This window comes from Rhipicephalus microplus, chromosome 5, assembly GCF_043290135.1.
Source record: "Rhipicephalus microplus isolate Deutch F79 chromosome 5, USDA_Rmic, whole genome shotgun sequence".
Lineage (NCBI taxonomy): Eukaryota > Metazoa > Arthropoda > Arachnida > Ixodida > Ixodidae > Rhipicephalus > Rhipicephalus microplus.
Genome location: NC_134704.1, coordinates 162,508,958 through 162,735,310, shown reverse-complemented (window position 1 = coordinate 162,735,310; position 226,353 = coordinate 162,508,958). Strand labels below are relative to the sequence as shown.

The 226,353-nt window shown below is 46.0% G+C and overlaps 1 protein-coding gene and 93 non-coding genes across 94 annotated transcripts; all 94 read left to right on the top strand.

Annotated features, from left to right (window-relative positions):
* The first annotated feature begins 4,257 nt into the window (after positions 1-4,257).
* Positions 4,258-4,329, top strand: TRNAW-CCA (transfer RNA tryptophan (anticodon CCA)). The gene has a single exon. It is a non-coding gene; the product is annotated as a tRNA-Trp (tRNA).
* Positions 4,330-20,374: 16,045 nt separating this feature from the next.
* TRNAW-CCA (transfer RNA tryptophan (anticodon CCA)) lies at positions 20,375-20,446 on the top strand. The gene has a single exon. It is a non-coding gene; the product is annotated as a tRNA-Trp (tRNA).
* Positions 20,447-35,484: 15,038 nt separating this feature from the next.
* On the top strand, positions 35,485-35,556 carry TRNAW-CCA (transfer RNA tryptophan (anticodon CCA)). Its single transcript has one exon. It is a non-coding gene; the product is annotated as a tRNA-Trp (tRNA).
* Positions 35,557-38,460: 2,904 nt separating this feature from the next.
* Positions 38,461-38,532, top strand: TRNAW-CCA (transfer RNA tryptophan (anticodon CCA)). The gene has a single exon. It is a non-coding gene; the product is annotated as a tRNA-Trp (tRNA).
* A 1,843-nt stretch (positions 38,533-40,375) lies between these two features.
* TRNAW-CCA (transfer RNA tryptophan (anticodon CCA)) lies at positions 40,376-40,447 on the top strand. Its single transcript has one exon. It is a non-coding gene; the product is annotated as a tRNA-Trp (tRNA).
* A 4,610-nt stretch (positions 40,448-45,057) lies between these two features.
* On the top strand, positions 45,058-45,129 carry TRNAW-CCA (transfer RNA tryptophan (anticodon CCA)). The gene has a single exon. It is a non-coding gene; the product is annotated as a tRNA-Trp (tRNA).
* Positions 45,130-46,548: 1,419 nt separating this feature from the next.
* TRNAW-CCA (transfer RNA tryptophan (anticodon CCA)) lies at positions 46,549-46,620 on the top strand. Its single transcript has one exon. It is a non-coding gene; the product is annotated as a tRNA-Trp (tRNA).
* Positions 46,621-48,667: 2,047 nt separating this feature from the next.
* On the top strand, positions 48,668-48,739 carry TRNAW-CCA (transfer RNA tryptophan (anticodon CCA)). The gene has a single exon. It is a non-coding gene; the product is annotated as a tRNA-Trp (tRNA).
* A 3,544-nt stretch (positions 48,740-52,283) lies between these two features.
* TRNAW-CCA (transfer RNA tryptophan (anticodon CCA)) lies at positions 52,284-52,355 on the top strand. Its single transcript has one exon. It is a non-coding gene; the product is annotated as a tRNA-Trp (tRNA).
* A 2,695-nt stretch (positions 52,356-55,050) lies between these two features.
* Positions 55,051-55,122, top strand: TRNAW-CCA (transfer RNA tryptophan (anticodon CCA)). Its single transcript has one exon. It is a non-coding gene; the product is annotated as a tRNA-Trp (tRNA).
* Positions 55,123-59,522: 4,400 nt separating this feature from the next.
* On the top strand, positions 59,523-59,594 carry TRNAW-CCA (transfer RNA tryptophan (anticodon CCA)). The gene has a single exon. It is a non-coding gene; the product is annotated as a tRNA-Trp (tRNA).
* Positions 59,595-59,950: 356 nt separating this feature from the next.
* Positions 59,951-60,022, top strand: TRNAL-CAA (transfer RNA leucine (anticodon CAA)). The gene has a single exon. It is a non-coding gene; the product is annotated as a tRNA-Leu (tRNA).
* Positions 60,023-61,856: 1,834 nt separating this feature from the next.
* TRNAW-CCA (transfer RNA tryptophan (anticodon CCA)) lies at positions 61,857-61,928 on the top strand. The gene has a single exon. It is a non-coding gene; the product is annotated as a tRNA-Trp (tRNA).
* A 5,006-nt stretch (positions 61,929-66,934) lies between these two features.
* TRNAW-CCA (transfer RNA tryptophan (anticodon CCA)) lies at positions 66,935-67,006 on the top strand. Its single transcript has one exon. It is a non-coding gene; the product is annotated as a tRNA-Trp (tRNA).
* Positions 67,007-72,012: 5,006 nt separating this feature from the next.
* TRNAW-CCA (transfer RNA tryptophan (anticodon CCA)) lies at positions 72,013-72,084 on the top strand. Its single transcript has one exon. It is a non-coding gene; the product is annotated as a tRNA-Trp (tRNA).
* Positions 72,085-73,289: 1,205 nt separating this feature from the next.
* On the top strand, positions 73,290-73,361 carry TRNAW-CCA (transfer RNA tryptophan (anticodon CCA)). The gene has a single exon. It is a non-coding gene; the product is annotated as a tRNA-Trp (tRNA).
* A 5,007-nt stretch (positions 73,362-78,368) lies between these two features.
* On the top strand, positions 78,369-78,440 carry TRNAW-CCA (transfer RNA tryptophan (anticodon CCA)). Its single transcript has one exon. It is a non-coding gene; the product is annotated as a tRNA-Trp (tRNA).
* A 778-nt stretch (positions 78,441-79,218) lies between these two features.
* TRNAL-CAA (transfer RNA leucine (anticodon CAA)) lies at positions 79,219-79,290 on the top strand. The gene has a single exon. It is a non-coding gene; the product is annotated as a tRNA-Leu (tRNA).
* A 2,059-nt stretch (positions 79,291-81,349) lies between these two features.
* On the top strand, positions 81,350-81,421 carry TRNAW-CCA (transfer RNA tryptophan (anticodon CCA)). Its single transcript has one exon. It is a non-coding gene; the product is annotated as a tRNA-Trp (tRNA).
* Positions 81,422-83,895: 2,474 nt separating this feature from the next.
* Positions 83,896-83,968, top strand: TRNAW-CCA (transfer RNA tryptophan (anticodon CCA)). The gene has a single exon. It is a non-coding gene; the product is annotated as a tRNA-Trp (tRNA).
* Positions 83,969-85,584: 1,616 nt separating this feature from the next.
* Positions 85,585-85,656, top strand: TRNAW-CCA (transfer RNA tryptophan (anticodon CCA)). Its single transcript has one exon. It is a non-coding gene; the product is annotated as a tRNA-Trp (tRNA).
* Positions 85,657-87,923: 2,267 nt separating this feature from the next.
* On the top strand, positions 87,924-87,995 carry TRNAW-CCA (transfer RNA tryptophan (anticodon CCA)). Its single transcript has one exon. It is a non-coding gene; the product is annotated as a tRNA-Trp (tRNA).
* A 562-nt stretch (positions 87,996-88,557) lies between these two features.
* On the top strand, positions 88,558-88,630 carry TRNAW-CCA (transfer RNA tryptophan (anticodon CCA)). Its single transcript has one exon. It is a non-coding gene; the product is annotated as a tRNA-Trp (tRNA).
* A 1,616-nt stretch (positions 88,631-90,246) lies between these two features.
* On the top strand, positions 90,247-90,318 carry TRNAW-CCA (transfer RNA tryptophan (anticodon CCA)). Its single transcript has one exon. It is a non-coding gene; the product is annotated as a tRNA-Trp (tRNA).
* Positions 90,319-91,954: 1,636 nt separating this feature from the next.
* Positions 91,955-92,026, top strand: TRNAW-CCA (transfer RNA tryptophan (anticodon CCA)). Its single transcript has one exon. It is a non-coding gene; the product is annotated as a tRNA-Trp (tRNA).
* A 354-nt stretch (positions 92,027-92,380) lies between these two features.
* On the top strand, positions 92,381-92,452 carry TRNAW-CCA (transfer RNA tryptophan (anticodon CCA)). The gene has a single exon. It is a non-coding gene; the product is annotated as a tRNA-Trp (tRNA).
* Positions 92,453-93,865: 1,413 nt separating this feature from the next.
* TRNAW-CCA (transfer RNA tryptophan (anticodon CCA)) lies at positions 93,866-93,937 on the top strand. Its single transcript has one exon. It is a non-coding gene; the product is annotated as a tRNA-Trp (tRNA).
* Positions 93,938-99,784: 5,847 nt separating this feature from the next.
* Positions 99,785-99,856, top strand: TRNAW-CCA (transfer RNA tryptophan (anticodon CCA)). The gene has a single exon. It is a non-coding gene; the product is annotated as a tRNA-Trp (tRNA).
* A 142-nt stretch (positions 99,857-99,998) lies between these two features.
* On the top strand, positions 99,999-100,070 carry TRNAW-CCA (transfer RNA tryptophan (anticodon CCA)). Its single transcript has one exon. It is a non-coding gene; the product is annotated as a tRNA-Trp (tRNA).
* A 5,623-nt stretch (positions 100,071-105,693) lies between these two features.
* TRNAW-CCA (transfer RNA tryptophan (anticodon CCA)) lies at positions 105,694-105,765 on the top strand. Its single transcript has one exon. It is a non-coding gene; the product is annotated as a tRNA-Trp (tRNA).
* A 142-nt stretch (positions 105,766-105,907) lies between these two features.
* TRNAW-CCA (transfer RNA tryptophan (anticodon CCA)) lies at positions 105,908-105,979 on the top strand. Its single transcript has one exon. It is a non-coding gene; the product is annotated as a tRNA-Trp (tRNA).
* A 773-nt stretch (positions 105,980-106,752) lies between these two features.
* TRNAW-CCA (transfer RNA tryptophan (anticodon CCA)) lies at positions 106,753-106,824 on the top strand. The gene has a single exon. It is a non-coding gene; the product is annotated as a tRNA-Trp (tRNA).
* Positions 106,825-107,809: 985 nt separating this feature from the next.
* Positions 107,810-107,881, top strand: TRNAW-CCA (transfer RNA tryptophan (anticodon CCA)). Its single transcript has one exon. It is a non-coding gene; the product is annotated as a tRNA-Trp (tRNA).
* Positions 107,882-109,084: 1,203 nt separating this feature from the next.
* TRNAL-CAA (transfer RNA leucine (anticodon CAA)) lies at positions 109,085-109,156 on the top strand. Its single transcript has one exon. It is a non-coding gene; the product is annotated as a tRNA-Leu (tRNA).
* A 774-nt stretch (positions 109,157-109,930) lies between these two features.
* On the top strand, positions 109,931-110,002 carry TRNAW-CCA (transfer RNA tryptophan (anticodon CCA)). Its single transcript has one exon. It is a non-coding gene; the product is annotated as a tRNA-Trp (tRNA).
* Positions 110,003-111,399: 1,397 nt separating this feature from the next.
* TRNAW-CCA (transfer RNA tryptophan (anticodon CCA)) lies at positions 111,400-111,471 on the top strand. The gene has a single exon. It is a non-coding gene; the product is annotated as a tRNA-Trp (tRNA).
* Positions 111,472-111,613: 142 nt separating this feature from the next.
* Positions 111,614-111,685, top strand: TRNAS-UGA (transfer RNA serine (anticodon UGA)). The gene has a single exon. It is a non-coding gene; the product is annotated as a tRNA-Ser (tRNA).
* A 142-nt stretch (positions 111,686-111,827) lies between these two features.
* Positions 111,828-111,899, top strand: TRNAL-CAA (transfer RNA leucine (anticodon CAA)). The gene has a single exon. It is a non-coding gene; the product is annotated as a tRNA-Leu (tRNA).
* Positions 111,900-112,683: 784 nt separating this feature from the next.
* Positions 112,684-112,755, top strand: TRNAW-CCA (transfer RNA tryptophan (anticodon CCA)). The gene has a single exon. It is a non-coding gene; the product is annotated as a tRNA-Trp (tRNA).
* A 772-nt stretch (positions 112,756-113,527) lies between these two features.
* TRNAW-CCA (transfer RNA tryptophan (anticodon CCA)) lies at positions 113,528-113,599 on the top strand. The gene has a single exon. It is a non-coding gene; the product is annotated as a tRNA-Trp (tRNA).
* Positions 113,600-114,802: 1,203 nt separating this feature from the next.
* Positions 114,803-114,874, top strand: TRNAL-CAA (transfer RNA leucine (anticodon CAA)). Its single transcript has one exon. It is a non-coding gene; the product is annotated as a tRNA-Leu (tRNA).
* A 775-nt stretch (positions 114,875-115,649) lies between these two features.
* Positions 115,650-115,721, top strand: TRNAW-CCA (transfer RNA tryptophan (anticodon CCA)). The gene has a single exon. It is a non-coding gene; the product is annotated as a tRNA-Trp (tRNA).
* A 1,618-nt stretch (positions 115,722-117,339) lies between these two features.
* On the top strand, positions 117,340-117,411 carry TRNAS-AGA (transfer RNA serine (anticodon AGA)). Its single transcript has one exon. It is a non-coding gene; the product is annotated as a tRNA-Ser (tRNA).
* A 142-nt stretch (positions 117,412-117,553) lies between these two features.
* Positions 117,554-117,625, top strand: TRNAL-CAA (transfer RNA leucine (anticodon CAA)). Its single transcript has one exon. It is a non-coding gene; the product is annotated as a tRNA-Leu (tRNA).
* A 785-nt stretch (positions 117,626-118,410) lies between these two features.
* Positions 118,411-118,482, top strand: TRNAW-CCA (transfer RNA tryptophan (anticodon CCA)). Its single transcript has one exon. It is a non-coding gene; the product is annotated as a tRNA-Trp (tRNA).
* A 187-nt stretch (positions 118,483-118,669) lies between these two features.
* Positions 118,670-119,797, top strand: LOC142817594 (uncharacterized). Its single transcript, XM_075894649.1, has one exon. The coding sequence runs from the start codon at positions 118,670-118,672 to the stop codon at positions 119,795-119,797; it is 1,128 nt and encodes a 375-aa protein (XP_075750764.1).
* A 4,713-nt stretch (positions 119,798-124,510) lies between these two features.
* TRNAW-CCA (transfer RNA tryptophan (anticodon CCA)) lies at positions 124,511-124,582 on the top strand. The gene has a single exon. It is a non-coding gene; the product is annotated as a tRNA-Trp (tRNA).
* Positions 124,583-125,787: 1,205 nt separating this feature from the next.
* On the top strand, positions 125,788-125,859 carry TRNAW-CCA (transfer RNA tryptophan (anticodon CCA)). The gene has a single exon. It is a non-coding gene; the product is annotated as a tRNA-Trp (tRNA).
* Positions 125,860-126,000: 141 nt separating this feature from the next.
* On the top strand, positions 126,001-126,072 carry TRNAL-CAA (transfer RNA leucine (anticodon CAA)). The gene has a single exon. It is a non-coding gene; the product is annotated as a tRNA-Leu (tRNA).
* A 982-nt stretch (positions 126,073-127,054) lies between these two features.
* Positions 127,055-127,126, top strand: TRNAW-CCA (transfer RNA tryptophan (anticodon CCA)). The gene has a single exon. It is a non-coding gene; the product is annotated as a tRNA-Trp (tRNA).
* Positions 127,127-127,268: 142 nt separating this feature from the next.
* On the top strand, positions 127,269-127,340 carry TRNAW-CCA (transfer RNA tryptophan (anticodon CCA)). Its single transcript has one exon. It is a non-coding gene; the product is annotated as a tRNA-Trp (tRNA).
* Positions 127,341-130,014: 2,674 nt separating this feature from the next.
* Positions 130,015-130,086, top strand: TRNAW-CCA (transfer RNA tryptophan (anticodon CCA)). The gene has a single exon. It is a non-coding gene; the product is annotated as a tRNA-Trp (tRNA).
* A 565-nt stretch (positions 130,087-130,651) lies between these two features.
* TRNAW-CCA (transfer RNA tryptophan (anticodon CCA)) lies at positions 130,652-130,723 on the top strand. The gene has a single exon. It is a non-coding gene; the product is annotated as a tRNA-Trp (tRNA).
* Positions 130,724-135,304: 4,581 nt separating this feature from the next.
* Positions 135,305-135,376, top strand: TRNAW-CCA (transfer RNA tryptophan (anticodon CCA)). The gene has a single exon. It is a non-coding gene; the product is annotated as a tRNA-Trp (tRNA).
* Positions 135,377-135,942: 566 nt separating this feature from the next.
* Positions 135,943-136,014, top strand: TRNAW-CCA (transfer RNA tryptophan (anticodon CCA)). The gene has a single exon. It is a non-coding gene; the product is annotated as a tRNA-Trp (tRNA).
* Positions 136,015-141,450: 5,436 nt separating this feature from the next.
* TRNAW-CCA (transfer RNA tryptophan (anticodon CCA)) lies at positions 141,451-141,522 on the top strand. The gene has a single exon. It is a non-coding gene; the product is annotated as a tRNA-Trp (tRNA).
* A 988-nt stretch (positions 141,523-142,510) lies between these two features.
* Positions 142,511-142,582, top strand: TRNAW-CCA (transfer RNA tryptophan (anticodon CCA)). The gene has a single exon. It is a non-coding gene; the product is annotated as a tRNA-Trp (tRNA).
* Positions 142,583-143,148: 566 nt separating this feature from the next.
* TRNAW-CCA (transfer RNA tryptophan (anticodon CCA)) lies at positions 143,149-143,220 on the top strand. Its single transcript has one exon. It is a non-coding gene; the product is annotated as a tRNA-Trp (tRNA).
* A 4,580-nt stretch (positions 143,221-147,800) lies between these two features.
* Positions 147,801-147,872, top strand: TRNAW-CCA (transfer RNA tryptophan (anticodon CCA)). Its single transcript has one exon. It is a non-coding gene; the product is annotated as a tRNA-Trp (tRNA).
* Positions 147,873-148,437: 565 nt separating this feature from the next.
* Positions 148,438-148,509, top strand: TRNAW-CCA (transfer RNA tryptophan (anticodon CCA)). Its single transcript has one exon. It is a non-coding gene; the product is annotated as a tRNA-Trp (tRNA).
* Positions 148,510-151,826: 3,317 nt separating this feature from the next.
* Positions 151,827-151,898, top strand: TRNAW-CCA (transfer RNA tryptophan (anticodon CCA)). The gene has a single exon. It is a non-coding gene; the product is annotated as a tRNA-Trp (tRNA).
* Positions 151,899-154,362: 2,464 nt separating this feature from the next.
* Positions 154,363-154,434, top strand: TRNAW-CCA (transfer RNA tryptophan (anticodon CCA)). The gene has a single exon. It is a non-coding gene; the product is annotated as a tRNA-Trp (tRNA).
* A 564-nt stretch (positions 154,435-154,998) lies between these two features.
* TRNAL-CAA (transfer RNA leucine (anticodon CAA)) lies at positions 154,999-155,070 on the top strand. The gene has a single exon. It is a non-coding gene; the product is annotated as a tRNA-Leu (tRNA).
* Positions 155,071-155,842: 772 nt separating this feature from the next.
* On the top strand, positions 155,843-155,914 carry TRNAW-CCA (transfer RNA tryptophan (anticodon CCA)). Its single transcript has one exon. It is a non-coding gene; the product is annotated as a tRNA-Trp (tRNA).
* Positions 155,915-158,595: 2,681 nt separating this feature from the next.
* On the top strand, positions 158,596-158,667 carry TRNAW-CCA (transfer RNA tryptophan (anticodon CCA)). Its single transcript has one exon. It is a non-coding gene; the product is annotated as a tRNA-Trp (tRNA).
* A 2,057-nt stretch (positions 158,668-160,724) lies between these two features.
* On the top strand, positions 160,725-160,796 carry TRNAW-CCA (transfer RNA tryptophan (anticodon CCA)). Its single transcript has one exon. It is a non-coding gene; the product is annotated as a tRNA-Trp (tRNA).
* A 2,047-nt stretch (positions 160,797-162,843) lies between these two features.
* TRNAW-CCA (transfer RNA tryptophan (anticodon CCA)) lies at positions 162,844-162,915 on the top strand. The gene has a single exon. It is a non-coding gene; the product is annotated as a tRNA-Trp (tRNA).
* A 141-nt stretch (positions 162,916-163,056) lies between these two features.
* Positions 163,057-163,128, top strand: TRNAW-CCA (transfer RNA tryptophan (anticodon CCA)). Its single transcript has one exon. It is a non-coding gene; the product is annotated as a tRNA-Trp (tRNA).
* Positions 163,129-165,605: 2,477 nt separating this feature from the next.
* TRNAW-CCA (transfer RNA tryptophan (anticodon CCA)) lies at positions 165,606-165,677 on the top strand. Its single transcript has one exon. It is a non-coding gene; the product is annotated as a tRNA-Trp (tRNA).
* A 963-nt stretch (positions 165,678-166,640) lies between these two features.
* TRNAW-CCA (transfer RNA tryptophan (anticodon CCA)) lies at positions 166,641-166,712 on the top strand. Its single transcript has one exon. It is a non-coding gene; the product is annotated as a tRNA-Trp (tRNA).
* Positions 166,713-173,823: 7,111 nt separating this feature from the next.
* TRNAW-CCA (transfer RNA tryptophan (anticodon CCA)) lies at positions 173,824-173,895 on the top strand. The gene has a single exon. It is a non-coding gene; the product is annotated as a tRNA-Trp (tRNA).
* Positions 173,896-175,101: 1,206 nt separating this feature from the next.
* Positions 175,102-175,173, top strand: TRNAW-CCA (transfer RNA tryptophan (anticodon CCA)). Its single transcript has one exon. It is a non-coding gene; the product is annotated as a tRNA-Trp (tRNA).
* Positions 175,174-182,136: 6,963 nt separating this feature from the next.
* On the top strand, positions 182,137-182,208 carry TRNAW-CCA (transfer RNA tryptophan (anticodon CCA)). The gene has a single exon. It is a non-coding gene; the product is annotated as a tRNA-Trp (tRNA).
* A 2,055-nt stretch (positions 182,209-184,263) lies between these two features.
* Positions 184,264-184,335, top strand: TRNAW-CCA (transfer RNA tryptophan (anticodon CCA)). Its single transcript has one exon. It is a non-coding gene; the product is annotated as a tRNA-Trp (tRNA).
* A 2,919-nt stretch (positions 184,336-187,254) lies between these two features.
* Positions 187,255-187,326, top strand: TRNAW-CCA (transfer RNA tryptophan (anticodon CCA)). Its single transcript has one exon. It is a non-coding gene; the product is annotated as a tRNA-Trp (tRNA).
* Positions 187,327-189,805: 2,479 nt separating this feature from the next.
* Positions 189,806-189,877, top strand: TRNAW-CCA (transfer RNA tryptophan (anticodon CCA)). Its single transcript has one exon. It is a non-coding gene; the product is annotated as a tRNA-Trp (tRNA).
* Positions 189,878-191,299: 1,422 nt separating this feature from the next.
* On the top strand, positions 191,300-191,371 carry TRNAW-CCA (transfer RNA tryptophan (anticodon CCA)). The gene has a single exon. It is a non-coding gene; the product is annotated as a tRNA-Trp (tRNA).
* Positions 191,372-192,150: 779 nt separating this feature from the next.
* On the top strand, positions 192,151-192,222 carry TRNAW-CCA (transfer RNA tryptophan (anticodon CCA)). The gene has a single exon. It is a non-coding gene; the product is annotated as a tRNA-Trp (tRNA).
* Positions 192,223-194,483: 2,261 nt separating this feature from the next.
* Positions 194,484-194,555, top strand: TRNAW-CCA (transfer RNA tryptophan (anticodon CCA)). The gene has a single exon. It is a non-coding gene; the product is annotated as a tRNA-Trp (tRNA).
* Positions 194,556-195,336: 781 nt separating this feature from the next.
* On the top strand, positions 195,337-195,408 carry TRNAW-CCA (transfer RNA tryptophan (anticodon CCA)). The gene has a single exon. It is a non-coding gene; the product is annotated as a tRNA-Trp (tRNA).
* Positions 195,409-196,187: 779 nt separating this feature from the next.
* Positions 196,188-196,259, top strand: TRNAW-CCA (transfer RNA tryptophan (anticodon CCA)). The gene has a single exon. It is a non-coding gene; the product is annotated as a tRNA-Trp (tRNA).
* Positions 196,260-199,160: 2,901 nt separating this feature from the next.
* TRNAW-CCA (transfer RNA tryptophan (anticodon CCA)) lies at positions 199,161-199,232 on the top strand. Its single transcript has one exon. It is a non-coding gene; the product is annotated as a tRNA-Trp (tRNA).
* A 1,414-nt stretch (positions 199,233-200,646) lies between these two features.
* TRNAW-CCA (transfer RNA tryptophan (anticodon CCA)) lies at positions 200,647-200,718 on the top strand. The gene has a single exon. It is a non-coding gene; the product is annotated as a tRNA-Trp (tRNA).
* Positions 200,719-203,844: 3,126 nt separating this feature from the next.
* On the top strand, positions 203,845-203,916 carry TRNAW-CCA (transfer RNA tryptophan (anticodon CCA)). Its single transcript has one exon. It is a non-coding gene; the product is annotated as a tRNA-Trp (tRNA).
* A 779-nt stretch (positions 203,917-204,695) lies between these two features.
* Positions 204,696-204,767, top strand: TRNAW-CCA (transfer RNA tryptophan (anticodon CCA)). The gene has a single exon. It is a non-coding gene; the product is annotated as a tRNA-Trp (tRNA).
* A 2,902-nt stretch (positions 204,768-207,669) lies between these two features.
* Positions 207,670-207,741, top strand: TRNAW-CCA (transfer RNA tryptophan (anticodon CCA)). The gene has a single exon. It is a non-coding gene; the product is annotated as a tRNA-Trp (tRNA).
* A 2,902-nt stretch (positions 207,742-210,643) lies between these two features.
* TRNAW-CCA (transfer RNA tryptophan (anticodon CCA)) lies at positions 210,644-210,715 on the top strand. The gene has a single exon. It is a non-coding gene; the product is annotated as a tRNA-Trp (tRNA).
* Positions 210,716-212,129: 1,414 nt separating this feature from the next.
* TRNAW-CCA (transfer RNA tryptophan (anticodon CCA)) lies at positions 212,130-212,201 on the top strand. Its single transcript has one exon. It is a non-coding gene; the product is annotated as a tRNA-Trp (tRNA).
* Positions 212,202-214,474: 2,273 nt separating this feature from the next.
* Positions 214,475-214,546, top strand: TRNAW-CCA (transfer RNA tryptophan (anticodon CCA)). Its single transcript has one exon. It is a non-coding gene; the product is annotated as a tRNA-Trp (tRNA).
* Positions 214,547-215,325: 779 nt separating this feature from the next.
* TRNAW-CCA (transfer RNA tryptophan (anticodon CCA)) lies at positions 215,326-215,397 on the top strand. Its single transcript has one exon. It is a non-coding gene; the product is annotated as a tRNA-Trp (tRNA).
* A 4,605-nt stretch (positions 215,398-220,002) lies between these two features.
* On the top strand, positions 220,003-220,074 carry TRNAW-CCA (transfer RNA tryptophan (anticodon CCA)). The gene has a single exon. It is a non-coding gene; the product is annotated as a tRNA-Trp (tRNA).
* Positions 220,075-221,273: 1,199 nt separating this feature from the next.
* On the top strand, positions 221,274-221,345 carry TRNAW-CCA (transfer RNA tryptophan (anticodon CCA)). Its single transcript has one exon. It is a non-coding gene; the product is annotated as a tRNA-Trp (tRNA).
* Positions 221,346-222,124: 779 nt separating this feature from the next.
* TRNAW-CCA (transfer RNA tryptophan (anticodon CCA)) lies at positions 222,125-222,196 on the top strand. Its single transcript has one exon. It is a non-coding gene; the product is annotated as a tRNA-Trp (tRNA).
* Positions 222,197-225,735: 3,539 nt separating this feature from the next.
* TRNAW-CCA (transfer RNA tryptophan (anticodon CCA)) lies at positions 225,736-225,807 on the top strand. The gene has a single exon. It is a non-coding gene; the product is annotated as a tRNA-Trp (tRNA).
* The last annotated feature ends 546 nt before the right edge of the window (positions 225,808-226,353 follow it).

Here is a 226,353-nt window from a genome sequence, read left to right as displayed (position 1 = left end):
GGACTCGGTGGCGAACTGGTAGCGCGTGCAACTCCAGATCAAAAGGTTGCGTGTTGGAACCGCGTGCGGGCCAAATTCTCTTTTTTCTTATTTTCATCTGTCTACCTATTTCTTTGTCTGTCAACAATGACTTGTCTCTTTACCTGTGCTTGTTCGATAGAAGACCGAGCAAAACATGCTACCACGTGTGTGCGAACGGCTTCCCTAAGCGGACTCGGTGGTGTACTGGTAGCGCGTCCGACTCCAGATCAGAAGGTTGCGTGTTCTAATCACGTCTGGATCAAATTCTCTTTTTAATATTTTCATCTATCTGTCTGTCTACTTATTTGTCTGTCTACAATGACTTGTCTCTTTACCTGTGCTTCATCGACATAAGGCCGTGCAAAACATGCTACCGCGTATGTGCGAATGGCTACCCTAAGCGGACTCGGTGGCGCAACTTTAGCACGTCTGACTCCATAACAGAAGGTTGCGTGTTTTAATCACGTCCGTGTCAAATTCTCTTTTTTAATATTTTTATCTATCTGTTTATCTACCTATTTGTCTGTCTACAATGACTTGTCTCTTTACCTGTGCTTCGTCGATAGAAGGCCGAGCAAAACATGCTACCACGTGTGGGCGAACGGCTACACTAAGCGGACTCGTTGGCGAACCGGTAGCGCGTCTGACACCAGATCAGAAGGTTGCGTGTTCGAATCACGTCCGCGTCAAATTCTCTTTTTTATCATTTTCATCTGTTAATCTACTTATTTGTCTGTCTACAATGACTTGTCTCTTTACCTGTGCTGCATCGACAGAAGGACGAACAAAACATGCTACCGCGTGAGTGCGAACAGCAACCCTAAGTGGACTTGGTGGCGACACGGTAGCACGTCTGACTCCAGTTCAGAAGGTTACGGGTTCGAGTCACGTGCGGGTCAAGTTCTCTTTTTTACTATTTTCATCTATTTGTCTATCTACTTATTTGTCTGCCTACAATGACTCTTCCCTTTAGCTGTGCTTCATCGACAATGGCCGAGCAAATCACGGTACCACGTGTGTGCGAACGGCTACCCTAAACGGACGCGTTGGCGACACGCTAGCACGTCTGACGCCAGATCAGAAGGTGGCGGGTTTGAATCACGTCCGGGTTAAGTTCTCTTTTTTTACTATTTTTATTATCTGTCTATTTACTTCTTTGTCTGTCTACAATGACTCTTCTCTTTAGCTGTGCTTCATCGACAGAAGGCCGAGCAAAACATGCTACCACGTGTGTGCGAACGTCTACCCTAAACGCACGTGGTGGCGACACGGTAGCACGTCTGACTCCAGATAAGAAGGTTGCGAGTTCGAATCACGTTCGGGGCAAATTCTCTTTTTTATTATTTTCATCTATCTGTTTATCTACCTATTTGTTCGTCTACTTTGACTTGTCTCTTTACCTGTACTTCATCGGCTCAAGGCTGAGCAAAAAAATGATACCACGTGTGTGCGAACGGCTAGACTAAGTGGACTCGGTTGCGACACGGTAGCATGTCTGACTCCAGATCAGAAGGTTGCGTGTTCGAATCACGTCCGGGTCAGTTTTTCTTTTTTTATTTTTTCATCTATCTGTCTATCTACTCTTTTTTCTGTCTACAATGACTTGTCTCTTTACCTGGGATTCATCGACAGAAGGCCGAGAAAAACATGCTACCACGTGTGTACGAGCGGCTACACTTAGCGCACTCGGTGGCGAAACGGTAGCGCGTCTGACTCCAGATCAGAAGGTTAAGTGTTCGAATCACGTCCAAGTCAAATTCTCTTTTTTATTATTTTCATCTATCTGTCTATCTACTCTTTTGTCTGTCTACAATGACTTGTCTCTTTAGCTGTGCATCATCGTCCGAAGGCCAAGCAAAACATGCTACCACGTGTGTGCGAACGGCTACCCTAAGCGGACTCTGAGGCGCAACGATAGCGCGTCAGACTCCAGACCAGAAGGTTGCGTGTTCGAATCACATCTGGGTGAAATTCTTTCTTTTAATATTTTCAACTATCTGTCTATCTACCCATTTGTCATTCTACAATGACTGGTCTCTTTACCTGTGCTTCATCGACAGAAGGCCGAGAAAAACATGCTACCACGTGTGTGCGAACGGCTGTGCTCAGTGGACTCGGTGGCGACACAGTAGCACGTCTGACTCCAGATCATATGGTTGCGTGTTCGAATCACGTCCGGGTCAAATTCTCTTTTTATATTATTTTCATCTATCTGTGTACCTACTTATTTGTCTTTCTACAAGGACTTGTCTCTTCACCTGTGCTTCATCGATAGAAGGCCGAGGAAAACATGCTACCATGTGTGTGCGAACGGCCACCCTAAGCAGACTCGGTGGCGAACTGGTAGCGCGTCCGACTCCAGATCAGAAGGTTGCGTGTTCGAGTCACGTCCGGGTCAAATTCTCTTTTTTAATATTTTCATCTGTCTGTCTACCTATTTGTCTGTCTATAATGACTTGCCTCTTTATCTGTGCTGCATCGACAGAAGGCCGAGCAAAACATGCTACCACGTGTGTGTGAACGGCTACACTAAGTGGACTCGGTGGCGACAAGGTAGCACGTCTGACTCCAGATCAGAAGGTCTCGTGTTCGAATCACGTCCGGGTCAAGTTCTCTTTCTTACTATTTTCATCTATCTGTCTATCTACTTATTTGTCTGTCTACAGTGACTCTTCTCTTTAGCTGTGCTTCATCGACAGAAGGCCAGGCAAAACATGGTACCACGTGTGTGCAACAGCTACCCTAAGACTCGGTGGCGAACTGGTAGCGCGTCCGACTCCAGATCAGAAGGTTGCGTGTTGGAACCGCGTGCGAGTCAAATTCTCTTTTTTCTTATTTTCATCTGTCTATCTATTTCTTTGTCTGTCAACAATGACTTGTCTCTTTACCTGTGCTTCTTCGATAGAAGACCGAGCAAAACATGCTACCACGTGTGTGCGAACGGCTACCCTAAGCGGACTCGGTGGTGAACTGGTAGCGCGTCCGACTCCAGATCAGAAGGTTGCGTGTTCTAATCACGTCTGGGTCAAATTCTCTTTTTATTATTTTCATCTATCTGTCTGTCTACTTATTTGTCTGTCTACAATGACTTGTCTCTTTACCTGTGCTTCATCGACATAAGGCCGTGCAAAACATGCTACCGCGTGTGTGCGAACGGCTACCCTAAGCGGACTCGGTGGCGCAACTTTAGCACGTCTGACTCCATAACAGAAGGTTGCGTGTTTTAATCACGTCCGTGTCAAATTTTCTTTTTGTTATTTTCATCTATCTGTCTATCTACTTATTTGTCCTTCTACAATGACTTGTTCTTTACCTGTGCTTCGTCGACAGAAGGCCGTGCAAAACCTGCTACAGCATGTGTGCGAACGGCCACCCTAAATGGACTCGGTGGCGCAATGGTAGCCTGTCTGACTCCAGATAAGAAGGTTGCGAGTTCGAATCACGTTCGGGGCAAATTCTCTTTTTATTATTTTCATCTATCTGTTTATGTACCTATTTGTCTGTCTACTTTGACTTGTCTCTTTACCTGTACTTCATCGGCTCAAGGCTGAGCAAAACATGCTACCGCGGGTGTGCGAACGGCTAGACTAAGTGGACTCGGTTGCGACACGGTAGCATGTCTGACTCCAGATCAGAAGGTTACGTGTTCGAATCACGTCCGAGTCAAGTTTTCTTTTTTATTTTTTCATCTATCTGTCTATCTACTCTTTTGTCTGTCTACAATGACTTGTCTCTTTACCTGGGGTTCATCGACAGAAGGCCGAGAAAAACATGCTACCACATGTGTGCGAACGGCTACCCTAAGCGGACTCTGAGGCGCAACGATAGCGCGTCAGACTCCAGGCCAGAAGGTAGCGTGTTCGAATCACATCTGGATGAAATTCTTTCTTTTATTATTTTCAACTATCTGTCTATCTACCCATTTGTCATTCTACATTGACTGGTCTCTTTACCTGTGCTTCATCGACAGAAGGCCGAGAAAAACATGCTACCACGTGTGTGCGAACGGCTGTGCTCAGTGGACTCGGTGGCGACACAGTAGCACGTCTGACTCCAGATCAGAAGTTTGCGTGTTCGAATCACGTCCGTGTTAAGTTCTTTTTTTATTATTTTCATCTATCTGTCTATCTGCTTATTTGTCTGTCTACAATGACTTGTCTCTTTACCTGTGCTTCATCGACAGAAGGCCGAGCAAAACATGCTACCGCGTGTGTGCGAAGTGCTACCCTATAGGCGGACTCGGTTGCGCAACGGTACCGCGTCTGACTCCAGATCAGAAGGTTGCGTGTTCGAATCACGTCTGGGTCAAATTCTCTTTTTTGTTATTTTTATCTGTCTATCTACTTATTTGTCATTCTACAATGACTTATCTCTTTACCTGCGCTTCATCGACAGAAGGCCGAGCAAAACATGCTACCGCGTGTGTGCGAACGGCTACCCTAAGTGGACTTGATGGCGACACGGTAGCACGTCTGACTCCAGATCATAAGGTTGCGTGTTCGAATCACGTCCGGATCAAATTCTCTTTTTATATTATTTTCATCTATCTGTCTATCTACTTATTTGACTGTCTACAAGGACTTGTCTCTTCACCTGTGCTTCATCGATAGAAGGCCGAGGAAAACATGCTACCACGTGTGTGCGAACGGCCACCCTAAGCGGACTCGGTGGCGAACTGGTAGCGCGTCCGACTCCAGATCAGAAGGTTGCGTGTTCGAGTCACGTCCGGGTCAAATTCTCTTTTTTAATATTTTCATCTGTCTGTCTACTTATTTGTCTGTCTATAATGACTTGCCTCTTTATCTGTGCTGCATCGACAGAAGGCCGAGCAAAACATGCTACCACGTGTGTGTGAACGGCTACTCTAAGTGGACTTGATGGCGACAAGGTAGCACGTCTGACTCCAGATCAGAAGGTCTCGTGTTCGAATCACGTCCGGGTCAAGTTCTCTTTCTTACTATTTTCATCTATCTGTCTATCTACTTATTTGTCTGTCTACAGTGACTTTTCTCTTTAGCTGTGCTACATCGATAGAAGGCCAGGCAAAACATGGTACCACGTGTGTGCAACAGCTACCGTAAGCGGACTCGGTGGCGAACTGGTAGCGCGTCCAACTCCAGATCAGAAGGTTGCGTGTTGGAACCGCGTGCGGGCCAAATTCTCTTTTTTCTTATTTTCATCTGTCTATCTATTTCTTTGTCTGTCAACAATGACTTGTCTCTTTACCTGTGCTTGTTCGATAGAAGACTGAGCAAAACATGCTACCACGTGTGTGCGAACGGCTTCCCTAAGCGGACTCGGTGGTGAACTGGTAGCGCGTCCGACTCCAGATCAGAAGTTTGCGTGTTCTAATCACGTCTGGGTCAAATTCTCTTTTTATTATTTTCATCTATCTGTCTGTCTACTTATTTGTCTGTCTACAATGACTTGTCTCTGTACCTGTGCTTCATCGACATAAGGCCGTGCAAAACATGCTACCACGTGTGTGCGAACGGCTGTGCTCAGTGGACTCGGTGGCGACACAGTAGCACGTCTGACTCCAGATCAGAAGTTTGCGTGTTCGAATCACGTCCGTGTTAAGTTCTTTTTTTATTATTTTCATCTATCTGTCTATCTGCTTATTTGTCTGTCTACAATGACTTGTCTCTTTACCAGTGCTTCATCGACAGAAGGTCGAGCTAAACATGCTACCGCGTGTGTGCGAAGTGCTACCCTATAGGCGGACTCGGTGGCGCAACGGTACCACGTCTGACTCCAGATCAGAAGGTTGCGTGTTCGAATCACGTCCGGCTCAAATTCTCTTTTTTATCATTTTCATCTGTTAATCTACTTATTTGTCTGCCTACAATGACTCTTCCCTTTAGCTGTGCTTCATCGACAGAAGGCCGAGCAAATCACGGTACCACGTGTGTGCGAACGGCTACCCTAAACGGACGCGTTGGCGACACGCTAGCACGTCTGACGCCAGATCAGAAGGTTGCGGGTTTGAATCACGTCCGGGTTAAGTTCTCTTTTTTACTATTTTTATTATCTGTCTATCTACTTCTTTGTCTGTCTACAATGACTCTTCTCTTTAGCTGTGCTTCATCGACAGAAGGCCGAGCAAAACATGCTACCACGTGTGTGCGAACGTCTACCCTAAACGCACGTGGTGGCGACACGGTAGCACGTCTGACTCCAGATAAGAAGGTTGCGAGTTCGAATCACGTTGGGGGCAAATTCTCTTTTTTATTATTTTCATCTATCTGTTTATCTACCTATTTGTTCGTCTATTTTGACTTGTCTCTTTACCTGTACTTCATCGGCTCAAGGCTGAGCAAAACATGCTACCACGTGTGTGCGAACGGCTAGACTAAATGGACTCGGTTGCGACACGGTAGCATGTCTGACTCCAGATCAGAAGGTTGCGTGTTCGAATCACGTCCGGGTCAATTTTTCTTTTGTATTTTTTCATCTATCTGTCTATCTACTCTTTTTTCTGTCTACAATGACTTGTCTCTTTACCTGGGATTCATCGACAGAAGGCCGAGAAAAACACGCTACCACGTGTGTACGAACGGCTGCACTTAGCGCACTCGGTGGCGAAACGGTAGCGCGTCTGACTCCAGATCAGAAGGTTAAGTGTTCGAATCACGTCCAAGTCAAATTCTCTTTTTTATTATTTTCATCTATCTGTCTATCTACTCTTTTGTCTGTCTACAATGACTTGTCTCTTTAGCTGTGCATCATCCTCAGAAGGTCAAGCAAAACATGCTACCACGTGTGTGCGAACGGCTACCCTAAGCGGACTCTGAGGCGCAACGATAGCGCGTCAGACTCCAGACCAGAAGGTTGCGTGTTCGAATCACATCTGGGTGAAATTCTTTCTTATATTATTTTCAACTATCTGTCTATCTACCCATATGTCATTCTACATTGACTGGTCTCTTTACCTGTGCTTCATCGACAGAAGGCCGAGAAAAACATGCTACCACGTGTGTGCGAACGGCTGTGCTCAGTGGACTCGGTGGCGACACAGTAGCACGTCTGACTCCAGATCAGAAGTTTGCGTGTTCGAATCACGTCCGTGTTAAGTTCTTTTTTTATTATTTTCATCTATCTGTCTATCTGCTTATTTGTCTGTCTACAATGACTTGTCTCTTTACCAGTGCTTCATCGACAGAAGGTCGAGCTAAACATGCTACCGCGTGTGTGCGAAGTGCTACCCTATAGGCGGACTCGGTTGCGCAACGGTACCACGTCTGACTCCAGATCAGAAGGTTGCGTGCTCGAATCACGTCTGGGTCAAATTCTCTTTTTTGTTATTTTTATCTGTCTATCTACTTATTTGTCATTCTACAATGATTTATCTCTTTACCTGTGCTTCATCGACAGAAGGCCGAGCAAAACATGCTACCGCGTGTGTGCGAACGGCTACCCTAAGTGGACTTGATGGCGACACGGTAGCACGTCTTACTCCAGATCATAAGGTTGCGTGTTCGAATCACGTCCGGGTCAAATTCTCTTTTTATATTATTTTCATCTATCTGTCTGTCTACTTATTTGTCTTTCTACAAGGACTTGTCTCTTCACCTGTGCTTCATCGATAGAAGGCCGAGGAAAACATGCTACCATGTGTGTGCGAACGGCCACCCTAAGCGGACTCGGTGGCGAACTGGTAGCGCGTCCGACTCCAGATCAGAAGGTTGCGTGTTCGAGTCACGTCCGGGTCAAATTCTCTTTTTTAATATTTTCATCTGTCTGTCTACCTATTTGTCTGTCTATAATGACTTGCCTCTTTATCTGTGCTGCATCGACAGAAGGCCGAGCAAAACATGCTACCACGTGTGTGTGAACGGCTACGCTAAGTGGACTCGGTGGCGACAAGGTAGCACGTCTGACTCCAGATCAGAAGGTCTCGTGTTCGAATCACGTCCGGGTCAAGTTCTCTTTCTTACTATTTTCATCTATCTGTCTATCTACTTATTTGTCTGTCTACAGTGACTCTTCTCTTTAGCTGTGCTTCATCGACAGAAGGCCAGGCAAAACATGGTACCACGTGTGTGCAACATCTACCCTAAGCAGACCCGGTGGCGAACTGGTACCGCGTCCGACTCCAGATCAGAAGGTTGCGTGTTGGAACCGCGTGAGGGTCAAATTCTCTTTTTTCTTATTTTCATCTGTCTATCTATTTCTTTGTCTGTCAACAATGACTTGTCTCTTTACCTGTGCTTCTTCGATAGAAGACCGAGCAAAACATGCTACCACGTGTGTGCGAACGGCTACCCTAAGCGGACTCGGTGGTGAACTGGTAGCGCGTCCGACTCCAGATCAGAAGGTTGCGTGTTCTAATCACGTCTGGGTCAAATTCTCTTTTTATTATTTTCATCTATCTGTCTGTCTACTTATTTGTCTGTCTACAATGACTTGTCTCTTTACCTGTGCTTCATCGACATAAGGCCGTGCAAAACATGCTACCGCGTGTGTGCGAACGGCTACCCTAAGCGGACTCGGTGGCGCAACTTTAGCACGTCTGACTCCATAACAGAAGGTTGCGTGTTTTAATCACGTCCGTGTCAAATTTTCTTTTTGTTATTTTCATCTATCTGTCTATCTACTTATTTGTCCTTCTACAATGACTTGTTCTTTACCTGTGCTTCGTCGACAGAAGGCCGTGCAAAACCTGCTACCGCATGTGTGCGAACGGCCACCCTAAATGGACTCGGTGGCGCAATGGTAGCCTGTCTCACTCCAGATCAGAAGGTTGCGTGTGCGAATCACGTTCGTGTCAAATTCTCTTTTTTATTATTTTTATCTATCTGTTTATCTACCTATTTGTCTGTCTACAATGACTTGTCTCTTTACCTGTGCTTCATCGATAGAAGGCCGAGCAAAACATGCTACCACGTGTGGGCGAACGGCTACACTAAGCGGACTCGGTGGCGAACCGGTAGCGCGTCTGACACCAGATCAGAAGGTTGCGTGTTCGAATCGCGTCCGGGTCAAATTCTCTTTTTATATTATTTTCATCTATGTGTCCATCTACTTATTTGTCTGTCTACAATGACTTGTCTCTTTACCTGTGCTTCATCGATAGAAGGCCGAGCAAAACATGCTACCACGTGTGTGCGAACGGCTACCTTAAGCGGACTCGGTGGCGAACTGGTAGCGCGTCCGACTCCAGATCAGAAGCTTGCGTGTTCGAGTCACGTCCGGGTCAAATTCTCTTTTTTGTTATTTTCATCTGTCTATCTATTTCTTTGTCTGTCAACAACGACTTGTCTCTTTACCTGTGCTTCTTCGATAGAAGACCGAGCAAAACATGCTACCACGTGTGTGCGAACGGCTACCCTAAGCGGACTCGGTGGTGAACTGGTAGCGCGTCCGACTCCAGATCAGAAGGTTGCGTGTTCTAATCACGTCTGGGTCAAATTCTCTTTTTATTATTTTCATCATCTGTCTGTCTACTTATTTGTCTGTCTACAATGATTTGTCTCTTTACCTGTGCTTCATCGACATAAGGCCGTGCCAAACATGTTACCGCGTTTGTGCGAACGGTTACCCTAAGCGGACTCGGTGGCGAACCGGTAGCGCGTCTGACGCCAGATCAGAAGGTTGCGTGTTCGAATCACGTCCGGGTCAAATTCTCTTTTTTTATCATTTTCATCTGTCAATCTACTTATTTGTCTGTCTACAATGACTCTTCTCTTTAGCTGTGCTTCGTCGACAGAAGGCCGAGCAAAACATGCTACCGCGTGAGTGCGAACGGCAACACTAAACGCACGTGGTGGCGACACGGTAGCACGTCTGACTCCACATAAGAAGGTTGCGAGTTCGAATCACGTTCGGGGCAAATTCTCTTTTTTATTATTTTTTACTATCTGTTTATCTACCTATTTGTCTGTCTACTTTGACTTGTCTCTTTACCTGTACTTCATCGGCTCAAGGCTGAGCAAAACATGCTACCGCGTGTGTGCGAACGGCTAGACTAAGTGGACTCGGTTGCGACACGGTAGCATGTCTGACTCCAGATCAGAAGGTTGCGTGTTCGAATCACGTCCGATCAAGTTTTCTTTTTTTATTTTTTCATCTATCTGTCTATCTACTCTTTTGTCTGTCTACAATGACTTGTCTCTTTACCTGGGATTCATCGACAGAAGGCCGAGAAAAACATGCTACCACGTGTGTACGAACGGCTACACTAAGCGGACTCGGTGGCGAAACGGTAGCGCGTCTGACTCCAGATCAGAAGGATAAGTGTTCGAATCACGTCCAAGTCAAATTCTCTTTTTTATTATTTTCATCTATCTGTCTATCTACTTATTTGTTTGCCTACAATGACTTCTCTCTTTACCTGTGCTGCATCGACAGAAGGCCGAGCAATACATGCTACCGCGTGTGTGCGAACGGCGACCCTAAACGGACTCGGTGGCACAATGGTTGCACGTCTGACTTCATATCAGAAGAATGCGTGTTCGAATCACGTTCGGGTCAAGTTCTCTTTTTTATTATTTTCATCTATCTGTCTTTCTACTTATTTGTCTGTCTACAATGACTTGTCTCTTTACCTGTGTTTTATCGACAGAAGGCCGAGCAAAACATGCTACCACGTGTGTGCGAACGGCTACCTTAAGCGGACTTGGTGGTGCAACTTTAGCACGTCTCACTCCAGATCAGAAGGTTGCGTGTTCGAATCACGTTTGGGTCAAATTTTCTTTTTATTATTTTCATCTATCTGTCTATCTACTTATTTGTCATTCTACAATGACTTATCTCTTTACCTGTGCTTCATCGACAGAAGGCCGAGCAAAACTTGCTACCACGTGTGTGCGAACGGCTACCCTAAGTGGACATGATGGTGACACGGTAGCACGTCTGACTCCAGATCATAAGGTTGCGTGTTCGAATCACGTCCGGGTCAAATTCTCTTTTTCTATTATTTCATCTATCTGTCTATGTACTTATTTGTCTGTCTACAATGACTTGTCTCTTCACCTGTGCTTCATCGATAGAAGGCCGAGCAAAACATGCTACCACGTGCGTGCGAACGGCCACCCTAAGCGGACTCGGTGGCGAACTGTTAGCGCGTCCGACTCCAGATCAGAAGGTTGCGTGTTCGAGTCACGTCCGGGTCAAATTCTCTTTTTTAATATTTTCATCTGTCTGTCTACTTATTTGTCTGTCTACAGTGACCCTTCTCTTTAGCTGTGCTTCATCGACAGAAGGCCAGGCAAAACATGGTACCACGTGTGTGCAACATCTACCCTAAGCAGACCCGGTGGCGAACTGGTACCGCGTCCGACTCCAGATCAGAAGGTTGCGTGTTGGAACCGCGTGAGGGTCAAATTCTCTTTTTTCTTATTTTCATCTGTCTATCTATTTCTTTGTCTGTCAACAATGACTTGTCTCTTTACCTGTGCTTCTTCGATAGAAGACCGAGCAAAACATGCTACCACGTGTGTGCGAACGGCTACCCTAAGCGGACTCGGTGGTGAACTGGTAGCGCGTCCGACTCCAGATCAGAAGGTTGCGTGTTCTAATCACGTCTGGGTCAAATTCTCTTTTTATTATTTTCATCTATCTGTCTGTCTACTTATTTGTCTGTCTACAATGACTTGTCTCTTTACCTGTGCTTCATCGACATAAGGCCGTGCAAAACATGCTACCGCGTGTGTGCGAACGGCTACCCTAAGCGGACTCGGTGGCGCAACTTTAGCACGTCTGACTCCATAACAGAAGGTTGCGTGTTTTAATCACGTCCGTGTCAAATTTTCTTTTTGTTATTTTCATCTATCTGTCTATCTACTTATTTGTCCTTCTACAATGACTTGTTCTTTACCTGTGCTTCGTCGACAGAAGGCCGTGCAAAACCTGCTACCGCATGTGTGCGAACGGCCACCCTAAATGGACTCGGTGGCGCAATGGTAGCCTGTCTCACTCCAGATCAGAAGGTTGCGTGTGCGAATCACGTTCGTGTCAAATTCTCTTTTTTATTATTTTTATCTATCTGTTTATCTACCTATTTGTCTGTCTACAATGACTTGTCTCTTTACCTGTGCTTCATCGATAGAAGGCCGAGCAAAACATGCTACCACGTGTGGGCGAACGGCTACACTAAGCGGACTCGGTGGCGAACCGGTAGCGCGTCTGACACCAGATCAGAAGGTTGCGTGTTCGAATCGCGTCCGGGTCAAATTCTCTTTTTATATTATTTTCATCTATGTGTCCATCTACTTATTTGTCTGTCTACAATGACTTGTCTCTTTACCTGTGCTTCATCGATAGAAGGCCGAGCAAAACATGCTACCACGTGTGTGCGAACGGCTACCTTAAGCGGACTCGGTGGCGAACTGGTAGCGCGTCCGACTCCAGATCAGAAGCTTGCGTGTTCGAGTCACGTCCGGGTCAAATTCTCTTTTTTGTTATTTTCATCTGTCTATCTATTTCTTTGTCTGTCAACAACGACTTGTCTCTTTACCTGTGCTTCTTCGATAGAAGACCGAGCAAAACATGCTACCACGTGTGTGCGAACGGCTACCCTAAGCGGACTCGGTGGTGAACTGGTAGCGCGTCCGACTCCAGATCAGAAGGTTGCGTGTTCTAATCACGTCTGGGTCAAATTCTCTTTTTATTATTTTCATCATCTGTCTGTCTACTTATTTGTCTGTCTACAATGATTTGTCTCTTTACCTGTGCTTCATCGACATAAGGCCGTGCCAAACATGTTACCGCGTTTGTGCGAACGGTTACCCTAAGCGGACTCGGTGGCGAACCGGTAGCGCGTCTGACGCCAGATCAGAAGGTTGCGTGTTCGAATCACGTCCGGGTCAAATTCTCTTTTTTTATCATTTTCATCTGTCAATCTACTTATTTGTCTGTCTACAATGACTCTTCTCTTTAGCTGTGCTTCGTCGACAGAAGGCCGAGCAAAACATGCTACCGCGTGAGTGCGAACGGCAACACTAAACGCACGTGGTGGCGATTCCACTTCCGGCCACGACAGTGAACGGACGTGTTTATCATGTGCTCCCGCGTAGGGGCGGTTTCAGCGGCCCGTGTGGGCCGCGGTATCAGGTGTACCGAAAAGCCAGGCGAAGATTTCCAGGTTGTTCTGCCTCAGCTGCCTTCAGGTGATTCCGTTTTGCACACGGTTTTTTTGCACGGAAACTTGAAAGCCAGGCCATATCGAGTGGAGCATGTCCGAGACAGCCTTGCTCGTCTTTCGCTGCTGCCGGAAGTGGTTGCCCTAGGGGCATACCAAATGAATCATGTATGGGCAGTGACGTTCAAGGATGATGAGGGTAAAAAGAAGATGCTGGCGGCGGAGTCTTTTGATCTAAAGGACCATCGCTGTATGGTGGTTGACCCCCGTGATCGAGGTGTGCGGCTGAAGTTGTACTGGCTTCTTCATGGCGTGCCGGACGAGGCTGTGCGAGTCGCCTTAACGCCCTACGGAAAAGTGACCGAGACAAGCAGAGATAAATGGAAGGTGCAGGGTTGCAATGATAAAGGTTCAACCACGCGGTCGGTCACGCTGAGGCTACACGCGGGCGTGTCCGTGGACGACCTGCCACACCAACTGCGAGTTGCGGAGGATATGGCGCTCGTCGTAATTCCTGGCAGAGCACCGCTATGCCTCCGATGCCGGGCTATCGGACACATTCGACGGGATTGCCGCGTGCCGCGCTGTGGGGTCTGTCGTCGCTATGGCCACGATGACGCCCACTGTGTGAGGTCGTACGCCAGCATTGCGGGCCCAGGCCAAACAGACGAAGTGTCTGAACACCTGATGGATGCCGTGGATGCCGAAGAAGCGAGCAGGGAAGACGGTTATACGGAAGGCCCTGCCACGCCCCCTGAACAGTCTTCTGGGGCCGCACTGGAACCTACCAATAAAGGCGACAAGCACTCTGGTGCGCCAGGAACGAATTTAGACACGGCAGCAGTAGAGAACGACGCTACAGCAGCGAGCAAGTCATCTTCAGCTGCGCGAGAGGGCGGCCCGGAAGCAACGGACGCCGAGATGACCAAGGCCGGTGCTATCGCTTTTAAGCGAGCTCGTGAAACACCTGACCGTACCGGAAATGTTGACACGTCGGCCATCACTGAACCTCCAACAAAGACGGCGACTGGTCGTCGGCCTACCTTTAAACCACGACCAAACCTGTCTCCTGACCGTAGGGGCACTCAAACGTCGGCCCCGCCGTAGCGGAGGAGACGTTCCGAGGCTTTCTACGCTGAGCACACGCAACCACTGTTGCGACGTGAGTATGACACCTGACGAAACAACCTTCAAGAAATGGCGACTAACTTTAAAACTGGTATTTGCATCGCGACGTTGAACTCAAGAGGCCTGTGTTCGCGCAGGAGACAATGCCAGATTAGTCGCATTTTGTTAGAAAACGACATAGACCTCCTGGCTGTACAAGAAACTAAAATGGAAAGTGAAGAACAAACGGAGCAAATGGTTCAAGTTTTTCGCTCTAGGTACAATGTCTGCGTTTGTCATGCTGTTGGGCGGTCAGGAGGCTGTGTCGTTTTCATACGTAGTAGTATCGCGGTTGTTGAAAATGTGTCTACCTGCGATAGCGGTAGGCTGGTTGTGTGCGACTTCAGTGTTTCTGGAATGCCTTGGCGCGTTGTGTGTGTTTATGCACCGAATAGATCGCACGAACGGGAATTTTTTTTCAGAGCGATTGAAGGATTCTTGAAAACGGAAAGAAATGTTGTGGTTCTAGGGGACTTCAATTGTGTCTGTAGAGCTGAGGATAAGACAACGAGCTTCAATGTGCGCGATAGAAGCGCTGAGCTGTTGAATAAAATAGTGAACGAGACAGGGCTGGAAGATGTCGGTTATGTAATGACGCGAGAGGGTGAAGTAGGATATACGCACTTTCAAGGTCATTCGCACGCGAGGTTAGACAGAATATATTTGTCGGCAAAGTTGGTGCCACTATGCTCATCTTATCAAATTCAACATCTTAGTTTTAGTGATCATTGTCTGGTCAAGGTCAACATTGGCGAAAAACGTAAGGCTGCGAAGTTTAATTGGTTTCTATGGAAATTTAATGAAAAGCTGCTGCAAGATGAAATATTTGTCACAAAAACCAAAGAATGTCTTTCAAATGCTCTTCGTTTGGAGACCAATAACTTCATAGCTGTGTGGGAGCAAATGAAGTGTGATATAAAGATGATAGCGATTGAAAGAGCCTGTGTATTACGTAATCGGGAAAGGCAACAAGAGAGGCAGTTACAAAGCGAACTAGACTACATGTTAAGCGTAGAAAATGAAGTGCCGGGAAAATTTAAGAAAGAAATAAAGGAGGCGAAAGCAAAGCTCGAATTCATCGACGACGAAAAGTACCGCGGAGCAATGATAAGGGCTCGCACTGAACGGCTGTGGATGGGTGAAACGCCCACTAAGCGGGTGCTCAGTGAAGAAAAGAAACATGCAGCAAACAAAGAGATAAATGAAATTCGATACCGCAATTACATTACCCGGGACCGCGAACAGATAAAGCACGCCTTTGTCGAGTTTTATACGCAACTCCTTAGCCATACAATCAATGACCCCGAACGATTCAAAGAGGACTTTCTGACCCTTATGCCGAGATTGGAAGACTCTGAGCGGGAGCTACTGGAAGTAGAAATCACTGTGGCAGAAATTGAATCAGCTATAGATAACCTGGGTAACGGCAAGTCACCAGGGCCGGATGGGCTTGGTGCTGCCATATACAAATTTTTTAAGACAGAAATGGCACTGGCATTACACCGAGTGATCAGAGAATGCTACGACAAGCAGCAAACACCTCATTCATTTAGGACAGCACACGTAGTATTAATCCCCAAAACTGATGACCCCGCAAAGCTACTTTCAGTGGAATCCTACCGACCTATCAGTTTGAGCAACACTGACTATAAAATATACACGAAGGTCCTAGCAAGACGGCTCCAAAGTGTTGTCACATCCCTTGTCGGCCCGCATCAGACATGTGGGATTAAGGGCAGAACCATATTCACAAATATACACGTAACCAGAAGTATTCTAGAATGCTGTGATGCAAATAATGACCGCGTGGCCATGATTCAGCTAGACCTGCACAAAGCGTTCGATAAAGTCGTACATGAAATTTTGTTTTTATTGCTGGAACATGTGAATGTAGGAACTGTCATTACAGAAGGCGTTAGAATGGTGTATCATGACTGCAGGGCTAATTTAGTAATCAACAAAGAAGTAAGTGCTTCAATTCCTGTGCGCTCGAGCGTGAAGCAAGGTTGTGCCTTGTCGCCACTCCTTTTCGCGCTTTACTTAGAGCCCTTCTGTTTACGAATACTTGCATCACCAAGTATAAGAGGGTATACGTTTCTGACCAGTGGAATTAGAATGTTAGCCTATGCTGATGACGTCGCAGTGTTTTGCAGTGACAAAGAAAGTGTGCAAGAAGTTGTACGAATAGCTAGGGAATTCTGTGCAGCAACGGGCAGCGCAATTAGTTGGCCAAAATGTCTAGGCGTTTGGCATGGCCAGTGGCAAAGCACACCCGAAGTTTACTGTAACATGAATTGGAAAATCATGCCCGGAAAGTACCTCGGTGTGCCTTTGGATCACTACCGCAATGCTACGGAGTATTGGTCTGAGGAACGTCAACGCATTAAAAATTGTACTGATAAGTGGGGAGGTCGCAATTTATCAATGTTTGCAAAAGCGTCCGTGTGCAATGTATTTCTGATTGCAAAAGTGTTTTATGTATTACAAGTGTTAACCATGACCCGCACTTCGGTCCAGAAAATGCACCGAGTATTCGCGACCTTTATATGGGGGTCGCAGTGGGAGCGCACGAGCCGGTGCAATTCATTTCATAGGGTAAAATATGGTGGTCTGGGGCTTTTGCATTTGTTTTTTAAGCAGTTGGTGAGCAGATTCATGTTCGCTCGAGATCAAACTGATAATTTCTTGAGAACTGTGATCCAAGCAAGACTGCAGACCCCCTTATCTGATTTCGTCGTGTCATCTTTTTCCTTCGAAGCTGGACCACTCAGTCCTTATTTGCGAGAAGTAGTTACAGCTACACGCCTGCTCAAGGAAAGATTTTCGTACGAATACTTGTCCGACGTGACTAAAAAGAAACTGTATCGTGACCTTCTTGATGTCTTCCTGCCAGTGCCCGTCTACCGAGCTTCGTGCAGGCTAGGTTCTGAGCGTGACGTGTTTAAACGTGTTAAGAGAATGCCGGTCAGACCCTCTGTCAAAACATTCTTCTTTCAAGTGCATACCGGCACTCTCCCTGTACTGCCATGGCTAAAAAGTAAAGGGCTTTTTGTACCGTGGTCCGTCAACTGTCTAATCTGCGGCAAACCAGAAACGATAAATCATATCTTTCTCGACTGCCATGATGCTGTGTTCTTGTGGGACGTACTACAACGGACTATAAAAAAAGAACTACCTATCAACGCTTTTGGAATCCGTTTTCTTCCGTGTGCAGCTGCAGGGGAAGTGCCGAGTGACATGTTAATGTTGCTTTGCATGCATAGTGTGTGGAGGACAAGAATGGATGTTCGACATATGCGTGTAGACGCACGTTCAGCGAGAGACTATTTTGTTGAGAGTATGCTGTATACACGAGACGTGTTTAAAGCGCTGCCTGAACCCCCCGAGTGGTTACCTGTGCTCGACCAATTGGCTTCTGTGAAGCCTTTTTAAACCAAGTGCACTGGCCAAGTTGAAGCTGGTGTTTTAGTAAGTGTACATATTTTGTATGTATTTCCTTTGCTTGTGGTTATTAAAAGGCAATAAAGAAAAAAAAAAAAAAAAGCACGTGGTGGCGACACGGTAGCACGTCTGACTCCAGATAAGAAGGTTGCGAGTTCGAATCACGTTCGGGGCAAATTCTCTTTTTTATTATTTTTTACTATCTGTTTATCTACCTATTTGTCTGTCTACTTTGACTTGTCTCTTTACCTGTACTTCATCGGCTCAAGGCTGAGCAAAACATGCTACCGCGTGTGTGCGAACGGCTAGACTAAGTGGACTCGGTTGCGACACGGTAGCATGTCTGACTCCAGATCAGAAGGTTGCGTGTTCGAATCACGTCCGATCAAGTTTTCTTTTTTTATTTTTTCATCTATCTGTCTATCTACTCTTTTGTCTGTCTACAATGACTTGTCTCTTTACCTGGGATTCATCGACAGAAGGCCGAGAAAAACATGCTACCACGTGTGTACGAACGGCTACACTAAGCGGACTCGGTGGCGAAACGGTAGCGCGTCTGACTCCAGATCAGAAGGATAAGTGTTCGAATCACGTCCAAGTCAAATTCTCTTTTTTATTATTTTCATCTATCTGTCTATCTACTTATTTGTTTGCCTACAATGACTTCTCTCTTTACCTGTGCTGCATCGACAGAAGGCCGAGCAATACATGCTACCGCGTGTGTGCGAACGGCGACCCTAAACGGACTCGGTGGCACAATGGTTGCACGTCTGACTTCATATCAGAAGAATGCGTGTTCGAATCACGTTCGGGTCAAGTTCTCTTTTTTATTATTTTCATCTATCTGTCTTTCTACTTATTTGTCTGTCTACAATGACTTGTCTCTTTACCTGTGTTTTATCGACAGAAGGCCGAGCAAAACATGCTACCACGTGTGTGCGAACGGCTACCTTAAGCGGACTTGGTGGTGCAACTTTAGCACGTCTCACTCCAGATCAGAAGGTTGCGTGTTCGAATCACGTTTGGGTCAAATTTTCTTTTTATTATTTTCATCTATCTGTCTATCTACTTATTTGTCATTCTACAATGACTTATCTCTTTACCTGTGCTTCATCGACAGAAGGCCGAGCAAAACTTGCTACCACGTGTGTGCGAACGGCTACCCTAAGTGGACATGATGGTGACACGGTAGCACGTCTGACTCCAGATCATAAGGTTGCGTGTTCGAATCACGTCCGGGTCAAATTCTCTTTTTCTATTATTTCATCTATCTGTCTATGTACTTATTTGTCTGTCTACAATGACTTGTCTCTTCACCTGTGCTTCATCGATAGAAGGCCGAGCAAAACATGCTACCACGTGCGTGCGAACGGCCACCCTAAGCGGACTCGGTGGCGAACTGTTAGCGCGTCCGACTCCAGATCAGAAGGTTGCGTGTTCGAGTCACGTCCGGGTCAAATTCTCTTTTTTAATATTTTCATCTGTCTGTCTACTTATTTGTCTGTCTCTATTGACTTGCCTCTTTATCTGTGCTGCATCAACAGAAGGCCGAGCAAAACATGCTACCACGTGTGTGTGAACGGCTACACAAAGTGGACCCGGTGGCGACACGGTAGCACGTCTGACTCCAGATCAGAAGGTCTCGTGTTCGAATCACGTCCGGGTCAAGTTCTCTTTTTTACTATTTTCATCTATCTGTCTATCTACTTATTTGTCTGTCTACAGTGACTCTTCTCTTTAGCTGTGCTTCATCGACAGAAGGCCAGGCAAAACATGCTACCACGTGTGTGCGAACGGCTACCCTAAGCGGACTCGGTGGTGAACTGGTAGCGCGTCCGACTCCATAACAGAAGGTTGCGTGTTCTAATCACGTCTGGGTCAAATTCTCTTTTTATTATTTTCATCATTCTGTCTGTCTACTTATTTATCTGTCTACAATGACTTGTCTCTTTACCTGTGCTTCATCGACATAAGGCCGTGAAACACATGCTACCGCGTGTGTGCGAACGGCTACCCTAAGCGGACTCGGTGGCGCAACTTTAGCACGTCTGACTCCATAACAGAAGGTTGCGTGTTCTAATCACGTCCGTGTCAAATTCTCTTTTTATTATTTTCATCTATCTGTCAATCTACTTATTTGTCCTTCTACAATGACTTGTCTCTTTACCTGGGATTTCTCGACAGAACGCCGAGAAAAACATGCTACCACGTGTGCACGAACGGCTACACTAACCGGACTCGGTGGCGGAACGGTAGCGCGTCTGACTGCAGATCAGAAGGTTAAGTGTTCGAATCACGTCCAAGTCAAATTCTCTTTTTTATTATTTTCATCTATCTGTCAATCTACTTATTTGTCATTCTACAATGACTTGTCCCTTTACCTGTGCTTCATCGACACAAGGCCGAGCAAAACATGCTACCGCGTGTCTGCAAACGGCTACACTACGTGGACTCGGTGGCGACACGGTAGCACGTCTGACTCCAGATCAGAAGTTTGCGTGTTCGAATCACGTCCGTGTTAAGTTCTTTTTTTATTATTTTCATCTATCTGTCTATCTGCTTATTTGTCTGTCTACAATGACTTGTCTCTTTACCTGTGCTTCATCGACAGAAGGCCGAGCAAAACATGCTACCGCGTGTGTGCGAAGTGCTACCCTATAGGCGGACTCGGTTGCGCAACGGTACCGCGTCTGACTCCAGATCAGAAGGTTGCGTGTTCGAATCACGTCTGGGTCAAATTCTCTTTTTTGTTATTTTTATCTGTCTATCTACTTATTTGTCATTCTACAATGACTTATCTCTTTACCTGCGCTTCATCGACAGAAGGCCGAGCAAAACATGCTACCGCGTGTGTGCGAACGGCTACCCTAAGTGGACTTGATGGCGACACGGTAGCACGTCTGACTCCAGATCATAAGGTTGCGTGTTCGAATCACGTCCGGATCAAATTCTCTTTTTATATTATTTTCATCTATCTGTCTATCTACTTATTTGACTGTCTACAAGGACTTGTCTCTTCACCTGTGCTTCATCGATAGAAGGCCGAGGAAAACATGCTACCACGTGTGTGCGAACGGCCACCCTAAGCGGACTCGGTGGCGAACTGGTAGCGCGTCCGACTCCAGATCAGAAGGTTGCGTGTTCGAGTCACGTCCGGGTCAAATTCTCTTTTTTTTAATATTTTCATCTGTCTGTCTACTTATTTGTCTGTCTATAATGACTTGCCTCTTTTTCTGTGCTGCATCGACAGAAGGCCGAGCAAAACATGCTACCACGTGTGTGTGAACGGCTACTCTAAGTGGACTTGGTGGCGACAAGGTAGCACGTCTGACTCCAGATCAGAAGGTCTCGTGTTCGAATCACGTCCGGGTCAAGTTCTCTTTCTTACTATTTTCATCTATCTGTCTATCTACTTATTTGTCTGTCTACAGTGACTTTTCTCTTTAGCTGTGCTTCATCGATAGAAGGCCAGGCAAAACATGGTACCACGTGTGTGCAACAGCTACCGTAAGCGGACTCGGTGGCGAACTGGTAGCGCGTCCAACTCCAGATCAGAAGGTTGCGTGTTGGAACCGCGTGCGGGCCAAATTCTCTTTTTTCTTATTTTCATCTGTCTATCTATTTCTTTGTCTGTCAACAATGACTTGTCTCTTTACCTGTGCTTGTTCGATAGAAGACCGAGCAAAACATGCTACCACGTGTGTGCGAACGGCTTCCCTAAGCGGACTCGGTGGTGAACTGGTAGCGCGTCCGACTCCAGATCAGAAGGTTGCGTGTTCTAATCACGTCTGGGTCAAATTCTCTTTTTATTATTTTCATCTATCTGTCTGTCTACTTATTTGTCTGTCTACAATGACTTGTCTCTTTACCTGTGCTTCATCGACATAAGGCCGTGCAAAACATGCTACCGCGTATGTGCGAATGGCTACCCTAAGCGGACTCGTGGCGCAACTTTAGCACGTCTGACTCCATAACAGAAGGTTGCGTGTTCTAATCACGTCCGTGTCAAATTCTCTTTTTTAATATTTTTATCTATCTGTTTATCTACCTATTTGTCTGTCTACAATGACTTGTCTCTTTACCTGTGCTTCGTCGATAGAAGGCCGAGCAAAACATGCTACCACGTGTGGGCGAACGGCTACACTAAGCGGACTCGGTGGCGAACCGGTAGCGCGTCTGACACCAGATCAGAAGGTTGCGTGTTCGAATCACGTCCGGCTCAAATTCTCTTTTTTATCATTTTCATCTATTAATCTACTTATTTGTCTGCCTACAATGACTCTTCCCTTTAGCTGTGCTTCATCGACAGAAGGCCGAGCAAATCACGGTACCACGTGTGTGCGAACGGCTACCCTAAACGGACGCGTTGGCGACACGCTAGCACGTCTGACGCCAGATCAGAAGGTTGCGGGTTTGAATCACGTCCGGGTTAAGTTCTCTTTTTTACTATTTTTATTATCTGTCTATCTACTTCTTTGTCTGTCTACAATGACTCTTCTCTTTAGCTGTGCTTCATCGACAGAAGGCCGAGCAAAACATGCTACCACGTGTGTGCGAACGTCTACCCTAAACGCACGTGGTGGCGACACGGTAGCACGTCTGACTCCAGATAAGAAGGTTGCGAGTTCGAATCACGTTCGGGGCAAATTCTCTTTTTTATTATTTTCATCTATCTGTTTATCTACCTATTTGTTCGTCTATTTTGACTTGTCTCTTTACCTGTACTTCATCGGCTCAAGGCTGAGCAAAACATGCTACCACGTGTGTGCGAACGGCTAGACTAAATGGACTCGGTTGCGACACGGTAGCATGTCTGACTCCAGATCAGAAGGTTGCGTGTTCGAATCACGTCCGGGTCAATTTTTCTTTTGTATTTTTTCATCTATCTGTCTATCTACTCTTTTTTCTGTCTACAATGACTTGTCTCTTTACCTGGGATTCATCGACAGAAGGCCGAGAAAAACACGCTACCACGTGTGTACGAACGGCTGCACTTAGCGCACTCGGTGGCGAAACGGTAGCGCGTCTGACTCCAGATCAGAAGGTTAAGTGTTCGAATCACGTCCAAGTCAAATTCTCTTTTTTATTATTTTCATCTATCTGTCTATCTACTCTTTTGTCTGTCTACAATGACTTGTCTCTTTAGCTGTGCATCATCCTCAGAAGGTCAAGCAAAACATGCTACCACGTGTGTGCGAACGGCTACCCTAAGCGGACTCTGAGGCGCAACGATAGCGCGTCAGACTCCAGACCAGAAGGTTGCGTGTTCGAATCACATCTGGGTGAAATTCTTTCTTATATTATTTTCAACTATCTGTCTATCTACCCATATGTCATTCTACATTGACTGGTCTCTTTACCTGTGCTTCATCGACAGAAGGCCGAGAAAAACATGCTACCACGTGTGTGCGAACGGCTGTGCTCAGTGGACTCGGTGGCGACACAGTAGCACGTCTGACTCCACATCAGAAGTTTGCGTGTTCGAATCACGTCCGTGTTAAGTTCTTTTTTTATTATTTTCATCTATCTGTCTATCTGCTTATTTGTCTGTCTACAATGACTTGTCTCTTTACCAGTGCTTCATCGACAGAAGGTCGTGCTAAACATGCTACCGCGTGTGTGCGAAGTGCTACCCTATAGGCGGACTCGGTTGCGCAACGGTACCACGTCTGACTCCAGATCAGAAGGTTGCGTGCTCGAATCACGTCTGGGTCAAATTCTCTTTTTTGTTATTTTTATCTGTCTATCTACTTATTTGTCATTCTACAATGATTTATCTCTTTACCTGTGCTTCATCGACAGAAGGCCGAGCAAAACATGCTACCGCGTGTGTGCGAACGGCTACCCTAAGTGGACTTGATGGCGACACGGTAGCACGTCTTACTCCAGATCATAAGGTTGCGTGTTCGAATCACGTCCGGGTCAAATTCTCTTTTTATATTATTTTCATCTATCTGTCTGTCTACTTATTTGTCTTTCTACAAGGACTTGTCTCTTCACCTGTGCTTCATCGATAGAAGGCCGAGGAAAACATGCTACCATGTGTGTGCGAACGGCCACCCTAAGCGGACTCGGTGGCGAACTGGTAGCGCGTCCGACTCCAGATCAGAAGGTTGCGTGTTCGAGTCACGTCCGGGTCAAATTCTCTTTTTTAATATTTTCATCTGTCTGTCTACCTATTTGTCTGTCTATAATGACTTGCCTCTTTATCTGTGCTGCATCGACAGAAGGCCGAGCAAAACATGCTACCACGTGTGTGTGAACGGCTACGCTAAGTGGACTCGGTGGCGACAAGGTAGCACGTCTGACTCCAGATCAGAAGGTCTCGTGTTCGAATCACGTCCGGGTCAAGTTCTCTTTCTTACTATTTTCATCTATCTGTCTATCTACTTATTTGTCTGTCTACAGTGACTCTTCTCTTTAGCTTTGCTTCATCGACAGAAGGCCAGGCAAAACATGGTACCACGTGTGTGCAACAGCTACCCTAAGCGGACCCGGTGGCGAACTGGTACCGCGTCCGACTCCAGATCAGAAGGTTGCGTGTTGGAACCGCGTGAGGGTCAAATTCTCTTTTTTCTTATTTTCATCTGTCTATCTATTTCTTTGTCTGTCAACAATGACTTGTCTCTTTACCTGTGCTTCTTCAATAGAAGACCGAGCAAAACATGCTACCACGTGTGTGCGAACGGCTACCCTAAGCGGACTCGGTGGTGAACTGGTAGCGCGTCCGACTCCAGATCAGAAGGTTGCGTGTTCTAATCACGTCTGGGTCAAATTCTCTTTTTATTATTTTCATCTATCTGTCTGTCTACTTATTTGTCTGTCTACAATGACTTGTCTCTTTACCTGTGCTTCATCGACATAAGGCCGTGCAAAACATGCTACCGCGTGTGTGCGAACGGCTACCCTAAGCGGACTCGGTGGCGCAACTTTAGCACGTCTGACTCCATAACAGAAGGTTGCGTGTTTTAATCACGTCCGTGTCAAATTTTCTTTTTGTTATTTTCATCTATCTGTCTATCTACTTATTTGTCCTTCTACAATGACTTGTTCTTTACCTGTGCTTCGTCGACAGAAGGCCGTGCAAAACCTGCTACCGCATGTGTGCGAACGGCCACCCTAAATGGACTCGGTGGCGCAATGGTAGCCTGTCTCACTCCAGATCAGAAGGTTGCGTGTGCGAATCACGTTCGTGTCAAATTCTCTTTTTTATTATTTTTATCTATCTGTTTATCTACCTATTTGTCTGTCTACAATGACTTGTCTCTTTACCTGTGCTTCATCGATAGAAGGCCGAGCAAAACATGCTACCACGTGTGGTCGAACGGCTACACTAAGCGGACTCGGTGGCGAACCGGTAGCGCGTCTGACACCAGATCAGAAGGTTGCGTGTTCGAATCACGTCCGGGTCAAATTCTCTTTTTTATCATTTACATCTGTTAATCTACTTATTTGTCTGTCTACAATGACTTGTATCTTTACTTGTGCTGCATCGACAGAAGGCCGTGCAAAACATGCTACCGCGTGTGTGCGAACGGCGACCGTAAACAGACTCGGTGGCGCAACGGTTGCACGTCTGACTCCATATCAGAAGAATGGGTGTTCGAATCACGTCCGGGTCAAGCTCTCTTTTTTATTATTTTCATCTATCTGTCTATCTACTTATTTGTCATTCTACAATGACTTATCTCTTTACCTGTGCATCATCGACAGAAGGCTGAGCAAAACTTGCTACCGCGTGTGTGCGAACGGCTACCCTAAGTGGACTTGACTTGATGGCGACACGGTAGCACGTCTGACTCCATATCATAAGGTTGCGTGTTCGAATCGCGTCCGGGTCAAATTCTCTTTTTATATTATTTTCATCTATGTGTCCATCTACTTATTTGTCTGTCTACAATGACTTGTCTCTTTACCTGTGCTTCATCGATAGAAGGCCGAGCAAAACATGCTACCACGTGTGTGCGAACGGCTACCTTAAGCGGACTCGGTGGCGAACTGGTAGCGCGTCCGACTCCAGATCAGAAGCTTGCGTGTTCGAGTCACGTCCGGGTCAAATTCTCTTTTTTGTTATTTTCATCTGTCTATCTATTTCTTTGTCTGTCAACAACGACTTGTCTCTTTACCTGTGCTTCTTCGATAGAAGACCGAGCAAAACATGCTACCACGTGTGTGCGAACGGCTACCCTAAGCGGACTCGGTGGTGAACTGGTAGCGCGTCCGACTCCAGATCAGAAGGTTGCGTGTTCTAATCACGTCTGGGTCAAATTCTCTTTTTATTATTTTCATCATCTGTCTGTCTACTTATTTGTCTGTCTACAATGATTTGTCTCTTTACCTGTGCTTCATCGACATAAGGCCGTGCCAAACATGTTACCGCGTTTGTGCGAACGGTTACCCTAAGCGGACTCGGTGGCGAACCGGTAGCGCGTCTGACGCCAGATCAGAAGGTTGCGTGTTCGAATCACGTCCGGGTCAAATTCTCTTTTTTTATCATTTTCATCTGTCAATCTACTTATTTGTCTGTCTACAATGACTCTTCTCTTTAGCTGTGCTTCGTCGACAGAAGGCCGAGCAAAACATGCTACCGCGTGAGTGCGAACGGCAACACTAAACGCGCGTGGTGGCGACACGGTAGCACGTCTGACTCCAGATAAGAAGGTTGCGAGTTCGAATCACGTTCGGGGCAAATTCTCTTTTTTATTATTTTTATCTATCTGTTTATCTACCTATTTGTCTGTCTACTTTGACTTGTCTCTTTACCTGTACTTCATCGGCTCAAGGCTGAGCAAAACATGCTACCGCGTGTGTGCGAACGGCTAGACTAAGTGGACTCGGTTGCGACACGGTAGCATGTCTGACTCCAGATCAGAAGGTTGCGTGTTCGAATCACGTCCGATCAAGTTTTCTTTTTTTATTTTTTCATCTATCTGTCTATCTACTCTTTTGTCTGTCTACAATGACTTGTCTCTTTACCTGGGATTCATCGACAGAAGGCCGAGAAAAACACGCTACCACGTGTGTACGAACGGCTGCACTTAGCGCACTCGGTGGCGAAACGGTAGCGCGTCTGACTCCAGATCAGAAGGTTAAGTGTTCGAATCACGTCCAAGTCAAATTCTCTTTTTTATTATTTTCATCTATCTGTCTATCTACTCTTTTGTCTGTCTACAATGACTTGTCTCTTTAGCTGTGCATCATCCTCAGAAGGTCAAGCAAAACATGCTACCACGTGTGTGCGAACGGCTACCCTAAGCGGACTCTGAGGCGCAACGATAGCGCGTCAGACTCCAGACCAGAAGGTTGCGTGTTCGAATCACATCTGGGTGAAATTCTTTCTTATATTATTTTCAACTATCTGTCTATCTACCCATATGTCATTCTACATTGACTGGTCTCTTTACCTGTGCTTCATCGACAGAAGGCCGAGAAAAACATGCTACCACGTGTGTGCGAACGGCTGTGCTCAGTGGACTCGGTGGCGACACAGTAGCACGTCTGACTCCAGATCAGAAGTTTGCGTGTTCGAATCACGTCCGTGTTAAGTTCTTTTTTTATTATTTTCATCTATCTGTCTATCTGCTTATTTGTCTGTCTACAATGACTTGTCTCTTTACCAGTGCTTCATCGACAGAAGGTCGAGCTAAACATGCTACCGCGTGTGTGCGAAGTGCTACCCTATAGGCGGACTCGGTTGCGCAACGGTACCACGTCTGACTCCAGATCAGAAGGTTGCGTGCTCGAATCACGTCTGGGTCAAATTCTCTCTTCTGTTATTTTTATCTGTCTATCTACTTATTTGTCATTCTACAATGATTTATCTCTTTACCTGTGCTTCATCGACAGAAGGCCGAGCAAAACATGCTACCGCGTGTGTGCGAACGGCTACCCTAAGTGGACTTGATGGCGACACGGTAGCACGTCTTACTCCAGATCATAAGGTTGCGTGTTCGAATCACGTCCGGGTCAAATTCTCTTTTTATATTATTTTCATCTATCTGTCTGTCTACTTATTTGTCTTTCTACAAGGACTTGTCTCTTCACCTGTGCTTCATCGATAGAAGGCCGAGGAAAACATGCTACCATGTGTGTGCGAACGGCCACCCTAAGCGGACTCGGTGGCGAACTGGTAGCGCGTCCGACTCCAGATCAGAAGGTTGCGTGTTCGAGTCACGTCCGGGTCAAATTCTCTTTTTTAATATTTTCATCTGTCTGTCTACCTATTTGTCTGTCTATAATGACTTGCCTCTTTATCTGTGCTGCATCGACAGAAGGCCGAGCAAAACATGCTACCACGTGTGTGTGAACGGCTACGCTAAGTGGACTCGGTGGCGACAAGGTAGCACGTCTGACTCCAGATCAGAAGGTCTCGTGTTCGAATCACGTCCGGGTCAAGTTCTCTTTCTTACTATTTTCATCTATCTGTCTATCTACTTATTTGTCTGTCTACAGTGACTCTTCTCTTTAGCTTTGCTTCATCGACAGAAGGCCAGGCAAAACATGGTACCACGTGTGTGCAACAGCTACCCTAAGCGGACCCGGTGGCGAACTGGTACCGCGTCCGACTCCAGATCAGAAGGTTGCGTGTTGGAACCGCGTGAGGGTCAAATTCTCTTTTTTACTATTTTTATTATCTGTCTATCTACTTCTTTGTCTGTCTACAATGACTCTTCTCTTTAGCTGTGCTTCATCGACAGAAGGCCGAGCAAAACATGCTACCACGTGTGTGCGAACGTCTACCCTAAACGCACGTGGTGGCGACACGGTAGCACGTCTGACTCCAGATAAGAAGGTTGCGAGTTCGAATCACGTTCGGGGCAAATTCTCTTTTTTATTATTTTCATCTATCTGTTTATCTACCTATTTGTTCGTCTATTTTGACTTGTCTCTTTACCTGTACTTCATCGGCTCAAGGCTGAGCAAAACATGCTACCACGTGTGTGCGAACGGCTAGACTAAATGGACTCGGTTGCGACACGGTAGCATGTCTGACTCCAGATCAGAAGGTTGCGTGTTCGAATCACGTCCGGGTCAATTTTTCTTTTGTATTTTTTCATCTATCTGTCTATCTACTCTTTTTTCTGTCTACAATGACTTGTCTCTTTACCTGGGATTCATCGACAGAAGGCCGAGAAAAACACGCTACCACGTGTGTACGAACGGCTGCACTTAGCGCACTCGGTGGCGAAACGGTAGCGCGTCTGACTCCAGATCAGAAGGTTAAGTGTTCGAATCACGTCCAAGTCAAATTCTCTTTTTTATTATTTTCATCTATCTGTCTATCTACTCTTTTGTCTGTCTACAATGACTTGTCTCTTTAGCTGTGCATCATCCTCAGAAGGTCAAGCAAAACATGCTACCACGTGTGTGCGAACGGCTACCCTAAGCGGACTCTGAGGCGCAACGATAGCGCGTCAGACTCCAGACCAGAAGGTTGCGTGTTCGAATCACATCTGGGTGAAATTCTTTCTTATATTATTTTCAACTATCTGTCTATCTACCCATATGTCATTCTACATTGACTGGTCTCTTTACCTGTGCTTCATCGACAGAAGGCCGAGAAAAACATGCTACCACGTGTGTGCGAACGGCTGTGCTCAGTGGACTCGGTGGCGACACAGTAGCACGTCTGACTCCAGATCAGAAGTTTGCGTGTTCGAATCACGTCCGTGTTAAGTTCTTTTTTTATTATTTTCATCTATCTGTCTATCTGCTTATTTGTCTGTCTACAATGACTTGTCTCTTTACCAGTGCTTCATCGACAGAAGGTCGAGCTAAACATGCTACCGCGTGTGTGCGAAGTGCTACCCTATAGGCGGACTCGGTTGCGCAACGGTACCACGTCTGACTCCAGATCAGAAGGTTGCGTGCTCGAATCACGTCTGGGTCAAATTCTCTTTTTTGTTATTTTTATCTGTCTATCTACTTATTTGTCATTCTACAATGATTTATCTCTTTACCTGTGCTTCATCGACAGAAGGCCGAGCAAAACATGCTACCGCGTCTGTGCGAACGGCTAGCCTAAGTGGACTTGATGGCGACACGGTAGCACGTCTTACTCCAGATCATAAGGTTGCGTGTTCGAATCACGTCCGGGTCAAATTCTCTTTTTATATTATTTTCATCTATCTGTCTGTCTACTTATTTGTCTTTCTACAAGGACTTGTCTCTTCACCTGTGCTTCATCGATAGAAGGCCGAGGAAAACATGCTACCATGTGTGTGCGAACGGCCACCCTAAGCGGACTCGGTGGCGAACTGGTAGCGCGTCCGACTCCAGATCAGAAGGTTGCGTGTTCGAGTCACGTCCGGGTCAAATTCTCTTTTTTAATATTTTCATCTGTCTGTCTACCTATTTGTCTGTCTATAATGACTTGCCTCTTTATCTGTGCTGCATTGACAGAAGGCCGAGCAAAACATGCTACCACGTGTGTGTGAACGGCTACGCTAAGTGGACTCGGTGGCGACAAGGTAGCACGTCTAACTCCAGATCAGAAGGTCTCGTGTTCGAATCACGTCCGGGTCAAGTTCTCTTTCTTACTATTTTCATCTATCTGTCTATCTACTTATTTGTCTGTCTACAGTGACTCTTCTCTTTAGCTGTGCTTCATCGACAGAAGGCCAGGCAAAACATGGTACCACGTGTGTGCAACAGCTACCCTAAGCGGACCCGGTGGCGAACTGGTACCGCGTCCGACTCCAGATCAGAAGGTTGCGTGTTGGAACCGCGTGAGGGTCAAATTCTCTTTTTTCTTATTTTCATCTGTCTATCTATTTCTTTGTCTGTCAACAATGACTTGTCTCTTTACCTGTGCTTCTTCGATAGAAGACCGAGCAAAACATGCTACCACGTGTGTGCGAACGGCTACCCTAAGCGGACTCGGTGGTGAACTGGTAGCGCGTCCGACTCCAGATCAGAAGGTTGCGTGTTCTAATCACGTCTGGGTCAAATTCTCTTTTTATTATTTTCATCTATCTGTCTGTCTACTTATTTGTCTGTCTACAATGACTTGTCTCTTTACCTGTGCTTCATCGACATAAGGCCGTGCAAAACATGCTACCGCGTGTGTGCGAACGGCTACCCTAAGCGGACTCGGTGGCGCAACTTTAGCACGTCTGACTCCATAACAGAAGGTTGCGTGTTTTAATCACGTCCGTGTCAAATTTTCTTTTTGTTATTTTCATCTATCTGTCTATCTACTTATTTGTCCTTCTACAATGACTTGTTCTTTACCTGTGCTTCGTCGACAGAAGGCCGTGCAAAACCTGCTACCGCATGTGTGCGAACGGCCACCCTAAATGGACTCGGTGGCGCAATGGTAGCCTGTCTCACTCCAGATCAGAAGGTTGCGTGTGCGAATCACGTTCGTGTCAAATTCTCTTTTTTATTATTTTTATCTATCTGTTTATCTACCTATTTGTCTGTCTACAATGACTTGTCTCTTTACCTGTGCTTCATCGATAGAAGGCCGAGCAAAACATGCTACCGCGTGTGGGCGAACGGCTACACTAAGCGGACTCGGTGGCGAACCGGTAGCGCGTCTGACACCAGATCAGAAGGTTGCGTGTTCGAATCACGTCCGGGTCAAATTCTCTTTTTTATCATTTTCATCTGTTAATCTACTTATTTGTCTGTCTACAATGACTTGTCTCTTTACTTGTGCTGCATCGACAGAAGGCCGTGCAAAACATGCTACCGCGTGTGTGCGAACGGCGACCGTAAACAGACTCGGTGGCGCAACGGTTGCACGTCTGACTCCATATCAGAAGAATGGGTGTTCGAATCACGTCCGGGTCAAGCTCTCTTTTTTATTATTTTCATCTATCTGTCTATCTACTTATTTGTCATTCTACAATGACTTATCTCTTTACCTGTGCATCATCGACAGAAGGCTGAGCAAAACTTGCTACCGCGTGTGTGCGAACGGCTACCCTAAGTGGACTTGACTTGATGGCGACACGGTAGCACGTCTGACTCCATATCATAAGGTTGCGTGTTCGAATCGCGTCCGGGTCAAATTCTCTTTTTATATTATTTTCATCTATGTGTCCATCTACTTATTTGTCTGTCTACAATGACTTGTCTCTTTACCTGTGCTTCATCGATAGAAGGCCGAGCAAAACATGCTACCACGTGTGTGCGAACGGCTACCTTAAGCGGACTCGGTGGCGAACTGGTAGCGCGTCCGACTCCAGATCAGAAGCTTGCGTGTTCGAGTCACGTCCGGGTCGAATTCTCTTTTTTGTTATTTTCATCTGTCTATCTATTTCTTTGTCTGTCAACAACGACTTGTCTCTTTACCTGTGCTTCTTCGATAGAAGACCGAGCAAAACATGCTACCACGTGTGTGCGAACGGCTACCCTAAGCGGACTCGGTGGTGAACTGGTAGCGCGTCCGACTCCAGATCAGAAGGTTGCGTGTTCTAATCACGTCTGGGTCAAATTCTCTTTTTATTATTTTCATCATCTGTCTGTCTACTTATTTGTCTGTCTACAATGATTTGTCTCTTTACCTGTGCTTCATCGACATAAGGCCGTGCCAAACATGTTACCGCGTTTGTGCGAACGGTTACCCTAAGCGGACTCGGTGGCGAACCGGTAGCGCGTCTGACGCCAGATCAGAAGGTTGCGTGTTCGAATCACGTCCGGGTCAAATTCTCTTTTTTTATCATTTTCATCTGTCAATCTACTTATTTGTCTGTCTACAATGACTCTTCTCTTTAGCTGTGCTTCGTCGACAGAAGGCCGAGCAAAACATGCTACCGCGTGAGTGCGAACGGCAACACTAAACGCACGTGGTGGCGACACGGTAGCACGTCTGACTCCAGATAAGAAGGTTGCGAGTTCGAATCACGTTCGGGGCAAATTCTCTTTTTTATTATTTTTATCTATCTGTTTATCTACCTATTTGTCTGTCTACTTTGACTTGTCTCTTTACCTGTACTTCATCGGCTCAAGGCTGAGCAAAACATGCTACCGCGTGTGTGCGAACGGCTAGACTAAGTGGACTCGGTTGCGACACGGTAGCATGTCTGACTCCAGATCAGAAGGTTGCGTGTTCGAATCACGTCCGATCAAGTTTTCTTTTTTTATTTTTTCATCTATCTGTCTATCTACTCTTTTGTCTGTCTACAATGACTTGTCTCTTTACCTGGGATTCATCGACAGAAGGCCGAGAAAAACATGCTACCACGTGTGTACGAACGGCTACACTAAGCGGACTCGGTGGCGAAACGGTAGCGCGTCTGACTCCAGATCAGAAGGATAAGTGTTCGAATCACGTCCAAGTCAAATTCTCTTTTTTATTATTTTCATCTATCTGTCTATCTACTTATTTGTTTGCCTACAATGACTTCTCTCTTTACCTGTGCTGCATCGACAGAAGGCCGAGCAATACATGCTACCGCGTGTGTGCGAACGGCGACCCTAAACGGACTCGGTGGCACAATGGTTGCACGTCTGACTTCATATCAGAAGAATGCGTGTTCGAATCACGTTCGGGTCAAGTTCTCTTTTTTATTATTTTCATCTATCTGTCTTTCTACTTATTTGTCTGTCTACAATGACTTGTCTCTTTACCTGTGTTTTATCGACAGAAGGCCGAGCAAAACATGCTACCACGTGTGTGCGAACGGCTACCTTAAGCGGACTTGGTGGTGCAACTTTAGCACGTCTCACTCCAGATCAGAAGGTTGCGTGTTCGAATCACGTTTGGGTCAAATTTTCTTTTTATTATTTTCATCTATCTGTCTATCTACTTATTTGTCATTCTACAATGACTTGTCTCTTCACCTGTGCTTCATCGATAGAAGGCCGAGCAAAACATGCTACCACGTGCGTGCGAACGGCCACCCTAAGCGGACTCGGTGGCGAACTGTTAGCGCGTCCGACTCCAGATCAGAAGGTTGCGTGTTCGAGTCACGTCCGGGTCAAATTCTCTTTTTTAATATTTTCATCTGTCTGTCTACTTATTTGTCTGTCTCTATTGACTTGCCTCTTTATCTGTGCTGCATCAACAGAAGGCCGAGCAAAACATGCTACCACGTGTGTGTGAACAGCTACACTAAGTGGACCCGGTGGCGACACGGTAGCACGTCTGACTCCAGATCAGAAGGTCTCGTGTTCGAATCACGTCCGGGTCAAGTACTCTTTTTTACTATTTTCATCTATCTGTCTATCTACTTATTTGTCTGTCTACAGTGACTCTTCTCTTTAGCTGTGCTTCATCGACAGAAGGCCAGGCAAAACATGCTACCACGTGTGTGCGAACGGCTACCCTAAGCGGACTCGGTGGTGAACTGGTAGCGCGTCCGACTCCATAACAGAAGGTTGCGTGTTCTAATCACGTCTGGGTCAAATTCTCTTTTTATTATTTTCATCATTCTGTCTGTCTACTTATTTATCTGTCTACAATGACTTGTCTCTTTACCTGTGCTTCATCGACATAAGGCCGTGAAACACATGCTACCGCGTGTGTGCGAACGGCTACCCTAAGCGGACTCGGTGGCGCAACTTTAGCACGTCTGACTCCATAACAGAAGGTTGCGTGTTCTAATCACGTCCGTGTCAAATTCTCTTTTTATTATTTTCATCTATCTGTCAATCTACTTATTTGTCCTTCTACAATGACTTGTCTCTTTACCTGGGATTTCTCGACAGAACGCCGAGAAAAACATGCTACCACGTGTGCACGAACGGCTACACTAAGCGGACTCGGTGGCGGAACGGTAGCGCGTCTGACTGCAGATCAGAAGGTTAAGTGTTCGAATCACGTCCAAGTCAAATTCTCTTTTTTATTATTTTCATCTATCTGTCAATCTACTTATTTGTCATTCTACAATGACTTGTCCCTTTACCTGTGCTTCATCGACACAAGGCCGAGCAAAACATGCTACCGCGTGTCTGCAAACGGCTACACTACGTGGACTTGGTGGCGACACGGTAGCACGTCTGACTCCAGATCAGAAGGTTGCGTGTTCGAATCACGTCTGGGTCAATTTTCTTTTTTATCATTTTCATCTGTCTATCTACTTATTTGTCTGCCTACAATGACTTGTCTCTTTACCTGTGCTGCATCGACAGAAGGCCGAGCAAAACATGCTACCACGTTTGTGCGAATGGCTACCCTAAGCGGACTCGGTGGCGCAACGGTAGCGCATCGGACTCCAGATAAGAAAGTTGCGTGTTCGAATCACGTCCGGGTCAAATTCTCTTTTTTAATATTTTCATCTATCTGTCTATCTACCTATTTGTCTGTCTACAATGACTTGTCCCTTTACCTGTGCTTCATCGACACAAAGCCGAGCAAAACATGCTACCGCGTGTGTGCGAAGGGAAACCCTATAAGCGGACTCGGTGGCGAAACTTTAGCACGTCTGACTCTATAACAGAAGGTTGCGTGTTCTAATCACGTCCGTGTCAAATTCTCTTTTTATTATTTTCATCTATCTGTCTATCTACTTATTTGTCCTTCTACAATGACTTGTTTCTTTACCTCTGCTTCTTCGACAGAAGGCCTTGCAAAACATGCTACCGCGTGTGTGCGAACGGCTACCCTAAGCGGACTCGGTGGCGCAACCTTAGCACTTCTGACTCCAGATCAGAAGGTTGTGTGTTCTAATCACGTCTGTGTCAAATTCTCCTTTTGTTATTTTCATCTATCTGTCTATCTACTTATTTGTCCTTCTACAATGACTTGTTCTTTACCTGTGCTTCGTCGACAGAAGGCCGTGCAAAAGCTGCTACCGCATGTGTGCGAACGGCCACCCTAAGTGGACTCGGTGGCGCAATGGTAGCCCGTCTGACTCCAGATCAGAAGGTTGCGTGTTCGAATCACGTTCGGGTGAAATTCCCTTTTCTGTTATTTTTATATTACTATCTACTTATTTGTCATTCTACAATGACTTGTTTCTTTACCTGTGCTTCATCGATAGAAGGCCGAGCAAAACATGCTACCACGTGTGGGCGAACGGCTACACTAAGCGGACTCGGTGGCGAGCCTGTAGCGCGTCTCACTCCAGATCAGAAGGTTGCGTGTTCGAATCACGTCCGGGTCAAATTCTCTTTTCTATCATTTTCATCTGTCTATCTACTTATTTGTCTGCTTACAATGACTTGTCTCTTTACCTGTGCTGCATCGACAGAAGGCCGTGCAAAATATGCTACCGCGTGTGTGCGAACGGCGACCGTAAACAGACTCGGTGGCGCAACGGTTGCACGTCTGACTCCATATCGGAAGAATGGGTGTTCGAATCACGTCCGGGTCAAGCTCTCTTTTTTATTATTTTCATCTATCTGTCTATCTACTTATTTGTCTGTCTACAATGACTCTTCTCTTTAGCTGTGCTTCATCGACAGAAGGCCGAGCAAAACATGCTACCGCGTGAGTGCGAACGGCAACACTAAACGCACGTGGTGGCGACACGGTAGCACGTCTGACTCCAGATAAGAAGGTTGCGAGTTCGAATCACGTTCGGGGCAAATTCTCTTTTTTATTATTTTTATCTATCTGTTTATCTACCTATTTGTCTGTCTACTTTGACTTGTCTCTTTACCTGTACTTCATCGGCTCAAGGCTGAGCAAAACATGCTACCGCGTGTGTGCGAACGGCTAGACTAAGTGGACTCGGTTGCGACACGGTAGCATGTCTGACTCCAGATCAGAAGGTTGCGTGTTCGAATCACGTCCGATCAAGTTTTCTTTTTTATTTTTTCATCTATCTGTCTATCTACTCTTTTGTCTGTCTACAATGACTTGTCTCTTTACCTGGGATTCATCGACAGAAGGCCGAGAAAAACATGCTACCACGTGTGTACGAACGGCTACACTAAGCGGACTCGGTGGCGAAACGGTAGCGCGTCTGACTCCAGATCAGAAGGATAAGTGTTCGAATCACGTCCAAGTCAAATTCTCTTTTTTATTATTTTCATCTATCTGTCTATCTACTTATTTGTTTGCCTACAATGACTTCTCTTTTTACCTGTGCTGCATCGACAGAAGGCCGAGCAATACATGCTACCGCGTGTGTGCGAACGGCGACCCTAAACGGACTCGGTGGCACAATGGTTGCACGTCTGACTTCATATCAGAAGAATGCGTGTTCGAATCACGTTCGGGTCAAGTTCTCTTTTTTATTATTTTCATCTATCTGTCTATCTACTTATTTGTCTGTCTACAATGACTTGTCTCTTTACCTGTGTTTTATCGACAGAAGGCCGAGCAAAACATGCTACCGCGTGTGTGCGAACGGCTACCTTAAGCGGACTTGGTGGTGCAACTTTAGCACGTCTGACTCCAGATCAGAAGGTCTCGTGTTCGAATCACGTCCGGGTCAAGTTATCTTTTTTACTATTTTCATCTATCTGTCTATCTACTTATTTGTCTGTCTACAGTGACTCTTCTCTTTAGCTGTGCTTCATCGACAGAAGGCCAGGCAAAACATGCTACCACGTGTGTGCGAACGGCTACCCTAAGCGGACTCGGTGGTGAACTGGTAGCGCGTCCGACTCCATAACAGAAGGTTGCGTGTTCTAATCACGTCTGGGTCAAATTCTCTTTTTATTATTTTCATCATTCTGTCTGTCTACTTATTTATCTGTCTACAATGACTTGTCTCTTTACCTGTGCTTCATCGACATAAGGCCGTGAAACACATGCTACCGCGTGTGTGCGAACGGCTACCCTAAGCGGACTCGGTGGCGCAACTTTAGCACGTCTGACTCCATAACAGAAGGTTGCGTGTTCTAATCACGTCCGTGTCAAATTCTCTTTTTATTATTTTCATCTATCTGTCAATCTACTTATTTGTCCTTCTACAATGACTTTTCTCTTTACCTGGGATTTCTCGACAGAAGGCCGGGAAAAACATGCTACCACGTGTGCACGAACGGCTACACTAAGCGGACTCGGTGGCGGAACGGTAGCGCGTCTGACTGCAGATCAGAAGGTTAAGTGTTCGAATCACGTCCAAGTCAAATTCTCTTTTTTATTATTTTCATCTATCTGTCAATCTACTTATTTGTCATTCTACAATGACTTGTCTCTTTACCTGTGCTTCATCGATAGAAGGCCGAGCAAAACATGCTACCACGTGTGTGCGAACGGCTACACTAAGCGGACTCGGTGGCGAACCGGTAGCGCGTCGGACTCCAGATCAGAAGGTTGCGTGTTCGAATCACGTCTGGGTCAATTTTCTTTTTTATCATTTTCATCTGTCTATCTACTTAATTGTCTGCCTACAATGACTTGTCTCTTTACCTGTGCTGCATCGACAGAAGGCCGAGCAAAACATGCTACCACGTTTGTGCGACCGGCTACCCTAAGCGGACTCGGTGGCGCAACGGTAGCGCATCGAACTCCAGATAAGAAAGTTGCGTGTTCGAAACAAGTTTGGGTCAAATTTTCTTTTTATATTTCCATCTATCTGAATATCTACTAAATTGTCTGTCTACAATGACTTGTCCTTTTATTTGGAATTCACCGACAGAAGGCCGAGCAAAACATGCTACCACGTTTGTGCGAACGGCTACCCTAAGCGGACTCGGTGGTGCAACTTTAGCACGTCTGACTCCAGATCAGAAGGTTGCATGTTCTAATCACGTCCGGTTTAAATTCTCTTTTTATGATTTTCATCTATCTGTTTATGTACTTATTTGTCCTGCCACAATGTCTCTTCCCTTTACTTGGGATTCATCGACAGAAGGCCGAGCAAAACATGCTACCACGTTTGTGCGAATGGCTACCCTAAGCGGACTCGGTGGCGCAACGGTAGCGCATCTGACTCCAGATCAGAAGGTTGCGTGTTCGAATCACGTCCGGGTCAAATTCTCTTTTTTAATACTTTCATCTTTCTGTCTATCTACCTATTTGTCTGTCTACAATGACTTGTCCCTTTACCTGTGCTTCATCGACACAAAGCCGAGCAAAACATGCTACCGCGTGTGTGCGAAGGGAAACTCTATAAGCGGACTTGGTGGCGCAACGGTACCACGTCTGACTCCAGATCAGAAGGTTGCGTGTTCGAATCACGTTTGGGTCAAATTTTCTTTTTATTATTTTCATCTATCTGTCTATCTACTTATTTGTCATTCTACAGTGACTTATCTCTTTACCTGTGCTTCATCGACAGAAGGCCGAGCAAAATTTGCTACCACGTGTGTGCGAACGGCTACCCTAAGTGGACATGATGGCGACACGGTAGCACGTCTGACTCCATATCATAAGGTTGCGTGTTCGAATCACGTCCGGGTCAAATTCTCTTTTTATATTATTTTTATCTATGTGTCTATCTACTTATTTGTCTGTCTACAATGACTTGTCTCTTCACCTGTGCTTCATCGATAGAAGGCCGAGCAAAACATGCTACCACGTGCGTGCGAACGGCCACCCTAAGCGGACTCGGTGGCGAACTGGTAGCGCGTCCGACTCCATATCAGAAGGTTGCGTGTTCGAGTCACGTCCGGGTCAAATTCTCTTTTTTAATATTTTCATCTGTCTGTCTACTTATTTGTCTGTCTCTAATGACTTGCCTCTTTATCTGTGCTGCATCAACAGGAGGCCGAGCAAAACATGCTACCACGTGTGTGTGAACGGCTACACTAAGTGGACTCGGTGGCGACACGGTAGCACGTCTGACTCTAGATCAGAAGGTCTCGTGTTCGAATCACGTCCGGGTCAAGTTCTCTTTTTTACTATTTTCATCTATCTGTCTATCTACTTATTTGTCTGTCTACAGTGACTCTTCTCTTTAGCTGTGCTTCATCGACAGAAGGCCAGGCAAAACATGGTACCACGTGTGTGCAACAGCTACCCTAAGCGGACTCGGTGGCGAACTGGTAGAGCGTCCAACTCCAGATCAGAAGGTTGCGTATTGGAACCGCGTGCGGGTAAAATTATCTTTTTTGTTATTTTCATCTGTCTATCTACTTCTTTGTCTGTCAACAATGACTTGTCTTTTTACCTGTGCTTCTTCGATAGAAGACCGAGCAAAACATGCTACCACGTGTGTGCGAACGGCTACCCTAAGCCGACTCGGTGGTGAACTGGTAGCGCGTCCGACTCCAGATCAGAAGGTTGCGTGTTCTAATCACGTCTGGGTCAAATTCTCTTTTTATTATTTTCATCATTCTGTCTGTCTACTTATTTGTCTGTCTACAATGACTTGTCTCTTTACCTGTGCTTCATCGACATAAGGCCGTGCAAAACATGCTACCGCGTGTGTGCGAACGGCTACCCTAAGCGGACTCGGTGGCGAAACTTTAGCACGTCTGACTCTATAACAGAAGGTTGCGTGTTCTAATCACGTCCGTGTCAAATTCTCTTTTTATTATTTTCATCTATCTGTCTATCTACTTATTTGTCCTTCTACAATGACTTGTTTCTTTACCTCCGCTTCTTCGATAGAAGGCCTTGCAAAACATGCTACCGCGTGTGTGCGAACGGCTACCCTAAGCGGACTCGGTGGCGCAACCTTAGCACTTCTGACTCCAGATCAGAAGGTTGTGTGTTCTAATCACGTCTGTGTCAAATTCTCTTTTTGTTATTTTCATCTATCTGTCTATCTACTTATTTGTCCTTCTACAATGACTTGTTCTTTACCTGTGCTTCGTCGACAGAAGGCCGTGCAAAAGCTGCTACCGCATGTGTGCGAACGGCCACCCTAAGTGGACTCGGTGGCGCAATGGTAGCCCGTCTGACTCCAGATCAGAAGGTTGCGTGTTCGAATCACGTTCGGGTGAAATTCCCTTTTCTGTTATTTTTATATTACTATCTACTTATTTGTCATTCTACAATGACTTGTTTCTTTACCTGTGCTTCATCGATAGAAGGCCGAGCAAAACATGCTACCACGTGTGGGCGAACGGCTACACTAAGCGGGCTCGGTGGCGAGCCTGTGCGCGTCTCACTCCAGATCAGAAGGTTGCGTGTTCGAATCACGTCCGGGTCAAATTCTCTTTTTTATCATTTTCATCTGTCTATCAACTTATTTGTCTGCTTACAATGACTTGTCTCTTTACCTGTGCTGCATCGACAGAAGGCCGTGCAAAATATGCTACCGCGTGTGTGCGAACGGCGACCGTAAACAGACTCGGTGGCGCAACGGTTGCACGTCTGACTCCATATCAGAAGAATGGGTGTTCGAATCACGTCCGGGTCAAGCTCTCTTTTTTATTATTTTCATCTATATGTCTATCTACTTATTTGTCATTCTAAAATGACTTGTCTCTTTACCTGTGCTTCATCGACAGAAGGCTGAGCAAAACATGCTACCGCGTGTGTGCGAACGGCCACCCTAAGTGGACTTGATGGCGACACGGTAGCACGTCTGACTCCATATCATAAGGTTTCGTGTTCGAATCACGTCCGGGTCAAATTCTCTTTTTATGTTATTTTCATCTATGTGTCTATCTACTTATTTGTCTGTCTACAATGACTTGTCTCTTCACCTGTGCTTCATCGATAGAAGGCCGAGCAAAACATGCTACCACGTGTGTGCGAACGGCCACCTTAAGCGGACTCGGTGGCGAACAGGTAGCGCGTCCGACTCCAGATCAGAAGGTTGCGTGTTCTAATCACGTCCGTGTCAAATTCTCTTTATATTATTTTCATCTATCTGTTTATCTACTTATTTGTCCTTCTACAATGACTTGTTCCTTTACATCTGCTCCTTCGACAGAAGGCCTTGCAATACATGCTACCGCGTGTGTGCGAACGGCTACCCTAAGCGGACTCGGTGGCGCAACCTTAGCACGTCTGACTCCAGATCAGAAGGTTGCGTGTTCTAATCACGTCCGTGTCAAATTCTCTTTTTGTTATTTTCATCTATCTGTCTATCTACTTATTTGTCCTTCTACAATGACTTGTCCTTTTACTTGGGATTCGATGACAGAAGGCCGAGCAAAACATGCTACCACGTTTGTGCGAACGGCTACCCTAAGCGGACTCGGTTGCGAACCGGTAGCGCGTCTGACGCCAGATCAGAAGGTTGCGTGTTCGAATCACGTCCGGGTCAAATTTTCTTTTTTATCATTTTCATCTGTCAATCTACTTATTTGTCTGTCTACAATAACTTGTCTCTTTATCTGTGCTGCATCGACAGAAGGACGAACAAAACATGCTACCGCGTGAGTGCAAACGGCTACCCAAAGCGGACTCGGTGGCGCAACTTTAGCACGTCTGACTCCATAACAGAAGGTTGCGTGTTCTAATCACGTCCGTGTCAAATTCTCTTTATATTATTTTCATCTATCTGTCTATCTACTTATTTGTCCTTCTACAATGACTTATCTCTTTACCTGTGCTTCATCGACAGAAGGCCGAGCAAAACTTGCTACCACGTGTGTGCGAACGGCTACCCTAAGTGGACATGATGGCGACACGGTAGCACGTCTGACTCCAGATCATAAGGTTGCGTGTTCGAATCACGTCCGGGTCATATTCTCTTTTTCAATTATTTTCATCTATCTGTCTATGTACTTATTTGTCTGTCTACAATGACTTGTCTCTTCACCTGTGCTTCATCGATAGAAGGCCGAGCAAAACATGCTACCGCGTGCGTGCGAACGGCCACCCTAAGCGGACTCGGTGGCGAACTGGTAGCGCGTCCGACTCCAGATCAGAAGGTTGCGTGTTCGAGTATCGTCCGGGTGAAATTCTCTTTTTTAATATTTTCATCTGTCTGTCTACTTATTTGTCTGTCTATAATGACTTGCATCTTTATCTGTGCTGCGTCAACAGAAGGCCGAGCAAAACATGCTACCACGTGTGTGTGAACGGCTACACTAAGTGGACTCGGTGGCGACACGGTAGCACGTCTGACTCCAGATCAGAAGGTCTCGTGTTCGAATCACGTCCGGGTCAAGTTCTCTTTTTTACTATTTTCATCTATCTGTCTATTTACTTATTTGTCTGTCTACAGTGACTCTTCTCTTTAGCTGTGCTTCATCGACAGAAGGCCAGGCAAAACATGCTACCACGTGTGTGCGAACGGCTACCCTAAGCGGACACGGTGGCGCAACTTTAGCACGTCTGACTCCATAACAGAAGGTTGCGTGTTCTAATCACGTCCGTGTCAAGTTCTCTTTTTATTATTTTCATCTATCTGTCTATCTACTTATTTGTCCTTCTACAATGACTTGTTCTTTACCTGTGCTTCGTCGACAGAAGGCCGTGCAAAAGCTGCTACCGCATGTGTGCGAACGGCTACACTAAGCGGACTCGGTGGCGAGCCTGTAGCGCGTCTCACTCCAGATCAGAAGGTTGCGTGTTCGAATCACGTCCGGGTCAAATTCTCTTTTTTATCATTTTCATCTGTCTATCTACTTATTTGTCTGCTTACAATGACTTGTCTCTTTACCTGTGCTGCATCGACAGAAGGCCGTGCAAAACATGCTACCCCGTGTGTGCGAACGGCGACCAGAAACAGACTCGGTGGCGCAACGGTTGCACGTCTGACTCCATATCAGAAGAATGGGTGTTCGAATCACGTCCGGGTCAAGCTCTCTTTTTTATTATTTTCATCTATCTGTCTATCTACTTATTTGTCATTCTACAATGACTTATCTCTTTACCTGTGCTTCATCGACAGAAGGCTGAGCAAAACATGCTACCGCGTGTGTGCGAACGGCTACCCTAAGTGGACTTGACTTGATGGCGACACGTTAGCACGTCTGACTCCATATCATAAGGTTGCGTGTTCGAATCGCGTCCGGGTCAAATTCTCTTTTTTATATTATTTTCATCTATGTGTCCATCTACTTATTTGTCTGTCTACAATGACTTGTCTCTTTACCTGTGCTTCATTGATAGAAGGCCGAGCAAAACATGCTACCACGTGTGTGCGAACGGCCACCTTAAGCAGACTCGGTGGCGAACTGGTAGCGCGTCCGACTCCAGATCAGAAGGTTGCGTGTTCGAGTCACGTCCGGGTCAAATTCTCTTTTTTGTTATTTTCATCTGTCTATCTACTTATTTGTCTGCTTACAATGACTTGTCTCTTTATCTGTGCTGCATCGACAGAAGGACGAACAAAACATGCTACCGCGTGAGTGCAAACGGCTACCCAAAGCGGACTCGGTGGCGCAACTTTAGCACGTCTGACTCCATAACAGAAGGTTGCGTGTTCTAATCACGTCCGTGTCAAATTCTCTTTATATTATTTTCATCTATCTGTCTATCTACTTATTTGTCCTTCTACAATGACTTATCTCTTTACCTGTGCTTCATTGACAGAAGGCCGAGCAAAACATGCTACCACGTTTGTGCGAACGGTTACCCTAAGCGGACTCGGTGGCGAACCGGTAGCGCGTCTGACGCCAGATCAGAAGGTTGCGTGTTCGAATCACGTCCGGGTCAAATTCTCTTTTTTTATCATTTTCATCCGTCAATCTACTTATTTGTCTGTCTACAATGACTCTTCTCTTCAGCTGTGCTTCGTCGACAGAAGGCCGAGCAAAACATGCTACCGCGTGAGTGCGAACGGCAACACCAAACGCACGTGGTGGCGACACGGTAGCACGTCTGACTCCAGATAAGAAGGTGGCGAGTTCGAATCACGTTCGGGGCAAATTCTCTTTTTTATTATTTTTATCTATCTGTTTATCTACCTATTTGTCTGTCTACTTTGACTTGTCTCTTTACCTGTACTTCATCGGCTCAAGGCTGAGCAAAACATGCTACCGCGTGTGTGCGAACGGCTAGACTAAGTGGACTCGGTTGCGACACGGTAGCATGTCTGACTCCAGATCAGAAGGTTGCGTGTTCGAATCACGTCCGATCAAGTTTTCTTTTTTTATTTTTTCATCTATCTGTCTATCTACTCTTTTGTCTGTCTACAATGACTTGTCTCTTTACCTGGGATTCATCGACAGAAGGCCGAGAAAAACATGCTACCACGTGTGTACGAACGGCTACACTAAGCGGACTCGGTGGCGAAACGGTAGCGCGTCTGACTCCAGATCAGAAGGATAAGAGTTCGAATCACGTCCAAGTCAAATTCTCTTTTTTATTATTTTCATCTATCTGTCTATCTACTTATTTGTTTGCCTACAATGACTTCTCTCTTTACCTGTGCTGCATCGACAGAAGGCCGAGCAATACATGCTACCGCGTGTGTGCGAACGGCGACCCTAAACGGACTCGGTGGCACAATGGTTGCACGTCTGACTTCATGTCAGAAGAATGCGTGTTCGAATCACGTTCGGGTCAAGTTCTCTTTTTTATTATTTTCATCTATCTGTCTTTCTACTTATTTGTCTGTCTACAATGACTTGTCTCTTTACCTGTGTTTTATCGACAGAAGGCCGAGCAAAACATGCTACCACGTGTGTGCGAACTGCTACCTTAAGCGGACTTGGTGGTGCAACTTTAGCACGTCTGACTCCAGATCAGAAGGTTGCGTGTTCGAATCACGTTTGGGTCAAATTTTCTTTTTATTATTTTCATCTATCTGTCTATCTACTTATTTGTCATTCTACAATGACTTATCTCTTTACCTGTGCTTCATCGACAGAAGGCCGAGCAAAACTTGCTACCACGTGTGTGCGAACGGCTACCCTAAGTGGACATGATGGTGACACGGTAGCACGTCTGACTCCAGATCATAAGGTTGCGTGTTCGAATCACGTCCGGGTCAAATTCTCTTTTTCTATTATTTCATCTATCTGTCTATGTACTTATTTGTCTGTCTACAATGACTTGTCTCTTCACCTGTGCTTCATCGATAGAAGGCCGAGCAAAACATGCTACCACGTGCGTGCGAACGGCCACCCTAAGCGGACTCGGTGGCGAACTGTTAGCGCGTCCGACTCCAGATCAGAAGGTTGCGTGTTCGAGTCACGTCCGGGTCAAATTCTCTTTTTTAATATTTTCATCTGTCTGTCTACTTATTTGTCTGTCTCTATTGACTTGCCTCTTTATCTGTGCTGCATCAACAGAAGGCCGAGCAAAACATGCTACCACGTGTGTGTGAACGGCTACACTAAGTGGACCCGGTGGCGACGCGGTAGCACGTCTGACTCCAGATCAGAAGGTCTCGTGTTCGAATCACGTCCGGGTCAAGTTCTCTTTTTTACTATTTTCATCTATCTGTCTATCTACTTATTTGTCTGTCTACAGTGACTCTTCTCTTTAGCTGTGCTTCATCGACAGAAGGCCAGGCAAAACATGCTACCACGTGTGTGCGAACGGCTACCCTAAGCGGACTCGGTGGTGAACTGGTAGCGCGTCCGACTCCATAACAGAAGGTTGCGTGTTCTAATCACGTCTGGGTCAAATTCTCTTTTTATTATTTTCATCATTCTGTCTGTCTACTTATTTATCTGTCTACAATGACTTGTCTCTTTACCTGTGCTTCATCGACATAAGGCCGTGAAACACATGCTACCGCGTGTGTGCGAACGGCTACCCTAAGCGGACTCGGTGGCGCAACTTTAGCACGTCTGACTCCATAACAGAAGGTTGCGTGTTCTAATCACGTCCGTGTCAAATTCTCTTATTATTATTTTCATCTATCTGTCAATCTACTTATTTGTCCTTCTACAATGACTTGTCTCTTTACCTGGGATTTCTCGACAGAACGCCGAGAAAAACATGCTACCACGTGTGCACGAACGGCTACACTAAGCGGACTCGGTGGCGGAACGGTAGCGCGTCTGACTGCAGATCAGAAGGTTAAGTGTTCGAATCACGTCCAAGTCAAATTCTCTTTTTTATTATTTTCATCTATCTGTCAATCTACTTATTTGTCATTCTACAATGACTTGTCTCTTTACCTGTGCTTCATCGATAGAAGGCCGAGCAAAACATGCTACCACGTGTGTAAGAACGGCTACACTAAGCGGACTCGGTGGCGAACCGGTAGCGCGTCTGACTCCAGATCAGAAGGTTGCGTGTTCGAATCACGTCTGGGTCAATTTTCTTTTTTATCATTTTCATCTGTCTATCTACTTATTTGTCTGCCTACAATGACTTGTCTCTTTACCTGTGCTGCATCGACAGAAGGCCGAGCAAAACATGCTACCACGTTTGTGCGAATGGCTACCCTAAGCGGACTCGGTGGCGCAACGGTAGCGCATCGGACTCCAGATAAGAAAGTTGCGTGTTCGAGTCACGTCCGGGTCAAATTCTCTTTTTTAATATTTTCATCCATCTGTCTATCTACCTATTTGTCTGTCTACAATGACTTGTCCCTTTACCTGTGCTTCATCGAGACAAAGCCGAGCAAAACATGCTACCGCGTGTGTGCGAAGGGAAACCCTATAAGCGGACTTGGTGGCGCAACGGTACCACGTCTGACTCCAGATCAGAAGCTTGCGTGTTCGAAACAAGTTTGGGTCAAATTTTTTTTATATTTCCATCTATCTGAATATCTACTAAATTGTCTGTCTACAATGACTTGTCCTTTTATTTGGAATTCATCGACAGAAGGCCGAGCAAAACATGCTACCACGTTTGTGCGAACGGCTACCCTAAGCGGACTCGGTGGTGCAACTTTAGCACGTCTGACTCCAGATCAGAAGGTTGCATGTTCTAATCACGTCCGGGTTAAATTCTCTTTTTATGATTTTCATCTTTCTGTTTGTGTACTTATTTGTCCTGCTACAATGTCTCTTCCCTTTACTTGGGATTCATCGACAGAAGGCCGAGCAAAACATGCTACCACGTTTGTGCGAATGGCTACCCTAAGCGGACTCGGTTGCGAACTGGTAGCGCGTCCGACTCCATATCAGAAGGTTGCGTGTTCGAGTCACGTCCGGGTCAAATTCTCTTTTTTAATATTTTCATCTGTCTGTCTACTTATTTGTCTGTCTCTAATGACTTGCCTCTTTATCTGTGCTGCATCAACAGGAGGCCGAGCAAATTATGCTACCACGTGTGTGTGAACGTCTACACTAAGTGGACTCGGTGGCGACACGGTAGCACGTCTGACTCTAGATCAGAAGGTCTCGTGTTCGAATCACGTCCGGGTCAAGTTCTCTTTTTTACTATTTTCATCTATCTGTCTATCTACTTATTTGTCTGTCTACAGTGACTCTTCTCTTTAGCTGTGCTTCATCGACAGAAGGCCAGGCAAAACATGGTACCACGTGTGTGCAACAGCTACCCTAAGCGGACTCGGTGGTGAACTGGTAGCGCGTCCAACTCCAGATCAGAAGGTTGCGTATTGGAACCGCGTGCGGGTAAAATTCTCTTTTTTGTTATTTTCATCTGTCTATCTACTTCTTTGTCTGTCAACAATGACTTGTCTTTTTACCTGTGCTTCTTCGATAGAAGACCGAGCAAAACATGCTACCACGTGTGTGCGAACGGCTACCCTAAGCCGACTCGGTGGTGAACTGGTAGCGCGTCCGACTCCAGATCAGAAGGTTGCGTGTTCTAATCACGTCTGGGTCAAATTCTCTTTTTATTATTTTCATCATTCTGTCTGTCTACTTATTTGTCTGTCTACAATGACTTGTCTCTTTACCTGTGCTTCATCGACATAAGGCCGTGAAAAACATGCTACCGCGTGTGTGCGAACGGCTACCCTAAGCGGACTCGGTGGTGAAACTTTAGCACGTCTGACTCTATAACAGAAGGTTGCGTGTTCTAATCACGTCCGTGTCAAATTCTCTTTTTATTATTTTCATCTATCTGTCTATCTACTTATTTGTCCTTCTACAATGACTTGTTTCTTTACCTCTGCTTCTTCGACAGAAGGCCTTGCAAAACATGCTACCGCGTGTGTGCGAACGGCTACCCTAAGCGGACTCGGTGGCGCAACCTTAGCACTTCTGACTCCAGATCAGAAGGTTGTGTGTTCTAATCACGTCTGTGTCAAATTCTCTTTTTGTTATTTTCATCTATCTGTCTATCTACTTATTTGTCCTTCTACAATGACTTGTTCTTTACCTGTGCTTCGTCGACAGAAGGCCGTGCAAAAGCTGCTACCGCATGTGTGCGAACGGCCACCCTAAGTGGACTCGGTGGCGCAATGGTAGCCCGTCTGACTCCAGATCAGAAGGTTGCGTGTTCGAATCACGTTCGGGTGAAATTCCCTTTTCTGTTATTTTTATATTACTATCTACTTATTTGTCATTCTACAATGACTTGTTTCTTTACCTGTGCTTCATCGATAGAAGGCCGAGCAAAACATGCTACCACGTGTGGGCGAACGGCTACACTAAGCGGACTCGGTGGCGAGCCTGTAGCGCGTCTCACTCCAGATCAGAAGATTGCGTGTTCGAATCACGTCCGGGTCAAATTCTCTTTTCTATCATTTTCATCTGTCTATCTACTTATTTGTCTGCTTACAATGACTTGTCTCTTTACCTGTGCTGCATCGACAGAAGGCCGTGCAAAATATGCTACCGCGTGTGTGCGAACGGCGACCGTAAACAGACTCGGTGGCGCAACGGTTGCACGTCTGACTCCATATCAGAAGAATGGGTGTTCGAATCACGTCCGGGTCAAGCTCTCTTTTTTATTATTTTCATCTATCTGTCTATCTACTTATTTGTCTGTCTACAATGACTCTTCTCTTTAGCTGTGCTTCATCGACAGAAGGCCGAGCAAAACATGCTACCGCGTGAGTGCGAACGGCAACACTAAACGCACGTGGTGGCGACACGGTAGCACGTCTGACTCCAGATAAGAAGGTTGTGAGTTCGAATCACGTTCGGGGCACATTCTCTTTTTTATTATTTTTATCTATCTGTTTATCTACCTATTTGTCTGTCTACTTTGACTTGTCTCGTTACCTGTACTTCATCGGCTCAAGGCTGAGCAAAACATGCTACCGTGTGTGTGCGAACGGCTAGACTAAGTGGACTCGGTTGCGACACGGTAGCATGTCTGACTCCAGATCAGAAGGTTGCGTGTTCGAATCACGTCCGAGCAAGTTTTCTTTTTTTATTTTTTCATCTATCTGTCTATCTACTCTTTTGTCTGTCTACAATGACTTGTCTCTTTACCTGGGATTCATCGACAGAAGGCCGAGAAAAACATGCTACCACGTGTGTACGAACGGCTACACTAAGCGGACTCGGTGGCGAAACGGTAGCGCGTCTACTCCAGATCAGAAGGATAAGTGTTCGAATCACGTCCAAGTCAAATTCTCTTTTTTATTATTTTCATCTATCTGTCTATCTACTTATTTGTTTGCCTACAATGACTTCTCTTTTTACCTGTGCTGCATCGACAGAAGGCCGAGCAATACATGCTACCGCGTGTGTGCGAACGGCGACCCTAAACGGACTCGGTGGCACAATGGTTGCACGTCTGACTTCATATCAGAAGAATGCGTGTTCGAATCACGTTCGGGTCAAGTTCTCTTTTTTATTATTTTCATCTATCTTTCTATCTACTTATTTGTCTGTCTACAATGACTTGTCTCTTTACCTGTGTTTTATCGACAGAAGGCCGAGCAAAACATGCTACCGCGTGTGTGCGAACGGCTACCTTAAGCGGACTTGGTGGTGCAACTTTAGCACGTCTGACTCCAGATCAGAAGGTTGCGTGTTCGAATCACGTTGGGGTCAAATTTTCTTTTCATTATTTTCATCTATCTGTCTATCTACTTATTTGTCATTCTACAATGACTTATCTCTTTACCTGTGCTTCTTCGACAGAAGGCCGAGCAAAACTTGCTACCACGTGTGTGCGAACGGCTACCCTAAGTGGACATGATGGTGACACGGTAGCACGTCTGACTCCAGATCATAAGGTTGCGTGTTCGAATCACGTCCGGGTCAAATTCTCTTTTTCTATTATTTCATCTATCTGTCTATGTACTTATTTGTCTGTCTACAATGACTTGTCTCTTCACCTGTGCTTCATCGATAGAAGGCCGAGCAAAACATGCTACCACGTGCGTGCGAACGGCCACCCTAAGCGAACTCGGTGGCGAACTGTTAGCGCGTCCGACTCCAGATCAGAAGGTTGCGTGTTCGAGTCACGTCCGGGTCAAATTCTCTTTTTTAATATTTTCATCTGTCTGTCTACTTATTTGTCTGTCTCTAATGACTTGCCTCTTTATCTGTGCTGCATCAACAGAAGGCCGAGCAAAACATGCTACCACGTGTGTGTGAACGGCTACACTAAGTGGACCCGGTGGCGACACGGTAGCACGTCTGACTCCAGATCAGAAGGTCTCGTGTTCGAATCACGTCCGGGTCAAGTTCTCTTTTTTACTATTTTCATCTATCTGTCTATCTGCTTATTTGTCTGTCTACAGTGACTTGTCTCTTTACCTGTGCTTCATCGACATAAGGCCGTGAAACACATGCTACCGCGTGTGTGCGAACGGCTACCCTAAGCGGACTCGGTGGCGCAACTTTAGCACGTCTGACTTCATAACAGAAGGTTGCGTGATCTAATCACGTCCGTGTCAAATTCTCTGTTTATTATTTTCATCTATCTGTCAATCTACTTATTTGTCCTTCTACAATGACTTTTCTCTTTACCTGGGATTTCTCGACAGAAGGCCGGGAAAAACATGCTACCACGTGTGCACGAACGGCTACACTAAGCGGACTCGGTGGCGGAACGGTAGCGCGTCTGACTGCAGATCAGAAGGTTAAGTGTTCGAATCACGTCCAAGTCAAATTCTCTTTTTTATTATTTTCATCTATCTGTCAATCTACTTATTTGTCATTCTACAATGACTTGTCTCTTTACCTGTGCTTCATCGATAGAAGGCCGAGCAAAACATGCTACCACGTGTGTGCGAACGGCTACACTAAGCGGACTCGGTGGCGAACCGGTAGCGCGTCGGACTCCAGATCAGAAGGTTGCGTGTTCGAATCACGTCTGGGTCAATTTTCTTTTTTATCATTTTCTTCTGTCTATCTACTTATTTGTCTGCCTACAATGACTTGTCTCTTTACCTGTGCTGCATCGACAGAAGGCCGAGCAAAACATGCTACCACGTTTGTGCGAACGGCTACCCTAAGCGGACTCGGTGGCGCAACGGTAGCGCATCGGACTCCAGATAAGAAAGTTGCGTGTTCGAATCACGTCCGGGTCAAATTCTCTTTTTTAATATTTTCATCTATCTGTCTATCTACCTATTTGTCTGTCTACAATGACTTGTCCCTTTACCTGTGCTTCATCGACACAAAGCCGAGCAAAACATGCTACCGCGTGTGTGCGAAGGGAAACCCTATAAGCGGACTTGGTGGCGCAACGGTACCACGTCTGACTCCAGATCAGAAGCTTGCGTGTTCGAAACAAGTTTGGGTCAAATTTTCTTTTTATATTTCCATCTATCTGAATATCTACTAAATTGTCTGTCTACAATGACTTGTCCTTTTATTTGGAATTCACCGACAGAAGGCCGAGCAAAACATGCTACCACGTTTGTGCGAACGGCTACCCTAAGCGGACTCGGTGGTGCAACTTTAGCACGTCTGACTCCAGATCAGAAGGTTGCATGTTCTAATCACGTCCGGTTTAAATTCTCTTTTTATGATTTTCATCTATCTGTTTATGTACTTATTTGTCCTGCTACAATGTCTCTTCCCTTTACTTGGGATTCATCGACAGAAGGCCGAGCAAAACATGCTACCACGTTTGTGCGAATGGCTACCCTAAGCGGACTCGGTGGCGCAACGGTAGCGCATCTGACTCCAGATCAGAAGGTTGCGTGTTCGAATCACGTCCGGGTCAAATTCTCTTTTTTAATACTTTCATCTTTCTGTCTATCTACCTATTTGTCTGTCTACAATGACTTGTCCCGTTACCTGTGCTTCATCGACACAAAGCCGAGCAAAACATGCTACCGCGTGTGTGCGAAGGGAAACTCTATAAGCGGACTTGGTGGCGCAACGGTACCACGTCTGACTCCAGATCAGAAGGTTGCGTGTTCGAATCACGTTTGGGTCAAATTTTCTTTTTATTATTTTCATCTATCTGTCTATCTACTTATTTGTCATTCTACAGTGACTTATCTCTTTACCTGTGCTTCATCGACAGAAGGCCGAGCAAAACTTGCTACCACGTGTGTGCGAACGGCTACCCTAAGTGGACATGATGGCGACACGGTAGCACGTCTGACTCCATATCATAAGGTTGCGTGTTCGAATCACGTCCGGGTCAAATTCTCTTTTTATATTATTTTTATCTATGTGTCTATCTACTTATTTGTCTGTCTACAATGACTTGTCTCTTCACCTGTGCTTCATCGATAGAAGGCCGAGCAAAACATGCTACCACGTGCGTGCGAACGGCCACCCTAAGCGGACTCGGTGGCGAACTGGTAGCGCGTCCGACTCCATATCAGAAGGTTGCGTGTTCGAGTCACGTCCGGGTCAAATTCTCTTTTTTAATATTTTCATCTGTCTGTCTACTTATTTGTCTGTCTCTAATGACTTGCCTCTTTATCTGTGCTGCATCAACAGGAGGCCGAGCAAAACATGCTACCACGTGTGTGTGAACGGCTACACTAAGTGGACTCGGTGGCGACACGGTAGCACGTCTGACTCTAGATCAGAAGGTCTCGTGTTCGAATCACGTCCGGGTCAAGTTCTCTTTTTTACTATTTTCATCTATCTGTCTATCTACTTATTTGTCTGTCTACAGTGACTCTTCTCTTTAGCTGTGCTTCATCGACAGAAGGCCAGGCAAAACATGGTACCACGTGTGTGCAACAGCTACCCTAAGCGGACTCGGTGGCGAACTGGTAGCGCGTCCAACTCCAGATCAGAAGGTTGCGTATTGGAACCGCGTGCGGGTAAAATTCTCTTTTTTGTTATTTTCATCTGTCTATCTACTTCTTTGTCTGTCAACAATGACTTGTCTTTTTACCTGTGCTTCTTCGATAGAAGACCGAGCAAAACATGCTACCACGTGTGTGCGAACGGCTACCCTAAGCGGACTCGGTGGTGAACTGGTAGCGCGTCCGACTCCATAACAGAAGGTTGCGTGTTCTAATCACGTCTGGGTCAAATTCTCTTTTTATTATTTTCATCATTCTGTCTGTCTACTTATTTATCTGTCTACAATGACTTGTCTCTTTACCTGTGCTTCATCGACATAAGGCCGTGAAACACATGCTACCGCGTGTGTGCGAACGGCTACCCTAAGCGGACTCGGTGGCGCAACTTTAGCACGTCTGACTCCATAACAGAAGGTTGCGTGTTCTAATCACGTCCGTGTCAAATTCTCTTTTTATTATTTTCATCTATCTGTCAATCTACTTATTTGTCCTTCTACAATGACTTGTCTCTTTACCTGGGATTTCTCGACAGAACGCCGAGAAAAACATGCTACCACGTGTGCACGAACGGCTACACTAAGCGGACTCGGTGGCGGAACGGTAGCGCGTCTGACTGCAGATCAGAAGGTTAAGTGTTCGAATCACGTCCAAGTCAAATTCTCTTTTTTATTATTTTCATCTATCTGTCAATCTACTTATTTGTCATTCTACAATGACTTGTCTCTTTACCTGTGCTTCATCGATAGAAGGCCGAGCAAAACATGCTACCACGTGTGTGCGAACGGCTACACTAAGCGGACTCGGTGGCGAACCGGTAGCGCGTCGGACTCCAGATCAGAAGGTTGCGTGTTCGAATCACGTCTGGGTCAATTTTCTTTTTTATCATTTTCATCTGTCTATCTACTTATTTGTCTGCCTACAATGACTTGTCTCTTTACCTGTGCTGCATCGACAGAAGGCCGAGCAAAACATGCTACCACGTTTGTGCGAACGGCTACCCTAAGCGGACTCGGTGGCGCAACGGTAGCGCATCGGACTCCAGATAAGAAAGTTGCGTGTTCGAATCACGTCCGGGTCAAATTCTCTTTTTTAATATTTTCATCTATCTGTCTATCTACCTATTTGTCTGTCTACAATGACTTGTCCCTTTACCTGTGCTTCATCGACACAAAGCCGAGCAAAACATGCTACCGCGTGTGTGCGAAGGGAAACCCTATAAGCGGACTTGGTGGCGCAACGGTACCACGTCTGACTCCAGATCAGAAGCTTGCGTGTTCGAAACAAGTTTGGGTCAAATTTTCTTTTTATATTTCCATCTATCTGAATATCTACTAAATTGTCTGTCTACAATGACTTGTCCTTTTATTTGGAATTCACCGACAGAAGGCCGAGCAAAACATGCTACCACGTTTGTGCGAACGGCTACCCTAAGCGGACTCGGTGGTGCAACTTTAGCACGTCTGACTCCAGATCAGAAGGTTGCATGTTCTAATCACGTCCGGTTTAAATTCTCTTTTTATGATTTTCATCTATCTGTTTATGTACTTATTTGTCCTGCTACAATGTCTCTTCCCTTTACTTGGGATTCATCGACAGAAGGCCGAGCAAAACATGCTACCACGTTTGTGCGAATGGCTACCCTAAGCGGACTCGGTGGCGCAACGGTAGCGCATCTGACTCCAGATCAGAAGGTTGCGTGTTCGAATCACGTCCGGGTCAAATTCTCTTTTTTAATACTTTCATCTTTCTGTCTATCTACCTATTTGTCTGTCTACAATGACTTGTCCCGTTACCTGTGCTTCATCGACACAAAGCCGAGCAAAACATGCTACCGCGTGTGTGCGAAGGGAAACTCTATAAGCGGACTTGGTGGCGCAACGGTACCACGTCTGACTCCAGATCAGAAGGTTGCGTGTTCGAATCACGTTTGGGTCAAATTTTCTTTTTATTATTTTCATCTATCTGTCTATCTACTTATTTGTCATTCTACAGTGACTTATCTCTTTACCTGTGCTTCATCGACAGAAGGCCGAGCAAAACTTGCTACCACGTGTGTGCGAACGGCTACCCTAAGTGGACATGATGGCGACACGGTAGCACGTCTGACTCCATATCATAAGGTTGCGTGTTCGAATCACGTCCGGGTCAAATTCTCTTTTTATATTATTTTTATCTATGTGTCTATCTACTTATTTGTCTGTCTACAATGACTTGTCTCTTCACCTGTGCTTCATCGATAGAAGGCCGAGCAAAACATGCTACCACGTGCGTGCGAACGGCCACCCTAAGCGGACTCGGTGGCGAACTGGTAGCGCGTCCGACTCCATATCAGAAGGTTGCGTGTTCGAGTCACGTCCGGGTCAAATTCTCTTTTTTAATATTTTCATCTGTCTGTCTACTTATTTGTCTGTCTCTAATGACTTGCCTCTTTATCTGTGCTGCATCAACAGGAGGCCGAGCAAAACATGCTACCACGTGTGTGTGAACGGCTACACTAAGTGGACTCGGTGGCGACACGGTAGCACGTCTGACTCTAGATCAGAAGGTCTCGTGTTCGAATCACGTCCGGGTCAAGTTCTCTTTTTTACTATTTTCATCTATCTGTCTATCTACTTATTTGTCTGTCTACAGTGACTCTTCTCTTTAGCTGTGCTTCATCGACAGAAGGCCAGGCAAAACATGGTACCACGTGTGTGCAACAGCTACCCTAAGCGGACTCGGTGGCGAACTGGTAGCGCGTCCAACTCCAGATCAGAAGGTTGCGTATTGGAACCGCGTGCGGGTAAAATTCTCTTTTTTGTTATTTTCATCTGTCTATCTACTTCTTTGTCTGTCAACAATGACTTGTCTTTTTACCTGTGCTTCTTCGATAGAAGACCGAGCAAAACATGCTACCACGTGTGTGCGAACGGCTACCCTAAGCCGACTCGGTGGTGAACTGGTAGCGCGTCCGACTCCAGATCAGAAGGTTGCGTGTTCTAATCACGTCTGGGTCAAATTCTCTTTTTATTATTTTCATCATTCTGTCTGTCTACTTATTTTTCTGTCTACAATGACTTGTCTCTTTACCTGTGCTTCATCGACATAAGGCCGTGCAAAACATGCTACCGCGTGTGTGCGAACGGCTACCCTAAGCGGACTCGGTGGCGAAACTTTAGCACGTCTGACTCTATAACAGAAGGTTGCGTGTTCTAATCACGTCCGTGTCAAATTCTCTTTTTATTATTTTCATCTATCTGTCTATCTACTTATTTGTTCTTCTACAATGACTTGTTTCTTTACCTCTGCTTCTTCGACAGAAGGCCTTGCAAAACATGCTACCGCGTGTGTGCGAACGGCTACCCTAAGCGGACTCGGTGGCGCAACCTTAGCACTTCTGACTCCAGATCAGAAGGTTGTGTGTTCTAATCACGTCTGTGTCAAATTCTCTTTTTGTTATTTTCATCTATCTGTCTATCTACTTATTTGTCCTTCTACAATGACTTGTTCTTTACCTGTGCTTCGTCGACAGAAGGCTGAGCAAAACATGCTACCGCGTGTGTGCGAACGGCCACCCTAAGTGGACTTGATGGCGACACGGTAGCACGTCTGACTCCATATCATAAGGTTTCGTGTTCGAATCACGTCCGGGTCAAATTCTCTTTTTATGTTATTTTCATCTATGTGTCTATCTACTTATTTGTCTGTCTACAATGACTTGTCTCTTCACCTGTGCTTCATCGATAGAAGGCCGAGCAAAACATGCTACCACGTGTGTGCGAACGGCCACCTTAAGCGGACTCGGTGGCGAACAGGTAGCGCGTCCGACTCCAGATCAGAAGGTTGCGTGTTCGAGTCACGTCCGGGTCAAATTCTCTTTTTTAATATTTTCATCTGTCTGTCTACTTATTTGTCTGTCTATAATGACTTGCCTCTTTATCTGTGCTGCATCGACAGAAGGCCGAGCAAAACATGCTACCACTTGTGTTGAACGGATACACTAAGTGGACTCGGTGGCGACACCGTAGCACGTCTGACTCCAGATAAGAAGGTCTCGTGTTCGAATGACGTCCGGGTCAAGTTCTCTTTTTTGCTATTTTCATCTATCTGTCTATCTACATATTTGTCTGTCTACAATGACTTCTCTCTTTATCTGTGCTGCATCGACAGAAGGACGAACAAAACATGCTACCGCGTGATTGCGAACTGCTACACTAAGTGGACTCGGTGGCGACACGGTAGCACGTCTGACTCCAGTTCAGAAGGTTACGGGTTCGAGTCACCTGCGGGTCAAGTTCTCTTTTTTACTAGTTTCATCTATTTGTCTATCTACTTATTTGTCTGCCTACAATGACACTTCTCTTTAGCTGTGCTTCATCGACAGAAGGCCGAGCAAATCATGCTACCACGTGTCTGCGAACGTCTACCCTAAACGGACGCGTTGGCGACACGCTAGCTCGTCTGACGCCAGATCAGAAGGTGGCGGGTTTGAATCACGTCCGTATTAAGTTCTCTTTTTTACTATTTTTATTATCTGTCTATCTACCTATTTGTCTGCCTACAATGACTCTTCTCTTTAGCTGCGCTTCATCGACAGAAGGCCGAGCAAAACATGTTACCACGTGTGTGCGAACGTCTACCCTAAACGCACGTGGTGGCGACGCGGTAGCACGTCTGACTCCAGATAAGAAGGTTGCGAGTTCGAATCACGTTCGCGTCAAATTTTCTTTTTTATTATTTTCATCTATCTGTTTATCTACCTGTTTGTTTGTCTACTTTGACTTGTCTCTTTAACTGTACTTCATCGACTGAAGGCCGAGCAAAACATGCTACCGCGTGTGTGCGAACGGCTAGACTAAGTGGACTCGTTGGCGTCACGGTAGCATGTCTGACTCCAGATCAGAAGGTTGCGTGTTCGAATCACGTCCGATCAAGTTCTCTTTTTTTATTTTTTCATCTATCTCTCTATCTACTCTTTCGTCTGTCTACAATAACTTGTCTCTTTACCTGGGATTCCTCGACAGAAGGCCGAGAAAAACATGCTACCACGTGTGCACGAACGCTATACTAAGCGGACTCGATGGCGGAACGGTAGCGCGTCTGACTCCAGATCAGAGGGTTAAGTGTTCGAATCACGTCCAAGTCAAATTCTCTTTTTTAATATTTTCATCTATCTGTCTATCTACTCTTTTGTCTGTCTACAATGACCCTTCTCTTTAGCTGTGCTTCATCGTCAGAAGGCCAAGCAAAACATGCTACCACGTGTGTGCGAACGGCTACCCTAAGCGGACTCTGAGGCGCAACGATAGCGCGTCAGACTCCAGATCAGAAGGTTGCGTGTTCGAATCACGTCTGGGTGAAATTCTTTCTTTTATTATTTTCAACTATCTGTCTATCTACTTATTGGTCTGTCTACAATGACTTGTCTCTTTACCTGTGCTTCATCGACAGAAGGCCGAGCAAAACTTGCTACCGCGTGTGTGCGAAGGGCTACCCTGTAGGCGGACTCGGTTGCGCAACGGTACCACGTCTGACTCCAGATGAGAAGTATGCGTGTTTGAATCACGTCCGGGTCAATTTTCTTTTTTGTTATTTTCATCTGTCTATCTACTTATTTGTCATTCTACAATGACTTGTCTCTTTACCTGTGCTTCATCGATAGAAGGCCGAGCAAAACATGCTACCACGTGTGTGCGAACGGCGACCCTAAACGGACTCGTTGGCACAATGGTTGCACGTCTGACTCCAGATCAGAACAATGCGTGTTCGAATCACGTCCGGGTCAAGTTCTCTTTTTTATTATTTTCATCTATCTGTCTATCTACTTATTTGTCTGTCTACAATGACTTGTCTCTTTACCTGTGTTTCATCGACAGAAGGCCGAGCAAAACATGCTACCACGTGTGTTCGAACGGCTACCTTAAGCGGACTCGGTGGTGCAACTTTAGCACGTCTGACTCCAGATCAGAAGGTTGCATGTTCTAATCACGTCCGGGTCAAATTCTCTTTTTATGATTTTCATCTATCTGTTCATCTACTTATTTCTCCTTCTACAATGACTCTTCCCTTTACTTGGGATTCATCGACAGAAGGCCGAGCAAAACATGCTACCACGTTTGTGCGAACGGCTACCCTAAGCGGACTCGGTGGCGCAACGGTAGCGCATCTGACTCCAGATCAGAAAGTTGCATGTTCGAATCACGTCCGGGTCAAATTCTCTTTTTTAATATTTTCATCTATCTGTCTATCTACCTATTTGTCTGTCTACAATGACTTGTCCCTTTACCTGTGCTTCATCGACACAAAGCCGAGCAAAACTTGCTACCGCGTGTGTGCGAAGGGAAACCCTATAAGCGGACTTGGTGGCGCAACGGTACCCCGTCTGACTCCAGATCAGAAGCTTGCGTGTTCGAATCACGTTTAGGTCAAATTTTCTTTTTTTATTTTCATCTATCTGAATATCTACCTAATTGTCTGTCTACAATGACTTGTCCCTTTAATTGGGATTCATCGACAGAACGCCGAGCAAAACATGCTACCACGTTTGTGCGAACGGCTACCCTAAGCGGACTCTGTGGCGCAACGGTAGCGCGTCTGACTCAAGATCAGAAGGTTGCGTGTTTGAATCACGTCTGGGTCAAATTCTCCTTTTTATTATTTTCAACTATCTGTCTATCTACTTATTTGTCTGTCTACAATGACTTGTCTCTTTACCTGTGCTTCATCGACAGAAGGCCGAGAAAAACATGCTACCGCGTGTGTGCGAACGGCTACGCTAAGCGGACTCGGTGGCGCAACTTTAGCGCGTCATACTCCAGATCAGAAGGTTGCGTGTTTGTACCATGTGCCGGTCAAATTCTCTTTTTTGTTATTTTTTATCTGTCTATCTACTTATTTGTCATTCTACAATGACTTGTTTCTTTACCTGTGCTTCATCGAAACAAGGCCGAGCAAAATATGCAAGGCGAGTGTGCGAACGGCTGCGCTAAGTGGACTCGGTGGCGACACAGTAGCACGCCTGACTCAAGATCAGAAGTTCGCGTGTTCGAATCACGTCCGTGTTAAGTTCTTTTTTTTATTATTTTCATCTATCTGTCTATCTACTTATTTGTCTGTCTACAATGACTTGTCTCTTTACCTGTGCGTCATCGACAGAACGCCGAGCAAAACATGCGACCGCGTGTGTGCGAAGGGCTACCTTTAGGCGGACTCGGTTTCGCAACGGTACCACGTCTGACTCCAGATGAGAAGGATGCGTGTTCGAATCACGTCTGGGTCAAATTCCCTTTTTTGTATTTTTATATTACTATCTACTTATTTGTCATTCTACAATGACTTGTCTCTTTTCCTGTGCTGCATCGACAGAAGGCCGAGCAAAACATGCTACCGCGTGTGTGCAAACGGCTACCCTAAGCGGACTCGGTGGCGCAACTTTAGCGCGTCATGCTCCAGATCAGAAGGTTGCATGTTCGTACCATGTGCGGGGCAAATTCTCTCTTTTGTTATTTTTATCTGTCTATCTACTTATTTGTCATTCTACAATGACTTGTCTCTTTACCTGTGCTTCATCGACACAAGGCCGAGCAAAACAAGCTACGGCGTGTGTGCGAACGGCTGCGATAAGTTGACTCGGTGGCGACACAGTAGCACGTCTGACTCCAGATCAAAAGTTCGCGTGTTCGAATGACGTCCGGGTCAAATTCTCTTTTTTATTATTTTCATCTGTCTATCTACTTATTTGTCTGTCTACAATGACTTGTCTCTTTACCTGTGCTTCATCGACAGAAGGCCGAGCAAAACATGCTACCGCGTGTGTGCAAACGCCTACATTAGGTGGACTCGGTGGCGATACGGTAGCACGTCTGACTCCAGATCACCTGGTTGCGTGTTCGAATCACGTCTGGGTCAAATTCTCTGTTTTATTATTTTTATCTGTGTATCTACTTACTTGCCAATCTACAATGACTTATCTCTTTAACTGTGCTTCATCGACAGAAGGCCGAGCAAAACATGCTACCGCGTGTGTGCGAACGGCTACCTTAAGCGGACTCGGTGGTGCAACTTTAGCACGTCTGACTCCAGATCAGAAGGTTGCGTGTTCTAATCACATGCGGGTCAAATTCTCTTTTTAAGATTTTCATCTATCTGTTTATCTACTTATTTGTCTGTCTACAATGATTTGTCTCTTTACTTGTGCTTCATCGACAGAAGGCCGAGCAAAACATGCTACCGCGTGTGTGCGAAGGGCAACCCTATAAGCGGACTTGGTGGCGCAACGGTACCACTTCTGACTCCAGATCAGAAGGTTGTGTGTTCGAATCACGTTTGGGTCAAATTCTCTTTTTATTATTCTCATCTATCTGAATATCTGCTTATTAGTCTGTCTACAATGACTTGTCCCTTTACTTGGGATTCATCGACGAAACGCCGAGCAAAACATGCTACCACATTTGTGCGAACGGCTACCCTATGCGGATTCGGTGGCGCAGCGGTAGCGCGTCTGACTCCAGCTCAGAAGGTTGCGCGTTCGAATCACGTCTGGGTCAAATTCTCTTTTTTATTACTTTCAACTATCTGTCTATCTACTTATTTGTCTGTCTACAATGACTTGTCTCTTTACCTGTGCTTCATCGAAAGAAGGCCGAGCAAAACATGCTACCGCGTGTGTGCGAACGGATACCCTAAGCGGAGTCGGTGGCGCAACTTTAGCGCGTCATACTCCAGATCAGAAGGTTGTGTGTTCGAGCCATTTGCAGGTCAAGTTCTCTTTTTTGTTATTTTTATCTGTCTATCTACCCATTTGTCATTCTTCACTGACTGGTCTCTTTACCTGTGCTTCATCGACAGAAGGCCTAGAAAAACATGCTACCGCGTGTGTGCGAACAGCTGTGCTCAGTGGACTCGGTGGCGACACAGTAGCACGTCTGACTCCAGATCAGAAGTTTGGGTGTTCGAATCACGTCCGTGTTAAGTTCTTTTTTTATTATTTTCATCTATCTGTCTATCTGCTTATTTGTCTGTCTACAATGACTTGTCTCTTTACCTGTGCTTCATCGACAGAAGGCCGAGCAAAACATGCTACCGCGTGTGTGCGAAGTGCTACCCTATAGGCGGACGCGGTTGCGCAACGGTACCACGTCTGACTCCAGATCAGAAGGTTGCGTGTTCGAATCACGTCTGGGTCGAATTCTCTTTTTTGTTATTTTTATCTGTCTATCTACCTATTTGTCATTCTACAATGACTTATCTCTTTACCTGTGCTTCATCGACAGAAGGCCGAGCAAAACATGCTACCGCGTGTGTGCGAACGGCTACCCTAAGTGGACTTGATGGCGACACGGTAGCACGTCTGACTCCAGATCATAAGGTTGCGTGTTCGAATCACGTCCGGGTCAAATTCTCTTTTATATTATTTTCATCTATCTGTCTATCTACTTATTTGTCTGTCTACAAGGACTTGTCTCTTCACCTGTGCTTCATCGATAGAAGGCCGAGGAAAACATGCTACCACGTGTGTGCGAACTGCCACCCTAAGCGGACTCGGTGGCGAACTGGTAGCGCGTCCGACTCCAGATCAGAAGGTTGCGTATTCGAGTCACGTCCGGGTCAAATTCTCTTTTTTAAGATTTTCATCTGTCTGTCTACTTATTTGTCTGTCTAAAATGACTTGCCTCTTTATCTGTGCTGCATCGACAGAAGGCCGAGCAAAACATGCTACCACGTGTGTGTGAACGGCTACACTAAGTGGACTCGGTGGCGATTAGGTAGCACGTCTGACTCCAGATCAGAAGGTCTCGTGTTCGAAACACGTCCGGGTCAAGTTCTCTTTTTTACTATTTTCATCTATCTGTCTATCTACTTATTTGTCTGTCTACAGTGACTCTTCTCTTTAGCTGTGCTTCATCGACAGAAGGCCAGGCAAAACATAGTACCACGTGTGTGCAACAGCTACCCTAAGCGGGCTCGGTGGCGAACTGGTAGCGCGTCCGACTCCAGATCAGAAGGTTGCGTGTTGGAACCGCGTGCGGGTCAAATTCTCTTTTTTCTTATTTTCATCTGTCTATCTATTTCTTTGTCTGTCAACAATGACTTGTCTCTTTACCTGTGCTTCCTCGATAGAAGACCGAGCAAAACATGCTACCACGTGTGTGTGAAAGGCTACCCTAAGCGGACTCGGTGGCACAACTTTAGCACGTCTGACTCCATAACAGAAGGTTGCGTGTTCTAATCACGTCCGTGTCAAATTCTCTTTTTATTATTTTCATCTATCTGGCTATCTACTTATTTGTCCTTCTACAATGACTTGTTCCTTTACCTCCGCTTCGTCGACAGAAGGCCGTGCAAAACATGCTACCGCGTGTGTGCGAACGGCTACCCTAAGCGGACTCGGTGGCGCAACCTTAGCACGTCTGACTCCAGATCAGAAGGTTGCGTGTTCTAATAACGTCCGTGTCAAATTCTCTTTTGTTATTTTTATCTATCTGTCTATATACTTATTTGTCCTTCTACAATGACTTGTTCTTTACCTGTGCTTCGTCGACAGAAGGCCGTGCAAAACCTGCTACCGCATGTGTGCGAACGGCCACCCTTAATGGACTCGGTGGCGCAATTGTAGCCTGTCTCACTCCAGATCAGAAGGTTGCGGGTTCGAATCACGTTCGTGTCAAATTCTCTTTTTTATTATTTTTATGTATCTGTTTATCTACCCATTCGTCTGTCTACAATGACGTGTCTCTTTACCTGTGCTTCATCGATAGAAGGCCGAGCAAAACATGCTACCACGTGTGGGCGAACGGCTACACTAAGCGGACTCGGCGGCGAACCGGTAGCGCGTCTGACGCCAGATCAGAATGTTGCGTGTTCGAATCACGTCCGGGTCAAATTTTCTTTTTTATCAATTTCATCTGTCAATCTACTTATTTGTCTGTCTACAATGACTTGTCTCTTTACCTGTGCTGCATCGACAGAAGGACGAACAAAACATGCTACTGCGTGCGTGCGAACGCCAACACTAAGTGGACTTGGTGGCGACACGGTAGCACGTCTGACTCCAGTTCAGAAGGTTACGGGTTCGAGTCACGTGCGGGCCAAGTTCTCTTTTTTACTATTTTCATCTATTTGTCTATCTACTTATTTGTCTGCCTACAATGACTCTTCTCTTTAGCTGTGCTTCATCGACAGAAGGCCGAGCAAATCATGCTACCACGTGTGTGCGAACGGCTACCCTAAACGGACGCGTTGGCGACATGCTAGCACGTCTGACGCCAGATCAGAAGGTTGCGGGTTTGAATCACGTCCGGGTTAAGTTCTCTTTTTTACTATTTTCATTGTCTGTCTATTTACTTATTTGTCTGTCTACAATGACGCTTCTCTTTAGCTGTGCTTCATCGACAGAAGGCCGAGCAAAACATGCTACCACGTGTGTGCGAACGTCTACCCTAAACGCACGTGGTGGCGACACGGTAGCACGTCTGACTACAGATAAGAAGGTTGCGAGTTCGAATCACGTTCGGGGCAAATTCTCTTTTTTATTATTTTCATCTATCTGTTTATCTACCTATTTGTCTGTCTACTTTGACTTGTCTCTTTACGTGTACTTCATCGGCTCAAGGCCGTGCAAAACATGCTACCGCGTGTGTGCGAACGGCTACCCTAAACGGACTTGGTGGCGCAACAGTAGCGCGTCTGACTCCAGATCGGAAGGTTTCGTGTTCGAATCACGTTCGGGTCAAATTCTCTTTTTTATTATTTTAATGTATCTATCTATCTACTTATTTGTCTGTCTACAATGACTTGTCTCTTTACCTGTGCTTCATCGACAGAAGGCCGAGCAAAACATGCTACCGCGTGTGTGCGAAGGGCTACCCTATAGGCGGACTTTGTTGCGCAGCGGTACCACGTCTGACTCCAAATGAGAAGGATGCGTGTTCAAATCCCGTCTGCGTCAAATTCTCTTTTTTGTTATTTTTATCTGTCTATCTACTTATTTGTCATTCTACAATGACTTGTCTCTTTACCTGTGCTTCATCGACAGAAGGCCGAGCAAAACATGCTACCGCGTGTGTGCGAACGCCTACGTTAAGTGGACTCGGTGGCGACACGGTAGCACGTCTGACGCCAGATCAGAAGGTTGCGGGTTGGAATCACGTCCGGCTTAAGTTCTCTTTTTTACTATTTTCATTATCTATCTACACTGACTTGTCTCTTTACATGTGCTTCATTGACAGAAGGCCGAGCAAAACATGCTACCACATTTGTGCGAACGGCTACCCTAAGCGGACTCGGTGGCGCAACGGTAGCACGTCTGACTCCAGATCAGAAGGTTGCGTGTTCTAATCACATACGGGTCAAATTCTCTTTTTATGATTTTCATCTATCTGTTTATCTACTTATTTCTCCATCTACAATGACTTGTCCTTTTACCTTTGCTTCATCGACAGAAGGCCGTGCAAAACATTCTACCGCGTATGTCGAACGGCGACCCTAAACGGACTCGGAGGCGCAACGGTACCACGTCTGACTCCAGATCAGAAGGTTGCGTGTTCGAATCACGTTTGGGTCAAACTTTCTATTTATTATTTTCATCTATCTGAATATCTACTTATTTGTCTGTCTACAATGACTTGTCTCTTTACCTGTGCTTCATCGACAGAAGGCCGAGCAAAACATGCTACCGCGTGTGTGCAAACGGCTACCCTAAGCGGACTCGGTGGCGCAACTTTAGCGCGTCATACTCCAGATCAGAAGGTTTGCATGTTCGTACCATGTGCGGGCCAAATTCTCTTTATTGTTATTTTTATCTGTCTATCTACTTATTTGTCATTCTACAATGACTTGTCTCTTTACCTGTGCTTCATCAACACAAGGCCGAGCAAAACATGCTACGGCGTGTGTGCGAACGGCTGCGATAAGTTGACTCGGTGGCGACTCAGTAGCACGTCTGACTCCAGATAAAAAGTTCGCGTGTTCGAATGACGTCCGGGTCAAATTCTCTTTTTTATTATTTTTATCTGTCTATCTACTTACTTGTCATTCTACAATGACTTATCTCTTTACCTGTGCTTCATCGACAGAAGGCCGAGCAAAACATGCTACCGCGTGTGTGCGAACGGCTACCTTAAACGGACTCGGGGGCGCAACGGTAGCACGTCTGGCTCCATATCAGAAGGTTGCGTGTTCGAATCACGTCCGGGTCAATTTATCTTTTTTATTATGTTCTACTATCTGTCTATCTACTTATTTGTCTGTCTACAATGCCTTGTCTCTTTACTTGTGCTTCATCGACAGAAGGCCGAGCAAAACATGCTACCGCGTGTGTGCGAAGGGCAACCCTATAAGCGGACTTGGTGGCGCAACGGTACCACTTCTGACTCCAGATCAGAAGGTTGTGTGTTCGAATTGCGTTTGGGTCAAATTCTCTTTTTATTATTCTCATCTATCTGAATATCTACTTATTAGTCTGTCTACAATGACTTGTCCCTTTACTTGGGATTCATTGACGGAAGGCCGAGCAAAACATGCTACCACATTTGTGCGAACGGCACCCTAAGCGGACTCGTTGGCGCAACGGTAGCGCGTCTGACTCCAGCTCAGAAGTTTGCGTGTTCGAATCACGTCTGGGTCAAATTCTCTTTTTTATTACTTTCAACTATCTGTCTATCTACTTATTTGTCTGTCTACAATGACTTGTCTCTTTACCTGTGCTTCATCGAAAGAAGGCCGAGCAAAACATGCTACCGCGTGTGTGCGAACGGATACCCTAAGCGGAGTCGGTGGCGCAACTTTAGCGCGTCATACTCCAGATCAGAAGGTTGTGTGTTCGAGCCATTTGCAGGTCAAGTTCTCTTTTTTGTTATTTTTATCTGTCTATCTACCCATTTGTCATTCTTCACTGACTGGTCTCTTTACCTGTGCTTCATCGACAGAAGGCCTAGAAAAACATGCTACCGCGTGTGTGCGAACAGCTGTGCTCAGTGGACTCGGTGGCGACACAGTAGCACGTCTGACTCCAGATCAGAAGTTTGGGTGTTCGAATCACGTCCGTGTTAAGTTCTTTTTTTATTATTTTCATCTATCTGTCTATCTGCTTATTTGTCTGTCTACAATGACTTGTCTCTTTACCTGTGCTTCATCGACAGAAGGCCGAGCAAAACATGCTACCGCGTGTGTGCGAAGTGCTACCCTATAGGCGGACGCGGTTGCGCAACGGTACCACGTCTGACTCCAGATCAGAAGGTTGCGTGTTCGAATCACGTCTGGGTCGAATTCTCTTTTTTGTTATTTTTATCTGTCTATCTACCTATTTGTCATTCTACAATGACTTATCTCTTTACCTGTGCTTCATCGACAGAAGGCCGAGCAAAACATGCTACCGCGTGTGTGCGAACGGCTACCCTAAGTGGACTTGATGGCGACACGGTAGCACGTCTGACTCCAGATCATAAGGTTGCGTGTTCGAATCACGTCCGGGTCAAATTCTCTTTTATATTATTTTCATCTATCTGTCTATCTACTTATTTGTCTGTCTACAAGGACTTGTCTCTTCACCTGTGCTTCATCGATAGAAGGCCGAGGAAAACATGCTACCACGTGTGTGCGAACTGCCACCCTAAGCGGACTCGGTGGCGAACTGGTAGCGCGTCCGACTCCAGATCAGAAGGTTGCGTATTCGAGTCACGTCCGGGTCAAATTCTCTTTTTTAAGATTTTCATCTGTCTGTCTACTTATTTGTCTGTCTAAAATGACTTGCCTCTTTATCTGTGCTGCATCGACAGAAGGCCGAGCAAAACATGCTACCACGTGTGTGTGAACGGCTACACTAAGTGGACTCGGTGGCGATTAGGTAGCACGTCTGACTCCAGATCAGAAGGTCTCGTGTTCGAAACACGTCCGGGTCAAGTTCTCTTTTTTACTATTTTCATCTATCTGTCTATCTACTTATTTGTCTGTCTACAGTGACTCTTCTCTTTAGCTGTGCTTCATCGACAGAAGGCCAGGCAAAACATAGTACCACGTGTGTGCAACAGCTACCCTAAGCGGGCTCGGTGGCGAACTGGTAGCGCGTCCGACTCCAGATCAGAAGGTTGCGTGTTGGAACCGCGTGCGGGTCAAATTCTCTTTTTTCTTATTTTCATCTGTCTATCTATTTCTTTGTCTGTCAACAATGACTTGTCTCTTTACCTGTGCTTCCTCGATAGAAGACCGAGCAAAACATGCTACCACGTGTGTGTGAAAGGCTACCCTAAGCGGACTCGGTGGCACAACTTTAGCACGTCTGACTCCATAACAGAAGGTTGCGTGTTCTAATCACGTCCGTGTCAAATTCTCTTTTTATTATTTTCATCTATCTGGCTATCTACTTATTTGTCCTTCTACAATGACTTGTTCCTTTACCTCCGCTTCGTCGACAGAAGGCCGTGCAAAACATGCTACCGCGTGTGTGCGAACGGCTACCCAAAGCGGACTCGGTGGCGCAACCTTAGCACGTCTGACTCCAGATCAGAAGGTTGCGTGTTCTAATAACGTCCGTGTCAAATTCTCTTTTGTTATTTTTATCTATCTGTCTATATACTTATTTGTCCTTCTACAATGACTTGTTCTTTACCTGTGCTTCGTCGACAGAAGGCCGTGCAAAACCTGCTACCGCATGTGTGCGAACGGCCACCCTTAATGGACTCGGTGGCGCAATTGTAGCCTGTCTCACTCCAGATCAGAAGGTTGCGGGTTCGAATCACGTTCGTGTCAAATTCTCTTTTTTATTATTTTTATGTATCTGTTTATCTACCCATTCGTCTGTCTACAATGACGTGTCTCTTTACCTGTGCTTCATCGATAGAAGGCCGAGCAAAACATGCTACCACGTGTGGGCGAACGGCTACACTAAGCGGACTCGGCGGCGAACCGGTAGCGCGTCTGACGCCAGATCAGAATGTTGCGTGTTCGAATCACGTCCGGGTCAAATTTTCTTTTTTATCAATTTCATCTGTCAATCTACTTATTTGTCTGTCTACAATGACTTGTCTCTTTACCTGTGCTGCATCGACAGAAGGACGAACAAAACATGCTACTGCGTGCGTGCGAACGCCAACACTAAGTGGACTTGGTGGCGACACGGTAGCACGTCTGACTCCAGTTCAGAAGGTTACGGGTTCGAGTCACGTGCGGGCCAAGTTCTCTTTTTTACTATTTTCATCTATTTGTCTATCTACTTATTTGTCTGCCTACAATGACTCTTCTCTTTAGCTGTGCTTCATCGACAGAAGGCCGAGCAAATCATGCTACCACGTGTGTGCGAACGGCTACCCTAAACGGACGCGTTGGCGACATGCTAGCACGTCTGACGCCAGATCAGAAGGTTGCGGGTTTGAATCACGTCCGGGTTAAGTTCTCTTTTTTACTATTTTCATTGTCTGTCTATTTACTTATTTGTCTGTCTACAATGACGCTTCTCTTTAGCTGTGCTTCATCGACAAAAGGCCGAGCAAAACATGCTACCACGTGTGTGCGAACGTCTACCCTAAACGCACGTGGTGGCGACACGGTAGCACGTCTGACTACAGATAAGAAGGTTGCGAGTTCGAATCACGTTCGGGGCAAATTCTCTTTTTTATTATTTTCATCTATCTGTTTATCTACCTATTTGTCTGTCTACTTTGACTTGTCTCTTTACGTGTACTTCATCGGCTCAAGGCCGTGCAAAACATGCTACCGCGTGTGTGCGAACGGCTACCCTAAACGGACTTGGTGGCGCAACAGTAGCGCGTCTGACTCCAGATCGGAAGGTTTCGTGTTCGAATCACGTTCGGGTCAAATTCTCTTTTTTATTATTTTAATGTATCTATCTATCTACTTATTTGTCTGTCTACAATGACTTGTCTCTTTACCTGTGCTTCATCGACAGAAGGCCGAGCAAAACATGCTACCGCGTGTGTGCGAAGGGCTACCCTATAGGCGGACTTTGTTGCGCAACGGTACCACGTCTGACTCCAAATGAGAAGGATGCGTGTTCAAATCCCGTCTGCGTCAAATTCTCTTTTTTGTTATTTTTATCTGTCTATCTACTTATTTGTCATTCTACAATGACTTGTCTCTTTACCTGTGCTTCATCGACAGAAGGCCGAGCAAAACATGCTACCGCGTGTGTGCGAACGCCTACGTTAAGTGGACTCGGTGGCGACACGGTAGCACGTCTGACGCCAGATCAGAAGGTTGCGGGTTGGAATCACGTCCGGCTTAAGTTCTCTTTTTTACTATTTTCATTATCTATCTACACTGACTTGTCTCTTTACATGTGCTTCATTGACAGAAGGCCGAGCAAAACATGCTACCACATTTGTGCGAACGGCTACCCTAAGCGGACTCGGTGGCGCAACGGTAGCACGTCTGACTCCAGATCAGAAGGTTGCGTGTTCTAATCACATACGGGTCAAATTCTCTTTTTATGATTTTCATCTATCTGTTTATCTACTTATTTCTCCATCTACAATGACTTGTCCTTTTACCTTTGCTTCATCGACAGAAGGCCGTGCAAAACATTCTACCGCGTATGTCGAACGGCGACCCTAAACGGACTCGGAGGCGCAACGGTACCACGTCTGACTCCAGATCAGAAGGTTGCGTGTTCGAATCACGTTTGGGTCAAACTTTCTATTTATTATTTTCATCTATCTGAATATCTACTTATTTGTCTGTCTACAATGACTTGTCTCTTTACCTGTGCTTCATCGACAGAAGGCCGAGCAAAACATGCTACCGCGTGTGTGCAAACGGCTACCCTAAGCGGACTCGGTGGCGCAACTTTAGCGCGTCATACTCCAGATCAGAAGGTTTGCATGTTCGTACCATGTGCGGGCCAAATTCTCTTTATTGTTATTTTTATCTGTCTATCTACTTATTTGTCATTCTACAATGACTTGTCTCTTTACCTGTGCTTCATCAACACAAGGCCGAGCAAAACATGCTACGGCGTGTGTGCGAACGGCTGCGATAAGTTGACTCGGTGGCGACTCAGTAGCACGTCTGACTCCAGATAAAAAGTTCGCGTGTTCGAATGACGTCCGGGTCAAATTCTCTTTTTTATTATTTTTATCTGTCTATCTACTTACTTGTCATTCTACAATGACTTATCTCTTTACCTGTGCTTCATCGACAGAAGGCCGAGCAAAACATGCTACCGCGTGTGTGCGAACGGCTACCTTAAACGGACTCGGGGGCGCAACGGTAGCACGTCTGGCTCCATATCAGAAGGTTGCGTGTTCGAATCACGTCCGGGTCAATTTATCTTTTTTATTATGTTCTACTATCTGTCTATCTACTTATTTGTCTGTCTACAATGCCTTGTCTCTTTACTTGTGCTTCATCGACAGAAGGCCGAGCAAAACATGCTACCGCGTGTGTGCGAAGGGCAACCCTATAAGCGGACTTGGTGGCGCAACGGTACCACTTCTGACTCCAGATCAGAAGGTTGTGTGTTCGAATTGCGTTTGGGTCAAATTCTCTTTTTATTATTCTCATCTATCTGAATATCTACTTATTAGTCTGTCTACAATGACTTGTCCCTTTACTTGGGATTCATTGACGGAAGGCCGAGCAAAACATGCTACCACATTTGTGCGAACGGCACCCTAAGCGGACTCGTTGGCGCAACGGTAGCGCGTCTGACTCCAGCTCAGAAGTTTGCGTGTTCGAATCACGTCTGGGTCAAATTCTCTTTTTTATTACTTTCAACTATCTGTCTATCTACTTATTTGTCTGTCTACAATGACTTGTCTCTTTACCTGTGCTTCATCGAAAGAAGGCCGAGCAAAACATGCTACCGCGTGTGTGCGAACGGATACCCTAAGCGGAGTCGGTGGCGCAACTTTAGCGCGTCATACTCCAGATCAGAAGGTTGTGTGTTCGAGCCATTTGCAGGTCAAATTCTCTTTTTTGTTATTTTTATCTGTCTATCTACCCATTTGTTATTCTACACTGACTGGTCTCTTTACCTGTGCTTCATCGACAGAAGGCCGAGAAAAACATGCTACCGCGTGTGTGCGAACGGCTGTGCTCAGTGGACTCGGTGGCGACACAGTAGCACGTCTGACTCCAGATCAGAAGTTTGCGTGTTCGAATCACGTCCGTGTTAAGTTCTTTTTTTATTATTTTCATCTATCTGTCTATCTCCTTATTTGTCTGTCTACAATGACTTGTCTCTTTACCTGTGCTTGATCGAAAGAAGGCCGAGCAAAACATGCTACCGCGTGTGTGCGAAGTGCTACCCTATAGGCGGACGCGGTTGCGCAACGGTACCACGTCTGACTCCAGATCACCTGGTTGCGTGTTCGAATCACGTCTGGGTCAAATTCTCTGTTTTATTATTTTTATCTGTGTATCTACTTACTTGCCAATCTACAATGACTTATCTCTTTAACTGTGCTTCATCGACAGAAGGCCGAGCAAAACATGCTACCGCGTGTGTGCGAACGGCTACCTTAAGCGGACTCGGTGGTGCAACTTTAGCACGTCTGACTCCAGATCAGAAGGTTGCGTGTTCTAATCACATGCGGGTCAAATTCTCTTTTTAAGATTTTCATCTATCTGTTTATCTACTTATTTGTCTGTCTACAATGATATGTCTCTTTACTTGTGCTTCATCGACAGAAGGCCGAGCAAAACATGCTACCGCGTGTGTGCGAAGGGCAACCCTATAAGCGGACTTGGTGGCGCAACGGTACCACTTCTGACTCCAGATCAGAAGGTTGTGTGTTCGAATCACGTTTGGGTCAAATTCTCTTTTTATTATTCTCATCTATCTGAATATCTGCTTATTAGTCTGTCTACAATGACTTGTCCCTTTACTTGGGATTCATCGACGAAACGCCGAGCAAAACATGCTACCACATTTGTGCGAACGGCTACCCTAAGCGGATTCGGTGGCGCAGCGGTAGCGCGTCTGACTCCAGCTCAGAAGGTTGCGCGTTCGAATCACGTCTGGGTCAAATTCTCTTTTTTATTACTTTCAACTATCTGTCTATCTACTTATTTGTCTGTCTACAATGACTTGTCTCTTTACCTGTGCTTCATCGAAAGAAGGCCGAGCAAAACATGCTACCGCGTGTGTGCGAACGGATACCCTAAGCGGAGTCGGTGGCGCAACTTTAGCGCGTCATACTCCAGATCAGAAGGTTGTGTGTTCGAGCCATTTGCAGGTCAAGTTCTCTTTTTTGTTATTTTTATCTGTCTATCTACCCATTTGTCATTCTTCACTGACTGGTCTCTTTACCTGTGCTTCATCGACAGAAGGCCTAGAAAAACATGCTACCGCGTGTGTGCGAACAGCTGTGCTCAGTGGACTCGGTGGCGACACAGTAGCACGTCTGACTCCAGATCAGAAGTTTGGGTGTTCGAATCACGTCCGTGTTAAGTTCTTTTTTTATTATTTTCATCTAACTGTCTATCTGCTTATTTGTCTGTCTACAATGACTTGTCTCTTTACCTGTGCTTCATCGACAGAAGGCCGAGCAAAACATGCTACCGCGTGTGTGCGAAGTGCTACCCTATAGGCGGACGCGGTTGCGCAACGGTACCACGTCTGACTCCAGATCAGAAGGTTGCGTGTTCGAATCACGTCTGGGTCGAATTCTCTTTTTTGTTATTTTTATCTGTCTATCTACCTATTTGTCATTCTACAATGACTTATCTCTTTACCTGTGCTTCATCGACAGAAGGCCGAGCAAAACATGCTACCGCGTGTGTGCGAACGGCTACCCTAAGTGGACTTGATGGCGACACGGTAGCACGTCTGACTCCAGATCATAAGGTTGCGTGTTCGAATCACGTCCGGGTCAAATTCTCTTTTATATTATTTTCATCTATCTGTCTATCTACTTATTTGTCTGTCTACAAGGACTTGTCTCTTCACCTGTGCTTCATCGATAGAAGGCCGAGGAAAACATGCTACCACGTGTGTGCGAACTGCCACCCTAAGCGGACTCGGTGGCGAACTGGTAGCGCGTCCGACTCCAGATCAGAAGGTTGCGTATTCGAGTCACGTCCGGGTCAAATTCTCTTTTTTAAGATTTTCATCTGTCTGTCTACTTATTTGTCTGTCTAAAATGACTTGCCTCTTTATCTGTGCTGCATCGACAGAAGGCCGAGCAAAACATGCTACCACGTGTGTGTGAACGGCTACACTAAGTGGACTCGGTGGCGATTAGGTAGCACGTCTGACTCCAGATCAGAAGGTCTCGTGTTCGAAACACGTCCGGGTCAAGTTCTCTTTTTTACTATTTTCATCTATCTGTCTATCTACTTATTTGTCTGTCTACAGTGACTCTTCTCTTTAGCTGTGCTTCATCGACAGAAGGCCAGGCAAAACATAGTACCACGTGTGTGCAACAGCTACCCTAAGCGGGCTCGGTGGCGAACTGGTAGCGCGTCCGACTCCAGATCAGAAGGTTGCGTGTTGGAACCGCGTGCGGGTCAAATTCTCTTTTTTCTTATTTTCATCTGTCTATCTATTTCTTTGTCTGTCAACAATGACTTGTCTCTTTACCTGTGCTTCCTCGATAGAAGACCGAGCAAAACATGCTACCACGTGTGTGTGAAAGGCTACCCTAAGCGGACTCGGTGGCACAACTTTAGCACGTCTGACTCCATAACAGAAGGTTGCGTGTTCTAATCACGTCCGTGTCAAATTCTCTTTTTATTATTTTCATCTATCTGGCTATCTACTTATTTGTCCTTCTACAATGACTTGTTCCTTTACCTCCGCTTCGTCGACAGAAGGCCGTGCAAAACATGCTACCGCGTGTGTGCGAACGGCTACCCTAAGCGGACTCGGTGGCGCAACCTTAGCACGTCTGACTCCAGATCAGAAGGTTGCGTGTTCTAATAACGTCCGTGTCAAATTCTCTTTTGTTATTTTTATCTATCTGTCTATATACTTATTTGTCCTTCTACAATGACTTGTTCTTTACCTGTGCTTCGTCGACAGAAGGCCGTGCAAAACCTGCTACCGCATGTGTGCGAACGGCCACCCTTAATGGACTCGGTGGCGCAATTGTAGCCTGTCTCACTCCAGATCAGAAGGTTGCGGGTTCGAATCACGTTCGTGTCAAATTCTCTTTTTTATTATTTTTATGTATCTGTTTATCTACCCATTCGTCTGTCTACAATGACGTGTCTCTTTACCTGTGCTTCATCGATAGAAGGCCGAGCAAAACATGCTACCACGTGTGGGCGAACGGCTACACTAAGCGGACTCGGCGGCGAACCGGTAGCGCGTCTGACGCCAGATCAGAATGTTGCGTGTTCGAATCACGTCCGGGTCAAATTTTCTTTTTTATCAATTTCATCTGTCAATCTACTTATTTGTCTGTCTACAATGACTTGTCTCTTTACCTGTGCTGCATCGACAGAAGGACGAACAAAACATGCTACTGCGTGCGTGCGAACGCCAACACTAAGTGGACTTGGTGGCGACACGGTAGCACGTCTGACTCCAGTTCAGAAGGATACGGGTTCGAGTCACGTGCGGGCCAAGTTCTCTTTTTTACTATTTTCATCTATTTGTCTATCTACTTATTTGTCTGCCTACAATGACTCTTCTCTTTAGCTGTGCTTCATCGACAGAAGGCCGAGCAAATCATGCTACCACGTGTGTGCGAACGGCTACCCTAAACGGACGCGTTGGCGACATGCTAGCACGTCTGACGCCAGATCAGAAGGTTGCGGGTTTGAATCACGTCCGGGTTAAGTTCTCTTTTTTACTATTTTCATTGTCTGTCTATTTACTTATTTGTCTGTCTACAATGACGCTTCTCTTTAGCTGTGCTTCATCGACAGAAGGCCGAGCAAAACATGCTACCACGTGTGTGCGAACGTCTACCCTAAACGCACGTGGTGGCGACACGGTAGCACGTCTGACTACAGATAAGAAGGTTGCGAGTTCGAATCACGTTCGGGGCAAATTCTCTTTTTTATTATTTTCATCTATCTGTTTATCTACCTATTTGTCTGTCTACTTTGACTTGTCTCTTTACGTGTACTTCATCGGCTCAAGGCCGTGCAAAACATGCTACCGCGTGTGTGCGAACGGCTACCCTAAACGGACTTGGTGGCGCAACAGTAGCGCGTCTGACTCCAGATCGGAAGGTTTCGTGTTCGAATCACGTTCGGGTCAAATTCTCTTTTTTATTATTTTAATGTATCTATCTATCTACTTATTTGTCTGTCTACAATGACTTGTCTCTTTACCTGTGCTTCATCGACAGAAGGCCGAGCAAAACATGCTACCGCGTGTGTGCGAAGGGCTACCCTATAGGCGGACTTTGTTGCGCAACGGTACCACGTCTGACTCCAAATGAGAAGGATGCGTGTTCAAATCCCGTCTGCGTCAAATTCTCTTTTTTGTTATTTTTATCTGTCTATCTACTTATTTGTCATTCTACAATGACTTGTCTCTTTACCTGTGCTTCATCGACAGAAGGCCGAGCAAAACATGCTACCGCGTGTGTGCGAACGCCTACGTTAAGTGGACTCGGTGGCGACACGGTAGCACGTCTGACGCCAGATCAGAAGGTTGCGGGTTGGAATCACGTCCGGCTCAAGTTCTCTTTTTTACTATTTTCATTATCTATCTACACTGACTTGTCTCTTTACATGTGCTTCATTGACAGAAGGCCGAGCAAAACATGCTACCACATTTGTGCGAACGGCTACCCTAAGCGGACTCGGTGGCGCAACGGTAGCACGTCTGACTCCAGATCAGAAGGTTGCGTGTTCTAATCACATACGGGTCAAATTCTCTTTTTATGATTTTCATCTATCTGTTTATCTACTTATTTCTCCATCTACAATGACTTGTCCTTTTACCTTTGCTTCATCGACAGAAGGCCGTGCAAAACATTCTACCGCGTATGTCGAACGGCGACCCTAAACGGACTCGGAGGCGCAACGGTACCACGTCTGACTCCAGATCAGAAGGTTGCGTGTTCGAATCACGTTTGGGTCAAACTTTCTATTTATTATTTTCATCTATCTGAATATCTACTTATTTGTCTGTCTACAATGACTTGTCTCTTTACCTGTGCTTCATCGACAGAAGGCCGAGCAAAACATGCTACCGCGTGCGTGCAAACGGCTACCCTAAGCGGACTCGGTGGCGCAACTTTAGCGCGTCATACTCCAGATCAGAAGGTTTGCATGTTCGTACCATGTGCGGGCCAAATTCTCTTTATTGTTATTTTTATCTGTCTATCTACTTATTTGTCATTCTACAATGACTTGTCTCTTTACCTGTGCTTCATCAACACAAGGCCGAGCAAAACATGCTACGGCGTGTGTGCGAACGGCTGCGATAAGTTGACTCGGTGGCGACTCAGTAGCACGTCTGACTCCAGATAAAAAGTTCGCGTGTTCGAATGACGTCCGGGTCAAATTCTCTTTTTTATTATTTTTATCTGTCTATCTACTTACTTGTCATTCTACAATGACTTATCTCTTTACCTGTGCTTCATCGACAGAAGGCCGAGCAAAACATGCTACCGCGTGTGTGCGAACGGCTACCTTAAACGGACTCGGGGGCGCAACGGTAGCACGTCTGGCTCCATATCAGAAGGTTGCGTGTTCGAATCACGTCCGGGTCAATTTATCTTTTTTATTATGTTCTACTATCTGTCTATCTACTTATTTGTCTGTCTACAATGCCTTGTCTCTTTACTTGTGCTTCATCGACAGAAGGCCGAGCAAAACATGCTACCGCGTGTGTGCGAAGGGCAACCCTATAAGCGGACTTGGTGGCGCAACGGTACCACTTCTGACTCCAGATCAGAAGGTTGTGTGTTCGAATCGCGTTTGGGTCAAATTCTCTTTTTATTATTCTCATCTATCTGAATATCTACTTATTAGTCTGTCTACAATGACTTGTCCCTTTACTTGGGATTCATTGACGGAAGGCCGAGCAAAACATGCTACCACATTTGTGCGAACGGCAACCCTAAGCGGACTCGTTGGCGCAACGGTAGCGCGTCTGACTCCAGCTCAGAAGTTTGCGTGTTCGAATCACGTCTGGGTCAAATTCTCTTTTTTATTACTTTCAACTATCTGTCTATCTACTTATTTGTCTGTCTACAATGACTTGTCTCTTCACCTGTGCTTCATCGATAGAAGGCCGAGCAAAACATGCTACCACTTGTGTGCGAACGGCCACCCTAAGCGGACTCAGTGGCGAACTGGTAGCGCGTCCGACTCCAGATCAGAAGGTTGCGTGTTCGAGTCACGTCCGGGTCAAATTCTCTTTTTCAATAATTTCACCTGTCTGTCTACTTATTTGTCTGTCTATAATGACTTGCCTCTTTATCTGTGCTGCATCGACAGAAGGCCGAGCAAAACATGCTACCACGTGTGTGTGAACGGCTACACTAAGTGGACTCGGTGGCGACAGGGTAGCACGTCTGACTCCAGATCAGAAGGTCTCGTGTTCGAATCACGTCCGGGTCAAGTTCTCTTTTTTACTATATTCATCTATCTGTCTATCTACTTATTTGTCTGTCTACAGTGACTCTTCTCTTTAGCGGTGTTTCATCGACAGAAGGCCAGGCAAGACATGGTACCACGTGTGTGCAAAAGCTACCCTAAGCGGACTCGGTGGCGAACTGGTAGCGCGTCCGAATCCAGACCAGAAGGTTGCGTGTTCGAATCACGTTTGGGTCGAATTTTCTTTTTATTATTTTCATCTATCTGAATATCTACTTAATTGTCTGTCTACAATGACTTATCCCTTTACCTGTGCTTCATCGACAGAAGGCCGAGCAAAACTTGCTACCACGTGTGTGCGAACGGCTACCCTAAGCGGACTCTGTGGCGCAACGGTAGCGCGCCTGACTCAAGATCAGAAGGTTGCGTGTTTGAATCACGTCTGGGTCAAATTCTCTTTTTTATTATTTTCAACTATCTGTTCATCTACTTATTTGTCATTCTACAATGACTTATCTCTTTACCTGTGCTTCTTCCACAGAAGGCCGAGCAAAACTTGCTACCACGTGTGTGTTAACGGCTACCCTAAGTGGACTTGATGGCGACACGATAGCACGTCTGCCTCCAGATCATAAGGTTGCGTGTTCGAATCACGTCCGGGTCAAATTCTCTTTTTATATTATTTTCATCTATCTGTCTATCTACCTATTTGTCTGTCTACAATGACTTGTCTTTTCACCTGTGCTTCATCGATAGAAGGCCGAGCAAAACATGCTACCACGTGTGTGCGAACGGCCACCCTAAGCGGACTCGGTGGCGAACTGGTAGCGCGTACGACTCCAGAGCAGAAGGTTGCGTGTTCGAGTCACGTCCTGGTCAAATTCTCTTTTTTAATATTTTCATCTGTCTGTCTACTTATTTGTCTGTCTACAGGTACTTTTCTGTTTAGCTGTGCTTCATCGACAGAAGGCCAGGCAAAACATGGTACCACGTGTGTGCAACAGCTACCCTAAGCGGACTCGGTGGTGAACTGGTAGCGCGTCCGACTCCAGATCAGAAGGTTGCGTGTTCTAATCACGTCTGGGTCAAATTCTCTTATTATTATTTTCATCATCTGTCTGTCTACTTATTTGTCTGTCTACAATGACTTGTCTCTTTACCTGTGCTTCATCGACATAAGGCCGTGCAAAACATGTTACCGCGTGTGTGCGAACAGCTACCCTAAGCGGACTCGGTGGCGCAACTTTAGCACGTCTGACTCCATAACAGAAGGTTGCGTGTTCTAATCACGTCCGTGTCAAATTCTGTTTTTATTATTTTCATCTATCTGTCTATCTACTTATTTGTCTTTCTACAATGACTTGTTCCTTTACCTCTGCTTCTTCGACAGAAGGCCTTGCAAAACATGCTACCGCGTGTGTGCGAACGGCTACCCTATGCGGACTCAGTGGCGCAACCTTAGCACGTCTGACTCCAGATCAGAAGGTTGCGTGTTCTAATCACGTCCGGGTCAAATTCTCTTTTTTATTATTTTCACCTTTCTGTTTATCAACTCTTTTGTCTGTCTACAATGACTTGTCTTTTTACCTGGGATTTCTCGACAGCAGGCTGAGAAAAACATGCTACCACGTGTGCACGAACGGCTACACTAAGCGGACTCAGTGGCGGAACGGTAGCGCGTCTGACTCCAGATCAGAAAGTGAAGTGATCAAATCACGTCCAAGTCAAATTCTCTTTTTTATTATTTTCATCTATCTGTCTATCTACTCTTTTGTCTGTCTACAATGACTTGTCTCTTTAGCTGTGCTTCATCGTCAGAAGGCCAAGCAAAACATGCTACCACGTTTGTGCGAACGGCTACCCTAAGCGGACTCTGAGGCGCAACAATAGGGCGTCAGACTCCAGATCAAAAGGTTGCGTGTTCGAATCACGTCTGGGTGAAATTCTTTCTTTTATTATTTTCAACTATATGTCTATCTACTTATTTGTCTGTCTACAATGACTTGTCTCTTTACCTGTGCTTCCTCGACAGAAGGCCGTGCAAAACATGCTACCGCGTGTGTGCGAACGGCTACCCTAAGCGGACTCGGTGGCGCAACTTTAGCACGTCTGACTCCATAACAGAAGGTTGCGTGTTCTAATCACGTCCGTGTCAAATTCTCTTTTTAATATTTTCATCTATCTGTCTATCTACTTATTTGTCCTTCTACAATGACTTGTTCCTTTACCTCTGCTTCTTCGACAGAAGGCCTTGCAAAACATGCTACCGCGTGTGTGCGAACGGCTACCCTAAGCGGACTCGGTGGCGCAACGATAGCGATCAGACTCCAGATCAGAAGGTTGCGTGTTCGAATCACGTCTGGGTGAAATTCTTTCTTTTATTATTTTGAACTATCTGTCTATCTACCTATTTGTCTGTCTACAATGACTTGTCTCTTTACCTGTGCTTCCTCGACAGAAGGCCGTGCAAAACATGCTACCGCGTGTGTGCGAACGGCTACCCTAAACGGACTTGGTGGCGCAACAGTAGCGCGTCTGACTCCAGATCGGAAGGTTGCGTGTTCGAATCACGTTCGGGTCAAATTCTCTTTTTTATTATTTTAATGTATCTGTCTGTCTACCTATTTGTCATTCTACAATGGCTTGTCTCTTTACCTGTGCTTCATCGACAGAAGGCCGAGCAAAACATGCTACGGCGTGTGTGCGAACGGCTGCGCTAAGTTGACTCGGTGGCGACACAGTAGCACGTCTGACTCCAGATCAGAAGTTCGCGTGTTTGAATCACGTCCGTGTTAAGTTCTTTTTTTATTATTTTCATCTATCTATCTACTTATTTGTCTGTCTACAATGACTTGTCTCTTTACCAGTGCATCATCGACAGAAGGCCGAGCAAAACTTGCTACCGCGTGTGTGCGAAGGGCTACCCTATAGGCGGACTCGGTTGCGCAACGGTACCACGTCTGACTCCAGATGAGAAGGATGCGTGTTCGAATCACGTCTGGGTCAAGTTCTCTTTTTTATTATTTTCGTCTATCTGTCTATCTACTTATTTGTCATTCTACAATGACTTATCTCTTTACCTGTGCTTTCGACAGAAGGCTGAGGAAAGCATGCTACTGCGTGTGTGCGAACGGCTACCTTAAGTGGACTTGATGGCGACATGGTAGCACGTCTGACTCCAGATCATAAGGTTGCGTGTTCGAATCACGTCCGGGTCAAATTCTATTTTTATATTATTTTCATCAATGTGTCTATCTACTTATTTGTCTGTCAACAACGACTTGTCTCTTTACCTGTGCTTCATCGACAGAAGGCCGAGCAAAACATGCTACGGCATGTGTGCGAACGGCTGCGCTAAGTTGACTCGGTGGCGACACAGTAGCAAGTCTGACTCCAGATCAGAAGTTCGCGTGTTTGAATCACGTCCGTGTTAAGTTCTTTTTTTATTATTTTCATCTGTCTATCTACCTATTTGTCTGTCTACAATAACTTGTCTCTTTACCTGTGCTTCATCGACAGAAGGCCGAGCAAAACTTGCTACCGCGTGTGTGCGAAGGGCTACCCTATAGGCGGACTCGGTTGCGCAATGGTACCACGTCTGACTCCAGATGAGAAGGATGCGTGTTCGGATCCCGTCTGCGTCAAATTCTCTTTTTTCTTATTTTTATCTGTCTATCTACTTATTTGTCATTCTACAATGACTTGTCTCTTTATCTCTGCTGCATCAACAGAAGGCCAGGCAAAACATGGTACCACGTGTGTGCAACAGCTACCCTAAGCGGACTCGGTGGTGAACTGGTAGCGCGTCCGACTCCAGATCAGAAGGTTGCGTGTTCTAATCACGTCTGGGTCAAATTCTCTTATTATTATTTTCATCATCTGTCTGTCTACTTATTTGTCTGTCTACAATGACTTGTCTCTTTACCTGTGCTTCATCGACAGAAGGCCTTGCAAAACATGCTACCGCGTGTGTGCGAACGGCTACCCTATGCGGACTCAGTGGCGCAACCTTAGCACGTCTGACTCCAGATCAGAAGGTTGCGTGTTCTAATCACGTCCGGGTCAAATTCTCTTTTTTATTATTTTCACCTTTCTGTTTATCAACTCTTTTGTCTGTCTACAATGACTTGTCTCTTTACCTGGGATTTCTCGACAGCAGGCTGAGAAAAACATGCTACCACGTGTGCACGAACGGCTACACTAAGCGGACTCAGTGGCGGAACGGTAGCGCGTCTGACTCCAGATCAGAAAGTGAAGTGATCAAATCACGTCCAAGTCAAATTCTCTTTTTTATTATTTTCATCTATCTGTCTATCTACTCTTTTGTCTGTCTACAATGACTTGTCGCTTTAGCTGTGCTTCATCGTCAGAAGGCCAAGCAAAACATGCTACCACGTTTGTGCGAACGGCTACCCTAAGCGGACTCTGAGGCGCAACGATAGCGCGTCACACTCCAGATCAAAAGGTTGCGTGTTCGAATCACGTCTGGGTCAAATTCTCTTTTTTATTATTTTAATGTATCTGTCTGTCTACCTATTTGTCATTCTACAATGGCTTGTCTCTTTACCTGTGCTTCATCGACAGAAGGCCGAGCAAAACATGCTACGGCATGTGTGCGAACGGCTGCGCTAAGTTGACTCGGTGGCGACACAGTAGCACGTCTGACTCCAGATCAGAAGTTCGCGTGTTTGAATCACGTCCGTGTTAAGTTCTTTTTTTATTATTTTCATCTGTCTATGTACCTATTTGTCTGTCTACAATAACTTGTCTCTTTACCTGTGCTTGATCGACAGAAGGCCGAGCAAAACTTGCTACCGCGTGTGTGCGAAGGGCTACCCTATAGGCGGACTCGGTTGCGCAATGGTACCACGTCTGACTCCAGATGAGAAGGATGCGTGTTCGAATCCCGTCTGCGTCAAATTCTCTTTTTTCTTATTTTTATCTGTCTATCTACTTATTTGTCATTCTACAATGACTTGTCTCTTTACCTGTGCTTCATCGATAGAAGGCCGAGCAAAACATGGTACCACGTGTGCACGAACGGCTACACTAAGCGTTCTCGGTGGCGCAACGGTAGCGCATCTGACTCCAGATCAGAAGGGTGCGTGTTCGAATCACGTCCGGGTCATATTCCCTTTTTTGTTATTTTTATATTACTATCTACTTATTTGTCATTCTACAATGACTTGTTTCTTTACCTGTGCTTCATCGATAGAAGGCCGAGCAAAACATGCTACCACGTGTGGGCGAACGGCTACACTAAGCGGACTCGGTGGCGAACCTGTAGCGCGTCTCACTCCAGATCAGAAGGTTGCGTGTTCGAATCACGTCCGGGTCAAATTCTTTTTTTTATCATTTTCATTTGTCTATCTACTTATTTGTATGCTTACAATGACTTGTCTCTTTACCTGTGCTGCATCGACAGAACTCCGTGCAAAACATGCTACCGCGTGTGTGCGAACGGCGACCGTAAACAGACTCGGTGGCGCAACGGTTGCACGTCTGACTCCGTATCAGAAGAATGGGTGTTCGAATCACGTCCGGGTCAAGTTCTTTTTTTTATTATTTTCGACTATCTGTCTATCTACTTATTTGTCATTCTACAATGATTATCTCTTTACCTGTGCTTTCGACAGAAGGCTGAGGAAAACATGCTACCACGTGTGTGCGAACGGCCACTCTAAGCGGACTCGGTGGCGAACTGGTAGCGCGTCCGACTCCAGATCAGAAGGTTGCGTGTTCGAGTCATGTCCGGGTCAAATTCTCTTTTTTACTATTTTCATCTGTCTGTCTACTTATTTGTCTGTCTATAATGACTTGCCTCTTTATCTCTGCTGCATCAACAGAAGGCCAGGCAAAACATGGTACCACGTGTGTGCAACAGCTACCCTAAGCGGACTCGGTGGCGAACTGGTAGCGCGTCTGACTCCAGATCAGAAGGTTGCGTGTTGGAACCGCGTGCGGGTCAAATTCTCTTTTTTGTTATTTTCATTTGTCTATCTATTTCTTTGTCTGTCAACAACGACTTGTCTCTTTACCTGTGCTTCTTCGATAGAAGACCGAGCAAAACATGCTACCACGTGTGTGCGAACGGCCACCCTAAGCGGACTCGGTGGTGAACTGGTAGAGCGTCCGACTCCAGATCAGAAGGTTGCGTGTTCTAATCACGTCTGGGTCAAATTCCCTTATTATTATTTTCATCATCTGTCTGTTTACTTATTTGTCTGTCTACAATGACTTGTCTCTTTACCTGTGCTTCATCGACATAAGGCCGTGCAAAACATGTTACCGCGTGTGTGCGAACGGCTACCCTAAGCGGACTCGGTGGCGCAACTTTAGCACGTCTGACTCCATAACAGAAGGTTGCGTGTTCTAATCACGTCCGTGTCAAATTCTCTTTTTAATATTTTCATCTATCTGTCTATCTACTTATTTGTCCTTCTACAATGACTTGTTCCTTTACCTCTGCTTCTTCGACAGAAGGCCTTGCAAAACATGCTACCGCGTGTGTGCGAACGGCTACCCTAAGCGGACTCGGTGGCGCAACGATAGCGATCAGACTCCAGATCAGAAGGTTGCGTGTTCGAATCACGTCTGGGTGAAATTCTTTCTTTTATTATTTTGAACTATCTGTCTATCTACCTATTTGTCTGTCTACAATGACTTGTCTCTTTACCTGTGCTTCCTCGACAGAAGGCCGTGCAAAACATGCTACCGCGTGTGTGCGAACGGCTACCCTAAACGGACTTGGTGGCGCAACAGTAGCGCGTCTGACTCCAGATCGGAAGGTTGCGTGTTCGAATCACGTTCGGGTCAAATTCTCTTTTTTATTATTTTAATGTATCTGTCTGTCTACCTATTTGTCATTCTACAATGGCTTGTCTCTTTACCTGTGCTTCATCGACAGAAGGCCGAGCAAAACATGCTACGGCGTGTGTGCGAACGGCTGCGCTAAGTTGACTCGGTGGCGACACAGTAGCACGTCTGACTCCAGATCAGAAGTTCGCGTGTTTGAATCACGTCCGTGTTAAGTTCTTTTTTTATTATTTTCATCTATCTATCTACTTATTTGTCTGTCTACAATGACTTGTCTCTTTACCAGTGCATCATCGACAGAAGGCCGAGCAAAACTTGCTACCGCGTGTGTGCGAAGGGCTACCCTATAGGCGGACTCGGTTGCGCAACGGTACCACGTCTGACTCCAGATGAGAAGGATGCGTGTTCGAATCACGTCTGGGTCAAGTTCTCTTTTTTATTATTTTCGTCTATCTGTCTATCTACTTATTTGTCATTCTACAATGACTTATCTCTTTACCTGTGCTTTCGACAGAAGGCTGAGGAAAGCATGCTACTGCGTGTGTGCGAACGGCTACCTTAAGTGGACTTGATGGCGACATGGTAGCACGTCTGACTCCAGATCATAAGGTTGCGTGTTCGAATCACGTCCGGGTCAAATTCTATTTTTATATTATTTTCATCAATGTGTCTATCTACTTATTTGTCTGTCAACAACGACTTGTCTCTTTACCTGTGCTTCATCGACAGAAGGCCGAGCAAAACATGCTACGGCATGTTTGCGAACGGCTGCGCTAAGTTGACTCGGTGGCGACACAGTAGCAAGTCTGACTCCAGATCAGAAGTTCGCGTGTTTGAATCACGTCCGTGTTAAGTTCTTTTTTTATTATTTTCATCTGTCTATCTACCTATTTGTCTGTCTACAATAACTTGTCTCTTTACCTGTGCTTCATCGACAGAAGGCCGAGCAAAACTTGCTACCGCGTGTGTGCGAAGGGCTACCCTATAGGCGGACTCGGTTGCGCAATGGTACCACGTCTGACTCCAGATGAGAAGGATGCGTGTTCGAATCCCGTCTGCGTCAAATTCTCTTTTTTCTTATTTTTATCTGTCTATCTACTTATTTGTCATTCTACAATGACTTGTCTCTTTATCTCTGCTGCATCAACAGAAGGCCAGGCAAAACATGGTACCACGTGTGTGCAACAGCTACCCTAAGCGGACTCGGTGGTGAACTGGTAGCGCGTCCGACTCCAGATCAGAAGGTTGCGTGTTCTAATCACGTCTGGGTCAAATTCTCTTATTATTATTTTCATCATCTGTCTGTCTACTTATTTGTCTGTCTACAATGACTTGTCTCTTTACCGGTGCTTCATCGACATAAGGCCGTGCAAAACATGTTACCGCGTGTGTGCGAACAGCTACCCTAAGCGGACTCGGTGGCGCAACTTTAGCACGTCTGACTCCATAACAGAAGGTTGCGTGTTCTAATCACGTCCGTGTCAAATTCTGTTTTTATTATTTTCATCTATCTGTCTATCTACTTATTTGTCTTTCTACAATGACTTGTTCCTTTACCTCTGCTTCTTCGACAGAAGGCCTTGCAAAACATGCTACCGCGTGTGTGCGAACGGCTACCCTATGCGGACTCAGTGGCGCAACCTTAGCACGTCTGACTCCAGATCAGAAGGTTGCGTGTTCTAATCACGTCCGGGTCAAATTCTCTTTTTTATTATTTTCACCTTTCTGTTTATCAACTCTTTTGTCTGTCTACAATGACTTGTCTCTTTACCTGGGATTTCTCGACAGCAGGCTGAGAAAAACATGCTACCACGTGTGCACGAACGGCTACACTAAGCGGACTCAGTGGCGGAACGGTAGCGCGTCTGACTCCAGATCAGAAAGTGAAGTGATCAAATCACGTCCAAGTCAAATTCTCTTTTTTATTATTTTCATCTATCTGTCTATCTACTCTTTTGTCTGTCTACAATGACTTGTCGCTTTAGCTGTGCTTCATCGTCAGAAGGCCAAGCAAAACATGCTACCACGTTTGTGCGAACGGCTACCCTAAGCGGACTCTGAGGCGCAACGATAGCGCGTCACACTCCAGATCAAAAGGTTGCGTGTTCGAATCACGTCTGGGTGAAATTCTTTCTTTTATTATTTTCAACTATATGTCTATCTACTTATTTGTCTGTCTACAATGACTTGTCTCTTTACCTGTGCTTCCTCGACTGAAGGCCGTGCAAATCATGCTACCGCGTGTGTGCGAACGGCTACCCAAAACGGACTTGGTGGCGCAACAGTAGCGCGTCTGACTCCAGATCAGAAGGTTGCGTGTTCGAATCACGTTCGGGTCAAATTCTCTTTTTTATTATTTTAATGTATCTGTCTGTCTACCTATTTGTCATTCTACAATGGCTTGTCTCTTTACCTGTGCTTCATCGACAGAAGGCCGAGCAAAACATGCTACGGCATGTGTGCGAACGGCTGCGCTAAGTTGACTCGGTGGCGACACAGTAGCACGTCTGACTCCAGATCAGAAGTTCGCGTGTTTGAATCACGTCCGTGTTAAGTTCTTTTTTTATTATTTTCATCTGTCTATGTACCTATTTGTCTGTCTACAATAACTTGTCTCTTTACCTGTGCTTGATCGACAGAAGGCCGAGCAAAACTTGCTACCGCGTGTGTGCGAAGGGCTACCCTATAGGCGGACTCGGTTGCGCAATGGTACCACGTCTGACTCCAGATGAGAAGGATGCGTGTTCGAATCCCGTCTGCGTCAAATTCTCTTTTTTCTTATTTTTATCTGTCTATCTACTTATTTGTCATTCTACAATGACTTGTCTCTTTACCTGTGCTTCATCGATAGAAGGCCGAGCAAAACATGGTACCACGTGTGCACGAACGGCTACACTAAGCGTTCTCGGTGGCGCAACGGTAGCGCATCTGACTCCAGATCAGAAGGTTGCGTGTTCGAATCACGTCCGGGTCATATTCCCTTTTTTGTTATATTTATATTACTATCTACTTATTTGTCATTCTACAATGACTTGTTTCTTTACCTGTGATTCATCGATAGAAGGCCGAGCAAAACATGCTACCACGTGTGGGCGAACGGCTACACTAAGCGGACTCGGTGGCGAACCTGTAGCGCGTCTCACTCCAGATCAGAAGGTTGCGTGTTCGAATCACGTCCGGGTCAAATTCTTTTTTTTATCATTTTCATCTGTCTATCTACTTATTTGTATGCTTACAATGACTTGTCTCTTTACCTGTGCTGCATCGACAGAACTCCGTGCAAAACATGCTACCGCGTGTGTGCGAACGGCGACCGTAAACAGACTCGGTGGCGCAACGGTTGCACGTCTGACTCCGTATCAGAAGAATGGGTGTTCGAATCACGTCCGGGTCAAGTTCTTTTTTTTATTATTTTCGACTATCTGTCTATCTACTTATTTGTCATTCTACAATGATTATCTCTTTACCTGTGCTTTCGACAGAAGGCTGAGGAAAACATGCTACCACGTGTGTGCGAACGGCCACTCTAAGCGGACTCGGTGGCGAACTGGTAGCGCGTCCGACTCCAGATCAGAAGGTTGCGTGTTCGAGTCATGTCCGGGTCAAATTCTCTTTTTTACTATTTTCATCTGTCTGTCTACTTATTTGTCTGTCTATAATGACTTGCCTCTTTATCTCTGCTGCATCAACAGAAGGCCAGGCAAAACATGGTACCACGTGTGTGCAACAGCTACCCTAAGCGGACTCGGTGGCGAACTGGTAGCGCGTCTGACTCCAGATCAGAAGGTTGCGTGTTGGAACCGCGTGCGGGTCAAATTCTCTTTTTTGTTATTTTCATTTGTCTATCTATTTCTTTGTCTGTCAACAACGACTTGTCTCTTTACCTGTGCTTCTTCGATAGAAGACCGAGCAAAACATGCTACCACGTGTGTGCGAACGGCCACCCTAAGCGGACTCGGTGGTGAACTGGTAGAGCGTCCGACTCCAGATCAGAAGGTTGCGTGTTCTAATCACGTCTGGGTCAAATTCCCTTATTATTATTTTCATCATCTGTCTGTTTACTTATTTGTCTGTCTACAATGACTTGTCTCTTTACCTGTGCTTCATCGACATAAGGCCGTGCAAAACATGTTACCGCTTGTGTGCGAACGGCTACCCTAAGCGGACTCGGTGGCGCAACTTTAGCACGTCTGACTCCATAACAGAAGGTTGCGTGTTCTAATCACGTCCGTGTCAAATTCTCTTTTTAATATTTTCATCTATCTGTCTATCTACTTATTTGTCCTTCTACAATGACTTGTTCCTTTACCTCTGCTTCTTCGACAGAAGGCCTTGCAAAACATGCTACCGCGTGTGTGCGAACGGCTACCCTAAGCGGACTCGGTGGCGCAACGATAGCGATCAGACTCCAGATCAGAAGGTTGCGTGTTCGAATCACGTCTGGGTGAAATTCTTTCTTTTATTATTTTGAACTATCTGTCTATCTACCTATTTGTCTGTCTACAATGACTTGTCTCTTTACCTGTGCTTCCTCGACAGAAGGCCGTGCAAAACATGCTACCGCGTGTGTGCGAACGGCTACCCTAAACGGACTTGGTGGCGCAACAGTAGCGCGTCTGACTCCAGATCGGAAGGTTGCGTGTTCGAATCACGTTCGGGTCAAATTCTCTTTTTTATTATTTTAATGTATCTGTCTGTCTACCTATTTGTCATTCTACAATGGCTTGTCTCTTTACCTGTGCTTCATCGACAGAAGGCCGAGCAAAACATGCTACGGCGTGTGTGCGAACGGCTGCGCTAAGTTGACTCGGTGGCGACACAGTAGCACGTCTGACTCCAGATCAGAAGTTCGCGTGTTTGAATCACGTCCGTGTTAAGTTCTTTTTTTATTATTTTCATCTATCTATCTACTTATTTGTCTGTCTACAATGACTTGTCTCTTTACCAGTGCATCATCGACAGAAGGCCGAGCAAAACTTGCTACCGCGTGTGTGCGAAGGGCTACCCTATAGGCGGACTCGGTTGCGCAACGGTACCACGTCTGACTCCAGATGAGAAGGATGCGTGTTCGAATCACGTCTGGGTCAAGTTCTCTTTTTTATTATTTTCGTCTATCTGTCTATCTACTTATTTGTCATTCTACAATGACTTATCTCTTTACCTGTGCTTTCGACAGAAGGCTGAGGAAAGCATGCTACTGCGTGTGTGCGAACGGCTACCTTAAGTGGACTTGATGGCGACATGGTAGCACGTCTGACTCCAGATCATAAGGTTGCGTGTTCGAATCACGTCCGGGTCAAATTCTATTTTTATATTATTTTCATCAATGTGTCTATCTACTTATTTGTCTGTCAACAACGACTTGTCTCTTTACCTGTGCTTCTTCGATAGAAGGCCGAGCAAAACATGCTACCACGTGTGTGCGAACGGCAATTCTAAGCGGACTCTGTGGCAAACCGGTAGCGCGCCTGACACCAGATCAGAAAGTTGCGTGTTCGAATGACATCCGGGTCAAATTCTCTTTTTTATTATTTTCAACTATCTGTCTATCTACTTATTTGTCTGCCTACAATGACTTGTCTCTTTACCTGTGCTTCATCGACAGAAGGCCGAGAAAAACATGCTACCGCGTGGGTGCGAACGGCTACGCTAAGCGGACTCGGTGGCGCAACTTTAGCGCGTCATACTCCAGATCAGAAGTTCGCGTGTTCGATTCACGTCCGTGTTAAGTTCATTTTTTTATTATTTTCATCTATCTGTCAATCTACTTATTTGTCTGTCTACAATGACTTGTCTCTTTACCTGTGCGTCATCGACAGAAGGCCGAGCAAAACATGCTACCGCGTGTGTGCGAAGGGCTACCCTATAGGCGAACTCGGTTTCGCAACGGTACCACGTCTGACTCCAGATGAGAAGGATGCGTGTTCGAATCAGGTCTGGGTCAAATACCCTTTTTTGTTATTTTTGTATTACTATCTACTTATTTGTCATTCTACAATGACTTGTCTCTTTACCTGTGCTGCATCGACAGAAGGCCGTGCAAAACATGCTACCGCGTGTGTGCGAACGGCGCCCCTAAACGGACTTGGTGGCGACACGGTAGCACGTCTGACTCCATATCAGAAGGTTGCGTGTTCGAATCACGTCCGGGTCAAGTTCTCTTTTTTTATTATTTTCATCTATCTGTCTATCTACTTATTTGTCTGTCTACAATGACTTGTCTCTTTACCTGAGCTTCATCGACACAAGGCTGAGCAAAATTTGCTACCGCGTGTGTGCGAAGGGAAACCTTTAAACCGACTCGGTGGTGCAACGGTACCACGGCTGACTCCAGATCAGAAGGTTGCGTGTTCGAATCACGTCCGGGTCAAGTTCTTTTTTTATTATTTTCATCTATCTGTCTATCTACTTATTTGTCTGTCTACAATGACTTGTCTCTTTACCCGTGTTTCATCGACAGAAGGCCGAGCAAAACATGCTACCGCGTGTGTGCGAACGGCTACCTTAAGCGGACTCGGTGGTGCAACTTTAGCACGTCTGACTCCAGATCAGAAGGTTGCGTGTTCTAATCACGTCCGGGTCAAATTCTCTTTTTATGATTTTCATCTATCTGTTTATCTACTTATTTGTCCTTCTACAATGACTTGTCCCTTTACTTGGGATTCATTGACAGAAGGCCGAGCAAAAAATGCTACCACGTTTGTGCGAACGGCTACCCTAAGCGGACTCGGTGGCGCAACGGTAGCGCGTCTGACTCCAGATCAGAAGGTTAAATGTTCGAATCACGTCTAAGTCAAATTCTCTTTTTTATTATTTTCCTCTATCTGCCTATCTACTCTTTTTTCTGTCTACAATGACTAGTCTCTTCAGCTGTGCTTCATCGTCAGAAGGCCAAGCAAAACATGCTACCACGTGTGTGCGAACGGCTACCCTAAGCAGACTCTGAGGCGCAACGATAGCGCGTCAGACTCCAGATCAGAAGGTTGCGTGTTCGAATCACGTCTGGGTGAAATTCTTTCTTTTATTATTTTCAACTATCTGTCAATCTACTTATTTGTCTGTCTACAATGACTTATCTTTTACCTGTGCTTCCTTGACTGAAGGCCGTGCAAAACATGCTACCGCGTGTGTGCGAACGGCTACCCTAAACGTACTTGGTGGCACAACAGTAGCGCGTCTGACTCCAGATCGGAAGGTTGCGAGTTCGAATCACGTTCGGGTCAAATTCTCTTCTTTATTATCTTAATGTATCTGTCTGTCTACCTATTTGTCATTCTACAATGGCTTGTCTCTTTACCTGTGCTTCATCGACAGAAGGCCGAGCAAAACATGCTACGGCGTGTGTGCGAACGGCTGCGCTAAGTTGACTCGGTGGCGACACAGTAGCACGTCCGACTCCATATCAGAAGTTCGCGTGTTTGAATCACGTCCGAGTTAAGTTCTTTTTTATTATTTTATTCTATCTATCTACCTATTTGTCTGTCTACAATGACTTGTCTCTTTACCTGTGCTTCATCGACAGAAGGCCGAGCAAAACATGCTACCGCGTGTGTGCGAACGGCTACACTAAGCGGACTTAGTGGCGAACCGGTAGCGCGTCTGACTCCAGATCAGAAGGTTACGTGTTCGAATCACGTCCGGATCAATTTTCTTTTTTATCATTTTCATCTGTCTATCTACTTATTTGTCTGCCTACAATGACTTGTCTATTTACCTGTGCTGCATCGACAGAAAGCCGTGCAAAACACGCTACCGCGTGTGTGCGAACGGCGACCCTAAACGGATTCGGTGGCACAATGGTTGCACGTCTGACTCCAGATCAGAAGGTTAAATGTTCGAATCACGTCTAAGTCAAATTCTCTTTTTTATTATTTTCCTCTATCTGCCTATCTACTCTTTTTTCTGTCTACAATGACTTGTCTCTTCAGCTGTGCTTCATCGTCAGAAGGCCAAGCAAAACATGCTACCACGTGTGTGCGAACGGCTACCCTAAGCAGACTCTGAGGCGCAACGATAGCGCGTCAGACTCCAGATCAGAAGGTTGCATGTTCTATTCACGTCCGGGTCAAATTCTCTTTTTATGATTTTCATCTATCTGTTTATCTACTTATTTGTCCTTCTACAATGACTCTTCCCTTTACTTGGGATTCATCGACAGAAGGCCGAGCAAAACATGCTACCACGTTTGGGCGAACGGCTACTCTAAGCGGACTCGGTGGCGCAACGGTAGCGCATCTGACTCCAGATCAGAAGGTTGCGTGTTCGAATCACGTCCGGGTCAAATACTCTTTTTTATTATTTTCAACTATCTGTCTATCTACTCATTTGTCTGTCTACAATGACTTGTCTCTTTACCTGTGCTTCATAGACAGAAGGCCGAGCAAAACATGCTACTGCGTGTGTGCGAACGGCTACGCTAAGCGGACTCGGTGGCGCAACTTTAGCGCGTCATACTCCACATCAGAAGGTTGCGTGTTCGTACCATGTGCGGGTCAAATTCTCTTTTTGTTATTTTTTATCTGTCTATCTACTTATTTGTCATTATACAATGACTTGTCTCTTTACCTGTGCTTCATCGACAGAAGGCCGAGCAAAATATGCAAGGCGTGTGTGCGAACGGCTGCGCTAAGTGGACTCGGTGGCGACACAGTAGCACGTCTGACTCAAGATCAGAAGTTCGCGTGTTCGAATCACGTCTGTGTTAAGTTGTTTTTTTTATTATTTTCATCTATCTGTCTATTTACTTTTTTTTCTTTCTACAATGACTTGTTTCTTTACCTGTGCGTCATCGACAGAAGGCCGAGCAAAACATGCTACCGCGTGTGTGCGAAGGGCTACCCTATAGGCGGACTCGGTTTCGCAACGGTACCACGTCTGACTCCAGATGAGAAAGATGCGTGTTCGAATCACGTCCGGGTCAAATTCTCTTTTTTATCATTTTCATCTGTCTATCTACTTATTTGTCTGTCTACAATGACTTGTCTTTTTACCCGTGTTTCATCGACAGAAGGCCGAGAAAAACATGCTACCGCGTGTGTGCGAACGGCTACCTTAAGCGGACTCGTTGGTGCAACTTTAGCACGTCTGACTCCAGATCAGAAGGTTGCGTGTTCTAATCACGTCCGGGTCAAATTCTCTTTTTATGATTTTCATCTATCTGTTTATCTACATATTTGTCCTTCTACAATGACTTGTCCCTTTACTTGGGATTCATTGACAGAAGGCCGTGCAAAACATGCTACCGCGTATGTGCAAACGGCGACCCTAAACGGACTCGGTGGCACATTCCACTTCCGGCTTTCGAGCGATACGGTCGCGGAATGTTCGGCTCCGACGGAGCGGTATCAGCGGCCCGACCGGGCCGCGGTAACAGGGTTTTTGCGCCTAGCGCCGACGATCATCAGATTATTTTGCCCAATCTGCCTTCCGGACGCATCGCTGCGAATACCGTTTTCATGCATGGTGATCCGAGAGCCCGGCCTTACCGCGTCGAAGATTACCGGGACACTTTGGCCAAGCTTGGTGCGCTCAACGACGTTTTGGCGTTGGGGGCGTATCAAATGAACCACGTATGGGCTGTGACACTGGCGAGTGCTGAGGCTGCTCGGAAGTTGCTCTCCGTCATCGATGTGAAGGTAAAGGATCGCCCATGTTTGCTCATTCACCCAAATAACCGCGAGGTTCGCTTGAAGCTTCACTGGTTGCTGCACGGCGTGACCGACGACGACGTGCGTGTTGCCTTGACTCCCTATGGGAAAGTGTTCGAAGTGAAACGGGAGAAGTGGCGAGCACCGGGCACCACAGAAAAGGGCTTAACGACGCGGTCTGTGAGACTAAAGGTGCACTCCGACGTCAAGGTGGATGACATTCTCCACCAGCTCAAGATTGCCGGAGAGCTGACTCTCGTTCTCGTTCCAGGCCGTGCACCGTTGTGCCTACGGTGCAAGAGTACCGGTCACATACGTCGCGACTGCCGACTGCAGCACAACTGCCGTCCCGCTGCAGTCGTTGTCGCCGCTTCGGCCACGAAGACGACAACTGCGCGAAGACATATGCCAGTGTGACCGGACCAGCGCAGGAAAGTGATGCACTGGAGCACCTCATGGACGAAGCAGACTCGGAAGAAACAGCAGGAAATAACCCAAACTCTGCTGTGGAAGATGGGTCGTCATGCAATGTAGAAGGCGTGTGTGAAGCACCAGGTAAGCCCGACGCCAGGCTTCCATACGAAGGCGTAGGAGAAAGCAGTGAAAAGGTGGATGCAAGCAGCACCGGAGACACGTTTCTTGGCTTAGCAGACGAGACCCCCTCCGAGGCTGAACTGATGACTGGGATTGAAAGCGACAGTGGCACTGTGACGGGAAAGCGTCCCCGTGACGAAGGGAAAAAAGACAAGGGCCCCACTGCTGCCTCGCCGGACGAACCACCCGCCAAAACGACTCCCGCTCGGCGGCCTCTCATTCGGCCACGGCCAAATATTTCGTCGGAGCGCAAGACGGCGGAAACGCCGCCTTCGCCAACTTAAGGACTTTACTGGGACAAGGCGTTCAGGAAGGAATTGCAGTTGTAAGGTAAGCGCCATGCCCCTGGGTTTTTCGTAGCCTTACAATGGTGCAAATAGAAAATTCAATCCGTGTGGCCACTCTAAATGTGCGTAGCCTGGCCTCACGGAGAAAACAATGTCAGCTTTATCGGCTAGTAAGTGACCTCGACCTTTACATACTGGCAGTCCAAGAGACTAAAGTCCATGGCGACGATGAAACTGGGGGCATGGTGTGCCAATTCTTGCCGCGGTATTCTGTTATAGTTAGCCATGTCATAGGGACTTCTTCCGGTTGCGTTTTGTTAGTCCGACAGAGTCTGGGTGCTAAAGTAGAAGCCTCAACGTCATGTCCGTCTGGTCGACTCATTGTATGTGATCTTTTGTTTTCGCGACTGGAATGGCGCGTAATATGCTTGTATGCACCGACTGTCACTGACGAAAGACGCATATTTTTCGAACAACTAAAGCAGTATACCAAATGTAATAGGCTCCACTTCTTATTGGCGATTTCAACTGCGTCCTTTCAGCCAAAGACAAAAGTAGCGAATGACATTACAGAGATGCAAGTACGGCTGTCTTAAGCGATACAGTAAGAGAACATGGTTTGGAGGATGTGGCTGAATGTCTCGGTGGTGGCCGGACTATGCAGTACACCCACTTTCAGGCAGCCAGCCATGCCCGACTAGATAGGGCGTACGTGAGTGTAGAATTGGTACCGCTTTGCAAGGCATACCGTGTTAACGCCGTTTCATTAGGTCACCACTGCTTGGTTAGCTTTGTAGTAGCTAGCACGAAAGAAACGAAAAGGGCCTTCGAGTGGCAACTATGGAACTTGAATTCGAATCTGCTGAGTGATGAAAAATTTATGGAGGAAGTAATGACGGAAGTTGAAAAAATGAAAGTTCGCAGTAAAAAGACGTTTAGAGAAAAATGGGAGAACTTCAAGCAGGTCGTTAAACTGAAGGCTTTGGAACACTCGAGCGCTATAAGCAGAGAAAAAGGAGCAGAAGAAAAGCTCATGCGCAGAAACCTGGAAAAATTGCTCCTTGAAGAATGTAGAATGCCCGGCATGTTTCTTGAAGATATTCGCGCGTTGAAAAATAAAATTGAGCGGTTCGATGTCGAAAGATACCGCGGTGCTATGGTTCGCACAAGAGCCGAGCGACTGATAACGGCAGAAGCACCGTCAAAAAGTGCGTTGGGCTCAGAAAACTGGCATGCGCGTCGTAATCAGATAACAGAAATTGAACACGAGGGTGAAGTCGGCGATGTCGCAGATGTTATCGAGCGTGCTTTCTTTGAGCACTTCAATGGTTTATTCACCGCCAGCTCAGTTTATGTCGATCGTTTTAAAAAAGATTTTTTACCGCTGATGCCAAAGCTTGACAATAATACAAAAGAAATATTGGAAGAACCCATTTCGGAAGAGGAAGTTAACAGTGCTATTGAAAGTATGCATCCCGGGAAATCGCCTGGCCCTGATGGTCTGACTTCCGCCTTTTATAAGTGTTTCAAGTTTGAAATAACACCAGTCTTAGCCGACGTTTATAATGAGGCATTCGAGCTGAAAATATTGCCCCCGTCCTTTTCATCATCTCACACTGTTCTTATACCAAAATCGGTAGACCCCGTTGCACTGCGCAAAGTAAATTCTTACCGCCCAATCTGCCTCACTAATGGAGATTACAAGATATTCATGAAAATCCTAGCTAAAAGGTTGCAAACAGTCATTACGGAGCTCGTGGGGCCGCATCAGACGTGCGGCATTAAAGGTCGAACTATCCTCACGAATATACACGCAGCCCGGAGCGTCCTCGAATGTTGCGACGCTATTGGTGCGCGAGTCGCAATGCTGCAAATTGACCTCGAGAAGGCTTTTCACAGGGTGCCTCATGAAATTCTGCTGTGCATCCTAGATTATGTGAATTTAGGGAAAATAATCAAAGAGGGGGTTGTCATGGCGTACCGAAACTGCTCAACGCGGCTAATCGTTAACAAGGTGGTGGGGAAGCGCATCCCAGTCAAGCGCTCGGTCCGTCAGGGTTGTCCTCTCTCACCACTATTGTTTTGTTTGTACATAGAGTCCCTTTGCTTGAGTGTCATAGAGAATGACTGTGTCCGTGGGTTTAAGCTGCACGAGGTTGAAGTCCGACTGTTGGCTTATGCGGACGATATTGCCATTTTTTGCGTGGACTCTGACAGCATAGCAGATGCTGTCAAATGCGTTACTAACTTCTGTGCTGCAAGTGGCAGCGCTGTAAACTGGGGAAAATGCCTTGGCTTTTGGCACAATGACTGGGCAGAAACCCCGGACAGTTTTTCCAGCATAAGGTTTGTTACGACACCGGTGAAATACTTGGGTGCCCCCCTCGATTGCTACAAAGACAGCGACTCGTACTGGAGGAGCCAAGTGGATAACCTGCGGGTAAGAGTGAACAAGTGGAATGGCTGGAACTGGTCTATGTTTTCTAAAGCCACAATTTGCAACATATTCTTAGTGAGTAAAATTTGGTATATCTTACAAGTCTTACATTGTTCAAGGGTAAACATCCAGAAATTTCACCGTGTGTTCGCTGTCTTTGTGAGGGAATCGTCTTGGGAAAGATCGAGTCGGACCAATTTATTTCTTCGAGTGCGAAATGGAGGACTGGGCTTGTCGCTTTTGTTTTTAAGACAGGTAGTCAATCGATTTTGTTTTTTTAGAGACGTCGACAACCCATTCCTTTGCACTGTCTGTCAACTTCGCATGGGGCAACACTTGCCTAACATGGTTGTATCAACCTGCAGCGTACCTGGTGGTGTTTATGGCTTTCTCCGCGAAGTTGTACTTTCTTGTAGGTTTCTGTCAGTGCGGTTTTCACTTGAATACTTGAGTCAAGTCCGACGAAGAAAGTTGTACAAGGACCTATGTGATGTGTTTTTACCAGTGCCTTTGTAACGGTCCCTTTACAATGTATGCCATGGCCACACTGTACTAAAGCGCGTCAAGGCGATGAAAATATCGCCAGGTGCTAAGAATTTCTTTTTTAAATTACATACTGGTACGCTGACCGTCAAAACCTGGATGGCTGCAAAGGGGTTTTACGTTCCTTGGGGCACGCATTGCATAATATGCAGAAAGGAGGAGACAATTGAGCATGTATTCATTGACTGCTGGGATGCTATTTTCTGTGGGACGTGCTCCAGCGCACGATCAAAAAAGATTTCCCCATATGCCCATGGCATCCGCTATTTGCAAATACAAAGTGACGACGGTACCCCATATGATATGATAATGCTTATGGCTCTTCATAGCATTTGGAAATCCAGGATGGCAGTCATGCACTTTGATGTAGATGCACGAGCACCCACCCAGTACTTCAAAGAGTATATAAGAAATTTTGTGGATGAACAAAAGTTGCAGGAATTCACCCCAGAATGGTTGCCGCGCGTCGAATTACTATCGACGATAAAAACATTTTAACAGATACGTGGTTACATCATTTGAGCCATGGTTTTTACAATGTTTTGCATTGTGTTGTGTAATTATCTGTTATTATGTGTATTGTTTACGTGAGCTGAAAACAGGTAATAAGGGGGAAAAAAGACTCGTTGGCGCAACGGTAGCGCGTCTGACTCCAGATCAGAAGGTTGCGTGTTCGAATCACGTCTGGGTCAAATTCTCTTTTTTATTGTTTTCAAATATCTGTCTATCTACCTATTTGTCTGTCTACAATGACTTGTCCCTTTATTTGGGATTCATCGAAAGAAGGCCGAGAAAAACATGCTACCACGTTTTTGCGAACGGTTACCCTAAGCGCACTCGGTGGCGCAACGGTAGCGCGTCTGACTCCAGATCAGAAGGTTGCGTGTTCGAATCACGTCTGGGTCAAATTCTCTTTATTATTTTCATCTATCTGTCTATCTACTTATTTGTCTGTCTACAATGACTTGTCTCTTTACCTGTGCTTCATCGACAGAAGGCCGAGCAAAACATGCTACCACGTGTGGGCGAACGGCTACACTAAGCGGACTCGATGGCGAACCGGTAGCGCGTCTGACTCCAGATCAGAAGGTTGCGTGTTCGAATCACGTCCGGGTCAAATTCTCTTTTTTATCATTTTCATCTGTCTGTCTACCTATTTGTCTGCCTACAATGACTTGTCTTTTTACCTGTGCTGCATCGACAGAAGGCCGTGCAAAACATGCTACCGAGTGTGTGCGAACGGCGACCCTAAACGGACTCGGTGGCGCAACGGTTGCACGTCTGACTCCATATCAGAAGAATGCGTGTTCAAATCACGTCCGGGTCAAGTTCTCTTTTTTATTATTTTCATCTATCTGTCTATCTACCTATTTGTTTGTCTACAATGACTTGTCTCTTTACCTGTGCTGCATCGACAGAAGGCCGTGCAAAACATGCTACCGCGTGTGTGCGAACGGCTACCCTAAGAGGACTCGGTGGCGCAACTTTAGCGCGTCATACTCCAGATCAGAAGGTTGCGTGTTCTAATCACGTCCGGGTCAAATTCTCTTTTTATGATTTTCATCTATCTGTTTATCTACATATTTGTCCTTCTACAAAGACTTGTCCCTTTACTTGGGATTCATTGACAGAATGCCGTTCAAAACATGCTACCGCGTATGTGCGAACGGCCACCCTAAACGGACTCGGTGGCGCATTCAACTTCCGGCTTTCGAGCGATACGGTCGCGGAATGTTCGGCTCCGACGGAGCGGTATCAGCGGCCCGACCGGGCCGCGGTAACAGGGTTTTTGCGCCTAGCGCGGACGATTATCAGGTGATTTTGCCCAATCTGCCTTCCGGACGCATCGCTGCGAATACCGTTTTCATGCATGGTGATCCGAGAGCCCGGCCTTACCGCGTCGAAGATTACCGGGACACTTTGGCCAAGCTTGGTGCGCTCGACGACGTTTTGGCGTTGGGGGCGGATCAAATGAACCACGTATGGGCTGTGACACTGACGAGTGCTGAGGCTGCTCGGAAGGTTCTCTCCGCCATCGATGTGAAGGTAAAGGATCGCCCATGTTTGCTCATTGACCCAAATAACCGCGAGGTTCGCTTGAAGCTTCACTGGTTGCTGCACGGCGTGACCGACGACGACGTGCGTGTTGCCTTGACTCCCTATGGGAAAGTGTTCGAAGTGAAACGGGAGAAGTAGCGAGCACCGGGCATCACAGAAAAGGGCTCAACGACGCGGTCTGTGGGACTAAAGCTGCACTCCGACGTCAAGGTGGATGATATTCCCCACCAGCTCAAGATTGCCGGAGAGCTGACTCTCGTTGTCGTTCCGGGCCGTGCACCGTTGTGCCTACGGTGCAAGAGTACCGGTCACATACGTCGCGACTGCCGAGTACCCCGCTGCAGTCGTTGTTGCCGCTTCGGCCACGAAGACGACGACTGCGCGAAGACATATGCCAGTGTGACCGGACCAGCGCAGGAAAGTGATGCACTGGAGCACCTCATGGACGAAGCAGTTTCGGAAGAAGCAGCAGGAGTTAACCCAAACTCTGCTGTGGAAGATGGGTCGTCATGCAATGTAGAAGAGGGCGTGTGTGAAGCACCAGGTAAGCCCGACGACGGGCTTCCATACGAAGGCGTAGGAGAAAGCAGTGAAAAGGTGGATGCAAGCAGCACCGGCGACACGTTTCTTGGCTTAGCAGACGAGACCCCCTCCGAGGCTGAACCGATGACTGGCATTGAAATCGACAGTGGCACTGTGACGGGAAAGCGTCCCCGTGACGAAGGGAAAAAAGACAAGGGCCCCACTGCTGCCTCGCCGGACGAACCACCCGCCAAAACGACTCCCGCTCGGCGGCCTCTCATTTGGCCACGGCCAAATATTTCGTCGGAGCGCAAGACGGCGGAAACGCCGCCTTCGCCAACTTAAGGACTGTACTGGGACAAGGCGTTCAGGAAGGAATTGCAGTTGTAAAGTAAGCGCCATGCCCCTGGGTTTTTCGTAGCCTTACAATGGTGCAAATAGAAAATTCAATCCGTGTGGCCACTTTAAATGTGCGTGGCCTGGCCTCACGGAGAAAACAATGTCAGCTTTATCGGCTAGTAAGTGACCTCGACCTTGACATACTGGCAGTCCAAGAGACTAAAGTCCATGGCGACGATGAAACTGGGGGCATGGTGCGCCAATTCTTGCCGCGGTATTCTGTTATAGTTAGCCATGCCATAGGGACTTCTTCCCATTGCGTTTTGTTCGTCCGGCAGAGTCTGGGTGCTAAAGTAGAAGCCTCAACGTCATGTTCGTCTGGTCGGCTCATTGTTTGTGATCTTTTGTTTTCGGGACTGGAATGGCGCGCAATATGCTTGTACACACCGACTGTCACTGACGAAAGACGCATATTTTTCGAACAACTAAAGCAGTATACCAAATGTAATAGGCTCCTAATCCTTATTGGCGATTTCAACTGCGTCCTTTCAGCCAAAGACAAAACTAGCGAACGACATTACAGGGATGCAAGTACGGCTGTCTTAAGCGATAAAGTAAGAGAACATGGTTTGGAGGATGTGGCTGAATGTCTCGGTGGTGGCCGGACTATGCAGTACACCCACTTTCAGGCAGCCAGCCATGCCCGACTAGATAGGGCGTACGTGAGTGTAGAATTGTTACCGCTTTGCAAGGCATACCGTGTTAACGCCGTTTCATTTAGTGACCACTGCTTGGTTAGCTTCGTAGTAGCTAGCACGAAAGAAACGAAAAGGGCCTTCGAGTGGCAACTATGGAAATTGAATTCGAATCTGCTGAGTGATGAAAAATTTATGGAGGAAGTAATGACGGAAGTTGAAAAAATGGAAGTTCGCAGTAAAAAGACGTTTAGAGAAAAATGGGAGAACTTCGAGCAGGTCGTTAAACTGAAGGCTTTGGAACGCTCGAGCACTATAAGCAGAGAAAAAGGAGCAGAAGAAAAGCTCATGCGCAGAAACCTGGAAAAATTGCTCCTCGAAGAATGTAGAATGCCCGGCATGTTTCTTGAAGATATTCGCGCGTTGAAAAGTAAAATTGAGCGGTTCGATGTCGAAAGATACCGCGGTGCTATGGTTCGGGCAAGAGCCGAGCGACTGATAACGGCAGAACCACCGTCAAAAAGGGCGTTGGGCTCAGAAAAGTGGCATGCGCGTCGTAATCAGATAACAGAAATTGAACACGAGGGTGAAGTCAGCGATGTCGCAGATGTTATCGAGCGTGCTTTCTTTGAGCACTTCGATGGTTTATTCGCCGCCAGCTCAGTTGATGTCGATCGTTTTAAAAAAGATTTTTACCGCTGATGCCAAAGCTTGACAATAATACAAAAGAAATATTGGAGGAACCCATTTCGGAAGAGGAAGTTAACAGTGCTAATGAAAGCATGCATCCCGGGAAATCACCTGGCCCTTATGGTCTGACTTCCGCCTTTTATAAGTGTTTCAAGTTTGAAATAACAAAAGTCTTAGTCGACGTTTATAATGAGGTGTTCGAGCTGAAAATATTACCCCCGTCCTTTTCATCATCTCACACTGTTCTTATACCGAAATCGGAAGACCCCGTTGTACTGCGCAAAGTAAATTCTTACCGCCCAATCTGCCTCACTAAGGGAGATTACAAGATATTCATGAAAATCCTAGCTAAAAGGTTGCCAACAGTCATTACGGAGCTCGTGGGGGCGCATCGGACGTGCGGCATTAAAGGTCTAACTATCCTCACGAATATACACGCAGCCCGGAGCATCCTCGAATGTTGCGACGCTATTGGTGCGCGAGTCGCAATGCTGAAAATCGACCTCGAGAAGGCTTTTGACAGGGTGCCTCATGAAATTCTGCTGTGCGTCCTAGATTATGTGAATTTAGGGAAAATAATCAAAGAGGGGGTTGTCATGGAGTACCGAGACTGCTCAACGCGGCTAATCGTTAACAAGGTGGTGGGGAAGCGCATCCCAGTCAAGCGTTTGGTCCGTCAGGATTGTCCTCTCTCACCACTATTGTTTTGTTTGTACATAGACTCCTTTTGTTTGAGTGTCATAGACAATGACTGTGTCCGTGGGTTTAAGCTGCACGAAATTGAAGTCCGACTGTTGGCTTATGCGGACGATATTGCCATTTTTTGCGCGGACTCTGACAGCATAGCAGATGCTGTCAAATGCGTTACTAACTTCTGTGCTGCAAGTGGCAGCGCTGTAAACTGGGGAAAATGCCTTGGCTTTTGGCACGATGACTGGGCAGAAACCCCAGACAGTTTTTCCAGCATAAGGTTTGTTACGACACCAGTGAAATACTTGGGTGCCCCCCTCGAATGCTACAAAGACAGCGACTCGTACTGGAGGAGCCAAGTGGATAACCTGCGGGAAAGAGTGAACAAGTGGAATGGCTGGATTTGGTCTATGTTTTCTAAAGCCACACTTTGCAACATATTCTTAGTGAGTAAAATTTGGTATATCTTACAAGTCTTACATTGTTCAAGGGTAAACATCCAGAAATTTCACCGTGTGTTCGCTGTCTTTGTGAGGGAATCGTCTTGGGAAAGATCGAGTCGGACCAATTTATTTCTTCGAGTGCGAAATGGAGGACTCGGCTTGTCGCATTTGTTTTTAAGACAGGTAGTCAATCAATTTTGTTTCTTTACAGACGTCGACAACCCATTCCTTCGCACTGTCTGTCAACTTCGCCTGGGGCAACACTTGCCTAACATGGTTGTATCAACCTGCAGCATACCTGGTGGTGTTTATGGCTTTCTCCGCGAAGTTGTACTTTCTTGTAGGTTTCTGTCAGTGCGGTTTTCTCTTGAATACTTAAGTCAAGTCCGACGAAGAAAGTTGTACAAGGACCTATGTGATGTGTTTTTACTAGTGCCTTTGTATCGGTCCCTTTACAATGTATGCCATGGCAACACTGTACTAAAGCGCGTCAAGGCGATGAAAATATCGCCAGGTGCTAAGAATTTCTTTTTTAAATTACATACCGGTACGCTGACCGTCAAAACCTGGATGGCTGCAAAGGGGTTTTACGTTCCTTGGGGCACGCATTGCATAATATGCAGAAAGGAGGAGACAATTGAGCATGTATTCATTGACTGCTGGGATGCTGTCTTTCTTTGGGACGTGCTCCAGCGCACGATCAAAAAAATTTCCCCTTGATGCCCATGGCATCCGCTATTTGCAAATACAAAGTGACGACGGTACGCCATATGATATGATAATGCTTATGGCTCTTCATAGCATTTGGAAATCCAGGATGGCAGCCATGCACTTTGATGTAGATGCACGAGCACCCACCCAGTACTTCAAAGAGTATATAAGAAATTTTGTGGATGAACAAAAGTTGCATGAATTCACCCCAGAATAGTTGCCGCGCGTCAAATTACTATCGACGATAAAAACATTTTAACAGATACGTGGCCACATCATTTGAGCCACGGTTTTTACAATGTTTTGCATTGTGTTGTGTAATTATCTGTTAATATGTGTATTGTTTACGTGAGCCGAAAACAGGTAATAAGGGGAAAAAAAGACTCGGTGGCGCAACGGTAGCGCGTCTCACTCCAGATCAGAAGGTAGCGTGTTCAAATCACGTCCGGGTCAAATTCTGTTTTTTATTATTTTCATCTATCTGTCTATCTACCTATTTGTCTGTCGACAATGACTTGTCCCTTTATTTGGGATTCATCGAAAGAAGGCCGAGCAAAACATGCTACCACGTTTGTGCGAACGGTTACCCTAAGCGCACTCGGTGGCGCAACGGTAGCGCGTCTGACTCCAGATCAGAAGGTTGCGTGTTCGAATCACGTCTGGGTCAAATTCTCTTTATTATTTTCATCTATCTGTCTATCTACTTATTTGTCTGTCTACAATGACTTGTCTCTTTACCTGTGCTTCATCGACAGAAGGCCGAGCAAAACATGCTACCACGTGTGGGCGAACGGCTACACTAAGCGGACTCGCAGGCGAACCGGTAGCGCGTCTGACTCCAGATCAGAAGGTTGCGTGTTCGAATCACGTCCGGGTCAAATTCTCTTTTTTATCATTTTCATCTGTCTGTCTACTTATTTGTCTGCCTACAATGACTTGTCTTTTTACCCGTGCTGTATCGACAGAAGGCCGTGCAAAACATGCTACCGAGTGTGTGCGAACGGCGACCCTAAACGGACTCGGTGGCGTAACGGTTGCACGTCTCACTCCATATCAGAAGAATGCGTGTTCAAATCACGTCCGGGTCAAGTTCTCTTTTTTATTATTTTCATCTATCTGTCTATCTACCTATTTGTTTGTCTACAATGACTTGTCTCTTTACCTGTGCTGCATCGACAGAAGGCCGTGCAAAACATGCTACCGCGTGTGTGCGAACGGCTACCCTAAGGGGACTCGGTGGCGCAACTTTAGCGCGTCATACTCCAGATCAGAAGGTTGCGTGTTCGTACCATATGCGGGTCAAATTCTCTTTTTTGTTATTTTTATCTGTCTATCTACTTATTTGTCATTCTACACTGACTTGTCTCTTTACCTGTGCTTCATCGATAGAAATCCGAGCAAAACATGCTACCACGTGTGGGCGAGCGGCTACACTAAGCGGACTCGGTGGCGAACCGGTAGCGCGTCTGATTCCAGATCAGAAGGTTGCGTGTTCGAATCACGTCCGGGTCAAATTCTGTTTTTTATCATTTTCATCTGTCTATCTACTTATTTGTCTGCCTACAATGACTTGTCTCTTTACCTGTGCTGCACCGCCAGAAGGCCGTGCAAAACATGCTAGCGCATGTGTTCGAACGGCAACCCTAAGCGCACTCGGTGGCGCAACGGTAGCGCGTCTGACTCCAGATCAGAAGTTCGCTTGTTCGAATCACGTCCGTGTTAAGTTCTTTTTTTATTATTTTCATCTATCTGTCTATCTAATTATTTGTCTGTGTACAATGATTTGTCTCTTTACCTGTGCTTTATCGACAGAAGGCCGAGCAAAACATGCTACCGCGTGTGTGCGAACGGCTACCTTAAGCGGACTCGGTGACGCAACTTTAGCGCGTCATACTCCAGATCAGAAGGTTGCGTGTTCGTACCATGTGCGGGTCAAACTCTCTTTTTTGTTATTTTTATCTGTCTATCTACTTATTTGTCATTCTACAATGACTTGTCTCTTTACCTGTGCTTCATCGACAGAAGGCCGAGCAAAACATGCTACGGCGTGTGTGTGAACGGCTGCGCTAAGTGGACTCGGTGGCGACACAGTAGCACGTTTGACTCAAGATCAGAAGTTCGGGTGTTCGAATCACGTCCGTGTTAAGTTTTTTTTTATTCTTTTCATCTATCTGTCTATCTACTTATTTGTCTGTCTGCAATGACTTGCCTCTTTACCTGTGCGTCATCGACAGAAGGCCGAGCTAAACATGCTACCGCGTGTGTGCGAAGGTCTATCCTATAGGTGGACTCGGTTGCGCAACGGTACCACGTCTGACTCCAGATGAGAAGGATGCGTGTTCAAATCACGTCTGGGTCAAATTCTCTTTCTTGTTATTTTTATATGTCTATCTACTTTTTTGTAATTCTACAATGACTTGTCTCTTTACTTGTACTTCATCGAGAGAAGGCCGTGCAAAACATGCTACCGCGTGTGTGCGAACGGCGACCCTAAACGGACTCGGTGGCGCAACGGTTGCACGTCTGACTCCATATCAGAAGAATGCGTGTTCGAATCACGTCCGGGTCAAGTTTTCTTTTTTATTATTTTCATCTATCTGTCTATCTACTTATTTGTCTGTCTACAATGACTTGTCTCTTTACCTGTGTTTCATCGACAGAAGGCCGAGCAAAACATGCTACCACGTATGGGCGAACGGCTACACTAAGCGGACTCGGTGGCGAACCTGTAGCGCGTCTGACTCCAGATCAGAAGGTTGCGTGTTCGAATCACGTCTGGGTCAAATTCTGTTTTTTATCATTTTCACCTGTCTATCTACTTATTTGTCTGCTTACAATGACTTGTCTCTTTACCTGTGCTGCATCGACAGAAGGCCGAGCAAAACATGCTACCACGTTTGTGCGAACGGCTACCCTAAGCGGACTCGGTGGCGCAACGGTAGCGCGTCTGACTCAAGATCAGAAGGTGGCGTGTTCTAATAACGTCTGGGTCAAATTCTCTTTTTTATTCTTTTCATCTATCTGTCTATCTACTTATTTGTCTGTCTCCAATGACTTGTCTCTTTACCTGTGCGTCATCGACAGAAGGCCGAGCAAAACATGCTACCGCGTGTGTGCGAAGGGCTACCCTATAGGTGGACTCGGTTGCGCAAAGGTACCACGTCTTACTCCAGATGAGTAGGATGCGTGTTCAAATCACGTCTGGGTCAAATTCTCTTTTTTGTTATTTTTATATATCTATCTACTTATTTTTCATTCTACAATGACTTGTCTCTTTACTTGTGCTTCATCGACCCAAGGCCGAGCAAGACATGCTACTGCGCGTGTGAAAACGGCTACACTAAGTGGCCTCGGTGGCGACACGGTAGCACGTCTTACTCCATATCAGAAGGTTGCGTGTTCGAATCACGTCCGGGTCAAGTTCTCTTTTTTTATTATTTTCATCTATCTGTCTATCTACTTATTTGTCTGTCTACAATTACTTGTCTACCTGTGCTTCATCGACACAAGGCCGAGCAAAACATGCTTCCGCGTGTGTGCGATGGAAAACCCTATGAGCGGACTTGGTGGCGCACCGGTACCACGTCTGACTCCAGATCAGAAGGTTGCGTGTTCGAATCACTACTGGGTCAAATTTTTTTTTATTATTTTCATCTATCAGAATATCTACTTAATTGTCTGTCTACAATGACTTGTCCCTTTATTTCGGATTCATCGACAGAAGGCCGAGCAAAACATGCTACCACGTTTGTGCGAACGGCTACCCTAAGCGGACTCGGTGGCGCAACGGTAGCGCGTCTGACTCAAGATCAGAAGGTTGCGTGTTCGAACCGTGTGCGGGTCAAATTCTTTTTTTTATTATTTTCAACTATCTGTCTATCTACTTATTTGTCTACAATGACTTGTCTCTTTACCTGTGCTTCATCGACAGAAGGCCGAGCAAAACATGCTACCGCGTGTGTGCGAACGGCTACCCTAAGCGGACTCGGTGACGCAACTTTAGCGCGTCGTACTCCAGATCAGTAGGTTGCGTGTTCGTACCACGTGCGGGTCAAATTCTCTTTTTTGTTATTTTTATCTGTCTATCTACTTATTTGTCATTCTACAATGACTTGTCTCTTTACCTGTGCTTCATCGACAGAAGGCCGAGCAAAAGATGCTACGGCGTGTGTGCGAACGGCTGCGCTAAGTGGACTCGGTGGCGAAACAGTAGCACGTCTGACTCACGATCAGAAGTTCGCGTGTTCGAATCACGTTCGGTGTTAAGTTCTTTTTTTATTCTTTTCATCTCTCTGTCTATCTACTTATTTGTCTGTCTGCAATGACTTGTCTCTTTACCTGTGCGTCATCGACAGAAGGCCGAGCAAAACATGCTACCGCGTGTGTGCGAAGGGCTACCCTATAGGCGGACTCGGTTGCGCAACGGTACCATGTATGACTCCAGATGAGAAGGATGCGTGTTCGAATCACGTCTCGGTCAAATTCTCTTTTTTGTTATTTTTATATGTCTATCTACTTATTTGTCATTCTACAATGACTTGTCTCTTTACCTGTGCTTCATCGATAGAAATCCGAGCAAAACATGCTACCACGTGTGGGCGAGCGGCTACACTAAGCGGACTCGGTGGCGAACCGGTAGCGCGTCTGACTCCAGATCAGAAGGTTGCGTGTTCGAATCACGTCCGGGTCAAATTCTGTTTTTTATCATTTTCATCTGTCTATCTACTTATTTGTCTGCCTACAATGACTTATCTCTTTACCTGTGCTGCACCGCCAGAAGGCCGTGCAAAACATGCTACCGCGTGTGTTCGAACGGCAACCCTAAGCGCACTCGGTGGCGCAACGGTAGCGCGTCTGACTCCAGATCAGAAGGTTGCGTGTTCGAATCACTACTGGGTCAAATTTTTTTTATTATCTATCAGAATATCTACCTAATTGTCTGTCTACAATGACTTGTCCCTTTATTTCGGATTCATCGACAGAAGGCCGAGCAAAACATGCTACCACGTTTGTGCGAACGGCTACCCCAAGCGGACTCGGTGGCGCAACGGTAGCGGGTCTGACTCAAGATCAGAAGGTTGCATGTTCGAACCGTGTGCGGGTCAAATTCTTTTTTTTATTATTTTCAACTATCTGTCTATGTACTTATTTGTCTACAATGACTTGTCTCTTTACCTGTGCTTCATCGACAAAAGGCCGAGCAAAACATGCTACCGCGTGTGTGCGAACGGCTACCCTAAGCGGACTCGGTGACGCAACTTTAGCGCGTCGTACTCCAGATCAGTAGGTTGCGTGTTCGTACCACGTGCGGGTCAAATTCTCTTTTTTGTTATTTTTATCTGTCTATCTACTTATTTGTCATTCTACAATGACTTGTCTCTTTACCTGTGCTTCATCGACAGAAGGCCGTGCAAAAGATGCTACGGCGTGTGTGCGAACGGCTGCGCTAAGTGGACTCGTTGGCGACACAGTAGCACGTCTGACTCAAGATCAGAAGTTCGCGTGTTCGAATCACGTCCGGTGTTAAGTTCTTTTTTTATTCTTTTCATCTATCTGTCTATCTACTTATTTGTCTGTCTGCAATGACTTGTCTCTTTACCTGTGCGTCATCGACAGAAGGCCGAGCAAAACATGCTACCGCGTGTGTGCGAAGGGCTACCCTATAGGCGGACTCGGTTGCGCAACGGTACCATGTCTGACTCCAGATGAGAAGGATGCGTGTTCAAATCACGTCTCGGTCAAATTCTCTTTTTTGTTATTTTTATATGTCTATCTACTTATTTGTCATTCTACAATGACTTGTCTCTTTACTTGTGCTCCATCGATAGAAGGCCGAGCAAAAGATGCTACCACGTGTGGGCGAATGGCTACACTAAGCGAACTCGGTGGCGAACCTGTAGCGCGTCTGACTCCAGATCAGAAGGTTGCGTGTTCGAATCACGTCCGGGTCAAATTCTCTTTTTTGTCATTTTCATCAGTCTATCTACTTATTTGTCTGCTTACAATGACTTGTCTCTACCTGTGCTGCATCGACAGAAGGCCGTGCAAAACATGCTACCGCGTGTGTGCGAACGGCGACCCTAAACGGACTCGGTGGCGCAACGGTTGCACGTCTGACTCCATATCAGAAGAATGCGTGTTCGAATCACGTCCGGGTCAAGTTCTCTTTTTTATTATTTTCATCTATCTGTCTATCTACTTATTTGTCTGTCTACAATGACTAGTCTCTTTACCTGTGCTTCATCGTCAGAAGGCCAAGCAAAACATGCTAACACGTTTGTGCGAACGGCTACCCTAAGCGGACTCGGTGGCGCAACGGTAGCGCGTCTGACTTGAGATCAGAAGGTTGCGTGTTCGAATCACGTCTGGGTCAAATTCCCTTTTTTATTATTTTCAACTATCTGTCTATCTACTTATTTGTCTGTCTACAATGACTTGTCTCTTTACCTGTGCTTCATCGACAGAAGGCCGAGCAAAACATGCTACCACGTTTGTGCGAACGGCTACCCTAAGCGGACTCGGTGGCGCAACGGTAGCGCGTCTGACTCAAGATCAGAAGGTTGCGTGTTCTAATAACGTCCGGGTCAAATTCTCTTTTTTATTCTTTTCATCTATCTGTCTATCTACTTATTTGTCTGTCTACAATGACTTGTCTCTTTACTTGTGTTTCAACGACAGAAGACCGAGCAAAACGTGCTACCGCGTGTGTGCGAACGCCTACACTAAGTAGGCTCGGTGGCGATACGGTACCACGTCTGACTCAGGATCAGAAGGTTGCGTGTTCAAATCACGTCTGGGTCAAATTCTCTTTTTTATTATTTTCATCTATCTGTCTATCTACTTATTTGTCTGTCTACAATGACTTGTCTCTTTACCTGTGTTTCATCGACAGAAGGCCGAGCAAAACATGCTACCGCGTGTGTGCGAAGGGCTACCCTAAGCGGACTCTGAGGCGCAACGATAGCGTGTCAGACTCCAGATCAGAAGGTTGCGTGTTCAAATCACGTCTGGGTGAAATTCTTTCTTTTAATATTTTCAACTATCTGTCTATCTACTTATTTGTCTGTCTACAATGACTTGTCTCTTTACCTGTGCTTCCTTGACTCAAGACCGTGCAAAACATGCTACCTAGTGTGTGCGAACGGCTACCCTTATTTGGACTTGGTGGCGCAACAGTAGCGCGTCCGACTCCCGATCGGAAGGTTGCGTGTTCGGATCTCGTTCGGGTCAAATTCTCGTTTTTATTATTTTCATCTATCTGTCTATCTACTTATTTGTCATTCTACAAGGACTTGTCTTTTTACTTGTGCTTCATCGATAGAAGGCCGAGCAAAACATGCTACCACATGTGGGCGAACGGCTACACTAGCGGACTCGGTGGCGAACCGGTAGCGCGTCTGACTCCAGATCAGAAGGTTGCGTGTTCGAATCACGTCCGGGTCAAATTCTCTTTTTTATCATTTCCATCTGTCTATCTACATATTTGTCTGCCTACAATGACTTGTCTCTTTACCTGTGCTGCATCGACAGAAGGCCGTGCAAAACATGCTACCGCGTGTGTGCGAACGGCTACCTTAAGCGGACTCGGTGACGCAACTTTAGCGCGTCATACTCCAGATCAGAAGGTTGCGTGTTCGTACCATGTGCGGGTCAAACTCTCTTTTTTGTTATTTTTATCTGTCTATCTACTTATTTGTCATTCTACAATGACTTGTCTCTTTACCTGTGCTTCATCGACAGAAGGCCGAGCAAAACATGCTACGGCGTGTGTGTGAACGGCTGCGCTAAGTGGACTCGGTGGCGACACAGTAGCACGTCTGACTCAAGATCAGAAGTTCGGGTGTTCGAATCACGTCCGTGTTAAGTTTTTTTTTATTCTTTTCATCTATCTGTCTATCTACTTATTTGTCTGTCTGCAATGACTTGCCTCTTTACCTGTGCGTCATCGACAGAAGGCCGAGCTAAACATGCTACCGCGTGTGTGCGAAGGTCTATCCTATAGGTGGACTCGGTTGCGCAACGGTACCACGTCTGACCGCAGATGAGAAGGATGCGTGTTCAAATCACGTCTGGGTCAAATTCTCTTTTTTGTTATTTTTATATGTCTATCTACTTATTTGTAATTCTACAATGACTTGTCTCTTTACTTGTGCTTCATCGAGAGAAGGCCGTGCAAAACATGCTACCGCGTGTGTGCGAACGGCGACCCTAAACGGACTCGGTGGCGCAACGGTTGCACGTCTGACTCCATATCAGAAGAATGCGTGTTCGAATCACGTCCGGGTCAAGTTTTCTTTTTTATTATTTTCATCTATCTGTCTATCTACTTATTTGTCTGTCTAAAATGACTTGTCTCTTTACCTGTGTTTCATCGACAGAAGGCCGAGCAAAACATGCTACCACGTATGGGCGAACGGCTACACTAAGCGGACTCGGTGGCGAACCTGTAGCGCGTCTGACTCCAGATCAGAAGGTTGCGTGTTCGAATCACGTCTGGGTCAAATTCTGTTTTTTATCATTTTCACCTGTCTATCTACTTATTTGTCTGCTTACAATGACTTGTCTCTTTACCTGTGCTGCATCGACAGAAGGCCGAGCAAAACATGCTACCACGTTTGTGCGAACGGCTACCCTAAGCGGACTCGGTGGCGCAACGGTAGCGCGTCTGACTCAAGATCAGAAGGTGGCGTGTTCTAATAACGTCTGGGTCAAATTCTCTTTTTTATTCTTTTCATCTATCTGTCTATCTACTTATTTGTCTGTCTCCAATGACTTGTCTCTTTACCTGTGCGTCATCGACAGAAGGCCGAGCAAAACATGCTACCGCGTGTGTGCGAAGGGCTACCCTATAGGTGGACTCGGTTGCGCAAAGGTACCACGTCTTACTCCAGATGAGTAGGATGCGTGTTCAAATCACGTCTGGGTCAAATTCTCTTTTTTGTTATTTTTATATATCTATCTACTTATTTGTCATTCTACAATGACTTGTCTCTTTACTTGTGCTTCATCGACCCAATGCCGAGCAAGACATGCTACTGCGCGTGTGAAAACGGCTACACTAAGTGGCCTCGGTGGCGACACGGTAGCACGTCTTACTCCATATCAGAAGGTTGCGTGTTCGAATCACGTCCGGGTCAAGTTCTCTTTTTTTATTATTTTCATCTATCTGTCTATCTACTTATTTGTCTGTCTACAATTACTTGTCTACCTGTGCTTCATCGACACAAGGCCGAGCAAAACATGCTTCCGCGTGTGTGCGATGGAAACCCTATGAGCGGACTTGGTGGCGCACCGGTACCACGTCTGACTCCAGATCAGAAGGTTGCGTGTTCGAATCACTACTGGGTCAAATTTTTTTTTTATTATTTTCATCTATCAGAATATCTACTTAATTGTCTGTCTACAATGACTTGTCCCTTTATTTCGGATTCATCGACAGAAGGCCGAGCAAAACATGCTACCACGTTTGTGCGAACGGCTACCCTAAGCGGACTCGGTGGCGCAACGGTAGCGCGTCTGACTCAAGATCAGAAGGTTGCGTGTTCGAACCGTGTGCGGGTCAAATTCTTTTTTTTTGTTATTTTCAACTATCTGTCTATCTACTTATTTGTCTACAATGACTTGTCTCTTTACCTGTGCTTCATCGACAGAAGGCCGAGCAAAACATGCTACCGCGTGTGTGCGAACGGCTACCCTAAGCGGACTCGGTGACGCAACTTTAGCGCGTCGTACTCCAGATCAGTAGGTTGCGTGTTCGTACCACGTGCGGGTCAAATTCTCTTTTTTGTTATTTTTATCTGTCTATCTACTTATTTGTCATTCTACAATGACTTGTCTCTTTACCTGTGCTTCATCGACAGAAGGCCGAGCAAAAGATGCTACGGCGTGTGTGCGAACGGCTGCGCTAAGTGGACTCGGTGGCGACACAGTAGCACGTCTGACTCACGATCAGAAGTTCGCGTGTTCGAATCACGTTCGGTGTTAAGTTCTTTTTTTATTCTTTTCATCTATCTGTCTATCTACTTATTTGTCTGTCTGCAATGACTTGTCTCTTTACCTGTGCGTCATCGACAGAAGGCCGAGCAAAACATGCTACCGCGTGTGTGCGAAGGGCTACCCTATAGGCGGACTCGGTTGCGCAACGGTACCATGTATGACTCCAGATGAGAAGGATGCGTGTTCGAATCACGTCTCGGTCAAATTCTCTTTTTTGTTATTTTTATATGTCTATCTACTTATTTGTCATTCTACAATGACTTGTCTCTTTACCTGTGCTTCATCGATAGAAATCCGAGCAAAACATGCTACCACGTGTGGGCGAGCGGCTACACTAAGCGGACTCGGTGGCGAACCGGTAGCGCGTCTGACTCCAGATCAGAAGGTTGCGTGTTCGAATCACGTCCGGGTCAAATTCTGTTTTTTATCATTTTCATCTGTCTATCTACTTATTTGTCTGCCTACAATGACTTGTCTCTTTACCTGTGCTGCACCGCCAGAAGGCCGTGCAAAACATGCTACCGCGTGTGTTCGAACGGCAACCCTAAGCGCACTCGGTGGCGCAACGGTAGCGCGTCTGACTCCAGATCAGAAGGTTGCGTGTTCGAATCACTACTGGGTCAAATTTTTTTTTATTATTTTCATCTATCAGAATATCTACTTAATTGTCTGTCTACAATGACTTGTCCCTTTATTTCGGATTCATCGACAGAAGGCCGAGCAAAACATGCTACCACGTTTGTGCGAACGGCTACCCCAAGCGGACTCGGTGGCGCAACGGTAGCGGGTCTGACTCAAGATCAGAAGGTTGCATGTTCGAACCGTGTGCGGGTCAAATTCTTTTTTTTATTATTTTCAACTATCTGTCTATCTACTTATTTGTCTACAATGACTTGTCTCTTTACCTGTGCTTCATCGACAGAAGGCCGAGCAAAACATGCTACCGCGTGTGTGCGAACGGCTACCCTAAGCGGACTCGGTGACGCAACTTTAGCGCGTCGTACTCCAGATCAGTAGGTTGCGTGTTCGTACCACGTGCGGGTCAAATTCTCTTTTTTGTTATTTTTATCTGTCTATCTACTTATTTGTCATTCTACAATGACTTGTCTCTTTACCTGTGCTTCATCGACAGAAGGCCGTGCAAAAGATGCTACGGCGTGTGTGCGAACGGCTGCGCTAAGTGGACTCGGTGGCGACACAGTAGCACGTCTGACTCAAGATCAGAAGTTCGCGTGTTCGAATCACGTCCGGTGTTAAGTTCTTTTTTTATTCTTTTCATCTATCTGTCTATCTACTTATTTGTCTGTCTGCAATGACTTGTCTCTTTACCTGTGCGTCATCGACAGAAGGCCGAGCAAAACATGCTACCGCGTGTGTGCGAAGGGCTACCCTATAGGCGGACTCGGTTGCGCAACGGTACCATGTCTGACTCCAGATGAGAAGGATGCGTGTTCAAATCACTTCTCGGTCAAATTCTCTTTTTTGTTATTTTTATATGTCTATCTACTTATTTGTCATTCTACAATGACTTGTCTCTTTACTTGTGCTCCATCGATAGAAGGCCGAGCAAAAGATGCTACCACGTGTGGGCGAATGGCTACACTAAGCGAACTCGGTGGCGAACCTGTAGCGCGTCTGACTCCAGATCAGAAGGTTGCGTGTTCGAATCACGTCCGGGTCAAATTCTCTTTTTTGTCATTTTCATCAGTCTATCTACTTATTTGTCTGCTTACAATGACTTGTCTCTACCTGTGCTGCATCGACAGAAGGCCGTGCAAAACATGCTACCGCGTGTGTGCGAACGGCGACCCTAAACGGACTCGGTGGCGCAACGGTTGCACGTCTGACTCCATATCAGAAGAATGCGTGTTCGAATCACGTCCAGGTCAAGTTCTCTTTTTTATTATTTTCATCTATCTGTCTATCTACTTATTTGTCTGTCTACAATGACTAGTCTCTTTACCTGTGCTTCATCGTCAGAAGGCCAAGCAAAACATGCTAACACGTTTGTGCGAACGGCTACCCTAAGCGGACTCGGTGGCGCAACGGTAGCGCGTCTGACTAGAGATCAGAAGGTTGCGTGTTCGAATCACGTCTGGGTCAAATTCTCTTTTTTATTATTTTCAACTATCTGTCTATCTACTTAATTGTCTGTCTACAATGACTTGTCTCTTTACCTGTGCTTCATCGACAGAAGGCCGAGCAAAACATGCTACCACGTTTGTGCGAACGGCTACCCTAAGCGGACTCGGTGGCGCAACGGTAGCGCGTCTGACTCAAGATCAGAAGGTTGCGTGTTCTAATAACGTCCGGGTCAAATTCTCTTTTTTATTCTTTTCATCTATCTGTCTATCTACTTATTTGTCTGTCTACAATGACTTGTCTCTTTACTTGTGTTTCAATGACAGAAGACCGAGCAAAACGTGCTACCGCGTGTGTGCGAACGCCTACACTAAGTAGGCTCGGTGGCGATACGGTACCACGTCTGACTCAGGATCAGAAGGTTGCGTGTTCAAATCACGTCTGGGTCAAATTCTCTTTTTTATTATTTTCATCTATCTGTCTATCTACTTATTTGTCTGTCTACAATGACTTGTCTCTTTACCTGTGTTTCATCGACAGAAGGCCGAGCAAAACATGCTACCGCGTGTGTGCGAAGGGCTACCCTAAGCGGACTCTGAGGCGCAACGATAGCGTGTCAGACTCCAGATCAGAAGGTTGCGTGTTCAAATCACGTCTGGGTGAAATTCTTTCTTTTAATATTTTCAACTATCTGTCTATCTACTTATTTGTCTGTCTACAATGACTTGTCTCTTTACCTGTGCTTCCTTGACTCAAGACCGTGCAAAACATGCTACCGAGTGTGTGCGAACGGCTACCCTTATTTGGACTTGGTGGCGCAACAGTAGCGCGTCCGACTCCCGATCGGAAGGTTGCGTGTTCGGATCTCGTTCGGGTCAAATTCTCGTTTTTATTATTTTCATCTATCTGTCTATCTACTTATTTGTCATTCTACAAGGACTTGTCTCTTTACCTGTGCTTCATCGATAGAAGGCCGAGCGAAACATGCTACCACATGTGGGCGAACGGCTACACTAAGCGGACTCGGTGGCGAACCGGTAGCGCGTCTGACTCCAGATCAGAAGGTTGCGTGTTCGAATCACGTCCGGGTCAAATTCTCTTTTTTATCATTTCCATCTGTCTATCTACATATTTGTCTGCCTACAATGACTTGTCTCTTTACCTGTGCTGCATCGACAGAAGGCCGTGCAAAACATGCTACCGCGTGTGTGCGAACTGCGACCCTAAACGGACTCGGTGGCACATTCCACTTCCGGCTTTCGAGCGATACGGTCGCGGAATGTTCGGCTCCGACGGAGCGGTATCAGCGGCCCGACCGGGCCGCGGTAACAGGGTTTTCGCGCCTAGCGCCGACGATTATCAGGTGATTTTGTCCAATCTGCCTTCCGGACGCATCGCTGCGAATACCGTTTTCATGCATGGTGATCTGAGAGCCCGGCCTTACCGCGTCGAAGATTACCGGGACACTTTGGCCAAGCTTGGTGCGCTCGACGACGTTGTGGCGTTGGGGGCGTATCAAATGAACCACGTATGGACTGTGACACTGACGAGTGCTGAGGCTGCTCGGAAGTTGCTCTCCGCCATCGATGTGAAGGTAAAGGATCGCCCATGTTTGCTCATTGACCCAAATAACCGCGAGGTTCGCTTGAAGCTTCACTGGTTGCTGCACGGCGTGACCGACGACGATGTGCGTGTTACCTTGACTCCCTATGGGAAAGTGTTCGAAGTGAAACGGGAGAAGTGGCGAGCACCGGGCATCACAGAAAAGGGCTCAACGACGCGGTCTGTGGGACTAAAGCTGCACTCCGACGTCAAGGTGGATGACATTCCCCACCAGCTCAAGATTGCCGGAGAGATGACTCTCGTTGTCGTTCCGGGCCGTGCACCGTTGTGCCTACGGTGCAAGAGTACCGGTCACATACGTCGCGACTGCCGAGTACCCCGCTGCAGTCGTTGTCGCCGCTTCGGCCACGAAGACGACGACTGCGCGAAGACATATGCCAGTGTGACCGGACCAGCGCAGGAAAGTGATGCACTGGAGCACCTCATGGATGTAGCAGACTCGGAAGAAACAGCAGGAGTTAACCCGAACTCTGCTGTGAAAGATGGGTCGTCATGCCGTCAAGAAGAGGGCGTGTGTGAAGCACCAGGTAAGCCCGACGCCGGGCTTCTATACGAAGGCGTAGGCGAAAGTAGTGAAAAGGTGGATGCAAGCAGCACCGGCGACACGTGTCTTGGCTCAGCAGACGAGACCCCTTCCGAGGCTGAACCAATGACTGGGATTGAAAGCGACAGCGGCACTGCGACGGCGAAGCGTCCCCTTGACGAAGGGAAAAAAAGACAAGGGCACCACTGCTGCCTCGGCGGACGAACCACCCGCCAAAACCAGTCCCGCTCGGCGGCCTAGCATCCGGCCACGGCCAAACATTTCGTCGGAGCAAGAGACGGCGGAAACGCCGCCTTCGCCAACTTAAGGACTGTACTGGGACAAGGCGTACAGGAAGGAATTGCAGTTGTAAGGTAAGCGCCATGCCCCTGGGTTTTTCGTAGCCTTACAATGGTGCAAATAGAAAATTCAATCCGTGTGGCCACTTTAAATGTGCGTGGCCTGGCCTCACGGAGAAAACAATGTCAGCTTTATCGGCTAGTTAGTGACCTCGACCTTGACATACTGGCAGTCCAAGAGACTAAATTCCATGGCGACGATGAAACTGGGGGCATGGTGCGCCAATTCTTGCCGTGGTATTCTGTTATAGTTCGCCATGCCATAGGGACTTCTTCCGGTTGCGTTTTGTTCGTCAGACAGAGTCTGGGTGCTAAAGTAGAAGCCTCAACGTCATGTCCGTCTGGTCGGCTCATTGTTTGTGATCTTTTGTTTTCGGGATTGGAATGGCGCGTAATATGCTTGTACGCACCGACTGTCACTGACGAAAGACATATATTTTTCGAACAACTAAAGCAGTATACCAATTGTAATAGGCTCCTAATCATTATTGGCGATTTCAACTGCGTCCTTTCAGCCAAAGACAAAACTAGCGAACGACATTACAGGGATGCAAGTACGGCTGTCTTAAGCGATACAGTAAGAGAACATGGTTTGGAGGATGTGGCCGAATGTCTCGGTGGTGGCCGGACTATGCAGTACACCCACTTTCAGGCAGCTAGCCATGCCCGACTAGATAGGGCGTACGTGAGTGTAGAATTGGTGCCGCTTTGCAAGGCATACCGTGTTAACGCCGTTTCATTTAGTGACCACTGCTTGGTTAGCTTTGTAGTAGCTAGCACGAAAGAAACGAAAAGGGCCTTCGAGTGGCAACTATAGAAATTGAATTCGAATCTGCTGAGTGATGAAAAATTTATGGAGGAAGTAATGACGGAAGTTGAAAAAATGAAAGTTCGCAGTAAAAACACGTTTAGAGAAAAATGGGAGAACTTCAAGCAGGTCATTAAATTGAAGGCTTTGGAACGCTCGAGTGCTATAAGCAGAGAAAAAGGAGCAGAAGAAAAGCTCATGCGCAGAAACCTGGAAAAATTGCTCCTCGAAGAATGTAGAATGCCCGGCATGTTTCTTGAAGATATTCGCGCGTTGAAAAGTAAAATTGAGCAGTTCGATGTCGAAAGATACCGCGGTGCTATGGTTCGGGCAAGAGCCGAGCGACTAATAACGGCAGAAGCACCGTCAAAAAGGGCGTTGGGCTCAGAAAAGTGGCATGCGCGTCGTAATCAGATAACAGAAATTTAACACGAGGGTGAAATCAGCGATGACGCAGATGTTATCGAGCGTGCTTTCTTTGAGCACTTCAATGGTATTCGCCGCCAGCTCAGTTGATGTAGATCGTTTTAAAAAAGATTTTTTACCGCTGATGCCAAAGCTTGACAATAATACAAAAGAAATATTGGAGGAACCCATTTCGGAAGAGGAAGTTTTCAGTGCTATTGAAAGTATGCATCCCGGGAAATCGCCTTGCCCTGATGGTCTGACTTCCGCCTTTTATAAGTGTTTCAAGTTTGAAATAACACCAGTCTTAGCCGACGTTTATAATGAGGATTCGATCTGAATATATTACCCCCGTCCTTTTCATCATCTCACACTGTTCTTATACCAAAATCGAAAGACCCCGTTGCACTGCGCAGAGTAAATGTTTACCGCCATATCTGCCTCACTAATGGAGATTACAAGATATTCATGAAAATCCTAGCTAAAAGGTTGCAAACAGTCATTACGGAGCTCGTGGGGCCGCATCAGACGTGCGGCATTAAAGGTCGAACTATCCTCACGAATATACACGCAGCCCGGAGCATCCTCGAATGTTGCGACGCTATAGGTGCGCGAGTCGCAATGCTGCAAATTGACCTCGAGAAGGCTTTTGACAGGGTGCCTCATGAAATTCTGCTGTGCATCCTAGATTATTTGAATTTAGGGAAAATAATCAAAGAGGGAGTTGTCATGGCATACCGAGACTGCTCAACGCGGCTAATCGTTAACAAGGTGGTGGGGAAGCGCATCCCAGTCAAGCGTTCGGTCCGTCAGGGTTGTCCTCTCTCACCACTATTGTTTTGTTTGTACATAGAGTCCTTTTGTTTGAGTGTCATAGAGAATGACTGTGTCCGTGGGTTTAAGCTGCACGAGGTTGAAGTCCGACTGTTGGCTTATGCGGACGATATTGCCATTTTTTGCGCGGACTCTGACAGCATAGCAGATGCTGTCAAATGCGTTACTAACTTCTGTGCTGCAAGTGGCAGCGCTGTAAACTGGGGAAAATGCCTTGGCTTATGGCACGGTGACTGGGCAGAAACCCCAGACAGTTTTGCCAGCATAGGGTTTGTTACGACACCGGTGAAATACTTGCGTGCCCCCCTCGAATGCTACAAAGACAGCGACTCGTACTGGAGGACCCAAGTGGATGACCTGCGGGAAAGAGTGAACAAGTGGCATGGCTGGAATTGGTCTATGTTTTCTAAAGCCACAATTTGCAACATATTCTTAGTGAGTAAAATTTCGTATATCTTACAAGTCTTACATTGTTCAAGGGTAAACATCCAAAAATTTCACCGTGTATTGGCTGTCTTTGTGTGGGAATCGTCTTGGGAAAGATCGAGTCGGACCAATTTATTTCTTCGAGTGCGAAATGGAGGACTCGGCTTGTCGCATTTGTTTTTAAGACAGGTAGTCAATCAATTTTGTTTCTTTACAGACGTCGACAACCCATTCCTTCGCACTGTCTGTCAACTTCGCCTGGGGCAACACTTGCCTAACATGGTTGTATCAACCTGCAGCGTACCTGGTGGTGTTTATGGCTTTCTCCGCGAAGTTGTACTTTCTTGTAGGTTTCTGTCGGTGCGGTTTTCACTTGAATACTTGAGTCAAGTCCGACGAAGAAAGTTGTACAAGGACCTATGTGATGTGTTTTTACCAGTGCCTTTGTATCGGTCCCTTTACAATGTATGCCATGGCCACACTGTACTGAAGCGCGTCAAGGCGATGAAAATATCGCCAGGTGCTAAGAATTTCTTTTTAAATTACATACCGGTACGCTGACCGTCAAAACCTGGATGGTTGCAAAGGGGTTCTACGTTCCTTCGGGCACACATTGCATAATATGCAGAAAGGAGGAGACAATTGAGCATGTATTCATTGACTGCTGGGATGCTATCTTTCTTTGGGATGTGCTCCAGCGCACGATCAAAAAATACTTCCCCATTGATGCATATGGCATCCGCTATTTGCAAATACAAAGTGACGATGGTACCCCATATGATATGATAATGCTTATGGCTCTTCATAGCATTTGGAAATCCAGGATGGCAGCCATGCACTTTGATGTAGATGCACGAGCACCCACCCAGTACTTCAAAGAGTATATAAGAAATTTTGTGGATGAACAAAAGTTGCAGGAATTCCCCCCAGAATGGTTGCCGCGCGTCGAATTACTATCGGCGATAAAAACATTTTAACAGATGCGTGGCCACATCGTTTGAGCCACGGTTTTTTACAATGTTTAGGATTGTGTTGTGTAATTATCAGTTAATATGTGTATTGTTTACGTGAGGCAAAAACAGGCAATAAAAAAAAGGACTCGGTGGCACAACGGTTGCACGTCCGACTCCATATCAGAAGAATGCGTGTTCGAATCACGTCCAGGTCAAATTCTCTTTTTTATTATTTTCATCTTTCTATATACTTATTTGTCTGTCTACAATGACATGTCTCTTTACCTGTGCTTCATCGACAATAGGCCGAGCAAAACTTGCTACCGCGTGTGTGAAAACAGCTACACTAAGTGGACTCGGTGGCGACACGGTAGCACGTCTGACTCAATATCAGAAGGTTGCGTGTTCGAATCACGTCCGGGTCAAATTCTCTTTTTTGTTATTTTCATCTGTCTATCTACTTATTTGTCATTCTACAATGACTTGTCTCTTTACCTGTGCTTCATCGACAGAAGGCCGAGCAAAACATGCTACGGCGTGTGTGCGAACGGCTGCGCTAAGTGGACTCGGTGGCGACACAGTAGCACGTCTGACTCAAGATCAGAAGTTCGGGTGTTCGAATCACGTCCGTGTTAAGTTTTTTTTTCATCTATCTGTCTATCTACTTATTTGTCTGTCTGCAATGACTTGTCTCTTTACCTGTGCGTCATCGACAGAAGGCCGAGGAAAACATGCTACCGCGTGTGTGCGAAGGGCTACACTATAGACGGACTCGGTTGCGCAATGGTACCACGTCTGACTCCAGATGAGAAGGATGCGTGTTCGAATCCCGTCTGGGTTAAATTCTCTTTTTTGTTATTTTTATCTGTCTATCTACCTATTTGTCATTCTACAATGACTTGTCTTTTTACCTGTGCTTCATCGATGGAAGGCCGAGCAAAACATGCTACCACATGTGGGCGAACGGCTACACTAAGCGGACTCGGTGGCGAACCGGTAGCGCGTCTGACTCCAGATCAGAAGGTTGCGTGCTCGAATCACGTCCGGGTCAAATTCTCCTTTTCATCATTTTCATCTGTCTATCTATTTATTTGTCTGCCCACAATGACTTGTCTCTTTACCTGTGCTGCATCGACAGGAGGCCGTGCAAAACATGCTACCGCGTGTGTGCGAACGGCGACCCTAAATGGACTCGGTGGCGCAACGGTTGCACGTCTGACTCCATATCAGAAGAATGCGTGTTCGAATCACGTCCGGGTCAAGTTCTCTTTTTTATTATTTTCATCTATCTGTCTATCTACTCATTTGTCTGTCTACAATGACTTGTCTCTTTACCTGTGTTTCATCGACAGAAGGCCGAGCAAAACATGCTACCGCGTGTGTGCGAAGGGCTACCCTATAAACCGACTCGGTGGTGCAACGGTACCATGGCTGACTCCAGATCAGATAGTTGTGTGTTCGAATCACGTCCGAGTCAAATTCTTTTTTTATTATTTTCATCTATCTGTCTATCCACTCTTTTGTCTGTCTATAATGACTTGTCTCTTTACCTGTGCTTCATCGTCAGAAGGCCAAGCAAAACATGCTACCACGTGTGTGCGAACGGCTACCCTAAGCGGACTCTGAGGCGCAACGATAGCGCGTCTGACTCCAGATCGGAAGGTTGCGTGTTCGAATCACGTTCGGGTCAAATTCTCTGTTTTTTATTTTCGTCTATCTGTCTATCTGCTTATTTGTCATTCTACAATGACTTGTCTCTTTACCTGTGCTTCATCGACAGAAGGCCGAGCAAAACTTGCTACGGCGTGTGTGCGAACGGCTGCGATAAGTTGACTCGGTGGCGACACAGTAGCACGTCTGACTCCAGATCAAAAGTTCGCGTGTTCGAATCACGTCCGTGTTAAGTTCTTTTTTTAATATTTTCATCTATCTGTCTATCTACTTATTTAAGTGTCTACAATGACTTGTCTCTTTACCTGTGCTTCATCGACAGAAGGCCGAGCAAAACATGCTACCGCGTGTGTGCGAAGGGCTACCCTATTGGTGGACTCAGTTGCGCAACGGAATCACGTCTCACTCCAGATGAGAAGGGTGCGTGTTCGAATCCCGTCTGGGTCAAATTCTCTTTTTTGTTATTTTTATCTGTCTAGCTACTTATGTGTCATTCTACAATGACTTGTCTCTTTACCTGTGCTTCATCGATAGAAGGCCGAGCAAAACATGCTACCACGTGTGGGCGAACGGCTACACTAAGCGGACTCGGTGGCGAACCGGTAGCGCGTCTGGCTCCAGATGAGAAGGTTGCGTGTTGGAATCACGTCCAGGTCAAATTCTCTTTTTTATCATTTCCATCTGTCTATCTACTTATTTGTCTGCCTACAATGACTTGTCTCTTTACCTGGGCTGCATAGACAGAAGGCCGTGCAAATCATGCTACCGCGTGTGTGCGAACGGCTACCTTAAGCGGACTCGGTGGTGCAACTTTAGCACGTCTGACTCCAAATCAGAAGGTTGCGTGTTCTAATCACGTCCGGGTCAAATTCTCTTTTTATAATTTTCATCTATCTGTTTATCTACTTATTTTTCCTTATACAATGACTTGTCCCTTTACTTGCGATTCATCGACAGAAGGCCGAGCAAAACATGCTACCACGTTTGTGCGAACAGCTACCCTAAGTGGACTCGGTGGCGCAACGGTAGCGCGTCAGACTCAAGATCAGAAGGTTGCGTGTTCGAACCATGTGCGGGTCAAATTCTCTTTTTTATTATTTTCAACTATCTGTCTATCTACTTATTTGTCTACATTGACTTGTCTATTTACCTGTGCTTCATCGACAGAAGGCCAAGCAAAACATGCTACCGCGTGTGTGCGAACGGCCACCCTAAATGGACTCGGTGCCGCAACGGTAGAGCGTCTGACTCCAGATCAGAAGGTTGCGTGTTCGTACCATGTGCGGGTCAAATTTTCTTTTTTGTTATTTTTATCTGTCTATCTACTTATTTGTCATTCTGCAATGACTTGTCTCTTTACCTATGCTTCATTGACAGAAGGCCGAGCAAAACATGCTACGGCGTGTGTGCGAACGGCTGCGCTAAGTTGACTCGGTGGCGACACAGTAGCACGTCTGACTCCAGATCAGAAGTTCGCGTGTTCGAATCACGTCCTTGTTAAGTTCTTTTTTATTATTTTCATCTGTCGGTCTATCTACTTATTTGTCTGTCTACAATGACTTGTCTCTTTACCTGTGCTTCATCGACGGAAGGCCGAGTAAAACATGCTACCGCTTGTGTGCGAAGGGCTACCCTATAGACGGACTCGGTTGCGCAACGGTACCACGTCTGACTCCAGATGAGAAGGATGCGTGTTCGAATCCCGTCTGGGTCAAATTCTCTTTTTTGTTATTTTTATCTGTCTATCTACCTATTTGTCATTCTACAATGACTTGTCTTTTTACCTGTGCTTCATCGATAGAAGGCCGAGCAAAACTTGCTACCACATGTGGGCGAACGGCTACACTAAGCGGACTCGGTGGCGAACCGGTAGCGCGTCTGACTCCAGATCAGAAGGTTGCGTGCTCGAATCACGTCCGGGTCAAATTCTCCTTTTCATCATTTTCATCTGTCTATCTATTTATTTGTCTGCCCACAATGACTTGTCTCTTTACCTGTGCTGCATCGACAGGAGGCCGTGCAAAACATGCTACCGCGTGTGTGCGAACGGCGACCCTAAATGGACTCGGTGGCGCAACGGTTGCACGTCTGACTCCATATCAGAAGAATGCGTGTTCGAATCACGTCCGGGTCAAGTTCTCTTTTTTATTATTTTCATCTATCTGTCTATCTACTCATTTGTCTGTCTACAATGACTTGTCCCTTTACTTGGGATTCATTGACAGAAGGCCGTGCAAAACATGCTACCGCGTATGTGCGAATGGCAACCCTAAACGGACTCAGTGGCGCAACGGTAGCGCGTCTGACTCCAGATCAGAAGGTTGCGTGTTCGAATAACGTCCGGGTCAAATTCTCTTTTTTAATAATTTCATCTCTATCTACCTATTTGTCTGTCTACAATGACTTGTCCTTTACCTGTGCTTCATCGACACAAGGCCGAGCAAGACATGCTACCGCGCGTGTGAAAACGGCTACACTAAGTCGCCTCGGTGGCGACACCGTAGCACGCCTGACTCCATATCAGAAGGTTGCGTGTTCGAATCACGTCCGGGTCAAGTTCTCTTTTTTTTATTTTCATCTATCTGTCTATCTACTTATTTGTCTGTCTACAATGACTTGTCTACCTGTGCTTCATCGACACAAGGCCGAGCAAAACATGCTACCGCGTGTGTGCGATGGGAAACCCTATAGGCGGACTTTGTGGCGCAACGGTAGCGCGTCAGACTCAAGATCAGAAGGTTGCGTGTTCGAACCATGTGCGGGTCAAATTCTCTTTTTTATTATTTTCAACTATCTGTCTATCTACTTATTTGTCTACATTGACTTGTCTCTTTACCTGTGCTTCATCGACAGAAGGCCAAGCAAAACATGCTACCGCCTGTGTGCGAACGGCTACCCTAAGCGGACTCGGTGGCGCAACTTTAGCGCGTCATACTCCAGATCAGAAGGTTGCGTGTTCGTACCACGTGCGGGTCAAATTTTCTTTTTTGTTATTTTTATCTGTCTATCTACTTATTTGTCATTCTGCAATGACTTGTCTCTTTACCTACGCTTCATCGACAGAAGGCCGAGCAAAACATGCTACGGCGTGGGTGCGAACGGCTGCGATAAGTTGACTCGGTGGCGACACAGTAGCACGTCTGACTCCAGATCAAAAGTTCGCGTGTTCAAATCACGTCCGTGTTAAGTTCTTTTTTTAATATTTTCATCTATCTGTCTATCTATTATTTGTCTGTCTACAATGACTTGTCTCTTTACCTGTGCTTCATCGACGGAAGGCCGAGTAAAACATGCTACCGCGTGTGTGCGAAGGGCTACCCTATAGACGGACTCGGTTGCGCAACGGAATCACGTCTGACTCCAGATGAGAAGGATGCGTGTTTGAATCCCGTCTGGGTCAAATTCTCTTTTTTGTTATTTTTATCTGTCTAGCTACTTATGTGTCATTCTACAATGACTTGTCTCTTTACCTGTGCTTCAACGATAGAAGGCCGAGCAAAACATGCTACCACGTGTGGGCGAACGGCTACACTAAGCGGACTCAGTGGCGAACCGGTAGCGCGTCTGACTCCAGATGAGAAGGTTGCGTGTTCGAATCACGTCCAGGTCAAATTCTCTTTTTTATCATTTCCATCTGTCTATCTACTTATTTGTCTGCCTACAATGACTTGTCTCTTTACCTGGGCTGCATAGACAGAAGGCCGTGCAAAACATGCTACCGCGTGTGTGCGAACGGCGACCCTAAACGGACTCGGTGGCACAACGGTTGCACGTCTGACTCCATATCAGAAAAATGCGTGTTCGAATCACGTCCGGGTCAAGTTCTCTTCTTTATTATTTTCGTCTATCTGTCTATCTACTTATTTGTCTGTCTACAATGACTTGTCTCTTTACCTGTGTTTCATCGACAGAGGGCCGAGCAAAACATGCTACCGCGTGTGTGCGAACGGCTACCTTAAGCGGACTCGGTGGTGCAACTTTAGCACGTCTGACTCCAGATCAGAAGGTTGCGTGTTCTAATCACGTCCGGGTCAAATTCTCTTTTTATAATTTTCATCTATCTGTTTATCTACTTATTTGTCCTTCTACAATGACTTGTCCCTTTACTTGGGATACATCGACAGAAGGCCGAGCAAAACATGCTACCACGTTTGTGCGAACGGCTACCCTAAGTGGAATCGGTGGCGCAACGGTAGCGCGTCTTACTCCAGATCAGAAGGTTGCGTGTTCGTACCATGTGCGGGTCAAATTCTTTTTTTTTTGTTATTTTTATAGGTCTATCTACCTATTTGTCATTCTACAATGACTTGTCTCTTTACCTGTGCTTCTTCGACAGAAGGCCGAGCAAAACATGCTTCCGCGTGTGTGCGAAGGGCTACCCTATAGGTGGACTCGGTTGCGCAACGGTACCACGTCTGACTCCAGATGAGAAGGATGCGTGTTCCAATCACGTCTTGGTCAAATTCTCTTTTTTGTTATTTTTATATGTCTATCTACTTATTTGTCATTCTACAATGACTTGTCTCTTTACTTGTGCTTCATCGATAGAAGGCCGAGCAAAGTATGCTACCACGTATGGTCGAACGGCTACAATAAACGGACTCGGTGGCGAACCTGTAGCGCGTCTGACTCCAGATCAGAAGGTTGCGTGTTCGAATCACGTCCGGGTCAAATTCTGTTTTTTATCATTTTCATCTGTCTATCCACTTATTTATCTGCTTACAATGACTTGTCTCTTTACCTGTGTTTCATCGACAGAAGGCCGAGCAAAACATGCTACCGCGTGTGTGCGAACGGCTACCTTAAGCGGACTCATTGGTGCAACTTTAGCACGTCTGACTCCAGATCAGAAGGTTGCGTGTTCTAATCACGTCCGGGTCACATTCTCTTTTTATGATTTTCATCTATCTGTTTATCTACATATTTGTCCTTCTACAATGACTTGTCCCTTTACTTGGGATTCATTGACAGAAGGCCGTGCAAAACATGCTACCGCGTATATGCGAACGGCAACCCTAAACGGACTCAGTGGCGCAACGGTAGCGCGTCTGACTCCAGATCAGAAGGTTGCGTGTTCGAATAACGTCCGGGTCAAATTCTCTTTTTTAATAATTTCATCTATCTGTCTATCTACCTATTTGTCTGTCTACAATGACTTGTCCTTTACCTGTGCTTCATCGACACAAGGCCGAGCAAGACATGCTACCGCGCGTGTGAAAACGGCTACACTAAGTCGCCTCGGTGGCGACACGGTAGCACGTCTGACTCCACATCAGAAGGTTGCGTGTTCGAATCACGTCCGGGTCAAGTTCTCTTTTTTTTATTTTCATCTATCTGTCTATCTACTTATTTGTCTGTCTACAATGACTTGTCTACCTGTGCTTCATCGACACAAGGCCGAGCAAAACACGCTACCGCGTGTGTGCGATGGGAAACCCTATAAGCGGACTTTGTGGCGCAACGGTACCACGTCTGACTCCAGATCTGAAGGTTGCGAGTTCGAATCACTACTGGGTCAAATTTTCTTTTTATTATTTTCATCTATCAGAATATCTACTTAATTGTCTGTCTACAATGACTTGTCCTTTTACTTCGGATTCATCGACAGAAGGCCGAAAAAAACATGCTACCACGTTTGTGTGAACGGCTACCCTAAGCGGACTCGGTGGCGCAACGGTAGCGCGTCTGACTCCAAATCAGAAGGTTGCGTGTTCTAATCACGTCTCGGTCAAATTCACTTTTTTATTATTTTCAATTATCTGTCTATTTACTTGTTTGTCTGTCTACAATGACTTGTCTCTTTACCTGTGCTTCATCGACAGAAGACCGAGCAAAACATGCTACCGCGTGTGTGCGAGCGGCTCCCCTAAGCGGACTCGGTGGCGCAACGGTAGGGCGTCTGACTCCAGATCAGAAGGTTGCGTGTTCGTACCATGTGCGGGTCAAATTCTCTTTTTTGTTATTTTTATCTGTCTATCTACCTATTTGTCATTCTACAATGACTTGTCTCTTTACCTGTGCTTCATCGACAGAAGGCCGAGCAAAACATGCTACGGCGTGTGTGCGAACGGCTGCGCTAAGTGGACTCGGTGGCGACACAGTAGCACGTCTGACTCAAGATCAGAAGTTCGGGTGTTCGAATCACGTCTGTGTTAAGTTTTTTTTTCATCTATCTGTCTATCTACTTATTTGTCTGTCTGCAATGACTTGTCTCTTTACCTGTGCGTCATCGACAGAAGGCCGAGCAAAACATGCTACCGCGTGTGTGCGAAGGGCTACCCTATAGACGGACTCGGTTGCGCAATGGTACCACGTCTGACTCCAGATCAGAAGGTTGCGTGCTCGAAACACGTCCGGGTCAAATTCTCCTTTTCATCATTTTCATCTGTCTATCTATTTATTTGTCTGCCCACAATTACTTGTCTCTTTACCTGTGCTGCATCGACAGGAGGCCGTGCAAAACATGCTACCGCGTGTGTGCGAACGGCGACCCTAAATGGACTCGGTGGCGCAACAGTTGCACGTCTGACTCCATATCAGAAGAATGCGTGTTCGAATCACGCCCGGGTCAAGTTCTCTTTTTTATTATTTTCATCTATCTGTCTATCTACTCATTTGTCTGCCTACAATGACTTGTCTCTTTACCTGTGTTTCATCGACAGAAGGCCGAGCAAAACATGCTACCGCGTGTGTGCGAAGGGCTACCTTATAAACCGACTCGGTGGTGCAACGGTACCATGGCTGACTCCAGATCAGAAGGTTGTGTGTTCGAATCACGTCCGGGTCAAATTCTTTTTTTATTATTTTCATCTATCTGTCTATCCACTCTTTTGTCTGTCTATAATGACTTGTCTCTTTACCTGTGCTTCATCGTCAGAAGGCCAAGCAAAACATGCTACCACGTGTGTGCGAACGGCTACCCCAAGCGGACTCTGAGGCGCAACGATAGCGCGTCTGACTCCAGATCGGAAGGTTGCGTGTTCGAATCACGTTCGGGTCAAATTCTCTTTTTTTTATTTTCATCTATCTGTCTATCTGCTTATTTGTCATTCTACAATGACTTGTCTCTTTACCTGTGCTTCATCGACAGAAGGCCGAGCAAAACTTGCTACGGCGTGTGTGCGAACGGCTGCGATAAGTTGACTCGGTGGCGACACAGTAGCACGTCTGACTCCAGATCAAAAGTTCGCGTGTTCGAATCACGTCCGTGTTAAGTTCTTTTTTTAATATTTTCACCTATCTGTCTATCTACCTATTTAAGTGTCTACAATGACTTGTCTCTTTACCTGTGCTTCATCGACAGAAGGCCGAGCAAAACATGCTACCGCGTGTGTGCGAAGGGCTACCCTATTAGTGGACTCAGTTGCGCAACGGAATCACGTCTCACTCCAGATGAGAAGGATGCGTGTTCGAATCCCGTCTGGGTCAAATTCTCTTTTTTGTTATTTTTATCTCTCTAGCTACTTATGTGTCATTCTACAATGACTTGTCTCTTTACCTGTGCTTCATAGATAGAAGGCCGAGCAAAACATGCTACCACGTGTGGGCGAACGGCTACACTAAGCGGACTCGGTGGCGAACCGGTAGCGCGTCTGGCTCCAGATGAGAAGGTTGCGTGTTCGAATAACGTCCGGGTCAAATTCTCTTTTTTAATAATTTCATCTCTATCTACCTATTTGTCTGTCTACAATGACTTGTCCTTTACCTGTGCTTCATCGACACAAGGCCGAGCAAGACATGCTACCGCGCGTGTGAAAACGGCTACACTAAGTCGCCTCGGTGGCGACACCGTAGCACGCCTGACTCCATATCAGAAGGTTGCGTGTTCGAATCACGTCCGGGTCAAGTTCTCTTTTTTTTATTTTCATCTATCTGTCTATCTACTTATTTGTCTGTCTACAATGACTTGTCTACCTGTGCTTCATCGACACAAGGCCGAGCAAAACATGCTACCGCGTGTGTGCGATGGGAAACCCTATAGGCGGACTTTGTGGCGCAACGGTAGCGCGTCAGACTCAAGATCAGAAGGTTGCGTGTTCGAACCATGTGCGGGTCAAATTCTCTTTTTTATTATTTTCAACTATCTGTCTATCTACTTATTTGTCTACATTGACTTGTCTCTTTACCTGTGCTTCATCGACAGAAGGCCAAGCAAAACATGCTACCGCCTGTGTGCGAACGGCTACCCTAAGCGGACTCGGTGGCGCAACTTTAGCGCGTCATACTCCAGATCAGAAGGTTGCGTGTTCGTACCACGTGCGGGTCAAATTTTCTTTTTTGTTATTTTTATCTGTCTATCTACTTATTTGTCATTCTGCAATGACTTGTCTCTTTACCTACGCTTCATCGACAGAAGGCCGAGCAAAACATGCTACGGCGTGGGTGCGAACGGCTGCGATAAGTTGACTCGGTGGCGAGACAGTAGCACGTCTGACTCCAGATCAAAAGTTCGCGTGTTCAAATCACGTCCGTGTTAAGTTCTTTTTTTAATATTTTCATCTATCTGTCTATCTATTATTTGTCTGTCTACAATGACTTGTCTCTTTACCTGTGCTTCATCGACGGAAGGCCGAGTAAAACATGCTACCGCGTGTGTGCGAAGGGCTACCCTATACACGGACTCGGTTGCGCAACGGAATCACGTCTGACTCCAGATGAGAAGGATGCGTGTTTGAATCCCGTCTGGGTCAAATTCTCTTTTTTGTTATTTTTATCTGTCTAGCTACTTATGTGTCATTCTACAATGACTTGTCTCTTTACCTGTGCTTCAACGATAGAAGGCCGAGCAAAACATGCTACCACGTGTGGGCGAACGGCTACACTAAGCGGACTCAGTGGCGAACCGGTAGCGCGTCTGACTCCAGATGAGAAGGTTGCGTGTTCGAATCACGTCCAGGTCAAATTCTCTTTTTTATCATTTCCATCTGTCTATCTACTTATTTGTCTGCCTACAATGACTTGTCTCTTTACCTGGGCTGCATAGACAGAAGGCCGTGCAAAACATGCTACCGCGTGTGTGCGAACGGCGACCCTAAACGGACTCGGTGGCACAACGGTTGCACGTCTGACTCCATATCAGAAAAATGCGTGTTCGAATCACGTCCGGGTCAAGTTCTCTTCTTTATTATTTTCGTCTATCTGTCTATCTACTTATTTGTCTGTCTACAATGACTTGTCTCTTTACCTGTGTTTCATCGACAGAGAGCCGAGCAAAACATGCTACCGCGTGTGTGCGAACGGCTACCTTAAGCGGACTCGGTGGTGCAACTTTAGCACGTCTGACTCCAGATCAGAAGGTTGCGTGTTCTAATCACGTCCGGGTCAAATTCTCTTTTTATAATTTTCATCTATCTGTTTATCTACTTATTTGTCCTTCTACAATGACTTGTCCCTTTACTTGGGATACATCGACAGAAGGCCGAGCAAAACATGCTACCACGTTTGTGCGAACGGCTACCCTAAGTGGAATCGGTGGCGCAACGGTAGCGCGTCTTACTCCAGATCAGAAGGTTGCGTGTTCGTACCATGTGCGGGTCAAATTCTTTTTTTTTTGTTATTTTTATAGGTCTATCTACCTATTTGTCATTCTACAATGACTTGTCTCTTTACCTGTGCTTCTTCGACAGAAGGCCGAGCAAAACATGCTTCCGCATGTGTGCGAAGGGCTACCCTATAGGTGGACTCGGTTGCGCAACGGTACCACGTCTGACTCCAGATGAGAAGGATGCGTGTTCCAATCACGTCTTGGTCAAATTCTCTTTTTTGTTATTTTTATATGTCTATCTACTTATTTGTCATTCTACAATGACTTGTCTCTTTACTTGTGCTTCATCGATAGAAGGCCGAGCAAAGTATGCTACCACGTATGGTCGAACGGCTACAATAAACGGACTCGGTGGCGAACCTGTAGCGCGTCTGACTCCAGATCAGAAGGTTGCGTGTTCGAATCACGTCCGGGTCAAATTCTGTTTTTTATCATTTTCATCTGTCTATCTACTTATTTATCTGCTTACAATGACTTGTCTCTTTACCTGTGTTTCATCGACAGAAGGCCGAGCAAAACATGCTACCGCGTGTGTGCGAACGGCTACCTTAAGCGGACTCATTGGTGCAACTTTAGCACGTCTGACTCCAGATCCGAAGGTTGCGTGTTCTAATCACGTCCGGGTCACATTCTCTTTTTATGATTTTCATCTATCTGTTTATCTACATATTTGTCCTTCTACAATGACTTGTCCCTTTACTTGGGATTCATTGACAGAAGGCCGTGCAAAACATGCTACCGCGTATATGCGAACGGCAACCCTAAACGGACTCAGTGGCGCAACGGTAGCGCGTCTGACTCCAGATCAGAAGGTTGCGTGTTCGAATAACGTCCGGGTCAAATTCTCTTTTTTAATAATTTCATCTATCTGTCTATCTACCTATTTGTCTGTCTACAATGACTTGTCCTTTACCTGTGCTTCATCGACACAAGGCCGAGCAAGACATGCTACCGCGCGTGTGAAAACGGCTACACTAAGTCGCCTCGGTGGCGACACGGTAGCACGTCTGACTCCACATCAGAAGGTTGCGTGTTCGAATCACGTCCGGGTCAAGTTCTCTTTTTTTTTATTTTCATCTATCTGTCTATCTACTTATTTGTCTGTCTACAATGACTTGTCTACCTGTGCTTCATCGACACAAGGCCGAGCAAAACATGCTACCGCGTGTGTGCGATGGGAAACCCTATAAGCGGACTTTGTGGCGCAACGGTACCACGTCTGACTCCAGATCTGAAGGTTGCGAGTTCGAATCACTACTGGGTCAAATTTTCTTTTTATTATTTTCATCTATCAGAATATCTACTTAATTGTCTGTCTACAATGACTTGTCCTTTTACTTCGGATTCATCGACAGAAGGCCGAAAAAAACATGCTACCACGTTTGTGTGAACGGCTACCCTAAGCGGACTCGGTGGCGCAACGGTAGCGCGTCTGACTCCAAATCAGAAGGTTGCGTGTTCTAATCACGTCTCGGTCAAATTCACTTTTTTATTATTTTCAATTATCTGTCTATTTACTTGTTTGTCTGTCTACAATGACTTGTCTCTTTACCTGTGCTTCATCGACAGAAGACCGAGCAAAACATGCTACCGCGTGTGTGCGAGCGGCTCCCCTAAGCGGACTCGGTGGCGCAACGGTAGGGCGTCTGACTCCAGATCAGAAGGTTGCGTGTTCGTACCATGTGCGGGTCAAATTCTCTTTTTTGTTATTTTTATCTGTCTATCTACCTATTTGTCATTCTACAATGACTTGTCTCTTTACCTGTGCTTCATCGACAGAAGGCCGAGCAAAACATGCTACGGCGTGTGTGCGAACGGCTGCGCTAAGTGGACTCGGTGGCGACACAGTAGCACGTCTGACTCAAGATCAGAAGTTCGGGTGTTCGAATCACGTCCGTGTTAAGTTTTTTTTTCATCTATCTGTCTACCTACTTATTTGTCTGTCTGCAATGACTTGTCTCTTTACCTGTGCGTCATCGACAGAAGGCCGAGCAAAACATGCTACCGCGTGTGTGCGAAGGGCTACCCTATAGACGGACTCGGTTGCGCAATGGTACCACGTCTGACTCCAGATCAGAAGGTTGCGTGCTCGAAACACGTCCGGGTCAAATTCTCCTTTTCATCATTTTCATCTGTCTATCTATTTATTTGTCTGCCCACAATTACTTGTCTCTTTACCTGTGCTGCATCGACAGGAGGCCGTGCAAAACATGCTACCGCGTGTGTGCGAACGGCGACCCTAAATGGACTCGGTGGCGCAACAGTTGCACGTCTGACTCCATATCAGAAGAATGCGTGTTCGAATCACGCCCGGGTCAAGTTCTCTTTTTTATTATTTTCATCTATCTGTCTATCTACTCATTTGTCTGCCTACAATGACTTGTCTCTTTACCTGTGTTTCATCGACAGAAGGCCGAGCAAAACATGCTACCGCGTGTGTGCGAAGGGCTACCTTATAAACCGACTCGGTGGTGCAACGGTACCATGGCTGACTCCAGATCAGAAGGTTGTGTGTTCGAATCACGTCCGGGTCAAATTCTTTTTTTATTATTTTCATCTATCTGTCTATCCACTCTTTTGTCTGTCTATAATGACTTGTCTCTTTACCTGTGCTTCATCGTCAGAAGGCCAAGCAAAACATGCTACCACGTGTGTGCGAACGGCTACCCCAAGCGGACTCTGAGGCGCAACGATAGCGCGTCTGACTCCAGATCGGAAGGTTGCGTGTTCGAATCACGTTCGGGTCAAATTCTCTTTTTTTTATTTTCATCTATCTGTCTATCTGCTTATTTGTCATTCTACAATGACTTGTCTCTTTACCTGTGCTTCATCGACAGAAGGCCGAGCAAAACTTGCTACGGTGTGTGTGCGAACGGCTGCGATAAGTTGACTCGGTGGCGACACAGTAGCACGTCTGACTCCAGATCAAAAGTTCGCGTGTTCGAATCACGTCCGTGTTAAGTTCTTTTTTTAATATTTTCACCTATCTGTCTATCTACCTATTTAAGTGTCTACAATGACTTGTCTCTTTACCTGTGCTTCATCGACAGAAGGCCGAGCAAAACATGCTACCGCGTGTGTGCGAAGGGCTACCCTATTAGTAGACTCAGTTGCGCAACGGAATCACGTCTCACTCCAGATGAGAAGGCTGCGTGTTCGAATCCCGTCTGGGTCAAATTCTCTTTTTTGTTATTTTTATCTCTCTAGCTACTTATGTGTCATTCTACAATGACTTGTCTCTTTACCTGTGCTTCATAGATAGAAGGCCGAGCAAAACATGCTACCACGTGTGGGCGAACGGCTACACTAAGCGGACTCGGTGGCGAACCGGTAGCGCGTCTGGCTCCAGATGAGAAGGTTGCGTGTTGGAATCACGTCCAGGTCAAATTCTCTTTTTTATCATTTCCATCTGTCTATCTACTTATTTGTCTGCCTACAATGAATTGTCTCTTTACCTGGGCTGCATAGACAGAAGGCCGTGCAAAACATGCTACCGCGTGTGTGCGAACGGCGACCCTAAACGGACTCGGTGGCACAACGGTTGCACGTCTGACTCCATATCAGAAGAATGCGTGTTCGAATCACGTCCGGGTCAAGTTCTCTTTTTTATTATTTTCATCTATCTGTCTATCTACTTATTTGTCTGTCTACAATGACTTGTCTCTTTACCTGTGTTTCATCGACAGAAGGCCGAGCAAAACATGCTACCGCGTGTGTGCGAACGGCTACCTTAAGCGGACTCATTGGTGCAACTTTAGCACGTCTGACTCCAGATCAGAAGGTTGCGTGTTCTAATCACGTCCGGGTCAAATTCTCTTTTTATGATTTTCATCTATCTGTTTATCTACATATTTGTCCTTTTACAATGACTTGTCCATTTACTTGGGATTCATTGACAGAAGGCCGTGCAAAACATGCTACCGCGTATATGCGAACGGCAACTCTAAACGGACTCAGTGGCGCAACGGTAGCGCGTCTCACTCCAGATCAGAAGGTTGCGTGTTCGAATAACGTCCGGGTCAAATTCTCTTTTTTATTAATTTCATCTATCTGTCTATCTACCTATTTGTCTGTCTACAATGACTTGTCCTTTACCTGTGCTTCATCGACACAAGGCCGAGCAAGACATGCTACCGCGCGTGTGAAAACGGCTACACTAAGTCGCCTCGGTGGCGACACGGTAGCACGTCTGACTCCATATCAGAAGGTTGCGTGTTCGAATCACGTCCGGGTCAAGTTCTCTTTTTTTTACTTTCATCTATCTGTCTATCTACTTATTTGTCTGTCTACAATGACTTGTCTACCTGTGCTTCATCGACACAAGGCCGAGCAAAACATGCTACCGCGTGTGTGCGATGGGAAACCCTATAAGCGGACTTTGTGGCGCAACGGTAGCGCGTCAGACTCAAGATCAGAAGGTTGCGTGTTCGAACCATGTGCGGGTCAAATTCTCTTTTTTATTATTTTCAACTATCTGTCTATCTACTTATTTGTCTACATTGACTTGTCTCTTTACCTGTGCTTCATCGACAGAAGGCCAAGCAAAACATGCTACCGCCTGTGTGCGAACGGCTACCCTAAGCGGACTCGGTGGCGCAACTTTAGCGCGTCATACTCCAGATCAGAAGGTTGCGTGTTCGCACCACGTGCGGGTCAAATTTTCTTTTTTGTTATTTTTATCTGTCTATCTACTTATTTGTCATTCTGCAATGACTTGTCTCTTTACCTATGCTTCATCGACAGAAGGCCGAGCAAAACATGCTACGGCGTGTGTGCGAACGGCTGCGATAAGTTGACTCGGTGGCGACGCAGTAGCACGTCTGACTCCAGATCAAAAGTTCGCGTGTTCGAATCACGCCCGTGTTAAGTTCTTTTTTTAATATTTTCATCTATCTGTCTATCTACTTATTTGTCTGTCTACAATGACTTGTCTCTTTACCTGTGCTTCATCGACGGAAGGCCGAGTAAATCATGCTACCGCGTGTGTGCGAAGGGCTACCCTATAGACGGACTCGGTTGCGCAACGGTACCACGTCTGACTCCAGATGAGAAGGATGCGTGTTTGAATCCCGTCTGGGTCAAATTCTCTTTTTTGTTATTTTTATCTGTCTAGCTACTTATGTGTCATTCTACAATGACTTGTCTCTTTACCTGTGCTTCAACGATAGAAGGCCGAGCAAAACATGCTACCACGTGTGGGCGAACGGCTACACTAAGCGGACTCGGTGGCAAACCGGTAGCGCGTCTGACTCCAGATGAGAAGGTTGCGTGTTCGAATCACGTCCAGGTCAAATTCTCTTTTTTATCATTTCCATCTGTCTATCTACTTATTTGTCTGCCTACAATGACTTGTCTCTTTACCTGGGCTGCATAGACAGAAGGCCGTGCAAAACATGCTACCGCGTGTGTGCGAACGGCGACCCTAAACGGACTCGGTGGCACAACGGTTGCACGTCTGACTCCATATCAGAAGAATGCGTGTTCGAATCACGTCCGGGTCAAGTTCTCTTCTTTATTATTTTCGTCTATCTGTCTATCTACCTATTTGTCTGTCTACAATGACTTGTCTCTTTACCTGTGTTTCATCGACAGAGGGCCGAGCAAAACATGCTACCGCGTGTGTGCGAACGGCTACCTTAAGCGGACTCGGTGGTGCAACTTTAGCACGTCTGACTCCAGATCAGAAGGTTGCGTGTTCTAATCACGTCCGGGTCAAATTCTCTTTTTATAATTTTCATCTATCTGTTTATCTACTTATTTGTCCTTCTACAATGACTTGTCCCTTTACTTGGGATTCATCGACAGAAGGCCGAGCAAAACATGCTACCACGTTTGTGCGAACGGCTACCCTAAGTGGACTCGGTGGCGCAACGGTAGCGCGTCTTACTCCAGATCAGAAGGTTGCGTGTTCGTACCATGTGCGGGTCAAATTCTTTTTTTTGTTATTTTTATAGGTCTATCTACCTATTTTCATTCTACAATGACTTGTCTCTTTACCTGTGCTTCATCGACAGAAGGCCGAGCAAAACATGCTACCGCGTGTGTGCGAAGGGCTACCCTATAGGTGGACTCGGCTGCGCAACGGTACCACGTCTGACTCCAGATGAGAAGGATGCGTGTTCCAATCACGTCTGGGTCAAATTCTCTTTTTTGTTATTTTTATATGTCTATCTACTTATTTGTCATTCTACAATGACTTGTCTCTTTACTTGTGCTTCATCGATAGAAGGCCGAGCAAAACATGCTACCACGTATGGTCGAACGGCTACAATAAACGGACTCGGTGGCGAACCTGTAGCGCGTCTGACACCAGATCAGAAGGTTGCGTGTTCGAATCACGTCCGGGTCAAATTCTGTTTTTTATCATTTTCATCTGTCTATCTACTTATTTGTCTGCTTACAATGACTTGTCTCTTTACCTGTGCTGCATCGACAGAAGGCCGTGCAAAACATGCTACCGCGTGTGTGCGAACGACGACCCTAATCGGACTCGGTGGCACAACGGTTGCACGTCTGACTCCATATCAGAAGAATGCGTGTTCGAATCACGTCCGGGTCAAGTTCTCTTTTTTATTATTTTCATATATCTGTCTATTTACTTATTTGTCTGTCTACAATGACTTGTCTCTTTACCTGTGTTTCATCGACAGAAGGCCGAGCAAAACATGCTACCGCGTGTGTGCGAACGGCTACCTTAAGCGGACTCATTGGTGCAACTTTAGCACGTCTGACTCCAGATCAGAAGGTTGCGTGTTCTAATCACGTCCGGGTCAAATTCTCTTTTTATGATTTTCATCTATCTGTTTATCTACATATTTGTCCTTCTACAATGACTTGTCCCTTTACTTGGGATTCATTGACAGAAGGCCGTGCAAAACATGCTACCGCGTATATGCGAACGGCAACCCTAAACGGACTCAGTGGCGCAACGGTAGCGCATCTGACTCCAGATCAGAAGGTTGCGTGTTCTAATCACGTCTGGGTCGAATTCTCTTTTTTATTATTTTCAATTATCTGTCTATTTACTTGTTTGTCTGTCTACAATGACTTGTCTCTATACCTGTGCTTCATCGACAGAAGGCCGAGCAAAACATGCTACCACGTTTGTGCGAACGGCTACCCTAAGTGGAATCGGTGGCGCAACGGTAGCGCGTCTTACTCCAGATCAGAAGGTTGCGTGTTCGTACCATGTGCGGGTCAAATTCTTTTTTTTTGTTATTTTTATAGGTCTATCTACCTATTTGTCATTCTACAATGACTTGTCTCTTTACCTGTGCTTCTTCGACAGAAGGCCGAGCAAAACATGCTTCCGCGTGTGTGCGAAGGGCTACCCTATAGGTGGACTCGGTTGCGCAACGGTACCACGTCTGACTCCAGATGAGAAGGATGCGTGTTCCAATCACGTCTTGGTCAAATTCTCTTTTTTGTTATTTTTATATGTCTATCTACTTATTTGTCATTCTACAATGACTTGTCTCTTTACTTGTGCTTCATCGATAGAAGGCCGAGCAAAGTATGCTACCACGTATGGTCGAACGGCTACAATAAACGGACTCGGTGGCGAACCTGTAGCGCGTCTGACTCCAGATCAGAAGGTTGCGTGTTCGAATCACGTCCGGGTCAAATTCTGTTTTTTATCATTTTCATCTGTCTATCCACTTATTTATCTGCTTACAATGACTTGTCTCTTTACCTGTGTTTCATCGACAGAAGGCCGAGCAAAACATGCTACCGCGTGTGTGCGAACGGCTACCTTAAGCGGACTCATTGGTGCAACTTTAGCACGTCTGACTCCAGATCAGAAGGTTGCGTGTTCTAATCACGTCCGGGTCACATTCTCTTTTTATGATTTTCATCTATCTGTTTATCTACATATTTGTCCTTCTACAATGACTTGTCCCTTTACTTGGGATTCATTGACAGAAGGCCGTGCAAAACATGCTACCGCGTATATGCGAACGGCAACCCTAAACGGACTCAGTGGCGCAACGGTAGCGCGTCTGACTCCAGATCAGAAGGTTGCGTGTTCGAATAACGTCCGGGTCAAATTCTCTTTTTTAATAATTTCATCTATCTGTCTATCTACCTATTTGTCTGTCTACAATGACTTGTCCTTTACCTGTGCTTCATCGACACAAGGCCGAGCAAGACATGCTACCGCGCGTGTGAAAACGGCTACACTAAGTCGCCTCGGTGGCGACACGGTAGCACGTCTGACTCCACATCAGAAGGTTGCGTGTTCGAATCACGTCCGGGTCAAGTTCTCTTTTTTTTTATTTTCATCTATCTGTCTATCTACTTATTTGTCTGTCTACAATGACTTGTCTACCTGTGCTTCATCGACACAAGGCCGAGCAAAACATGCTACCGCGTGTGTGCGATGGGAAACCCTATAAGCGGACTTTGTGGCGCAACGGTACCACGTCTGACTCCAGATCTGAAGGTTGCGAGTTCGAATCACTACTGGGTCAAATTTTCTTTTTATTATTTTCATCTATCAGAATATCTACTTAATTGTCTGTCTACAATGACTTGTCCTTTTACTTCGGATTCATCGACAGAAGGCCGAAAAAAACATGCTACCACGTTTGTGTGAACGGCTACCCTAAGCGGACTCGGTGGCGCAACGGTAGCGCGTCTGACTCCAAATCAGAAGGTTGCGTGTTCTAATCACGTCTCGGTCAAATTCACTTTTTTATTATTTTCAATTATCTGTCTATTTACTTGTTTGTCTGTCTACAATGACTTGTCTCTTTACCTGTGCTTCATCGACAGAAGACCGAGCAAAACATGCTACCGCGTGTGTGCGAGCGGCTCCCCTAAGCGGACTCGGTGGCGCAACGGTAGGGCGTCTGACTCCAGATCAGAAGGTTGCGTGTTCGTACCATGTGCGGGTCAAATTCTCTTTTTTGTTATTTTTATCTGTCTATCTACCTATTTGTCATTCTACAATGACTTGTCTCTTTACCTGTGCTTCATCGACAGAAGGCCGAGCAAAACATGCTACGGCGTGTGTGCGAACGGCTGCGCTAAGTGGACTCGGTGGCGACACAGTAGCACGTCTGACTCAAGATCAGAAGTTCGGGTGTTCGAATCACGTCTGTGTTAAGTTTTTTTTTCATCTATCTGTCTATCTACTTATTTGTCTGTCTGCAATGACTTGTCTCTTTACCTGTGCGTCATCGACAGAAGGCCGAGCAAAACATGCTACCGCGTGTGTGCGAAGGGCTACCCTATAGACGGACTCGGTTGCGCAATGGTACCACGTCTGACTCCAGATCAGAAGGTTGCGTGCTCGAAACACGTCCGGGTCAAATTCTCCTTTTCATCATTATCATCTGTCTATCTATTTATTTGTCTGCCCACAATTACTTGTCTCTTTACCTGTGCTGCATCGACAGGAGGCCGTGCAAAACATGCTACCGCGTGTGTGCGAACGGCGACCCTAAATGGACTCGGTGGCGCAACAGTTGCACGTCTGACTCCATATCAGAAGAATGCGTGTTCGAATCACGCCCGGGTCAAGTTCTCTTTTTTATTATTTTCATCTATCTGTCTATCTACTCATTTGTCTGCCTACAATGACTTGTCTCTTTACCTGTGTTTCATCGACAGAAGGCCGAGCAAAACATGCTACCGCGTGTGTGCGAAGGGCTACCTTATAAACCGACTCGGTGGTGCAACGGTACCATGGCTGACTCCAGATCAGAAGGTTGTGTGTTCGAATCACGTCCGGGTCAAATTCTTTTTTTATTATTTTCATCTATCTGTCTATCCACTCTTTTGTCTGTCTATAATGACTTGTCTCTTTACCTGTGCTTCATCGTCAGAAGGCCAAGCAAAACATGCTACCACGTGTGTGCGAACGGCTACCCCAAGCGGACTCTGAGGCGCAACGATAGCGCGTCTGACTCCAGATCGGAAGGTTGCGTGTTCGAATCACGTTCGGGTCAAATTCTCTTTTTTTTATTTTCATCTATCTGTCTATCTGCTTATTTGTCATTCTACAATGACTTGTCTCTTTACCTGTGCTTCATCGACAGAAGGCCGAGCAAAACTTGCTACGGCGTGTGTGCGAACGGCTGCGATAAGTTGACTCGGTGGCGACACAGTAGCACGTCTGACTCCAGATCAAAAGTTCGCGTGTTCGAATCACGTCCGTGTTAAGTTCTTTTTTTAATATTTTCACCTATCTGTCTATCCACCTATTTAAGTGTCTACAATGACTTGTCTCTTTACCTGTGCTTCATCGACAGAAGGCCGAGCAAAACATGCTACCGCGTGTGTGCGAAGGGCTACCCTATTAGTGGACTCAGTTGCGCAACGGAATCACGTCTCACTCCAGATGAGAAGGATGCGTGTTCGAATCCCGTCTGGGTCAAATTCTCTTTTTTGTTATTTTTATCTCTCTAGCTACTTATGTGTCATTCTACAATGACTTGTCTCTTTACCTGTGCTTCATAGATAGAAGGCCGAGCAAAACATGCTACCACGTGTGGGCGAACGGCTACACTAAGCGGACTCGGTGGCGAACCGGTAGCGCGTCTGGCTCCAGATGAGAAGGTTGCGTGTTCGAATAACGTCCGGGTCAAATTCTCTTTTTTAATAATTTCATCTCTATCTACCTATTTGTCTGTCTACAATGACTTGTCCTTTACCTGTGCTTCATCGACACAAGGCCGAGCAAGACATGCTACCGCGCGTGTGAAAACGGCTACACTAAGTCGCCTCGGTGGCGACACCGTAGCACGCCTGACTCCATATCAGAAGGTTGCGTGTTCGAATCACGTCCGGGTCAAGTTCTCTTTTTTTTATTTTCATCTATCTGTCTATCTACTTATTTGTCTGTCTACAATGACTTGTCTACCTGTGCTTCATCGACACAAGGCCGAGCAAAACATGCTACCGCGTGTGTGCGATGGGAAACCCTATAGGCGGACTTTGTGGCGCAACGGTAGCGCGTCAGACTCAAGATCAGAAGGTTGCGTGTTCGAACCATGTGCGGGTCAAATTCTCTTTTTTATTATTTTCAACTATCTGTCTATCTACTTATTTGTCTACATTGACTTGTCTCTTTACCTGTGCTTCATCGACAGAAGGCCAAGCAAAACATGCTACCGCCTGTGTGCGAACGGCTACCCTAAGCGGACTCGGTGGCGCAACTTTAGCGCGTCATACTCCAGATCAGAAGGTTGCGTGTTCGTACCACGTGCGGGTCAAATTTTCTTTTTTGTTATTTTTATCTGTCTATCTACTTATTTGTCATTCTGCAATGACTTGTCTCTTTACCTACGCTTCATCGACAGAAGGCCGAGCAAAACATGCTACGGCGTGGGTGCGAACGGCTGCGATAAGTTGACTCGGTGGCGAGACAGTAGCACGTCTGACTCCAGATCAAAAGTTCGCGTGTTCAAATCACGTCCGTGTTAAGTTCTTTTTTTAATATTTTCATTTATCTGTCTATCTATTATTTGTCTGTCTACAATGACTTGTCTCTTTACCTGTGCTTCATCGACGGAAGGCCGAGTAAAACATGCTACCGCGTGTGTGCGAAGGGCTACCCTATAGACGGACTCGGTTGCGCAACGGAATCACGTCTGACTCCAGATGAGAAGGATGCGTGTTTGAATCCCGTCTGGGTCAAATTCTCTTTTTTGTTATTTTTATCTGTCTAGCTACTTATGTGTCATTCTACAATGACTTGTCTCTTTACCTGTGCTTCAACGATAGAAGGCCGAGCAAAACATGCTACCACGTGTGGGCGAACGGCTACACTAAGCGGACTCAGTGGCGAACCGGTAGCGCGTCTGACTCCAGATGAGAAGGTTGCGTGTTCGAATCACGTCCAGGTCAAATTCTCTTTTTTATCATTTCCATCTGTCTATCTACTTATTTGTCTGCCTACAATGACTTGTCTCTTTACCTGGGCTGCATAGACAGAAGGCCGTGCAAAACATGCTACCGCGTGTGTGCGAACGGCGACCCTAAACGGACTCGGTGGCACAACGGTTGCACGTCTGACTCCATATCAGAAAAATGCGTGTTCGAATCACGTCCGGGTCAAGTTCTCTTCTTTATTATTTTCGTCTATCTGTCTATCTACTTATTTGTCTGTCTACAATGACTTGTCTCTTTACCTGTGTTTCATCGACAGAGAGCCGAGCAAAACATGCTACCGCGTGTGTGCGAACGGCTACCTTAAGCGGACTCGGTGGTGCAACTTTAGCACGTCTGACTCCAGATCAGAAGGTTGCGTGTTCTAATCACGTCCGGGTCAAATTCTCTTTTTATAATTTTCATCTATCTGTTTATCTACTTATTTGTCCTTCTACAATGACTTGTCCCTTTACTTGGGATACATCGACAGAAGGCCGAGCAAAACATGCTACCACGTTTGTGCGAACGGCTACCCTAAGTGGAATCGGTGGCGCAACGGTAGCGCGTCTTACTCCAGATCAGAAGGTTGCGTGTTCGTACCATGTGCGGGTCAAATTCTTTTTTTTTGTTATTTTTATAGGTCTATCTACCTATTTGTCATTCTACAATGACTTGTCTCTTTACCTGTGCTTCTTCGACAGAAGGCCGAGCAAAACATGCTTCCGCATGTGTGCGAAGGGCTACCCTATAGGTGGACTCGGTTGCGCAACGGTACCACGTCTGACTCCAGATGAGAAGGATGCGTGTTCCAATCACGTCTTGGTCAAATTCTCTTTTTTGTTATTTTTATATGTCTATCTACTTATTTGTCATTCTACAATGACTTGTCTCTTTACTTGTGCTTCATCGATAGAAGGCCGAGCAAAGTATGCTACCACGTATGGTCGAACGGCTACAATAAACGGACTCGGTGGCGAACCTGTAGCGCGTCTGACTCCAGATCAGAAGGTTGCGTGTTCGAATCACGTCCGGGTCAAATTCTGTTTTTTATCATTTTCATCTGTCTATCTACTTATTTATCTGCTTACAATGACTTGTCTCTTTACCTGTGTTTCATCGACAGAAGGCCGAGCAAAACATGCTACCGCGTGTGTGCGAACGGCTACCTTAAGCGGACTCATTGGTGCAACTTTAGCACGTCTGACTCCAGATCAGAAGGTTGCGTGTTCTAATCACGTCCGGGTCACATTCTCTTTTTATGATTTTCATGTATCTGTTTATCTACATATTTGTCCTTCTACAATGACTTGTCCCTTTACTTGGGATTCATTGACAGAAGGCCGTGCAAAACATGCTACCGCGTATATGCGAACGGCAACCCTAAACGGACTCAGTGGCGCAACGGTAGCGCGTCTGACTCCAGATCAGAAGGTTGCGTGTTCGAATAACGTCCGGGTCAAATTCTCTTTTTTAATAATTTCATCTATCTGTCTATCTACCTATTTGTCTGTCTACAATGACTTGTCCTTTACCTGTGCTTCATCGACACAAGGCCGAGCAAGACATGCTACCGCGCGTGTGAAAACGGCTACACTAAGTCGCCTCGGTGGCGACACGGTAGCACGTCTGACTCCACATCAGAAGGTTGCGTGTTCGAATCACGTCCGGGTCAAGTTCTCTTTTTTTTATTTTCATCTATCTGTCTATCTACTTATTTGTCTGTCTACAATGACTTGTCTACCTGTGCTTCATCGACACAAGGCCGAGCAAAACATGCTACCGCGTGTGTGCGATGGGAAACCCTATAAGCGGACTTTGTGGCGCAACGGTACCACGTCTGACTCCAGATCTGAAGGTTGCGAGTTCGAATCACTACTGGGTCAAATTTTCTTTTTATTATTTTCATCTATCAGAATATCTACTTAATTGTCTGTCTACAATGACTTGTCCTTTTACTTCGGATTCATCGACAGAAGGCCGAAAAAAACATGCTACCACGTTTGTGTGAACGGCTACCCTAAGCGGACTCGGTGGCGCAACGGTAGCGCGTCTGACTCCAAATCAGAAGGTTGCGTGTTCTAATCACGTCTCGGTCAAATTCACTTTTTTATTATTTTCAATTATCTGTCTATTTACTTGTTTGTCTGTCTACAATGACTTGTCTCTTTACCTGTGCTTCATCGACAGAAGACCGAGCAAAACATGCTACCGCGTGTGTGCGAGCGGCTCCCCTAAGCGGACTCGGTGGCGCAACGGTAGGGCGTCTGACTCCAGATCAGAAGGTTGCGTGTTCGTACCATGTGCGGGTCAAATTCTCTTTTTTGTTATTTTTATCTGTCTATCTACCTATTTGTCATTCTACAATGACTTGTCTCTTTACCTGTGCTTCATCGACAGAAGGCCGAGCAAAACATGCTACGGCGTGTGTGCGAACGGCTGCGCTAAGTGGACTCGGTGGCGACACAGTAGCACGTCTGACTCAAGATCAGAAGTTCGGGTGTTCGAATCACGTCCGTGTTAAGTTTTTTTTCATCTATCTGTCTATCTACTTATTTGTCTGTCTGCAATGACTTGTCTCTTTACCTGTGCGTCATCGACAGAAGGCCGAGCAAAACATGCTACCGCGTGTGTGCGAAGGGCTACCCTATAGACGGACTCGGTTGCGCAATGGTACCACGTCTGACTCCAGATCAGAAGGTTGCGTGCTCGAAACACGTCCGGGTCAAATTCTCCTTTTCATCATTTTCATCTGTCTATCTATTTATTTGTCTGCCCACAATTACTTGTCTCTTTACCTGTGCTGCATCGACAGGAGGCCGTGCAAAACATGCTACCGCGTGTGTGCGAACGGCGACCCTAAATGGACTCGGTGGCGCAACAGTTGCACGTCTGACTCCATATCAGAAGAATGCGTGTTCGAATCACGCCCGGGTCAAGTTCTCTTTTTTATTATTTTCATCTATCTGTCTATCTACTCATTTGTCTGCCTACAATGACTTGTCTCTTTACCTGTGTTTCATCGACAGAAGGCCGAGCAAAACATGCTACCGCGTGTGTGCGAAGGGCTACCTTATAAACCGACTCGGTGGTGCAACGGTACCATGGCTGACTCCAGATCAGAAGGTTGTGTGTTCGAATCACGTCCGGGTCAAATTCTTTTTTTATTATTTTCATCTATCTGTCTATCCACTCTTTTGTCTGTCTATAATGACTTGTCTCTTTACCTGTGCTTCATCGTCAGAAGGCCAAGCAAAACATGCTACCACGTGTGTGCGAACGGCTACCCCAAGCGGACTCTGAGGCGCAACGATAGCGCGTCTGACTCCAGATCGGAAGGTTGCGTGTTCGAATCACGTTCGGGTCAAATTCTCTTTTTTTTATTTTCATCTATCTGTCTATCTGCTTATTTGTCATTCTACAATGACTTGTCTCTTTACCTGTGCTTCATCGACAGAAGGCCGAGCAAAACTTGCTACGGCGTGTGTGCGAACGGCTGCGATAAGTTGACTCGGTGGCGACACAGTAGCACGTCTGACTCCAGATCAAAAGTTCGCGTGTTCGAATCACGTCCGTGTTAAGTTCTTTTTTTAATATTTTCACCTATCTGTCTATCTACCTATTTAAGTGTCTACAATGACTTGTCTCTTTACCTGTGCTTCATCGACAGAAGGCCGAGCAAAACATGCTACCGCGTGTGTGCGAAGGGCTACCCTATTAGTAGACTCAGTTGCGCAACGGAATCACGTCTCACTCCAGATGAGAAGGCTGCGTGTTCGAATCCCGTCTGGGTCAAATTCTCTTTTTTGTTATTTTTATCTCTCTAGCTACTTATGTGTCATTCTACAATGACTTGTCTCTTTACCTGTGCTTCATAGATAGAAGGCCGAGCAAAACATGCTACCACGTGTGGGCGAACGGCTACACTAAGCGGACTCGGTGGCGAACCGGTAGCGCGTCTGGCTCCAGATGAGAAGGTTGCGTGTTGGAATCACGTCCAGGTCAAATTCTCTTTTTTATCATTTCCATCTGTCTATCTACTTATTTGTCTGCCTACAATGAATTGTCTCTTTACCTGGGCTGCATAGACAGAAGGCCGTGCAAAACATGCTACCGCGTGTGTGCGAACGGCGACCCTAAACGGACTCGGTGGCACAACGGTTGCACGTCTGACTCCATATCAGAAGAATGCGTGTTCGAATCACGTCCGGGTCAAGTTCTCTTTTTTATTATTTTCATCTATCTGTTTATCTACTTATTTGTCCTTCTACAATGACTTGTCCCTTTACTTGGGATTCATCGACAGAAGGCCGAGCAAAACATGCTACCACGTTTGTGCGAACGGCTACCCTAAGTGGACTCGGTGGCGCAACGGTAGCGCGTCTTACTCCAGATCAGAAGGTTGCGTGTTCGTACCATGTGCGGGTCAAATTCTTTTTTTTTGTTATTTTTATAGGTCTATCTACCTATTTTCATTCTACAATGACTTGTCTCTTTACCTGTGCTTCATCGACAGAAGGCCGAGCAAAACATGCTACCGCGTGTGTGCGAAGGGCTACCCTATAGGTGGACTCGGCTGCGCAACGGTACCACGTCTGACTCCAGATGAGAAGGATGCGTGTTCCAATCACGTCTGGGTCAAATTCTCTTTTTTGTTATTTTTATATGTCTATCTACTTATTTGTCATTCTACAATGACTTGTCTCTTTACTTGTGCTTCATCGATAGAAGGCCGAGCAAAACATGCTACCACGTATGGTCGAACGGCTACAATAAACGGACTCGGTGGCGAACCTGTAGCGCGTCTGACTCCAGATCAGAAGGTTGCGTGTTCGAATCACGTCCGGGTCAAATTCTGTTTTTTATCATTTTCATCTGTCTATCTACTTATTTGTCTGCTTACAATGACTTGTCTCTTTACCTGTGCTGCATCGACAGAAGGCCGTGCAAAACATGCTACCGCGTGTGTGCGAACGACGACCCTAATCGGACTCGGTGGCACAACGGTTGCACGTCTGACTCCATATCAGAAGAATGCGTGTTCGAATCACGTCCGGGTCAAGTTCTCTTTTTTATTATTTTCATATATCTGTCTATTTACTTATTTGTCTGTCTACAATGACTTGTCTCTTTACCTGTGTTTCATCGACAGAAGGCCGAGCAAAACATGCTACCGCGTGTGTGCGAACGGCTACCTTAAGCGGACTCATTGGTGCAACTTTAGCACGTCTGACTCCAGATCAGAAGGTTGCGTGTTCTAATCACGTCCGGGTCAAATTCTCTTTTTATGATTTTCATCTATCTGTTTATCTACATATTTGTCCTTCTACAATGACTTGTCCCTTTACTTGGGATTCATTGACAGAAGGCCGTGCAAAACATGCTACCGCGTATATGCGAACGGCAACCCTAAACGGACTCAGTGGCGCAACGGTAGCGCATCTGACTCCAGATCAGAAGGTTGCGTGTTCTAATCACGTCTGGGTCGAATTCTCTTTTTTATTATTTTCAATTATCTGTCTATTTACTTGTTTGTCTGTCTACAATGACTTGTCTCTATACCTGTGCTTCATCGACAGAAGACCGAGCAAAACATGCTACCGCGTGTGTGCGAACGGCTCCCCTAAGCGGATTCGGTGGCGCAACGGTAGGGCGTCTGACTCCAGATCAGAAGGTTGCGTGTTCGTACCATGTGCGGGTCAAATTCTCTTTTTTGTTATTTTTATCTGTCTATCTACCTATTTGTCATTCTACAATGACTTGTCTCTTTACCTGTGCTTCATCGACAGAAGGCCGAGCAAAACATGCTACGGCGTGTGTGCGAACGGCTGCGCTAAGTGGACTCGGTGGCGACACAGTAGCACGTCTGACTCAAGATCAGAAGTTCGGGTGTTCGAATCACGTCCGTGTTAAGTTTTTTTTCATCTATCTGTCTATCTACTTATTTGTCTGTCTGCAATGACTTGTCTCTTTACCTGTGCGTCATCGACAGAAGGACGAGCAAAACATGCTACCGCGTGTGTGCGAAGGGCTACCCTATAGACGGACTCGGTTGCACAATGGTACCACGTCTGACTCCAGATCAGAAGGTTGCGTGCTCGAATCACGTCCGGGTCAAATTCTCCTTTTCATCATTTTCATCTGTCTATCTATTTATTTGTCTGCCCACAATTACTTGTCTCTTTACCTGTGCTGCATCGACAGGAGGCCGTGCAAAACATGCTACCGCGTGTGTGCGAACGGCGACCCTAAATGGACTCGGTGGCGCAACGGTTGCACGTCTGACTCCATATCTGAAGAATGCGTGTTCGAATCACGCCCGGGTCAAGTTCTCTTTTTTATTATTTTCATCTATCTGTCTATCTACTCATTTGTCTGTCTACAATGACTTGTCTCTTTACCTGTGTTTCATCGACAGAAGGCCGAGCAAAACTTGCTACGGCGTGTGTGCGAACGGCTGCGATAAGTTTTCTCGGTGGCGACACAGTAGCACGTCTGACTCCAGATCAAAAGTTCGCGTGTTCGAATCACGTCCGTGTTAAGTTCTTTTTTTAATATTTTCATCTATCTGTCTATCTACTTATTTAAGTGTCTACAATGACTTGTCTCTTTACCTGTGCTTCATCGACAGAAGGGTGAGCAAAACATGCTACCGCGTGGTGCGAAGGGCTACCCTATTGGTGGACTCAGTTGCGCAACGGAATCACGTCTCACTCCAGATGAGAAGGATGCATGTTCGAATCCCGTCTGGGTCAAATTCTCTTTTTTGTTATTTTTATCTGTCTAGCTACTTATGTGTCATTCTACTATGACTTGTCTCTTTACCTGTGCTTCATCGATAGAAGGCCGAGCAAAACATGCTACCACGTGTGGGCGAACGGCTACACTAAGCGGACTCGGTGGCGAACCGGTAGCGCGTCTGACTCCAGATGAGAAGGTTGCGTGTTGGAATCACGTCCAGGTCAAATGCTCTTTTTTATCATTTCCATCTGTCTATCTACTTATTTGTCTGCCTACAATGACTTGTCTCTTTACCTGGGCTGCATAGACAGAAGGCCGTGCAAAACATGCTACCGCGTGTGTGCGAACGGCGACCCTAAACGGACTCGGTGGCACAACGGTTGCACGTCTGACTCCATATCAGAAGAATGCTTGTTCGAATCACGTCCGGGTCAAGTTCTCTTCTTTATTATTTTCGTCTATCTGTCTATCTACTTATTTGTCTGTCTACAATGACTTGTCTCTTTACCTGTGTTTCATCGACAGAGGGCCGAGCAAAACATGCTACCGCGTGTCTGCGAACGGCTACCTTAAGCGGACTCGGTGGTGCAACTTTAGCACGTCTGACTCCGGATCAGAAGGTTGCGTGTTCTAATCACGTCCGGGTGAAATTCTCTTTTTATAATTTTCATGTATCTGTTTATCTACTTATTTTTCCTTCTACAATGACTTGTCCCTTTACTTGCGATTCATCGACAGAAGGCCGAGCAAAACATGCTACCACGTTTGTGCGAACGGCTACCCTAAGTGGACTCGGTGGCGCAACGGTAGTGCGTCTGACTCCAGATCAGAAGGTTGCGTGTTCGTACCATGTGCGGGTCAAATTCTCTTTTTTGTTATTTTTATAGGTCTATCTACCTATTTGTCATTCTACAATGACTTGTCTCTTTACCTGTGCTTCATCGACAGAAGGCCGAGCAAAACATGCTACCGCGTGTGTGCGAAGGGCTACCCTATAGGTGGACTCGGTTGCGCAACGGTACCACGTCTGACTCCAGATGAGAAGGATACGTGTTCCAATCACGTCTGGGTCAAATTCTCTTTTTTGTTATTTTTATATGTCTATCTACTTATTTGTCATTCTACAATGACTTGTCTCTTTACTTGTGCTTCATCGATAGAAGGCCGAACAAAACATGCTACCGCGTATGTGCGAACGGCAACCCTAAACGGACTCAGTGGCGCAACGGTAGCGCGTCTGACTCCAGATCAGAAGGTTGCGTGTTCGAATAACGTCCGGGTCAAATTATCTTTTTTAATAATTTCATCTATCTGTCTATCTACCTATTTGTCTGTCTACAATGACTTGTCCTTTACCTGTGCTTCGTCGACACAAGGCCGAGCAAGACATGCTACCGCGCGTGTGAAAACGGCTACACTAAGTCGCCTCGGTGGCGACACGGTAGCACGTCTGACTCCATATCAGAAGGTTGCGTGTTCGAATCACGTCCGGGTCAAGTTCTCTTTTTTTATTTTCATCTATCTGTCTATCTACTTATTTGTCTGCCTACAATGACTTGTCTACCTGTGCTTCATCGACACAAGGCCGAGCAAAACATGCTACCGCGTGTGTGCGATGGGAAACCCTATAAGCGGACTTTGTGGCGCAACGGTACCACGTCTGACTCCAGATCAGAAGGTTGCGAATTCGAATCACTACTGGGTCAAATTTTCTTTTTATTATTTTCATCTATCAGAATATTTACTTAATTGTCTGTCTACAATGACTTGTCCCTTTACTTCGGATTCATCGACAGAAGGCCGAGCAAAACATGCTACCACGTTTGTGCGAACGGTTACCCTAAGCGGACTCGGTGGCGCAACGGTAGCGCGTCAGACTCAAGATCAGAAGGTTGCGTGTTCGAACCATGTGCGGGTCAAATTCTCTTTTTTGTTATTTTCAACTATCTGTCTATCTACTTATTTGTCTACATTGACTTGTCTCTTTACCTGTGCTTCATCGACAGAAGGCCAAGCAAAACATGCTACCGCCTGTGTGCGAACGGCTACCCTAAGCGGACTCGGTGGCGCAACTTTAGCGCGTCATACTCCAGATAAGAAGGTTGCGTCTTCGTACCACGTGCGGGTCAAATTTTGTTTTTTGTTATTTTTATCTGTCTATCTACTTATTTGTCATTCTGCAATGACTTGTCTCTTTACCTATGCTTCATCGACAGAAGGCCGAGCAAAACATGCTACGGCGTGTGTGCGAACGGCTGCGCTAAGTTGAGTCGGTGGCGACACAGTAGCACGTCTGACTCCAGAACAGAAGTTCGCGTGTTCGAATCACGTCCTTGTTAAGTTCTTTTTTATTATTTTCATCTGTCGGTCTATCTACTTATTTGTCTGTCTACAATGACTTGTCTCTTTACCTGTGCTTCATCGATAGAAGGCCGAGCAAAACATGCTACCACGTGTGGGCGAACGGCTACACTAAGCGGACTCGGTGGCGAACCTGTAGCGCGTCTGACTCCAGATCAGAAATTCGCGTGTTCGAATCACGTCCTTGTTAAGTTCTTTTTTATTATTTTCGTCTATCTGTCTATCTACTTATTTGTCTGTCTACAATGACTTGTCTCTTTACCTGTGTTTCATCGACAGAGGGCCGAGCAAAACATGCTACCGCGTGTGTGCGAACGGCTACCCTAAGTGGACTCGGTGGCGCAACGGTAGCGCGTCTGACTCCAGATCAGAAGGTTGCGTGTTCGTACCATGTGCGGGTCAAATTCTTTTTTTGTTATTTTTATAGGTCTATCTACCTATTTGTCATTCTACAATGACTTGTCTCTTTACCTGTGCTTCATCGACAGAAGGCCGAGCAAAACATGCTACCGCGTGTGTGCGAAGGGCTACCCTATAGGTGGACTCAGTTGCGCAACGGTACCACGTCTGACTCCAGATGAGAAGGATGCGTGTTCCAATCACGTCTGGATCAAATTCTCTTTTTTGTTATTTTTATATGTCTATCTACTTATTTGTCATTCTACAATGACTTGTCTCTTTACTTGTGCTTCATCGATAGAAGGCCGAGCAAAACATGCTACCACGTATGGTCGAACGGCTACAATAAACGGACTCGGTGGCGAACCTGTAGCGCGTCTGACTCCAGATCAGAAGGTTGCGTGTTCGAATCACGTCCGGGTCAAATTCTGTTTTTTATCGTTTTCATCTGTCTATCTACTTATTTGTCTGCTTACAATTACTTGTCTCTTTACCTGTGCTGCATCGACAGAAGGCCGTGCAAAACATGCTACCGCGTGTGTGCGAACGGCGACCCTAAACGGACTCGGTGGCACAACGGTTGCACGTCTGACTCCATATCAGAAGAATGCGTGTTCGAATCACGTCCGGGTCAAGTTCTCTTTTTTATTATTTTCGTCTATCTGTCTATCTACCTATTTGTCTGTCTACAATGACTTGTCCTTTACCTGTGCTTCATCGACACAAGGCCGAGCAAGACATGCTACCGCGCGTGTGAAAACCGCTGCGATAAGTTGACTCGGTGGCGACACAGTAGCACGTCTGACTCCAGATCAAAAGTTCGCGTGTTCGAATCACGTCCGTGTTAAGTTCTTTTTTTAATATTTTCATCTATTTGTCTATCTACTTATTTGTCTGTCTACAATGACTTGTCTTTTTACCTGTGCTTCATCGACGGAAGGCCGAGCAAAACATGCTACCGCGTGTGTGCGAAGGGCTACCCTATAGACGGACTCGGTTGCGCAACGGTACCACGTCTGACTCCAGATGAGAAGGATGCGTGTTTGAATCCCGTCTGGGTCAAATTCTCTTTTTTGTTATTTTTATCTGTCTATCTACTTATTTGTCATTTACAATGACTTGTCTCTTTACCTGTGCTTCATCGGTAGAAGGCCGAGCAAAACATACTACCACGTGTGGCGGAACGGCTACACTAAGCGGACTCGGTGGCGAACCGGTAGCGTGTCTGACTCCAGATCAGAAGGTTGCGTGCTCGAATCACGTCCGGGTCAAATTCTCATTTTAATCATTTTCATCTGTCTATCTATTTATTTGTCTGGACTACAATGACTTGTCTCTTTACCTGTGCTGCATCGACAGAAGGCCGTGCAAAACATGCTACCGCGTGTGTGCGAACGGCGACCCTAAACGAACTCGGTGGCGCAACGGTTGCACGTCTGCCTCCATATCAGAAGAAAGCGTGTTCGAATCACGTCCGGGTCAAGTTCTCTTTTTATTATTTTCATCTATCTGTCTATCTACTTATTTGTCTGTCTACAATGACTTGTCTCTTTACCTGTGCTTCATCGACAGAAGGCCGAGCAAAACATGCTACCACCTGTGTGCGAACGGCTACCCTAAGCGGACTGGTGGCGGAACTTTAGCGCGTCATACTCCCGATCAGAAGGTTGCGTGTTCGAACCATGTGCGGGTGAAATTCTCCGTTTTGTTATTTTTATCTGTCTATCTACTTATTTGTCTGTCTACAATGGCTTGTCTCTTTACCTGTGCTTCATCGACAGAAGGCCGAGCAAAACATGCTACCGCATGTGCGAAGTTCAACCCTATAAGCGGACTTGGTGGCGCAACGGTACCACGTCTGACTCCAGATCAGAAGGTTGTGTGTTCGAATCACGTTTGGGTCAAATTCTCTTTTTATTATTTTCATCTATCTGAATATCAACTTATTTGTCTGTCTACAATAGCTTGTCCCTTAACTTGGGATTCATCGATAGAAGGCCGAGCAACACTTGCTACCACGTTTGTGCGAACGGCTACCCTAAGCGGACGCGGTGGCGCAACGGTAGCGTGTCTGACTCTAGATCAGAAGGTTGCGAGTTCGAATCACGTCTGGGTCAAATTCTCTTTTTAATTATTTTCAACTATCTGTCGATCTACTTATTTGTCTGTCTAAAATGACTTGTCTCTTTACCTGTGTTCATCGACAGAAGGCCGAGCAAAACATGCTACCGCGTGTGTGCGAACGGCTACCCTAAGCGGAATCGGTGGCGCAACGGTTGCGCGTCTGCCTCCATATCAGAAGAAAACGTGTTCGAATCACGTCCGGGTCAAGTTCTCTTTTTTATTATTTTCATCTATCTGTCTATCTACTTATTTGTCTGTCTACAATGACTTGTCTGTTTACTTGTGTTTCATCGACAGAAGGCCGACAAAACATGCTACCGCGTGTGTGCGAACGGCTACCTTAAGCGGACTCGGTGGTGCAACTTTAGCATGTCTGACTCCAGATCAGATAGTTGCGTGTTCTAATCACGTCCGGGTCAAATTTCTTTTTTATAATCTTCATCTATCTGTTTATCTACTTATTTGTCTGCTTACAATGACTTGTCTCTTTACCTGTGCTGCATCGACAGAAGGCCGTGAAAAACATGCTACCGCGTGTGTGCGAACGGCGACCCTAAACGGACTCGGTGGCGCAACGGTTGCACGTCTGACTCCATATCAGAAGAATGCGTGTTCGAATCACGTCCGGGTCAAGTTCTCTTTTTTATTATTTTCATCTATCTGTCTATCTACTTATTTGTCTGTCTACAATGACTTGTCTCTCTACTTGTGTTTCTACGACAGAAGACCGAGCAAAACGTGCTACCGCGTGTGTGCGAACGGCTACCTTAAGCGGACTCGGTGGTGCAACTTTAGCACGTCTGACTCCAGATCAGAAGGTTGCGTGTTCTAATCACGTCCGGGTCAAATTCTCTTTTTATGATTTTCATCTATCTGTTTATCTACTTATTTGTCCTTCTACAATGACTTCTCCCTTTACCGGTGCTTCGTCGACAGAAGGCCGTGCAAAACATGCTACCGCGTGTGTGCGAACGGCGACCCTAAACGGACTCGGTGGCGCAACGGTAGCGCGTCTGACTTCAGATCAGAAGGTTGCATGTTCGAATCACGTCCGGGTCAAAGTCTCTTTTTTAATATTTTCATCTATCTGTCTATCTACATATTTGTCTGTCTACAATGACTTGTCCCTTTACCTGTGCTTCGTCGACACAAGGCCGAGCAAAACATGCTACGGTGTGTGTGAAAACGGCTACACAAAGTGGACTCGGTGGCGACACGGTAGCACGTCTGACTCCATATCAGAAGAATGCGTGTTCGAATCACGTCCGGGTCAAGTTCTCTTTTTTATTATTTTCATCTATCTGTCTATCTACTTATTTGTCTGTCTACAATGACTTGTCTATTTACCTGTGCTTCATCGACAGAAGGCCGAGCAAAACATGCTACCGCGTGTGTGTGAAGGGAAACCCTATAAGCGGACTTGGTGGCGCAACGGTACCACGTCTGACTCCAGATCACAAGGTTGCGTGTTCGAATCACGTTTGGTTAAAATTTTCTTTTTATTATTTTCATCTATCTGAATATCTACTTATTTGTCTGTCTACAATGACTTGTTCCTTTATTTTGGATTCATCGACAAATGGCCGAGCAAAACATGCTACCACGTTTGTGCGAACGGCTACCCTAAGCGGACTCGGTGGCGACACGGTAGCGTGTCTGACTCCAGATCAGAAGGTTCCGTGTTCGAATCACGTCTGGGTCAAATTCTCTTTTTTTATTTTTTTCAACTATCTGTCTATCTACTTATTTGTCTGTCTACAATGACTTGTCTCTTTACCTGTGCTTCATCGACAGAAGGCCGAGCAAAACATGCTACCGCGTGTGTGCGAACGGCTACCCTAAGTGGACTCGGTGGCGACATTAAAGCGTCATACTCCAGATCAGAAGGTTGCGTGTTCGAACCATTGCGGGTCAAATTCTCTTTTTTGTTATTTTTCTCTGTCTATCTACCTTTTTGTCATTCTACAATGACTTGTCTCTTTACCTGTGCTTCATCGACAGAAGGCCGAGCAAAACATGCTACGGGTTGTGTGCGAACGGCTGCGCTTAGTGGACTCGGTGGCGACACAGTAGCACGTCTGACTCCAGATCAGAAGTTCGCGTGTTCGAATCACGTCCGTGTTAAGTTCTTTTTTATTATTTTCATCTATCTGTCTATCTACTTATTTGTCTGTCTACCATGACTTGTCTCTTTACCTGTGCTTCATCGACAGAAGGTCGAGCAAAACATGCTACCGCGTGTGTGCGAAGGGCTACCCTATAGGCGGACTCGGTTGCGCAACGGTACAACGTCTGACTCCAGATGAGAAGGATGCGTGTTCGAATCACGTCTGGGTCAAATTCTCTTTTTTGTTATTTTTATCTGTCTATCTACTTATTTGTCATTTTACAATGAGTTGTCTCTTTACCTGTGCTTTATCGATACAAGGCCGAGCAAAACATGCTACCACGTGTGGGCGAACGGCTACACTAAGCGGACTTGGTGGCGAACCGGTAGTGCGTCTGACTCCAGATCAGAAGGTTGCGTGTTCGAATCACGTCCGGGTCAAATTCTCTTTTCATGATTTTTATCTATCTGTTTATCTACTTATTTGTCTGTCTACAATGACCTGTCTCTTTACCTGATTTTCAACGACGGAAGGCCGAGCAAAACATGCTACCGCGTCTGTGCGAACGGCTACACTAAGCGGACTCGGTGGCGTACCGGTAGCGCGTCTGACTCCAGATCAGAAGGTTGCGTGTTCGAATCACGTCTGGGTCAAATTCTCTTTTTTTATTTTTTTCAACTATCTGTCTATCTACTTATTTGTCTGTCTACAATGACTTGTCTCTTTACCTGTGCTTCATCGACAGAAGGCCGAGCAAAACATGCTACCGCGTGTGTGCGAACGGCTACCCTAAGTAGACTCGTTGGCGACTTTAGCGCGTCATACTCCAGATCAGAAGGTTGCGTGTTCGAACCATTGCGGGTCCAATTATCTTTTTTGTTATTTTTCTCTGTCTATCTACCTATTTGTCATTCTACAATGACTTGTCTCTTTACCTGTGCTTCATCGACAGAAGGCCGAGCAAAACATGCTACGGGTTGTGTGCGAACGGCTGCGCTTAGTGGACTCGGTGGTGCAACTTTAGCACGTCTGACTCCAGATCAGAAGGTTGTGTGTTTGAATCACGTTTGGGTCAAATTCTCTTTTTATTATTTTCATCTATCTGAATATCTACCTATTTGTCTGTCTACAATCACTTGTCCCTTTACTTGGGATTCATCGACAGAAGGCCGAGCAAAACTTGCTACCACGTTTGTTCGAATGGCTACCCTAAGCGGACTCGGTGGCACAACTGTAGCGCGTCTGACTCCAGATCAGAAGGTTGCGTGTTCGAATTACGTTTGGGTCAAATTTTCTTTTTTAATATTTTCAACTATCTGTCTATCTACTTATTTGTCTGTCTAAAAGGACTTGTCTCTTTACCTGTATTTCATCGACAGAAGGCCGAGCAAAACATGCTACCGCGTGTGTGCGAACGGCTACCCTAAGCGGACTGGTGGCGGAACTTTAGCGCGTCATACTCCCGATCAGAAGGTTGCGTGTTCGAACCATGTGCGGGTGAAATTCTCCGTTTTGTTATTTTTATCTGTCTATCTACTTATTTGTCTGTCTACAATGGCTTGTCTCTTTACCTGTGCTTCATCGACAGAAGGCCGAGCAAAACATGCTACCGCGTGTGTGCGAAAGGCAACCCTATAAGCGGACTTGGTAGCGCAACGGTACCACGTCTGACTCCAGAGCAGAAGGTTGTGTGTTCGAATCACGTTTGGGTCAAATTCTCTTTTTATTATTTTCATCTATCTGAATATCAACTTATTTGTCTGTCTACAATGACTTGTCCCTTAACTTGGGATTCATCGATAGAAGGCCGAGCAAAACTTGCTACCACATTTGTGCGAACGGCTACCCTAAGCGGACGCGGTGGCGCAACGGTAGCGTGTCTGACTCTAGATCAGAAGGTTGCGAGTTCGAATCACGTCTGGGTCAAATTCTCTTTTTAATTATTTTCAACTATCTGTCTATCTACTTATTTGTCTGTCTAAAATGACTTGTCTCTTTACCTGTGTTCATCGACAGAAGGCCGAGCAAAACATGCTACCGCGTGTGTGCGAACGGCTACCCTAAGCGGAATCGGTGGCGCAACTTTAGCGCGTCATTCTGCAGATCAGAAGGTTGCGTGTTCGAACCATGTGCGGGTCAAATTCTCTTTTTTGTTATTTTTATCTGTCTATCTACCTATTTGTCATTCTACAATGACTTGTCTCTTTACCTGTGCTTTATCGACAGAAGGCCGAGCAAACATGCTACGGCGTGTGTGCGAATGGCTGCGCTAAGTGGACTCGGTGGCGACACAGTAGCACGTCTGACTCCAGATGAGAAGTTCGCGTGTTCGAATCACGTCCGTGTTAAGTTCTTTTTTATTATTTTCATCTATCTGTCTATCTACTTATTTGTCTGTCTACCATGACTTGTCTCTTTACCTGTGCTTCATCGACAGAAGGCCGAGAAAAACATGCTACCGCGTGTGTGCGAAGGGCTACCCTATAGGCGGACTCGGTTGCGCAACGGTACCACGTCTGACTCCAGATAAGAAGGATGCGTGTTCGAATCACGTCTGGGTCAAATTCTCTTTTTTGTTATTTTTATCTGTCTATGTACTTATTTGTCATTTTACAATGAGTTGTCTCTTTACCTGTGCTTTATCGATACAAGGCCGAGCAAAACATGCTACCACGTGTGGGCGAACGGCTACACTAAGCGGACTCGGTGGCGTACCGGTAGCGCGTCTGACTCCAGATCAGAACGTTGCGTGTTCGAATCACGTCCGGGTCAAATTATCTTTTCATGATTTTCATCTATCTGTTTATCTACTTATTTGTCTGTCTACAATGACCTGTCTCTTTACCTGATTTTCAACGACGGAAGGCCGAGCAAAACATGCTACCGCGTCTGTGCGAACGGCTACACTAAGCGGACTCGGTGGCGTACCGGTAGCGCGTCTGACTCCAGATCAGAAGGTTGCGTGTTCGAATCACGTCCGGGTCAAATTCTCTTTTTATGATTTTCATCTCTCTGTTTATCTACTTATTTGTCTGTCTACAATGACCTGTCTCTTTACCTGATTTTCATCGACGGAAGGCCGAGCAAAACATGCTACCGCGTCTGTGCGAACGGCTAACTTAAGCGGACTAGGTGGTGCAACTTTAGCACGTCTGACTCCAGATCAGAAGAAGGCGTGTTCTAATCACGTCCGGGTCAAATTCTCTTTTCATGATTTTCATCTACCTGTTTATCTACATATTTGTCCTTCTACAATGACTTGTCCCTTTACCTGTGCTTTAATGACTCAAGGCCGAGAAAAACATGCTACCGTGTGTGTGAAAACGGCTACACAAAGTGGACTCGGTGGCGACACGGTAGCACGTCTGACTCCAGATCAGAAGGTTGCGTGTTCGAATCACGTCCGGCTCAAATTCTCTTTTCATGATTTTCATCTATCTGTTTATCTACTTATTTGTCTGTCTACAATGACCTGTCTCTTTACCTGATTTTAATCGACAGAAGGCCGAGCAAAACATGCTACCGCGTGTGTGCGAACGGCTACCCTAAGCGGACTGGTAGCGGAACTTTAGCGCGTCATACTCCCAATCAGAAGGTTGCGTGTTCGAACCATGTGCGGGTAAAATTCTCCCTTTTGTTATTTCTATCTGTCTATCTACTTATTTGTCTGTCTACAATGGCTTGTCTCTTTACCTGTGCTTCATCGACAGAAGGCCGAGCAAAACATGCTACCGCGTGTTTGCGAAGGGCAACCCTATAAGCGGACTTGGTGGCGCAACGGTACCACGTCTGGCTCCAGATCAGAAGGTTGTGTGTTCGAATCACGTTTGGGTCAAATTCTCTTTTTATTATTTTCATCTATCTGAATATCAACTTATTTGTCTGTCTACAATGACTTGTCCCTTAACTTGGGATTCATCGATAGAAGGCCGAGCAAAACTTGCTACCACGTTTATGCGAACGGCTACCCTAAGCGGACGCGGTGGCGCAACGGTAGCGTGTCTGACTCCAGATCAAAAGGTTCCGAGTTCGAATCACATCTGGGTCAAATTCTCTTTTTTATTATTTTCAACTATCTGTCTATCTACTTATTTGTCTGTCTACAATGACTTGTCTCTTTACCTGTGTTCATCGACAGAAGGCCGAGCAAAACATGCTACCGCGTGTGTGCGAACGGCTACCCTAAGCGGAATCGGTGGCGCAACTTTAGCGCGTCATTCTCCAGATTAGAAGGTTGCGTGTTCGAACCATGTGCGGGTCAAATTCTCTTTTTTGTTAATTTTATCTCTCTATCTACCTATTTGTCATTCTACAATGACTTGTCTCTTTACCTGTGCTTCATCGACAGAAGGCCGAGCAAACATGCTACGGCGTGTGTGCGAATTGCTGCGCTAAGTGGACTCGGTGGCGACACAGTAGCACGTCTGACTCCAGATGAGAAGGATGCGTGTTCGAATCACGTCTGGGTCAAATTCTCTTTTTTGTTATTTTTACCTGTCTATCTACTTATTTGTCTGTCTACAATGGCTTGTCTCTTTACCTGTGCTTCATCGACAGAAGGCCGAGCAAAACATGCTACCGCGTGTGTGCGAAGGGCAACCCTATAACAGGACTTGGTGGCGCAACGGTACCACGTCTGACTCCAGATCAGAAGGTTGTGTGTTCGAATCACGTTTGGGTCAAATTCTCTTTTTATTATTTTCATCTATCTGAATATCAACTTATTTGTCTGTCTACAATGACTTGTCCCTTAACTTGGGATTCATCGATAGAAGGCCGAGCAACACTTGCTACCACGTTTGTGCGAACGGCTACCCTAAGCGGACGCGGTGGCGCCACGGTAGCGTGTCTGACTCTAGATCAGAAGGTTGCGAGTTCGAATCACGTCTGGGTCAAATTCTCTTTTTAATTATTTTCAACTATCTGTCGATATACTTATTTGTCTGTCTAAAATGACTTTTCTCTTTACCTGTGTTCATCGACAGAAGGCCGAGCAAAACATGCTACCGCGTGTGTGCGAACGGCTACCCTAAGCGGAATCGGTGGCGCAACGGTTGCGCGTCTGCCTCCATATCAGAAGAAAACGTGTTCGAATCACGTCCGGGTCAAGTTCTCTTTTTTATTATTTTCATCTATCTGTCTATCTACTTATTTGTCTGTCTACAATGACTTGTCTGTTTACTTGTGTTTCATCGACAGAAGGCCGACAAAACATGCTACCGCGTGTGTGCGAACGGCTACCTTAAGCGGACTCGGTGGTGCAACTTCAGCACGTCCGACTCCAGATCAGATAGTTGCGTGTTCTAATCACGTCCGGGTCAAATTTCTTTTTTATAATCTTCATCTATCTGTTTATGTACTTATTTGTCTGCTTACAATGACTTGTCTCTTTACCTGTGCTGCATCGACAGAAGGCCGTGAAAAACATGCTACCGCGTGTGTGCGAACGGCGACCCTAAACGGACTCGGTGGCGCAACGGTTGCACGTCTGACTCCATATCAGAAGAATGCGTGTTCGAATCACGTCCGGGTCAAGTTCTCTTTTTTATTATTTTCATCTATCTGTCTATCTACTTATTTGTCTGTCTACAATGACTTGTCTCTTTACTTGTGTTTCAACGACAGAAGACCGAGCAAAACGTGCTACCGCGTGTGTGCGAACGGCTACCTTAAGCGGACTCGGTGGTGCAACTTTAGCACGTCTGACTCCAGATCAGAAGGTTGCGTGTTCTAATCACGTCTGGGTCAAATTCTCTTTTTATGATTTTCATCTATCTGTTTATCTACTTATTTGTCCTTCTACAATGACTTCTCCCTTTACCGGTGCTTCGTCGACAGAAGGCCGTGCAAAACATGCTACCGCGTGTGTGCGAACGGCGACCCTAAACGGACTCGGTGGCGCAACGGTAGCGCGTCTGACTTCAGATCAGAAGGTTGCATGTTCGAATCACGTCCGGGTCAAAGTCTCTTTTTTAATATTTTCATCTATCTGTCTATCTACATATTTGTCTGTCAACAATGACTTGTCCCTTTACCTGTGCTTCATCGACAGAAGGCCGAGCAAACCATGCTACCACGTGTGTGCGAACGGCTACCCTAAGCGGACTCGGTGGCACAACGGTAGCGCGTTCGAATTACGTCCGGGTCAAATTCTCTTTTTAATTTTTCATCTATCTGTCTATCTACTTTTTTGTCTGTCTACAATGCCTTGTCCCTTTACCTGTGCTTCATCGAAAAAAGGCCGAGCGAACCATGCTACCACGTGCGTACGAACGTCTTCCCTAAGCCGACTTTTGGCGCGACGGTAGCGCGTCTGACTCCAGATGAGAAGGTTGCGCGTTCGAATTACGTCTGGGTCAAACTCTCATTTTTAATATTTTCATCTGTGTATATACTTATTTGTCTGTCTACATTGACTTGTCCCTTCACCTGTGCTTCATATACAGAAGGCCGAGCAAAACATGCTACCGCGTGTGTGCTAACGGCTACCCTAAGTTGACTCGGTGGCGCAGTGGTAGCGCGTCTGACTCCAGATCAGAAGGTTGCGTCTTCGAATCACGTCCGGGTCCAATTCTTTTTTTCTTATTTTCATCTATCTGTCTATCTACTTATTTGTCTGTCTACATCGACTTGTTCCTTTACCTGTGCTTCATCGACAGAAGGCCGAGCAAAACATGCTACCACATGTGAGCGAACGGCTACCTTAAGCGGACTCAGTGGCGCAATGGGATTCCACTTCCGGCCACGACAGTGAACGGACGTGTTTATCATGTGCTCCCGCGTAGGGGCGGTTTCAGCGGCCCGTGTGGGCCGCGGTATCAGGTGTACCGAAAAGCCAGGCGAAGATTTCCAGGTTGTTCTGCCTCAGCTGCCTTCAGGTGATTCCGTTTTGCACACGGTTTTTTTGCACGGAAACTTGAAAGCCAGGCCATATCGAGTGGAGCATGTCCGAGACAGCCTTGCTCGTCTTTCGCTGCTGCCGGAAGTGGTTGCCCTAGGGGCATACCAAATGAATCATGTATGGGCAGTGACGTTCAAGGATGATGAGGGTAAAAAGAAGATGCTGGCGGCGGAGTCTTTTGATCTAAAGGACCATCGCTGTATGGTGGTTGACCCCCGTGATCGAAGTGTGCGGCTGAAGTTGTACTGGCTTCTTCATGGCGTGCCGGACGAGGCTGTGCGAGTCGCCTTAACGCCCTACGGAAAAGTGACCGAGACAAGCAGAGATAAATGGAAGGTGCAGGGTTGCAATGATAAAGGTTCAACCACGCGGTCGGTCACGCTGAGGCTACACGCGGGCGTGTCCGTGGACGACCTGCCACACCAACTGCGAGTTGCGGAGGATATGGCGCTCGTCGTAATTCCTGGCAGAGCACCGCTATGCCTCCGATGCCGGGCTATCGGACACATTCGACGGGATTGCCGCGTGCCGCGCTGTGGGGTCTGTCGTCGCTATGGCCACGATGACGCCCACTGTGTGAGGTCGTACGCCAGCATTGCGGGCCCAGGCCAAACAGACGAAGTGTCTGAACACCTGATGGATGCCGTGGATGCCGAAGAAGCGAGCAGGGAAGACGGTTATACGGAAGGCCCTGCCACGCCCCCTGAACAGTCTTCTGGGGCCGCACTGGAATCTACCAATAAAGGCGACAAGCACTCTGGTGCGCCAGGAACGAATTTAGACACGGCAGCAGTAGAGAACGACGCTACAGCAGCGAGCAAGTCATCTTCAGCTGCGCGAGAGGGCGGCCCGGAAGCAACGGACGCCGAGATGACCAAGGCCGGTGCTATCGCTTTTAAGCGAGCTCGTGAAACACCTGACCGTACCGGAAATGTTGACACGTCGGCCATCAATGAACCTCCAACAAAGACGGCGACTGGTCGTCGGCCTACCTTTAAACCACGACCAAACCTGTCTCCTGACCGTAGGGGCACTCAAACGTCGGCCCCGCCGTAGCGGAGGAGACGTTCCGAGGCTTTCTACGCTGAGCACACGCAACCACTGTTGCGACGTGAGTATGACACCTGACGAAACAACCTTCAAGAAATGGCGACTAACTTTAAAACTGGTATTTGCATCGCGACGTTGAACTCAAGAGGCCTGTGTTCGCGCAGGAGACAATGCCAGATTAGTCGCATTTTGTTAGAAAACGACATAGACCTCCTGGCTGTACAAGAAACTAAAATGGAAAGTGAAGAACAAACGGAGCAAATGGTTCAAGTTTTTCGCTCTAGGTACAATGTCTGCGTTTGTCATGCTGTTGGGCGGTCAGGAGGCTGTGTCGTTTTCATACGTAGTAGTATCGCGGTTGTTGAAAATGTGTCTACCTGCGATAGCGGTAGGCTGGTTGTGTGCGACTTCAGTGTTTCTGGAATGCCTTGGCGCGTTGTGTGTGTTTATGCACCGAATAGATCGCACGAACGGGAATTTTTTTTCAGAGCGATTGAAGGATTCTTGAAAACGGAAAGAAATGTTGTGGTTCTAGGGGACTTCAATTGTGTCTGTAGAGCTGAGGATAAGACAACGAGCTTCAATGTGCGCGATAGAAGCGCTGAGCTGTTGAATAAAATAGTGAACGAGACAGGGCTGGAAGATGTCGGTTATGTAATGACGCGAGAGGGTGAAGTAGGATATACGCACTTTCAAGGTCATTCGCACGCGAGGTTAGACAGAATATATTTGTCGGCAAAGTTGGTGCCACTATGCTCATCTTATCAAATTCAACATCTTAGTTTTAGTGATCATTGTCTGGTCAAGGTCAACATTGGCGAAAAACGTAAGGCTGCGAAGTTTAATTGGTTTCTATGGAAATTTAATGAAAAGCTGCTGCAAGATGAAATATTTGTCACAAAAACCAAAGAATGTCTTTCAAATGCTCTTCGTTTGGAGACCAATAACTTCATAGCTGTGTGGGAGCAAATGAAGTGTGATATAAAGATGATAGCGATTGAAAGAGCCTGTGTATTACGTAATCGGGAAAGGCAACAAGAGAGGCAGTTACAAAGCGAACTAGACTACATGTTAAGCGTAGAAAATGAAGTGCCGGGAAAATTTAAGAAAGAAATAAAGGAGGCGAAAGCAAAGCTCGAATTCATCGACGACGAAAAGTACCGCGGAGCAATGATAAGGGCTCGCACTGAACGGCTGTGGATGGGTGAAACGCCCACTAAGCGGGTGCTCAGTGAAGAAAAGAAACATGCAGCAAACAAAGAGATAAATGAAATTCGATACTGCAATTACATTACCCGGGACCGCGAACAGATAAAGCACGCCTTTGTCGAGTTTTATACGCAACTCCTTAGCCATACAATCAATGACCCCGAACGATTCAAAGAGGACTTTCTGACCCTTATGCCGAGATTGGAAGACTCTGAGCGGGAGCTACTGGAAGTAGAAATCACTGTGGCAGAAATTGAATCAGCTATAGATAACCTGGGTAACGGCAAGTCACCAGGGCCGGATGGGCTTGGTGCTGCCATATACAAATTTTTTAAGACAGAAATGGCACTGGCATTACACCGAGTGATCAGAGAATGCTACGACAAGCAGCAAACACCTCATTCATTTAGGACAGCACACGTAGTATTAATCCCCAAAACTGATGACCCCGCAAAGCTACTTTCAGTGGAATCCTACCGACCTATCAGTTTGAGCAACACTGACTATAAAATATACACGAAGGTCCTAGCAAGACGGCTCCAAAGTGTTGTCACATCCCTTGTCGGCCCGCATCAGACATGTGGGATTAAGGGCAGAACCATATTCACAAATATACACGTAACCAGAAGTATTCTAGAATGCTGTGATGCAAATAATGACCGCGTGGCCATGATTCAGCTAGACCTGCACAAAGCGTTCGATAAAGTCGTACATGAAATTTTGTTTTTATTGCTGGAACATGTGAATGTAGGAACTGTCATTACAGAAGGCGTTAGAATGGTGTATCATGACTGCAGGGCTAATTTAGTAATCAACAAAGAAGTAAGTGCTTCAATTCCTGTGCGCTCGAGCGTGAAGCAAGGTTGTGCCTTGTCGCCACTCCTTTTCGCGCTTTACTTAGAGCCCTTCTGTTTACGAATACTTGCATCACCAAGTATAAGAGGGTATACGTTTCTGACCAGTGGAATTAGAATTTTAGCCTATGCTGATGACGTCGCAGTGTTTTGCAGTGACAAAGAAAGTGTGCAAGAAGTTGTACGAATAGCTAGGGAATTCTGTGCAGCAACGGGCAGCGCAATCAGTTGGCCAAAATGTCTAGGCGTTTGGCATGGCCAGTGGCAAAGCACACCCGAAGTTTACTGTAACATGAATTGGAAAATCATGCCCGGAAAGTACCTCGGTGTGCCTTTGGATCACTACCGCAATGCTACGGAGTATTGGTCTGAGGAACGTCAACGCATTAAAAATTGTACTGATAAGTGGGGAGGTCGCAATTTATCAATGTTTGCAAAAGCGTCCGTGTGCAATGTATTTCTGATTGCAAAAGTGTTTTATGTATTACAAGTGTTAACCATGACCCGCACTTCGGTCCAGAAAATGCACCGAGTATTCGCGACCTTTATATGGGGGTCGCAGTGGGAGCGCACGAGCCGGTGCAATTTATTTCATAGGGTAAAATATGGTGGTCTGGGGCTTTTGCATTTGTTTTTTAAGCAGTTGGTGAGCAGATTCATGTTCGCTCGAGATCAAACTGACAATTTCTTGAGAACTGTGATCCAAGCAAGACTGCAGACCCCCTTATCTGATTTCGTCGTGTCATCTTTTTCCTTCGAAGCTGGACCACTCAGTCCTTATTTGCGAGAAGTAGTTACAGCTACACGCCTGCTCAAGGAAAGATTTTCGTACGAATACTTGTCCGACGTGAAAAAAAAAGAAACTGTATCGTGACCTTCTTGATGTCTTCCTGCCAGTGCCCGTCTACCGAGCTTCGTGCAGGCTAGGTTCTGAGCGTGACGTGTTTAAACGTGTTAAGAGAATGCCGGTCAGACCCTCTGTCAAAACATTCTTCTTTCAAGTGCATACCGGCACTCTCCCTGTACTGCCATGGCTAAAAAGTAAAGGGCTTTTTGTACCGTGGTCCGTCAACTGTCTAATCTGCGGCAAACCAGAAACGATAAATCATATCTTTCTCGACTGCCATGATGCTGTGTTCTTGTGGGACGTACTACAACGGACTATAAAAAAAGAACTACCTATCAACGCTTTTGGAATCCGTTTTCTTCCGTGTGCAGCTGCAGGGGAAGTGCCGAGTGACATGTTAATGTTGCTTTGCATGCATAGTGTGTGGAGGACAAGAATGGATGTTCGACATATGCGTGTAGACGCACGTTCAGCGAGAGACTATTTTGTTGAGAGTATGCTGTATACACGAGACGTGTTTAAAGCGCTGCCTGAACCCCCCGAGTGGTTACCTGTGCTCGACCAATTGGCTTCTGTGAAGCCTTTTTAAACCAAGTGCACTGGCCAAGTTGAAGCTGGTGTTTTAGTAAGTGTACATATTTTGTATGTATTTCCTTTGCTTGTGGTTATTAAAAGGCAATAAAGAAAAAAAAAAAAAAAAAAAAAAAGAATCGGTGGCGCAACTTTAGCGCGTCATTCTCCAGATTAGAAGGTTGCGTGTTCGAACCATGTGCGGGTCAAATTCTCTTTTTTGTTAATTTTATCTCTCTATCTACCTATTTGTCATTCTACAATGACTTGTCCCTTTACCTGTGCTTCATCGACAGAAGGCCGAGCAAAACATGCTACCGCGTGTGTGCGAACGGCTACTCTAAGTGGACTCGGTGGCGACTTTAGCGCGTCATACTCCAGATCAGAAGGTTGCGTGTTCGAACCATTGCGGGTCAAATTCTCTTTTTTGTTATTTTTCTCTGTCTATCTACCTATTTGTCATTCTACAATGACTTGTCTCTTTACCTGTGCTTCATCGACAGAAGGCCGAGCAAAACATGCTACGGGTTGTGTGCGAACGGCTGCGCTTAGTGGACTCGGTGGCGACACAGTAGCACGTCTGTCTCCAGATCAGAAGGATGCGTGTTCGAATCACGTCTGGGTCAAATTTTTTTTTATTATTTTTATCTGTCTATCTACTTATTTGTCATTCTACAATGAGTTGTCTCTTTACCTGTGCTTTATCGATACAAGGCCGAGCAAAACATGCTACCGCGTCTGTGCGAACGGCTACCTTAAGTGGACTCGGTGGTGCAACTTTAGCACGTCTGACTCCAGATCAGAAGGTTGTGTGTTTGAATCACGTTTGGGTCAAATTCTCTTTTTATTATTTTCATCTATCTGAATATCTACCTATTTGTCTGTCTACAATGACTTGTCCCTTTACTTGGGATTCATCGACAGAAGGCCGAGCAAAACTTGCTACCACGTTTGTTCGAATGGCTACCCTAAGCGGACTCGGTGGCGCAACGGTAGCGTGTCTGACTCTAGATCAGAAGGTTGCGAGTTCGAATCACGTCTGGGTCCTATTCTCTTTTTAATTATTTTCAACTATCTGTCTATCTACTTATTTGTCTGTCTAAAATGACTTGTCTCTTTACCTGTGTTCATCGACAGAAGGCCGAGCAAAACATGCTACCGCGTGTGTGCGAACGGCTACCCTAAGCGGAATCGGTGGCGCAACTTTAGCGCGTCATTCTGCAGATCAGAAGGTTGCGTGTTCGAATTACGTTTGGGTCAAACTTTCTTTTTTAATATTTTCAACTATCTGTCTATCTACTTATTTGTCTGTCTACAAGGACTTGTCTCTTTACCTGTATTTCATCGACAGAAGGCCGAGCAAAACATGCTGCCGCGTGTGTGCGAACGGCTACCCTAAGCGGACTGGTGGCGGAACTTTAGCGCGTCATACTCCCGATCAGAAGGTTGCGTGTTCAAACCATGTGCGGGTGAAATTCTCCGTTTTGTTATTTTTATCTGTCTATCTATTTATTTGTCTGTCTACAATGGCTTGTCTCTTTACCTGTGCTTCATCGACAGAAGGCCGAGCAAAACATGCTACCGCGTGTGTGCGAAGGGCAACCCTATAAGCGGACTTGGTGGCGCAACGGTAGCGTGTCTGACTCTAGATCAGAAGGTTGCGAGTTCGAATCACGTCTGGGTCAAATTCTCTTTTTAATTATTTTCAACTATCTATCTATCTACTTATTTGTCTGTCTAAAATGACTTGTCTCTTTACCTGTGTTCATCGACAGAAGGCCGAGCAAAACATGCTACCGCGTGTGTGCGAACGGCCACCCTAAGCGGAATCGGTGGCGCAACTTTAGCGCGTCATTCTGCAGATCAGAAGGTTGCGTGTTCGAACCATGTGCGGGTCAAATTCTCTTTTTTGTTATTTTTATCTGTCTATCTACCTATTTGTCAATCTACAATGACTTGTCTCTTTACCTGTGCTTCATCGACAGAAGGCCGAGCAAACATGCTACGGCGTGTGTGCGAATGGCTGCGCTAAGTGGACTCGGTGGCGACACAGTAGCACGTCTGACTCCAGATCAGAAGTTCGCGTGTTCGAATCACGTCCGTGTTAAGTTCTTTTTTATTATTTTCATCTATCTGTCTATTTACTTATTTGTCTGTCTACCATGACTTGTCTCTTTACCTGTGCTTCATCGACAGAAGGCCGAGCAAAACATGCTACCGCGTGTGTGCGAAGGGCTACCCTATAGGCGGACTCGGTTGCGCAACGGTAGCGCGTCTGACTCCAGATCAGAAGGTTGCGTGTTCGAATCACATCCGGGTCAAATTCTCTTTTTATGATTTTCATCTATCTGTTTATCTACTTATTTGTCTGTCTACAATGACCTGTCTCTTTACCTGATTTTCATCGACGGAAGGCCGAGCAAAACATGCTACCGCGTCTGTGCGAACGGCTAACTTAAGCGGACTAGGTGGTGCAACTTTAGCACGTCTGACTCCAGATCAGAAGAATGCGTGTTCTAATCACGTCCGGGTCAAATTCTCTTTTCATGATTTTCATCTATCTGTTTATCTACATATTTGTCCTTCGACAATGACTTGTCCCTTTACCTGTGCTTTATAGACTCAAGGCCGAGAAAAACATGCTACCGTGTGTGTGAAAACGGCTACACAAAGTGGACTCGGTGGCGACACGGTAGCACGTCTGACTCCAGATCAGAAGGTTGCGTGTTCGAATCACGTCCGGCTCAAATTCTCTTTTCATGATTTTCATCTATCTGTTTATCTACTTATTTGTCTGTCTACAATGACCTGTCTCTTTACCTGATTTTCATCGACAGAAGGCCGAGCAAAACATGCTAGCGCGTGTGTGCGAAGGGCAACCCTATAAGCGGACTTGGTGGCGCAACGGTACCACATCTGACTCCAGATCAGAAGGTTGAGTGTTCGAATCACGTTTGGGTCAAATTCTCTTTTTATTATTTTCATCTATCTGAATATCAACTTATTTGTCTGTCTACAACGAATTGTCCCTTAACTTGGGATTCATCGATAGAAGGCCGAGCAAAACTTGCTACCACGTTTATGCGAACGGCTACCCTAAGCGGACGCGGTGGCGCAACGGTAGCGTGTCTGACTCCAGATCGAAAGGTTGCGAGTTCGAATCACGTCTGGGTCAAATTCTCTTTTTTTATTATTTTCAACTATCTGTCTATCTACTTATTTGTCTGTCTACAATGACTCGTCTCTTTACCTGTGTTCATCGACAGAAGGCCGAGCAAAACATGCTGCCACGTGGGGGCGAACGGCTACACTAAGCGGACTTGGTGGCGAACTGGTAGCGCGTCTGACTCTAGATCAGAAGGTTGCGTGTTCGAATCACGTCCGGGTCAAATTCTCTGTTTTATCCTTTTCATCTGTCTATCTACTTATTTGTCTGCCTACAATGACTTGTCTCTTTACCTGTGCTGCATCGACAGAAGGCCGTGCAGAACATGCTACTGCGTGTGTGCGAACGGTGACCCTCAACGGACTCGGTGGCGCAACGGTTGCACGTCTGACTCCATATCAGAAGAATGCGTGTTCGAATCACGTCCGGGTCAAGTTCTCTTTTTTATTATTTTCATCTATCTGTCTATCTACTTATTTGTCTGTCTACAATGACTTGTCTCTTTACTTGTGTTTCAACGACAGAAGACCGAGCAAAACGTGCTACCGCGTGTGTGCGAACGGCTACCTTAAGCGGACTCGGTGGTGCAACTTTAGCACGTCTGACTCCAGATCAGAAGGTTGCGTGTTATAATCACGTCCGGGTCAAATTCTCTTTTTATGATTTTCATCTATCTGTTTATCTACTTATTTGTCCTTCTACAATGACTTCTCCCTTTACCTGTGCTTCGTCGACAGAAGGCCGTGCAAAACATGCTACCGCGTGTGTGCGAACGGCGACCCTAAACGGACTCGGTGGCGCAACGGTAGCGCGTCTGACTTCAGATCAGAAGGTTGCATGTTCGAATCACGTCCGGGTCAAATTCTCTTTTTAATATTTTCATCTATCTGTCTATCTACATATTTGTCTGTCTACAATGACTTGTCCCTTGACCTGTGCTTCGTCGACACAAGGCCGAGCAAAACATGCTACGGTGTTTGTGAAAACGGCTACACAAAGTGGACTCGGTGGCGACACGGTAGCACGTCTGACTCCATATCAGAAGGTTGCGTGTTCGAATCACGTCCGGGTCAAGTTCTCTTTTTTATTATTTTCATCTATCTGTCTATCTACTTATTTGTCTGTCTACAATGACTTGTCTCTTTACCTGTGCTTCATCGACAGAAGGCCGAGCAAAACATGCTACCGCGTGTGTGCGAAGGGAAACCCTATAAGCGGACTTGGTGGCGCAACGGTACCACGTCTGACCCCAGCTCAGAAAGTTGCGTGTTCGAATCACGTCCGGGTCAAATTCTCTTTTTAATATTTTCATCTATCTGTCTATCTACATATTTGTCTGTCTACAATGACTTGTCCCTTTACCTGTGCTTCATCGACACAAGGCCGAGCAAAACGTGCTACCGTGTGTGTGAAAACGGATACACAAAGTGGACTCGGTGGCGACACGGTAGCACGTCTGACTCCATATCAGAAGGTAGCGTGTTCGAATCACGTCCGGGTCAAATTCTTTTTTTATTATTTTAATCTATCTGAATATCTACTTATTTGTCTGTCTACAATGACTTGTCCCTTTACTTGGGATTCATCGACAGAAGGCCGAGCAAAACATGCTAACACGTTTGTACGAACGGCTGCCCTAAGCGGACTCGGTGGCGCAACGGTAGCGCGTCTGACTCCAGATCAGAAGGTTTCGTGTTGAATCACGTTTGGGTCAAATTCTATTTTTTATTATTTTCAACTATCTGTCTATCTACTTATTTGTCATTCTACATTGACTTGTCTCTTTACCTGTGCTTCATCGACAGAAGGCCGAGCAAAACATGCTACCGCGTGTGTGCGAACGGCCACACTAAGCGGACTCGGTGGCGAACTGGTAGCGCGTCCGACTCCAGATCACAAGGTTGAGTGTTGGAGTCACGTCCGGGTCAAATTGTATTTTTTATTATTTTCATCTGTCTATCTACTTATTTGCCTGTCTTCAATAACTTGTCTCTTTATCTGTGCTGCATCGACAGAAGGCCGAGCAAAACATGCTACCACGTGTGTGCGAACGGCTGCACTAAGTGGACTCGGTGGCGACACGGTAGCACGTCTGACTCCATATCAGAAGGTTGCGTGTTCGAAACACGTCCTGGTCAAGTTCTCTTTTTTATTATTTTCATCTATCTGTCTATCTACTTATTTGTCTGTCTACAATGACTTGTCTCTTTACCTGTGCTTCATCGACAGAAGGCCGAGCAAAACATGCTACCGCGTGTGTGCGAACGGCCACACTAAGCGGACTCGGTGGCGATCTGGTAGTGCGTCCGACTCCAGATCAGAAGGTTGAGTGTTGGAGTCACGTCCGGGTCAAATTGTCTTTTTTAATATTTTCATCTGTCTATCTACTTATTTGTCTGTCTACAATGACTTGTCTCTTTATCTGTGCTGCATCGACAGAAGGCCGAGCAAAACATGCTACCACATGTGTGCGAACGGCTGCACTAAGTGGACTCGGTGGCGACACGGTAGCACGTCTGACTCCATATCAGAAGGTTGCGTGTTCGAATCACGTCCGGGTCAAGTTCTCTTTTTTATTATTTTCATCTCTCTGTCTATCTACTTATTTGTCTGTCTACAATGACTTGTCTCTTTACCTGTGCTTCATCGACAGAAGGCCAAGCAAAACATGCTACCGCGTGTGTACGAAGGGAAACCCTATAAGCGGACCAGGTGGCGCAACGGTACCACGTCTGACTCCAGATCAGAAGGTTGCGTGTTCGAATCAAGTTGATGTCAAATTTTCTTTTTATTATTTTCATCTATCTGTCTATCTACTTATTTGTCTGTCTACAATGACTTGTCGCTTCACCTGAGCTTCATCGATAGAAGGCCGAGCAAAACATGCTACCACGTGTGTGCGAACGGCCACACTAAGCGGACTCGGTGGCGAACTGGTAGCGCGTCCGACTCCAGATCAGAAGGTTGAGTGTTCGAGTCACGTCCGGGTCAAATTGTCTTTTTTAGTATTTTCATCTGTCGATCTACTTATTTGTCTGTCTACAATGATTTGTCTCTTTATCTGTGCTGCATCGACAGAAGGCCGAGCAAAACATGCTACCACGAGTGTGCGAACGGCTGCACTAAGTGGACTCGGTGGCGACACGGTAGCACGTCTCACTCCATATCAGAAGGTTGCGTGTTCGAATCACGTCCAGGTCAAGTTCTCTTTTTTATTATTTTCATCTATCTGTCTATCTACTTATTTGTCTGTCTACAATGACTTGTCTCTTTACCTGTGCTTCATCGACAGAAGGCCGAGCAAAACATGCTACCGCGTGTGTGCGAAGGGAAACCCTATAAGCGGACTTGGTGGCGCAACGGTACCACGTCTGACTCCAGATCAGAAGGTTGCGTGTTCGAATCAAGTTTCGGTCAAAATTTCTTTTTATTATTTTCATCTATCTGAATATCTACTTATTTGTCTGTCTACAATAACTTGTCCCTTTATTTGGGATTCATCGACAGAAGGCCGAGCAAAACATGCTACCACGTTTGTGCGAACGGCTACCCTAAGCGGACTCGGTGGCGAACCGGTAGCGCGTCTGCCTCCAGATCAGAAGGTTGCGTGTTCGAATCACGTCCGGGTCAAATTGTCTTTTTTAGTATTTTCATCTGTCGATCTACTTATTTGTCTGTCTACAATGATTTGTCTCTTTATCTGTGCTGCATCGACAGAAGGCCGAGCAAAACATGCTACCACGAGTGTGCGAACGGCTGCACTAAGTGGACTCTGTGGCGACACGGTAGCACGTCTCACTCCATATCAGAAGGTTGCGTGTTCGAATCACGTCCAGGTCAAGTTCTCTTTTTTATTATTTTCATCTCTCTGTCTATCTACTTATTTGTCTGTCTACAATGACTTGTCTCTTTACCTGTGCTTCATCGACAGAAGGCCAAGCAAAACATGCTACCGCGTGTGTACGAAGGGAAACCCTATAAGCGGACCAGGTGGCGCAACGGTACCACGTCTGACTCCAGATCAGAAGGTTGCGTGTTCGAATCAAGTTGATGTCAAATTTTCTTTTTATTATTTTCATCTATCTGTCTATCTACTTATTTGTCTGTCTACAATGACTTGTCGCTTCACCTGAGCTTCATCGATAGAAGGCCGAGCAAAACATGCTACCACGTGTGTGCGAACGGCCACACTAAGCGGACTCGGTGGCGAACTGGTAGCGCGTCCGACTCCAGATCAGAAGGTTGAGTGTTCGAGTCACGTCCGGGTCAAATTGTCTTTTTTAGTATTTTCATCTGTCGATCTACTTATTTGTCTGTCTACAATGATTTGTCTCTTTATCTGTGCTGCATCGACAGAAGGCCGAGCAAAACATGCTACCACGAGTGTGCGAACGGCTGCACTAAGTGGACTCGGTTGCGACACGGTAGCACGTCTCACTCCATATCAGAAGGTTGCGTGTTCGAATCACGTCCAGGTCAAGTTCTCTTTTTTATTATTTTCATCTATCTGTCTATCTACTTATTTGTCTGTCTACAATGACTTGTCTCTTTACCTGTGCTTCATCGACAGAAGGCCAAGCAAAACATGCTACCGCGTGTGTACGAAGGGAAACCCTATAAGCGGACCAGGTGGCGCAACGGTACCACGTCTGACTCCAGATCAGAAGGTTGCGTGTTCGAATCAAGTTGATGTCAAATTTTCTTTTTATTATTTTCATCTATCTGTCTATCTACTTATTTGTCTGTCTACAATGACTTGTCGCTTCACCTGAGCTTCATCGATAGAAGGCCGAGCAAAACATGCTACCACGTGTGTGCGAACGGCCACACTAAGCGGACTCGGTGGCGAACTGGTAGCGCGTCCGACTCCAGATCAGAAGGTTGAGTGTTCGAGTCACGTCCGGGTCAAATTGTCTTTTTTAGTATTTTCATCTGTCGATCTACTTATTTGTCTGTCTACAATGATTTGTCTCTTTATCTGTGCTGCATCGACAGAAGGCCGAGCAAAACATGCTACCACGAGTGTGCGAACGGCTGCACTAAGTGGACTCGGTGGCGACACGGTAGCACGTCTCACTCCATATCAGAAGGTTGCGTGTTCGAATCACGTCCAGGTCAAGTTCTCTTTTTTATTATTTTCATCTATCTGTCTATCTACTTATTTGTCTGTCTACAATGACTTGTCTCTTTACCTGTGCTTCATCGACAGAAGGCCGAGCAAAACATGCTACCGCGTGTGTGCGAAGGGAAACCCTATAAGCGGACTTGGTGGCGCAACGGTACCACGTCTGACTCCAGATCAGAAGGTTGCGTGTTCGAATCAAGTTTCGGTCAAAATTTCTTTTTATTATTTTCATCTATCTGAATATCTACTTATTTGTCTGTCTACAATAACTTGTCCCTTTATTTGGGATTCATCGACAGAAGGCCGAGCAAAACATGCTACCACGTTTGTGCGAACGGCTACCCTAAGCGGACTCGGTGGCGAACCGGTAGCGCGTCTGCCTCCAGATCAGAAGGTTGCGTGTTCGAATCACGTCCGGGTCAAATTGTCTTTTTTAGTATTTTCATCTGTCGATCTACTTATTTGTCTGTCTACAATGATTTGTCTCTTTATCTGTGCTGCATCGACAGAAGGCCGAGCAAAACATGCTACCACGAGTGTGCGAACGGCTGCACTAAGTGGACTCTGTGGCGACACGGTAGCACGTCTCACTCCATATCAGAAGGTTGCGTGTTCGAATCACGTCCAGGTCAAGTTCTCTTTTTTATTATTTTCATCTCTCTGTCTATCTACTTATTTGTCTGTCTACAATGACTTGTCTCTTTACCTGTGCTTCATCGACAGAAGGCCAAGCAAAACATGCTACCGCGTGTGTACGAAGGGAAACCCTATAAGCGGACCAGGTGGCGCAACGGTACCACGTCTGACTCCAGATCAGAAGGTTGCGTGTTCGAATCAAGTTGATGTCAAATTTTCTTTTTATTATTTTCATCTATCTGTCTATCTACTTATTTGTCTGTCTACAATGACTTGTCGCTTCACCTGAGCTTCATCGATAGAAGGCCGAGCAAAACATGCTACCACGTGTGTGCGAACGGCCACACTAAGCGGACTCGGTGGCGAACTGGTAGCGCGTCCGACTCCAGATCAGAAGGTTGAGTGTTCGAGTCACGTCCGGGTCAAATTGTCTTTTTTAGTATTTTCATCTGTCGATCTACTTATTTGTCTGTCTACAATGATTTGTCTCTTTATCTGTGCTGCATCGACAGAAGGCCGAGCAAAACATGCTACCACGAGTGTGCGAACGGCTGCACTAAGTGGACTCGGTTGCGACACGGTAGCACGTCTCACTCCATATCAGAAGGTTGCGTGTTCGAATCACGTCCAGGTCAAGTTCTCTTTTTTATTATTTTCATCTATCTGTCTATCTACTTATTTGTCTGTCTACAATGACTTGTCTCTTTACCTGTGCTTCATCGACAGAAGGCCGAGCAAAACATGCTACCGCGTGTGTGCGAAGGGAAACCCTATAAGCGGACTTGGTGGCGCAACGGTACCACGTCTGACTCCAGATCAGAAGGTTGCGTGTTCGAATCAAGTTTCGGTCAAAATTTCTTTTTTTTATTTTCATCTATCTGAATATCTACTTATTTGTCTGTCTACAATAACTTGTCCCTTTATTTGGGATTCATCGACAGAAGGCCGAGCAAAACATGCTACCACGTGTGTGCGAACGGCTACACTAAGCGGACTCGGTGGCGAACCAGGAGCGCGTCTGACTTCAGATCAGAAGGTTGCATGTTCGAATCACGTCCGGGTCAAATTTTCTTTTTTAATATTTTCATCTATCTGTCTATCTACATATTTGTCTGTCTACAATGACTTGTCCCTTTACCTGTGCTTCGTCGACACAAGGCCGAGCAAAACATGCTACGGTGTGTGTGAAAACGGCTACACAAAGTAGACTCGGTGGCGACACGGTAGCACGTCTGACTCCATATCAGAAGGTTGCGTGTTCGAATCACGTCCGGGTCAAGTTCTCTTTTTTATTATTTTCATCTATCTGTCTATCTACTTATTTGTCTGTCTACAATGACTTGTCTCTTTACCTGTGCTTCATCGACAGAAGGCCGAGCAAAACATGCTACCGCGTGTGTGCGAAGGGAAACCCTATAAGCGGACTTGGTGGCGCAACGGTACCACGTCTGACTCCAGATCACAAGGTTGCGTGTTCGAATCACGTTTGGTTAAAATTTTCTTTTTATTATTTTCATCTATCTGAATATCTACTTATTTGTCCTTCTACAATGACTTGTCCCTTTTCCTGTGCTTCGTCGACAGAAGGCCGTGCAAAACATGCTACCGCGTGTGTGCGAACGGCGACCCTAAACGGACTCGGTGGCGCAACGGTAGCGCGTCTGACTCCAGCTCAGAAAGTTGCGTGTTCGAATCACGTCCGGGTCAAATTCTCTTTTTAATATTTTCATCTATCTGTCTATCTACATATTTGTCTGTCTACAATGACTTGTCCCTTTACCTGTGCTTCATCGACACAAGGCCGAGCAAAACGTGCTACTGTGTGTGTGAAAACGGATACACAAAGTGGACTCGGTGGCGACACGGTAGCACGTCTGACTCCATATCAGAAGGTAGCGTGTTCGAATCACGTCCGGGTCAAATTCTTTTTTTATTATTTTAATCTATCTGAATATCTACTTATTTGTCTGTCTACAATGACTTGTCCCTTTACTTGGGATTTATCGACAGAAGGCCGAGCAAAACATGCTAACACGTTTGTACGAACGGCTGCCCTAAGCGGACTCGGTGGCGCAACGGTAGCGCGTCTGACTCCAGATCAGAAGGTTTCGTGTTGAATTACGTTTGGGTCAAATTCTATTTTTTATTATTTTCAACTATCTGTCTATCTACTTATTTGTCATTCTACATTGACTTGTCTCTTTACCTGTGCTTCATCGACAGAAGGCCGAGCAAAACATGCTACCGCGTGTGTGCGAACGGCCACACTAAGCGGACTCGGTGGCGAACTGGTAGCGCGTCCGACTCCAGATCACAAGGTTGAGTGTTGGAGTCACGTCCGGGTCAAATTGTATTTTTTATTATTTTCATCTGTCTATCTACTTATTTGCCTGTCTACAATGACTTGTCTCTTTATCTGTGCTGCATCGACAGAAGGCCGAGCAAAACATGCTACCACGAGTGTGCGAACGGCTGCACTAAGTGGACTCGGTGGCGACACGGTAGCACGTCTCACTCCATATCAGAAGGTTGCGTGTTCGAATCACGTCCAGGTCAAGTTCTCTTTTTTATTATTTTCATCTCTCTGTCTATCTACTTATTTGTCTGTCTACAATGACTTGTCTCTTTACCTATGCTTCATCGACAGAAGGCCAAGCAAAACATGCTACCGCGTGTGTACGAAGGGAAACCCTATAAGCGGACCAGGTGGCGCAACGGTACCACGTCTGACTCCAGATCAGAAGGTTGCGTGTTCGAATCATGTTGATGTCAAATTTTCTTTTTATTATTTTCATCTATCTGTCTATCTACTTATTTGTCTGTCTACAATGACTTGTCGCTTCACCTGAGCTTCATCAATAGAAGGCCGAGCAAAACATGCTACCACGTGTGTGCGAACGGCCACACTAAGCGGACTCGGTGGCGAACTGGTAGCGCGTCCGACTCCAGATCAGAAGGTTGAGTGTTCGAGTCACGTCCGGGTCAAATTGTCTTTTTTAGTATTTTCATCTGTCGATCTACTTATTTGTCTGTCTACAATGATTTGTCTCTTTATCTGTGCTGCATCGACAGAAGGCCGAGCAAAACATGCTACCACGAGTGTGCGAACGGCTGCACTAAGTGGACTCGGTGGCGGCACGGTAGCACGTCTCACTCCATATCAGAAGGTTGCGTGTTCGAATCACGTCCAGGTCAAGTTCTCTTTTTTATTATTTTCATCTATCTGTCTATCTACTTATTTGTCTGTCTACAATGACTTGTCTCTTTACCTGTGCTTCATCGACAGAAGGCCGAGCAAAACATGCTACCGCGTGTGTGCGAAGGGAAACCCTATAAGCGGACTTGGTGGCGCAACGGTACCACGTCTGACTCCAGATCAGAAGGTTGCGTGTTCGAATCAAGTTTCGGTCAAAATTTCTTTTTATTATTTTCATCTATCTGAATATCTACTTATTTGTCTGTCTACAATAACTTGTCCCTTTATTTGGGATTCATCGACAGAAGGCCGAGCAAAACATGCTACCACGTTTGTGCGAACGGCTACCCTAAGCGGACTCGGTGGCGAACCGGTAGCGCGTCTGCCTCCAGATCAGAAGGTTGCGTGTTCGAATCACGTCCGGGTCAAATTCTCTTTTTTATCATTTTCATCTGTCTATCTACCTATTTGTCTGCCTACAATGACTTGTCTCTTTACCAGTGCTGCATCGACAGAAGGCCGTGAAAAACATGCTACCGCGTGTGTGCGAACGGCGACCCTAAACGGACTCGGTGGCGCAACGGTTGCACGTCTGACTCCATATCAGAAGAATGCGTGTTCGAATCACGTCCGGGTCAAGTTCTCTTTTTTATTATTTTCATCTATCTGTCTATCTACTTATTTGTCTGTCTACAATGACTTGTCTCTTTACTTGTGTTTCAACGACAGAAGACCGAGCAAAACGTGCTACCGCGTGTGTGCGAACGGCTACCTTAAGCGGACTCGGTGGTGCAACTTTAGCACGTCTGACTCCAGATCAGAAGGTTGCGTGTTATAATCACGTCCGGGTCAAATTCTCATTTTATGATTTTCATCTATCTGTTTATCTACTTATTTGTCCTTCTACAATGACTTCTCCCTTTACCTGTGCTTCGTCGACAGAAGGCCGTGCAAAACATGCTACCGCGTGTGTGCGAACGGCGACCCTAAACGGACTCGGTGGCGCAACGGTAGCGCGTCTGACTTCAGATCAGAAGGTTGCATGTTCGAATCACGTCCGGGTCAAATCCTCTTTTTAATATTTTCATCTATCTGTCTATCTACATATTTGTCTGTCTACAATGACTTGTCCCTTGACCTGTGCTTCGTCGACACAAGGCCGAGCAAAACATGCTACGGTGTGTGTGAAAACGGCTACACAAAGTGGACTTGGTGGCGACACGGTAGCACGTCTGACTCCATATCAGAAGGTTGCGTGTTCGAATCACGTCCGGGTCAAGTTCTCTTTTTTATTATTTTCATCTATCTGTCTATCTACTTATTTGTCTGTCTACCATGACTTGTCTCTTTACCTGTGCTTCATCGACAGAGGGCCGAGCAAAACATGCTACTGCATGTGTGCGAAGGGCTACCCTATAGGCGGACTCGGTTGCGCGACGATACCACGTCTGACTCCAGATGAGAAGTATGCGTGTTCGAATCACGTCTGGGTCAAATTCTCTTTTTTGTTATTTTTATCTGTCTATCTACTTATTTGTCATTCTACAATGAGTTGTCTCTTTACCTGTGCTTCATCGATAGAAGGCCGAGCAAAACATGCTACCACGTGTGGGTGAACGGCTACACTAAGCGGACTCGGTGGCGAACCAGGAGCGCGTCTGACTTCAGATCAGAAGGTTGCATGTTCGAATCACGTCCGGGTCAAATTTTCTTTTTTAATATTTTCATCTATCTGTCTATCTACATATTTGTCTGTCTACAATGACTTGTCCCTTTACCTGTGCTTCGTCGACACAAGGCCGAGCAAAACATGCTACGGTGTGTGTGAAAACGGCTACACAAAGTAGACTCGGTGGCGACACGGTAGCACGTCTGACTCCATATCAGAAGGTTGCGTGTTCGAATCACGTCCGGGTCAAGTTCTCTTTTTTATTATTTTCATCTATCTGTCTATCTACTTATTTGTCTGTCTACAATGACTTGTCTCTTTACCTGTGCTTCATCGACTGAAGGCCGAGCAAAACATGCTACCGCGTGTGTGCGAAGGGAAACCCTATAAGCGGACTTGGTGGCGCAACGGTACCACGTCTGACTCCAGATCACAAGGTTGCGTGTTCGAATCACGTTTGGTTAAAATTTTCTTTTTATTATTTTCATCTATCTGTTTATCTACTTATTTGTCCTTCTACAATGACTTCTCCCTTTACCTGTGCTTCGTCGACAGAAGGCCGTGCAAAACATGCTACCGCGTGTGTGCGAACGGCGACCCTAAACGGACTCGGTGGCGCAACGGTAGCGCGTCTGACTTCAGATCAGAAGGTTGCATGTTCGAATCACGTCCGGGTCAAATCCTCTTTTTAATATTTTCATCTATCTGTCTATCTACATATTTGTCTGTCTACAATGACTTGTCCCTTGACCTGTGCTTCGTCGACACAAGGCCGAGCAAAACATGCTACGGTGTGTGTGAAAACGGCTACACAAAGTGGACTCGGTGGCGACACGGTAGCACGTCTGACTCCATATCAGAAGGTTGCGTGTTCGAATCACGTCCGGGTCAAGTTCTCTTTTTTATTATTTTCATCTATCTGTCTATCTACTTATTTGTCTGTCTACCATGACTTGTCTCTTTACCTGTGCTTCATCGACAGAGGGCCGAGCAAAACATGCTACTGCATGTGTGCGAAGGGCTACCCTATAGGCGGACTCGGTTGCGCGACGATACCACGTCTGACTCCAGATGAGAAGTATGCGTGTTCGAATCACGTCTGGGTCAAATTCTCTTTTTTGTTATTTTTATCTGTCTATCTACTTATTTGTCATTCTACAATGAGTTGTCTCTTTACCTGTGCTTCATCGATAGAAGGCCGAGCAAAACATGCTACCACGTGTGGGTGAACGGCTACACTAAGCGGACTCGGTGGCGAACCAGGAGCGCGTCTGACTTCAGATCAGAAGGTTGCATGTTCGAATCACGTCCGGGTCAAATTTTCTTTTTTAATATTTTCATCTATCTGTCTATCTACATATTTGTCTGTCTACAATGACTTGTCCCTTTACCTGTGCTTCGTCGACACAAGGCCGAGCAAAACATGCTACGGTGTGTGTGAAAACGGCTACACAAAGTAGACTCGGTGGCGACACGGTAGCACGTCTGACTCCATATCAGAAGGTTGCGTGTTCGAATCACGTCCGGGTCAAGTTCTCTTTTTTATTATTTTCATCTATCTGTCTATCTACTTATTTGTCTGTCTACAATGACTTGTCTCTTTACCTGTGCTTCATCGACTGAAGGCCGAGCAAAACATGCTACCGCGTGTGTGCGAAGGGAAACCCTATAAGCGGACTTGGTGGCGCAACGGTACCACGTCTGACTCCAGATCACAAGGTTGCGTGTTCGAATCACGTTTGGTTAAAATTTTCTTTTTATTATTTTCATCTATCTGAATATCTACTTATTTGTCCTTCTACAATGACTTGTCCCTTTTCCTGTGCTTCGTCGACAGAAGGCCGTGCAAAACATGCTACCGCGTGTGTGCGAACGGCGACCCTAAACGGACTCGGTGGCGCAACGGTAGCGCGTCTGACTCCAGCTCAGAAAGTTGCGTGTTCGAATCACGTCCGGGTCAAATTCTCTTTTTAATATTTTCATCTATCTGTCTATCTACATATTTGTCTGTCTACAATGACTTGTCCCTTTACCTGTGCTTCATCGACACAAGGCCGAGCAAAACGTGCTACCGTGTGTGTGAAAACGGATACACAAAGTGGACTCGGTGGCGACACGGTAGCACGTCTGACTCCATATCAGAAGGTAGCGTGTTCGAATCACGTCCGGGTCAAATTCTTTTTTTATTATTTTAATCTATCTGAATATCTACTTATTTGTCTGTCTACAATGACTTGTCCCTTTACTTGGGATTCATCGACAGAAGGCCGAGCAAAACATGCTAACACGTTTGTACGAACGGCTGCCCTAAGCGGACTCGGTGGCGCAACGGTAGCGCGTCTGACTCCAGATCAGAAGGTTTCGTGTTGAATCACGTTTGGGTCAAATTCTATTTTTTATTATTTTCAGCTATCTGTCTATCTACTTATTTGTCATTCTACATTGACTTGTCTCTTTACCTGTGCTTCATCGACAGAAGGCCGAGCAAAACATGCTACCGCGTGTGTGCGAACGGCCACACTAAGCGGACTCGGTGGCGAACTGGTAGCGCGTCCGACTCCAGATCACAAGGTTGAGTGTTGGAGTCACGTCCGGGTCAAATTGTATTTTTTATTATTTTCATCTGTCTATCTACTTATTTGCCTGTCTACAATGACTTGTCTCTTTATCTGTGCTGCATCGACAGAAGGCCGAGCAAAACATGCTACCACGTGTGTGCGAACGGCTGCACTACGTGGACTCGGTGGCGACACGGTAGCACGTCTGACTCCATATCAGAAGGTTGCGTGTTCGAATCACGTCCTGGTCAAGTTCTCTTTTTTATTATTTTCATCTATCTGTCTATCTACTTATTTGTCTGTCTACAATGACTTGTCTCTTTACCTGTGCTTCATCGACAGAAGGCCGAGCAAAACATGCTACCGCGTGTGTGCGAACGGCCACACTAAGCGGACTCGGTGGCGATCTGGTAGTGCGTCCGACACCAGATCAGAAGGTTGAGTGTTGGAATCACGTCCGGGTCAAATTGTCTTTTTTAATATTTTCATCTGTCTATCTACTTATTTGTCTGTCTACAATGACTTGCCTCTTTATCTGTGCTGCATCGACAGAAGGCCGAGCAAAACATGCTACCACATGTGTGCGAACGGCTGCACTAAGTGGACTCGGTGGCGACACGGTAGCATGTCTGACTCCATATCAAAAGGTTGCGTGTTCGAATCACGTCCGGGTCAAGTTCTCTTTTTTATTATTTTCATCTCTCTGTCTATCTACTTATTTGTCTGTCTACAATGACTTGTCTCTTTACCTGTGCTTCGTCGACAGAAGGCCAAGCAAAACATGCTACCGCGTGTGTACGAAGGGAAACCCTATAAGCGGACCAGGTGGCGCAACGGTACCACGTCTGACTCCAGGTCAGAAGGTTGCGTGTTCGAATCAAGTTGATGTCAAATTTTCTTTTTATTATTTTCATCTATCTGTCTATCTACTTATTTGTCTGTCTACAATGACTTGTCGCTTCACCTGAGCTTCATCGATAGAAGGCCGAGCAAAACATGCTACCACGTGTGTGCGAACGGCCACACTAAGCGGACTCGGTGGCGAACTGGTAGCGCGTCCGACTCCAGATCAGAAGGTTGAGTGTTCGAGTCACGTCCGGGTCAAATTGTCTTTTTTAGTATTTTCATCTGTCGATCTACTTATTTGTCTGTCTACAATGATTTGTCTCTTTATCTGTGCTGCATCGACAGAAGGCCGAGCAAAACATGCTACCACGAGTGTGCGAACGGCTGCACTAAGTGGACTCGGTGGCGACACGGTAGCACGTCTCACTCCATATCAGAAGGTTGCGTGTTCGAATCACGTCCAGGTCAAGTTCTCTTTTTTATTATTTTCATCTATCTGTCTATCTACTTATTTGTCTGTCTACAATGACTTGTCTCTTTACCTGTGCTTCATCGACAGAAGGCCGAGCAAAACATGCTACCGCGTGTGTGCGAAGGGAAACCCTATAAGCGGACTTGGTGGCGCAACGGTACCACGTCTGACTCCAGATCAGAAGGTTGCGTGTTCGAATCAAGTTTCGGTCAAAATTTCTTTTTATTATTTTCATCTATCTGAATATCTACTTATTTGTCTGTCTACAATAACTTGTCCCTTTATTTGGGATTCATCGACAGAAGGCCGAGCAAAACATGCTACCACGTTTGTGCGAACGGCTACCCTAAGCGGACTCGGTGGCGAACCGGTAGCGCGTCTGCCTCCAGATCAGAAGGTTGCGTGTTCGAATCACGTCCGGGTCAAATTCTCTTTTTTATCATTTTCATCTGTCTATCTACCTATTTGTCTGCCTACAATGACTTGTCTCTTTACCAGTGCTGCATCGACAGAAGGCCGTGAAAAACATGCTACCGCGTGTGTGCGAACGGCGACCCTAAACGGACTCGGTGGCGCAACGGTTGCACGTCTGACTCCATATCAGAAGAATGCGTGTTCGAATCACGTCCGGGTCAAGTTCTCTTTTTTATTATTTTCATCTATCTGTCTATCTACCTATTTGTCTGTCTACAATGACTTGTCTCTTTACTTGTGTTTCAACGACAGATCACTGAGCAAAATGTGCTACCGCGTGTGTGCGAACGGCTACCTTAAGCGGACTCGGTGGTGCAACTTTAGCACGTCTGACTCCAGATCAGAAGGTTGCGTGTTCTAATCACGTCCGGGTCAAATTCTCTTTTTATGATTTTCATCTATCTGTTTATCTACTTATTTGTCCTTCTACAATGACTTCTCCCTTTACCTGTGCTTCGTCGACAGAAGGCCGTGCAAAACATGCTACCGCGTGTGTGCGAACGGGGACCCTAAACGGACTCGGTGGCGCAACGGTAGCGCGTCTGACTTCAGATCAGAAGGTTGCATGTTCGAATCACGTCCGGGTCAAATTCTCTTTTTTAATATTTTCATCTATCTGTCTATCTACATATTTGTCTGTCTACAATGACTTGTCCCTTTACCTGTGCTTCGTCGACACAAGGCCGAGCAAAACATGCTACGGTGTGTGTGAAAACGGCTACACAAAGTGGACTCAGTGGCGACACGGTAGCACGACTGACTTCATATCAGAAGAATGCGTGTTCGAATCGCGTCCGGGTCAAGTTCTCTTTGTTATTATTTTCATCTATCTGTCTATCTACTTATTTGTCTGTCTTCAATGACTTGTCTCTTTACTTGTGTTTCAACGACAGAAGACCGAGCAAAATGTGCTACCGCGTGTGTGCGAACGGCTACCTTAAGCGGACTCGGTGGTGCAACTTTAGCACGTCTGACTCCAGATCAGAAGGTTGCGTGTTCTAATCACGTCCGGGTCAAATTCTCTTTTTATGATTTTCATCTATCTGTTTATCTACTTATTTGTCCTTCTACAATGACTTCTCCCTTTACCTGTGCTTCGTCGACAGAAGGCCGTGCAAAACATGCTACCGCGTGTGTGCGAATGGCGACCCTAAACGGGCTCGGTGGCGCAACGGTAGCGCGTCTGACTTCAGATCGGAAGGTTGCATGTTCGAATCACGTTCGGGTCAAATTCTCTTTTTTATTATTTTCATCTATCTGTCTATCTACTTATTTGTCTGTCTACCATGACTTGTCTCTTTACCTGTGCTTCATCGACAGAAGGCCGAGCAAAACATGCTACCGCGTGTGTGCGAAGGGCTACCCTATAGGCGGACTCGGTTGCGCAACGGTACCACGTCTGACTCCAGATGAGAAGGATGCGTGTTCGAATCACGTCTGGGTCAAATTCTCTTTTTTGTTATTTTTACCTGTCTATCTACTTATTTGTCATTTTACAATGAGTTGTCTCTTTACCTGTGCTTTATCGATTCAAGGCCGAGCAAAACATGCTACCACGTGTGGGCGAACGGCTACACTAAGCGGACTCGGAGGCGTACCGGTAGCGCGTCTGACTCCAGATCAGAAGGTTGCGTGTTCGAATCACGTCCGGGTCAAATTCTCTTTTTATGATTTTCATCTATCTTTTTATCTACTTATTTGTCTGTCTACAATGACCTGTCTCTTTACCTGATTTTCAACGACGGAAGGCCGAGCAAAACATGCTACCGCGTCTGTGCGAACGGCTACCTTAAGCGGACTCGGTGGTGCAACTTTAGCACGTCTGACTCCAGATCAGAAGGTTGCGTGTTCTAATCACGTCCGGGTCAAATTCTCTTTTTTATTATTTTCAACTATCTGTCTATCTACTTATTTGTCTGTCTACAAGGACTTGTCTCTTTACCTGTATTTCATCGACAGAAGGCCGAGCAAAACATGCTACCGCGTGTGTGCGAACGGCTACCCTGAGCGGACTGGTGGCGGAACTTTAGCGCGTCATACTCCCGATCAGAAGGTTGCGTGTTCGAACCATGTGCGGGTGAAATTCTCCCTTTTGTTATTTTTATCTGTCTACCTACTTATTTGTCTGTCTACAATGGCTTGTCTCTTTACCTGTGCTTCATCGACAGAAGGCCGAGCAAAACATGCTACCGCGTGTGTGCGAAGGGCAACCCTATAAGCGGACTTGGTGGCGCAACGGTACCACGTCTGACTCCAGATCACAAGGTTGTGTGTTCGAATCACGTTTGGGTCAAATTCTCTTTTTATTATTTTCATCTATCTGAATATCAACTTATTTGTCTGTCTACAATGACTTGTCCCTTAACTTGGGATTCATCGATAGAAGGCCGAGCAAAACTTGCTACCACGTTTATGCGAACGGCTACCCTAAGCGGACGCGGTGGCGCAACGGTAGCGTGTCTGACTCCAGATCAGAAGGTCGCGAGTTCGAATCACGTCTGGGTCAAATTCTCTTTTTTATTATTTTCAACTATCTGTCTTTCTACTTATTTCTCTGTCTACAATGCCTTGTCTCTTTACCTGTGTTCATCGACAGAAGGCCGAGCAAAACATGCTACCGCGTGTGTGCGAACGGCTACCCTAAGCGGAATCGGTGGCGCAACTTTAGCGCGTCATTTTCCAGATTAGAAGGTTGCGTGTTCGAACCATGTGCGGGTCAAACTCTCTTTTTTGTTAATTTTATCTGTCTATCTACCTATTTGTCATTCTACAATGACTTGACTCTTCACCTGTGCTTCATCGACAGAAGGCCGAGCAAACATGCTACGGCGTGTGTGCGAATGGCTGCGCTAAGTGGACTCGGTTGCGACACAGTAGCACGTCTGACTCCAGATGAGAAGGATGCGTGTTGGAGTCACGTCCGGGTCAAATTGTCTTTTTTATTATTTTCATCTGTCTATCTACTTATTTGTCTGTCTACAATGACTTGTCTCTTTATCTGTGCTGCATCGACAGAAGGCCGAGCAAAACATGCTACCACGTGTGTGCGAACGGCTGCACTAAGTGGACTCGGTGGCGACACGGTAGCACGTCTGACTCCATATCAGAAGGTTGCGTGTTCGAATCACGTCCTGGTCAAGTTCTCTTTTTTATTATTTTCATCTATCTGTCTATCTACTTATTTGTCTGTCTACAATGACTTGTCTCTTTACCTGTGCTTCATCGACAGAAGGCCGAGCAAAACATGCTACCGCGTGTGTGCGAACGGCCACACTAAGCGGACTCGGTGGCGAACTGGTAGCGCGTCCGACTCCAGATCATAAGGTTGAGTGTTGGAGTCACGTCCGGGTCAAATTGTCTTTTTTAATATTTTCATCTGTCTATCTACTTATTTGTCTGTCTACAATGACTTGTCTCTTTATCTGTGCTGCATCGACAGAAGGCCGAGCAAAACATGCTACCACATGTGTGCGAACGGCTGCACTAAGTGGACTCGGTGGCGACACGGTAGCACGTCTGACTCCATATCAGAAGGTTGCGTGTTCGAATCACGTCCGGGTCAAGTTCTCTCTTTTATTATTTTCATCTCTCTGTCTATCTACTAATTTGTCTGTCTACAATTACTTGTCTCTTTACCTGTGCTTCGTCGACAGAAGGCCGAGCAAAACATGCTACCGCGTGTGTACGAAGGGAAACCCTATAAGCGGACCAGGTGGTGCAACGGTACCACGTCTGACTCCAGATCAGAAGGTTGCGTGTTCGAATCAAGTTGATGTCAAATTTTCTTTTTATTATTTTCACCTATCTGTCTATCTACTTATTTGTCTGTCTACAATGACTTGTCTCTTCACCTGAGCTTCATCCATAGAAGGCCGAGCAAAACATGCTACCACGTGTGTGCGAACGGCCACACTAAGCGGACTCGGTGGCGAACTGGTAGCGCGTCCGACTCCAGATCAGAAGGTTGAGTGTTCGAGTCACGTCCGGATCAAATTGTCTTTTTTAATATTTTCGCCTGTCGATCTACTTATTTGTCTGTCTACAATGATTTGTCTCTTTATCTGTGCTGCATCGACAGAAGTCCGAGCAAAACATGCTACCACGAGTTTGCGAACGGCTGCACTAAGTGGACTCGGTGGCGACACGGTAGCACGTCTCACTCCATATCAGAAGGTTGCGTGTTCGAATCACGTCCGGGTCAAGTTCTCTTTTTTATTATTTTCATCTATCTGTCTATCTACTTATTTGTCTGTCTACAATGACTTGTCTCTTTACCTGTGCTTCATCGACAGAAGGCCGAGCAAAACATGCTACCGCGTGTGTGCGAAGGGAAACCCTATAAGCGGACTTGGTGGCGTAACGGTACCACGTCTGACTCCAGATCAGAAGGTTGCGTGTTCGAATCAAGTTTCGGTCAAACTTTCTTTTTATTATTTTCATCTATCTGAATATCTACTTATTTGTCTGTCTACAGTAACTTGTCCCTTTATTTGGATTCATCGACAGAAGGCCGAGCAAAACATGCTACCACGTTTGTGCGAACGGCTACCCTAAGCGGACTCGGTGGCAAACCGGTAGCGCGTCTGACTCCAGATCAGAAGGTTGCGTGTTCGAATCACGTCCGGGTCAAATTCTCTTCTTTATCATTTTCATCTGTCTATCTACCTATTTGTCTGCCTACAATGACCTGTCTCTTTACCTGTGCTGCATCGACAGAAGGCCGTGAAAAACATGCTACCGCGTGTGTGCGAACGGCGACCCTAAACGGACTCGGTGGCGCAACGGTTGCACGTCTGACTCCATATCAGAAGAATGCGTGTTCGAATCACGTCCGGGTCAAGTTCTCTTTGCTATTATTTTCATCTATCTGTCTATCTACTTATTTGTCTGTCTACAATGACTTGTCTCTTTACTTGTGTTTCAACGACAGAAGACCGAGCAAAATGTGCTACCGCGTGTGTGCGAACGGCTACCTTAAGCGGACTCGGTGGTGCAACTTTAGCACGTCTGACTCCAGATCAGAAGGTTGCGTGTTCTAATCACGTCCGGGTCAAATTCTCTTTTTATGAGTTTCATCTATCTGTTTATCTACTTATTTGTCCTTCTACAATGACTTCTCCCTTTACCTGTGCTTCGTCGACAGAAGGCCGTGCAAAACATGCTACCGCGTGTGTGCGAACGGCGACCCTAAACGGACTCGGTGGCGCAACGGTAGCGCGTCTGACTTCAGATCAGAAGGTTGCATGTTCGAATCACGTCCGGGTCAAATTCTCTTTTTTATTATTTTCATCTATCTGTCTATCTACTTATTTGTCTGTCTACCATGACTTGTCTCTTTACCTGTGCTTCATCGACAGAAGGCCGAGCAAAACATGCTACCGCGTGTGTGCGAAGGGCTACCCTATAGGCGGACTCGGTTGCGCAACGGTACCACGTCTGACTCCAGATGAGAAGGATGCGTGTTCGAATCACGTCTGGGTCAAATTCTCTTTTTTGTTATTTTTATCTGTCTATCTACTTATTTGTCATTTTACAATGAGTTGTCTCTTTACCAGTGCTTTATCGATTCAAGGCTGAGCAAAACATGCTACCACGTGTGGGCGAACGGCTACACTAAGCGGACTCGGAGGCGTACCGGTAGCGCGTCTGACTCCAGATCAGAAGGTTGCGTGTTCGAATCACGTCCGGGTCAAATTCTCTTTTTATGATTTTCATCTATCTGTTTATCTACTTATTTGTCTGTCTACAATGACCTGTCTCTTTACCTGATTTTCAACGACGGAAGGCCGAGCAAAACATGCTACCGCGTCTGTGCGAACAGCTACCTTAAGCGGACTCGGTGGTGCAACTTTAGCACGTCTGACTCCAGATCAGAAGGTTGCGTGTTCTAATCACGTCCGGGTCAAATTCTCTTTTTTATTATTTTCAACTATCTGTCTATCTACTTATTTGTCTGTCTACAAGGACTTGTCTCTTTACCTGTATTTCATCGACAGAAGGCCGAGCAAAACATGCTACCGCGTGTGTGCGAACGGCTACCCTAAGCGGACTGGTGGCGGAACTTTAGCGCGTCATACTCCCGATCAGAAGGTTGCGTGTTCGAACCATGTGCGGGTGAAATTCTCCCTTTTGTTATTTTTATCTGTCTACCTACTTATTTGTCTGTCTACAATGGCTTGTCTCTTTACCTGTGCTTCATCGACAGAAGGCCGAGCAAAACATGCTACCGCGTGTGCGCGAAGGGCAACCCAATAAGCGGACTTGGTGGCGCAACGGTACCACGTCTGACTCCAGATCACAAGGTTGTGTGTTCGAATCACGTTTGGGTCAAATTCTCTTTTTATTATTTTCATCTATCTGAATATCAACTTATTTGTCTGTCTACAATGACTTGTCCCTTAACTTGGGATTCATCGATACAAGGCCGAGCAAAACTTGCTACCACGTTTATGCGAACGGCTACCCTAAGCGGACGCGGTGGCGCAACGGTAGCGTGTCTGACTCCAGATCAGAAGGTTGCGAGTTCGAATCACGTCTGGGTCAAATTCTTTTTTTTATTATTTTCAACTATCTGTCTATCTACTTATTTCTCTGTCTACAATGACTTTTCTCTTTACCTGTGTTCATCGACAGAAGGCCGAGCAAAACATGCTACCGCGTGTGTGCGAATGGCTACCCTAAGCGGAATCGGTGGCGCAACTTTAGCGCGTCATTTTCCAGATTAGAAGGTTGCGTGTTCGAACCATGTGCGGGTCAAATTCTCTTTTTTGTTAATTTTATCTGTCTATCTACCTATTTGTCATTCTACAAGGACTTGACTCTTCACCTGTGCTTCATCGACAGAAGGCCGAGCAAACATGCTACGGCGTGTGTGCGAATGGCTGCCATAAGTGGACTCGGTTGCGACACAGTAGCACGTCTGACTCCAGATGAGAAGGATGCGTGTTGGAGTCACGTCCGGGTCAAATTGTCTTTTTTATTATTTTCATCTGTCTATCTACTTATTTGTCTGTCTACAATGACTTGTCTCTTTATCTGTGCTGCATCGACAGAAGGCCGAGCAAAACATGCTACCACGTGTGTGCGAACGGCTGCACTAAGTGGACTCGGTGGCGACACGGTAGCACGTCTGACTCCATATCAGAAGGTTGCGTGTTCGAATCACGTCCTGGTCAAGTTCTCTTTTTTATTATTTTCATCTATCTGTCTATCTACTTATTTGTCTGTCTACAATGACTTGTCTCTTTACCTGTGCTTCATCGACAGAAGGCCGAGCAAAACATGCTACCGCGTGTGTCCGAACGGCCACACTAAGTGGACTCGGTGGCGAACTGGTAGCGCGTCCGACTCCAGATCATAAGGTTGAGTGTTGGAGTCACGTCCGGGTCAAATTGTCTTTTTTAATATTTTCATCTGTCTATCTACTTATTTGTCTGTCTACAATGACTTGTCTCTTTATCTGTGCTGCATCGACAGAAGGCCGAGCAAAACATGCTACCACATGTGTGCGAACGGCTGCACTAAGTGGACTCGGTGGCGACACGGTAGCACGTCTGACTCCATATCAGAAGGTTGCGTGTTCGAATCACGTCCGGGTCAAGTTCTCTCTTTTATTATTTTCATCTCTCTGTCTATCTACTAATTTGTCTGTCTACAATTACTTGTCTCTTTACCTGTGCTTCGTCGACAGAAGGCCGAGCAAAACATGCTACCGCGTGTGTACGAAGGGAAACCCTATAAGCGGACCAGGTGGCGCAACGGTACCACGTCTGACTCCAGATCAGAAGGTTGCGTGTTCGAATCAAGTTGATGTCAAATTTTCTTTTTATTATTTTCACCTATCTGTCTTATCTACTTATTTGTCTGTCTACAATGACTTGTCTCTTCACCTGAGCTTCATCCATAGAAGGCCGAGCAAAACATGCTACCACGTGTGTGCGAACGGTCACACTAAGCGGACTCGGTGGCGAACTGGTAGCGCGTCCGACTCCAGATCAGAAGGTTGAGTGTTCGAGTCACGTCCGGATCAAATTGTCTTTTTTAATATTTTCGCCTGTCGATCTACTTATTTGTCTGTCTACAATGATTTGTCTCTTTATCTGTGCTGCATCGACAGAAGTCCGAGCAAAACATGCTACCACGAGTGTGCGAACGGCTGCACTAAGTGGACTCGGTGGCGACACGGTAGCTCGTCTCACTCCATATCAGAAGGTTGCGTGTTCGAATCACGTCCGGGTCAAGTTCTCTTTTTTATTATTTTCATCTATCTGTCTATCTACTTATTTGTCTGTCTACCATGACTTGTCTCTTTACCTGTGCTTCATCGACAGAAGGCCGAGCAAAACATGCTACCGCGTGTGTGCGAAGGGCTACCCTATAGGCGGACTCGGTTGCGCAACGGTACCACGTCTGACTCCAGATGAGAAGGATGCGTGTTCGAATCACGTCTGGGTCAAATTCTCTTTTTTGTTATTTTTATCTGTCTATCTACTTATTTGTCATTTTACAATGAGTTGTCTCTTTACCTGTGCTTTATCGATTCAAGGCCGAGCAAAACATGCTACCACGTGTGGGCGAACGGCTACACTAAGCGGACTCGAAGGCGTACCGGTAGCGCGTCTGACTCCAGATCAGAAGGTTGCGTGTTCGAATCACGTCCGGGTCAAATTCTCTTTTTATGATTTTCATCTAGCTGTTTATCTACTTATTTTTCTGTCTACAATGACCTGTCTCTTTACCTGATTTTCAACGACGGAAGGCCGAGCAAAACATGCTACCGCGTCTGTGCGAACGGCTACCTTAAGCGGACTCGGTGGTGCAACTTTAGCACGTCTGACTCGAGATCAGAAGGTTGCGTGTTCTAATCACGTCCGGGTCAAATTCTCTTTTTTATTATTTTCAACTATCTGTCTATCTACTTATTTGTCTGTCTACAAGGACTTGTCTCTTTACCTGTATTTCATCGACAGAAGGCCGAGCAAAACATGCTACCGCGTGTGTGCGAACGGCTACCCTAAGCGGACTGGTGGCGGAACTTTAGCGCGTCATACTCCCGATCAGAAGGTTGCGTGTTCGAACCATGTGCGGGTGAAATTCTCCCTTTTGTTATTTTTATCTGTCTACCTACTTATTTGTCTGTCTACAATGGCTTGTCTCTTTACCTGTGCTTCATCGACAGAAGGCCGAGCAAAACATGCTACCGCGTGTGTGCGAAGGGCAACCCTATAAGCGGACTTGGTGGCGCAACGGTACCACGTCTGACTCCAGATCACAAGGTTGTGTGTTCGAATCCCGTTTGGGTCAAATTCTCTTTTTATTATTTTCATCTATCTGAATATCAACTTATTTGTCTGTCTACAATGACTTGTCCCTTAACTTGGGATTCATCGATAGAAGGCCGAGCAAAACTTGCTACCACGTTTATGCGAACGGCTACCCTAAGCGGACGCGGTGGCGCAACGGTAGCGTGTCTGACTCCAGATCAGAAGGTTGCGAGTTCGAATCACGTCTGGGTCAAATTCTCTTTTTTCATTATTTTCAACTATCTGTCTTTCTACTTATTTCTCTGTCTACAATGCCTTGTCTCTTTACCTGTGTTCATCGACAGAAGGCCGAGCAAAACGTGCTACCGCATGTGTGCGAACGGCTACCCTAAGCGGAATCGGTGGCGCAACTTTAGCGCGTCATTTTCCAGATTAGAAGGATGCGTGTTGGAGTCACGTCCGGGTCAAATTGTCTTTTTTATTATTTTCATCTGTCTATCTACTTATTTGTCTGTCTACAATGACTTGTCTCTTTATCTGTGCTGCATCGACAGAAGGCCGAGCAAAACATGCTACCACGTGTGTGCGAACGGCTGCACTAAGTGGACTCGGTGGCGACACGGTAGCACGTCTGACTCCATATCAGAAGGTTGCGTGTTCGAATCACGTCCTGGTCAAGTTCTCTTTTTTATTATTTTCATCTATCTGTCTATCTACTTATTTGTCTGTCTACAATGACTTGTCTCTTTACCTGTGCTTCATCGACAGAAGGCCGAGCAAAACATGCTACCGCGTGTGTGCGAACGGCCACACTAAGCGGACTCGGGGGCGAACTGGTAGCGCGTCCGACTCCAGATCATAAGGTTGAGTGTTGGAGTCACGTCCGGGTCAAATTGTCTTTTTTAATATTTTCATCTGTCTATCTACTTATTTGTCTGTCTACAATGACTTGTCTCTTTATCTGTGCTGCATCGACAGAAGGCCGAGCAAAACATGCTACCACATGTGTGCGAACGGCTGCACTAAGTGGACTCGGTGGCGACACGGTAGCACGTCTGACTCCATATCAGAAGGTTGCGTGTTCGAATCACGTCCGGGTCAAGTTCTCTCTTTTATTATTTTCATCTCTCTGTCTATCTACTAATTTGTCTGTCTACAATTACTTGTCTCTTTACCTGTGCTTCGTCGACAGAAGGCCGAGCAAAACATGCTACCGCGTGTGTGCGAAGGGAAACCCTATAAGCGGACTTGGTGGCGCAACGGTACCACGTCTGACTCCAGATCAGAAGGTTGCGTGTTCGAATCAAGTTTCGGTCAAATTTTCTTTTTATTATTTTCATCTATCTGAATATCTACCTATTTGTCTGTCTACAATAACTTGTCCCTTTATTTGGATTCATCGACAGAAGGCCGAGCAAAACATGCTACCACGTTTGTGTGAACGGCTACCCTAAGCGGACTCGGTGGCAAACCGGTAGCGCGTCTGACTCCAGATCAGAAGGTTGCGTGTTCGAATCACGTCCGGGTCAAACTCTCTTTTTTATAATTTTCATCTGTCTATCAACCTATTTGTCTGCCTACAATGACCTGTCTCTTTACCTGTGCTGCATCGACAGAAGGCCGTGAAAAACATGCTACCGCGTGTGTGCGAACGGCGACCCTAAACGGACTCGGTGGCGCAACGGTTGCACGTCTGACTCCATATCAGAAGAATGCGTGTTCGAATCACGTCCGGGTCAAGTTCTCTTTGCTATTATTTTCATCTATCTGTCTATCTACTTATTTGTCTGTCTACAATGACTTGTCTCTTTACTTGTGTTTCAACGACAGAAGACCGAGCAAAATGTGCTACCGCGTGTGTGCGAACGGCTACCTTAAGCGGACTCGGTGGTGCAACTTTAGCACGTCTGACTCCAGATCAGAAGGTTGCGTGTTCTAATCACGTCCGGGTCAAATTCTCTTTTTATGATTTTCATCTATCTGTTTATCTACTTATTTGTCCTTCTACAATGACTTCTCCCTTTACCTGTGCTTCGTCGACAGAAGGCCGTGCAAAACATGCTACCGCGTGTGTGCGAACGGCGACCCTAAACGGACTCGGTGGCGCAACGGTAGCGCGTCTGAGTTCAGATCAGAAGGTTGCATGTTCGAATCACGTCCGGGTCAAATTCTCTTTTTTAATATTTTCATCTATCTGTCTATCTACATATTTGTCTGTCTACAATGACTTGTCCCTTTACCTGTGCTTCGTCGACACAAGGCCGAGCAAAACATGCTACGGTGTGTGTGAAAACGGCTACACAAAGTGGACTCAGTGGCGACACGGTAGCACGTCTGACTTCATATCAGAAGAATGCGTGTTCGAATCACGTCCGGGTCAAGTTCTCTTTGTTATTATTTTCATCTATCTGTCTATCTACTTATTTGTCTGTCTACAATGACTTGTCTCTTTACTTGTGTTTTAACGACAGAAGACCGAGCAAAATGTGCTACCGCGTGTGTGCGAACGGCTACCTTAAGCGGACTCGGTGGTGCAACTTTAGCACGTCTGACTCCAGATCAGAAGGTTGCGTGTTCTAATCACGTCCGGGTCAAATTCTCTTTTTATGATTTTCATCTATCTGTTTATCTACTTATTTGTCCTTCTACAATGACTTCTCCCTTTACCTGTGCTTCGTCGACAGAAGGACGTGCAAAACATGCTACCGCGTGTGTGCGAACGGCGACCCTAAACGGACTCGGTGGCGCAACGGTAGCGCGTCTGACTTCAGATCAGAAGGTTGCATGTTCGAATCACGTCCGGGTCAAATTCTCTTTTTTATTATTTTCATCTATCTGTCTATCTACTTATTTGTCTGTCTACCATGACTTGTCTCTTTACCTGTGCTTCATCGACAGAAGGCCGAGCAAAACATGCTACCGCGTGTGTACGAAGGGAAACCCTATAAGCGGACCAGGTGGCGCAACGGTACCACGTCTGACTCCAGATCAGAAGGTTGCGTGTTCGAATCAAGTTGATGTCAAATTTTCTTTTTATTATTTTCACCTATCTGTCTATCTACTTATTTGTCTGTCTACAATGACTTGTCTCTTCACCTGAGCTTCATCCATAGAAGGCCGAGCAAAACATGCTACCACGTGTGTGCGAACGGCCACACTAAGCGGACTCGGTGGCGAACTGGTAGCGCGTCCGACTCCAGATCAGAAGGTTGAGTGTTCGAGTCACGTCCGGATCAAATTGTCTTTTTTAATATTTTCGCCTGTCGATCTACTTATTTGTCTGTCTACAATGATTTGTCTCTTTATCTGTGCTGCATCGACAGAAGTCCGAGCAAAACATGCTACCACGAGTTTGCGAACGGCTGCACTAAGTGGACTCGGTGGCGACACGGTAGCACGTCTCACTCCATATCAGAAGGTTGCGTGTTCGAATCACGTCCGGGTCAAGTTCTCTTTTTTATTATTTTCATCTATCTGTCTATCTACTTATTTGTCTGTCTACAATGACTTGTCTCTTTACCTGTGCTTCATCGACAGAAGGCCGAGCAAAACATGCTACCGCGTGTGTGCGAAGGGAAACCCTATAAGCGGACTTGGTGGCGTAACGGTACCACGTCTGACTCCAGATCAGAAGGTTGCGTGTTCGAATCAAGTTTCGGTCAAACTTTCTTTTTATTATTTTCATCTATCTGAATATCTACTTATTTGTCTGTCTACAATAACTTGTCCCTTTATTTGGATTCATCGACAGAAGGCCGAGCAAAACATGCTACCACGTTTGTGCGAACGGCTACCCTAAGCGGACTCGGTGGCAAACCGGTAGCGCGTCTGACTCCAGATCAGAAGGTTGCGTGTTCGAATCACGTCCGGGTCAAATTCTCTTTTTTATCATTTTCATCTGTCTATCTACCTATTTGTCTGCCTACAATGACCTGTCTCTTTACCTGTGCTGCATCGACAGAAGGCCGTGAAAAACATGCTACCGCGTGTGTGCGAACGGCGACCCTAAACGGACTCGGTGGCGCAACGGATGCACGTCTGACTCCATATCAGAAGAATGCGTGTTCGAATCACGTCCGGGTCAAGTTCTCTTTGCTATTATTTTCATCTATCTGTCTATCTACTTATTTGTCTGTCTACAATGACTTGTCTCTTTACTTGTGTTTCAACGACAGAAGACCGAGCAAAATGTGCTACCGCGTGTGTGCGAACGGCTACCTTAAGCGGACTCGGTGGTGCAACTTTAGCACGTCTGACTCCAGATCAGAAGGTTGCGTGTTCTAATCACGTCCGGGTCAAATTCTCTTTTTATGAGTTTCATCTATCTGTTTATCTACTTATTTGTCCTTCTACAATGACTTCTCCCTTTACCTGTGCTTCGTCGACAGAAGGCCGTGCAAAACATGCTACCGCGTGTGTGCGAACGGCGACCCTAAACGGACTCGGTGGCGCAACGGTAGCGCGTCTGACTTCAGATCAGAAGGTTGCATGTTCGAATCACGTCCGGGTCAAATTCTCTTTTTTATTATTTTCATCTATCTGTCTATCTACTTATTTGTCTGTCTACCATGACTTGTCTCTTTACCTGTGCTTCATCGACAGAAGGCCGAGCAAAACATGCTACCGCGTGTGTGCGAAGGGCTACCCTATAGGCGGACTCGGTTGCGCAACGGTACCACGTCTGACTCCAGATGAGAAGGATGCGTGTTCGAATCACGTCTGGGTCAAATTCTCTTTTTTGTTATTTTTATCTGTCTATCAACTTATTTGTCATTTTACGATGAGTTGTCTCTTTACCTGTGCTTTATCGATTCAAGGCTGAGCAAAACATGCTACCACGTGTGGGCGAACGGCTACACTAAGCGGACTCGGAGGCGTACCGGTAGCGCGTCTGACTCCAGATCAGAAGGTTGCGTGTTCGAATCACGTCCGGGTCAAATTCTCTTTTTATGATTTTCATCTATCTGTTTATCTACTTATTTGTCTGTCTACAATGACCTGTCTCTTTACCTGATTTTCAACGACGGAAGGCCGAGCAAAACATGCTACCGCGTCTGTGCGAACGGCTACCTTAAGCGGACTCGGTGGTGCAACTTTAGCACGTCTGACTCCAGATCAGAAGGTTGCGTGTTCTAATCACGTCCGGGTCAAATTCTCTTTTTTATTATTTTCAACTATCTGTCTATCTACTTATTTGTCTGTCTACAAGGACTTGTCTCTTTACCTGTATTTCATCGACAGAAGGCCGAGCAAAACATGCTACCGCGTGTGTGCGAACGGCTACCCTAAGCGGACTGGTGGCGGAACTTTAGCGCGTCATACTCCCGATCAGAAGGTTGCGTGTTCGAACCATGTGCGGGTGAAATTCTCCCTTTTGTTATTTTTATCTGTCTACCTACTTATTTGTCTGTCTACAATGGCTTGTCTCTTTACCTGTGCTTCATCGACAGAAGGCCGAGCAAAACATGCTACCGCGTGTGTGCGAAGGGCAACCCTATAAGCGGACTTGGTGGCGCAACGGTACCACGTCTGACTCCAGATCACAAGGTTGTGTGTTCGAATCACGTTTGGGTCAAATTCTCTTTTTATTATTTTCATCTATCTGAATATCAACTTAATTGTCTGTCTACAATGACTTGTCCCTTAACTTGGGATTCATCGATAGAAGGCCGAGCAAAACTTGCTACCACGTTTATGCGAACGGCTACCCTAAGCGGACGCGGTGGCGCAACGGTAGCGTGTCTGACTCCAGATCAGAAGGTTGCGAGTTCGAATCACGTCTGGGTCAAATTCTCTTTTTTTATTATTTTCAACTATCTGTCTATCTACTTATTTCTCTGTCTACAATGACTTGTCTCTTTACCTGTGTTTATCGACAGAAGGCCGAGCAAAACATGCTACCGCGTGTGTGCGAACGGCTACCCTAAGCAGAATCGGTGGCGCAACTTTAGCGCGTCATTTTCCAGATTAGAAGGTTGCGTGTTCGAACCATGTGCGGGTCAAATTCTCTTTTTTGTTAATTTTATCTGTCTATCTACCTATTTGTCATTCTACAATGACTTGACTCTTCACCTGTGCTTCATCGACAGAAGGCCGAGCAAACATGCTACAGCGTGTGTGCGAATGGCTGCGATAAGTGGACTCGGTTGCGACACAGTAGCACGTCTGACTCCAGATGAGAAGGATGCGTGTTGGAGTCACGTCCGGGTCAAATTGTCTTTTTTATTATTTTCATCTGTCTATCTACTTATTTGTCTGTCTACAATGACTTGTCTCTTTATCTGTGCTGCATCGACAGAAGGCCGAGCAAAACATGCTACCACATGTGTGCGAACGGCTGCACTAAGTGGACTCGGTGGCGACACGGTAGCACGTCTGACTCCATATCAGAAGGTTGCGTGTTCGAATCACGTCCTGGTCAAGTTCTCTTTTTTATTATTTTCATCTATCTGTCTATCTACTTATTTGTCTGTCTACAATGACTTGTCTCTTTACCTGTGCTTCATCGACAGAAGGCCGAGCAAAACATGCTACCGCGTGTGTCCGAACGGCCACACTAAGTGGACTCGGTGGCGAACTGGTAGCGCGTCCGACTCCAGATCATAAGGTTGAGTGTTGGAGTCACGTCCGGGTCAAATTGTCTTTTTTAATATTTTCATCTGTCTATCTACTTATTTGTCTGTCTACAATGACTTGTCTCTTTATCTGTGCTGCATCGACAGAAGGCCGAGCAAAACATGCTACCACATGTGTGCGAACGGCTGCACTAAGTGGACTCGGTGGCGACACGGTAGCACGTCTGACTCCATATCAGAAGGTTGCGTGTTCGAATCACGTCCGGGTCAAGTTCTCTCTTTTATTATTTTCATCTCTCTGTCTATCTACTAATTTGTCTGTCTACAATTACTTGTCTCTTTACCTGTGCTTCGTCGACAGAAGGCCGAGCAAAACATGCTACCGCGTGTGTACGAAGGGAAACCCTATAAGCGGACCAGGTGGCGCAACGGTACCACGTCTGACTCCAGATCAGAAGGTTGCGTGTTCGAATCAAGTTGATGTCAAATTTTCTTTTTATTATTTTCACCTATCTGTCTTATCTACTTATTTGTCTGTCTACAATGACTTGTCTCTTCACCTGAGCTTCATCCATAGAAGGCCGAGCAAAACATGCTACCACGTGTGTGCGAACGGCCACACTAAGCGGACTCGGTGGCGAACTGGTAGCGCGTCCGACTCCAGATCAGAAGGTTGAGTGTTCGAGTCACGTCCGGATCAAATTGTCTTTTTTAATATTTTCGCCTGTCGATCTACTTATTTGTCTGTCTACAATGATTTGTCTCTTTATCTGTGCTGCATCGACAGAAGTCCGAGCAAAACATGCTACCACGAGTGTGCGAACGGCTGCACTAAGTGGACTCGGTGGCGACACGGTAGCTCGTCTCACTCCATATCAGAAGGTTGCGTGTTCGAATCACGTCCGGGTCAAGTTCTCTTTTTTATTATTTTCATCTATCTGTCTATCTACTTATTTGTCTGTCTACCATGACTTGTCTCTTTACCTGTGCTTCATCGACAGAAGGCCGAGCAAAACATGCTACCGCGTGTGTGCGAAGGGCTACCCTATAGGCGGACTCGGTTGCGCAACGGTACCACGTCTGACTCCAGATGAGAAGGATGCGTGTTCGAATCACGTCTGGGTCAAATTCTCTTTTTTGTTATTTTTATCTGTCTATCTACTTATTTGTCATTTTACAATGAGTTGTCTCTTTACCTGTGCTTTATCGATTCAAGGCCGAGCAAAACATGCTACCACGTGTGGGCGAACGGCTACACTAAGCGGACTCGAAGGCGTACCGGTAGCGCGTCTGACTCCAGATCAGAAGGTTGCGTGTTCGAATCACGTCCGGGTCAAATTCTCTTTTTATGATTTTCATCTAGCTGTTTATCTACTTATTTGTCTGTCTACAATGACCTGTCTCTTTACCTGATTTTCAACGACGGAAGGCCGAGCAAAACATGCTACCGCGTCTGTGCGAACGGCTACCTTAAGCGGACTCGGTGGTGACACTTTAGCACGTCTGACTCCAGATCAGAAGGTTGCGTGTTCTAATCACGTCCGGGTCAAATTCTCTTTTTTATTATTTTCAACTATCTGTCTATCTACTTATTTGTCTGTCTACAAGGACTTGTCTCTTTACCTGTATTTCATCGACAGAAGGCCGAGCAAAACATGCTACCGCGTGTGTGCGAACGGCTACCCTAAGCGGACTGGTGGCGGAACTTTAGCGCGTCATACTCCCGATCAGAAGGTTGCGTGTTCGAACCATGTGCGGGTGAAATTCTCCCTTTTGTTATTTTTATCTGTCTACCTACTTATTTGTCTGTCTACAATGGCTTGTCTCTTTACCTGTGCTTCATCGACAGAAGGCCGAGCAAAACATGCTACCGCGTGTGTGCGAAGGGCAACCCTATAAGCGGACTTGGTGGCGCAACGGTACCACGTCTGACTCCAGATCACAAGGTTGTGTGTTCGAATCACGTTTGGGTCAAATTCTCTTTTTATTATTTTCATCTATCTGAATATCAACTTATTTGTCTGTCTACAATGACTTGTCCCTTAACTTGGGATTCATCGATAGAAGGCCGAGCAAAACTTGCTACCACGTTTATGCGAACGGCTACCCTAAGCGGACGCGGTGGCGCAACGGTAGCGTGTCTGACTCCAGATCAGAAGGTTGCGAGTTCGAATCACGTCTGGGTCAAATTCTCTTTTTTTATTATTTTCAACTATCTGTCTATCTACTTATTTCTCTGTCTACAATGACTTGTCTCTTTACCTGTGTTTATCGACAGAAGGCCGAGCAAAACATGCTACCGCGTGTGTGCGAACGGCTACCCTAAGCAGAATCGGTGGCGCAACTTTAGCGCGTCATTTTCCAGATTAGAAGGTTGCGTGTTCGAACCATGTGCGGGTCAAATTCTCTTTTTTGTTAATTTTATCTGTCTATCTACCTATTTGTCATTCTACAATGACTTGACTCTTCACCTGTGCTTCATCGACAGAAGGCCGAGCAAACATGCTACAGCGTGTGTGCGAATGGCTGCGATAAGTGGACTCGGTTGCGACACAGTAGCACGTCTGACTCCAGATGAGAAGGATGCGTGTTGGAGTCACGTCCGGGTCAAATTGTCTTTTTTATTATTTTCATCTGTCTATCTACTTATTTGTCTGTCTACAATGACTTGTCTCTTTATCTGTGCTGCATCGACAGAAGGCCGAGCAAAACATGCTACCACATGTGTGCGAACGGCTGCACTAAGTGGACTCGGTGGCGACACGGTAGCACGTCTGACTCCATATCAGAAGGTTGCGTGTTCGAATCACGTCCTGGTCAAGTTCTCTTTTTTATTATTTTCATCTATCTGTCTATCTACTTATTTGTCTGTCTACAATGACTTGTCTCTTTACCTGTGCTTCATCGACAGAAGGCCGAGCAAAACATGCTACCGCGTGTGTCCGAACGGCCACACTAAGTGGACTCGGTGGCGAACTGGTAGCGCGTCCGACTCCAGATCATAAGGTTGAGTGTTGGAGTCACGTCCGGGTCAAATTGTCTTTTTTAATATTTTCATCTGTCTATCTACTTATTTGTCTGTCTACAATGACTTGTCTCTTTATCTGTGCTGCATCGACAGAAGGCCGAGCAAAACATGCTACCACATGTGTGCGAACGGCTGCACTAAGTGGACTCGGTGGCGACACGGTAGCACGTCTGACTCCATATCAGAAGGTTGCGTGTTCGAATCACGTCCGGGTCAAGTTCTCTCTTTTATTATTTTCATCTCTCTGTCTATCTACTAATTTGTCTGTCTACAATTACTTGTCTCTTTACCTGTGCTTCGTCGACAGAAGGCCGAGCAAAACATGCTACCGCGTGTGTACGAAGGGAAACCCTATAAGCGGACCAGGTGGCGCAACGGTACCACGTCTGACTCCAGATCAGAAGGTTGCGTGTTCGAATCAAGTTGATGTCAAATTTTCTTTTTATTATTTTCACCTATCTGTCTTATCTACTTATTTGTCTGTCTACAATGACTTGTCTCTTCACCTGAGCTTCATCCATAGAAGGCCGAGCAAAACATGCTACCACGTGTGTGCGAACGGCCACACTAAGCGGACTCGGTGGCGAACTGGTAGCGCGTCCGACTCCAGATCAGAAGGTTGAGTGTTCGAGTCACGTCCGGATCAAATTGTCTTTTTTAATATTTTCGCCTGTCGATCTACTTATTTGTCTGTCTACAATGATTTGTCTCTTTATCTGTGCTGCATCGACAGAAGTCCGAGCAAAACATGCTACCACGAGTGTGCGAACGGCTGCACTAAGTGGACTCGGTGGCGACACGGTAGCTCGTCTCACTCCATATCAGAAGGTTGCGTGTTCGAATCACGTCCGGGTCAAGTTCTCTTTTTTATTATTTTCATCTATCTGTCTATCTACTTATTTGTCTGTCTACCATGACTTGTCTCTTTACCTGTGCTTCATCGACAGAAGGCCGAGCAAAACATGCTACCGCGTGTGTGCGAAGGGCTACCCTATAGGCGGACTCGGTTGCGCAACGGTACCACGTCTGACTCCAGATGAGAAGGATGCGTGTTCGAATCACGTCTGGGTCAAATTCTCTTTTTTGTTATTTTTATCTGTCTATCTACTTATTTGTCATTTTACAATGAGTTGTCTCTTTACCTGTGCTTTATCGATTCAAGGCCGAGCAAAACATGCTACCACGTGTGGGCGAACGGCTACACTAAGCGGACTCGAAGGCGTACCGGTAGCGCGTCTGACTCCAGATCAGAAGGTTGCGTGTTCGAATCACGTCCGGGTCAAATTCTCTTTTTATGATTTTCATCTAGCTGTTTATCTACTTATTTGTCTGTCTACAATGACCTGTCTCTTTACCTGATTTTCAACGACGGAAGGCCGAGCAAAACATGCTACCGCGTCTGTGCGAACGGCTACCTTAAGCGGACTCGGTGGTGACACTTTAGCACGTCTGACTCCAGATCAGAAGGTTGCGTGTTCTAATCACGTCCGGGTCAAATTCTCTTTTTTATTATTTTCAACTATCTGTCTATCTACTTATTTGTCTGTCTACAAGGACTTGTCTCTTTACCTGTATTTCATCGACAGAAGGCCGAGCAAAACATGCTACCGCGTGTGTGCGAACGGCTACCCTAAGCGGACTGGTGGCGGAACTTTAGCGCGTCATACTCCCGATCAGAAGGTTGCGTGTTCGAACCATGTGCGGGTGAAATTCTCCCTTTTGTTATTTTTATCTGTCTACCTACTTATTTGTCTGTCTACAATGGCTTGTCTCTTTACCTGTGCTTCATCGACAGAAGGCCGAGCAAAACATGCTACCGCGTGTGTGCGAAGGGCAACCCTATAAGCGGACTTGGTGGCGCAACGGTACCACGTCTGACTCCAGATCACAAGGTTGTGTGTTCGAATCCCGTTTGGGTCAAATTCTCTTTTTATTATTTTCATCTATCTGAATATCAACTTATTTGTCTGTCTACAATGACTTGTCCCTTAACTTGGGATTCATCGATAGAAGGCCGAGCAAAACTTGCTACCACGTTTATGCGAACGGCTACCCTAAGCGGACGCGGTGGCGCAACGGTAGCGTGTCTGACTCCAGATCAGAAGGTTGCGAGTTCGAATCACGTCTGGGTCAAATTCTCTTTTTTTATTATTTTCAACTATCTGTCTTTCTACTTATTTCTCTGTCTACAATGCCTTGTCTCTTTACCTGTGTTCATCGACAGAAGGCCGAGCAAAACGTGCTACCGCGTGTGTGCGAACGGCTACCCTAAGCGGAATCGGTGGCGCAACTTTAGCGCGTCATTTTCCAGATTAGAAGGATGCGTGTTGGAGTCACGTCCGGGTCAAATTGTCTTTTTTATTATTTTCATCTGTCTATCTACTTATTTGTCTGTCTACAATGACTTGTCTCTTTATCTGTGCTGCATCGACAGAAGGCCGAGCAAAACATGCTACCACGTGTGTGCGAACGGCTGCACTAAGTGGACTCGGTGGCGACACGGTAGCACGTCTGACTCCATATCAGAAGGTTGCGTGTTCGAATCACGTCCTGGTCAAGTTCTCTTTTTTATTATTTTCATCTATCTGTCTATCTACTTATTTGTCTGTCTACAATGACTTGTCTCTTTACCTGTGCTTCATCGACAGAAGGCCGAGCAAAACATGCTACCGCGTGTGTGCGAACGGTCACACTAAGCGGACTCGGTGGCGAACTGGTAGCGCGTCCGACTCCAGATCATAAGGTTGAGTGTTGGAGTCACGTCCGGGTCAAATTGTCTTTTTTAATATTTTCATCTGTCTATCTACTTATTTGTCTGTCTACAATGACTTGTCTCTTTATCTGTGCTGCATCGACAGAAGGCCGAGCAAAACATGCTACCACATGTGTGCGAACGGCTGCACTAAGTGGACTCGGTGGCGACACGGTAGCACGTCTGACTCCATATCAGAAGGTTGCGTGTTCGAATCACGTCCGGGTCAAGTTCTCTCTTTTATTATTTTCATCTCTCTGTCTATCTACTAATTTGTCTGTCTACAATTACTTGTCTCTTTACCTGTGCTTCGTCGACAGAAGGCCGAGCAAAACATGCTACCGCGTGTGTGCGAAGGGAAACCCTATAAGCGGACTTGGTGGCGCAACGGTACCACGTCTGACTCCAGATCAGAAGGTTGCGTGTTCGAATCAAGTTTCGGTCAAATTTTCTTTTTATTATTTTCATCTATCTGAATATCTACTTATTTGTCTGTATACAATAACTTGTCCCTTTATTTGGATTCATCGACAGAAGGCCGAGCAAAACATGCTACCACGTTTGTGTGAACGGCTACCCTAAGCGGACTCGGTGGCAAACCGGTAGCGCGTCTGACTCCAGATCAGAAGGTTGCGTGTTCGAATCACGTCCGGGTCAAACTCTCTTTTTTATAATTTTCATCTGTCTATCAACCTATTTGTCTGCCTACAATGACCTGTCTCTTTACCTGTGCTGCATCGACAGAAGGCCGTGAAAAACATGCTACCGCGTGTGTGCGAACGGCGACCCTAAACGGACTCGGTGGCGCAACGGTTGCACGTCTGACTCCATATCAGAAGAATGCGTGTTCGAATCACGTCCGGGTCAAGTTCTCTTTGCTATTATTTTCATCTATCTGTCTATCTACTTATTTGTCTGTCTACAATGACTTGTCTCTTTACTTGTGTTTCAACGACAGAAGACCGAGCAAAATGTGCTACCGCGTGTGTGCGAACGGCTACCTTAAGCGGACTCGGTGGTGCAACTTTAGCACGTCTGACTCCAGATCAGAAGGTTGCGTGTTCTAATCACGTCCGGGTCAAATTCTCTTTTTATGATTTTCATCTATCTGTTTATCTACTTATTTGTCCTTCTACAATGACTTCTCCCTTTACCTGTGCTTCGTCGACAGAAGGCCGTGCAAAACATGCTACCGCGTGTGTGCGAACGGCGACCCTAAACGGACTCGGTGGCGCAACGGTAGCGCGTCTGAGTTCAGATCAGAAGGTTGCATGTTCGAATCACGTCCGGGTCAAATTCTCTTTTTTAATATTTTCATCTATCTGTCTATCTACATATTTGTCTGTCTACAATGACTTGTCCCTTTACCTGTGCTTCGTCGACATAAGGCCGAGCAAAACATGCTACGGTGTGTGTGAAAACGGCTACACAAAGTGGACTCAGTGGCGACACGGTAGCACGTCTGACTTCATATCAGAAGAATGCGTGTTCGAATCACGTCCGGGTCAAGTTCTCTTTGTTATTATTTTCATCTATCTGTCTATCTACTTATTTGTCTGTCTACAATGACTTGTCTCTTTACTTGTGTTTCAACGACAGAAGACCGAGCAAAATGTGCTACCGCGTGTGTGCGAACGGCTACCTTAAGCGGACTCGGTGGTGCAACTTTAGCACGTCTGACTCCAGATCAGAAGGTTGCGTGTTCTAATCACGTCCGGGTCAAATTCTCTTTTTATGATTTTCATCTATCTGTTTATCTACTTATTTGTCCTTCTACAATGACTTCTCCCTTTACCTGTGCTTCGTCGACAGAAGGCCGTGCAAAACATGCTACCGCGTGTGTGCGAACGGCGACCCTAAACGGACTCGGTGGCGCAACGGTAGCGCGTCTGACTTCAGATCAGAAGGTTGCATGTTCGAATCACGTCCGGGTCAAATTCTCTTTTTTATTATTTTCATCTATCTGTCTATCTACTTATTTGTCTGTCTACCATGACTTGTCTCTTTACCTGTGCTTCATCGACAGAAGGCCGAGCAAAACATGCTACCGCGTGTGTACGAAGGGAAACCCTATAAGCGGACCAGGTGGCGCAACGGTACCACGTCTGACTCCAGATCAGAAGGTTGCGTGTTCGAATCAAGTTGATGTCAAATTTTCTTTTTATTATTTTCACCTATCTGTCTATCTACCTATTTGTCTGTCTACAATGACTTGTCTCTTCACCTGAGCTTCATCCATAGAAGGCCGAGCAAAACATGCTACCACGTGTGTGCGAACGGCCACACTAAGCGGACTCGGTGGCGAACTGGTAGCGCGTCCGACTCCAGATCAGAAGGTTGAGTGTTCGAGTCACGTCCGGATCAAATTGTCTTTTTTAATATTTTCGCCTGTCGATCTACTTATTTGTCTGTCTACAATGATTTGTCTCTTTATCTGTGCTGCATCGACAGAAGTCCGAGCAAAACATGCTACCACGAGTTTGCGAACGGCTGCACTAAGTGGACTCGGTGGCGACACGGTAGCACGTCTCACTCCATATCAGAAGGTTGCGTGTTCGAATCACGTCCGGGTCAAGTTCTCTTTTTTATTATTTTCATCTATCTGTCTATCTACTTATTTGTCTGTCTACAATGACTTGTCTCTTTACCTGTGCTTCATCGACAGAAGGCCGAGCAAAACATGCTACCGCGTGTGTGCGAAGGGAAACCCTATAAGCGGACTTGGTGGCGTAACGGTACCACGTCTGACTCCAGATCAGAAGGTTGCGTGTTCGAATCAAGTTTCGGTCAAACTTTCTTTTTATTATTTTCATCTATCTGAATATCTACTTATTTGTCTGTCTACAATAACTTGTCCCTTTATTTGGATTCATCGACAGAAGGCCGAGCAAAACATGCTACCACGTTTGTGCGAACGGCTACCCTAAGCGGACTCGGTGGCAAACCGGTAGCGCGTCTGACTCCAGATCAGAAGGTTGCGTGTTCGAATCACGTCCGGGTCAAATTCTCTTTTTTATCATTTTCATCTGTCTATCTACCTATTTGTCTGCCTACAATGACCTGTCTCTTTACCTGTGCTGCATCGACAGAAGGCCGTGAAAAACATGCTACCGCGTGTGTGCGAACGGCGACCCTAAACGGACTCGGTGGCGCAACGGTTGCACGTCTGACTCCATATCAGAAGAATGCGTGTTCGAATCACGTCCGGGTCAAGTTCTCTTTGCTATTATTTTCATCTATCTGTCTATCTACTTATTTGTCTGTCTACAATGACTTGTCTCTTTACTTGTGTTTCAACGACAGAAGACCGAGCAAAATGTGCTACCGCGTGTGTGCGAACGGCTACCTTAAGCGGACTCGGTGGTGCAACTTTAGCACGTCTGACTCCAGATCAGAAGGTTGCGTGTTCTAATCACGTCCGGGTCAAATTCTCTTTTTATGAGTTTCATCTATCTGTTTATCTACTTATTTGTCCTTCTACAATGACTTCTCCCTTTACCTGTGCTTCGTCGACAGAAGGCCGTGCAAAACATGCTACCGCGTGTGTGCGAACGGCGACCCTAAACGGACTCGGTGGCGCAACGGTAGCGCGTCTGACTTCAGATCAGAAGGTTGCATGTTCGAATCACGTCCGGGTCAAATTCTCTTTTTTATTATTTTCATCTATCTGTCTATCTACTTATTTGTCTGTCTACCATGACTTGTCTCTTTACCTGTGCTTCATCGACACAAGGCCGAGCAAAACATGCTACGGTGTGTGTGAAAACGGCTACACAAAGTGGACTCAGTGGCGACACGGTAGCACGTCTGACTTCATATCAGAAGGATGCGTGTTCGAATCACGTCTGGGTCAAATTCTCTTTTTTGTTATTTTTATCTGTCTATCAACTTATTTGTCATTTTACGATGAGTTGTCTCTTTACCTGTGCTTTATCGATTCAAGGCTGAGCAAAACATGCTACCACGTGTGGGCGAACGGCTACACTAAGCGGACTCGGAGGCGTACCGGTAGCGCGTCTGACTCCAGATCAGAAGGTTGCGTGTTCGAATCACGTCCGGGTCAAATTCTCTTTTTATGATTTTCATCTATCTGTTTATCTACTTATTTGTCTGTCTACAATGACCTGTCTCTTTACCTGATTTTCAACGACGGAAGGCCGAGCAAAACATGCTACCGCGTCTGTGCGAACGGCTACCTTAAGCGGACTCGGTGGTGCAACTTTAGCACGTCTGACTCCAGATCAGAAGGTTGCGTGTTCTAATCACGTCCGGGTCAAATTCTCTTTTTTATTATTTTCAACTATCTGTCTATCTACTTATTTGTCTGTCTACAAGGACTTGTCTCTTTACCTGTATTTCATCGACAGAAGGCCGAGCAAAACATGCTACCGCGTGTGTGCGAACGGCTACCCTAAGCGGACTGGTGGCGGAACTTTAGCGCGTCATACTCCCGATCAGAAGGTTGCGTGTTCGAACCATGTGCGGGTGAAATTCTCCCTTTTGTTATTTTTATCTGTCTACCTACTTATTTGTCTGTCTACAATGGCTTGTCTCTTTACCTGTGCTTCATCGACAGAAGGCCGAGCAAAACATGCTACCGCGTGTGTGCGAAGGGCAACCCTATAAGCGGACTTGGTGGCGCAACGGTACCACGTCTGACTCCAGATCACAAGGTTGTGTGTTCGAATCACGTTTGGGTCAAATTCTCTTTTTATTATTTTCATCTATCTGAATATCAACTTATTTGTCTGTCTACAATGACCTGTCTCTTTACCTGATTTTCAACGACGGAAGGCCGAGCAAAACATGCTACCGCGTCTGTGCGAACGGCTACCCTAAGCAGAATCGGTGGCGCAACTTTAGCGCGTCATTTTCCAGATTAGAAGGTTGCGTGTTCGAACCATGTGCGGGTCAAATTCTCTTTTTTGTTAATTTTATCTGTCTATCTACCTATTTGTCATTCTACAATGACTTGACTCTTCACCTGTGCTTCATCGACAGAAGGCCGAGCAAACATGCTACAGCGTGTGTGCGAATGGCTGCGATAAGTGGACTCGGTTGCGACACAGTAGCACGTCTGACTCCAGATGAGAAGGATGCGTGTTGGAGTCACGTCCGGGTCAAATTGTCTTTTTTATTATTTTCATCTGTCTATCTACTTATTTGTCTGTCTACAATGACTTGTCTCTTTATCTGTGCTGCATCGACAGAAGGCCGAGCAAAACATGCTACCACATGTGTGCGAACGGCTGCACTAAGTGGACTCGGTGGCGACACGGTAGCAAGTCTGACTCCATATCAGAAGGTTGCGTGTTCGAATCACGTCCTGGTCAAGTTCTCTTTTTTATTATTTTCATCTATATGTCTATCTACTTATTTGTCTGTCTACAATGACTTGTCTCTTTACCTGTGCTTCATCGACAGAAGGCCGAGCAAAACATGCTACCACGTGTGTGCGAACGGCCACACTAAGCGGACTCGGTGGCGAACTGGTAGCGCGTCCGACTCCAGATCAGAAGGTTGAGTGTTGGAGTCACGTCCGGGTCAAATTGTCTTTTTTAATATTTTCATCTGTCTATCTACTTATTTGTCTGTCTACAATGACTTGTCTCTTTATCTGTGCTGCATCGACAGAAGGCCGAGCAAAACATGCTACCACATGTGTGCGAACGGCTGCACTAAGTGGACTCGGTGGAGACACGGTAGCACGTCTGACTCCATATCAGAAGGTTGCGTGTTCGAATCACGTCCGGGTCAAGTTCTCTTTTTTATTATTTTCATCTCTCTGTCTATCTACTAATTTGTCTGTCTACAATGACTTGTCTCTTTACCTGTGCTTCATCGACAGAAGGCCGAGCAAAACATGCTACCGCGTGTGTACGAAGGGAAACCCTATAAGCGGACCAGGTGGCGCAACGGTACCACGTCTGACTCCAGATCAGAAGGTTGCGTGTTCGAATCAAGTTGATGTCAAATTTTCTTTTTATTATTTTCATCTATCTGTCTATCTACTTATTTGTCTGCCTACAATGACTCTTCTCTTCACCTGAGCTTCATCCATAGAAGGCCGAGCAAAACCTGCTATCACGTGTGTGCGAACGGCCACACTAAGCGGACTCGGTGGCGAACTGGTAGCGCGTCCGACTCCAGATCAGAAGGTTGAGTCTTCGAGCCACGTCCGGGTCAAATTGTCTTTTTTAATATTTTCATCTGTCGATCTACTTATTTGTCTGTCTACAATGATTTGTCTCTTTATCTGTGCTGCATCGACAGAAGGCCGAGCAAAACATGCTACCACGAGTGTGCGGACGGCTGCACTAAGTGGACTCGGTGGCGACACGGTAGCACGTCTCACTCCATATCAGAAGGTTGCGTGTTCGAATCACGTCCGGGTCAAGTTCTCTTTTTTATGATTTTCATCTATCTGTCTATCTACTTATATGTCTGTCTACAATGACTTGTCTCTTTACCTGTGCTTCATCGACAGAAGGCCGAGCAAAACATGCTACCGCGTGTTTTCGAAGGGAAACCCTATAAGCGGACTTGGTGGCGCAACGGTACCACGTCTGACTCCAGATCAGAAGGTTCGTGTTCGAATCAAGTTTCGGTCAAATTTTCTTTTTATTATTTTCATCTATCTGAATATCTACTTATTTGTCTGTCTACAATAACTTGTCCCTTTATTTGGGATTCATCGACAGAAGGCCGAGCAAAACATGCTACCACGTTTGTGCGAACGGCTACCCTAAGCGGACTCGGTGGCAAACCGGTAGCGCGTCTGACTCCAGATCAGAAGGTTGCGTGTTCGAATCACGTCCGGGTCAAACTCTCTTTTTTATAATTTTCATCTGTCTATCAACCTATTTGTCTGCCTACAATGACCTGTCTCTTTACCTGTGCTGCATCGACAGAAGGCCGTGAAAAATATGCTACCGCGTGTGTGCGAACGGCGACCCTAAACGGACTAAGTGGCGCAACGGTTGCACGTCTGACTCCATATCAGAAGAATGCGTGTTCGAATCACGTCCGGGTCAAGTTCTCTTTTTTATTATTTTCATCTATCTGTCTATCTACTTATTTGTCTGTCTACAATGACTTGTCTCTTTACTTGTGTTTCAACGACAGAAGACCGAGCAAAATGTGCTACCGCGTGTGTGCGAACGGCTACCTTAAGCGGACTCGGTGGTGCAACTTTAGCACGTCTGACTCCAGATCAGAAGGTTGCGTGTTCTAATCACGTCCGGGTCAAATTCTCTTTTTTAATATTTTCATTGATCTGTCTATCTACATATTTGTCTGTCTACAATGACTTGTCCCTTTACGTGTGCTTCGTCGACACAAGGCCGAGCAAAACATGCTACGGTGTGTGTGAAAACGGCTACACAAAGTGGGCTCAGTGGCGACACGGTAGCACGTCTGACTCCATATCAGAAGGTTGCGTGTTCGAATCACGTCCGGGTCAAGTTCCCTTTTTTATTATTTTCATCTATCTGTCTATCTACTTATTTGTCTGTCTACAATGACTTGTCTCTTTACCTGTGCTTCATCGACAGAAGGCCGAGCAAAACATGCTACCGCGTGTGTGTGAAGGGAAACCCTATAAGCGGACTTGGTGGCGCAACGGTACCACGTCTGACTCCAGATCACAAGGTTGCGTGTTCGAATCACGTTTGGTTAAAATTTTCTTTTTATATTTTCATCTATCTGAATATCTACTTATTTGTCTGTCTACAATGACTTGTCCCTTTATTTTGGATTCATCGACAAATTGCCGAGCAAAACATGCTACCACGTTTGTGCGAGCGGCTACCCTGAGCGGACTCGGTGGCGACACGGTAGCGTGTCTGACTCCAGATCAGAAGGTTCCGTGTTCGAATCACGTCTGAGTCAAATTCTTTTTTTTTTATTTTTTTTCAACTATCTGTCTATCTACTTATTTGTCTGTCTACAATGACTTGTCTCTTTACCTGTGCTTCATCGACAGAAGGCCGAGCAAAACATGCTACCGCGTGTGTGCGAACGGCTACCCTAAGCGGAATCGGTGGCGCAACTTTAGCGTGTCATTCTCAAGATCAGAAGGTTGCGTGTTCGAACCATGTGCGGGTCAAATTCTCTTTTTTGTTATTTTTATCTGTCTATCTACCTATTTGTCATTCTACAATGACTTGTCTCTTTACCTGTGCTTCATCGACAGAAGGCCGAGCAGACATGCTACGGCGTGTGTGCGAATGGCTGCGCTAAGTGGACTCGGTGGCGACACAGTAGCACGTCTGACTCCAGATCAGAAGTTCGCGTGTTCGAGTCACGTCCGTGTTAAGTTGTTTTTTATTATTTTCATCTATCTGTCTATCTACTTATTTGTCTGTCTACCATGACTTTTCTCTTTACCTGTGCTTCATCGACAGAAGGCCAAGCAAAACATGCTACCACGTGTGTGCGAAGGGCTACCCTATAGGCGGACTCGGTTGCGCAACGGTACCACGTCTGACTCCAGATGAGAAGGATGCGTGTTCGAATCACGTCTGGGTCAAATTATCTTTTTTGTTATTTTTATCTGTCTATCTACTTATTTGTCATTTTACAATGAGTTGTCTCTTTACCTGTGCTTTATCGATACAAGGCCGAGCAAAACATGCTACCACGTGTGGGCGAACGGCTACACTAAGCGGACTCGGAGGCGTACCGGTAGCGCGTCTGACTCCAGATCAGAAGGTTGCGTGTTCGAATCACGTCCGGGTCAAATTCTCTTTTTATGATTTTCATCTATCTGTTTATCTACTTATTTGTCTGTCTACAATGACCTGTCTCCTTACCTGATTTTCATCGACGGAAGGCCGAGCAAAACATGCTACCGCGTCTGTGCGAACGGCTACCTTAAGCGGACTCGGTGGTGCAACTTTAGCACGTCTGACTCCAGATCAGAAGGTTGCGTGTTCTAATCACGTCCGGGTCAAATTCTCTTTTCATGATTTTCATCTATCTGTTTATCTACATATTTGTCCTTCTACAATGACTTGTCCCTTTACCTGTGCTTTATCGACACAAGGCCGAGCAAAACATGCTACCGTGTGTGTGAAAACGGCTACACAAAGTGGACTCGGTGGCGACAGGGTAGCACTCTGACTCCATATCAGAAGGTTGCGTGTTCGAATTACGTTTGGGTCAAATTCTCTTTTTTATTATTTTCAACTATCTGACTACTTATTTGTCTGTCTACAAGGACTTGTCTCTTTACCTGTATTTCATCGACAGAAAGCCGAGCAAAACATGCTACCGCGTGTGTGCGAACGGCTACCCTAAGCGGACTAGTGGCGGAACTTTAGCGCGTCATACTCCCGATCAGAAGGTTGCGTGTTCGAACCATGTGCGGGTGAAATTCTTCCTTTTGTTATTTTTATCTCTCTACCTACTTATTTGTCTGTCTACAATGACTTGTCTCTTTACCTGTGCTTCATCCACAGAAGGCCAAGCAAAACATGCTACCGCGTGTGTGCGAAGGGCAACCCTATAAGCGGACTTGGTGGCGCAACGGTACCACGTCTGACTCCAGATCACAAGGTTGTGTGTTCGAATCACGTTTGGGTCAAATTCTCTTTTTATTATTTTCATCTATCTGAATATCAACTTATTTGTCTGTCTACAATGACTTGTCTCTTTACCTGTGCTTCATCGACAGAAGGCCGAGCAAAACATGCTACCGCGTGTGTGCGAAGGGCTACCCTATAGGCGGACTCGGTTGCGCAACGGTACCACGTCTGACTCCAGATGAGAAGGATGCGTGTTCGAATCACGTCTGGGTCAAATTCTCTTTTTTGTTATTTTTATCTGTCTATCAACTTATTTGTCATTTTACGATGAGTTGTCTCTTTACCTGTGCTTTATCGATTCAAGGCTGAGCAAAACATGCTACCACGTGTGGGCGAACGGCTACACTAAGCGGACTCGGAGGCGTACCGGTAGCGCGTCTGACTCCAGATCAGAAGGTTGCGTGTTCGAATCACGTCCGGGTCAAATTCTCTTTTTATGATTTTCATCTATCTCTTTATCTACTTATTTGTCTGTCTACAATGACCTGTCTCTTTACCTGATTTTCAACGACGGAAGGCCGAGCAAAACATGCTACCGCGTCTGTGCGAACGGCTACCTTAAGCGGACTCGGTGGTGCAACTTTAGCACGTCTGACTCCAGATCAGAAGGTTGCGTGTTCTAATCACGTCCGGGTCAAATTCTCTTTTTTATTATTTTCAACTATCTGTCTATCTACTTATTTGTCTGTCTACAAGGACTTGTCTCTTTACCTGTATTTCATCGACAGAAGGCCGAGCAAAACATGCTACCGCGTGTGTGCGAACGGCTACCCTAAGCGGACTGGTGGCGGAACTTTAGCGCGTCATACTCCCGATCAGAAGGTTGCGTGTTCGAACCATGTGCGGGTGAAATTCTCCCTTTTGTTATTTTTATCTGTCTACCTACTTATTTGTCTGTCTACAATGGCTTGTCTCTTTACCTGTGCTTCATCGACAGAAGGCCGAGCAAAACATGCTACCGCGTGTGTGCGAAGGGCAACCCTATAAGCGGACTTGGTGGCGCAACGGTACCACATCTGACTCCAGATCACAAGGTTGTGTGTTCGAATCACGTTTGGGTCAAATTCTCTTTTTATTATTTTCATCTATCTGAATATCAACTTATTTGTCTGTCTACAATGACTTGTCCCTTAACTTGGGATTCATCGATAGAAGGCCGAGCAAAACTTGCTACCACGTTTATGCGAACGGCTACCCTAAGCGGACGCGGTGGCGCAACGGTAGCGTGTCTGACTCCAGATCAGAAGGTTGCGAGTTCGAATCACGTCTGGGTCAAATTCTCTTTTTTTATTATTTTCAACTATCTGTCTATCTACTTATTTCTCTGTCTACAATGACTTGTCTCTTTACCTGTGTTTATCGACAGAAGGCCGAGCAAAACATGCTACCGCGTGTGTGCGAACGGCTACCCTAAGCAGAATCGGTGGCGCAACTTTAGCGCGTCATTTTCCAGATTAGAAGGTTGCGTGTTCGAACCATGTGCGGGTCAAATTCTCTTTTTTGTTAATTTTATCTGTCTATCTACCTATTTGTCATTCTACAATGACTTGACTCTTCACCTGTGCTTCATCGACAGAAGGCCGAGCAAACATGCTACAGCGTGTGTGCGAATGGCTGCGATAAGTGGACTCGGTTGCGACACAGTAGCACGTCTGACTCCAGATGAGAAGGATGCGTGTTGGAGTCACGTCCGGGTCAAATTGTCTTTTTTATTATTTTCATCTGTCTATCTACTTATTTGTCTGTCTACAATGACTTGTCTCTTTATCTGTGCTGCATCGACAGAAGGCCGAGCAAAACATGCTACCACATGTGTGCGAACGGCTGCACTAAGTGGACTCGGTGGCGACACGGTAGCACGTCTGACTCCATATCAGAAGGTTGCGTGTTCGAATCACGTCCTGGTCAAGTTCTCTTTTTTATTATTTTCATCTATCTGTCTATCTACTTATTTGTCTGTCTACAATGACTTGTCTCTTTACCTGTGCTTCATCGACAGAAGGCCGAGCAAAACATGCTACCACGTGTGTGCGAACGGCCACACTAAGCGGACTCGGTGGCGAACTGGTAGCGCGTCCGACTCCAGATCAGAAGGTTGAGTGTTGGAGTCACGTCCGGGTCAAATTGTCTTTTTTAATATTTTCATCTGTCTATCTACTTATTTGTCTGTCTACAATGACTTGTCTCTTTATCTGTGCTGCATCGACAGAAGGCCGAGCAAAACATGCTACCACATGTGTGCGAACGGCTGCACTAAGTGGACTCGGTGGAGACACGGTAGCACGTCTGACTCCATATCAGAAGGTTGCGTGTTCGAATCACGTCCGGGTCAAGTTCTCTTTTTTATTATTTTCATCTCTCTGTCTATCTACTAATTTGTCTGTCTACAATGACTTGTCTCTTTACCTGTGCTTCATCGACAGAAGGCCGAGCAAAACATGCTACCGCGTGTGTACGAAGGGAAACCCTATAAACGGACCAGGTGGCGCAACGGTACCACGTCTGACTCCAGATCAGAAGGTTGCGTGTTCGAATCAAGTTGATGTCAAATTTTCTTTTTATTATTTTCATCTATCTGTCTATCTACTTATTTGTCTGTCTACAATGACTCTTCTCTTCACCTGAGCTTCATCCATAGAAGGCCGAGCAAAACCTGCTATCACGTGTGTGCGAACGGCCACACTAAGCGGACTCGGTGGCGAACTGGTAGCGCGTCCGACTCCAGATCAGAAGGTTGAGTGTTCGAGCCACGTCCGGGTCAAATTGTCTTTTTTAATATTTTCATCTGTCGATCTACTTATTTGTCTGTCTACAATGATTTGTCTCTTTATCTGTGCTGCATCGACAGAAGGCCGAGCAAAACATGCTACCACGAGTGTGCGGACGGCTGCACTAAGTGGACTCGGTGGCGACACGGTAGCACGTCTCACTCCATATCAGAAGGTTGCGTGTTCGAATCACGTCCGGGTCAAGTTCTCTTTTTTATTATTTTCATCTATCTGTCTATCTACTTATATGTCTGTCTACAATGACTTGTCTCTTTACCTGTGCTTCATCGACAGAAGGCCGAGCAAAACATGCTACCGCGTGTTTTCGAAGGGAAACCCTATAAGCGGACTTGGTGGCGCAACGGTACCACGTCTGACTCCAGATCAGAAGGTTCGTGTTCGAATCAAGTTTCGGTCAAATTTTCTTTTTATTATTTTCATCTATCTGAATATCTACTTATTTGTCTGTCTACAATAACTTGTCCCTTTATTTGGGATTCATCGACAGAAGGCCGAGCAAAACATGCTACCACGTTTGTGCGAACGACTACCCTAAGCGGACTCGGTGGCAAACCGGTAGCGCGTCTGACTCCAGATCAGAAGGTTGCGTGTTCGAATCACGTCCGGGTCAAACTCTCTTTTTTATAATTTTCATCTGTCTATCAACCTATTTGTCTGCCTACAATGACCTGTCTCTTTACCTGTGCTGCATCGACAGAAGGCCGTGAAAAATATGCTACCGCGTGTGTGCGAACGGCGACCCTAAACGGACTAAGTGGCGCAACGGTTGCACGTCTGACTCCATATCAGAAGAATGCGTGTTCGAATCACGTCCGGGTCAAGTTCTCTTTTTTATTATTTTCATCTATCTGTCTATCTACTTATTTGTCTGTCTACAATGACTTGTCTCTTTACTTGTGTTTCAACGACAGAAGACCGAGCAAAATGTGCTACCGCGTGTGTGCGAACGGCTACCTTAAGCGGACTCGGTGGTGCAACTTTAGCACGTCTGACTCCAGATCAGAAGGTTGCGTGTTCTAATCACGTCCGGGTCAAATTCTCTTTTTATGATTTTCATCTATCTGTTTATCTACTTATTTGTCCTTCTACAATGACTTCTCCCTTTACCTGTGCTTCGTCGACAGAAGGCCGTGCAAAACATGCTACCGCGTGTGTGCGAACGGCGACCCTAAGCGGACTCGGTGGCGACACGGTAGCGTGTCTGACTCCAGGTCAGAAGGTTCCGTGTTCGAATCACGTCTGAGTCAAATTCTTTTTTTTTTATTTTTTTTCAACTATCTGTCTATCTACTTATTTGTCTGTCTACAATGACTTGTCTCTTTACCTGTGCTTCATCGACAGAAGGCCGAGCAAAACATGCTACCGCGTGTGTGCGAACGGCTACCCTAAGCGGAATCGGTGGCGCAACTTTAGCGTGTCATTCTCAAGATCAGAAGGTTGCGTGTTCGAACCATGTGCGGGTCAAATTCTCTTTTTTGTTATTTTTATCTGTCTATCTACCTATTTGTCATTCTACAATGACTTGTCTCTTTACCTGTGCTTCATCGACAGAAGGCCGAGCAGACATGCTACGGCGTGTGTGCGAATGGCTGCGCTAAGTGGACTCGGTGGCGACACAGTAGCACGTCTGACTCCAGATCAGAAGTTCGCGTGTTCGAGTCACGTCCGTGTTAAGTTGTTTTTTATTATTTTCATCTATCTGTCTATCTACTTATTTGTCTGTCTACCATGACTTTTCTCTTTACCTGTGCTTCATCGACAGAAGGCCAAGCAAAACATGCTACCACGTGTGTGCGAAGGGCTACCCTATAGGCGGACTCGGTTGCGCAACGGTACCACGTCTGACTCCAGATGAGAAGGATGCGTGTTCGAATCACGTCTGGGTCAAATTATCTTTTTTGTTATTTTTATCTGTCTATCTACTTATTTGTCATTTTACAATGAGTTGTCTCTTTACCTGTGCTTTATCGATACAAGGCCGAGCAAAACATGCTACCACGTGTGGGCGAACGGCTACACTAAGCGGACTCGGAGGCGTACCGGTAGCGCGTCTGACTCCAGATCAGAAGGTTGCGTGTTCGAATCACGTCCGGGTCAAATTCTCTTTTTATGATTTTCATCTATCTGTTTATCTACTTATTTGTCTGTCTACAATGACCTGTCTCCTTACCTGATTTTCATCGACGGAAGGCCGAGCAAAACATGCTACCGCGTCTGTGCGAACGGCTACCTTAAGCGGACTCGGTGGTGCAACTTTAGCACGTCTGACTCCAGATCAGAAGGTTGCGTGTTCTAATCACGTCCGGGTCAAATTCTCTTTTCATGATTTTCATCTATCTGTTTATCTACATATTTGTCCTTCTACAATGACTTGTCCCTTTACCTGTGCTTTATCGACACAAGGCCGAGCAAAACATGCTACCGTGTGTGTGAAAACGGCTACACAAAGTGGACTCGGTGGCGACAGGGTAGCACTCTGACTCCATATCAGAAGGTTGCGTGTTCGAATTACGTTTGGGTCAAATTCTCTTTTTTATTATTTTCAACTATCTGACTACTTATTTGTCTGTCTACAAGGACTTGTCTCTTTACCTGTATTTCATCGACAGAAAGCCGAGCAAAACATGCTACCGCGTGTGTGCG

Bases quoted from the DNA above. Each gene is read 5' to 3' on its own strand.
- LOC142817594 (XM_075894649.1), top strand. From the start codon at position 118,670: ATGTTCGGCTCCGACGGAGCGGTATCAGCGGCCCGACCGGGCCGCGGT.